At 42.5% G+C, this 288,358-nt stretch overlaps 1 protein-coding gene across 1 annotated transcript; it reads left to right on the top strand.

The window, feature by feature from the left end:
- The first annotated feature begins 68,856 nt into the window (after positions 1-68,856).
- LOC126260301 (carboxypeptidase B-like) lies at positions 68,857-226,733 on the top strand. The gene is made up of 8 exons (XM_049957625.1): positions 68,857-68,939; positions 95,620-95,725; positions 110,591-110,893; positions 139,576-139,663; positions 174,630-174,775; positions 182,708-182,764; positions 185,590-185,674; positions 226,525-226,733. The coding sequence occupies exons 1-8, from the start codon at positions 68,863-68,865 to the stop codon at positions 226,731-226,733; spliced, it is 1,071 nt and encodes a 356-aa protein (XP_049813582.1). The 5' UTR covers positions 68,857-68,862.
- The last annotated feature ends 61,625 nt before the right edge of the window (positions 226,734-288,358 follow it).

Below are 288,358 nucleotides of genomic sequence, written 5' to 3'. Positions count from 1 at the left end.
CACATTTTTGACGTCGGTCTGTTGTAGAACTTCATAATATGTTTCATGCTCGCACATTAAACAAGTTTCGGAGTTTCAAAATCTACTCTCTAAGAATCAACACGATGTCCGTAAACAAGGATCGTGTGCAACTCAGAACGCTCTGTTCGCCCAAGAGATACCAGAAAACAGCAGACACAGGTGACCAGGTAGATACTATGTTCCTTGACTTCTTACGATTTTGACTTCTTACAATCGTTTGACCAATACTTAATTACTGCTCATCGTTCTGAGATCCGTACCAGTAGGATAGCCAAACAGAGATAAGTCAAGTAACTCTGTTGTTACTGGATTATTTACTAAGCACGAAAGCGTAAGAGAGTTGCTCACTGAATTCCAGGTGATGACGCTGCAAAAGAGGCAGCTTCCACTGCGGTAAGGTCTACTGTTTAATACCTCGACCGTAGATAACTTGAATAGTCGGGCAATAAATTGCTTCTTCCTACTTTTATCTCAGAGAAAGACCGTGAAGATAAAATTAGAGAGATTAGAATGCACATGGATGCTTACCACGAATGGTCTTTGCCACGAAATAAAACAATGTGTTATTTGCTCTTTATGAAACGTCTTTGTTGAGGTTCGGGTTTTGTAATAAGGGTCATGTTGTGGTTTCCTCTGTTTTATTATGGGTCAGCAGTAGTGCCAAAGAAATCCTACGTAATAAAAATTATTTTCACGTATTTAATAGCAAAAGGAATATTATTTACTCATTCCGTTAACGGCGTTAGGTGATACTACAGAACCTAATCGCTGCTGGAGAATATTGTTTTTTGTTTGTAGTTCTTATAAGACATAATAACAATTACTGCTGCGACAGCTACTTAAAAGGTTGGCCCCTTAAATAATTCCCCCGATATTTATATCAGATATTAAAGTTGCAATCGGAAGCTAATTGGCCTTTACGTTTGTTAATTCAGGTCCCCGTCAAATCGGTAGCAACCGGCGCCAGCGCCAACGCCGGCCCTACCACGTCTGTGTTGCGCGAGCTTGTCCCATGGTTACAAGCTGAAGAGACTTTTGACGTTAGCAGGCGTCTTCTGCCTGTCAACAGTCTAATGGAGAACTGGAAACATTACCGCGTAAATTTGGCAGCAATGTGGCCTTCGAAATACTTCCTGGACTGGTGAAAATGTTTTCTTCTCAATTCACTTACTAATATCTTATCATTCCCCTGAATGATTCTCCCTTAGAGGATGACATAGGAGGTATCAAATGAATAATATTGATTCCAGGAAGCTCTTTTCAACAGAAACTGCAGCTTGTTCCGCTGTTTACATCGCTGTTTAGCTGACGAATCTACGGTTGAGGCGACAAGGACGCCAAGATTGTTGCAGATGGCTGCGAGCACAGGGGTTAAGGGTTTGGACAAGAAATTTCTAACTGTACCTGTTGTCGGTCCAAATACTAGTAGTGACAATACTTTTTCCTCCTCTGTAAAATAGAATCTCGAAGGCAGATCAACAATCAGTAAAGACATCGAATGAAAACCTCTCTGCCATTATATCGCTACCTTTACTTTCTAGTCCGTGACGTTTACAGAATTGCACAAATCTTAATCCCTTTTTTCAGCTTCTGTCAATAATATTGACTTAGGTGTGGCACTGAATGATTTTTTAACTTTCTCTTGTTAATTCGTAATGATTTGGGGTATTTTACCTTAAGTAGGCATACTTTTTAGTACCGTTATCATGATACGTTGTAATCAATTTTTATTACTATATTGCATACTGCATACGGTCTTTTCGGTAGTTTATTACACACGACGCTCAAATATAAGGGAGATATTAATCAGCAGAAATGTAACTCCCATATGACTCACAACAGTCTGACCAAGTCATCTGTAAACCACACACTTGACATTTAACGGCAGACATTAACATCCCTGCATTTTGAATAGTGTTTTACCTCCAGATTTCGCATTTTACAAGCATCGTTGCTAAGCGCAAATAAATAAAGAAAAGCAAAACGTTTTCTGCTCTCAAATAAAGGATTCAGAAGTTAATTTAATTTTAATGTGATTTACGAAGAACTGGAGGCTTCCGACATTATATCGAAATGTATTCCCTATACGTGGAAGGAACTATGTAATTACTATATTTGGGCAGATGGTTCTAAAAATGATCAAAGAGTACATACCTTTCCTTCAGACATATGTTTAGTGGCAGCATAATGAAGATAATAATAGCAATCATTAATGTAAACATCGATTTATCTGTTATCCTCACACGCTGCAATTGTATTTCTCGAATTAAAACATTACTTGTCACAGAAAAAATTACGTATTGGCATTGTATCGGAGCTATGAAGGCTAGAATGGTCTCTTTTATCACGCAGTCATGAGATTAGAATAATACCCGCTTTAGAAACTAGCACATAATTAACCAGTTAATCGGGAGAGCCGTACTTTTTCACAGCTTCTAGTCGCATCGTCAGGCTCAACAACACAATCAGGAAGTTGCCAGCTGTGAGTTGCAGTGAGTTGCTGGGTTGATCGTAGTTTGATAATTTTGGGGTATATTTTTGATTCTCACTTACGGTGTGCATTTTTAACATTCACGAAAAGATCTAATTCATCTATAGTTACGCCAAGTCCACAATCTTAGGTCGCACAGTGGTTCAGAATCCGCATCAAACACAATACCCCTTCATTACCAACAGCGTCAGAGCCTGTTAAAATGGCGCCATAACATAGGTGGCAGCCGCCGAAGGCACAAACTCTCTCACCAGTAAACTAGCATTAAAAAGGTTATTTCATTTAATTTAGGAATGGTTATTTCGTTCACAGTGTTCATATTTTATTTGAACTTGAGATGTTGCAATTTTTGGTCATCGACTGGAATTCGAATTCGGATCTCTAGGAATGGAACGTATCTGGGTTGCAATCTTAGTCCAGCACAAACACATTCATAATTTCATTTTTCGCTCTAGTATGCGCACACTGACCTACCACCGAAAAATAATTTGCATATTTAACGTCTGTTCATGATTAGTCAACAATAACGATAGGTACCCTTATTTATAGTGACACATCTGATCATCTCACTACTGATGAGCAAATATTTGATACTTAACGTCTATTTATGGAGGGGAAACAGCGACAGTACGCGCCGAGTTCGATTTACAGGCAAGCAAAACAAATTGTACCCTCATCTCATATTGATACAGCTCGCTGCTGGTAAATAAATTCGACTTCTGACATCTGATTTAACAATCCTATAACGTGCTGGGTAGAAAATCCCGTCATAACATATTTAATCATAGAATTCCAATTTTCAGGACATGCATACTTGGTTACTTGTGAAGGAGAACGTATTAAACGTCTTTCGTGGTTATGTACAGTCAAGTCACATTGATACTGTAGTATATTACAACTCATCCGCATTCTTGGCGGCTGCTGAAATGTTTAGTTATCGCGGAAATATACGTTATGGGAGAGTACGCTCTGATGAAAAAGTGTTAATAAATAACGTAGTTCAGTTCACTCCATAAATACGTAAAAGCTTTGCTAATACCCTTACAAAGAGCTATGGTGAGAGCAGTAGCTGCAGTACAAAACGGCCCTTACATGGATTAAAGGTGTTGTGTACACTTATTGTGTAGCATCTAGCTACAAAGACCCTAATACTCTACACGTTAACTGTTAGATTATACAACAAATTTCATTTTCCACACCAGTATATAAAATTATATAATAGCAAATGCAGTTCTGTGTTTGTTTCTTCTGTATTTAGTTATTAGTTGGTGTAGCGAACTCTCTATTTCATTTTCATTCCTTACGCTTTCCCATAAATTCACGTATGAATACCGAACGTGTTTTTTTATCTACTACACATTCAAGTTGTTGGATTATAAAACGACAGTTTTATATTAATTTAGAACGCGTCTCTGTAATAGAAAGTATTAATTTCTAATATACGACACCTTCGCTTCAATCTTTAGATCATAACACAACTTTTCATTTTCATTTTCAACGGTTTCGTGTAAAAGAACATATTACAAGTGAATGTATTGCGAAAATCCGTTGCCTCCTACATACTCCGTGAATTTTTTGGCTATACAAGAAAAGTTATTTTCCTTGTGTTCATTTCTGTTGTTTTTCGACTGAAGAATGAGTTAACAGAATGCAGTTTTAAGTTTGTCTTATCCGCTGCCGTACACCAAATACGGTTCAGGAACCGTATTACATTTTGATTGAGAGCAACTAGACCGCAGAAACGTCCTTCAAAATAACGAATAGGAGAGTATGGAAACGGTTCAGAGTGCAATTGTGAAGTGATCATGTAACAGTTATTATTTATAACTTTTTTGTGGTGGGGGGCACATATAATATGGCGTGCCAAGGGGCGCAAAATTTTTAAATCTGGCACTGAGGGTAATCAGAGTGGAACTTTTGTACTTCAGATCTTGAATGCTTTTTTGCGGGAACACAAGGGGAATACATGTGTGGAAATTGACACTTTTCGAATTTTTCTAACAGATCGTACAGATACTCCAGCGTAATAGGGAGTAGGTATAACACGCACACAGTCAACATGGGTGCGACAGGGCTGAAGAATCCACAAAATTTATAGTTTGATAAAAACAGCCGGCCACGATGGCCGAGCTTTTCTAGGCGCTTCAGTCCGGAACCGAGCGACTGCTACGGTCGCAGGTTCTAATCCTGCCTAGGGCATGGATGTGTGTGATGTCCTTAGGTTAGTTAGATTTAAGTAGTTCAAAGTTCTAGGGGACTGACGACCTCAGATGTTAAGTATCATAGTGCTCACAGGCATTTTTTTTTTTGACAATAACAAAGACAATAAATATTTCTCACTTTCCTTTATCAAAAAGTAATGAACTATTAAAATACTGATGTTGTTGTTGTTGTTATGGTCTTTACTCCTGAGACTGGTTTGATGCAGATCTCCATGCCACTCTATCCTGTGCAAGCTTCTTCATCTCCCAGTACTTACTGCAACCTACATCCTTCTGAATCTGCTTAGTGTATTCATCTCTTGGTCTCCCTCTACGACTTTTTACGCTCCACGCTGCCCTCCAATGCTAAATTTGTGATCCCTTTATGCCTCAGGACATGTCCTACCAACCGATCTCTCCTTCTAGTCAAGTTGTGCCACAAATATCTCTTCTCCCCAATCCTATTCAATACCTCCTCATTAGTTACGTGATCTACCCACCTAATCTTCAACATTCTTCTGTAGCACCACATTTCGAAAGCTATTCTCTTCTTGTCCAAACCAGTTATTGTCCATGTTTCACTTCCACACATGGCTACACTCCATACAAATACTTTCAGAAACGACTTCCTGTGACTCAATGTTAACAAATTTCTCTTCTTCATAAACGCTTTCCTTGCCATTGCCAGTCTACATTTTATATCCTCTCTACTTCGAACATCATCAGTTATTTTGCTCCCCAAATAGGAAACCTCCTTTACTACTTTAAGTGACTCATTTCCTAATCTAATTCCCTCAGCATCACCCGACTTAATTTGACTACATTCCATTAACCTCGTTTTGCTTTTGTTGATGTTCATGTTATATCCTCCACTCAAGACACTGTCCATTCCGTTCAACTTCTCTTCCAAGTCCTTTGTGGTCTCTGACAGAATTACAATGTCATCGGCGAACCTCAAAGTTTTTATTTCTTCTTCCTGGATTTTAATACCTACTCCAAATTTTTATTTTGTTTCCTTTACTGCTTGTTCAACATACAGATTGAATAACATCGGGGAGAGGCTGCAACCCTGTCTCACTCCCTTCCCAACCACTGCTTCCCTTTCATGCCCCTCGACTCTGTCAAAAGCTTTCCCTAAGTCTACAAATGCTACAAACGTAGGTTAGCCTTTCCTTAATCTTTCTTCTAAGATAAGTCTTAAGGTCAGTATTACTTCACCTGTTCCAACATTTCTACGGAATCTATACTGATCCTCCCAGAGGTCGGCCTCTACCAGCTTTTACATTCGTCTGTAAATAATCCGCGTTAGTTTTTTTTTCCTTGCAGCTGTGACTTATTAAACTGACAGTTCGGTAATTTTCACATCTGTCACCACCTGCTTTCTTTGGGATTGGAATTATTTTATTGTTCCTGAAGTCTGAGGGTATTTCGCCTGTCTCGTACATCTTGCTCAACAGATGGTAGAGTTTTGTCAGGACTGGCTCTCCCAAGGCCGTCAGTAGTTCTAATGGAATGTTGTCTACTCCCGGGGACTTGTTTCGACTCAGGTCTTTCAGTGCTCTGTCAAACTCTGCACCGTATCTCCCATTTCATCTTCATCTACATGCTCTTCCAATTCCATTATATTGTCCTCAAGGACATCGCCCTTGTATAGACCCTCCATATACTCCTTCCACCTTTCTGCTTTCCCCTCTTTGCGTAGAACTGGGTTTCCATCTGAGCTCTTGATATTCATACAAGTAGCTCTCTTTTCTCCAAAGGTCTCCTTAATTTCCCTGTAGGCTGTACCTATCTCACCCATAGTGAGATAAGCCTCTACATCCTTACATTTGTCTTCTAGCCATGCCTGCTTAGCCACTTTGCACTTCCTGTCGATCTCATTTTTGAGACGTTTGTATTCCTTTTTCCCTGCTTCATTTACTGCATTTTTATATTTTCTCCTTTCATCAATTAAATTCAGTATCTCTTCTGTTACCCAAGGGTTTCTACTAGCCCTCGTCTTTTTACCTACTTGATCCCCTGCTGCCTTCACTACTTCATCCCTCAGAGCTACCCATTCGTATTCTACTGTATTTATTTCCCCCATTCCTGTCAATTGTTCCCTTATGCTCTCACTGAAACTCTGTACAACCTCTGGTTTATTCAGTTTATCCAGGTCCCATCTCCTTAAATTCTCACCTTTTTGCAATTTCTTCAGTTCAAATGGTTCAAATGGTTCTGAGCACTATGGGACTTAACACCTGTGGTCATCAGTCCCCTAGAACTTAGAACTACTTAGACCTAACTAACCTGAGGACATCACACATATCCATGCCCGAGGCAGGATTCGAACCTGCGACCGTAGTAGTCGCGCGGTTCCGGACTGAGCGCCTAGAACCGCTAGACCACCGCGGTCGGCACCCTTTTCCTACTGTCGAATTCCAGTTACCCATGACTATTAAATTTTCGTCTCCCTTCACTAGCTGAATAATTTCTTTTATCTCATCATACATTTCTTCAATTTCTTCGTCATCTGCAGAGCTAATTGGCTTATAAACTTGTACTACTGTAGTAGGCATGGGCTTAGTCTCTATCTAGGCCACTATAATACGTTCACTATGCTGTTTGTAGTAGCTCACTCGCACTCCTATTTTTTTTATTCATTATTATACTCCTGCATTACATCTATTTGAGTTTGTATTTATAGCCCTGTATTCACCTGACAAGAAGTCTTGTTCCTCCTGCCACCGAACTTCACTAATTCCCACAATATCTAACTTTAACCTATCCATTTCAATCGTTAAATTTTCTAATCTATCTGCCCGATTAGGGATCTGACATTCCACGCTCCGATTCGTAGAATGCCAGTTTTCTTTCTCCTGATAACGACATCCTCATGAGTAGTCCCCGCCCGGAGTTCCGAATGGGGGACTATTTTACCTCCGGAATATTTTACCCAAGAGGACGCCATCATCATTTAACCGTAGAGTAAAGCTGCATGCCCTCGGGAAAAATTACGGCTGTAGTTTCCCCTTGCTTTCAGCCTTTCGCAGTACCAGTACAGTAAGTTCGTTTTGGTTAGTGTTGCAAGGCCAGATCAGTCAATCATCCAGACTGTTGCCCCTGCAACTACTGAAAAGGCTGATGCCCCTCTTCAGGAACCACACGTTTGTCTAGCCTCTCAACAGATACCCCTCCGTTGTGGTTGCACCTACGGTACGGCTATCTGTATCGTTGAGGCACGCAAGCCTCCCCACCAACGGCAAGGTCCATGGTTCATGAGGGGAGGAAAATACTGATATGGAAGTTAAAATATCTGACCTCTAAAACATCTGTTTGTCTCAGATTTCTTTGTGCACAGGCAACCATCCTACACACACCACTATTCCTTGCCTTTCTCTGGGCCTCCCCAGAATAAAAGTCGCCCTGTAGGGTGAATGAAATCGCATGTTTTCCGGTTGCCTTTACGTTTACTTCAAGTGACCCACTACAATAAACCCACTCCATTCGTGAACAACTGTTTTAAAATATCTGCTTGGCAATATTTAGCATTAATAAAGAATAATCCGAGATACGACGAAGTCGGTTATTACCGACTACCACAATAGTTACTTTTTTAAAACATAACAGCAGTGTGGTTTAAGATTCCAGTAAATCTGTTTTCGCGTAATCGGGATTGTTACTGTTTTGTTTTTTGACAATGGCTTTGTACGGAGCGAGAGCTTATATTTTAGACTGTAGGGGTATTTCCACATTATAGTACAAACAGGCGAAATACCCTCAGACTTCAAGAAGAATATAATAATTCCAATCCCAAAGAAAGCAGGTGTTGACAGATGTGAGAATTACCGAACAATCAGTTTAATAAGCCACAGCTGCAAAATACTAACACGAATTCTTTACAGACGAATGGAAAAACTAGTAGAAGCCGACCTCAGGGAAGATCAGTTTGGATTCCGAAGAAATACTGGAACACGTGAGGCTTATCTTAGAAGAAAGATTAGGGAAAGGCAAACCTACGTTTCTAGCATTTGTAGATTTAGAGAAAGCTTTTGACAATGTTGACTAGAATACCCTCTTTCAAATTCTAAAGGTGGCTGGGGTAAAATACAGGGAGCGAAAAACTATTTACAATTTGTACAGAAACCAGATGGCAGTTATAAGAGTCGAGGGACGTGAAAGGGAAGCAGTGGTTGGGAAGGGAGTAAGACAGGGTTGTAGCCTCTCCCCGATGTTATTCAATCTGTATATTGAGCAAGCAGTAAAGGAAACAAAAGAAAAATTCGGAATAGGTAAAAATCCATGGAGAAGAAATAAAAACCTTGAGGTTCGCCGATGACATTGTAATTCTGTCAGAGACAGCAAAGGACTTGGAAGAGGAGTTGAACGGAATGGATGGTGTCTTAAAGGGAGGATATAAGATGAACATCAACAAGGATAATGGAATGTAGTCGAATTAAGTCGGGTGATGTTGAGGGTATTAGATTAGGAAATGAGACACTTAAAGTAGTAAAGGAGTTTTGCTACTTGGGGAGCAAAATAACTGATGATGGTAGATATATATTGGATATAAAATGTAGACTGGCAATGGCAAGGAAAGCGTTTCTGAAGAAGAGAAATTTGTTAACATCGAATATACACTCCTGGAAATGGAAATAAGAACACATTGACACCGGTGTGTCAGACCCACCATACTTGCTGCGGACACTGCGAGAGGGCTGTACAAGCAATGATCACACGCACGGCACAGCGGACACACCAGGAACCGCGGTGCTGGCCGTCGAATGGCGCTAGCTGCGCAGCATTTGTGCACCGCCGCCGTCAGTGTCAGCCAGTTTGTCGTGGCATACGGAGCTCCATCGCAGTCTTTAACACTGGTAGCATGCCGCGACAGCGTGGACGTGAACCGTATGTGCAGTTGACGGACTTTGAGCGAGGGCGTATAGTGGGCATGCGGGAGGCCGGGTGGACGTACCGCCGAATTGCTTAACACGTGGGGCGTGAGGTCTCCACAGTACATCGATGTTGTCGCCAGTGGTCGGCGGAAGGTGCACGTGCCCGTCGACCTGGGACCGGACCGCAGCGACGCACGGATGCACGCCAAGACCGTAGGATCCTACGCAGTGCCGTAGGGGACCGCACCGCCACTTCCCAGCAAATTAGGGACACTGTTGCTCCTGGGGTATCGGCGAGGACCATTCGCAACCGTCTCCATGAAGCTGGGCTACGGTCCCGCACACCGTTAGGCCGTCTTCCGCTCACGCCCCAACATCGTGCAGCCCGCCTCCAGTGGTGTCGCGACAGGCGTGAATGGAGGGACGAATGGAGACGTGTCGTCTTCAGCGATGAGAGTCGCTTCTGCCTTGGTGCCAATGATGGTCGTATGCGTGTTTGGCGCCGTGCAGGTGAGCGCCACAATCAGGACTGCATACGACCGAGGCACACAGGGCCAACACCCGGCATCATGGTGTGGGGAGCGATCTCCTACACTGGCCGTACACCACTGGTGATCGTCGAGGGGACACTGAATAGTGCACGGTACATCCAAACCGTCATCGAACCCATCGTTCTACCATTCCTAGACCGGCAAGGGAACTTGCTGTTCCAACAGGACAATGCACGTCCGCATGTATCCCGTGCCACCCAACGTGCTCTAGAAGGTGTAAGTCAACTACCCTGGCCAGCAAGATCTCCGGATCTGTCCCCCATTGAGCAAGTTTGGGACTGGATGAAGCGTCGTCTCACGCGGTCTGCACGTCCAGCACGAACGCTGGTCCAACTGAGGCGCCAGGTGGAAATGGCATGGCAAGCCGTTCCACAGGACTACATCCAGCATCTCTACGATCGTCTCCATGGGAGAATAGCAGCCTGCATTGCTGCGAAAGGTGGATATACACTGTACTAGTGCCGACATTGTGCATGCTCTGTTGCCTGTGTCTATGTGCCTGTGGTTCTGTCAGTGTGATCATGTGATGTATCTGACCCCAGGAATGTGTCAATAAAGTTTCCCCTTCCTGGGACAATGAATTCACGGTGTTCTTATTTCAATTTCCAGGAGTGTAGATTTAAGTGTCAGGAAGTCATTTCTGAAAGTATTTGTATGGAGTGTAGCCATGTATTGAAGTGAAACATGGACGGTAAATAGTTTGGACAAGAAGAGAATAGAAGCTTTCGAAATGTGGTGCTACAGAAGAATGCTGAAGATTAGATGGGTAGATCAGATAACTAATGTGGAGGTACTGAATAGGATTGGGGAGAAGAGGAGTTTGTGGCACAACTTGACCAGATGAAGGGATCGGTTGGTAGGACATGTTCTGAGGCATAAAGGGATCACAAATTTAGTATTGGAGGGCAGCGTGGATGGTAAAGATCCTAGGGGGAGACCAAGAGATGAATACACTAAGCAGATTCAGAGGGATGTAGGTTGCAGTAGGTACTGGGAGATGAAGAAGCTTGCACAGGATAGAGTAGCATGGAGAGCTGCATCAAACCAGTCTCAGGACAGAAGACCACAACAACAACACAGTACAAAGAAGACCACCACTGACGTGGAGCATGGAGCCAAAGCTCTTCGCCGACGAAAAATTTACGCCGTTTTCAAATGTTGCGCGGTTACTGAATGCGTGTGGAACGCTGAAACACAGTCTGATAATTGCTTCCATACATATTTTCGAATTTCGAGTCGCTATGGATAATTTCATATATTCGTCATACGTTTGTCGTCATCGTCACAGGTGGATATTACTAACACAGACTGAAACTAGTGAAAAGCATGTTCAGCCAAAAAATAAGGAACCCGAGAGTGTGTCTTCAGCCAGTTCCTGTATTACATCAGCTAGAAGTGTCACGAAACCGTCTGTCAGGTCATACAATGAAAGATGGAAAAATATATTTCTTTAGACAAAAAATTGGACAAAGTTTTCTGTAGAGTTCCAGATTAATGCACAATATTTTACCTTTTTTTAACTATTCCTGTTTCTCTTTCTTTGGCAGAACTCTTACGCTTGAAGCTCATACTTGTAAAGAGCTGTGTACTTATATGTGCCAAGGCCTTCCATCACAGGAAGTACGCTACATGGTCCAGTTTCACTAGAGATCGCGGTTAAAGGCGCTGCAGTCTGGAACCGCAAGACCGCTACGGTCGCAGGTTCGAATCCTGCCTCGGGCATGGATGTTTGTGATGTCCTTAGGTTAGTTAGGTTTAACTAGTTCTAAGTTCTAGGGGACTAATGACCTCAGCAGTTGAGTCCCATAGTGCTCAGAGCCATTTGAGCCACTAGAGATCAAGGTTAGTACAGTGAGGTTTTATAAGTACAAAACATCAATCAACAGATAGAACTATAGGTATATGCTTATTGGTACTGACTGTAAATGTTAAGATATGTTTAATTTTTAATAACATTTACTGGTATTACTAATTTTTGATTAATCCTTGAGTATAGTAAACGAATGATCTCTTTGTTCATATTACATGGGATTTTACAACAAACCCCATTAAATTTCTACTCCTACCTGCTCTAATGAAAGTTACGTAGTTAATGATAGGTTATACATTTTATGTTAGCGGTCAGGATTTTTATTTTTGCGGGCGGGTCCGTACCGGTTACGTTACTCTTGTGGGCCTGTGGGCTTCTCCAGGTAGGGGAGAGTTGGGCTACGTGTTCCGATTTTCATTTCATTTCATTAGAATGTGGAAGCTGCTGGCTGAAATGTCACGGAAATAAAGTGGCGAAGGAGAAAGCGCTTGTTTTAATATTGTACCCCCAAGTAGCCCCCTGCCCCCTCCACCGTCTAGCCTCAAGGAGAAGAAAACATCCATGACACTTTCTCCTCTAATTCGCTATACTACAAAATCAGTTGCCTTCTTTCAACGCATTCGATGTTCTCCGTAAATGCTGTCAGGTAATGAGTGCGCAGTGCTCTGAAATATTCAAGAATCGGTCGAAAAGCCATGGTGCTGGCAATCTCCTTAATAGACTTCTTGGGTCTTCTATAGGTTGTACCAATAACCCAACACTTGTTTCACCGTCACCTGAACATATCATGTTTCACACTGACATTGTTTTCATTTGTATCTACTAGGACTTTTGTTAAATCTCTAACCCTCAAATTTGTTTAATTTATCGATTTCTCGAAGCCTGCGGAAACCTTCTTAGTAAGCATGTGGAGACCTTCACACTTTTTATTCTTTGGAGTCAATTGTCTACGTTTTGCACCGTGAAGACATATTCTCAATTTTGTAATTCGCTTTTGTTTATTGTGAGGCGTTCACTAGAGGGCACCATTAGGTGCCACAAATCTAAGAGGAAAGGTATGATCCTACGCATAAAGCGATTTGCTAATTCTGAGTAAAGCATCTTTAAACTGCAATCGTCAAAACAATACCAGCGAAAGAAAACAAAAATTTATTTCCTTGGAGGTTGAGCTACAAGAGGCGAGAAAGGTAAACGAACGCGGGTGCCAGATTAGACGTGGTAGGCTTGTTTACTAACCAAGCTCCTAGGCCCTGTCGTCGAGGTTGCATTTATAAATCTGCGATTTCAGAGGCATATCATTTGTTGGCTACAAATGTCAAATGTGAAGGGTTCATTCCTGTGAAGCAGTTCCGAACACGGAACACCCTCTTCGTGCTGCCAGATGTGTATCAATGACAATACATTATGAGGATGGATGCAGACTACCGTTTGAGATAATGTTTGTTATGGCTCACCCAGTATATCCTCCTTGGCTCTAAGCACTATGGGACTTCTGAAGTCATCGGTCCCCGAGACTTAGAACTACTTAAACCTAACCTAAGGACATCACACACATACATGCCTGAGTTAGGATTCGAAGCTGCGACCGTAGCAGCAGCGCGATTCCTGACTGAAGCGCCTAGAACCGTTCGAACACAGCGGCCGACGTTTCGTCCTTATGAGGTTATCATATTGTATTTTAATATGCAATATGACCGCACTGAGTTAGGTTTACAGTGACCTGGTTAAACCTGTTATGGTAAATGCCAGGACAGACGCTTTGAAAGGGCACAGACTGTTTCCTTCCACATCTTTCCCAGTTTGAGAAACTGCCTCACTTCTAACCTCATTTTCGGCGAGACACTGTACCATTGTTCTCCTTCCTTTCTTTTAACCTCAATATGACTACTGATGGCAAGTATCGCATGAAAATTAACTGCTGGACGCAGCAGCCAGTTATCGAATATACTGTTATTGACAGTAGCAGTAAATCGCACAAATGTCATCCATCAACGCCTGTTTATGTTCCTGAATGTAGTGATTAATTAATCTGAAAACGATTGCACTTGAAATGATACAACTTGGGTTTCGCGACAGCACACACTCCTTACGGATCACAGGTGTCTCGAATTCCGTCCACTGCTTTCATACTTTTCTTAAACACAAGGAGAACACGCTGTCACAAATGTTAGACCTTTCTCTGCTTTAGAGTCTGTTTTCCAATGTATGAAAGATGCTCCTCATAACGTTAAAAACGGAAAATATTCTAGTTATCATGGCACGGTCTGTACTACACACGCTAACAAGGTATGACCGTAGTTAAACATGCTTAAAACAACATGTCGTACAAAATCGCCATTGAGAATGCTAAAACATAGCACTATATCATATTCGACGATAATGTTATACTTGCTAATTCGAGTACAGAAAATTCCGGTGGACATCACAGGCTCTATGCCCAAAGTTTCGCGACAACTCGGGTGGACGCTGGTCTGTACCAAGCAGCCGCTGATTGATGGGGCTGAATTGGTCTTTCAATGGCGGACAACCTTTCACAAACGTGTTTCTGGAAGGTTTTTCTTAGAAAATGAATTAAACTGTCTCTGACCATCTGTCAGACTGATGCTCTAACCAGACACACGGTATATGGCTTAAAAAGAAAGGAAAAGGGTGGATCCTATAATACGGCTTTGTGTTCGCCCTGCAAGACATTGACTGCTAGATCACAAATAATATATTCACTACGAAAGCTCAATTGGAAGTCAACACTTCTCTTACTATGTGCCTCTTTTTCCATTACGAGAGAAACGGAATGTTAACACATGTAGAATTTGGTGGTTGGCTGAACTGAGACTGGCATGTAATGCCTATGGTGCGGATACGACTCCCGCTGGTGTACCAGTTTTTAACAGCCGCAAACATATCCTCTGCACCTCCAGTATCACCAAGCAAAGAACTTAGGACTCTGTCGTGGTTCAGAATCAACATTAAAGATGTCCATTCGCTGCTGACTGAAACGGAGTTGGGTTAGTTTCTGATTTCAGACGCAGAAGCCGCTGGCTGCCGGAAATCTGTCTCTAGTAAGCTTCCTTTCACTAGCGATGTTATTTTAGATCACGACCCAGTCGTCTGGTAAGGTAACAGGCATTTGATTTCTTATTTTAAGTGACCTTGAGATTTTTAAAATATTGACACTGACCTGGGATTCAAGTTCTCATTCCAATTTTTATCTGGATTTCTACCCTTCGAGAAAATTCTATTCCATCATTTCACTGTTTCATCACGATGCCAAGCTCCTCAAGGTCTCTGCGAATGGGGTGATCCTAGCTACTAGTGAAAGGGAATTTGATAGTAGACAACTCTTCCTGTGGGTTTAACAACCAGGAAACGCGTGATGTTTGAGACTCAGGCAGCACAGAACTATTCGTTGCAGTACCTCTGGCCAAACATGTGAACAACTCACTACTGATGAAGATACAATACAGACACTCAAGCTTTAGGTGGTTAACAATGGGTTTAAATTCAGATCATGAACAAAAACTCGTCATTTGAGTTAATGAGTGCGATAATACTTCTGAAGTGCCCTTATTATAATGATATTTAACTTACAGGCATCTCTAATAACGTGTTTTCTAATATTTGTTGTATACGGCTACTAGTTTACATCTGGACTGCCGTAATGAGCAGTATTCTCTAGTGGTGTCTTATGGTAACCAGGGTATATACTCAAACGACTGTACCCAACAGAAGTTTCGCGTTTAGAGGACCTGCGACGCAGCTATGATTTTGCGTGCAGATATGGCCTACTTTATTTGCTGTCAAGGGTACATTTAGTCCACTCAGCCTAGACAGACCAAATGAGGAACAGCTGGAAAATAAAACAAGCGAATTCGAAGCTCAAGTCGCCGAAGTGGAGTCACGTCTAAAGCCTGGCTCCAGGCTGGGTAACTCATGAAACTTATTTATTAGCAGCAAAAACAGCAGTCTCTATTCATTCTAATTCAGAAGCGACGTGCTTGATGATTAAGAGTTAGAGATCTTAATTTTTACTAGAGTCCAGACCAGTTTTATTTGATTTACGTTTTTGATCACTTTGGAAACATTTTCTTGGAAATTTTTGTCACCGAAATATACAAGATTACTGGAGCTCTTCGATTATCGCCTAAATAGAACTTCCTCTGCTTCGAAGTATTTTAGAAGTATATGCACACCTATTCGTTCGTTTACGATAGTTCAAAGTTTGCCTGTGAACCACTTTTCCTCTACATGAAGTAAAGGCATCTTTAACACTGATGGTTCTTTCTTTCGAAAAAATACATAGTAACGATATGTCCTTCATTGCAAGTGTAACCTGTGATTTGAAAATAACGACTCGTTTTTATCTGGTACCTTTCCACCTATATATCATTGACGGAACAGATTTTCTCAGAGAGTCCTTGCTTGCCTCTAAGTACAGATCAGCGTGACGAAAGCTATGCAAATTTGGTATCTCCTTCCGTTATTCATAGCTTTGTAGAAATTGCAGCCTAACAAAACACTATCCACATCTACGATGAAGTACTTATTGTGAATATCTCGCTGATTCCGCTTTCGGCAGACACTAGAATCATTCTCCGTCTTGCAGTATGTTCGTCGTTCGGTACTTCCTTAACATTTTTCTTACACGTTCCGCCAGCTTCTTCGTCAACATATCACACCTCCCTCTCGCTTATCGTCAGTTGAATAAATGATACCGATAGCAATCCATTTTGCCGGAACGCGGTATTTCTAGCGATCGGTTTTCGTGCTTGAATTCCGAAGCAACAAGATCGCAGCTGTAAACTGACCAAATTAATTCCGAATATGGACAGAGTTGCTGTCTCTTCGCCTACGCATATGAAAAAATTAGGATGTCGTGCAGTTAATTTGGATGCGAGATGACGAAGTAAATTAGTATGGCATATTTCGATAATTACTGTCCCCTACTTTACAAAGCGATAGTAAAACCAATAATATTATATACATCCCATACACGAGGACATACCGAATCTAAGCATATTGATAAAATTTGAAAAAAAGAAATTGCAAGTAATATTGAATGGTCGTTGGTTCATTAGTTCTTAGAAATTCAAAAATCCACAATTACTTAAAATTAAAACTATTTCTTATATCTATTTTAGAACAGATCTGTTCCATACCTGAAAAAGTTTGCAGCTAACTGACGTACTCAGCCAGTATACTAATTTATTAATTATGCACTTATGCATTTACAGCATCCATGAACAGGACAAAAATGAACAGTCTAAGTTGGCGTTTTTTTTTTTTTTTTTTTTTTTTTTTTTTTTTTTTTTTTTTTTTTTTGAGTCATCTGTCTTCCGACTGGTTTCATGCGGTCCGCTACGAATTACTCTCCCTGAGCCAGTCTGCTCATCTCAGAGTAGCACTTGCCACCTTCGTCCTCTATTATTTGCTGAATGTATTCGAATCTGTCTTCTTCTACAGATTTGCCACTACGGCTCCCTCTAGTACCATGGAAGTCCTTGTGGTCTTAACAGACGTTCTACCATCCTGTCCTTTCTCCTTAACAGTGTTTTTCATACATTCCTTTCCTCTCCGATTCTGCGTAGAACCTGCTCATTCCACCTTACTTTCTAAATTAATCTGTAGCATCACATCTAAAATGCTTCGATTCTCTTCTGTTCCGGTTTTCCAACAGTCCTTGTATCACTACCATAAAACTCTGTGCTCCAAACGTACATTTTCAGAGCGTTCTTCCTCAAATTAAAGCCTATGTTTGGACTTCTGTTGGCAAGTAATGCTATTTTTACCAGTGCTGGTCTGCTTTTGAAATCCTCCTTGCTCCGTACGTCATTGGTTATTTTGATGCCTAGGTAGCAGAATTCCTGAACTTCATCTGCTTCGTGAACACCAATCCTGATGTTACATTTCTCGCTGTTCTCATATCCGCTGCTTTTCATTTCTATCGTCTGTCTTCGATTTACTCTCAATCAGTATTCTCTACTTACCAGATTATTCATTCCATTCAGAAAAACACGCTTTTATTCTTCACTTTCACTCATTATTATTATAGCAAATGCCATCAGTGAACTATATCATTGAAATGCTCTCACACTGAATTTTAATTCCACTCTTGAACCATTCCTTTATTTCTGTCGCTTTTTCGATGCACAGACTGAAAAGTAGGGGCGATAGATTACATCCCTGTCTTACATCCGTTTTAATCCGAGAACTTCGTTCTTCATTGTACACTCTTATTATTCCCTTTTGGCTCCCGTACATATTGTATATGAAGCGTCTCTCCCTATAGCTTATCTCTATTTTTCTCAGAATTTTGAACATGTTGCTCTGTGTCACGTTGTCGGACGTTTCTTCAAGTTCGACGAACCTTATCAACGTCGACTGATTTTTCTTTAATCCCGCTTCCATTATCAACCGAAACGTCAGAATTGCCTCTCTGGTACCTTTAAGATTCCAGGGGACAAAATAATGGTCATTTAACACTTCCTCTAACTTCTTTTCTAATCTCCTATAAATCGTTTTTGTCAGCAATTTGGATGCATGAGCTGTCCAGCTGATTATGCTTTAATTCTCGTGTTTATAATCTCTTCCAGTCTTCGAAAGTGTGTGGAAAATATTTTTCTTTAAGTCAGATGGTATGTCACCAAACACACACATTCTACACACTAACGTGAGTAGTCGTTTTGTTGCCACTTCTGAGTGATTTCACAAATATTTGATCTTAAGTCCTCCAAAACTCTCTTGAATTTTGATCGTACTACTGGATCCCTCATCTCTTATAAATCGACTTCTGTTTCTCCTTCTATCACATCAGACAAATCTTTCCTCTCAGAGGGGCTTTCAATGTACTTTTTCTACCTATCCGCTCCCTCCTCAGCATTTAGCAGCGGCATTCTCGTTGCACAAATACCACCCTTACTTTTAATTTCAACGAAGGTTGTTTTGACTTTCATGTAAGCTGAGTCAGTCCTGTCGACAACCACCTCAATTTCTTCAGACATTTTATGCAGCTATTCCCTCTTAGACAAGCACTTCCTAATTATTTCATTCTTCAGCGACTTGTATTTCTGTGTTCCTGAAGTTCCCTGAAAATTTTTGTTCCTCCTTCTTTCATCAATGCTCTGAAATATATCTTACGTTACCCGTGGGACTTAAGTAGTTACCTTCTTTGAAAGTATATTTTCCTTTCCAACTTCTGTGATGGCCCTATTTAGATATGTCCATTCCTCTTCAACTGTACTGCTATTCCTTATTGCTGTATGTATAGCCTTAGAGAATTTTAAGCATGTCTCGTCATTCCTTACTACTTCCATAACGCACTTCTTAGCTTATTCATCCTTCCTGACTACTCTCTTAAACTTCACCCTTCGTTTCATCATTACCATATTATGTCCTGAGTCTACATCTGCTCCTGGATAAGCCTGACAATGCAATATCTGATTTCAGAATCTCTGTCTAACATTGCTGTAACTGAAATCTTACCGTATCTCCCGGTATTTTCCTAATATACCTCCTTCTGATTCTTGAACAGAGCATTAACTGTTGCTAGCTGAAATTTATTACAAATGCATTTACTCTTAGAGCCAACGGCCTTTCCGCAGTGGTAAGGCCGGTTCCCGTAAGATCACCGATGTTAAGAGCAGTCGGGCTGTGCTAGCTCTTGGATGGGTGACCATCCGATCTGCCTAGCGCTGTTGACAAGTGGGGTGCACGCAGCCCTTGTGAGACAAACTAAGGAGCTACTTGATTGAGAAGTAGCGGCTCCGGTCCCGGAAACTGACATATGGGCGGGAGAGCGGTGTGGTGAACACATGCCCCTCCATATCCGCATCCAGTGATGCCTGTGCGGGAGGAGTTTAGTTTTTGATTAGTATTTCTCCTCTCTCATTCCTTGTATTAAGCCCATATTCTCCAGTATCCTGTTCTCCTATTCCTTCCCCTATAACTGTATTCCAGTTCCTCATGACTATTTAATTTTCTTCTCACTTTACGTACTCTACTAATCTTTCAGTACCCTTATATACTTTCTCTACCTGTTCATCTTCAGCTTGCACCCTCAGCATATAGTACCCTTGAACTATCGTTTTCGGTGTCGGTTTGCTCTCGATTCTGATAAGAACAACCTTACGACTGAACTGTTCACAGTGACACACTCTGTGCCCTATCTTCTAATTCATGCCAAATTCCTACTTCCGTTATACTATTTTCTGCTGTTGTTGATATTATCTTATACTCACCTGATCAGAAACTTTTGTCTTCTTTCCATTCCGCTTCACCGAACCCTCCTACATCTAGATTGAGTCTTTGCATTTCCATTTTCCGGTTTTCAATCTTCACTACCACGTACAACCTTCTGACATTCCACGCCCCGACTCCTAGAGCGTTATCTTTTCGCTGATTATTCTGTATTTTTCTCGTGATCACCTCCCCCTTGGTAGCCCCTCCCAGAGATACGAATGGGGGACTATTCCGGAATCTTTTGCCTATGGAAAGATCATCAAGACACTTTTTCAATTACAGGTCACATATCCTATGAATACACGTTATTTTTCTCTAATGCAGTAATTTCTATTGCTTTTTCCATCCTCATGCCGTTAATCATTATTAATTCTTCCGCCTTTGACTTTCGTTCCGCATCATGAGCGTTATAATGAAATATTTACGTGTGTTACCCCCTGGAATCACTGAAAGTAGTAATTTGTTATTTTTTTGTGATTACGAAGCTCCTTGTTCATTACATAAGTCCAAGGATATGTCTGAATTTATCATTCCTTAAAACTTTTTTATAATTTAGAGAACTGTAGCAGAAAACGTTGCATCTACGTTTATACACTCACCTGTCTTTTGTTATTCGTGCTGCTTTTATTGTCTAAATGGTGACTTTTGCATCAATATTACGATACTACGTTAGTTTACAAAATGTTACATACTTGAGTGCAATGACCATAGCGTCAAAACTCTGCAAGAAAATGTGAACAGGAGGAAAGCTAGACATAATGGATGCCCTCCTTCTGTTCTTGTGCAAAAGGGACATTTTACGTAGTGATGTGTAGCGTGTGACAGAGCTTTAGTTCTAAGAATACTGGAGTCTACTGTATTTTTAACTTTCAATCCTGCTTTTTAGGCAGAAAAGTCGACGGTGCTGCCATCAGTTTCGGCTTCCTGGTAATAAGTACGAAACACTAACGAATTTCTGGCAGCAGAGTGTCACGACCATTGTTCCTGAGGGCTAGAAGGTGAGGAACAGGGTGTTTTAGGGGGTCACGATGGAAATGAAAGCAGCGACAAGGCTCAGCCGCACGGTGAGCACGCCCAGTAGGTTGGCCACAGGACCTCCAGAGGACACCTGCCGCGCCAGCAGCCGCAGCTCCCGGTGGGCGGCGCCGCCCACACGCCGCCCTTCCAGCAGCAGCGATGAGCAAAGCCTCTGCGTGTGCCTCGCTTCTGTCTCCACGCAGTGGGCGGGCACGACAAGTAGAGTTAACTGAACTTGGCTGAGGAACACACTCAATTTCCCTTGCCAAGTATTCATATCACTCGAACCGAGTAACGAATATTTCGTAGCAAGGAAGTAAATCTGAAGTGTTGCAAGCAGTGAAATCCCTATGAAGTACAACACTAGAAACGCCTCATGAGCAGATGTGAGCAACCGCGACAATTCACAGAGCTTCGCATGCATTCGTGTGAGAGATCGCACACTGACTAACGTACGCAATAGCAGTCTACGGTGTGATTGTAGACTCCCTCTGTGCAAACAGCGCTTCTCTGCGAGTACCTTGCCATAGCCACTAAAGACATCGTTCCTCGAGTCATGAAGACAAACATTTAGAAGTGATACTCTGTACCTTATTACAAATTGTAAGTTCGAAAATCTCAAAAAGGATAGAGAGAGTACAAGAAAGCTGCCCAGACTGAATGCTAGACTCAGCGTGTGGTCTCACACTGTACTAATCTTAAAAATCGATGCGTACAATGAAAACACATAACAAAATAGTAAAACCCATTGTGGGTGTACTACCTTCCCCTCACACGTATTCACAGAACCGATACGGGTCATTAGAACATTGTCACAAGAAAGTACCAGCTTAAGCATTTTCTCATACTTATTTGTATTGTAGAACACATCTGATGCTATTGAAACGAAGGCCAAACCTGATATACTTAAAATGAAAATTGAGATGGTGTTTATTACAGATGATCTTTGCAACACTTTGTAATATAATGCAGCCGAACTGCTTGAAGAAATAAGATGTGTGATGATGGCTAGGGTCACGATAACCAAATCCGAACGTAGCCTCGTCACTGCTCCAGTTTTTGTATCAATTGTAAATGGCATGAGGCCTACTAACTTGCATATGAAGTGAAACGACTTGATGGCAAAGAAAAGTTTTTTGGTATTTTCTGGTATGAAGGGTGTAGCTTCGTTGGCTGACATCACCTGCAAAATGGAAAACTAGTTTAATCTTTCAGTCATCGCTGGTATCAAAGTGCAAGCTGCACACTTCAGCAACTAATTTATAATTCACTATAATTCAGAATGGAACACATGTAGTAAATATCTTGCTAACACTTTTCCATGCTAACTTTCCCCACCATACGAGAGGATAAATTCATTTTGAGAAGCAATATATACTTCACAACATTATTAATTTAACAAAACAATTGTTAATATTTTTTTACTTTCACCCCAAAGTGTAAAGATAAATTCCAACGCAGGTGTGTATTCATTGTATCAAATCGAATGTGTACCTGGTTTTTACCAAGGCTTTGTATCAAAATGTTGACAAGTGATCCTGGGGCTATCCACATACCAACATCCGTTAGTATATTTCCTCAAATATTCAATCAATTGGTCTAGACTGTATTTAAATTCCATTAGGACTTCCCACCAACACCCTCAACCACAGACTGCCGCCGTATAATCCCCAGTGATGTCTGACACTCACAGAAGAGCAAGCTGAATTGTAAGGGAATTTATAGTAAAACTCAACACACAAGGAAGTGAGACAATGAAATACCTACGAATGATGACGTATGTGTATGATGTTGTTTGAAACTGTAGGTACTGTGATGCTGAATACCACAGTTGGTGATTCATTTGAAGACTAACTAATATTTGATTGGGATAATCGTACAAAGTGAGCAGACAAATAATTGTACAAGGAACATGAAAGCGATGAAAATATGGGTAAGAGAAGAAATACTATTGTTGATCAACGAAAGAAAATATAAAAAAATTATGCAGCGACATGAATAAATCATTGTTACTCACTTAGATTTGTAGTCAATAGGCAAAATGAAATGTCGAGGAAGCGTAATTAAATGTTGTCCAGTCAAAATGAAATATCATCGGAACTGATGAACTCTCATCACAATAGTTTGCTTTTACAACTGAAATTTCAGAATTGAAAACTGAATAGCAGGGCATTCCTGATGCAATAAGAACTAAGATGTAAAAAAACATACATAAAAAAATGTTCACAAGCTAATAACAAAAGTAGATCATTTAATTGCTCAACAAGAGCTTAAGATAATGGGATAGTTTCACATACAGAAGGAAAATTTCTCACAGGATTTTTCGAAGTTGATTTCCCACAAGGACATCCAGATTAATTAAAAACTAGATTTAGAAGTACCACTCGCAGTTCTAGGTGTTCATCTTGTCGTGTTCATAAATTTTTTCAAGAGATTGTTACCCAGTTCCTGTTCACATCAACAAAATATTAATTTCACAGCAATTTTAGCTAAGGGAAAGCTGCCCTTTCGGCAACTGTAACGACTGAAAGCTGTGAAACATATGAAAAATTCGAGAAAGAATTTTTTAAGAAGTACTGGTCTTATTGTATGTGGGAAAGACTTGGCAAAGATGTCTTTAACCCAGGGAAACTCCACAGTAAGGAAGGCAGTCTTCTAACATATTTCGAAAAGTATTTAAATAGATATTCGTATGAACCTATTTCGCCCAGAAATGTGCTACGATTCCTAATAGTGAAGTTGCATCACGACATAAGAGAAATGTTAGTCCATGTTCTGGAGACAAATTTAGAACAGTTCATGTTCTTACTAGACACTGTTTATTTAATACACAAAGATTCTAAGGTAAATGATAACAATAATATTAACAATTGTATGGGTCAGTGCACTCTACTGCACACACACAGTTCTATAACGACAGAACACCAAAAGACCGTTGCATTCACTTTGTGGCACAGCCAGCAGCGCCTTCACTGCATAATGGTCAGCCTATTGACTGGAGCGTTCCGAATTCTAAGAAAAAGACGAAGAACCGATGATAGGTACTATCCTCGATATTTCATTAGCGTAGTAGGTCAGTGGCAAAGCAACAACAGTAATAATCGATGGGATCACTATGTGGGAAACCTCAGTTAGATACATATAAATGTTACTCGCCAGCAAAGTGGTCCAGTATAAAACTATGTTGTTGACGTGAGCTTCCAAGAACAGAACTCAACAGTAAATATTTTTGAGGTGACAGAATAAACCCACTCAGCTACGACCAGTTTACCAAACTAGGTGTATGAGCATTATGCCCTCTATAAACGATCATTGGATGGAATGGTGCAAAGAACTTAATTCAGTGAACCTGTTGAGGTCTGACGAAGACAAGCGTCAGAGAAGAGTTATGTACTGACTATATATATATATATATATATATATATATATATATATATATATATATGCCATGACCAATTTATAGTTCGAGTTACTATTAATTCTATTGTGGGAAAAGTTCCCACTGCAGTTGTCTTTGACATTTGTGCTACATTGAATGTGATGTGTGAGATTATTTTAGTAAAATCATTGAGGTTTCGAGGGTACCAACTTAACAACTGTAAAACTAGACGGCATTTTGTGGTGAATGGTGTAAAGTCATGCAAAGTCATGAGGTGTGCAAGAGCCGACACAGATTGAGGTGATTTTAGGAAATAGAGCCATACTCTGCCCATTCCTATTTGTATATAGATTAATAGTCGAATGCACTTTTACATATAATTTCTGAGGGATAGAAATACAAATATAAACTTCACCTAAAGCAGGTACTATATCAGTGTCAATGGCGAAAATATTATTGTAGATGTGATAAAAACGAAAGCCAAACATGGTAAATACTGGCAAGGCATCAGAGTTAAGCTTATTGAGGCAAAATGTGCACAAATCAGTTACCAGCCCCCTCATCGTAATTTAGTGAAGAAAGACAAAACTCTCCAATGAGAAAGTGGTATTATCTTCAACTATTAACGACCAATAGCAGACCAGACTAGAAGATTTGTTACTGAAACACGTAGAAGTATTTAATAAGGAGCTTAGTATCACATTTATCAATACTGCATGGAAAAACTGGCACACAAAGTTTATTGCCATAATTCATACTCTATCCCATGGAGAAAAAGAAGTTCAGCACCAAAGATATACCATAGATGTTAGATTGGAGGATTATAGAACTATCACTGCCACCTTAAAGCTGTTCTTTGTTAGCAGTAGATAAAAGCCCAGTGGTAATGCCTGCCTTGTACTCTTAATAAAATCAATGTTCTGGTTCACACTATATGAACAACTACAAAAATTTTGTGGTGTTAAGTTCGTTACAGGCAGTAGTCAGTGTGCTCCCTGCCGTCGTTGGATAAGCAGCTGCAGCAGCAAGTCGTATACTCCTAGCTCACTCATTTGCTACGTAGTTTAATTCTTAATTTCTTTGCGTGTTTTTGGTACTTGCATTGTCTAATTCATAAATTTCTGGCGTATTATAGTATTTGAGAGTTGTAGCATCGCGTTTTTAGTACCTGAATAGTGTAAATTCGCGTAGTCGTCTGTCTTCTGTTTTTGTTTTGAACGGCCAGTGTCGGTTGGTCACAGTCAGTGTGCTCCCTGCCGTCGTTGGATAAGCAGCTGCAGCAGCAAGTCGTATACTCCTAGCTCACTAATTTGTTACATAGTTTAATTCTTAATTTCTTTGCGTGTTTTTGGTACTTGCATTGTTTAATTCATAAATTTCTGGCGTATTATAGTATTTGAGAGTTGTAGCATCGCGTTTTAGTACCTGAATAGTGTAAAATCGCGTAGTCTCCTTCCGCTGCCGAGCAGTGTGTCAGCACTGCGCAAGTAGCAGCATTACTGCATTTACTAGGCAATCTTGTACTTTAATAACCGTTTAAATTTTGTGTCGATTTGTTTGCGCTCTCTGTAGATTAGTTCAGACGTTCTTTGCACAACAGTTTTTAGCATGGATAGGGACTGCAACAGCTGTGTTCGGATGCAGGCTGAGTTGGCATCCCTTCGCTCCCAGCTTCAGGCAGTGTTGGCTTCGGTCACACAGCTTGAGGCTGTTGCCAATGGGCATCACTGTGGGGTTCCGGATGGGGGTTTGTCGGGGACAGCCAGCTCGTCCCACGCATCCCCAGATCGGACTACGAATGTGGCTGCCCGGGATACTGCCCGCATTGAGGCTGAACCCTCACCTGTGGTAGAATGGGAGACGTCTCAAGGTGTGGCAGGGGGTGAAAGACATTCCGGAGGGCTGAACGGAAGGCCTCTCCAGTTTGTCTGACGAACCGGTTTCAGGCTCTGTCTCAGGCTGATACTGATCCTCAGCCTGACATGGCTGCTTGTCCTGTTCCAGAGGTTGCCCCTCAGTCTGCAAGATCCGGGCGGTCGCAGAGGGTGGGCTGACTGGTAGTTGGGAGCTCCAACGTCAGGCGCGTAATGGGGCCCCTTAGGGATATGGCAGCAAGAGATGGGAAGAAAACCAATGTGCACTCCGTGTGCATACCGGGGGGAGTCATTCCGGATGTGGAAAGGGTCCTTCCAGATGCCACGGAGGGTACAGGGTGCACCCATCTGCAGGTGGTCGCTCATGTCGGCACCAATGATGTGTGTCGCTATGGATCCGAGGAAATCCTCTCTGGCTTCCGGCGGCTATCTGATTTGGTGAAGACTGCCAGTCTCGCTAGCGGGATGAAAGCAGAGCTCACCATCTGCAGCATCATCGACAGGACTGACTGCGGACCTTTGGTATAGAGCCGAGTGGAGGGTCTGAATCAGAGGCTGAGACGGTTCTGCGACCGTGTGGGCTGCAGATTCCTCGACTTGCTCCATAGGGTGGTGGGGTTTCGGGTTCCGCTGGATAGGTCAGGAGTCCACTACACGCAACAAGCGGCTACACGGTTAGCAGGGGTTGTGTGGCGTGGGCTGGGCGGTTTTTTAGGTTAGATGGCCTTGGGCAAGTACAGAAAGGGCAACAGCCTCAACGGGTGCAGGGCAAAGTCAGGACATGCGGGGAGCAAGCATCAATCGGTATTGTAATTGTAAACTGTCGAAGCTGCGTTGGTAAAGTACCGGAACTTCAAGCGCTGGTAGAAAGCACCGAAGCCGAAATCGTTATAGGTACAGAAAGCTGGTTGAAGCCAGAGATAAATTCTGTCGAAATTTTTATATAGGTACAGACGGTGTTTAGAAAGGATAGATTGCATGCAACCGGTGGTGGAGTGTTCGTCGCTATTAGTAGTAGTTTATCCTGTAGTGAAATAGAAGTGGATGGTTCCTGTGAATTATTATGGGTGGAGGTTACACTCAACAACCGAGCTAGGTTAATAATTGGTTCCTTTTACCGACCTCCCGACTCAGCAGCATTAGTGGCAGAACAACTGAGAGAAAATTTGGAATACATTTCACATAAATTTTCTCATCATGTTATAGTCTTAGGTGGAGATTTCAATTTACCAGATATAGACTGGGACACTCAGATGTTTAGGACGGGTGGTAGGGACAGAGCATCGAGTGACATTATACTGAGTGCACTATCCGAAAATTACCTCGAGCAATTAAACAGAGAACCGACTCGTGGAGATATCTTGGACCTACTGATAACAAACAGACCCGAACTTTTCGACTCTGTATGTACAGAACAGGGAATCAGTGATCATAAGGCCGTTGCAGCATCCCTGAATATGGAAGTTAGTAGGAATATAAAAAAAGGGAGGAAGTTTTATCTGTTTAGCAAGAGTAATAGAAGGCAGATTTCAGACTACCTAACAGATCAAAACGAAAATTTCTGTTCCGACACTGACAATGTTGAGTGTTTATGGAAAAAGTTCAAGGCAATCGTAAAATGCGTTTTAGACAGGTACGTGCCAAGTAAAACTGTGAGGGACGGGAAAAACCCACCGTGGTACAACAACAAAGTTAGGAAACTACTGCGAAAGCAAAGAGAGCTTCACTCTAAGTTTAAACGCAGCCAAAACCTCTCAGACAAACAGAAACTAAACGTTGTCAAAGTTAGCGTAAGGAGGGCTATGCGTGAAGCGTTCAGTGAATTCGAAAGTAAAATTCTATGTACCGACTTGACAGAAAATCCTAGGAAGTTCTCGTCTTACGTTAAATCACTAAGTGACTCGAAACAGCATATCCAGACACTCCGGGATGATGATGGCATTGAAACAAAGGATGACACGCGTAAAGCTGAAATACTAAACACCTTTTTCCAAAGCTGTTTCACAGACGAAGACCGCACTGCAGTTCCTTCTCTAAATCCTCGCACAAACGAAAAAATTGCTGACATCGAAATAAGTGTCCAAGGAATAGAAAAGCAACTGGAATCACTCAACAGAGGAAAGTCCACTGGACCTGACGGGATACCAATTCGATTCTACACAGAGTACGTGAAAGAACTTGCCCCCCTTCTAACAGCCCTGTACCGCAAGTCTCTAGAGGAACGGAAGGTTCCAAATGATTGGAAAAGAGCACAGGTAGTCCCAGTCTTCAAGAAGGGTCGTCGAGCAGATGCGCAAAACTATAGAGCTATATCTCTGACGTCGATCTGTTGTAGAATTTTAGAACATGTTTTTTGCTCGAGTATCGTGTCGTTTTAGGAAACCCAGAATCTACTATGTAGGAATCAACATGGATTCCGGAAACAGCGATCGTGTGAGACCCAACTCGCTTTATTTGTTCATGAGACACAGAAAATATTAGATACAGGCTATTTTTCTTGACTTCCGGAAGGCGTTCGATACAGTTCCGCACTGTCGCCTGATAAACAAAGTAAGAGCCTACGGAATATCAGACCAGCCGTGTGGCTGGATTGAAGAGTTTTTAGCAAACAGAACACAGCATGTTGTTGTCAATGGAGAGACGTCTACAGACGTTAAAGTAACCTCTGGCGTGCCACAGGGAAGTGTTATGGGACCATTGCTTTTCACAATATTTATAAATGACCTAGTAGATAGTGTCGGAAGTCCCATGCGGCTTTTCGCGGATGATGCTGTAGTATACAGAGAAGTTGCAGCATTAGAAAATTGTAGCGAAATGCAGGAAGATCTGCAGCGGATAGGCACTTGGTGCAGGGAGTGGCAACTGACCCTTAACATAGACAAATGTAATGTATTGCAAATACATAGAAAGAAGGATCCTTTATTGTATGATTGTATGATAGCGGAACAAACACTGGTAGCAGTTGCTTCTGTAAAATATCTGGGAGTATGCGTGCGGAACGATTTGAAGTGGAAAGATCATATAAAATTAATTGTTGGTAAGGCGGGTACCAGGTTGAGATTCATTGGGAGAGTCCTTAGAAAATGTAGTCCATCAACAAAGGAGGTGGCTTACAAAACACTCGTTCGACCTATACTTGAGTATTGCTCATGAGTGTGGGATCCGTACCAGATCGGGTTGACGGAGGAGATAGAGATGATCCAAAGAAGAGCGGCGCGTTTCGTCACAGGGTTATTTGGTAACCGTGATAGCGTTACGGAGATGTTTAACAAACTCAAGTGGCAGACTCTGCAAGAGAGGCGCTCTGCATCGCGGTGTAGCTTGCTCGTCAGGTTTCGAGAGGGTGCGTTTCTGGATGAGGTATCAAGTATATTGCTTCCCACTACTTATACCTCACGAGGAGATCACGAATGTAAAATTAGAGAGATTAGAGCGCGCACGGAGGCTTTCAGACAGTCGTTCTTCCCGCGAACCAGACGCGACTGGAACAGGAAAGGGAGGTAATGACAGTGGCACGTAAAGTGCCCTCAGCCACACACCGTTGGGTGGCTTGCGGAGTATAAATGTAGATGTAGATGTAGTACTTCATATTGGTAGGTGAGCCACTCAGAAGAATCTACAATATACTCAGCATTCATGTTTGCAAGAATAAAATATCACTTAAGTGTGTTCCATTTTGGACTGAATGTAGGTTCAGGTGTCTTTATTACTGCATCAGACACTGTATTAGGCACTGACATACTGGACAAGATAACCTTACATGTCGACAACTTACACATAACTATACCTACCTGGGAAAAGTATATTGATTTATTAGAGAGGACATCACAAAACTTTTTAAGTGCAGGAGTCACAGCAGATCTCCAGAAATCAATGTCTGGGAGAGACTAAATCAAACATAATGACCATGTTACTCCATCTACAGGATCCATATAAGATAAGTGCAATAACAATTTATAAAAATCCAAGAACTAGGAAGGAGCTAAAGACATTGCTAATACCTCTTTCTCAGGTTTGGTGGCATATGTAACTAAATTTAATTAAGAAAATGGTAAATATGGTGTCCATGTAATAGACTTTGCTATCTATACCCTTTCAAAATGTCAACATGACTATTCTGTAACAGAGCTGGGAACTCTGTCCACAGTCTGGGCCTTTAAAACGTTCAATTACTGTATTTTTGGTAAACCTTTTCACGTTTTCTGTGATCAATGACTTTGGTTTTCTTATGATGTATAAAACGCTTCATGCACACAAGGTTATTGGGCTTTACTCTTACAGGAATACGGTTTTGAAACAGTACATGCCTGTGGAACCGAGTATGTAGTGGCAGGTGATTTGTCTTGGTCACCTAAGTATTTACTAGAGTTTTCTGAACTTGCAGAAAAAATCTTAGGTTATAGAGTGTTACTGAAGGAAGACAGCAATAACAGACAGAACTTCTTGGACATGTGTAGGAACATGGCAGATTTACCGGCTGCTGACCAGAAGAAAAATGTTAAATTCATTACTTCATAGGACCCCCTCCCCTCCTGTACAGTTAACCCACCACTATAAAATACATAATGAAGTGGTTTTCTATAGGCGAAGTGTACAGTCTGACACATGTCGTGTATGTATGTGCATTATTTGTCAGGAGGCTTTGTTTTGGTTTGCACATCATGGATGGAGGCATTATGGCGTAGAAAAGCGTTTCAGAAATATAAATCTTTACTGTTACTTCCCCAACATGTGGAGGCATGTGGAACACCTTGTAAAACTTGTAGGGTTTGTCAGAAAACAGAACCATCAAACAAATATCATATGCAACTACACGCTGTACTACCAGCCAAATAATTGCAAACTATGTCTTCTGATATAGCCAGAGCTCTGTCTTCAGCTAGTGATGGTGTCATGTACCTAATAACATTTTATGACATATTTTTCAAAATATATCAGGTTATATTCCACAAAGTCTATCACAGCAAGTCTGTTTTCAAAAGAATTCTAATTGCCTACGTACCAAATATTCGCTAGCCTGTTGATGTACATTCCGACAATGCATCAGATTTCTCCATCAGAAAATGGAGAACATTTTTAAGGTATTCAAAACTAAGTAATTGTTATGTGAGTTTGACAGCTACATGTGCATTTCATAATACATATAACAAACAGGCATGTTGGATAGACTGTTGTGAAATATTCGAGCAAATAATAAACAGTCTGCCACTCTGTACTCGAAAGTAAGTGCAAGCTAAAGTTTTTAGAAGGTAAAGGAAAGGAACAAGTGGACAGATCCTCTTCCATTACTTCCAAAGGGAAGAATGCACTTCGAAAGATAACTTAATACAAGTTTTAGTGAGACTTAAAGAACAAGCACATCTGAGAAAAACTTATTATGCTAAAAGGTTAGTTCATGTACATACATGTTCGGTAGAATATTCTATAATTGTGAAAACACATCGGAAATCTTATCTACTCCACCGTAAGAACCACAAATAGCAATTACTTTACACAGGTCTTTTATAAAATGATTGGGATTACTTAGGAATCGAGCAACTTGTTAGCCGATCCTGGAAACAACAAAGAAAGGGTTTCCGTTCCCATTGTGAAATTAAGAACTATCCACACTCATGATTAATCCTCTTTGAATTTCACAAATGTTTCTGTTTACATGAATATTTAGTTGTATGTTAGTAATTAATTTAATTAGTGATTCCTGGAGAAAATGTTAGAGCTATGTTTACACAAGGAGTTCATATAAGATGGGAGAAGTCCTCGCCCGTGCTGTTTACAGTTGGACACTTATTTTTTTTGGATGACTTAGATGGATGGCTAGTGCACTATTCAGTCAATACTGAATACTGCACACTGCTGTGTCTCATAATGCCTAACTGAAATGTATGTATGTAAATGTTACCTAGCACAGATCCTAATGAAAGATGCATTCTTGGTGTTGGTGTGTAGCTTGTGTGGAATGTAAACTACGACATAGAGAACTGCCTTCTGTACCATCCCACAGTGTCTATGTACAGAGTCATGATGTGCACAAGGAATTTCCACTGTCTTTTCCAGTTTAGTAAAATTACTTTGATGTTATCTTATTTAAATATACTGTACTTGCATTCCTAAAAAGTTGATACATTTGCATAGAAAACTCTATCCTTTACTGTATAAACAATTTATTCTAACTCTTTTCATACCCTTAAGATTTCAGTTGCGTAAAGTATTTGGTTTATCTGTCTTTCCTTGCGCCTAAAATGAGATCAGAGCTTGGTCTATGAACGAAATGCTTTCCTATTAATCATTTGTTTTATGTAATACAACTGTTACCTTTATATTTAGCTGAACTTTTGAATCTGTATTAATAGCACTTAAAGATATGTGAATGATACCGTTAATAGATATACGTCGGTTTTGAACATTGATTTACAACTCTGAAAGTTCTAAGTAAATATTTTGGTCTGATTTGAACTTGTTTACTGTTCTTGTTGTGCTCTGTTATGATTTCACTCTTGGATTTGAGTTTAATGCAAATATGTAAATGCTAATTATATGCTTCACATAAATAAATAATGTTCTCCTGCCCTACCTGAACAGTTAGGTACAAACTGATATCAACATTTAATGTGTCAACACAGATTGGTAAAAATTTACGCCATGGTATGAAGTCTACTCTTCATTGTAGAACTTGGGTATGTTTTCCACTGAAATATATACATATTTATCCTGCAAATGTTTCACCTGAATACTGACATCCATGCTTGTCGATAAGATGCATTTACTGAAGTGCTACAAGACACTGCTAAATATGTATCGTCCTAGCGTATGTTGAAATGGACAACGAGATTGGAACAACAATAAAAATTAATATTAAGAATTTTGCAGTTACCTGAGCTGAGATCAGCAAAATTTTATCCCTCTAATGGTATTTAGATGAAGGTTAAATCCCTATTCAAGTGCGATGAGGCAGCTTTATGTGCACTAAGTCTTACTCAAAGAATCTGACGGATACATAATGAACACTGTGTTCCAGCGTGAAGCAACGGACAGTCTCATCTGCTGCCAGCAAAATCGACGTGGTGTACTATGTACACTGTCATTATTGACGTAACTGTACAGTAAGCATACACGAGAAGTCACTCGATAGGGACACTTTCTCAGTGCATGTTGTGGACATTAACTGTTCAGGACTGATCTTGACCTCAACTGCTAGTTCAAAGTAATAATCGTTTAAATCGCGGTATATGGAACCCTTAGCAATGTTTTGAATATGAATTGTGGGAGGTTTACCCACGCTAAACACGGATCCATTTGTGTATTTAAGTTAATCGGCGTTGTTCTTATCTGTGTGAAAGATTACTTGTATGTTAACGAACTTCATATTTTCAGCTAAAGTTAAGTAAGCTATTCATTATGGTATTCTGATTCCTCTGCATTCTTACATGTAATCTGATTACGAGGGGTTACCTGATACCTCTTTCAGATGTACCGAAACTACCCTAAGGCATCGTACCTCCAGTTCCAGTCATCTATTTCACTGTGCAGATCCTATTTATCACAGTGTGTCCATATGCAGCCAACAACCATCACCTACATCCAGTCCTTCAGTCCATTTTACTTTGTCTTCGTGAATCTGACCATTAACACTGTCGAACATCTCCAACTCCTGATTTTCATTGGCGTTAAATAGGAAGTGGAACTATTTTTAAATCGACCTTATACTGCATGTTATACACCTGACGACTTATGGACCTGTACTGATTTTATAAAATGAAGCATAGTTAAAACAAAATAAACTGCACACGCAGAGACTTTTAAAACCTATACTAAATGCTACTTTCCTAAGGAATATGTTTCGTTAGCTAATGAAAAATGTATCATATAGAAGACTCAGATGACACAACCCATTGCCTAACACCTTACTAACCAGTGTGTTGTATCTGCGGTGTCCATGAGAATGGACATTGGTTGCTTGTCATCGTCTTAAAATCTTCCTTCGTTCAATGAAAGCTCCACACTTACTTTCTGATTTCCCAAATGTGGAATACAGTTGCTACAAGAAATGATTACTGCTAACATGACAAGGTGATCAGCACAGTGAGTGACCTGAAGAGCAAAATTTTCCTATTATGCATTTGATAAACTAAACTGAATTTTCAGAACGAAGCTTCCTATGTACCTCAAACCATGAATTTGTATTCCAAGCTCTGGCTTACGACTGTGATACTGGACTTAACTTGCAGACTCCTTTAAAAACTAAAGGTTACTGTGTGAGAAGCGGATATGTATATGCTGATCTGTGAAAGATACATATACGCATGATGCGAATTACTACAAGAGAGAAAAACGAGCAAAAGTGTGGAGCACAGACGTAATTTCCTCAGCACTAAAAATTAAATTAAATGAGTGGGACATACAGCTAGGCGAGTGGATAGCTATTGCACTGCAGGTCTTTTCGGAGTTCGAAGTGGCTGCGACGACGACTTATGAAAAGTAAATAACTTCCATCAGGAAATACGCGCATACAATCTCTGAAGAAGATAATGTTCCGTGGGAGGTAAAGCAGTGGTCTTTACCAAACAGTGGATGATAACTGATTAATGGTTGTGGTGTTGATGATGATTTAGTAAACGCTACCCATTAGACAATAGCTTGGAGATTAATCCGTGCTTTGACATCGGAATGTGACAGATATACAGCCGAAGGATCCACCAAGGATTTCTGTATTCGCCTCAGAATTCAAGAGAGTCCTAAATTACAACCATGTAGGCCGGACCACAATGTTATCTAGTCATTAGCATGGTCTGAAGCGATAGTTTTCAACCTGACAGCATATTGTATTAGCTGTGTGACGTTGGCCTTCAATACGTAGGAACATCTGTAGTCCTTCTTTCACTTGAGATACATGTAAATACTTTTCTCAGTCCGAAACATTATGTAATTAGAAAATATTTTGAAAATGTTTTACCCAAAACTATTTTATTTCATGTGGTGTATGTACTAAATTTTATTATATGTAACAGGTTCACGCCTTTGGAATACAGGATTATACGAAATAGAACAGATGGAGGTCAGTCCCTCTGCTACTGAAAGGTTTAGGATGAAATGGGAAAGGTGGCACGAATTAACGCGAGAAATCTTTGTGCAGGATGGACGCGCTGGACATCGAAGAGTAAACATCCCGAGAGACTAGTGACGCAGGGGTTTCTAGGTGGATTTAATATCCTTCGGATGTGAATGATTATTACCCATTGTAGCACAGTATTCTGGACTACTCCGAAATACGCATTTCCGACGCCAAGAAGAAATATACAGTAATAGTGAACTTGATAATACTTCGCAGTTCCTAAATGTGGATTGAAATTGGGTATAAAACCTAATCTTGATCGTCCCCCCAACGTTGTCCATTACCTCCTCCTCCTCTCTTCGTCCACCTCACCACTTTTCATTTACCAAATCCTCCACCCTCTCTCAATCCTACTAGTCGTTCCCCCTCTTCATGTCCATTTCTCTTCATCTCTGTCCGTCCCTCTATGAACCTGAACCTTGTGAATTGTTACTGGAAAAGAAAATTCGACTGGAGATTGAAGTACTGATAGGGACGGCTAAATCGCTTGGGATCATTGGCGTTCAGGGTACGAGAGACCACTCCCCCGGCTGGATATGATTGTAGCTTCAAAGACAACATTTTGCAGAGTTTTACTGTGGGACCTGGCAGGATTTCGAAGTTAGCCATATACACAACCTTCCTCTTTCCTGTTACGACCGACGAGAATGAAACAAAACAGCACATTGTTACCTATACAACTTTTATGTAAAAATTATATAGAAATAGAAAGAATATACATCGGAGAAGCGATTTGTCTAATGGCTGAAATGCTCTTGTATCGCAGTTAAAACTGACAGCGATAAAGAAAATGAAATTGCAAATTTTCGCAGCACAGCATGAATTTATTTTCTCTAAGTCGGTATTAACAAAAAAATTTTACCTACTGTTGAAAAACAATAGCCTGTGTCCCTCGCAATATCTGTTAGAGTATCATGTAAAAATCGTGTATTAAATCAGTCAAGAACTTTTCGAGATTCTTGATGATAGCATTTCTCCATTATACAGGGTGTCCCAAAAAGAATGACCCGATATTAACTTGTAATAATATTGAGACACATGTCAATAGGTAAGTGAAACAGCGCTAGATGTAGGCCTAATCAGCATGGTATAGATTACAACTGGTACAAGTTCTTCGAGATACTGCCAAAGTGAAGCGAGTGGACTTTAGCAATGATATTCTAGAGGACATGGAAGATAACACTTTTATGTCACGGTTGATATTCAGCGATGAGGCAACTTTCCATTTTAGCGGTAAGCTTCAGCGTCATAATGTGCTGTATGAGGACTCGAAAATCCTCATGAAACAACTGAACACGAACGTGATTCACCAAAAGTGAGCGTTGCTTGTACTGTTTCGCAAAGCAAGGTTTATGGACCCTACTTTGACTAACAATCGTCCGCCCCCGGTAGCTGAATGGTCAGCGCGACGGAATGTCAATCCTCTGGGCCTGGTTTCGATTCCCGGCTGGGTCGCGGAATTTTCTCCGGCCAGGGACTGGGTGTTGTGCTGTCCTATTCATCATCCTATCATCCTCATCGACTTCAGGCAAGATGGAGCACCACCGCACTGGCACAACAACGTCCGCAGTCACCTCAATGCCAACGTGCCTCAACATTGGATGGGGCGTACAGGACCGCGAGATCAGACTTTACACTCTTGGCCGAATAGGTCCTCTGACTTAACACTGTGTGATTTCTTCCTGTGGGGATACGTTAAACAATGTGTTAACATTCCCCCCTTACGTCGTGACATTGATGAACTAAAAGCCAGAATATCAGCTGCTGTAGCTTCAGTGACAGAAGGCACCTTACGCTCAGTTTGGGATGAATTCGGCTATTGGCTAGATGTCGTCCGTGCAGCCAATGGAGGACATATTGAACATTTATGATGGATTTTTTAAACCTTGTGCCTTTTCTGCGTAATTTAGTATGCAATTGGTCGGTGTTAAGCACTTCTTCCTAATAAATAATTCTATTTAAAATCAAGTCATTCTTTTTGGGACTCCCTGTATATTACATGTATGATATACTAAAGAAAATATATTTATTGGAAGAAATGTATAACTTGTGTCCATCTAAATGTATATTGGAGCAGTGGGGAAAAATATGAAGTAAATCGGTCAAGAACTTTTTGAAATTATTGCTAGCAAATTTTCCCATTTCCATATTACGTATGTAAGACAACTGATCAGCCAGAACAGTATGACCACCTACCTAATAGCCAGTATGTTCACTTTTTGTATGGATAACAGTGACAGCGTTTTGTGTCACGAAAGCAATGAAGCCTTGGCAGATCGATAGAGGGAGTTGACACCCACACAAATTCCCGTAAATTCTCGGGAGGAGGGCTATGAGCCCTGACGCCACATTCAAACACATGCCAGATGCGTTAAATCGCGTTCAAATCTGGAGATATGAGGGCCCAGCACATCAACTGAAATTCGCCACTGCGTTCCTCGAGTCACTCCATCACACTCCTTGCCTTGTGACGTGGCGTGTATTGAAAAATTCTACTGAAGTCGGGAATCATGATCGTCATGAAGCGGTGTATGCAGTCTGCAATCAGTGTACGATACTCCTTGACCGTCATGGTGCGTTGCATGAGCTCCACTGCATCCACAGATGTCCGCGTGAATGGTCCCCAAAGCACGATGGATCCGTCGCTAGTTTGTCTCCGTAACGTAGTACTGGTGTCAAAGAGCTGCTCTCCTGGAAGACGACGGATTCGGCCATCCCACGGGCGTAGTGAAGAAGGTATCGGCATTCATCAGACCATACGACGCTCTGCCACTATGTAAACGTCTATCGCCAATGTTCACGTGACAATTCCAGTCGTAGCTGCCGATGTCGTGGTGTTAGCATCGTCATATGAGTGTGTCGTCGGCTGCTGAGGCCCATCTTTGGGAGTGTTCGGTGGACTTGTGCGCTCAGCCACACTTATACTATGCCCAACATGCAAGGCTGATGTTAGTTTCACCACAGTTCTCTGCCTCTTGTTTTACCAATCTGCCCACTCTACAACGTCCGATATCTGTAACGAGGGTTGGCTGCCCATCACCAACAATAATATGGTTGTGCAGTTAGAGCAACGATTAGTATGATCAATCAATTATTAAAAAACAGTCTTAATCGCATTTGTTATTATTATACCGCCAACCGGTTTCAACCCGACGCAGGGGTCATCTTCTGGAAGTTTACACCATTGGGCGACTGCTGGTGGTGTCACTCCTGTCTACATAACGGCAGCCGTTATGTAGACGGGTGTGACACCACCAGCAGTCGACCCATGGTGTAAACGCCCAGAAGATGACCCCTACGTTGGGTTGAAACCGGTTGGCGGTATAATGCGATCAAGACTGTTTTTGACTAATTGATCAACACCACGAACTCTGAAATTGGTTTCACCTTGAGTTTGCCACGTGTTGAAAGCACTCATCACAGCACACGTCGAACACTCGACGAGTCGTGCAGTTTCCAAAGTGCCCGTGCCGAGCCTCTGGGCCGTCACGACCTGCCCTCGGTCGGACTCAGATTGATCGCACCTCTTCCCCATTCTACACACGGATAGCGGGCTAATAGATACTACATGCACCGTGCGTGTGGTTGACTAACAGTAATTCCTCGCAAGGTGACGCTGCTATCGCCTGCACGGGTTATGTAGATAGTAGTACGCTGGTCATTATGTTCTCGCTGATGAGTTTGTGTATTCTTTATATACTAAAAAATATGTCCGAACATTTATTAGAGTAACGTCAAAGTTTGAAGTAAATCGGTCAAGAACTTTTCGAGATTTTTGCTAACAACATTTACCACTATAACGGGTGGTCCAGTGATCGTGACGGGGCCAAATATCTCACGAAATAAGCATCAAACGAAAAAACCACAAAGAACGAAACTTGTCAGCTTAAAGGGGGAAACCAGTTGGCGCTATGATTGGACCGCTAGATGGCGTTGCCACAGGTCAAACGGATATCAACTGCGTTTTTCTTAAATAGGAACCCCCCCATTTTCTATTACATATTCGTGTAAAACATAAAGAAATGCGATTGTTTTAGTTGGACCATTTTTTTCGCTTTGTGATAGATGGCGCTGTAATAGTCACAAACCTATAAGTACGTGGTATCACGCAACATTCCGCCAATGCGGACGGTATTTGCTTCATGATACATTACCCGTGTTAAAATGGACCGTTCACCAATTGCGGATAAGGTCGATATCGTGTTGATATATGGCTATTGTGATCAAAACGCCCAACGGTCGTGTGCTACGTATGCTGCTCGGTATCCTGGGCGACATCATCCAAGTGTCCGGACCGTTCGCCGGGTAGTTACGTTATTTAAGGAAACAGGAAGTGTTCAGCCACATGTGAAACGTCATCCACGACCTGCAACAAGTGATGATGCCCAAGTAGGTGTTATAGCTGCTGTCGCGGCTCATCCGCACATCAGTAGCAGACAAATTGCACGAGAATCGGTAATCTCAAAAACGTCGGTGTTGAGAATGCTACATCAACATCGATTGCACCCGTACTATATTTCTATGCACCAGGAATTGCACGGTGACTACTTTGAACGTCGTGTACAGTACTGCCACTGGGCACAAGAGAAATTACGGGACGATGACAGATTTTTTGCACGCGTTCTATTTAGCGACGAAGCGTCATTCACCAACAGCGGTAACGTAAACCGGCATAATATGCACTATTGGGCAACGGAAAATCTACGATGGCTGCGACAAGTGGAACATCAGCAACCTTGGCTGGTTAATGTATGGTGCGCCATTATGGGAGGAAGGATAATTGACACCCATTTTATCGATGGCAATCTAAATGGTAAAATGTATGCTGATTTCCTACTTATTGTTCTACCGATGTTACTACAAGATGTTTCACTGCATGACAGAATGGCTATGTATTTCCAACATGATGGATGTCCGGCACATAGCTCGCGTGCGGTTCAAGCGGTATTGAATAGCATATTTCACGACAGGTGGATCGATCGTCGAAGCACCATACGATGGCCCGCACGTTCACCGGAAATCACCTCCATGGATTTCTTTCTGTGGGGTAAGTTGAAGGATATTTGCTATCGTGATCCACCGACAACGCCTGACAACATGCGTCAGCGCATTGTCAATGCATGGGCAAACATTACGGAAGGCAGACTACTCGCTGTTGAGAGGAATGTCGTCACACGTATTTCCAAATGCATTTTGATTGACGGACATCATTTTGAGCATTTACTGCATTAATGTGGTATTTACAGAACATCGCCCTTGTATAGACGCTCTATATACTCCTTCCCCCTTTCTGCTTTCCCTTCTTTGCTTATAACTGGGTTTCCATCTGAGCTCTTGATATTCATGCAAGTGGTTCTCTTTTCTCCAAAGGTCTCTTTAATTTTCCTGTAGGCAGTACTTATGTTACCCCTCGTGAGATAAGCCTCTACATCCTTATATTTGCCCTCTAGCCGTCCCTGCTTAGCCATTTTGCACTTCCTGTCGATCTCATTTTTGAGACGTTTGTACTCCGTTTTGCCTGCTTCACTTGCTGCATTTTTGTATTTTCTCCTTTCATCAGTTAAATTCAGTATCTCTTCTGTTACCCAAGGATTTGTACTAGCCCTCGTCTTTTTACCTACTTGATCCTCTGCTGCCTTCACTATTTCATTCATCAAAGCTACCCATTCATCTTCTACTGTATTTCTTTCGCCCATTCCTGTCAATTGTTCCCTTATGCTCTCTCTCAAACTCTGTACAACTTCTGGTTCTTTCAGTTTACCAGTTCCCATCTCCTTAAATTCCCACCTTTTTGCAGTTTCTTCAGTTTTAACCTACAGTTCATAAACAATAGATTGTGGTCAGAGTCCACATCTGCCTCAGGAAATGTCTTATAAATTAAAATCTGGTTCCCAAATCTCTGTCTTACCATTGTATAACCTATCTGGAACCCTCTAGTATCTCCAGTGTTTTTCCACATATACAACCTTCTTTCATGATTCTTGAACCAACTGTTAGCTATGATTAAGTTATGCTCTGTGCAAAATTCTACTAGTCAGCTTCCTCTTGCATTGTCTACTGTCGAATTCCAGTCACCCATGACTATTAAATTTTCGTCTCCCTTCACTACCTGAATAATTTCTTTTATTTCATCATACATTTCATCAATTACTTCATCATCTGCAGAGCTAGTTGGCATATAAACTTATACTATTGCAGTAGGCGTGGGCTTCGTGTCTATCTTGGTCACAATAATGCGTTCACTATGCTGTTTGTAGTAGCTTACCCACACTCCTATTTTTTATTCATTATTAAAGCTACTCCGGTATTATCCCTATTTGATTTTGTATTTATAACCCTGTGTCCACCTGACCAAAAGTCTTGTTCCTCCTGCCACCGAACTTCACTAATTCCCACTATATGTAACTTTAACCTACCCATTTCCCTTTTTAAATTTTCTAACCTACCTGCCCGATAAAGGGATCTGACATTCCATGCTCCGATCCGTAGAATGCCAGTTTTCTTCCTCCTGACAACGACGTCCTCTTGAGTAGTCCCCGCCTGGAGATCCGAATGGGGGACTGTTTTACCTCCGGAATATTTTACCCAAGAGGACGCCATCATCATTTAACCATACAGTAAAGCTGCATGCCTTTGGGAAGAATTACGGCTGTAGTTTCCCCTTGTTTTCAGCCGTTCGCAGTACCAGCACAGCAAGTCCGTTTTGGCTATTATTACAAGGCCAGGTCAGTCAATCATCCAGACTGTTGCCCCTGCAACTACTGAAAAGGCTGCTGCCCCACTTCAGGAGCCACACGTTTGTTTTGCCTCTCGATGGATACACTTCTGTTGTGGTTGCACCTACTGTATAGCTATCTGTATTGTTGAGGCACACAAGTCTCCCCACCAACGGCAAGGTTCATGGTTCATGGGGGGGACTACATCCCATATTTTTATTTTTCTGTCTGATATGACTATCGTTTCCTTGTAATATATTTGCTTTGATGTCCGTATTACAGTCTTTAACATTTTGCAGTATTTCTTTTAATGTGCTACAGCATCAACATCAGAACTGTTTCGGATTGACAGATACAGTTTTCTTTTTGTTTTAGGAGCTCCCTCTATTCCTTGAGTAATCCATGGATTCTTTGTAGACTTTGCTCTACCCTTGGTTAGATCTGGGAGAAAACAGTGTTCAAATAAGGTAAGCAATTTATTAGCAAAAGTGTTATATTTTTCATTCATGCCATGAGGACTGTAAACATCAGTGCATTGAATGTCTCTGAAGAGTGTCCTAAAATAATCAATTTTGGTCTTGTTGATTACTATCTTGAACTCAGATTTAACAGATTTTATATCCTGTTCAGTATTGACATTTAACAGAAGGAACTGCATGCCATGGTCTGAGAGGCCATTGACTATTGGTTTTGTAATGTAATTTTGTTCATTGGACTTTTCTATGAAAATATTATCAGTGGCTGTTTTTGAGCAATTGGCTACCGTAGTGGGGATATTTATAGTGGGAATTAAGTTGAATGATAGTGTTACTAACTCAAATAAGTTCTTATTGGGAGACACAATAGGAAATCTATATTTAAATCAGCAGCAACCACTATTTCTTTGTTTTTATGGACCAGTACAGCTTCAAGGGTGTTTATGAATAGATTAGAGTTACCTGCAGATGCTCGATATACACTTAATATTATGAAGGATATTTTGTGAATTTCTTCTTCTTTTGCACATGCTTCCATACGCTGTTCTAGGCAAAATTTATGAATGTGTATGTTCTTAAATTTATGACAGTTCCTGATGAATGTGGCAACTCCTCCTTTTTCCATTTCTGCTCTACTAAAGTGGGATGCTAACCTAAACCCTGTAACACTTAAAAGTTCTATACCAGTGGTCACATGATGTTCAGAGAGTCAGCTTATGTCAGCTGGGTTTGAAGTCTCTGATTCATCTATGCAGATAATAAATTCATTAATTTTATGTCTCAGTCCACGAATATTTTGATTAAATAAAGATAGCTGACATTTCGCATTGACTGAGTTAAAATTGGGTACAGTTGAAGTATCTGCTGATCGTTGAAAATTCTTAACCAATAGCTCTTTATGCTGATGTAATAAGCTACAATTAGGTTTTTTGGTTTCTTTCTCAAACTGAAGGTTTGTATCAGTCCTAACCTCTCTTAAATTTTGATTTCTTTCTGTCCTCCGTACCCTTAAAAAAGCGTCTTTCCTAAACCTCATAACCACTGATATTTTATCATTCATGACAGTGTCTCCCCCCTTTAACTTTTCTGATATCTTACCAGACAGTTTACCCTTCCCTTTCCTGTTGAGGTGAAGGCCATGCCTAGTATAATCACACCCACTGAGAGAATCAACAGGAGCCACACCAATGTGTGACCCTGCACCCGACATAAGCAGCCGTTCCAACTCCAAATTAACTCTGTTGACAGAAGAGTTCTAATGAGGTCGGTCATGGCGCCCAAGAACAGATACAAACTCTACACTAGTATGCTTCGATGCTGATGCAATCTTTGCCAGGTCACCCTCTATACTGTACCCAGGACCTCTGTCAATACTATTACCTGCCCCATCCACTATAACCACAGTGTCTTCCTTAGTGAAATCTTTGCAAAGTGATCCTAAATCATCTGTCACCTGCCCCAGACCAGCACTAAGTTTAAAAAAATTGATGACCTTGTATTCTGATCCTAGTTCATCTTGCAAAAGTTGGACAACACCTCTTCCATGGGAACTGCCTAACAACAACACTTCCTTTCTCTTACTGATTTCTGTACATTCTTACTTTCCAATTTTCTGCTGAGAGTTTGTTGTGCCCTGTCTACACCTGCAACCGCTTGAGGCTCACCAGCTTCTAACTGAAGCAACAGGTCAAATCTATTTTCCACATTCACCACGAAGCTGTCAGACAAACTTCTAGGCCTGTTCCTCCTGTTGCCTGTTGCCACTTCCTATCTCTCTTTACCCTTCACCTTCCTTATCTAACTCAGCCTGAAGGGCGGCAATTTCTCCCCCCCCCCCCCCCCTGTTCTAGTATCTTCCTAACTTTACTAGATATATTACAAAACCACTGATGAGTCTCATTTACTTCCCCTATTCCCACGCCACTACAGTCACCGACATGGAAAAACTACAGCACCCCTCACACCAAAGCCCCGACCTAACAATTCTACGGCAAGTGAAGCACATTTCACTCATGATAAACGTAATAGTATATTAACAATAAGTCTGTTAAATTACAGATAAACACGAAAATATGGTTCCACAAATTTGGCCTACATGCAACTGTGTATAAACAAAAACAACAGTGTAAAGCTTCTGAAACAGCAACTTAAGCTTTAAGCTACTCTCCGGAAATGTGAGTTAAATAATGAACAGGTACGCTACAGTGAAATTGCTGGAGAGAGCAAAGAACAACTAAACGAAAGTCTATAGATGTGCTGCGGCAAAACGTAAACAGAAAATACGACTGTACGATCTTTCCGCGTTTCCTGCTATATTACGTAGAGAAAAATTAAACCTTTAATGGTGCGCTTAAAAGGCACACTAATACACCTATTTACCACGTAGTCAGTACTAAACTATGTGTTTTTATAATCTAAAATGACTTATTTTTACGTGAACAGCAAAACTCGCGTTAGTCACCTGGCTGCAGGGCGGCCAACTATCGTCCTGGTTTTGTCCATTTGCCAGAGCTTTTGGTCCGTGCAATACGCTTCTTGCGTCATACATAGGTCGCGCCGTTTTCATGACTTGTTTTTAATTACGATACTATATTAGCAGAAAGTATAGCATGCTCTCCGTCTGGTTCCCTAACATCAGTGTGATATTGCTGGATTATTACCGAATATTATTTCACTGTCTTTAAAAATTATTACATTTGAAGGTATATTGTTTATTTTCTCATCTCTTTCTACGTCTTAAATGTAACGCTTCACATTGAGCACTTTTCATACGCTGCGATCTGAGCGCAGACACATTTATTGCTCCAACATGACCGATTTCACCAGCCTTCTGCTGTCATCATCTGATCTAAGTGGCAATCAAAGATAATAATCGGGTTTGCGTGGGAGAGGGGGGGGGTGGGGGGCGGGACGGATGGTGAAGCGAGACTACATGCATATGACAGATGTATAAAATGTAAATATTCCACGTACCTTCTGGTACTTGCTGTAAAATTCCGGTGCTACGTTACACGAAATCAAAGCATAAAAATCATTCCACACGTAAATATGTCTCGATAAAAATCCAGTCGATGATTCTCACAAGCTTGCCGCACAACACGACGCTGCCAGCAGAGCGTTTACCGCCAGGCTGAATGGACGAACTGTGTAATTTTTACCATTTGTGCGCGGTTTGCAAACTTTCCGTATTTTTTCGCTTGGATTTTTATCGTGACATGTCTACGTGCCGAGTGATTTTTATGCTTTGACTTCATGTATCATAACATTGCAGTTTTATAGCAAGTTACAGAAGCTGCGTGCTATATTATGTATTTTTAATATCCGTCGTATGAACTGTAATCTCCGCCCCCCCCCTCCCCCTTGCTTTTCCATTAGATCAGATGATGACAGCATAAGAATGTTGAAACCGGTCATCTAGAGCAATAAATGTTTCTGCACCCCGACTGTGATCTCGGCTTATAAAGTGTGTTCATTGTCAACCATACCAACCGCCCCACAACAAAGCTTGTGTTCCTTACAAAATGTGACGCTTCACGTCACTGTAGGTTATTTGGTTTAACTGCCTGGCCAGTGCTGTTCATGTTAAACGAGTCGCTAAAGCTGTTGTCACGTATTATCGCTGATTCTATGTGAGGGTAACGCATAGCCAAAACCTATTGGTAGTATAGTATTTACAGATTGAAAATCTGTTTTAGTTGCGAGTAATTTTCATATTTGACGACCGGTTTTGAAGCGTAAAGCTTCTTCATCTCCAGATGACACCAACTACGAACAAGAGGAGGGGATACTAACCTACAAGCGCTACGGGGCTGACACAGTCAAATGAAAGCCATAGTTGTGGAAAGTGGTGCACTCACATAATCATGAAAACATAAATGTGTGACGGTCGGGCCAACCACAGAAAACGCATAGAGCATGGAACGAAAACGGTGACTTTTGGGAGTGTTCCGTACAAGAATAAATTCAATAATAAATAAATAAGCATCTCGACTCACGCCTAGGACCGCCAAGCTCAGCGTCTTCCTAGACACGACGAGCGGGGTCTACTGGTCCGGCTTACCAAGTGTGGTTCACAAGACCGACACTCACTGCAGCTACAGATGTACCAATAAAAACTAATACAAACTTTGGACAATCGGCAAAAACTTCTAAAAGACGACGTGACAGTATATGAGAATGAAGACATAAAAGACAATAACACAACTGAAACGTAGGTACGGATGACATATGAAAATGTATCTAAAAATCAAGCAACGAGGCAATTATAGGTGAGGTGTGGTAGGAGAATGTTGCTGCTAGGATCGGATCCCATGTATAGACTCTTCCATACAGAGCAAAACCTTTTAGTATAAAAACTTCAGTTAGACTTAAAAGACAAACGCAACAGGAATAAGAATGAACACATATTAAGACAGCTTTTTGTACTCACTCAGTATCAGAGGTAATAAAAATAAGCGTGGAATAAAAGGGCTGTACTCGGTCTAGGGAAAGCAAGTAAAGATATTAAATCTACGTGAAATGTATGGCATCTCATTGGTCGTGGTACAATAGGATTAGTGCAACGACAGAGCGTTTGAAACGAAATGACTAAACTAACTTAGATGCAAAGAAGTGTCACCTTTAAGGCCTAAAATGTGATAATATGTAACGATAGGTGTACTGTGAAATGCATAAAAGTCAACGTGATGGAAAGAATGACAATAAAAAGGTAAAATACAGAACATAAAACTGCTACAAAAACAGAGGTTACTCTTGGTATGCATAAAGCGTAACCAAAAATGAGCAATAAGTGGACGACATCTTAAGAGAGCTCAGAAAAAGACGGTAACCGCTTATATCGGTAATCATGTACACTCCTGGAAATGGAAAAAAGAACACATTGACACCGGTGTGTCAGACCCACCATACTTGCTCCGGACACTGCGAGAGGGCTGTACAAGCAATGATCACACGCACGGCACAGCGGACACACCAGGAACCGCGGTGTTGGCCGTCGAATGGCGCTAGCTGCGCAGCATTTGTGCACCGCCGCCGTCAGTGTCAGCCAGTTTGCCGTGGCATACGGAGCTCCATCGCAGTCTTTAACACTGGTAGCATGCCGCGACAGCGTGGACGTGAACCGTATGTGCAGTTGACGGACTTTGAGCGAGGGCGAATAGTGGGCATGCGGGAGGCCGGGTGCACGTACCGCCGAATTGCTCAACACGTGGGGCGTGAGGTCTCCACAGTACATCGATGTTGTCGCCAGTGGTCGGCGGAAGGTGCACGTGTCCGTCGATCTGGGACCGGACCGCAGCGACACACGGATGCACGCCAAGACCGTAGGAACCTACGCAGTGCCGTAGGGGCCGCACCGCCACTTCCCAGCAAATTAGGGACACTGTTGCTCCTGGGGTATCGGCGAGGACCATTCGCAACCGTCTCCATGAAGCTGGGCTACGGTCCCGCACACCGTTAGGCCGTCGTCCGCTCACGCCCCAACATCGTGCAGCCCGCCTCCAGTGGTGTCGCGACAGGCGTGAATGGAGGGACGAATGGAGACGTGTCGTCTTCAGCGATGAGAGTCGCTTCTGCCTTGGTGCCAATGATGGTCGTATGCGTGTTTGGCGCCGTGCAGGTGAGCGTCACAATCAGGACTGCATACGACCGAGGCACACAGGGCCAACACCCGGCATCATGGTGTGGGGAGCGATCTCCTACACTGGCCGTACACCACTGGTGATCGTCGAGGGGACACTGAATAGTGCACGGTACATCCAAACCGTCATCGAACCCATCGTTCTACCATTCCTAGACCGGCAAGGGAACTTGCTGTTCCAACAGGACAATGCACGTCCACATGTATCCCGTGCCACCCAACGTGCTCTAGAAGGTGTAAGTCAACTACCCTGGCCAGCAAGATCTCCGGATCTGTCCCCCATTGAGCATGTTTGGGACTGGATGAAGCGTCGTCTCACGCGGTCTGCACGTCCAGCACGAACGCTGGTCCAACAGAGGCGCCAGGTGGAAATGGCATGGCAAGCCGTTCCACAGGACTACATCCAGCATCTCTACGATCGTCTCCATGGGAGAATAGCAGCCTGCATTGCTGCGAAAGGTGGATATACACTGTACTAGTGCCGACATTGTGCATGCTCTGTTGCCTGTGTCTATGTGCCTGTGGTTCTGTCAGTGTGATCATGTGATGTATCTGACCCCAGGAATGTGTCAATAAAGTTTCCCCTTCCTGGGACAATGAATTCACGGTGTTCTTATTTCAATTTCCAGGAATATATATATATATATATATATATATATATATATATATATATATATATATATATATATATATATATTGTGAAGCTACAGTGAAGATCTCTAGCTCTTTAAATAAGTGTCTGCAGGATGATCTTGGATGAGATCCAGCAATTATTCTGATTGCACGCTTTTGTGCAAAGAACACTCTTTTACTCAATGATGAGTTCCCCAGAATGTGATGCCATACACAAGCAGAGAATGGAAATAGGCGTGGTGAGCTAATTTACGGAGATGTACATCGCCAAAATTTGCAATGACCCTAACAGCATAAGTAGGAGACCTCAAACTTTTCAGCAAATCCTCAGTTTTTTTTTTTTTCTAGTTCAACCCCTCATCAATGCATACACCTAGAAATTTTGAATATTTTACCTTAGCTACCGATTTCTGATCGAAGTCTATATTTATTAATGATGTCATTCCATTTACTGTATGGAACTCTATATACTGTGTTTTCTCCAAGTTAAATAAGAGCCCATTTGCAGAGAACTACTTAATGATTTTCAGAAAAACATCATTACAGTATCACCAGTTAATTCTTGTCTGTTGGGTGTGATAGCTATACTTGTATCATCGGCAAAAAGTACCAGCTTTGCATCTTCGTGAATATAGAATGGCAAGTCTTTAATATACATTAAGAACAACAGAGGACCCAAGACCAAACCTTGCAGCACCCCATTCATGATTGTTCCCCAGTTTGAGAAATCACCAGTCTTTTGCATATTATGTGAACTGCTTATTTCAACTTTCTCTCTCTTCCAGTTAGGTATGATTTAAACCATTTGAGCACTGTCCCATTCATACCACAGTACTTGAGCTTATCTAGAAGTATTTCATGAGTTACACAGTCAAAAGCCTTTGGGAGATCACAAAAAATCATAACTGGTGACTTCTGGTTACTCAGAGCATTTAATATTTCATTAGTGAATGTATATATAGCATTTTCCGTTGAAAAACCCTTCTGGAAACCCAACTGACATTTTGTTAAAACTTTATTTTTACAAAGGTGTGAAGCTACTCTACAATACATTACTTTTTCAAGATATTTTGGATAAGGCAGTCAGAAGAGAGATTGGGCGGTAGTTGATGACATGAGACGTATCCCCTTTTCTATGCAGTAGTTCAACAGTAGCATAGTTCAGTCTATCTGGAAAAATACCCTGCTTCAGAGATCTATTACATATGTGGCTAAGAATCCCATTTATTTCTTGGGAACAAGCTTTTATTATCCTGCTGGAATTGCCATCAATTCCATGTGAGCTTTTATTCTTGAAAGAGTTTATTATCTTCCTAATTTCAGAAGGAGAGTTGTGTGGAATTACAATTCTATCAAATGGTGTGCGTAAGGCCTCTTCCATTAACTGCCTTGCTTCTTCTAATGAACATATAGATCCTATTTTCTCTACAACATTTAAAAAGTGATCACTCAAGATGTTTTCGGCTTCTGGCCTGTTGTGTGTCAAGTTCCAATTCGCTCTGATGGTAATGTCATCATCATTCTGTACTCTTGGTTGCCCTGTCTCCCTTGTAATAGTATTCCAAATTGTTTTGATTTTGTTATCAGAGGTATTAATCTCAGACATGATGCACATGTTTCTGGAGTTTTTAATAACCTTTCTTAATGTAGCACAGTAGTTTTTATAATATTTGGTTGTTTCCGGGTCATTACATTTTCTTGTTGTTAGATTCGGTTTCCGTTTATGGTTACAAGTTAATTTTCTTCCTTTAGTAAGCCAAGGTTTTTTACATGGTTTCTTATAATTAGATTTAACTACTTTCTTGAGGAAACAGTTTTCAAATTCTCTTACAAGTGTATCATGAAATAAATTATATTTTAAATTAGCATCGGGTTACTTGTACACCTCATCCCAGTCTAACTGCTGAAGATTTTCTCTGAAATTTCTAATTTTTGAGTCATTAATTGAATGCACAACTTTGGAGGGTAGTTTTGAATTACTGAATGGAGCTATGTCATATACTGTAACTAGATGAGCACCATGATCAGAAAGGCCATTCTCAACAAGACAAGAATTTATGTTTTGAAACCTATCTTGGTCAGTAAAAGTGTTATCTATCAATGTGCTGCTATCCTTTACTACCCGAGTAGGAAAATTAATGACAGATGTCAGATTGAAAGAACCGAGCAAGACTTTCAGGTCATTCTTCCTATTACACTCTTTCAGTGAATCAACACTGAAGTCCCCACAATTAATAATTCACTTTCCCCTATCTTACAGATAGCACAACAAGGCATCCAAGTTTACCAGTAATAAATGAAAGTTCCCTGAAGGGGGCCTATATACTGTTACAATTATAAAAGAGCCGTCCTTCAGTTTAAGTTGACAGGCACATGCTTCTATATGTTGCTCTAGACAAAATATTTTTGTATCCAACCTTTTTACACAGTGATAACATTTGACGTATATGGCAACTCCTACTCTCACTTTGTTCTCTCTACTCATATGTGCAGCTAGTTTATAACAGCTGATTTACCTTTTCCATATGACACACAATGTGATGCTCAGACAGGCATGTATATCTACAGTATTACATTATCAGATTCAATGTCTTCTAAACATACCACAAGCTCATCTACATCCTGGAATATTTTGGTGAAAAATGGTAACTTAATTTTTACTTTCTTTTGTGAGAATCTACTTTTTTCTTTAATCCACCAATATCTTTTGTTAAATATGGTAACATTATTATTTACTTTCCTGTTGTGAGAATTTTGTGAGTTACGGACCTTTTTAACACCTGCCTGCCTGAACTTCTCATTGGACACTGATATGAGTCTAAAAACGAGTTACATCCATGAGTGTTAGTGTCCCTCCTTACGGATTTCGCTAACAACCCTGCCAGTTTACCCTTCCCTTTCCTATTGAGGAGTAGGCCATGCCTTGTGAAATTCCCTCAATCAATAGCCTCGACAGGAACCAATCCAATGTCCGACAGAGTGGCCTCCCTACGCAACTGATCCAACTCCATATTTACCCTCCTGACAGAGTGGTTCAACTGGGGCTGATCATGCCGCACGAAAGCTGGCACCAGCCCAACATTGGTATGGGACGTTGCCGAGGTTAATTTCACCAGGTGACACTCAGTACTGTAACCCTGATCCCTATCAATACTATTTCCCCCTCCACCCACTATAATCACATGATCCTGCTTTGTGAATATCTTGCACAAGGAACCTATATCCTCTATCACCTCGCTAAGTCATGGACTTCGCTTGAAAAAGTTTGTGACTTGGTACCTGTCACCTAATTTTTCCTGCAAAATCTGGCCCATACCTATTCCATGGCTGCTACGTAGCAACCAGAACATTTGTCTTACTTTCTACTTTTTTTTGAAACAGTTGGTTTCGTATTGAGATTCTGTTGCATGTTAACTACATCTACTTCTACCGGAGCCTCTTCCCGGCTTAACTGTAGTAGCAAGGCAAATCTATTGGTTGTGCCAATTAGGAAATTGTCAGATACTGTCCTCTTTCTGTGGCCCCTGTTCCCAGCTACCATCTCCCACCGCTGTTTACCCACCTCCCCCCTTAACCTCTTCACTTCCTCCCGCACTCTGTCCAGATCAGCCTGAAGGGCCCTAATTTTCTCCTCCTGTTCACCTATAATCTTATCTCTTGAGCAAATCCTGCAAAAGAATGGAAGAGTCTCATTTGCTACATCAATTCCCACGCCACTACAGTTTCCCCAATGAAACCACCTGTCACAACAGCAGCACAGAACTCCTGAACTAACTTTCCTACTGCAGCTCACACACTTAGTATCCATGGTAGTTTGGAAATTAGTTAAGAGATTTACTAAGTAATAACGATAATATATTAAATACAGATGCAAAAGGACAGTAAATAAGTTTTCGAAAGTAATATGTAAGTAAACTATTGCCAAATGCACTTAAATTAGTCGTATAACGCTAAATATGTAAGATCAAAATATAAGCCTAAACAGCCGAATGTGACCAAAACGAACTTATTGCGATTAGTGGAAGAATAAGTAAATAAAAGAAAAAACTTTAGTGGCAAGCTTGAAGAGCACACTAATGAACTTATTTAATTAGTTAATCTATACGAAATGCACTTAAGATTGAGGTATAACGCTAAGTATGCACACTCGGAAAGTAATGTAAAGCCGTGAAATATAAACAAAACGAACTTTTCACGATTACTGAAACTACACGCAAATAAAAGAAAAACCTTCAATGGTGAGCCTGAAAAGCACCCTAATTAACGTATTTAATCTGGTAAACTACAGCAAATGCACTTACAATTGCGGTATAACGCTAAATATGCACAATCGAAATATTACTCCTAAGCCGCAATAAGTAAACAAACGAACTTTTCGCGATTACTAAAACACTACGCTAATAAAAGAAAAACTTTTAATGGTGAGCTTGAGAGTACACTAAAGAACGTATTTAATTAGTTAAATGTGTTCAACTACAATTAATTACAACCTAAGTCACTTATCTACCACGAGAGCTCTGTCTCCATACGTGCGGCCTTCTGCAGGGCTACCAACTGCTTCGTCAGTCGACATGCCACGCCTACTCATACATTTCATCTACAGATGGCGTTGCACGATCTACAACACCGTTTTAGATTTTGAGACAGAGTATAACATAAACGTAGAAGCTGCTAAGCGTATTGACTTTTGTAAGGTCTAACAGTTTTTCGTGGAGGAAGTTCTGACTTTGTTTTGACCGGTGTTCAAGTTGTTCTAGGACAAGCTTTGTTAACTAATGGTCTTGATTGTGTTGATTGAGCACTACAATCTAGTGCTACACGACAGGTCAGCTTCCTTTCTAGTAATTGCATGATCATCTGTACTACAAGAATGAATCAGCATATGATCACCATTTCAGCACAGTCACACAAAGAGGTAGGAAGACTGTCATGTACATTCTGCCTTTAATGGTGTTTGTGTTCAGAAATCGAATTCGAATTTTAGCTGTTTGTGAGAAGGACGGGTTATGGATCACGTAATTAGGGGTAACAGTTACCGGCATTGTCAGGAACTCAGGATTATTTTTGTGTGATACTGCTGCTCACATTGTTTGAGCATCCCACGAATGCCATGTGAATATGGAATGTAAGGATTGAGCAGGATCGTACTTAATGGCATGTAGGGTATCAGCATCCTTGTACGACTGGCACCTAAGAGGAGACATTTGCAAAATAAATAATATAATTCCATGTTGTGGTAATGTAAATGGCAGAAACAACTCTGTGGTAGCACAAACAATGACATCGTTTGCAGAAAGACTTGATTAGATAAGGAAATGAGGACGCTTTATACAAAGAAATTCATGATTATCACAATGTAATATCGTGCTCATCTTGAGTTATATGCAATTGTTAAGTATCCAAGGGTGATGGTCAACATTATACAGAAAACAGAATACAGCAAGAACAATCCCATGTACATAGAACAAACAGAAACTAAAAATTAAAACCAGAAAGAAAAAGACAAAGTATAGTACACTTATCATCAGAAATTCGATCCAAAACTAATAAACCCCACAGATAAGAATGAACACAGACAGAAAGACATATATTATAAAAAGACTTCAAACACAACATTGGTACATAGACAGACAACCAATAAACAAAAATTCTCATTGTAGTAACACAAATAATGCTAACAGATAGAGCAAAACAAGAAAATAACACTGCAAATGCTGGACTAACATGAGAGCTAGTGAAGAAAGAAACAAACATTGTAATTGGCATATCAAGAATGAGCAAAGTGGGAAATTTCAAACTTAAAACAACAGCACTAAGAAATCAGAAAAACTGGACGCAAATAATATCTTATTCACAATTGCTGACAAAGTGATTGGTACAGTACTGATCGATAGCAATCTTTATACAAAAAAACCAAAGATTTGATCTCCTCTAGCAATATCATAAAACTGAAATCTGATTCAGCAGCACATTTCGAAAACCACATACTAAACAACCTGCAAGACACAAAACATAATCACAAATAGATAAAAACAACACATCACACTGAATATCCTACAAGCACCAGTAATCAAGAGCCAAGCCAAAGTTCACAAACCACTTATTCCAGTGAGGCCTGTAATTAATCTCAAGAATGCACCATTATACCATCTGGAAAAACAGATGAACAAAGTCATAATGCAACACTGTGAAATGAAAAACAGGGACAAAAGGAAAACACATATAAATATCAATTCACACATACACAGCACAAGCAAGAGACGAAAGATTAACTCACTGTTGCAGTTGCCACATTACCCACTCTGCACACACACACACGTTCAAAAGACAGTGAAAAATGCATGTGAAGTGATGTAATAAATGTGTAATAGGTCCCGTAGAGCGTGGTGAACCAGTAAACCCATCTCCGGAACCACACAAATGAACACTGAAATCGTAAATCACACCAAATAATAAGTTAACCTCACAAAACGTGTGCTGCAAAAGTAGTTTCTTAGCTAAAAGGAAGAGAATAATATAAGAAAAGGTAACATAGTAACATACTTGCAAGTACTAACGTCTTCCGCTCACGCCCCAACATCGTGCAGCCCGCCTCCAGTGGTGTCGCGACAGGCGTGAATGGAGGGACGAATGGAGACGCGTCGTCTTCAGCGATGAGAGTCGCTTCTGCCTTGGTGCCAATGATGGTCGTATGCGTGTTTGGTGCCGTGCAGGTGAGCGCCACAATCAGGACTGCATACGACCGAGGCACACAGGGCCAACACCCGGCATCATGGTGTGGGGAGCGATCTCCTACACTGGCCGTACACCACTGGTGATCGTCGAGGGGACACTGAATAGTGCACGGTACATCCAAACCGTCATCGAACCCATCGTTCTACCATTCCTAGACCGGCAAGGGAACTTGCTGTTCCAACAGGACAATGCACGTCCGCATGTATCCCGTGCCACCCAACGTGCTCTAGAAGGTGTAAGTCAACTACCCTGGCCAGCAAGATCTCCGGATCTGTCCCCCATTGAGCATGTTTGGGACTGGATGAAGCGTCGTCTCACGCGGTCTGCACGTCCAGCACGAACGCTGGTCCAACTGAGGCGTCAGGTGGAAATGGCATGGCAAGCCGTTCCACAGGACTACATCCAGCATCTCTACGATCGTCTCCATGGGAGAATAGCAGCCTGCATTGCTGCGAAAGGTGGATATACACTGTACTAGTGCCGACATTGTGCATGCTCTGTTGCCTGTGTCTATGTGCCTGTGGTTCTGTCAGTGTGATCATGTGATGTATCTGACCCCAGGAATGTGTCAATAAAGTTTCCCCTTCCTGGGACAATGAATTCACGGTGTTCTTATTTCAATTTCCAGGAGTGTATATGGGACATACCAAATCTGTGTGAGCGGGTCAATGCATAAGATACAGTGAAGCACCTAACAAACTGATGTAGGCGCGGATATTCAAATAAAGAGATATGTAAACAGGCAGAGTACGGCGCTGCGGTAGGTAACACCTAATAAGAAAAGTGTCTGGCGGATTTTTTATATTGGTTACTGCTGCTATAGTGGCAGGTTATCAAGATTTAAGTGAGTTTGAACGTGTTGTTATAATTGGCGCACGAGCGATGGGATACAGCATCTCCGAGGTAGTGATGAAGTGGGGATCTTCCCGTGGGATCATTTGAAAGTGTGCCGTGAACATCAGGCATCCGGTAAAACATCAAATCTCCGACATCGCTTCAGACGGAAGAAGATCCTGCAAGAACGGGACCAACGACGACTGAAGAGAATATGTTTAACTGCAGGGTATGGTTGAATACACAAAAAAAAAAAAAAAAAATGGGAGAGACGGAGACTTCCGCAGTTCTGAGAGTTAAGTGAATATCACTTGCTGGCGTACCGTGAGCGCACGTGTTTACCTTTCGTCGGATGCTGCAGTGGCGGCTGTCGGCGCGAGCTATGAACCTGAGAATCTATTCTAAATTTCTCTCGACTGTTAATACCCAGGCCTATGCAGTGGCTCTGACATCTCACTATGTCAGCTAGACGTCCCGCTCTGTGGGTTTCGGCCTAACATTGAGACTGGTGTTACCATCATAAAATTTTCCTTCCCTCACAACTGCGTCTGATAGCTGAGGTGTGGGAAATTACTTGTGTGGAATTACTAGTGTGACTGTTAGTGGTTTATATTCATGAAGTGCTGGCATGTTTATTCACTTTGTCTATGAATAATTTGTACATTTTTATGTAACTATGCCATGTGACATATCAATTTAATCAGAATTGTTACAGGAATTCAATGTAATGTGTATTATTTGTTTGAAACCTTACACCGTATACAAATCTTACTAAACTTTTCAGAGTTTGCCCTTCAGCATAACGGTGTGCTATTTTCTAACCTACATAACATATCAAAACTTCAATGTCTCACACTTACCCAAAGCCACTGACGAGATGGAGGCAGAGCCCATAAATTATAGACAGATACCAGGGAGTGCCATAAGTTTTCCATGCCACTGTCAACTAACACACTACGTCACTGTAAGGTAAAATCCGATTCTAGTGACGATTAAATATAATGTGACCAGCACAGTTAATTCAATGATATTTATGAACCAACCTGCAGTACCCACATTAAAGTTTACCATAATTTAGAACCTGGCATTTCCTAGGCTACAGTTAAGTTCGTCTGTACTAATTCAGAATAAGTACACACTAAAATAAAACTCCATCCGAATCAGCCTCGAATACCTCAACTGGATCGACTGACCGCCATATCGTCATTATTGAACTAGTGTCATGGAGTGGAAATTTGGAGAGGTGTCGGGTCTTCACACTGCAGTACTGTCCATTGTCAGTTTTATTTTTGTGTATGCATCCTCTATTTCGGATGGAGAGTGGAACAATGGCAAATGTGCAAATTAGAGGTGTCATCTTTAGCCATGTGTTTAAATGTTTTTAATCAAATCCCAAAAGCGGTCACATGGATAGAAGTGTTACCATTAATTACCAGGTGTCAGTTTGTGACCTGGAGCCATTGCTACTCGCTAATGTATCTCCTCAATTGGCATCACGAGGCTGAGTGCACTCTGGCAGACCAACAGCAAATGGAGGCCTGGATGGTCACCCATCCGAGTGCCTATCTTAACCAACGGTGCTTAATTCTATGATCTGACACATGTGTGTCTATGGATCAGTGAACCACGAAGCTCGTAGCGATCGGACAGCTGTACACACGCTCCGACACTGCGCAGGGACCGGCAGCGGACCCAGCCGACTGCACCACGCGGAGATAACTTCCCTGGTGCGCGGAAACCTACCAACCACCCCAGAATGCCGACAACACCTAAAATAGTCGTCAGTGGACATAACGCCAACTATACACACAACCTGACAAACACTGCACGAACATCTGAACGATACTCAACAGTAACTAAGCATGCACGGAGACAGATCGGGAGTCGATGCACACACACACACACACACACACACACACACACAACCGACTCATGAACGATCGGCGAGCCAAAACGGGTCGTCCGATAGGACGACCGACCAACGTGTCCCGGCTCAAAGTGATGTGTGGCAGCAATGGTCGGCGAGCCATGTCGACCCAGACCTCACTGCTGCTCCAACCCGACTGCACCAGTACCGCATTGCAACTCCCCTGCTAGCAGGTCCGGACTGCGCTCCAGACGCCCTTCCACTGACTGGCAGCCCAGAGTCGCGACATGAACTGGCTTACGACAGACCACGACCGGGAAGTAATAGCAGTCGAGCAAAGATACTACGAAAGGAGGTATATCGATACGCGCTGCTAACGCCCCTCACGGTCAGACAAAGCAGCAACTCAGTGAAAGTAGTAATTTAAATTAACGTATTGAGGTGGAAGTAAAAAACGGGGTGTAAATACATGATGGCGGGAACACGAGCCACGCACGGCTCAACTAATGTGAACAGCCCTGGACTATTGCCCAATGTTTGGACTCCCAAGCAGACATAGCAGCAGACCTTGAAAGAGTTCAGAGACACGCGGCAAGGCTCGTAACTAACTGTACAACTCACAGGAAAGTATGAACGGAATGCCTATGGAGCTTAGCAAGTCTAAGGTTTGCGTTGTCCTTGCGAAGTCCTTTTGGGTAAATTTAGAGATCCAGTGTTACTCGAAGTCTGTGCGAAGATTCTGCAGTGAGGAGCAACATAAATGGATCGTCACTCATGTAGAGATATTGAAGCCCTTCCTCTATGGGACATCATTGTATCCCTGTGAAACTGATCTTAAAACTACTGAAGCCACTGAACTACAGAATTGTGCTTGCGTTAATAGAATGACTGCGAGAAAAGGCGAAAGATAAAGGTACTATGGTCATGTTTGCCAAGAATGAAAGGAATTTCAAATCTCTCAGTTCATAGGCCATTTCTGAAGTAGAGTGTGGAACAGTCTCTGTTCATTTACCTGCCACGCACGAAGCGATGGACCACAGGGCCCATAACCCGCCATCTGATACGTCCCTATATTTTAAAGACTTTAATTCACACAACTTGCCACGTGTCTCTCTCATCACATGCTCCTGGGGTATAAAGAAGAGTAGAATAATAATAACTGCTCCTAAGACGGCTAGCGCAGTAACTTCTGCATTTCTATAGGTGAGTTCTCCTCTGTTAATCTCACGAGGTGATTCCCAGCGTCACTGATACCGGTCAGCGAACGTTCTACGACTTGGATACGTTTGGGTCGTTGAACAGTGCCTCAAACGAAGCAGATGAAACAGGTCCTTATAGAGGTTAAGTGTGCGCAGTAAAGCCAAGTGACTGCTCGTACATCAAAGAGGAGACCATGAGTAGCTTGATATCATTACAAACTTGATTCACTTTTCCACTATTTTCAAGCCTTCAGGACAAGTCAAAGACCGCTTCCTGGAGTGAGTAACGTCATTTTTCAATCAGGGGCAGTCATGTGGCACCTTTCTGGTTCTAATGCCGATCTGTTCCTGAGAACCTCAAAGACACAGGGTAGCGAGTACAAAGCGTTGACGAATTAGCGAGGAGATGATTAGCATTAAATTCCTAAACACGATTAACTGTTCCGCAAAGACACGTAAGTATGGAACGCTTCCACGAAACTTTCTGGGGGAGGTGGACAGTGCCCAAGTACTGTTTTAATGCGCAGCCAGGGAAGCATAGCGCAGCCACCGTTAGTGGGAACCATAATTAAGTGTTCTGTGACCCGAGAGACATTCCTGAGAGGAGCAAAGAGGTATTTTGTTTCAGATGATATGAAACATACAGCTGTTACATATTGATATGGTGTTAGATGAGGTGGGAGATGGGAGGGGGGCTGTGTGGAGTCTGCGGCTTGTGACAACACCTTATCACAACAAAATGAATAATGGGATCCTACACCTCTTCCCATGCGGAACTAAGTTAATCTAGGTAAACATTTTCAAATACAATGGACAGATAACTAATGCTAAGTTTACATTGTTGTGTTTCAAAGGACTGTCGAGAAAGTGCATGTTAGTATAATGATGAAAAGTAATATTAGAAATACCTAGTTCCTTAAAGTAGCGCTCGTACTGTTCTAATAATGTAATCTCTAAATTTGCAGATAATGTAGCAGCAGCCACACAAAGGAATATGACTGAGCTCAACAGTCGTTCACAACTGTGACACATCGTGTTATGAAATTTCATCTTAAAGATCATCCTGACGTCACACATCGTGATCCACGAGGCCAGCATCGCTGGACTGACATGAGAACAACTCGTAGTAGCCTGAGTTATTGTTATGCTAGAATTTGTAATAATTTTGGTCATACATTATGACCTTGTCGAGCTTATACTCATATGATACTGCTTTGTGGTAAACAGACGAAGTGTTTTACTCGAAGAAAGAAAGCGAGAGAGAGAGAAATCAGACATCAATTTTGAGTTATGGAACATATAATCAACATGTGGTTGTTGAAATGCTCTTACAATAAAAGATAACAGTGCAAGGCAGCTAGCCTTGACGTTAACTCGAATAACAGAAAAATAATTATGTCTGCATGTTCTGTTTTCCACAGCCTTGCACCGCCTCTTCTCCCTCGTCCCCTCTCCGTTCCACAGACGCCTTTATCCAGAGCCCGAGCGCTTAGAAAGCCGACTTCCTGCAGACATCTCAGACATTTCATTTATTTTATCAAGTTATGAATTCTGTTTGACTTCAGTAGTGGTATGAGAGCACCACAGGCTGCCGGAAACATTAGCGCCTTGTATGGGGGTAATGCCATTGGAGGAAAATGGTTTCTCATTTTAGGGAGGATCTTTTTGACATTAGTGACTCTCCACTTTTAGGAAGACTTCGGCATATGATGAAAATCGTTTAACTGCGTTAACCCACTGTCATCCACTTCAGTGTACTTGAGAAGCAGATGTGAAGCAACTGTGGTCATTGCAACATCTTGCAAAATTTGCATGCAACGGTGAAAGTTCAGATGTATTCAGCACTACGTGCTCTAAGCCAAAATCACAAAAATCAACGGGTGACCAAATGTACTATCATGCGCAAAAGTATCCGAACGACTTGAATTGTGATCCGCATGATTTGCATGCAACCAGTATAACGTAGCTGACTAGCGGGTCCTCTAATCGCTTTTCGGTACAGTTGTTCGACTTTACAAAATGGATACCACGAGGGACCACTAGACAACACTGCTATTTAAGGCAATCAGTGCGATGTAACATCACACCATGATACTGCAAAAACTAGAAAAACACGTAATTAGAGATGAGTTAGTCCCTGACGCTTGTACAGGTTACAATGATTTTCAAAAGCGTTACCATCTCATTAGAGTCTGAAACAACTAACAATGGCACATAAACTATGTAGCAATCTTTAAACAAAGTAAATGTTTGCATGAACAAGATATTCTGAGACAATGTCTGGACTAATATTCTATGAGATTTCAAAGTATTTTTCCTCTGTATAAGGTTTTCCCTCACCTGCTAAATGTCCCAGTGACGATTGGTTTTTCAATAAACTGGTCGTTAAAGGAACTAGTTAAAGAAAACGCGATAAACAACGGTAAACGCTCTATAGAAACCGCAATATTAATGGAGTATAATCAGCAATGTCACTGTAGTAATTATTTATGAAAAATTCGTTGCCCACACGTTTGAACCGTAAATGACATGACGAAATCTTTTGTTCTGGATCTGAACAGAAACCGATCAGACGTAGCCACTACTAACTAAAATACACTTTGGCACCTGCTCTGGACGTGATCAAGGCAACGATCATCAATGCTGACTAGCAGTAAAGAGTCATGAAATATAAAGGTTTTCAACAGTATTAGTTGACATATCTGATACTGTCCTCTTCACCCTCAGACCTTTCACTACTCGTTTGTAAAACTTGTCGTTTAACAGACTTTTCCTTTCCCTTTTCCATTTTCTTGTGTTGTTTTACCTTTCCCTTTTTCTTTATTTTTTCTGGCTTTTTCATTGTTGATGTTCACTTTCCTTTTATATCTTTGCTCTTCTGCTATGGTTTGTTTTACTGGAGTATAGGTTAAAATAGCGGTTTTTCTAAAACATCACTTAACTAACTACACGATAGGCTACACCAACGACGAATGTAGTCTGTATTATTCTGAAAGTATGAGTGTCCAGAAAAAGTGTAGTGATATATTTAATTTGTTAATATGTATTGCTGCCACGTTCACGCCAATGTTTTTCGACGTTACGAACTCTTCCACGCACAGAGCACACCTGGCTAGCTTCCACTTTCGTTTCACGTACATTGTTCTCAGCTGCTGGCTGTGGACTGACCATCGTGTTGTGCGGTGGATCAATGGCTTCTGTTTCTCAATGCCCACATACCTCCTTGTAGCGGCTTTTGGGACAGAATTGTGGAACAGCGTCTCATTAAACAAGCAACTGGCGACTAGAGAGGTCAATAGGTACTGGAAAACCTTGTTCTGTCCGTTTGCAGTAACACAAGAGGATAAATTTCATGTTTATTTTCTTACTAGGATATCCTCTTTTCAGTATCTGTCGATGAATCTTAAAAATTACTGTACTGAATTGAAACAAATAAAAACAGTAACTTCTGCTATATCGCTGTAGACAAGAAAGTTCCTTGTGTTAACGATTTCTCAAGATACTTTCTTCTTTGTATGCTATTATTCTCCAAAATCTCGCTTCGCTATCTCGACCGGTTTATGCAACCTGGAGTTTACGTGCTACGTACGATCCACTTTCTCAAGATCAAAGACAGATAAAGACCTCCTTCCAACTACAAAGAAAAATTCAGTATGTTAGCTAAATTTCGTATGCAGCAACAGATGCACCAAACGCAACATGATTGTGACCCGTAATTTCCATTGCAAACTTTTCCAGTTTTACACAGTGTCTTAAGTAACTGTATGTATCGCAATAAGTACGACCATTAGCGAGATGGCGGTCACGTCACCATGGAACTGACACACGAAGTTACAAGTAACGCAAAAATAAATAATTTTACTGAATTGTTCCTGTAAAATAGTTTGAGATAAGTTACAGGGTTTGTGCTTCGATTCTGTCAGCGCTGTGCGTCGCCAACAGGTGCTGACACAGATGGCTTCCCGCCTCAATATCAGCAGGTTCTGCCTGCATGTGAAGGTGAGAGGTGCCGGGGCTATCAGTGTATTCAACAATAAATTCGTCTAGAATCTTCATATGGAAATGATGCTCTAAGCCCCCCCTTTTCTAACTCCGACTTTTGCTGTTGCACATGGATTAAGAAGAAACGCGAACTGACTGTAATCGACCCTGCAAGTGGAGGAGAAAAGAGTTTGGCACCTGCAATAATTTAATTGAATAAAGGAAAGTTTCATTAACGTGGTGAGAAATGAAAGGAGTGCTGTACCAATCTACGGAATGAAAGTTCTGTCCAAAATAACAATTTGATTTATTGTGGCTAGACTAAAAATGTTAAACAAAACACATGAAACATTTACAATACGTCAAACTGGATACTCAAATAAATGCTCTGAAGGTGAAATTGACCGTAAACTAGCTTGTGACATTTATGACCAAGTGGTATGTGGAGCCAATTCCTTGCAACTCAAATCTTAAGAGAAACACCCACCCAACCCAACATTAATTGCTGTTACGGTAGTGAACTCAGACAATGAACACCCAAGACAGAACCACGTTAGGAAAGACGGGAAAAAGCGCGCTCTGCAGAGCTCTGATTATCACATAGCAAAATTCCCTAATCTGCCGGTGCTGCGGGCATACATTACCAAGTTGTATTCTTAACTGCAAGCACACGATCTGGTGTACCGGAGGCGCACACATTCTGGTGTGCCGGAGGCGATGGCTGGTTGCTTCGACGTCCCGTCGTGATGATGATAATGTCGCGAGTATAGCCCGAAACAAATTATCCTGGTGTGATTGTTCCAGACTAAAGACTTCCTAGCAATACAAATGTGCCTCTGAGGGAGACGTAGAAGGCTCGCCACACAATCACTGACGGTACAGTGGTTGATTTTAGCAAGCGAAATCACACAGTAACTCCGATATAGTAAACTTTAGCCAAAACTGCTCAAGACGGGCAACATAGGCCACTTGTACACTGAACACTGAAATGCCAACTGTACTCGAAAAGTTAGGTTGAAGTCGAAACTTCAGCATCTTCGTCAAACAGTTACAATTAAAATGAAATTATATTACACAGCCAACGAAAGGCAGGCTGTCCAGAGCCCTCAAGAGTGCCCGTACAATTCGAGGAGGAGGAGGAGGAGATTAGTGTTTAACGTCCCGTCGACAACGAGGTCATTAGAGACGGAGCGCAAGCTCGGGGGAGGGAAGGATGGGGAAGGAAATCGGCCGTGCCCTTTCAAAGGAACCATCCCGGCATTTGCCTGAAGCGATTTAGGGAAATCACGGAAAACCTAAATCAGGATGGCCGGAGACGAGATTGAACCGTCGTCCTCCCGAATGCGAGTCCAGTGTGCTAACCACTGCGCCACCTCGCTCGGTCCCCGTACAATTCGAACACAGAACATTACCGCCCCCACAACAGAGGCCGTGGTTGAACGCGCCAATCAGCAACTCGAAAACCGGCGTAAAATTCCACTCTATTGCCGAAGCACTGCTATTCCACCAATGGAGATACTTGGCGACAATTCCTGCGCCGATTTTGCTACGTCACGGAGATATCCCCTGCGCAAGCCAATCACAGTTATGATTTTGCAGAAAACGCGGGAATTTGTCCACCAAGACTGTCTGGGAACTAAAGTTATTCCCACGCCTCACTGGTAGTCCGTCAGAAAGTGTTGTTACTAAGTTTCTGTAACGGACTCACTAACACCAGAGACTTAGGAACCAAGTTTTAAATTGCAAGACATTTCCAGGGGCAGATGTGGACTCTGACCACAATCTAGTGGTTATTAACTGTAGACTAAAACTGAAGAAACTGCAAAAAGGTGGGAATTTAAGGAAATTGGACCTGGATAAACTGACTAAACCAGAGGTTGTACAGAGTTTCAGGGAGAGCATAAGGGAACAATTGACAGGAATGGGGGAAAGAAATACAGTAGAAGAAGAATGGGTAGCTTTGAGAGATGAAGTAGTGAAGGCAGCAGAGGATCAAGTAGCTAAAAAGACGAGGGCTAGTGGAAATCTTTGGTGTTGTGTTGGCAGAAGAGCCAATACCGTGTTACTAGTAGGAGCCGAAATGCACGCGTTCCAGCTCACGCAGGCTGGCGTGAGGAGGGAAGAACTATACTGACGTGAGGTCTGGAACATGACAAGGAATTAGAATTCAGAAAGTGGACGGAATTAGTTTGATACTTAACTTTAATCCATTAGTGATGAACGTCGCTCTTGACGGTACATGATTCTCAATATGATCGGTTCAGAATACATTCTTGAAGAATATGGCGCCTTGCTAGGTCGTAGCAAATGACGTAGCTGAAGGCTATGCTAAACTGTCGCCTCGGCAAATGAGAGCGTATGTAGACAGTGCACCATCGCTAGCAAAGTCGGCTGTCCAACTGGGGCGAGTGCTAGGGAGTCTCTCTAGATCTGCCATGTGGCGGCGCTCGGTCTGCAATCACTGATAGTGGCGATACGCGGGTCCGATGTATACTAAGGGACCGCGGCCGATTTAAAGGCTATCTTCTAGCAAGTGTGGTGTCTGGCGGTGACACAAGGGTAACAGAAGAAATATTGAATTTCATTGATGAGAAGAGATAATATGAAAATGCAGTAAATGAAGCAGGCAAAAAGGAATACAAACGTCTCATTAATGAGATCGACAGGGAGTGCAAAATGGCTAAGCAGGGATGGCTAGAGGACAAATGTAAGGATGTAGAGGCTTATCTCACTAGGGGTAAGGTAGATACTGCCTACAGGAAAATTAAAGAGACCTTTGGAGAAAAGAGAACCACTAGTATGAATACCAAGAGCTCAGTTGGAGACCCAGTTCTAAGCAAAGTAGGGAAAGCAGAAAGGTGGAAGGAGTATAAAGAGGGTCTATACAAGGGCGACGTACTTGAGGACAATATTATGGAATTGGAAGAGGATGTAGATGAATATGAAATGGGAGATACAATACTGCATGAAGAGTTTGACAGAGCACTGAAAGACCTGAGTTGAAAGAAAGCCCCGGGAGTAGACAACATTCCATTAGAACTACTGACGGCCTTGGGAGAGCCAGTCCTGACAAAACTCTACCATCAGGTGAACAAGATGTATGAAACAGGCGAAATACCCTCAGACTTCAGGAAGAATATAATAATTCCAATCCCAAAGAATGCAGGAGCTCACAGATGTGAAAATTACCGAACAGCCAGTTTAATAAGTCACAGCTGCAAAATAGTAACGCGAATTCTTTACAGACGAATGGAAAAACTGGTAGAAGCCGACCTTGGGAAAGATCAGTTTGGATTCTGTAGAAATATTGGAACAAGTGAGGCAATACTGACACTACGACTTATCTTAGAAGCTAGAGTAAGGAAAGACAAACCTACCTTTCTAGCATTGGTAGACTTAGAGAAAGCTTTTGACAATGTTGACTGGAATACTTTCTTTTAAATTCTGAAGGTGGCAGGAGTAAAATACCGGGAGCGAAATGCTATTTACAATTTTTACAGAAACCAGATGGCAGTTATAAGAGTCGAGGGACATGAATGGGAAGCAGTGATTGGGAAGGGAGTGAGACACGGTTGTAGTCCCTCCCTGATGCTACTTGTATATTGAGCAAGCAGTGAAGGAAACGAAACACAAATTCGGAGTAGGTATTAAAACCCATTGAGACGAAATAAAAACTTTGACGTTAGCCGATGACGTAATTCTGTCAGAGACAGCAAAGGACTTGGAAGAGCAGTTGAACGGAATGGACAGTGTCTTGAAAAGAGGATATAAGATGAACATCAACAAAAGGAAAACGAGGATAATGGAATGTAGTCGAATTAAGTCGGGTGATGCTGAGGGAATTAGATTAGGAAGTTTGCTATTTGGGGAGCAAAATAACTGATGATGGTCGAAGTAGAGAGGATATAAAATGTAGACTGGCAATGGCAAGGAAAGCTTTTCTGAAGAAGAGAAATTTGTTAACATCGAGTATAGATGTAAGTGTCAGGAAGTCGTTTCTGAAAGTATTTGTATGGAGCGTAGCCGTGTATGGAGGTGAAACATAGACGATAACTAGTTTGGACAACAAGAGAACAGAAGCTTTCGAAATGTGGTGCTATGGAAGAATGCTGAAGATTAGATGGGTAGATCATATAACTAATAAGGAGGTATTGAATAGGATTGGGGAGAAGTTTGTTTCACAACTTGACTAGAAGAAGGGATGGGTTGGTAGGACATGTTCTGAGGCATCAAGGGATCACCAATTTAGTATTGGGGGGAAGCGTAGAGGGTAAAAATCGTAGAGGGAGACCAAGAGATAAATATACTAAACAGATTCAGAAGAATGTAGGTTGCAGTAGGTACTGGGAGATGAAGAAGTTTGCACAGGATAGAGTAGCATGGAGAGCTGCATCTAACCAGTTTCTGGACTGAAGACCACAACAACAGCAACACCAGCCGCTCCTTCAGGCCCCTGTGGGCGTGTCGACCCCACTCTTATGCCAATGTCAGCGTCTGGACAGCGTCCACTCGACTCCCTCGCACCCGTCGGCATAACCCTTTCAAGATCGGCAAAACCCACCTGTCACCAGACCACCAGGGGGACGAGAGGCGCTGCGTTGGAAGTCCGCTTGTGAAGGAATAGCAACTTTAAGCCTCATGCAATTAGAGAGGAAAATATTCGCATCTTCTGTGTTCTCAATACTAGCCTTGTAATGATCATAGCTATACTTCCCCAAATCGAATTACTCAGAGTAAGATATGAATATGAGAGGGGGCAAGTCACTGTGTGCATCGTAAAGGCATGCCAGTTCTCAAAGGAAAGTGCGCATCGCGCTGCAGTCGTGTCATTTCGCACCTGCTATACACGTCTCAGTCTGCGCTTTGCCTATAGGTCGTTGGCTGAAGTCGAATACACGACTGGCGGAAGATTTAGGAGCGCGGCGCGTTGCTTCTGCGTTGCGAGGTCCGTGCTGATAGGGCCGATTATAAATACCATTAACTGTCGGCACATGTGGGAACGTGCGCGTCGCGCTGCAGAGTCGTGTCTTTTCACACGTGCTATACTCGTCTCAGTCTGCGCTTAGCCTAAGGGTCGTTGTCTGAAGTCGAATACACGACTGGCGGAAGATTTAGGAGCGTGGCGCCTTGCTTCTGCGTTGCGCACTCCCTCCTGATAGGGCCGACTATAAATACCGTCAACTGTCGCCAACAGCGCCAGATAAACATACAGCAGACTGCGATGCGCTGTTCCGGACTGCGCTTCCTGCCGCTGGCGGCGCTGCTGGCATCGGCAGCGGCCGCCTTCTCCTACCGGGGGTGAGTCTCGTGTTGTTACTAGACGCTTAAGTCGTCGGCACACGGACCGTGCATCCGAACGTTGAGCGTTGAGCTGCCAAGTTTCTGACGTCATAGGGTGGAATAGCACTTTCGGGAATCTTTCCGAAGGTGCAGAGCAATATCTGGCATGTCAGATATTCTGAGCGTGCGTCTGAGCGTTGACTAATGAGATGGCACAATGCCACCTACGTACAGGCGCGCTGTCTCTCTTCAGTACAGAGTTCTGAGGCGCCATATTGGCATTCATTTCAAGCCTATATGTTTGTATGCCGTTTCTGGGCACCAGCAAATTGTGAATAACTGTAAAACCCGTTGTTAGTTGTGTGATTCGTTCCAATAAAATAATGAGAAACATCGTATTCATGGCAAAAGAATTACTGTAACTTGCGTATTATGAGAGTAGGCTATTTGAAGGCAGCGACACACTGAAGATCCACCCAAAACGCATTGTTCTTGGTACAATTTGTTATAATTTCAATTAGTAACATAATTATCTATGATTAACGTTTTTATCAAGGGCTGAAAGAATATGATTAAGTATAAGAAGCGTGTTGTTGGTTTAGCGTAATGAGTATTTGTTGGGGCAGTGGTTCGCGTCTCAACACTTCCAAATTTTTTCCTTAACATTCGCGTTTTTTTTTTGGTTCTGATACTTTATTATTAGATTAATATAAGTATATGCTATAATACTTGATGTTATGTAAATATAAGTTCACCTTTCTTGAGGGGTGACTTTGTTCGATTGGCTTAATCTACAGGACAGCTTGCGCTACTTGTATAAAGGTATTTTGCTCCTTTTTCTTTTACGCTTCGTAATTCATATATTGCGAAGATTCTGCTATTGTGTAGGAACAGTGATCAAGTAGGACTGACCGTGGGGTTTTACTAAAATGTGGGAGGCGCGCGGGATTAGCCGAGCGGTCTCAGGCGCTGCAATCATGGACTGTGCGGCTGGTCCCCGCTGAGGTTAGAGTCCTCCCTCAGGCATTGGTGTGTGTGTTTGTCCTTAGGATAATTTAGGTTAAGTAGTGTGTAAGCTTAGGGACTGATGACCTTAGCAGTTAAGTCCCATAAGATTTCACACACATTTGAACATTTTTTTAAAAATGTGGAAATGATGAAATAATGTTTATCTTATGCAGAGAAGTATTCCAAATTTGTACCGCACTGTTTGTAATGGAACTTTTATGAGCCTATGTCCTTATTGATTGGACATGGTACTTTCCTTTTCGTGGACGATGGAGGAAATGTGCGTTTTAATAGAGCTAACGTGGGAATTTTTCGCGCGTCCGTTGAGTAAACAGTGTGATTTACGAACTGGAAACATACCTCAACTGCCGCTGGAGTGCGCTGCGATCGTGTACATCACGTTGGGGCCCACGTACCGTATACACAAGTTGCATCGTTCCTGAGCGTTCAGCAGCACGTTCAACTTGGCACGCTCAACGTTAACGTTCGACAACACGGTCCGTGTGCCGACGGCTTTACTGGGAGGTGGCGTCAGTGTCAGCGTACGTAGACTAGAAAGGTATGTCATTCTGGAGGTTACGCCCTAATTTGTCACAGACGCGTTACATCACTTGCCAGCCAGCGCTCGCGCAGTCGCGCAAGGCTGATGGGATTCTCACACAGTAAAACAATTTCTTACCGTCTCTTCATTCGATTTTGAGTATCTCATTGGTGGTGTTAAAGGTGAATCAAAAGAATTAGTACTTGGAATATTCGGAAGGATATTTTTAAGCTGCAAAAGCAGTCACGACAACATTTTTCAATACCCAAAGTTAATTGCAGATGAATGCCACTAATCCTTGCAGCTTAAGAACTGAATGTTTTACAGTTTTTTAAAAACTACTTTAGTTAAGACACATTTCGAGAATATAGAGATGACAAATATTACCATCTGATGTTGGTACAGAAAATTTGACTCGGTTGCTGAAGACGACGCAGTCCAGAGAGCATTTCTTTTCGTCAAAACCCTCTTCATTGCATTTCATTTGGCTCCATTACACAAAAAACTGATGCGGATGAAAGTTCGCGTCGTTCGCTCACATTCGTGTGAACTTACAATATGTGCCGGCCGGCGTGGCCGAGCGGTTCTAGGCGCTACTGTCTGGAACCGCGCGACCGCTACGGTCGCATCGCATGTTCGAATCCTGCCTCGGGCATGGATGTGTGTGATGTCCTTAGGTTAGTTAGGTTTAAGTAGTTCTACGTTCTAGGGGACTAATGACCTCAGAAGTTGAGTCCCATAGTGCTCAGCGCCATTTGAACCATTTTTGAACCTTACAATATGTGATAGATGATTGAAAGATAACTTGTTTGGTGCCGCAGAAGATCTATTGCAGTCTTTGGAAATACGGTACCATTAGGCAGGCCACCGGCTTTGCCGCAGTGGTAACACCAGTTCCCGTCAGGTCACCAAAGTTAAGCGCCATCGGACTGGACTAGCACTTGGATGGGTGACCGTCCGGTCTGCCGAGCGCTGTTGGCAAGCGAGGTGCAAGCAGCCCTTTAGAGGCAAACTGAGGCGCTACTTGACTGAGAAGTAGCGGCTGCGGTCTCGTAAACTGACATACGGCCGGGAGAGCGGTGTGCTGACCACATGCTTCTCCGTATCGGCATCCAGAGACGCCTGTGAGTTGAAGATCACACGCGGCCGGTCAGTACCGTTGGGCTTTCACGGCCTGTTCGGAGGGAGGGTATTTTTATGTTATGGGACTTAACTGCTAAGGTCATCAGTCCCTAAGCTTCCACACTACTCAACCCAAATTAACCTAAGGACAAACTCACACACCCATGCCTGAGGGAGGACTCGAACCTCTGTCGGGATCAGCCGCACAGTCCATGACTGCAGCGCCTTTAGACCGCTCGGCTAATCCCGCGCGGCGGACCGTCCTGTGAAAGGCAGTTACTCAGGCTTCAAACGGGTGTTCACATTATTGTAACTGGACAGTGTATATTCTCTGTTTCTCACTGACTAGTATGTGGTGGAGGTACACCTTACCAACATCAGAGCTTCTGCGTTATTCCATTCATGCATTGTTTCTCTGTTATTTATTTATTTATTTATTTACACGTCAAGTTCCTTAGGATTAAATTAAGGAGCCAACCTCCAAGGTCATGGAACTTGCCAGTACATGAAATTACAACATAAAGCTCATAACAGATAAAAATAAAATGTTTATGAACCCGAAAAATTCGAGTCATAAGTTTAAGTAATCGCAATCAACAAGACAACAAGAACCGGCTTAATTTTTCAAGGAACTCCTCGACGTGAGCCATGAGGAACTCTTCAGCTTCGTTTTGAAAGCGCGTTGATTACTGCTAAGATTTTTGAATTCGAGTGGTCACCATCATCATCATCATTTAAGACTGATTATGCCTTTCAGCCTTCAGTCTAGAGCATAGTCCCCCTTATAAAATTCCTCCGAGATCCTCTATTCAGTGCTAACATTGCTGCGTCTTCTGATGTTAAGCCTATTACTTTAAAATCATTATTAACCGAATCCAGGTACCTTCTCCTTGGTCTACCCCGACTCCTCCTACCCTCTAATGCTGAACCCATGAGTCTCTTGGGTAACCTTGCTTCTCCCAAGCATGGAACATGACCCCACCATCTAAGCCTGTTCGCCCTGACTGCTACATCTATAGAGTTCATTCCCAGTTTTTCTTTCATTTCCTCATTGAGGACACCCTCCTGCCATTGTTCCCATCTACTAGTACCTGCAATCATCCTAGCTACTTTCATATCCGTAACCTCAACCTTATTGATAAGGTAACCTGAATGCACCCAGCTTTCGCTCCCATACAACAAAGTTGATCGAAATATCGAATGGTGCAAACATAACTTAATCTTGGTACTGACTTCCTTCTTGCAGAACAGAGCAGATCGTAGCTGAGCGCTCACTGCATTAGCTTTGCTACACCTCGCTTCCAGTTCTTTCACTATGTTGCCATCCTTTGAGAATATGCATCCTAAGTACTTGAAACCATCCACCTGTTCTTTGTTCCTCGTATTTGGCACTCAATCCGTTTATATCTCTTTCCCACTGACATTACTTTCGTTTTGGAGATTCTAATCTTCATACCATAGTCCTTACATTTCTGATCTAGCTCTGAAATATTACTTTGCAAACTTTCAATCGAATCTGCCATCACAACTAAGTCATCCGCATATGCGAGACTGCTTATTTTGTGTTCACATATCTTAATCTCACCCAGACAGTCTATTGTTTTCAACATATGATCCATAAATAATATGAGCAACAGTGGAAACAGGCTGCAGCCTTGTCTTGCCCATGAAACTACTCTGAACCATGAACTCAATTTACCGTCAACTCAAACTGCTGCCTGAATATCTATGTAAAGACCTTTAATTGCTTGCAAAAGTTCGCCTCCTATTCCATAATCTCGTAGAACAGACAATAACTTCCTCCTAGGAACCCGGCCATATGCCTTTTCTAGATCTATAAAGCATAGATACAATTACCTGTTCCACTCGTAACACTTCTCCATTATTTGCCGTAAGCTAAAGATCTGGTCCTGACAACCTCTAAGAGGCCTAAACCCACACTGATTTTCATCCAATTTGTCCTCATCTAATACTCGCACTTTCCTTTCAACAATACCTGAGAAGATTTTACCCACAACACTGATTAAAGAGATACCTCTGTAGTTGTTACAATGTCTTCTCTTTCCATGTTTAAAGAGTGGTGTGATTACTGCTTTCGTCCAGTCTGACGGAACCTGTACCGACTCCCACGCCGTTTCAATTATCCTGTGTAGCCATTTAAGACCTGACATTCTACTGTATTTGATGAGTTCCGACTTAATTTCATCCACCCCAGCCGCTTTATTGCACTGCAATCTATTGACCATTTTCTTCACTTCCTCAAATGTGATCCTATTTCCATCATCATTCCTATCCCATTGTACATTGAAATCTGAAAAATTACTGATCGTATTTTCACCTACATTGAGCAACTCTTCAAAATATTCCCTCCATCTACCCAAGGCATCAACAGGGTTCACTAGCAGTTTTCCTGACCTGTCCAAAATACTTGTCATTTCCTTCTTACCCCCCTTTCGAAGACTGCTAATTACACTCCGTAATGGTTTTACAGCAGCTTGACCCAAAGTCTCCAACCTGTTTCCAAAGTCTTCCCAAGATTTCTTCTTGGATGCTGAAATTATCTGTTTGGCTTTGTTTCTTTCTTCAACATAACTTTCTCTGTCTACCTGAGTTCTAGTATATAGCCATTTTTAATACGCCTTCTTTTTCCTTTTACAGGCTGCCTTGACTGTGTCATTCCACCAAGCTGTTTGCTTCATCCTACCTTTACACACTACTGTTCCAAGACATTCTTTAGCCACTTCTAGTACTGTATCCCTGTACCTTGTCCATTTCTTTTCCAATGACTGTAATTAACTACATTTAACTAACTGGTACCTTTCTGAGATCGCTGTTATGTACTTGTGCCTGATTTCCTTATCCTGAAGTTTCTCCACTCTTATCCTCCTACATATGGACCTGACCTCCTGCACTTTCGGCCTCAAAATCCCAATTTCACTGCAGATTAAATAATGATCAGTGTCATCAAAGAATCCCCTGAATACACGTGTGTCCCTCACAGCCTTCCTGAATTCCTGATCTGTTATTATATAGTCAATGACAGATCGGGTTCCCCTGACTTCCCAAGTATACCGGTGAATGTTCTTATGTTTAAAAAAGGAGTTTGTGATTACTAAGCCCATACTGGCACAGAAATCCAAGAGTTGTTTCCCGTTCCTGTTGGCCTCCATATCTTCTCCAAATTTACCCATAACGTTTTCATACCCTTCTGTTCGATTTCCAATCCTGGCATTAAAATCACCCATGAGCAGAACACTGTCCTTGTTCTTTACTCTAACAACTACATCACTGAGTGCGTCATAAAATCTATCCATCTTATCTTGATCTGTCCCTTCACAATGCGAATATGACACAATCCTAATTTTCTTGCTGGACACTGTCAAATCTATCCACATCAGTCGTTCGTTTGCATTCCTTATTGCAACTACGCTGGGTTCCATTTCGTTCCTGATGTAAAGCCCTACACCCCATTGTGCTATTTCTGCTTTGACTCCTGACAGGTAAACCTTGTATTCTCCCACTTCCTCTTCTTTCTCACCCCTTACCCGAATGTCACTAACAGCTAAAACGTCCAACCCCATCTTACTTGCAGCCTCTGCCAGCTCTACCTTCTTCCCAGAGTAGCCCCCATTGATATTAATAGCTCCCCATCTCGTTACCATTCGTTTGCCGAGTCGTATCTTAGGAGTCCCTGGTTTGTCAATTAGAAGTGAGACTCCGTCACCTCCAAAGGTCCGAGGCATTTTGCTCTGATTGTTGCCAGCATCATATATAAAGTACGAGGGAAGCAGGTTGCTACCCTTATTTGCCCCGGGTCCCATTGAGTTTTACCCCTAACGGTTGAGGGACTAACCGGTGGATTTAGTGGTCTTTGCCGTCTGAGCACAAAGGTGGCCACGACTCAGAATATGTCCGAGATGTCAGCCTTATTCCAAAGTAACTGGTATCCCAACTGTCAGGACCACTTACTTGGCCACTCATACGTTGCCTGTGGTTCATGAACTAGGACATGACAATAGGAACCCACACCATGAACCACGAATTCGAGTAGTAGCTTATTGAAAATGGATGCAGCAGTGTACTGCACACCTTTCTGTAGAAGAGTTAAAGAAGTCCGATCCAAATGCAGGTTTGATCTCTGTCGAGTATTAACTGAGTGAAAACCGCTTATTCTTGGGAATAAGCTAATACTGTTAACAAGAAATGACAGTAAGGGATACATATAGAGGGGTCCAAAAAGTGTATCCACTGTTTAAAAGTCCTTAACTAGTAAAATAATCAGACGATCAATTCAAATTACAAAATGATGTAGAGAGAATTTCTGTATGGTGCGAAAAGTGGGAACTGCCACTAAACAAAGAAAATTGCGAGGTCATCCACATGGGTACTAAAAGAAATCCGATAAATTTTGGGTATGCGATAAATCGTACAAATCTAGGGGCTGTCAATTCGACTAAATATCTAGGAATTACAGTTACGGGCAACTTAAATTGGAAAGACCACATAGATAATATTGCGGGGAAGGCGCAGAACACTTAGAATATGCGACAAACCCACTAAAGATACAGGCTACATTACACTTGTCCGTCCTCTACTGAAATATTGCTCCGCGGTGTGGGATCGTTACCAGGTAGGATTGACGGAGGACATCGGGGAAGTGCAAGGAAGGGCAGCTCGTTTCGTGTTATCGCGCAATATGGGGAGAGTGTCTCTGATATGATACGCGAGTTGGGGTGGCAGTCACTGAAACAAAGGCGGTCTTCTTTGCGGCGAGACCTATTTAAGAAATTTCAATCGCCAACTTTCTCTTCCGAATGTGAAAATATTTTGTTGACACCCGCCTGTGTAGGGAAGAAATCAGAGCTCGAACGGAAAGATTTAGGTGTTCCTTTTTCCCACGCGCCATTCGAGAGTGGAATGGTAGAGAAATAGTATGAAAATAGCCCGATGAACCCTCTGCCAGGGACTTAATTGTGAATTGCAGAGTAACCATGTAGATATAGATGTAGATGTACGGTACTCTACCCATCTCAAACTTTTGTTCCCTGATTCGTCGCAAAGGGATGTGAAAAATCATAACTTGACTATATATCTACCCACGTTTTCATGTGTGGCTTGTGTACTTTCAAGCCTCTAGAAATAACAAATACAATCCAGGAAAATTAGTGGAACTTCTCAATTTAAAACAGATCTGTGTGAAACATTGTGTGTGTTAATTGACCTGTTGCGATAATGACAAAAAAGATGTATGTCGTTTTATTAATTTCCAACAGCGCGTGATGGATCTAAGAGAAACTAATATTCGCTAGTGTTATAGCAAGTCTAAATGTAAAAGAAAATTATCCTCTCATTCTTATATTCGGTAGATTCATAATTTTTAATCTGTTTGTTATATTCGCTTAGGTTCGTGATGAATCTGGTTTTTAGTATTGTACAGGGTCACAAGCGTGGAGTGCAGACGAGATGGAGACTTGGGCAAGGAGCGAGGAGAAAAGGGCCCATGTGTTTGCGTCTGTCATGAAAACAGCTGCTAGTGGGGCATTAGGTTGACAGATAGGAACCGATTACAGCGGCTCGTTTACTTTCACTGCCAACTGAAGAATGAAAGCAAGAACAGTAGGACGCTAGCTCATCTGATGGATAGTCGCAGTGGTCTGGAGAAGGAGAACTACAGAACGGAATGGAGGCTTCACCGTCAACTTGACTGCACAATGACAGTGACGTGTGAATGGCTTCACAGAGAGCTGAAAAGTTTTGAGTTGTGTAATAGCGTGAACAGGTGGCTCCTTGCTGTCCATGGGTTTAGACTGAAAGGAGTAGGCTGATCAGTACTGGCTACTATATATGATAGCTTCTGGATGTTCTCCCTAGGAGACCACCAAGTGGTACGAACTGGCTACGCCGGAAATCTCTCACATGGAGGAGCGGTTATCAGTTCATTTTAATGTAGTCCCTTTTGTGTAAGATAATCTGTAGGGAAAATGTTCATTTCCTACTGTCCAGAGAGCCAATACGACTGGCAATCTCGTCACTTAGCACATGAGGTTGCCAGTGTAAATATCAAGATCTGTGGTGTCCTGAGGTATGGCACAACCATGTTTTGACGGTGAAGCCTCCATTCCGTTCTGTAGTTCTCCTTCTCCAGACCACTGGAACTATCCACCAGATGAGCCAGCGTCCTACTGTTCTTCCTTTCATTCTTCAGTTGGCAGTGAAAGTAAACGAGCCGCTGTAACCGGTTCCTATCTGTCAACCTACTCCCCCACTACCAGCTGTGTTCATGACTGCCGCAAACACCTGGGCCCTTTTATTCTCGCTCCCTTGCCCAAGTATCCATCTCGTCTGCACTCCGCGCTTGTGACTGTACAATACGAGAAACCAGATCCATCAGGAAACTAAGCCAATATAAGGATTATCAAAACAAATTTTAAAATCTCCACAGTTACTTTCCGTACTTGTACATGTTGATGCAATCCAGTAAGTTTTATAAAGGAAAGAAACATCACCTTGCTCCCTTGCAGAAGTGCTTTAGACACATTCAAGAAAATTAAGTCACACAGCCTTGATAATGCTACCATTCTCTATAAATTTCTAGTTTCTTTTGTTATGTATATTGGCTGTCCATTACACACATATGTTAATACTTAGTATAATGGTTAGTGTGTTATTGTTGGATGATTAGTACTATTCTGTTCTCCTCTATTCATGCTACCTTGTAGAATCAAAGAAGCATAGTTAGTTGCTTGTTCGATATATCACGTTTAGTTATCCCCCCCCCCTTCCCAAAGAAATTAAAAGTAAAAATTGATAAAATAAGAAGACTGTCACGAGTGGTTCATGTCACCGATGTGTGGTTACTGCTCTTTGCACTTTTGGCAGGTTATTCTTTCCTTCCTACTGGGTCTGTGCTTACTTGACGACACGAAAGTTTTTTTTTTAAATTTAGTTTATGGCAGGTCTACTTGTCTCTTATTCTTTTGCCACAGTGATTTTCCTTCTCAAATGCTTTTCACATTGTATTCTCCAACTGTCAACAATATCTCACTCAAATGACGAACACAAATTATGCATTAAAATTCAAACTACCTATACGAATCGCAGTCGAGGTTCAGCAGTAGTACTGGCGATGTTTTCTTATAAATTAGTGTAGTATGTACCTTCTCGTTTAGTGTGGTCGTGTGTTTATTCATGTTCTCCATTTTATTCATGTTAGCCGTGTGTGCGCTATTTTCCTATCTGTGATCACTCTGTGCCAACATCATCTCCCTTCTCTCGTTCATTTCCTATCTGCTGAATTTTAAGGAAATAAATTCGCAAAACGCATTATATAATATTCTCCATATCAAGTTCAATATTCTCTTGCTGTCGGCAATATTGCTGTAGACCGATGTTCGTCTCCTTCAGTAAAGCGTAATTCGTATTCTTTTGATTTAATTACGTCCTTTTCGTTCCTCATAAGCCAATAAATCCTGGAAAAATGATGTCAACTTTGATCCAATAACAGTATATGTCAACTGGGGATAGTAGTTTCGACGTTGTCCACCAACAGATAGCCTAGTGGCATAGATACCAGAACGCCATCTGTATCTTCCCTTTAGTAGGGAATGCTCACAGCCAGAAAGCTCTGTGTGATGCAGACGTGTGAAGCAAGTAGGCATCATGGAATGGAGACATACTCGTTCTTCCTACAACCAACTGAGTGGGTTTGGAGGAGGTCGAATTGTGGCCTTCCAAGTGACCAGACGGTCCTTTCGGAGAACCGCCACACGATTTGGACGTGGGGTGCCAGTTGTGTAATGATGCTGATGTCAGCCGTCATTTGAACATTATCATAGCCATAGAGGAGGGTCTGGACGTCCATGCAGCACAGACACTTGCAAGGATCTTCGAATTGTAAGGTCTGCAGTGGCAGATTGTACAGTTACCACAGCACAGATAAGAGGGCCTGTGATCCCAGACATGTCACAACAACTGTTGAGAATCAGTTATTAGCAGTGGGACTACGGGCCCGCACACCTCTAGCCCACCTTCCACTCGCGCCACAGCATCGAGGTCCACTGCTCGACTTGTGCCGTCAGAGGATCTCCTGGAAGACAGAATGGCGCGCCGTGGTGTTCAGTGATGAAAGTAGATTCTCCCTGCACGTAAGTAATGCTCGTTTGTGCGTAAGACATAGAACTAGTGACAGCTGTCTCATAGAGTGCATTCTTCCAAGAGACACTGGGCACATCCCAGACCTTATGGTCTGGGGTGATATAAGCTACAAGTATTCTTCACCTTTGATGTTTCTGGAGTGGTCCCAAACCAACACTAAGTCTGTACAAAACGTTGTTAGACCCATTCTTTTGCCGTTCTTGAACAGGAAGCTGTTGTGTTGCTCTCCCACACACGGCCCGTGAAAATCAACACGCTCTGGAAGACGAGCAGAGACTTCGCTGGCCAGCACGATCTCCGTACTTGTCTTCAGTCGAGCACATGTGGGATGTTATGGGAAGAGAAGTGAGTCGTGCGAGCCGGCCGCGGTGGTCTCGCGGTTCTAGGCGCGCAGTCCGGAACTGTGCGACTGCTACGGTCGCAGGTTCGAATCCTGCCTCGGGCATGGATGTGTGTGATGTCCTTAGGTTAGTTAGGTTTAAGTAGTTCTAAGTTCTAGGGGACTGATGACCACAGCCGTTGAGTCCCATAGTGCTCAGAGCCATTTGAACCATTTTGAGTCGTGCGACTCATCAACCAACAACTGCTGCAGAACTACTTGAACAAGTCGAGCGGGTGGGTAGTAGTCACCATCTGTACGATCGTCTGAATCCCAGAGTCAGCTATTGCATTGCTACCTGTGGAGGCTATACCACGTACTGACATGGGTATCTCAGCGTGCGTCAATACCTGGTACCCGAGAACCTCTTTAGCTACTGATCTGTAAATGTTATCATTTGATGTACTCCATAGGCACTGTTGCAACAATAAATCTTGTGGGATTTGGAAACTTCTAGGAAGGTGTACTAATTTTTTTTCCTACAGTGAATATGCAGTGTCGTCCATTGATCGTGACCGGGCCAAATATCTCACGAAATAAGCGTCAAACGAAAAAACTACAAAGAACGAAACATGTCTAGCTTGAAGGGAGAAACCAGATGCCGCTATGGATGGCCCGCTAGATGGAGCTGCCCTAAGTCATAATAGGAACCCCATTTTTAATTACATATTCGTGTGATATGTAAAGCAATATGAATGTTTTAGTTGGACCACTTTTTTCGCTTTGTGATAGATGGCGCTGTAATAGTCACAAACATATGGCTCACAATTTTAGACGATCAGTTGGTAACAGGTAGGTTTTTTTAAATTAAAATACAGAACGTAGGTACGTTTGAACATTTTATTTCGGTTGTTCCAATGTGATACAAGTACCTTTGTGAACTTATCATTTCTGAGAAAGCATGCTGTTACAGGGTGATTACCTGTGAATACCACATTAATGCAACAAATTATCAAAATGATGTCCCTCAACCTCAATGCATTTGGAAATACGTGTAACGACATTCCTCTCAACAGCGAGTAGTTCGCCTTCCCTAATGTTCCCACATGCATTGACAATGCGCTGACGTATGTTGTCAGGTGTTGTCGGTGTATCACGTTAGCAAATATCCATCAACTTTCCACACAGAAAGGAATCCGGGGACGTCAAATCCGGTGAAGATGCGGGCCATGGTATGGTGCTTCGACGACCAATCCACCTGTAATGAAATATGCTATTCAATACCGCTTCAACCGCACGCGAGCTATGTGCCGGACATCCATCATGGACGTACATCGCCATTCTGTGATACAGTGAAACATCTTGTAATAACATCGGTAGAAAATTACGTAGGAAATCAGCGTACTATGCACCATTTAGATTGCCATCGGTAAAACGAGGGCCAATTATCCATCCCCCCATAATGCCACACCATACATTAACCCGCCAAGGTCGCTAATGTTCCACTTGTCGCAGCCATCGTGGATTTTCCGTTGCCCAATAGTGGATATTTCGCCGGTTTACGTTACCGCTGTTGGTGAACGACGCTTCGTCGCTAAATAGAACGCGTGCAAAAAATCTGTCATCGTCCCGTAGTTTCTTTTGTGGCCAGTGGCAGAACTGTACACGACGTTCAAAGTCGTTGCCATGCAATTCCTGGTGCATAGAAATATGGTACGGGTGCAATCGATGTTGATGTAGCATTCGCAACACTGACGTTTTTGAGATTCCCGATTCTCGCGCAATTTGTCTGCTACTGATGTGCGTATTAGCCGCGACAGCAGACAAAACACCTTCTTGGGCACCATCATTTGTTGCTGGTCGTGGTTGACGTTCCCCACGTGGCTGAACACTTTCTGTTTCCTTAAATAACGTAACTATCCGGCAAACGGTCCGGACACTTGGATGCCGTCGTCCAGGATACCGAGCAGCTTACATAGCACACGTCCGTTGGGCATTTTGATCCGAATAGCCATACATCAACACGATATCGACCTTCTCCGCAATTGGTAAACGGTCCATTTTAACACGGGTAATGTATCACGAAGCAAATACCGTCCGCTCTGGCGGAATGTTACGTGATACCACGTACTTATACGTTTGTGACTATTTCAGCGCCATCTATCACAAAGCGAAAAAAGTGGTCCAACTAAAAGATTCATATTTCTTTACGTACTACACGAATATGTAATAGAAATGTGGGTTCCTATTTAAAAAAAAAACGGAGTTGATATCAGTTTGACCTATGGCAGCGCGATCTAGCGGGCCAACCGTAGCGCCATCTAGTTTCCCCCTTCAAGCTAGACAAGTTTCATTCTTTGTAGTTTTTATCTTTTGACGCTTATTTCGTGAGATATTTAGCCTGGTCACGGTCAATGGACCACCTTGCATATAAGCACCTGCTCAGATAGTAATTGCCAACTAAGCGCAACTATAACAATACTTAAAAATATGGTGACCACATACCATGGTGGCCACATACCATGGACCAGTATAATATTTCTCAGTACAACTGCCAACGCGACACCAGGTACACTGAAAATCCCATAACTCATATCCAACATCACTATATCTGGATTTTCACGTCTCTGTGATACCCTTGTTTCTTCAGTGGACTTTGCAGACGCCAGTGGATCCCAGTAAACTTGTATATATCTTCCTCAACCAGAAATTACTCGTTATTTTAAAAACTCCAGCATCCTCAGAGATGGCATCCCATTTTTTACTCTGTAATCCTAAACACTATGTCGCTCCTTACACACCAGTAAACTACCATTATTTTACACCATGGATTGATACTGTGGACTGTAACTGTTCGATCTGGCTCATTACACAACTATATTTTCATCAGAATAAAACATTCGTTTGCCGTAGCTGCTTGTCCTATATCTGTATCTTGTATGTTACTCCAGTAAGTGATGTGGCTAACGTGGTGCACACATCCCGATTTTCTTGATTTAATCGTTTCCAGCTTGAATGCATTCTCATGTGCAATCCAACTTATACTCAATATTCCATTGTATTTGTGGCAGACCTCTTTTCCTTGTTCGACAGGACTTTCAGACCAACATGATATTGTAGCAATCTTGCCAGCACGTTTCCTTAGTTTGCAGCCTGGGTGGTACACTGAGATATATCTAAACAGCTTTCCTTCAATGTGCTGTCAATATGGCTTTCTATAGTTCAGCCTTGGACTCTGTTATTGGAGATAATTTGGTCCATACAGCCAACTTCCATGAGGAAATCCTTGCACTGTGTCTTAGATACTGTCAGCGCCATTCCGCAATGTTGTGAGCGTTGGTGGTAGTTGAACTCATATCCAAATTTGTTACAGACAGAAACTATGCTGTGTCCCATTAAATCAGTTGTGGCGAGTAGTCTTAGTTTCTTTGGCACAACTGGGGACAGCGGTGTTTGAGTCCCTCTAGTCGACCGTTTTGGATTTTGCATGCCTTGCTGATGAAGATCCCTTCTTATCCGTCTTTCCATACCGTTAAAATGACATAATATCTTTAATTTGAGAACCACTTCTTCAGTCGGAATTAGACATAGCTTAGCTGTAAATACCATGTGATTTTATTAACTTCCCAGGTGTAGACAGAACGCACAGTGAATCGATAACACATCTCCTATAGAATAAAATTCCTTTCCTTAATAAACAGCATTGCCCGAAGACTGCCTGATTTCTGTTTTTCTTTTTATTTTTTGGCTGCAAGGATGCCAGATCCTTATCCTGTTATTTTACAATCTCTCTCATCAATGTTGTGTAGTTCCTGAAAGTTACCTTTCTTAAGCGAAACAAGCTGAGGTACCGCGGCCTCAGGTGCTGCAGTCACGGACTGTGCGGCTGGTCCCGGCGGAGGTTCGAGTCCTCCCTCGGGCATGGGTGTGTGTGTTTGTCCTTAGGATAGTTTAGATTAAGTAGTGTGTAAGCTTAGGGACTGATGACCTTAGCAGTCAAGTCCCATAAGATTTCACACACAATTGAACATTTGAACAAGCTGAGGTGATTTTCCTCTTTGTTTTCGTTTATCTCACTCACTAATAGCTATAGAAATCTAGAGATTGCAAATGCAATGATATTTGTTTCCTCTGGTACACAGGTGACTCAGAAATACTACTCCTGTAAGTAAAATACCCATAATGTTAACTTTGTAATCGGTATACATTCTAGTCTTGAATCTGAACAGCACCAGAATTTCTCGAATGCCCGTAGTACTTCCAGTGCCTCCAGTTTAGTTACAGAGTAATTCTTCTCACCCTTAGTCAGGACACGGCTACCAAGGACTATGATTTTGTGCCAACACTTTCCATTTTCCTCGAATTCTTGAAAACTCATTACGCTGAGGCCTGACTTTGCGCTGTCAGTGGCCACGCAAAGACGTTTCGCTAAATTTGGGTGTGACACTATCAGTGCCGCCAACACACGCAAACCTCTCTCTGTTGTTGCGTCCCTCACCCGAGGTGTTTTCTTGCCCATAAGTTGCCACCGCCATGCTGTTGCCAGTGTGTCTGGCTCCATGAAACGCTTATAAAAATGAATGAGACCTAAGAGTCCTCTCAGTCGTTACCTGGTTCTTGGTGCCAAGAATTGCGTGATGGCCTCGATTTTATCCAGGCTGAACATTGTTCCGGCGTAAAGTGAAGCGCCGGCACGTCGCTCAGGAATGTTGGAGCAGAGAGGGCTGTGAAGGCGTCAGCCAATAGGACGCTTACAAGGAGACGGCACGAGCGTGTCCGAAATTTTGTGTGGTGAAAGAGGACCCCTAACACCTCACATGGTTAAAATATTAGGACGCACTACCCGGAAAATACCGGGAAAAATCGATCCAAAGTTTCTCAGGTGCCTTATGAGTATAAAATGTTAGCCTATTGCTGAGCCGACGTCTGGCCTACACGGTTAGCGGTCGGACCCTTATGCCAGAGGTCTCGGATTCTATTCCTCCTCTGACACATTTTTTTTTTCTTTTTCATTTTCTTTTGTTAGTCCACCAATTATTCAGAAAGTTTCCCAAGCCTACATTATCTTTAGCAAATTAGTTACATTATTGAATAAAAATTATTTTCTTTTTGTCCAACAACACAATTCATGGCGGTGGGTTTTCCATTTTTCATTGTAAAGCATATAAGGAGAATCATTTGGTTTTTAATCAGAATAACAAATTCTGTTGGGAAACATTCAATTTTTATACATATAATAATTATAAACAAGAACCGCAGTGGTAATTATCGTAAAAACAAACAAAGCAATAATTTTTTCGACATCTTGCGCAACATATAAAAGCGGATTTTTTACAATCACAGGACGTTTGCAATAAATCTGTACAAAAATATGGCCCATTAACATTTACGAAAATGTTTTGAGTTTCTGATAATCTTGAGCCAAATCAGGCATATTGAATCATGTCTCGGAATATTGGTGACGATAACTGATGGTGAATTATAGAATGAATTTTTATACAATCTTCCTGGGAATTAATTTCACGATTCTCCTGTAACAATGAGCTGCAATTTTGCAAGCAACAGAAGGTAAAACAGTGCCAGAGGAGGAATGGAACCCGAGACCTCTGGCGTAAGGGTCCGACTGCTAACTGTGTAGACCAGACGGTGGCTCGGCAATGGGCTAACATTTTGTACTCATAAGTCACCTAAGAAACTTAAGATCCTCGGGATATTCCTAGTAGTGCGTCCTAATATTTTAACCACGTGAGGTGTTAAGGGTTCTCTTTCACCACACAAAATTTCGGACAAATCCCGACCCCAGGGTCGTGCCGTCCCCTTGTTACACATTGTCTCTAGGACGACACCGAGACAGCAGCGGCCTCTAGGCGAAGAGAACATAAGCGCCACGCCGTCTGGCCGCGGCCCATTTGAGTTCTAGCCGTTCTACGAGCTATACAGCAGTGATTTAGGAACTGTATAATTTCAGGTGTATTAATGTTGTGTATAGTTCCGCGTAGTCAGCGCGTACACAACTTTCCCACTAGAGCGCGCCCCGCTAAGCACAACAGCGCAGGCGCAGCGCTCGTCCGTCTCCGCACTACGAAATGGCGCTCGTTGGAGACCAAAGACCTTGTAAAAAATAACTAGACTCACTGATGGCGCTGCAGTCGCGGGATAATTTGAATCTTCGGCTGGACGCCATTATAGTGGTTGCAGTCTGATGTGTTGTGTAGTATTGTTGTTTATGAAGACCCTGATTCCACGTTGTATATTTGTTGGGGCGTACATACAGTATTTGTTACTCGTAATTCTACTGTCTGTACGTTCCAATCAAAAGAAGTACAATGGTGAAGAGTTGTGCAGCGATTAATTGTACAAATAAATTCGAGAAAGGAACGAATATTACATTTCACAGGTATGGGAATATTTTTAAGTTGTTTTGTATGTCAGTGCACTTGCTTAATGAATGTTTTTGTAACACGGTGTTACCATAATGTCTGTGCATCTATTTGCAGGTTCCATTTCTCAAAACCACAGCTGTTACAAAAATAGTTACACGCTGTCAGGAGGCAAGATTTCCGACTGATAGAATACCATTTTATATGTTTTGATCATTTTGAATAAAGCTGGCAGATCGGTAGTGAAACTTGATAATTTGGTCGTGAGTTGCCAAAGCACTATGCCATATATAATGCACTTCTCGTCATAAAATCTAAAGCAATGTAGAGTTAGAAAATATCTATTAACATAGGGGGTAAATCTTCGAGTATTTTGATGCATTTTGCGTACATCTATCGTAAATGAACTACGAAAAATGCTAGAGGTCCAGTACATAACTTTTAGTTACGGTAGATTCCATGTAGTACGTAAGATAAATTCATAAACAGTGACTAGTTGCTGTTTATTCATAAATTAAAAAGTACATTGTAGTAACGTATTTAAATGAGGCATTATGTTGGCGACCTAACTCAAGGGAAGGCATTTTATAACCAAATGCGACGTATAAACATTCCAACTCCGCGCGTCAGTTTACCACTGTAATGGCCGCCACCCAGCCATTCAATTTGTCCGCTCTTCACAGTCGACCACTCGTGCGGTTGTGGGGGCCCGTTGGAGACAGACCAAATTCTGCTTCCGCCCATCCGCGTATTAATATGTAACGCAGCCAATGAGATTGCTGCTAACGTAGAACCTTTTCTCCTCGCGGATCACACTCGCGCAGTGATACCTGAACGCTCGAGGTATTATAACGAGTTTATAGACCTCCGATTAGTCAGTCTGCATCAGTCTGCATTAGTCTGCATCAGTCTGCATTACTCTATAGTCAAGTTTCAGTCTGCGCCTAATAAGATTATCATATTCCTGTACATAGCCATGAAGAGAAATGTGTAGACACTTTGTCAAGTATCAGAGACATGTGAGAATAAGATTAACGTACCAAGACCAAAGGAACTTCAGATTGTCAACTGTAAATAACATCCAGAACCAAGTTAAGTAATTTTATGCTGGTTATTAATTTAATAAATGTGTGTGAAAATCAATCAAGTTCTGTTTAAAGTTGGTCACCGTCAATCTGCTACTCTAAGCGTGCAAGTGGCCTTTCTATCGTCTGACCTAACGGCAGAAGATAAACACGCCACGATAAGACCACGAGGCATATTGCTGACACTCGCCTACTTCGTTAGAGCGACAAGTCAAATAATCTGATGGTGTGTGTACCGAAGGTCTTACAGTACGCACACCACAATTAGGCATTGTCTATACTGATGAGATTTGTTATTTTGTCTGTCGACCATTGCTTGCGATACATCAATGTAAATTCTCAGAGTATTCATTTATCTTACTGTAAAAAGAAATTCATTAATTTGATTTGCTTGAATTGTTATCTATCCATCCTCGAAAGTAGGTTTCCTAGGCACCCCATATTCGACGACGCAACACATTCTGCCATAATCCTGTGACGTACGAATGCTACCTAGTTTGTCCTAAAATAGAATATGTAAACGCCATTTTTTTTCAGTCTTTCAGTTATCTTCATGAAGATGTAGAACTGTTAAGTTTGCCGAATCTTATAAACACATGAAAGAACTGCAGTTTTAATTTTTGTGTGAGTGCTACAGATTCTGGGACATATTCATTTTGTCCTGGACTCTTAAATATCTGTTTGTGTGTGTGTGTGTGTGTGTGTGAGTGGGTGTGTGCGTGTCTGTGTTTGTGTGAGTGTCTGTGTGTGGATAAGGTTATTTTCAAGACAACTGGGGCAGAGGTAACAAGTTGCTGACAATCAAATATATCTCGTTGGAGTTGATTTTCTTTTATTACAGTTGAATCAATATCATCCTTTGTGTCATTGAGAATATATATTTGAGTTACTTCCCAACTCAGCAGTTATAGCGAACATCCTTTGCCCCCCCCCCCCCCCCATGAACCATGGACCTTGCCGTTGGTGGGTAGGCTTGTGTGCCTCAGCGACACAGATAGCCGTACCGTAGGTGCAACCACAACGGAGGGGTATCTGTTGAGAGGCCTGACAAACGTGTGGTTCCTGAAGAGGGGCAGCAGCCTTTTCAGTGGGGGGCAGTAGGCTGGTTGATTGACGGATCTGGCCTTCTAACACTAGCCAAAACGGCCTTGCTGTGCTGGTAATGCGAACGGCTGTAAGCAAGGGGAAACTACAGCCGTAATTTTTCCCGAGGACATGCAGCTTTACTGTATGATTAAATGATGATGGCGTCCTCTTGGGTAAAATATTCCGGAGGTAAAATAGTCCCCCATTCGGATCTGCGGGCGGGGACTACTCAAGAGGACGTCGTTGTCAGGAGAAAGAAAACTGGCATTCTACGGATCGGAGCGTGGAATGTCAGATCCCTTAATCGGGCAGGTAGGTTAGAAAATGTAAAAAGGGAAATGGATAGGTTAAAGTTAGATATAGTGGGAATTAGTGAAGTTCGGTGGCAGGAGGAACAAGACTTTTGGTCAGGTGATTACAGGGTTATAAATACAAAATCAAATAGGGGTAATGCAGAAGTAGGTTTAATAATGAATAAAAAAAATAGGAATGCGGGTTAGTTACTACAAGCAGCATAGTGAACGAATAATTGTGGCCAAGATAGACACAAAGCCCACGCCTACCACAGTACTACAAGTTTATATGCCAACTAGCTCTGCAGATGATGAAGAAATTGATGAAATGTCTGATGAGATAAAAGAAATTTTTCGGGTAGTGAAAGGAGATGAAAATTTAATAGTCATGGGGGACTGGAATTCGAGAGTAGGAAAAGGGAGAGAAGGAAACATAGTAGGTGAATATGGATTGGGAGTAAGAAATGAAAGAGGAAGCCGTCTGGTAGAATTTTACACAGAGCATAACTTTATCATAGCTAACACTCGGTTCAAGAAACATAAAAGAAGCTTGTATACATGGAAGAATCCTGGAAATACTAGAAGGTATCAGATAGATTATATAATGGTAAGACAGAGATTTAGAAACCAGGTTTTAAATTTTAAGACATTTCCAGGGGCAGATGTGGACTCTGACCGCAATCTATTGGTTATGAACTGTAGACTGAAGAAACTGCAAAAAGGTGGGAATTTAAGGAGATGGGACCTGGATAAACTGATTAAACCAGAGGTTGTACAGAGTTTCAGGGAGAGCATAATGGAACAATTGACAGGTATGGGGGAAAGGTATGCAGTAGAAGAAGAATGGGTAGCTCTGAGGGATGAAGTAGTGAAGGCATCAAAGTAGGTTAAAAGACGAGGGCTAGTAGAAATCCTTGGGTAACAGAAGAAATATTGAATTTAATTGATGAAAGGAGAAAATATATAAATGCAGTAAATGAAGAAGGCAAAATGTTATACAAACGTCTCAAAAATGTGATCGACAGGAAGTGCAAAATGGCTAAGCAGGGATGGCTAGAGGACAAATGTAAGGATGTAGAGGCTTATCTCACGAGGGTTAAGATAGATACTGCCTACAGGAAAATTAAAGAGACCTTTGGAGAAAAGAGAGTCACTTGCATGAATATCAAGAGCTCAGATGGAAACCCAGTTCTAAGCGAAGAAGGGAAAGCAGAAAGGTGAAAGGAGTATATAGAGGGTCTATACATGGGCGATGTACTTGAGGCCAATATTATGGAAATGGAAGAGGATGTAGATGAAGATGAAATGTGAGATACGATGCTGCGTGAAGAGTTTGACAGAGCACTGAAAGACCTGAGTCGAAACAAGGGACCGGGAGTAGACAATATTCCATTAGAACTACTGTCGGACTTGGGACAACCTGTTCTGACAAAACTCTATCATGTGGCGAGCAAGATGTATGAAACAGGCGATATACCCTCAGACTTCAAGAAGAATATAATAATTCCAATCCCAAAGAAAGCAGGTGTTCACAGATGTGAAAATTACCGAACTATAAGATTAATAAGTCATAGTTGCAAAATACTAACGCGAATTCTTTACAGACGAATGGAAAAACTGGTAGAAGCCGACCTCGGGGAAGATCAGTTTGGATTCAATAGAAATCTCGGAACACGTGAGGCAATACTGACCTTACGACTTATCTTAGAAAAGACATTAAGGAAAGGCAAACCTACGTTTCTAGCATTTGAAGACTTAGAGAAAGCTTTTGACAGTGTTGACTGGAATACTCTCTTTCAAATTCTAAAGGTGGCAGGGGTAAAATACAGGGAGCTAAAGGCTATTTACAATTTGTACAGAAACCAGGTGGCAGTTATAAGAGTCGAGGGCATGAAAGGGAAGCAGTAGTTGGGAAGGGAGTGAGACAGGGTTGTAGCCTCTCCCCGATGCTATTTGTATATTGAGCAAGCAGTGAAGGAAACGAAACACAAATTCGGAGTAGGTATTAAAATCCATGGAGAAGAAATAAAAACTTTGAGGTTCGCCGATGACATTGTAATTCTGTCAGAGACAGCAAAGGACTTGGAAGAGCAGTTGAACGGAATGCACAGTGTCTTGAAAGGAGGATATAAGATGAACATGAAAAAAAGCAAAATGAGGATAATGGAATGTAGTCGAATTAAGTCGGGTGGTGCTGAGGGAATTACATTAGGAAATGAGACACTTAATGTAGTAGAGGAATTTTGCTATTTGGGGAGCAAAATAATTGATGATGGTCGAAGTAGAGAGGATATAAAATGTAGACTGGCAATGGCAAGGAAAGCGTTTCTGAAGAAGAGAAATTAGTTAACATCGAGTATAGATTTAAGTGTTAGGAAGTTGTTTCTGAAAGTATTTGTATGGAGTATAGCCATGTATGGAAGTGAAACACGGACGACAAATAGTTTGGACAAGAAGAGAACAGAAGCTTTCGATATGTGGTGCTACAGAAGAATGCTGAAGATTAGATGGGTAGATCACATAACTAATGAGGAGGTATTGAATAGACTTTGGGAGAAGATGAGTTTGTGGCACAACTTGACAAGAAGAAGAAACTGGTTGGTAGGACATGTTCTGAGGCATTAGGGGATCTGAAATTTAGCATTGGATGGCAGCGTGGAGGGTAAAAATCGTAGAGGGAGACCAAGAGATGAATACACAAAGCAGATTCAGAAGGATGTAGGTTGCAGTAAGTACTGGGAGATGAAGAAGCTTGCATAGGATATAGTAGCATGGAGAGCTGCACCAAACCAGTCTCAGGACTGAAGACCACAACATCAACACATCCTTTGTGTCACTGAGGATATAAATTTGGGTTACTTCACAACTGAAGCAGTTAATAAAATTAGTGTAAGTTTTGTTTCAAGAGTAAATAATAACCCAGAAATAATTACTTCATTTGTACTCAATGTAGTGTAGCATGAAAGACGGACCACTAGTTGCCTGTGTCCAGCCTGATGTCAGCAAAGGGCTGTATCTCTAGCCGGCCATGTTTGAAACCAATATCTCCAGGTGGTGGCATTCATTTCCAGGTGACTGTGCAATACTGTTCAACTCGTCGTTAAACTGGTTGTAGTATTTACTGTACGAGATTCCCTTGCTATCTTGTGCAGCACTTAGTTGCACCGAAAGATGTGTGAAAGCAAGTAGTAGTCTGTTACAAACATAAGACTGTTTCAAGAATACAAAACAGTGCGAAGAAATGTTTTCTGATGAAGCCAGTGAATTTACAGTCTGATGGTAGGAATGATGTCGTTACCAAGCAGATGTGAATGTCATTCTGTTTGAGATAATCGATTCATGTCTAAATACTACGAAGTGAATGGTAAGGATAAAAGTAAAAAAGAAGTCTTGGATCACATGAAGTTGTTAAAATTTACAATTTATTAATCAGGTGACCAGTTTCGATCATGGCACGATCATCATCAGACCTTTAAAAGTCTGTGAAAAGAGTAATACAGAGATTCAGAGGACAATACTTAGGTATAAATGTAAACAATGTAATTAATGTAAAATCCGATTCGACATCTACCCGTGATCATGGTTTGAGAGTAAAGCGAGGAGTGACTGACAGTAAACATACCTTACCAACGGACTTCCACTGGAGGTTAAGTAGTGGAGGTTCCGCCCACTTGACGTAATTTACAGCGTTTCCTTACAGCGTATGACATAATTTCGTAAAAATATTGCAGTAAAGTGTAATTATTATACATATAATAGCAAAAATATATAGATAAGAGACGATATGTAACTTATGCAACGCAAAATAATTTGATTAACGGTGGAGAATCGAGTAATATCCCATACCATAACGTATTTCAGCGTGGCCTGCTCTCTGTGGTAGGTTGCAATAGCTACACATGGTCCAAAGATGTCTGACAGAACGGAAAGTGGTTATCTAGCAGATGAAAACTGAATCGATACAGACTGTAATTATCTAACCAGACCTGATAGATAGCAACAGATGACGTTTTTTCTTATAGAAATGTAATAAAACATTTGACATATGTTGAAGAGGAAAATCAAATACTTCCTGTCAAAACAGCCGTGCAAGCAATGAAAGCTAAGCGAATTTCAGTGCAAGAAATACAGAAATTAAGTGAAGAACTGTAATTCTGTTGCCTGCTAAAAGGAAAAAAAAGTGTCAATACAGTGTACTTTAAGAAGGTGCTCGCCACAGGTCGCAAAAAATGTCGTTATTCACTGAGTAAACAGCTATTGGTTACTGTTTCAGCTGGCCATATGTAAAAACGATGACTGTCACGTTAATATTGAAGAAATTAGGTTAACTGCAAAAGTAACTTACGTCGTTTTCAGAACTTGATTTCAGCTACAAATGATAGAAAGTATATATGCTTGCTCCACTTCGCGCATCAACTCTGCTGTCTGGCCCCTGTCGCTTGACTCAGTGCAAGTGCAGTCTAAATTACCTACGGTCAAACGAAAAGAGCACCTATCAATCGGATTTTTGTAATTGTTTTATTTATGACACGTAAAGTTGAGAACTCAAATATTAGTCTCTGCAAGCAGTTCTATCAACGTTCAAAAATTCTCGAAAAAATCGACTTTGGAGATTCCTCAGGAACTTTAATTAAAGAGATATAAGGCCATTTGCATGACGCACCGCACACTTGAAGTTAGCTGGCTTAAGGACCGACACCACAAATGTACACGTCATTGAAGTGAATTCATTGGCATTGAAGCCCCGGTAATGAAGGTGACATGAAGGTGATGGTGTTAAGAAGATCTGTCTACTGTGTTGATGGTTTAAGGAAAAACTAGGAAAACCATTTTGTTAGTTGATGACAGATTCCTTCAAATTATTTAATGGCAAAACGATAAATACTTCAGTGCTTGGTAGTAAATAGAGGTTTAGTTAACGATTATGTAAAAGGTTTTAATAGAGTTATTTCACTGGAGGTTGTCACATGTAATGTAGAAGAAACACAATTTGTAAAGCAACAAACATGATACTGAATAAGAAAAATAAAATTCACCTAAGTAAAAATAAACTCAGTAGTATTGGGAATAGTGACAAGGTAAGCAGTGGACTGCTGGTTTGAATCCCACTATGGTCTATCTTCTGTTCAGCTTTTTCGTTCAATTCGAATACAACAATTTAGATAAAAAGTCATCAAATATATGCCAATTAACACATATCTGTCTTTTGCTATAAAAATTGATATATTCTTGTCTGTAATTACATAATACACACATTGCAAATATTAATCCTTAATTACCAATATTTTACAAGAAATCGTTAATTAAGTTTGTCTGAATTAAAAATATGTTACAAATGAATTAACCATGTTTTATAAAATATCGATAATTAAGATTATTTATTTGCAATGAAAACTGGAATTTTGTGTGCAGTATGTAATTAGAAACAGGAAGACATGCAATTTTCATATAAAATCATGAATAATTAATTGGCATACATTTGATGATTTTCAAATGTAAATGCTGTAAATTGAAGGAAAAAAAGAATGAAGACCATAAGAAGACTCCAACCAGAACTATTTTCTGACCTTGCCGAGTGATCCACATGACGAATTGTAAAAATCGCCTTAACTTTACTACATTAAACATGTTTAGAAAATTTCAAAGTCGATTTTCTTGAAAACTTTTGATAGTTGCACAGAACTGGCATGGCAGACTGATATTTGAGTTCTGACTTTAACGTACCATAAATATAAAAAAATTACAATGCTCCGATTGCAGGGTCGTCTCCTGATAAGATGAGCACTGACTCGCTCCATCAGATGAACTCACTGGCTCTCTGCCCCACTGCACCTCTCAGTTGGCAGTGTGGGACACAGTGGCGGCGAGCAGGCGGGCGAGTCCGAAGGCTGACGTCACCGGCTCACCCCACAAGCAGAAGTGTTTGTCATCGTTCGGGGATGTCGAAAAATGGAAGGTCGCTGACTTGGCAGAACTGTACGCAGTAGCTGGTCCACCGTTACGGCAGGTGTCTAAACGTCACAGATAACTTTGTGAAGAGCTAGATTAACGATGTAAGCTTTTTATATGTCGCGTAAAAACGGCGTTAAATATGTCAGGGTTTTCTTGATAAAGAAATGGTAATAACTCCTGAAAATATCATCATATTATTCTAACAATGGAAAATACAGGATGGAATGTAACAATATTATGAGAAGGAAAGTTGCTACGCACCTGATAGTGGAGATTCTGAGTCGCAGACAGGCACAACAAAAGACTCTCACAATTATAGATTTCTGCCGTTAATGCCTAAGTCAACAATAGACAGACATACGCCCACACCAACACACACACACACACACACACACACACACACACACGCGCGCGCGCGCGTAGACGACAGCAGTCTCAGGCAACTGAAACCACCAGTTTCAGTTCAGTTGCCTGAGACTGTAGTCGTGTGTGTGATTTGCGTCTACGCGAGTGTGTGTGTTTGTGTGTGTGTGTGTGTGTGTGTGTGTGTGCGCGTATGTCTGTCTGTCTGTTGACGAAGCTATAATTGTGAGAGTCTTTTTGTTGTGCCTATCCGCGACTCAGAATCTCCCCAAAATGGTGAGTAGGAACTTCCTTTGTCATAATATTGTTTCATTTCATCATATTATTCTTTTGCACAAAGTTGTTTTAAGACAGTTTGCCTGTGTTGCAAATGCCAGCATTACTTTTCGTTCCAGTGTTCTGCAGAGAGAGAGAGAGCTGAACCACCAGCAGGTGAAGACTAGGACTGCTGTTGGTGGCGAATCACGGATATCGTTCACGGAATACCACCGCTACGACGAGGTACCCATTTCTATTAACTGTATTATGAGAAATGACAAAAGGTATTAAATAATGCTACTCTTCACGAGAAGGCAGGCTTTCTCAGATCACTTCATTGATGAATTCTTCTCTGCTTATCAGCTCAGTCCTGGCAATATGTTGTCACAATGCTTCGATGTCTTTTCCTACTCATCATCTTGGTGTGAAGTGCTGGGAGCATGTCCCATCGTTTCTTTACAGCTTATACCCGCTGGACTGCCAACTCTCCACCAACTGGGAGCTTACAAGTATCAATCACAGATCTTAATTTGAGAGAGAAACTTTTTGAGAATGTAAGTTTGGAGCAAGGTACAGGGTGTTTCAAAAATGACCGGTATATTTGAAACGGCAATAAAAACTAAACGAGCAGCGATAGAAATACACCGTTTGTTGCAATATGCTTGGGACAACAGTACATTTTCAGGCAGACAAACTTTCGAAATTACGGTAGTTACAATTTTCAACAACAGATGGCGCTGCGGTCTGGGAAACTCTATAGTACGATATTTTCCACATATCCACTACGCGTAGCAATAATATGGCGTACTCTCTGAATGAAATTACCCGAAACCTTTGACAACGTGTCTGGCGGAATGGCTTCACATGAAGATGAGATGTACTGCTTCACCTGTTCAATTGTTTCTGGATTCTGGCGGTACACCTGGTCTTTCAAGTGTCCCCACAGAGAGAAGTCACAGGGGTTCATGTCTGGCGAATAGGGAGGCCAATCCACGCCGCCTCCTGTATGTTTCGGATAGCCCAAAGCAATCACACGATCATCGAAATATTCATTCAGGAAATTAAAGACGTCGGCCGTGCGATGTGGCCGGGCACCATCTTGCATAAACCACGAGGTGTTCGCAGTGTCGTCTAAGGCAGTTTGTACCGCCACAAATTCACGAAGAATGTCCAGATAGCGTGATGCAGTAATCGTTTCGGATCTGAAAAATGGGCCAATGATTCCTTTGGAAGAAATGGCGGCCCAGACCAGTACTTTTTGAGGATGCAGGGACGATGGGACTGCAACATGGGGCTTTTCGGTTCCCCATATGCGCCAGTTCTGTTTATTGACGAAGCCGTCCAGGTAAAAATAAGCTTCGTCAGTAAACCAAATGCTGCCCACATGCATATCGCCGTCATCAATCCTGTGCACTATATCGTTAGCGAATGTCTCTCCTGCAGCAGTGGTAGCGGCGCTGAGGGGTTGCCGCGTTTGAATTTTGTATGGATAGAGGTGTAAACTCTGGCGCATGAGACGATACGTGGACGTTGGCGTCATTTGGACCGCAGCTGCAACACGGCGAACGGAAGCCCGAGGCCGCTGTTGGATCACCTGCTGCACTAGCTGCGCGTTGCCCTCTGTGGTTGCCGTACGCGGTCGCCCTACCTTTCCAGCACGTTCATCCGTCACGTTCCCAGTCCGTTGAAATTTTTCAAACAGATCCTTTATTGTATCGCTTTTCGGTCCTTTGGTTACATTAAACCTCCGTTGAAAACTTCGTCTTGTTGCAACAACACTGTGTTCTAGGCGGTGGAATTCCAACACCAGAAAAATCCTCTGTTCTAAGGAATAAACCATGTTGTCCACAGCACACTTGCACGTTGTGAACAGCACACGCTTACAGCAGAAAGACGACGTACAGAATGGCGCACCCACAGACTGCGTGGTCTTCTATATCTTTCACATCACTTGCAGCGCCATCTGTTGTTGAAAATTGTAACCACTGTAATTTCGAAAGTTTGTCCGCCTGAAAATGTACTGTTGTCCCAAGCATATTGCAACAAAAGGTGTATTTCTATCGCTGCTCGTTTAGTTTTTATTGCCGTTTCAAATATACCGGTTATTTTTGAAACACCCTGTATGAAACGAAAATGAATCATGGGCTGTGGAAAAATTTGGAAAGAAGACTACCTAATTGTTTGCTATGTTGCTTTACGGAAGGGTTCTAAAGGATCTCCTTGGAACGAAATATTCAGAAAACACTAACTAGAAGAAGTGATGGTATGTTATTTATTTGTTTTACTTATTGGATCTGATCAGATTAGGACCTTCAGCCAGTCTCACTCGGAACCAGAGTTACATTTAGTTACCTGACAAATCACAGTAATTTTAATGTGATAAAATCAATAAAATGCTTTTAACAGAATTACAAATGATTGAAATAACACTAATGAGATATAGCTACCAGTGTTAGTACTAGTAGTACAACTACTAATGTTGCTAGTTGGGTTGCTAATGTTGGGGTGTGGATCAGAGCAAATAAAATTTCTTCCACTGATATTTCGGCCGCATATCTTCTCATTCTGAGGATGGCTGGACGACACGTGGCCGAAATACCAGTGGAAGAAATTTATTATTGCGGCTGCATGCCCGAAATTTAAGGGAGTATTCATTACGCCGCAAAAAGTTGAAAATAAACATTACTAATGTTGCTGTTACTACTGCTAGTAATAATAACGATAATAATAATAAAAACAATATTAATAATAGTAACTGATACAAAATGTATTTATAGATGTATAAAAGTTACATTTTCTGAAACAGCGAATTGTAAGGGAGAGAAAATTAGGAAGACAGCATCTCCTAACAGCATTATAAAATGAGCAAAATCTTATTGGAAGAAAGGATACTTACAAGGAGACATTACCAGATGTAAGTAAGCGATTTTGATTAAATTTACCTTATCTGTAGAGGTGTGAAAGTAATGCAGTACAAATTTTTGTTTTTACCCAATTAAGGGGTAAAAAACGCCCCAAAATCTAATTTGGAATATCATGTTTCAGGCGAATATCTTGTAAATCATTATTTATAAAAATGTGTTTCACATAAAAGCTAGATGTGATTAACATTGTTGAAAACTGTGTAATCAACTTTTCTAATAATTTGTAATTTTTCAAAATGCCCAATCACTATGAATTCATTTTGAAAAATGAAAACTTTTATTGCAACATAAATTAAAGAAGAATGCACATAACATACACCCATGTGAAATAAGGTTGGTTTTGAAAATATCATTTTTGGGAAATTAGCTGTAGGCCCTACACAGCGTGCTGAACGAGAATTTTCCAAATGCATAATTAAATTATCTAAACATTCAGTATTATTCTGATGGTTTATCTTGGGTTTCATCTTTGAAATTGATGTTTTATGTTTTACATCTATGGATTTTGATTTTTCGCTTACCTTTTCACATATGTGTACTTTTTTAACTGAAAATAATAGTAAATCACTACTATGGTAGAAAATCATGGCAGTAGTAATAATCTGGAAAGAAAAGTTTGAAACATAACTTTTTAACACCATGCAAATAAAACAAACGCAATATCTTCACATGAAAGGCATGATGGACATCACAATATAAGCTAGATTCAGTAGGATTCTCAAATTTTAGTTGGTGTTCCCCTAAAAATCATGATTTGTACGAGACATTTTTCAGTGCAGTTTAAAACCTTGGTGAAGGGAATTACTTATGTACTAGTGACTTTAAAGTGGAGTTAACATCATAATCATTCAGTAAAACAGGATCGGAAAATCTTCTCACCAACATTGAATGTCCTATAGATACCACTGTTGTACCCATCTCATCCAGACTTCTGGGATTGGCAGATGAACAGTTTCCTTGACTACAAGTATGATCTTTGGTTATAGATAAAATAAAGGTGGTTGCACGCTACATACATCCATGAAGAATAAAGTTGATTTCTGAAACATAGTTTTAAAATAAATTGATGAGAATTTTTACTGAGAATCCAAAGGTCTCTTTTTGAAGCCCGAAACGGAAGAAAAATATGGTAAACTAACGTCTGTACTCGTGAAAAGATATTTCAGAGAGGTTTTCTTACCCAGTCTGTATTATCGTTAGATTCTTGAGATGAACTGTGTGAAAGAAAGCACAATGTGTACTGCTTATTTTCCAATAATTATCTTTCAGAAACCAACTTTATTGCGCATGGATGTATGTGGTGTGCAACAACTCTTATTTTATCTACAACTAAAGATAATTTTCATTTATCGTGATTTAATCGGTATTCCCTCTGAACATAACATTTGAAATTACATTTTGGAGTGCGTTTTATCCCTTAAAAGTGAAACTGGACAAAAATGAAACAATATGTATTGCATTAGTTCGACCCTTCTACACACCCACTAGATTTTATTAAGATTGTTGGTTTATATCTGGGATTGTTCCTTTGTCAGTTGTAATTTGGTAATGAGTGAGTACAGGAATAGACGTATATACGCTACTGTTGCTTTAGCATATATGTCGTGAACCATCTTTGGAATCTGCAGTTGTCTGATATAATGAGAGAAATCATTCAAGAGTCTGAATCCTGCTACTCAAAAAGTGTGGTAGGATTGGTAGGTTATTGGGGAATAACTCCCACAGACTGTACTACTACCATAGTAGTGATTTACTATTATTTTCAGTTAAAAAAGTACACATATGTGAAAAGGTAAGCGAAAACTCAAAATCCATAGATGTAAAACATAAAACATCAATTTCAAAGATGAAACCCAAGATAAACCATCAGAATAATACTGAATGTTTAGATAATCCACTGAGGTGATAACAGTCGTGGGATGAACGTATTACGGAATATCACGTACACAGGGTATAAAATGGCAGTGCATTGGCAGAGATGTCATTTGTACTCACGTGATTCATGTGAAAAGGCTTCCGACATGATTAAAGCTGCTCAACAGGAATTAACAGCCTTTGAATGCGGAAATGTTAGAGTATTCAATTTGACGATATCCACAGTATCAAGAATGTGTCGAGAATACCAAATTTCAGGTGTTACATTTCACCGTAGACAACACAGAGGCTGACGGCCTTCACTTAACAACCGAGAGAGTGGCGTTTTACGTCTATTCACCCATACACAACTCCACAGCCATCGTTCACCCCTGTCATCTATGCCCCTTGATGCCCCACACTTGCCTCGGCGTCGGTTCTAAGTAGTGTCATTTTGCCATGCATTGTGTACTTCAAACATGGTGGCAAGCGAACAGTTTCCAAACTTAGTCGTTTCGTAAGTGCTTCCATCCTTGGCTGGAAAGCCAATAATGGCTCTGGACTTCAGATATTCCCAAATTGCAACAACAACTGGTCTGTTATCTGTAGCCCCCAGCACGCATTATATACCCTCCACTGCTAGTGCTGCCACCTGCCATTTATAAGTAGATATGGAACATTGACATCGATCATAGGCAATGGTCACATTAATGCGACTTGACCATGTATAAGCGGTTATAGAGTTTTAGTTTAAAATAAACGTTATTTGCGAATTAATTGCCATACTCTTTACCATTTGCAAGTCCTATAAGACACACTATCCATGAAAGCTGTATGGGTGCAATGAAACAAGTAATGGTTACTTATTTTTTTGTTGTTGTTTGTTTGTTTATAGTTTAATTTTTCACTTTCAGCTCAGACAGAAACATATTCATGAAACACACGTTGCTTCAAATTACAAGGTGAATGATATTAGTGTTGCCACCATAAAATTAGTTGAAACTTATCGTGATTGACAACTGCACTTTGACGCCGATGGTGACGTCACCATGCCTGCACTGTTCATTGCTGCTGCGCTGGCAAGTTACACTGAGTGGGACTAGCCCATGTCATAATAAATTCATGCTTGTTGGCTTGTTATCTAAATCCAACGACGCAAGCCGCGCTCATCAATCTCCAGTGACTAATGAAATGGCCCACTGCACCTTCTCCGAAACTATAGTCCTAATCTGGCAGTGGCGCTACATTACCCCTTCCATGGAGAAAAAAAATGGTTCAAATGGCTCTGAGCAGTATGGGACTCAACTGCTGAGGTCATAAGTCCCCTAGAACTTAGAACTACTTAAACCTAACTAACCTAAGGACATCACACACATCCATGCCCGAGGCAGGATTCGAACCTGCAACCGTAGCGGTCGCGCGGTTCCGGACTGTAGCGCCTAGAACCGCTTGGCCACTCCGGCCGGCTCCATGGAGAAGGCCCAGCCTTTCCAATCTTCCTTAAGCTTGGTTACCAGTGGTGTGTCGTATATGCAACACAAGTTCACCTTGCAAAACACATGCTGGTACAATTTTCGCTGCTCAGAGTCCGCATTTGTCTTCAGCACTAACATGTTAATGCCTCCTTATGCCGTTTAGTTGTTTCTGCCCAAATTAACACACCATTTGTTGCTCTAGAAATTTCATCACTTTGTGTTTCTTTCTTACATTCTGTCAAACGATATGTGCTATATACTGTAGTTTGCAAACGTTTGCTACCTACTTGTCTAAAATCAGATACTATAATTTTACACCACATTCACGATCATGTTCTAGGAATCCACTTTTCCAGAGTCTGTATTACAGGTAGATCGGTCTGGTGGGTGGCCCCACATCTGAAATAGATGAAGGCTGTGCAAAGCACAGGTTGAGTAACTTCGGCGCTAGTTATTGCAACACTCAAGATCACTGTTTCTCGGCATCACCTTTCCTGATATCGTTTAACATGCTGCATCTATTGTTCAACAGATTCGCCCTTCTTTTTTCGGCTATTAATTGGTTCAAGGAATGTATAAGGTCTGTTTTCCATGTATGTTTCTGCTTAGGGAGTATCCCCAATGGCTTATCCGGCCAGTAAATCCGCAATAGTGTTATCTTCAGTTGAACATCCCAACTCATAGTGGCTGTTAGATGGAAATGGCCCTGTTACGTTGCATTCTGTCTCGTTTATCGACAATCCATTATCTTTCAGTTCCAGTTGTCTTGCCTCATGAGCCCTCCTTGCTCATAGCAACTTGCTACTGCTAACATCTGAGTCACATGAACTATACATATTGTAAATTTCTATCTTTGAAATTGTTGCAGTTCTTCCTCTGTTGTCACTGCATGACTCTCTTCCCTTTCAGATATCACCAATACACCACCTGTCCTCACCTGCGCAACTTTTCCTATGGTTTCCACTTTCATCAGATAGGAGTGTGTGATGTACCGCTTAAAATGCGCATGTCTACCTCACACTAGGACCATAACTAGCAGTCTGCATCTGTCAAAACACGAGACTGAATAACCCTTATTCCAATGAAAAATTAATACATTCACTATTAACATTCTACTTCCAGTACCACACACATAATATCCTAAGCAATCATCAAAAACAAAATAAAAATTCACCTTCTACTTCCTTAATCTCAAAGCGTTTGGTGCTCTTTACACAGGTTCATGTACACTTCCCCGTGTACTGCCTCACTTTTTCCTTTTTACTTTCTCCTTTGGTTCCACTCTTACTTTCATTGGGATCGACACTGGGGCACCTCTAAACCGTTGCAGATGTCTAACATGCACCGCCGCCGACGTTGTCGGTAAATGTAGGATAACACTGACTCGCAACATGGTTTCTATTACCTGGTACCTCACCACAGATTTATTTGTCTTGCTTTTTGGTGTATATGGACCAAACAACATCAACGCTGCCACCCTCTGTTGTGCAGTAACCTTCCCACAAATTTGACAGCTTCCTCCTGTATCTCAAATACCGTGATGTTCATCTTATATTCACTTCTACACCAATCACACAGTTCCCGTGAACTCATGGACTGACTCCCCATCCTTGCCTCTATGACCGGTTAAATTTCGCGTCTGTAGCACGTCATTTCGTGTTGTAGAAATTTTAATAGCCAGTAGTGTAGTTCATAATTTCTTCACATGTAACAAACAATACAAGTCATTTATCAAGTCTGACATGAAGTTTGTTTTCTTACCTATAGTCATCGTTTCTGGTACTACATACTTCAGTATTTACCTATCGACCATCACCTGTGTGACTTAATTGCATGCTGGCTTATCATAGATATGATCTCGTTATAGCAAGAGAAATGATCAGTCACTGTCAACAGAAAACAATTCTGTGTTAGAGTCCAGTTAAATGGTCCTAACACATACACTGAAATAATCGCAAACAGTCTTCAAGGTTCTAGCAGTCTCTGTAATGAAACATTCTTATGACTCGATTCCACACACTGCACTCACTGCCCACAATTCTTCACCTACTGATACACATCTTTTCTTCCTTTCCACTGTTATTCTTCTACTATCCTACACTTTGTTGCACTGCATCCTCCACGTCCAGACAACACACAATCATGGACATCCATTAGAACTTCTTCTTTTCTCTTTGCTCGTGCGAATACTTGAGCCATGCATGGCTCGTGTTCGTGCCATATGTCATTTGACGTCCTGATTGTGCTGTACTACCACCTCGTTATGTTAATTTCAATTACTGGTGTCACCGAGTTGCCGCTTTGCCTGCCCGTGAGCGGCAGCAGCGGCGCTTTTCGATATAAGCCCTCGCATATTATCTTAGCTGACTGCTATTTCTTCCCGGTTGTCATGTGTTTGGAGTATGTTTGGATCTGCCAGTGAGTTGGGTGGTGCTAGCAGTGCAGTTCGGACCTGGCAGTGTTTGACTTAGGACACGGCAGGGGTTCAGTTAGAGCACGGCTGCAGTGAGGTCTGGACAGCCAGGACTCACCCAACGGTTGCCGATACATATCACTTGAGTGCGGACCACCTTGGTCAGTCGTCGATTGGTCGTCTTGTCGGATGACGTGTATGTTGGCCGGCAATCGCTTATGGGTTGCATGCGTGTGCCGACTCGTAATTCATTCTTGTCATTGCACAGTCGCTGCCGTTAGTATTGTAAACTCCTTCGTGCAAGTGTTCGTGAAACTGTGTGTAGCTTGTGACGTCGACTACTCAGTTATTTTAGTGCCTCCTCTGTGCTGAAGTGCGGCAGTTGGTCAGATGGAGTGGATCAGTCAGGAAATCTCGCGGCCCAGTGGGCCTGGCCTGCTGGCTGTCTCAACGCAGTGTCGGAGTGTGTGGCAGCTGTTCCGATTGCTATGGGGTTCATGGCTCACCGACCCAGGACATGAAATTTGAGTCGTGATTTAATTACCGAAGCCAAACTGTTCACATTGAGCCGTTGGTTTTCATGGTTGGCTGGTGGGGATATTCCCGTGAGCAGCAGCGAGAGTTCAAGTTGGCGAATGTTTGGCCACCATTCAGTGGAGTTAAACTGTATTTTGGTTATTTGAAGTCCAAGTGCACCGGTGGAATTTTCTGCCTTGTGGCCGTTAGCGTTCCGATTACCTGCCCTGGCCGCTGACGTAAAATTCAGGCAGTGTCCTTTCCTCACCGTGTTGTTGCTGTCCAAATCGTGTGTGTAGTGTTGACAGCTTACGCATACTTGGTTGTGGGGGCTACACCTTTTACTTTTTGGCTTTATATTTCCTTGTGCACTGGTCAGGTGGAAAGTAGGTCGTCTTGTCGGTGGGTCCATTGACTGTCTCTTGGTTGGGTTGTGGTGGATCGCATAAAGTTGGGCCCACTAATTGTCTCCCCTAAGTGAACATTAATGTTTCAAGTGCAGACTAACCCCGGAAACTCCTGAGCGCCGCTGGCTATACTGCCCTTTGTTATTGGTGTTTGATTGTGTTTTTTAATGGTTTGTAGCGGATGGTTTGAATTTAGTATGCTTTCAGTTGGGTTTTAAATAACGGGCCTTCATCCAATTTAAAACTGAAAGTACCCTACTTGTCAAGTCTTGCATTGTTCTGGCCTTCAGCCTCTTTAAAAATATGTTTTGGATAAAGCTTTGGGCCTTCTCCCTTTCGAAAATTTATTGTAGTTGTGTTTTTCAATAATGGGCCTTCAGCCACTTTAAAATTTAAATTCCTTACTTGTTAAATCTTAGATTGTTTGTGCTTTCAGCCTGTGTAAAATATGGTTTAAAGATAAAGCTTTGGGCCTTCTGCATACTAAAAATTATTTTAGTTGTTTTAAGTCTTCGGCTTTCAGCCGTTTTTAAATTAAAGTCTGTCTTTCAAGTATCAGACTGTGTGGGGCCTTCAGCCTAATTGAAGGTAAGACCCTCTGCCTTGTGTTTTTAAGAATTAAGTTTACCTGCAGTCTTAATTCATGGGCCTTCGGCCGTCTTCATATTAAACTTGATTGCTTTGCAAGTGTTAGATTTGTTGGGCCTTCAGCCAAGTTATAGAACTTATTTACTTGAGGCAATCTGCCTTCTAAATATTCTGAGTCTGAATTTTAAGTTAATGGATTTCACCCGTTTTTAAGTTTAAGTTCAAATGGCTCTGAGCACTATGGGACTTAACATCTATGGTCATCAGTCCCCTAGAACTTAGAACTACTGAAACCTAACTAACCTAAGGACATCACACAACACCCAGCCATCACGAGGCAGAGAAAATCCCTGACCCTGCCGGGAATCGAACCCGGGAACCCGTTAAGTTTAAGTGCTTGGGCCCTTAAGGGATAAGGTAGTGTGGCCTATTCAGCCGATAACTAAGCTAAAAAAATTTTTGCTGTATTTTTTGGACAACTAAATAAAGTTACATGTGTTTGAGTGTAACTGACAGCCCCCTTTTGGCCCTGTTCGTCCTGCGGATTTTTACCTTGCACAACAGAGTGTCACACATGCTCAACTGTGGTTGCTTCCTGCGCTGTCAGCATTCTGCACCACTGGCCATCCAGCAAGGGTCCCACTCAGTACTTGCACTACTGTTATGTCTTGTTTAATGCAAATGAATTCCCATGTTTATTTCCTCGTTTGTGAACTACTTCATAGTGAAACCCGCTGAGCCTTAGCACCCATCTTGTTAGTCTGCTGGATGGGTCCTTCAGCCAAAAAAAAAAAAAAAACATTTTGGAGCAGCATGATCGGTCACCACCTTAAACTTCACTTCCTCCTGTAAAGGTAACACCAAAAATACATTACTACATATATAAAGTGAAGCATTCTCTCAGCATGTTCGAATAATTTCTCGGGTCATATGAATATTATCTTGTCTTGATGCAAAAGCAATTGCGTGTTCCTCACTAAAGATCTTATGACTCAAAACACACGCCAGAGCATGATTTATGCATCACAGGACCTTTCTCTGAAAATTTGGGGACACCAACACTGGACTCAATTTCGAAACTCTCTCCAGCTCCTAAAACCATTCCCTTTCATTGCACCATCTGCACAAATGTCACACCCTTTTTGAACAGCTGCAAGAGTGACCGCACTATATCAGTGAATCCATTTACAAATTTTCTATAGTAAAACTGACAATAGCTTTTTACTTGTCTTTGGCACTGGTAAATCTGGCACTGCCTGTATCAGTCTTGCATCCATTCTCACCCCATCTCTACTAATCACACGGGGTAAGTATCTTGCTTCCTCTAACATAATGACACGTGTCTATATGATGCAGGCTGCAACCTCTTAAATACTTCTCTCAGACGTTGTCTGTGTTCTTCCACGTCCCTTGAGAACACAGTTATATAGCCAAGATAATGCTGACGCTGATGGAGCTTCAACCCAAACAAATGGTCAATAAACTCAACCAGAGTGTGTTGCAAATGGCGAGGTATTTTGTATCGTTTGTAGTACGGTGGTGCTTCATTTTCTGTCTGAATTCTGTATAAGGTAACACGCTTTGCAGGCAATGGATTTTGAGGAAAATAGAAATCCTCAGATTCCAACTATAGCTCCTCCATCAGTGTAATGCAGTCTTAGAGGCATACTGTAGCTGTTTATGGCTTACACCTTCTGTGCGTCAGTCCCCCTCTCCAAAATTTCCACGTTTGCTATCAACATCCCCTTCTGTCAACTTTACTTATTTGGCACCATAACTGTGAATATTTATAGTATTCCGACTCTCCTTCTCCCGCATACATACAGTACTCCATTTAACCAAACAACTCACTGAATTCTCTCTTGCAGTTATCAGCTGCTTGCTTCCCTCCCGTCCACCCATACTATCATTACCATAATGTTGTTCATAAACTATATCACCCCTTTTCCACCATCATTGGTGGCACTGCTGAACATGCCCACAATTGTAAGACTTCAAATTTGCAGAGAATACACCACACTTACCAATAATACCTATCGACACATCAGTCTCCTCACACTCCATTGCTGATCTCACAGCCGAATTAAGATCCTTAGGCGCCCCTGTGTGCAGCCCCTCGACATATCTGGTAATAAATCCCATATGAAAGCATCAATGCGTCCTCTGCTCGGCCTCCTGCAGTAAAACTTTATTCATTTCATCACTCTGAGTCAGTTCATATGTTTGTACATTCACTTTATTTATTCTCTCAGCAAAACTTTCGACAAATTCCTCTTGCATATTAGTAATAGCGCTCATCTGTTCCCAAATGAATCGCTGTTCTGTTTCTTACACCTCTGCAGAAGCTCCTTTCTGAATTGCTCGACCGTATCTTCATTGTTCAACTCTTATGTGCATCTAACAAAGATCTTTGCATCTCCTGTTAAAAGAAGCTTTGGTACCTGCAATAAATGGTTGGCGGACCAACCACTAATACTCGCTGATGTTATCCGTTCCTCCATGAACATCAAGTCCTCAGACGGCCGTATTTTCACTCTCCGTTTCGCTACCTCATTAACCAATGTCTGAACTGCCTCCAGCCCAGGAACACCTTGCGTCTCTGACTCTGCATTGCAATAACTTTATCCTTCATTCATACACAATACAAATACAAATAACTACCAACTGAAAAAAAGAAACCAGTTCATCTTGTGCCTTATCATCAACCATACACGGCTTCACAACATGTCCAAGACGATGACACATGAAACAAGTTGCAGATAAAGACTGTGTGGAATGCCCAAGCAGACTACACTGTGAACACCTCACAGGTTTTAAATAATGCTCTTTGCCGTTGTCACGAAATTCAGGCACATCAGCCTGGTTGCCTGGTCTAAGCAAAGTAACCCCCATGTCTTGATGATACTCCTTCTTATATCCCATGCCTGCCACACATATAGGAAGTAACAGTTGCTCCACTCGCCCTGCCACGCCATGCTGATACTGCAGATCGGGGTCCAGGATGGGTGGAGGCCCAGTGAAGGCGACATCAGTAGATCTGACACCACTATTCCTGAGCCTGGGATTCGCATGTTGTGAGGAGGCTGACTGACTGAGGAGTGAGACTGGATGGCAGTCCAGTGAGACCCAGGAAAAAGCGGCTGTGTTCATTAACACTTTATTTCCAGCTTATACATTGGTTCTGCGGTGTGGTGGGGAGGCGTTCACGCTCCTGCCCCCCCCCCCCCACCCCACCCCCCTCCCGAGTAGGCTGGTGGTCAGTCAGCAAGTGGCTAGCGTCATCCAGCTGGCAGAAAGACATGTTGGCACCCTGGTTTACTGACGTCTGCGTTTGATAGCAGGCCCACGGCTATGCTGCATGTGCCACAGTACCGATATCACCGGTGCCTACGAGAATCTTGCAGGCGTTGTCCTTCTACGATGAATTATTGTACCCAAGTGGCCAAGAAGAGTGGCAAGAGATGTGCTCACCGCATTGTCAGAAGGTGGCTGCTGTATCCGGGATGTGACCCACTGGCTAGTCCGTCTGCTGCAGGAGTGGATCACCAGGATGGCTGCTCTGTTGGCCACAAATGCAGTGTACAGACTTAGTGCAGTAAGCTGCTATCCCGGTGGAAACTCGAACCTGCGACTGTGGTTGGTGGCTCTGTGTCGCCTCTTCGGCTGGCGTGGCTCCTGCGTCCTGGACTGTGACACAAAACCAAGATTTATCTATCTTATCAGATTACAGTGCACTTGTTGTCTCAGTGCGCCGATCCTGGTCATGTACTCAGCAAAACCACTGGAAACATAATGGAGGCATCACCTGGCTTGCAGTGTGCATTAGCGCTACACTATTAAGTTATACCATTAAAGGCTAGCCTGCCTCACAATACTTTCGCATGGTCATTGTCTTCACCCAAATTTTGACAGACCGCACTCACTGGCCCCTGGCTGCTAATGCAATGTTCCATCGCACTTTCCCATAAATTTTGATCTAACAAAACTAAATTTACTATAAAATGGTACCTGTTGTAGGGCGTATATGTATGCAATAGGATTTTGTCAAAGGAGTATACTTTGAAAGTTACCGACGTATTTGTGTTCACACTTTTATTAATTAATATTGAGTAAAGCATTGTAACAATATTACAAAAATGCTGAGTCGCAGACAAGTACAACAAAAAGGCTGTCACAAATAAAGCTCTGAGCCACTAAGGCCTTTGTCGACAATAGACGTAGACGCTCACACACACACACACACACACACACACACACACACACACACACACATACACACAAACGCGACTGCAGTATCAGGCAACTGAAACTACACTGCCATATTGTTACATTCCATCCTGGGTTTTCCATTGCTTGATTTGAGTAAAGCATTGCATTTTATGTGCTACTAGTTGACTGACTCGACGTAACTTGAGCTTCTCTTTCGACTGTGATAACTCAACTGCTAAAACTCTGTTTCTTCAAGTGTCTAAAACAGTGGAGCAGGCTTGGAGAAATTAGCTCATAGAGGATGATACCACCTCCTCTCTGCCCTCCTCTCCACCAAAGCAATAATCTCACCACGAGTGAAAGCCATTTCTGATTTCTACAAAATTTAGGAGGCCCCTGACACTAAACGTAACTTCTCAGAATGGAACAAACAGCAATAATTTGAGTCACTAGGTGACCAATACAAGCAAAAATATTGGTATGAGAATTGACGAACAGTTTCAAGTAATTTGATGTCGTAGACGTAACTGTCTGTAAAATTACGTCAGAATTAACTTTTAGTACGTGAAAATTTTGGGTATCGTGGTCAAATGGCTTTCAGTCTGAAACATTGGATTCCATGTCAATCGACTTTTTAAGTCGATGTTCGGGCGATGTAAAATGAATGGTGACTCAAAGGGAATTATATTGTCCCCTCTAAATGCCCCAGTGTACTCTTACAGATCCGGCAGTACCTCTCAGACCTGGCATCGAACTATCCCAGCTTGGTGACGGTGCAGTCCATAGGCCAGACGTACGAGGGCCGGCCCATCGATATGATACAGGTGTCGTCTGGAACTGGCTCCGCACCGGTGATCCTGGTGGACGCGGGCATCCATGCCCGCGAGTGGATCGCGCCTGCAGCAGCTCTCTACGTCATCCAGCAGCTGGTCGACAACGCGACGCAGAGCGCCCTCGCAGACAGCATCGACTGGCACATCATACCGGTGCTCAACCCTGATGGATACGAGTACACCTTCACAACGGTAATGTACCGGTAGGGCCGGTGTAGCTCTCTGATTAACAGTCATCATGAACATACACTACCTGGCAGAAAATTATAGTGAATTACGCAGAATGGGAAGACGAGGTGGAAAGGAACTTCTTTAAATTGATCTAAACTTGTAAATACTTTGACATGACCTATATCCTTGTAAAAAGAGATCTTGGGATGATTAAAGCTACTACTATTACATATTCAGATGGACTGTGGTATTATTTCAGTGATTACAAATTCGATTGAGATTTGCAAAGAAGTTGGGCAGTATGAGCCCACTTATCAGTGGGGAGAGAGGCCGTTGCTTACGGCATGGATGCGTGCCCCGATTCTGTTGCGAAGGGCGTCATGAAGCGGTCGTTTGCCCTTCTGGCGCACAACTGTTGTAAGTGGTTACTGGTATCCTGGACACAGGCACTGGGACTGAGCTGATGCCACACATGCTCTACTGAGGATCTCACTGACCACTAGTGTGCTCCAACATCACACAGCCATACCGTGGGGCCACGCGTAATGTATGAATGAACATTGTTCAGCTGCGAAATGGTATGATGATAATGTCATGTGAGAGAAAGCACGTGAATACGAGACGTGGTGTCACAATTATTTTTGTTTCTACTTTTTCTATTACTTCTTATTGTTGTTTGACTGTCGCTAAATCTGATTATGACACATCGAAACCCATCCCTTAGTTTATCTAAGGTGCACCACCTTAGATAGGTGATGTGGACAAGTGCGAGGTGGCCCCTATCATTTATACACTGGCGGTAAAATAGTTCAGCACCAAGATGGAACTATGTCACATTCACCATACTTGGCACGTGTGTTTCTATATGTGAAAGATGATGTCTATTCACATTTGGCAGCAGTCGCATAAGAGTGCCACTAAGAGGATGCAAAGCTGGTTGGCTAAGAAAGAAACTCAGTAACGGTCATGAACATTAATTACCTTTGAGAGTGGATGCTGTGAGTTAATATTAGTCGAGAATGCCTTTATGGCAACAAAGACGCAGTCATCGACACCTCACTGAGTTTGAACAAGGTCGTTTTTTTTGGTCATCAGTCTACTGACTGGTTCGATGCGGCTCGCCACGAATTCTTTTCCTGTGCTAACCTCTTCATCTCAGACTAGCACTTGCAACCTACGTCCTCAATTATTTGCTTGACGTATTCCAATCTTGTCTTCCCCTACAGTTTTTGCCCTCTACAGCTCCCTCTAGTAACATGGAAGTCATTCCCTCATGTCTTAGCAGATGTCCTATCATCCTGTCCCTTCTCCTTATCAGTGTTTTCCACATATTCCTTTCCTCTCCGATTCTGCGTAGAACCTCCTCATTCCTTACCTTATCAGTCCACCAAATTTTCAACATTCGTCTATAGCACCACATCTCAAATGCTTCGATTCTCTTCTGTTCCGGTTTTCCCACAGTCCATGTTTCACTACCATACAATGCTGTACTCCAGACGTACATCCTCAGAAATTTCTTCCTCAAATTAAGACCGGTATTTGATATTAGTAGACTTCTCTTGGCCAGAAATGCATTTTTTGCCGTATCGAGTCTGCTTTTGATGTCCTCCTTGCTCCGTCCGTCAATGGTTATTTTACTTCCTAGGTAGCAGAATTCCTTCATTGACTTCGTGACCATCAATCCTGATGTTAAGTTTCTCGCTGTTCTCGTTTCTACTACTTCTCGTTACCTTCGTCTTTCTCCGATTTACTCTCAAACCATACTGTGTACTTATTAGACTGTTCATTCCGTTCAGCAGATCATTTAATTCTTCTTCACTTTCACTCAGGATAGCAATGTCATCAGCGAATCGTATCATTGATATCCTTTCACCTTGTATTTTAATTCCACTCCTGAACCTTTGTTTTATTTCCATCATTGCTTCGTCGATGTACAGACTGAAGAGCAGGGCCGAAAGGCTACAGACTTGTCTTACACCCTTCTTAATACGAGCACTTCGTTCTTGATCGTCCACTCTTAATATTCCCTCTTGGTTGTTGTACATACTGGATATGACCCGTCTCTCCCTATAGCTTACTCCTACTCTTTTCAGAATCTCGAACAGCTTGCACCATTTTATATTGTCGAACGCTTTTTCCAGGTCGACAAATCCTATGAAAGTGTCTTGATTTTTCTTTAGCCTTGCTTCCATTATTAGCCGTAATGTCAGAATTGCCTCTCTCGTCCCTTTACTTTCCCTAAAGTCAAACTGATCGTCACCTAGCGCATTCTCAATTTTATTTTCCATTCTTCTGTATATTATTCTTGTAAGCAGCTTCGATGCATGAGCTGCTAAGCTGATTTTGCGATAATTCTCGCACTTGTCAGCTCTTGCCGTCTTCGGAATTGTGTGGATGATGCTTTTCCGAAAGTCAGAACGTAAGTCGCCAGACTCATATATTCTACACACCAACGTGAATAGTCGTTTTGTTGCCACTTCCCCCAATGATTTTAGAAATTCTGATGGAATTTTATCTATCCCTTCTGCCTTATTTGACCATAAGTCCTCCAAAGCTCTTTTAAATTCCACTATCTCTTCTAAATCGACTCCTGTTTCTTCTTCTATCACATCCGCCAAATCTTCACCCTCATAGAGGCTTTCAGTGTATTCTTTCCACCTATTTGTTCTCTCCTTGCATTTAAAAGTGGAATTCCCATTGCACTCTTAATGTTACCACCGTTGCTTCTAATGTCACCAAAGGTTGTTTTGACTTTCCTATATGCTGAGTCTGTCCTTCCGACAATCATATCTTTTTCGATGTCTTCACATTTTTCCTGCAGCCATTTCGTCTTAGCTTCCCTGCACGTACTATTTATTTCATTCCTCAGCGACTTGTATTTCTGTATTCCTGATTTTCCCGGAACATCTTTGTACTTCCTCCTTTCATCAATCAACTGAAGTATTTCTTCTGTTACCCATGGTTTCTTCGCAGCTACCTTCTTTGTACCTATGTTTTCCTTCCCAACTTCTGTGATGGCCCTTTTTAGAGATGTCCATTCCTCTTCAACTGTACTGCCTACTGCGCTATTCCTTATTGCTGTATCTATACCGTTAGAGAACTTCAAAAGTATCTCGTCATTCCTTAGTACTTCCGTATCCCACTTCTTTGCGTATTGCTTCTTCCTGACTAATGTTTTGAACTTCAGCCTACTCTTCATCACTACTATATTGTGATCTGAGTCTATATCTGCTCCTGGGTACGCCTTACAATCCAGTATCTGATTTCGGAATCTCTGTCTGACCATGATGTAATCTAATTGAAATCTTCCCGTATCTCCTGGACTTTTCCAAGTATACCTCCTGCTCTTGTGATTCTTGAACAGGGTATTCGCTATTACTAGCTGAACTTTTTACAGAACTCAATTAGTCTTTCTCCTCTTTCATTCCTTGTCCCAAGCCCGTATTCTTCTGTAACCTTTTCTTTTGCTCCTTCCCCTACAACTGCATTCCAGTCGCCCATGACTATTAGATTTTCGTCCCCCTTTACATACTGCATTACCCTTTCAATATCCTCATACACTTTCTCTATCTGTTCATCTTCATCTTGCGACGTCGGCATGTATACCTGAACTATGTTTGTCAGTGTTGGTCTGCTGTCGATTCTGATTGGAGCAACCCGGTCACTGAACTGTTCACAGTAACACACCCTCTGCCCTACCTTCCTATTCATAACGAATCCTACACCTGTTATACCATTTTCTGCTGCTGTTGATATTACCCGATACTCATCTGACCAGAGATCCTTGTCTTCCTTCCATTTCACTTCACTGACCCCTACTATACCTAGATTGAGCCTTTGAATTTCCCTTTTCAGATTTTATAGTTTCTCTACCACGTTCAAGCTTCTGATATTCCACGCCCCGACTCGTAGAACGTTATCCTTTCGTTGATTATTTAATATTTTTCTCATGGTAACCTCCCCCTTGGCAGTTCCCTTCCGGAGATCCGAATGGGGGACTATTCCGGAATCTTTTGCCAATGGAGAGATCATCATGACACTTCTTCAATTACAGGCCACATGTCCTGTGGATACACGTTACGTGTCTTTAATGCAGTGGTTTCCATTGCCATCTGCATCCTCATGTCGTTGATCATTGCTGATTCTTCCGCCTTTAGGGGCAATTTCCCACCCCTAGGACACGAGAGTGCCCTGAACCTCTATTGTCCTCCGCCCTCTTTGACAAGGCCGTTGGCAGAATGAGGCTGAATTCTTATGCCGGAAGTCTTTGGCCGCCAATGCTGATTATTTATCAAAATTTAGGCAGTGGCGGGGATCGAACCCGGGACCGAAGACGTTTTTGATTATGAACCAAAGACGCTACCCCTAGACCATGAGGTCGTAAAGGGGTACAAAAAGCTGGATGTTGCTTCCTCAAACTGCAGAAAGACTTGACAGGAATATCGTCACTTTACATGATTTCTTGCAGTGATGCTCATGAGAATGTACCGTCGAAAGAAGACCGGGCTCCGGACAGCCATGTGGCACTACTGAGAAGGAAGTCCATAGTGTTCAGCGTGTGACTCTGGCCCATCGTACTGCAACTGCAGCAATTATTTGTGCAGTAGCTGGTACCACAGTGAGATAACGAACTGTTACAAGTCGGTTACTGTAAGGACAGCTCTCAGCTGACACCCTTTAGCTTGCATTCCACTGACCACAAACCATCGCCATTTGCGACCTGAGTAGTGTCAAGAGAGCCCAGTGGAAGGGATAGTCGGGGACTGTTGTGCTTTCTGACGAAAACTGGTTTTGCATCGGTGTTGGTTACAAGGAGACCAGTTGAGGTCGTACAGTCTACCCGATTGCCTGATACACACCTGGACCTACACCCGAACTTATGGTCTGGGGTGCGATTTCGTACAACAGCAGGAGCACTCTCTTGGTTACACCACGCACTCTGGCTGCAAATGTGTATGTCAATCTCGTGATTCACCCTGTCGTGCTGCCTATCATGAACAGCTTCCCAGGGAGTGTTTTCCAACAGAATACCGGACGCCCACATACCGTTGGTGCAACCCAACATGCTCTTCAGAGAGTCGACTTATGGCCTTGGCCTACTCGATCACCGGCTCTTCTGCAGTCGAGCGCATATTGGACATCACTGGACGACAACCACATCCAGCATCATCCACAACCAGCATTAACCGTCCTTGTTTTGACCGACCAAGTGCAACAACCATGGAACTCCATCCCACAAACTGACACCGGGCACCTGTACAACACAATGCAACACGTTTGCATGCTTGCATTCAACATTCTGGTGGCCACACCTGCTATTAATAGACGAGCATTTCGTGTTTCAATGGCTTATCTCGCGTTTATGTTCACCTGCGATCTTGCAATATTAATCACTTAAATATGTTACCTAGACAAATCTATTCCGCAATTTCATTACTCTACATTAATTTTTTTTCGCGTAGCGTTTTTTTTTTTTTTTTTTTTTTTTTTTTTTTTTTTTTTTTTTTTGCCAGTATACATGAGGTCCACCCATTGTTGCATATCTTTCACGAAACAGAAATAAAAGTGTATCACAGTTAAATATCTGTCTTCAGTAATTATAAGACCAAATTTTATGGTGATCGTGGAACGGTTAATGCTAAGATAATCTTCAGTGAAGGATTAGCACGGTGAGGCACTAAATGAATGATTGTCCACATCCGTCTTATAGCAGGCACACAGCTCGTTCTACTTACGCCACATCGATGATGGCAGTCATACAGTGAAAATATGGCGAGAAAGAATACTTGGTATTGGTTGCGAAACAACATGGACGCCCCTATTAGTTATTTGAACACCATGAACTTCAGTCTTTCTAAGACCAGCACTTAGCGGGAAATAGTTATCTCTCTCATTAACCCCTAATAAACAAGCTTGTCTCTTACGAATATTAATTTCTCTCTCACAAATGCAACATTAGTTTCAGAAACAAAAATTCAAAGCGACTGCTTCCGCCTGAGAGGTCACGATCACGTTGTTCTGGGACTGTGATGGTGTGATTCTGATCGATGTGATGCCAAGAAGCGGTACCGTTAATTCAGAAGCATATGTCAACACACTAACAAAACTCAAGACGCGCTTCTGTCGACTTCAGCACCACAGCAACCCAGGAAATGTTTTTCTGCAATGCGTTAACGCTCGGTCCCACACAAGTCTGAGGACTGCTGAATACATCGCAAAACTGGGTTGGACAGTGTTACCCCATCCGTCCTACATCCCTGATCTAGCCCCCTCGGACTTCCACTTGTTTGGGCCATTGAAGGATGCCATTGGTGGAAGACATTTTGAGGGGAAAAAGGGGTTGCTGGTCAGTCTGCGCTCCCGAGCGGTACAGAGCAGAAGGCAGAAGGACAATTCACAGTGAAGGCATTTGATTGTTTTCTTCTATCTGAGCCAACACTGGTACAGGCATTTACTAGAAATGCAGGTGGTGAGACTCGGTAGGGAACTCGTTGTGGAGACTCTTGGACGAACAGGATTTTGAAATAGCACTAACTGATGCAATGGAGGCTACTTCTAGAGTTAGAAAAAGCATGAATAACACTGTTACAATAGAAGCCAGTGGAGGTCCCAGGAGTGAATGCTAACCACAGTAGCAAACACTAGCAGCAGCTTAAGGCAACAACTTAGTAGCAAAACAAAACATAATGAACTCCAAGAGAGAGAGAGACAGCAGACTTACGCGGAGCTGGACCGAGGCTGGAGTCGACGGACGCGGATTCGGCGCCCTGATCGTCTGACTGAGAACTCTGCCAAAATGCGGAATCTAGGGGTTTTAAAGAATCGCATGGGGGCACTGTTTTTCCCACTTAAAGCCACCCAGCCAATCCCGTAGGTCTCTTACAGGTGCCTGCCAATCATAGTTTAGTTAGGTCCCCTCTGCTGCTCCTAAGGCAGGGATGTTAATGCAGTTGCACTAACTAAGTCCGTATTTGGTATCAACATTGTTCAGCTGAAAGCTACGCGTAACTGCTCTGCTAACTCCCCAGAGTAGGGACTGCTAGGTCAACAGTTTTTGGCGTTTTCGCTCTCTTTCTAACCCTTGTGAGTCTACTGACGTTGCTGTTCTCAAGCTGGCTTTATACACTAGTACGTGCCTGTTGGTTACAAAGCTCTTCGGTGACAACCTACTAGAGCGTCTAGACGATATATGAAGTTACATGTTAATTCCCTGAAGAGTAACTAACGGCCTGGGACCGCGTCTGTGGGCGTCTGCATTTTCGCAAGGCTCTCCCCTTACGGTTTACTTCATGTAACAATATCTTTCCTAGTTTCGTCTGCTCTCAGCATCGTATCTGCTTCCGCGCCTTGGAACGCCTGTCCTTATTTCTCACAGCTTCAAGATAACACTACAGTAGCGAGGAATAATCAATATATTACATCTTGTTCCGCGTTTGTGGAAGGCTGTACAACGGGATAGTGTGTGTAGATTAAACACCATTCTTTCGTGTGTGTAATTCTCATTATGTTCAATAAAGATTGTTGAAGAAAACAAATGCGGTGCATTAGTTTCTGGGCAAACCTCGTAAAATATTTCCCCTCCAAAATAAGATCTACAAGAAATGGAGACAAGTCACGGGCTAGATATATTAACAAAATCCCTCACGCGTTAACCTGAACTGAAATCGGATCAAGCACGTTTTCTCCTTATTGTCTTTCTAGTCTGCGACCATGAGGATCGCTGGCGACAGTGGTTGATCAATGTATTTACACACGGTGCCTGCTTGTCCGTACAAAAGAATTCAAAAGCTTGTAATATCAGTTGTACACGTCACACACATGTATTCTCAACTTAACCTAGTACACGTGGGAATGTCTCAAGTTAAGGCACCACACGCACAAATCTAATGCAGAAGACAAAGGGCCATGGTGTAATCAAGTGGTCTACCAAATTTAATTAACTAAATCAACGGAAAATAGGACTCCTTCTAGTCTGAAACAACAGATATTACCTGAAAAGGAATGGGAAGTGCGTACTTCAAGCTAAGTATTTCGCGTACAGTACCCTTGTGGTGGTTGTAATTTAAGGAGAACCACAGAAGTGAACCATCAGCTTACGAGAGCTTAACATGGCGATACCAAAGAGCAAATCCCTCTTAGTGGAAGCTCCTCATGCCTACTTTGCTACCCAGGAACGAAAAATTATGTTGGCAGCAGCTTGAGATTGAACATGCAGTATCTACACTCATGCTCATAAATTAAGGATCATTGCAGAATGTGGTGCCACACAACGCGGCACTACACAAAACAGGTGGTAATAGCATAGGCACATAGGGAACACACACGAGACAGATCTGTAAGTCAACGGTATTGGTGATAAGTTGAGAAAACCGTCCTGACACACATGTGCTTCAAAACGCCACTGTTTCCTGTGCATGTGCCCCGACGTCAATATGGGATATGATAACCATGCACACGTACACAGGCCGCACAACGGGTTGGCATACTCTGGATCAGGTGGTCGAGCAGCTGCTGTGGTAAAGCCTCCCACTCTCGCATCAGAGCTCCTGCAGTGTTCTAGGTGTTTGAAGACGTGCAGCGGTGTGTGGACCGAGAGCATCCCAGACGTGCTGGAGAGGGTTTAGGTCTGGATAACAGGCAGGCAACTCCATTCGCCTGATATTTTCTGTTTCAAGGTACTCCTCCATGATGGCAGCTCGGTGGGGCCGTGCGTTATCCTCCGACAGGAGGAAGGTGGGCCCACTGCACCCCTGAAAAGGCAGACATACTGGTGCAAAATGACGTCCCAATACACCTGACCTGCAACTTCCTGTGTCAGAGACATGCAGAGGTGTACGTGCACTAATCATAATCGCAACCTACACCATCAAACCACGACCTCCATACAGGTCCCTTTCAAGGACATTAATGGGTTGGTATCTGGTTCCTGGTTCACGCCAGATGGAAACCCGGCGAGAATCACTGTTCAGACTATACCTCGACTCATCCATGAGCATAACCTGGGACCACAGTTCCAAAGACCATGGCGTTTACAAATGTGACACTATACATGTGATGTGTTACGACAGCAAAAGGAACCTGTGACCACTGGAGGCAGTGCCACAAGTTCCTCCAAAAATTCGTAACGCAACACACACACAAATGTCATACTAACTAATATAAATCCACCCGAAGATGGAGGTTTAAACCTTTGAAACGCGTCGAGGAAATAAATAAAACGGTGACTGGTAACAGTAAACTTGTTGTTTCATTTAATGTTGCTATATCGTGGGATGCTAACACGGGTTGGAAGCTGCTTAGGAACTGATGAGCCGGCCATTGTGGCTGAGAGGTTCTAGGCGCTTCAGTCCAGAACTGCACTGCTGCTATGGTCGCAGGTTCGAATCCTGCCTCAGGTATGGATGTCTATGATGTCCTTAGGTTTAAGTAGTTCTAAGTGTAGGAGACTGACGACTTCAGATGTTAAGTCCCATAGTGCTTACAGCCATTTGAGCCATTTGGAACTGATGACCAAGTACCCACAGATTACTTGGAATTACATTTATGTGATATATATTCCGAGAACATTATAGAAGTATATGGTCTGGATCTTCTCTTTTTTCACACAATTAGGTTGAGCCGATAGAGGTATTTTTTGAACTTCCAGTGATTAAATTTCACATATGCTATAATCGTCGTGAAGCTCCTTGATATTTGTGCCTTATTATGCCGTGGTGCTCTTGGGGGGATGGATGAGTGTGTAATACTGCTTTTCATTTTAAAAGTTCTCTACCATTCTTCTTGCCAGTCCGATGACAACCACCTTCTAAGCACGGGTGTGATATCTGTGGGATGGAGTTTATCATATTTAATAGCTACATGCAGAGCTGCTTGCTTTGCTAGGACATCTACTTGTTCATTTCCAGGTATCTGAATGTGGTCTTTCATACAAACAATCATGATGTTCCGACAGTTCCTCTGCACCTGACACACAACAACAATAATTGCTGCATCTATGAATTTGGTACAACTATTACAATGGTTTCTAAACAGTTGTAGAGCTGACATACAACAGAGATTTTGGCTATTGTGTATGCTGTGGTCGTCTGTGCGAACAGCAGGACTCCCAAATTGACAGTCAACCGAGCTGTCATAAGAGTGGAGTTTGGAGCCAACTTTTATAGGCTTCGTCGTTGGTTTCAGTGCACACAAGAGGCACTACCTGCACCGTCACTAGACTTGCACCCATATGTATACACGTCGCAAGCATTGTGATAATGAAACAGGAATTCCATTGCGAAATTTAAAATTTTCCCCGCGAATTAAATGTCGGGACTGCAGCCGGTAGTCGTAAGCTTCACTCTACGATTTTTCAAATGGATACCTGCCAGTCATCTTCAGGTGAGCCATCGAAGACTGACGAAAACGTTTTTTTTTTTTTGTTTCCTTTTTCCTTTACTGTACTTCAGTTCCCCATCTGGGGCGGGCTGGCTGCAGCATATGCGCTGCTCTTCGCCAAAAGACAATAATGACACAACAGAAGACATTTAAAGTTACAAAGGAAAAAATATGGCCGACAAAAATATATAAAAGGGGAAACATAATGCAAGAGTACAGACAAAAAGGGGGCGCCTGTAAAATGGAGATAAAAACCCTGAAAAAGTATAGTGGAGAAAAAACCTCACTCTGGGACGATTAAAAGAACAGAAGCAGAAGTATGGCTGCAGCACAAAAGCATCAATGGACGGCGTAGCACATAACGATCATTGACAGTACAGTACAAGTCCAGCACACAATTAAAATCACAGCTCTTCACGCACAGGAGAACAGTACCAAACACAACACTGACGTAGCATACTGATGACGATGAGCAAAACAGGATCTACCAGGGGCATGGAGATGAGGGAGAAGGGTAGAAGGGAGTGAGAGGGGGTAGATGGGGAGAGACGGGCGGGGGCGCCTCGAAGAGGCCTGGGGAGGGAAGGACGTGGGAGGGTCACGGTTGAGGAGGGGGTGCTGGGACTCAGGAGGGGAAAAGAGAAAAATCCGCTCTGCGAGGAGGAGGGGAGAGGAAAAGGGGGCTCTGGGGAGGGGAGGGAACAGGGCCAGCTTACAGTTGGAAGGAAGGGTAGATGTCACAGCGAAGTTCAACATCCGGGAGGGGGAGACGAAGACGTTCTCTGTGCTGCCTTACGTAGTGCGCTGAGAGTACTGCCGCGATTGCGTCAGCCACGGTGACACAAGGACCACACCGCGCGGCGGCAGCGCCCTCGCTGATGGCACTCCAGAGATCAGCCGTCTTCGGCGTTGCCGCTCGCCGCAGTCATAGGAGTATTCTGGCGTTTCCGCCTGGAGAAAATCTCGGAGATGACTAGATTCCGTCCATTATGCAGCTGGTAGCCTCTGTCACGGTTCATTAGATTTTCCGCGATGCGTATTACAACGGATTGTTTTATAAAGGAGTCCCAAGAAGATGTTGTCATACTCCATTGAATGTCCGTTGGAGATACAATATTCCGCAACTGCAGACTTTCTGGATTGCAGAAGGCGAGAGCAACGTTTATGTTCTCTGCGGCGTTCTTCACACTGTGCGTGCTCTTCGTCCAATATAGGTCATGAGACACTTGCTAGGTATTTTGTACATTCCCGCCTCCCGCAATATCAAGCTATCCCTCACTGATCCCAGCAGGTGCGAAATCTTAGATGGTGGAGGGAAAATCACCTTCACCTGAATGTTAATAAGGACTCTTGTTATTTTAATAGAAATATTTTCAACGAAGGGAAGAAAAGCAAGGTACTTTGTTGACGCATTGTCTTCTTTATCCACTACCCAGTTCTTGGATTTAGCTGAGAATGGCCTGTTAGCTTTCTGGTCCGAGTGACCATTGCCTCTGAACAGCGTCCTTAAATGAGCAAGCGTTTCAAATAAACTACCTACACTCGACACTGTATGGGCCCTGTGTATTACGGTTTTAAGAACACTCACAGTTTGGGATGGGTAATGGCAACTTAAAGAGTGCAAGTAAAAATCAGTGTCAGTAAACTTACGATAAACAGAATGTCCCAGAGAGCCACAACCCTCCCATCTACCCAAAACATCCAGGAATGATACAAATTGTAATTCTAATATAATGTATTGTCTCTTTGCTAACAAAACACAGCTCCACCTTCTAATGTAAGGTTGAAAAAATTATAAAGTTAAATGGGTTCAAATCTCTTTTGACTGTAGCTATATTTCCCCTTTTACAACATTGTATTTAAATTTTAAACGAAACTTATCTGAAACGAATTCCGTTAGTACATCAAAGCGTCCCATATCTCTCAATTCAATCACAAATTTTACTAAAGTACCCTTCATTTAAATTAAAATTCTTCAATTACACTACTGGCCATTAAAATTGCTACACCAGGAAGATGACGTGCTACAGACGCGAAATTTAACCGACAGGAAGAAGATGCTGTGATATGCAAATGATTAGCTTTTCAGAGCATTCACACAAGTCTGGCGCCGGTGGCGACACCTACAACGTGCTAACATGAGGAAAGTTTCCAACAGATTTCTCATACACAAACAGCAGTTGACAGGCGTTGCCTGATGAAACGTTGTTGTGATGCCTCGTATAAGGAGGAGAAATGCGTACCATCACGTTTCCGACTTTGATAAAGGTCGGATTGTAGCCTATTGCGATTGCGGTTTATCGTATAGCGACATTGCTACTCGCGTTGCTCGAGATCCAATGACTGTTAGCAGAATATGGAATCGGTGGGTTCAGGAGGGTAATACGGAACGCCGTGCTGGATCCCAACGGCCTCGTACCACTAGCTGTCGAGATGACAGGCATCTCATCCGCATGGCTGTAACGGATCGTGCAGCTACGTCTCGATCCCTGAGTCAACAGATGGGGACGTTTGCATGACAACAATCATCTGCATGAACAGTTCGACGACGTTTGCAGCAGCATGGACTATCAGCTCGGAGACCATGGCTGCGGTTACTCTCGACGCTGCATCACAGACAGGAACGCCTGCGATGGTGTACTCAACGAGGAACCTGGGCGCACGAATGGCAAAACGTCATTTTTTCGGATGAATCCAGGTTCTTTTTACAGCATCGTGATGGTCGCATCCGCGTTTGGTGACATCGCGGTGAACGCAAATTGGAAGCGTGTATTCGTCATCGCCATACTAACGTATCACGCGGCGTGATGGTATGGGGTGCCATCGGTTACAAGTCTCGGTCACCTCTTGTTCGCACTGACGGTACTTTGAACAATGGACGTTTCATTTCAGATGTGTCACGACCCGTGGCTCTACCCTTCATTCGATCCCTGCGAAACCCTACATTTCAGCAGGATAATGCACTACCGCATGTTGCAGGTCCTATACGGGCCTTTCTGAATACAGAAAATGTTTAACTGCTGCCCTGGCCAGCACATTCTCCACATCTCTCACCAATTGAAAACGTCTGGTCAATGGTGGCCGAGCAATTGGCTCGTCACAATACGCCAGTCACTACTCTTGATGAACTGTGGTATCATGTTGAAGCTGCATGGGCAGCTGTACCTGTACACGCCATCCAAGCTCTGTTTGACTCAATGTCCAGGCGTTTCAAGGCCGTTATTACGGCCAGAGGTGGTTGTTCTGGGTACTGATTTCTCAGGATCTATGCACCCAAATTGCGTGAAAATGTAATCACATGTCAGTTCTAGTATAATATATTTGTCCAATGAATACTCGTTTATCATCTGCATTTCTTCTTGGTGTAGCAATTTTAATGGCCAGTAGTGTACTTTAAGTGATGAAGAACATTCATAAAATTACACTGAAGAGCCAACGAAACTGGTACACCTGCCTAATATCAAGTAGGGCTCCCGCGAGCACTTAGAAGTGCCTCAAAACGACGTGGCATGGGCTGGACTAATGTCTGAAATAGTGCTGGAGGGAATTGACACAATGAATTCTGCGGGGATGTTCATAACTGCGTAAGAGTATGAGAGGGCGGAGACCTCTTCTGGAAAGCACGTTGCAAGGCATCCCAGATATGCTCAATAATATTCGTATCAGGGGAGACTGATGGCCAGATGGAGTGTTTAAATTCAGAAGAGTGTCCCTGGTGCCACTCAGTAGCAATTTTGGACGTGTGGGGTATCGCATTCTCTTGCTGGAATTGCCCAAGTTCGTCTTAATGCACAATGGTCATAAATTGATGCAGGTGATCAGACAGGATGCATACATACGTGTGACCTATCAGAGGCGTATCTAGACGTACCAGGAGTCTCATATCAGTCCAACCGTTCACGCCCCACACCACTGCAGAGCCTCCACCAGCTTGAACAGTTCCCTGGTGACATGCAGGGTCTCTGGATTCATGACGTTTTCTCCATACCCGTAAACGTCCATCCGCTCGATACAATATTAAACGAGACTCGTCCGACAGGGCAACATGCTTCCAGTTATCAACCGTCCTGTATCGGTGTTGACGGGTCCCAGGCGAGGCGTAAAGCTTTGTATAGTGCAGTCACCAAGTGTACACGAGTGGGCCATCGGTTCCGAAAGCCCATATCGCTGATTTGTCGTTGAATGTTTCCATGCTGACACTTTTTGATGGTCCAGCATTGAAATCTGCAGCAATCTGCGCAAGGATTGGGCTTCTGTCACAGTGGACGATTGTCTTCAGTCGTCGTTCGTACTATTCTTGCAGGATCTTTTACCGTCCACGGCGACGTCAGAGATTTGATGTTTTACCGCATTCCTGATATCACGGTGCACTCGTGAAATGGTCGTACGGGAAAATGCCAAGTTCATCGCTACCTCGGATATGTTCTGTCCCATTGCTCGTGCGCCGGCTATAACCCCACGTTCAAACTCTGTTAAATCTTGATAACCTGTCATTGTAGCAGCAGTAACCGATCTAATAACTGTGTCAGACACATGTTGTCTTCAGAATGAAATTTTCACCCTGCAGCGGAGTGTGCGCTGATATGAAACTTCCTGGCAGATTACAACTGTGTGCCGGACCGAGATTCGAACTCGGGACCTTTGCTTTTCGCGGGCAAGTGCTCTCCCGTCTCGGCTACCAAGCATACCTCACGACCCATCCTCACTGCCTTAATTCCGAAGCACTTACCCGCGAAAGGCAAAGGTGCCGAGTTCGAGCCTCGTCTGGCACACAGTTTTAACCTGTCAGGAAATTTCGTTTGTTGTCTTATATAGGCACTGCCGACCGCAGTGCCATATTCTGCCTGTTTACATAGCTCCGTATTTTGATACGTATGCCTATACCAGTTTCTTTGGCGTTTCAGTGTATTTGCTTACTCTATCCATGTCATACTAAACGAGAGTATTGATTAGAGATTAGACAGGTCTATCAACTAAACAACCATTCTTTTACATGAAAGACAAACTTCTTAGATGATTAGTTACTCACAGAAATGTTTGCCGTGATTGAAATTTGTCACTGATTTTCTTGAATAACATTAAATTTGTGTATATACACCTGTAAGTACCATAGAACTATATTTGATATCCATAGTACAAGTCTTCGTTTTTCTTCTCTTTCCATGACATTAAAGACAGAACTAAAGTAGGGATGGGCGACAGCCGATAATAGTATCGAAATATCAATAGTTTAAATTTATCTAAGGCCTTGTTGACTGGTGATGGTGCATTTCCCTTGATCGTTGAATGACTGAAAATGATTTTTTTTTCATTTTCTTTATACGGCAGTTAGGTTTTGTGTAACTTCATTTATGATGTGGGGGAGGGGGGCGGGTGTCCAAACCCCAATGATATCCCCCTTTAACTACTCGTATGTACGTGTCTCCTCGAATACTGTGTAGCATGGATCCCATAAAGTACAGTAATACTCTAGCAGAGGACAAACAAGAGTAGTGTAGGCAGGCTTTTTAGTAGATCTGTCGCATCTCCCAAGCGTTCTACTGATAAAAGGCATTCTTTGGTTTGCCTTCGTCACAACGTTATCAATGTGATTTTTCCAGTTTAAGTTGTTCGTAACACTAGGTATTTAGTCGAACTGACAATCTTACATTTGTGTGAAATATCCTGTAAGAGAAATTCATCGGATTTCCATTTTACTCAAGCAGATGACCTCACACTTTTATTAAGAGTCCACTACCATGTCCACTACCATGTCTTGTACTATACTAATGTCGTGTCTAAGTCATTTTGCAAATTTGTTTTGATCATCAGGTGACTCTACTAGACAGTAAATGAAGCGTAATCTGCAAACAAGTTCAGAGGGCTGCTCAGGTTGCCTCCTAAGCAGTCCATGTACATTAAGAACGGCAGAGGGCCTATAGCAATTCCTTGGGGATCGCCGGAAATCACTTCTGTTTCACTCGATATTTTTCCGTCTATTATTACGTACTGCGGCCTTTCTGACAGAAAATCACCAATCCAATTGAACAACTGGACGGTACTCCATAGAAGTGCAAAATGATTAGAAGTCTCTTGTGAGAAACGTTGTCAAAGCCTTCTGGAAATCTAAAAATATGGAATCAATTTTGGGCACTGTCGATAACATCTTTGAAGTAATTCATAATGTTCGAACACACTATATGTTTCAAAATCCTACTCCTAATCGAAGTTAGTGATAGGAGTCTGTAATTCAGCGGATTACTCCTATTTCCTTTCTTGAGTATTGGTGAGACTTGTACCACTTTCCAGTCTTTTGATACGGATCGTTCGTCGAGCGAGCGATTTCTAATGACTGCTAAGTATGGGGATATTCCATTACCATACTCCGAAAGGAATCTTTTTGGTATGTTATCTGGACCGGAAAACATTTTTATTTAGTGATTTAAGCCTTCTTCGATACGATGAGATTATCTGTTTTTAAACTACTCGTGTTAGCAGTTGTTCCCGGTTCGAAATCTGGAATATTTTCTTCGTCTTCTTTGGTGAAAGAATTTCGGAAAAATGTGTTTATTAACTCCACTTTAGTGATGCTGTCATCGATAATACTACCATTTCTCTACTTTACATACTCTCGAATCTCTCTCGCTTTTCTGTCAGATTATGAGGCAGAGTTACGTTGTGGAAGCTGTTGAAAGCATCTCGCATTTCAGTCCATGCTAAGTTTAGAGCTTCAGTAAAACATCGCCAGTCTTGAAGATTTTGTGTTGTTTTAAATTTGACATGGTGTTTTCGTTTCTTATGCAACAGTCTTCTGACCAGTTTTGGGCAACATTGGGGATAATCAGAGAACAACGAAAAATATTGTAACGATGGCAGAGTATTTTGAAGACGTGCTCAATATCAATTCAGACCACGTATCAAGAGATTTACAAGGACAGGAGGAGGTTATAGACGCAAGAGAAGAGAAAAGGGAAGAAGCAAGGAGACCAGCAATGCAAGAGGCGCAGTTGGTAGTATATAAATTCAAGTTATTGAATATTAGATCTGCCTGTAAATGCAAAATACTGTTTTTTCATACGACCCAAACATGTTTCAGCATCTATATACCATCATCAGTGGCTTTTCTTCATTCTATTTTGTGAAATGTGAAAATAATTTTATTTCTATTTCTCTTTACTATAATTTTACATTATATGGTGATGCGGAATTATTTGAACTTCACTATGTACTGACAGCTTGTAACCTGAAACCAAATTATGTTAGTGTCAATTCTGTTGGTGTCAAGATATTTCGATCACATATTTGCTGTTAACCATAACATATCGAAAGAAAAAGGATCTGCCAAAACAAAACGTAACTAACAAGAAATATTTTTTTGCGAAATAGCCTGGCATAAGAAAATTACTCTTAAACATAAGGTGATGTGTTAACTTGCTAACCGAATGCACATTATCGTCATTTGTTGGCTGGTGACAAGCTACCAGTACATACAAATGGTCCTGCGTAATTAATTAAGGTAATGACAAACGAAAACTGCTCGAACCTTAATTTTTGTACAATAGTTATCATTTTTTTTTAAATTTTCACATTTCACAGATCTGAATAAATAAACCCACTGAAACATGTTTGGATCACATGAAAAAACAGTTTTCGTAACAGTGGGACTCTGCATGCAATAATTTTAACAGAGGACACGGAAAATGCGAGGAAAGCAAATCCAAATGAATACAAACTGAAAAAGAAGCTTCATTTGGTGACGGTGGGATAGTGTCACAAGTTATAAAGTTTGGCGCTCAACCTCTAATTAGTGAAATACATGACATATGGATAAATGAAAGCATGCTAAGGGACTAGAAAACTGGAATAATATGCCCATTCTGGAAATAGCATTATATCTTCCTAAAGCGTAAGTATTCAGCACTGAGATACATGTAAATGATTTTGAAGACTGTGAGACTAGAGAGAAAATTTATCACCCCAACACGAAGATGGCGCTGATACAAATGGCAGTTTTGTTTTGGTTCATTGGTATAGGTACCGTAATAATATAACTAAAGTGTCCAGTCGCTCAGAGAAACATTTTTGTTTGTAAGTTTCGTTCTTATGAGTGGGTGCAAAACTGTGCCACGATAAAATTCTTTGCTAAAATTTCAACGATAATTCTCCCAAATCTGGGAATGGTTTATCAGGAGACTGAACATTCATTTTCAGCTGTTGAGAAGTGTGGTGCTGTGTTCAAGTGTAATTGTTCTTTCTGTGAACATGGTCAAGGTGTGAACAATGTAACTGTGCATGAAAATTCAGTATCTGCAGTAGACACAGATATATACATCCCCCCATTTTAGGTATCCAGAAAGCAAAGACAAACAATGAGTACTATACTGGGTGCTAGGGTATACACACAGATATTTTCCTTTGTGGTACCTTAATATGTACACTCATCAGTGTGCTTGTTGCTTTTTTTCTCTGCATCGAGTACTCTTCCCACAAACACGCCTCAAACTTTTTGACCTGATGCTTTTCTCACGGTTGCAGCTGCACCACAAAATGAATTACGGCCTTCAGTGTTGACTAGCCGTTTTGCGTCCATACGTCAACCCTTCAACACTTCACATGCTGCCCATGGGAGAATAAGTATTAATGGTTTGCTCTAGCCACATGTACTTGGAGATACTAACCAACCTAAAAACATACGATTTGCAGTTGCGACGATCACTAGTCTGCAAATGACATAAATTCAGATGTAATGTTGTTCAGTACACAGTCCTCAGTCACCAATAGAATTATCTGCACTTATGTCGGTTACATCCTGTGTGCACACAATCTAACGATCCCTGTTCGACATAAGTTGTGAAGTACATCCTAAATGTAGTCCAGAATGCAAGCACACAACAGTCGTAAACAGTCTCACACAACAGTCATAAACAGTCAGTCTGCCCAATATAGGGTCTACAGTCACTGTCTGTACTGTAAAAGCAGAATCAAGTTTTAAAAGAAATTCTTTCGAGAACCAACCTCCTCTAGCATCTATTGGGTGGAGAAAAATTGTGTCACGAAATTTTATGTCTGTAGCCAGTAGGAACCAAAATTACTAAAGTTGTGTAGGTCGACAACGCACAATTTATAAACTACGGAAACGTGGTGCCACGCGCTCCCATTGGCCGCAGAATTGCCCCATTGCCGGATGCTCTGGACAACGCATGATTGTGAATGCTTTGCCTGCCGGAGATCGCGATAAATCCAAGGCGGCCCGCACGCTCTGTGTTAGTGCGCCAGCCTTCCACTCTGGGGGCCTGGGGGCGAATCCGCCAGGGTCCCGACACATCTATTGTAGTTTCATGATAAGGTATACCTGGAACAAACCCGTCAACAGCTGTTAGTTCGCATACAGAAAGTCTTTTACAAATTGTGTCAGCCCTGAAACGGGCATTTTTTATAGTTAGGACGTTTACTTAAAGCAGGTGCTCGAAGCTGCGACCCACTGACGCGACACAAGCTTGGTAACGCCTAACGGTGTTTCGCCGAAATCTTTCAAATTCCTGGCGTTGCCCTGATGTGATTCGCAGCTGGTTGAGTGCGATCCGTTAATTCCTCTCCGTGTGAATGCCTCTGACGTGAGGTGGAGATAAATAGCAAGACCTGTTCGACACTATGCGTATCAAGTTGAGGCAGTGATGGGGCGAAAGTTGTTTTTATGTGTGAACCGACAACCTAGTGCTGCCCGTCAACCGACAAGTGGCAACAGGGCAATCCCATGTCCAATCGGAGCGCGTGGCGCCAAGTTTCCGTGGTTTAAAAATGATGTATTGTCGACCTTCGCAACATCAGTAATTTTTATTCCGACTGGCATCAGATCCCCAGGGTTAAAATTTCGTGACACAATTTTTCTCCACCCTGTATATCTACACCAACATCCCGAGTTGTTTCTTAGATATTTTCCATCCTATGTCTTCCCCCAACGTTTTCTACGTCCTCGGCTACCTATAGTGACATGGAAATTATTCCCTTATGTCTTAATAAACGTCATATGATGCTGTTCCCGCTTCTAGTCATTGTTTGCAAATATTTCTTTCCCCGACGATTCTGTGGAGGGACTTCTTATTTCTTATCAATTCACTTAACTTTCAGTGTCCTTCTGTAACACCACATGTCTGATAATTGGATTATTATGTTTACGGATTTTGTTACAGTCAATGATACACTTCCAGAACATTCTAAGAAATTTCTTCCTCAAAATAAGGCCTTTGTTTCATAGTAGCTGACTTCTTTTGGTGATGAATGCCCTCTCTACCTGTACTAGTCCACTTCTTATATTATCTTCTTTCCTTCGTCCATCTGGTGTTACTCGGCTTCCAAGGTAGGGGCAGTCCTTCACTTCCTCTTCACTTGATACTCAGTACTGAAGTAAAATTTATCACTTATATAATATTTGCTATCTCCCATTACTGTTTTCTAGCTTTCATTTACTCTTGTTCTACATTCTGTGCACAGTACATTATTCATTGTATTTAAAGGATCGCATAATACTTCTTCAGTTTCAATGAGAAAAAGGCAGCAACAGGAAATCGTATCACTGACATATTTCACCCTGAATTTTGACCTCACACTTGAACCTCTCTTTTATTTCCGTCATTGCCTCTTCGACATACAAACTGAGCAGGAGGGGTCTTTCCGCCATATGCACTTATTAATCCGAGGACTTCTCTCCTCATTTTCCATTTACGTTGTGCCCTCACGGTTAGAATTTCAAACATCTAGCAGCACTTTACACTTGTTCTACATCGACAAACTCTATGAAATTGTCTTTCTTTCTGAACTCTTGCCTCCATTGGTCAGCGAAACGTCAAAAATGTCTCACTGGTGCCTTAATCTTTCCCAGAGTGAAACAACTCCCTTCTGATAACCATTTCGTTTTTGATTGTTTCACATTTTTTCTGCTGGCATTTCTCTTTATATTCCCCACATTTGGTATTAATATCGTTCCTAAGTTACGTACGCTGCTGTAATCAGTCATTTTCCTAAATATGTTTGCATTGCGTTGATTCGTCGATCAATTGAAGTTTATCATCTATTAATCCTAGTTATATCATTATTTGTCTATCCCTCTCTGACTGCTCTTTTTATCTACAACCTCAGAGAATTTCAGACCCACATCATCGTCCCACAGTACCTCACTAACCATCTTCATCACACAATGAAGACTGTCTTAAACTTCAGCCTACTCTTCATGATCTACATTTATACTGCGCAAGGCACCCAACGGTGTGTGGCGGAGGGCACTTTACGTGCCACTGTCATTACCTCCCTTTCCTGTTCCAGTCGCGTATGGTTCGCGGGAAGAACGACTGCCGGAAAGCCTCCGTGCTTGCTCGAATCTCTCTAATTTTACATTCGTTATCTCCTCGGGAGGTATAAGTAGGGGGAAGCAATATATTCGATACCTCATTCAGAAACGCACCCTCTCAAAACCTGGATAGCAAGCTACACCGCGATGCACAGCGCCCCTCTTGCAGAGTCTTCCACTTGAGTTTGCTAAACATCTCCGTAGCGCTATCACGCTTATCAAGTAACCCTGTGACGAAACGCGCCGCTCTTCTTTGGATCTTCTCTATCTCCTCAGTCAACCCGATCTGGTACGGATCCCACACTGATGAGCAATACTCAAGTATAGGTCGAACGAGTGTTTTGTAAGCCACCTCCATTGTTGATGTACTACATTTTCTAAGGACTCTCCCAATGAATCTCAACCTGGTACCCGCCTTACCAACAATTAATTTTATATGATCGTTCCACTTCAAATCGTTCCGCACGCATACTCCCAGATATTTTACAGAAGTAACTGCTACCAGTGTTTGTTCCGCTATCATATAACCATACAATAAAGGATCCTTCTTTCTATGTATTCGCAATACATTACATTTGTCTATGTTAAGGGTCAGTTGCCACTCACTGCACCAAGTGCCTATCCGCTGCAGATCTTCCTGCATTTCGCTACAATTTTCTAATGCTGGAACTTGGCATCATCCGCGAAAAGCCGCATGGAACTTCCGACACTATCCACTAGGTCATTTACATATATTTTGAACAGCAATCGTCCCATAACACTCCCCTGTGGCACGCCAAAGGTTGCTTTAATGTCTGTAGACATCTCTCCATTGAAAACAACATTCTGTGTTTCTGTTTGCTAAAAACTCTTCAATCCAGCCACACAGCTGGTTTGATATTCCGTAGGCTCTTACTTTATTTATCAGGTGACAGTGCGGAACTGTATCGAACGCCTTCCGGAAGTCAAGGAAAATATCATCTACCTGGGAGCCTGTATCTAATATTTTCTGGGTCTCATGAACAAATAAAGCGAGTTGGGTCTCACACGATCGCTGTTTCCGGAATCCATGTTGATTCCTACAGAATAGATTCTTGGTTTCCAGAAACGACATGATACGCGAGCAAAAAACATGTTCTAAAATTCTACAACAGATCGACGACAGAGATATAGGTCTATAGTTTTGCGCATCTGCTCGACGACCCTTCCTGAAGACTGGGACTACCTGTGCTCTTTTCCAATCATTTGGAACCCTCCGTTCCTCTAGAGACTTGCGGTACACGGCTGTTAGAAAGGGGGCAAGCTCTTTCAGGTACCCTGTGTAGAATCGAACTGGTATCCCGTCTGGTCCAGTGGACTTTCCTCTGTTGAGTGATTCCAGTTGCTTTTCTATTCCTTCGACACTTATTTCGATGCCAGCCATTTTTTCGTTTGTGGAGGATTTAGAGATGGAACTGCAGTGCGGTCTTCCTCTATGAAACAGCTTTGGAAAAGGTGTTTAGTATTTCAGCAAAACGTGTCATCCTCTGTTACAGTGCCATCATCATTCCGGAGTGTCTGGAAATGCTGTTTCGATCCACTTACTGATTTAACGACAGACCAGAGCTTCCTAGGATTTTCTGTCAAGTCGGTACAAAAAAATGGTTCAAATGGCTCTGAGCACTATGCGACTTAACTTCTGAGGTCATCAGTCGCCTAGAACTTAGAACTAATAAAACCTAACTAACCTAAGGACATCACACACATCCATTCCCGAGGCAGGATTCGAACCTGCGACCGTAGCGGTCGCTCGGCTCCAGACTGTAGCGCCTAGAACGGCGCGGCCACTCCGGCCGGCTAAGTCGGTACATAGAATGTTACTTTCGAATTCACTGAACGCTTCACGCATAGCCCTCCTTACGCTAACTTTGACATCGTTTAGCTTCTGTTTGTCTGAGAGGTTTTGGCTGCGTTTAAACTTGCAGTGAAGCTCTCTTTGCTTTGGCAGTAGTTTCCTAACTTTGTTGTTGAACCACGGTGGGTTTTTTTCGTCCCTCACAGTTTTACTCGGCACGTACCTGTCTAAAACGCATTTTACGATTGCCTTGAACTTTTTCCATAAACACTCAACATTGTCAGTGTCGGAACAGAAATTTTCGTTTTGATCTGTTAGGTAGTCTGAAATCTGCCTTCTATTACTCTTGCTAAACAGACAAACCCTCCTCCCTTTTTTTATATTCCTATTTACTTCCATATTCAGGGATGCTGCAACGGCCTCATGATCACTGATTCCCTGTTCTGCGCTTAATGATTCGAAAAGTTCGGGTCTGTTTATTATCAGTAGGTCCAAGATGTTATCTCCACGAGTCGGTTTTCTATTTAAATGCTCGAGGTAATTTTCTGATAGTGCACTCAGTATAAATTGAAATCTCCACCTAAGACTATAACATGCTGAGAAAATTTATGTGAAATGTATTCCAGATTTTCTCTCAGTTGTTCTGCCACTAATGCTGCTGAGTCGGGATGTCGGTAAAAGGAGGCAATTATTAACCTAGCTCGGTTGTTGAGTGTGACGTCCACCCATAATAATTCACAGGAACTATCAACTTCTACTTCACTACAGGATAAACTACTACTAGCAGCGACAAACACGCCACCACCGGTTGCATGCAATCTATCCTTTCTAAACACCGTCTGCGCCTTTGTAAAAATTTCGGCAGAATTTATCTCTGGCTTCAGCCAGCTTTCTGTACCTATAACGATTTCAGCTTCGGTGCTTTCTATCAGTGCTTGAAGTTCCGATACTTTACCAATGCAGCTTCGACAGTTTACAATTACAATATCGATTGCTGCTTGGTCCCCGCATGTCCTGCCTTTGCCCCGCACCCTTTGAGGCTGTTGCCCTTTCTGTACTTGCCCGAAGGCCATCTAACCTAAAAAACTGCCCATTCCACGCCACAAAACCCCTGCTACCCGTGTAGCCGCCTGCTGCGTGTGTTGGACTCCTGACCTATCCAGCGGAACCCGAAACCTCACCACCCTACCCTATGGCGCAAGTCGAGGAATCTGCAGCCCACACGGTCGCAGAACCGTCTCAGCCTCTGATTCGGAACCTCCACTCGGCTCTATACCAAAGGTCCGCAGTCAGTCCTGTCGACGATTCTGCAGATGATGAGCTCTGATTTCACCCCTCTAGCGAGACTGGCAGCCTTCACCAAATCAGATAGCCACCGGAAGCCAGAGAGGATTTCCTTCGATCCATAACGACACACATCATTCGTGCCGACATGAGCGACCACATGCAGATGGGTGCACCCTGTACCCTTCATGGCATCCGGAAGGACCCTTTCCACATGTGTAATGACTCCCCCCGGTATGCACACTGAGTGCACATTGGTTTTCTTCCCCTCTCTTGCTGCCATATCGCTAAGGGGCCCCATTATGCGCCTGACGTTGGAGCTCCAAACTACCAGTAAGCCAACCCTCTGCAACCGCCCGGATCTTGCAGACTGAGGGGCAACCTCTGGAACAGGACAAGCAGCCATGTCCAGCCGAAGATCAGTATCAGCCGGAGACAGAGCCTGAAACCGGTTCATCAGACAAACTGGAGAGCCTTCCGTTCAGCCCTCCGGAATGTCTTTCGCCCCCTGCCACACCTCGAGACGACCTCCCACTCCACCACGGGTGAGGGGTCAGCCTCAAAGTGGGCAGTATCCCGGGCAGTCACAGCTGTAGTCCGATCGGAGGATGCGTGGAACGAGCTGGCCATCCCCGACAAACCCCCATCCGGACCCCCACAATGATGCCCATTGGCAACAGCCTCAAGCCGTGTGAGCGAAGCCAACACTGCCTGAAGGTGGGAGTGAAGGGATGCCAATTCAGCCCGCGTCCGAACACAGTAGTTGCAGTCCCACTAGGTAATGAATCTGTTGTCGACATTGCATCATAACTTTGGGTGACACACTAGTCACCTGTTCACTAAGACAGGCAATACCAAAATGCTTGTTGTCAGCATCTTAAAGACAGAACACAATACTGAAGCTGCTCATTGCTGATGTACCTACACAATTGACCAGAAGTATTGGGCCCCTTGGTAGCTTTGAGAGTTGTCAAAAATAAAAGTATTAAGTAGATAGAAACAATTTATTACAGTTTTTAATGTTTCTTAGTAACACTAAATCAATATTTCAGGGCCACCTGTAGCCCTTATTACAGCAGAAATTATTTTTGGTAGAGACAACTCTAGCCTTTTACAATCTTCGTCACTTATGGCGCTACACTCAAGGCGCAGGCAGTCTTTTAGTTCTTCTTAATTGTGTGCCGCCTGCCTTGGCAGTTCAATAAACTCTGTAAAATCTCTTTTTGGTTTAGGTAAGGTGATTGGGCAAACCAGTCCAGAAGCTCGATGATATTTTCCCGAAGCAGATTTACAGCAGATTTACACATGACCTTTTGTCCCACTTCTGCAGTGCTCATGCAGCCTCAGCTCACAACGTCCTTGCCCATCCGGCAATGGTCATAGGTCACACAAAAATCTGAAATGTGAATAAATATTGTAGACAATTCTTTCATGGGTTTTGAAATTAATACATTTTGTTTGTTCTGGGCCTATTAACATGTTATTCGGTCATGGTGAATTGCTCGGTAGTATAGAGGGTGTATTTCGTAAACCACATCAAATACTGACGAGTCGATTCCACAGACCGAACGTGAGGAGAGGGGCTAGTGTAATTGGTTAATACAAACCATAAAAAAAATGCACGGAAGTATGTTTTTTAACACAAACCTACGTTTGTTTAAATGGAACCCCGTTAGTTTTGTTAGCACATCTGAACACATAAACAAATACGTAATCAGTGCCGTTTGTTGCATTGTAAAATGTTAATTACATCCGGAGATATTTTAATCAAAAGTTGACGCTTGAGTACCACTCCTCCGCTGTTCCATCTTGCGTATCGGAGAGCACCGAATTACATAGGAATCCAAAGGGAACGGTGATGGACCTTAGGTACAGAAGAGACTGGAACAGCACATTACGTCCACATGTTAAAACCATTTTATTGGTCTTTTTCACTGACGAACATGTACATTACCATGAGGGGTGAGGTAAACGTACACACGTGGTTTCCGTTTTCAATTACGAAGTGGAATAGAGTGTGTCCCACTGGAAGCGTCGATGTATGTGGTATTAGCATGATCGTGCACCTGCATATTCCGCAATGAACACTAGGCTGACCCTTGACAGGATGTTCGACGGGCGTTTCATAGGACGTGGAGGACGCATAAATTGGCCAGCCCGTTCTCCTGATCTTACACCTCTGGACTTCTTTCTGTGGGTTACGTTAAAAGAGAATGTGTACCGTTATGTGCCTACAACCCCAGAGGATAAGAAACAACGTAAGGGCAGCCTGCGGCGACGTTACACCAGATGTACTGCGGCGTGTACGACATTCATTACGCCAGAGATTGCAATTGTGTGCAGCAAATGATGGCCACCACATTGAACATCTATTGGCCTGACATGTCGGGACACACTCTATTCCACTCCGTAATTGAAAACGGAAACCACGTGCGTACGTGTACCTCACCCCTCATGGTAATGTACATGTGCGTCAGTGAAAAAGACCAATAAAAAGGTGTTAGCATGTGGACGTAATGTGCTGTTCCAGTCTCTTCTGTACCTAAGGTCCATCACCGTTCCCTTTGGATCCCTACGTAATTCGGTGCTCTCCGATACACACGATGGAACAGCGGAGGAGTGGTACTCAAGCGTCAACTTTCGGTTACAATATCTCCGGATGTAATTCACATTTTACAATGCAATAAACGGCACTGATTACGTATTTGTTTATATGTTCAGATGTGCTAACAAAACTAACGGGGTTCCATTTAAAAAAACGTATGTTTGTGTTGAAAGGCGTACTTCCGTGCATTTTTTTTATGGTTTGTATTAACCATTTACACTAGCCCCTCTCCTCACGTTCGGTCTGTGGAATCGATTCGTCAGTATTTGATGTGGTTTACGAAATATATCCAGCGGTAATGCTAGGTGACTCACCCTGTATTGTACGAATCGGTAGGAACACTTCTTAGTTTTCGAAATCTCCACCTGCGATTTCCCTTGCTCTTGCAAAAGCTTTATCTACACTCGTTTCTCTAAACTAAATTCGTTTCCTTTCGGCACAGCGCTACAGTACCATTAATGTCACACACCTAATCAGGAAAAGAGCACTCGCTTAGTGATACGTGTCCACAAGAAGCGAATGTAACAAACTAAATAGTACAGAGAGAAACATCCAAATGACAAAGTTTATTATACCATATGTTTTATTGATGAGTCTGAGGTGGATCATTGTTTTCGGCCTTTTTTGACGCCGGCAAACAGCATTTTAACCAATGGTTTCGTTTACTGTAACTTATATTGCACACGTGCAAAATTTCTAGGTATGTCAACAGTGGCCGTGCGGTTCTAGGCGCTACAGTCTGGTACCGCGGGACCGCTACGGTCGCAGGTTCGAACCCTGCCTAGGGCATGTATGTGTGTGGTGTCCTTAGGTTAGTTAAGTTTAAGTAGTTCTAAGTTCTAGGGGACTGATGACCTCAGATGTTGAGTCCCATAGTGCTCAGAGCCATTTGAACCATTTTTGGGATCTCAATAATTTCGGCCAAGGGTATAGAAATCAAATGAAATAACAGAGCCTGTTGGGATCACAGACTGATACAAATACTGCAGTTTACAGCATATGGATCGCTGCATCCTCATTTTGACTATCTCATACGTGATCGCCCGCATCTCGTGGTCGTGCGGTAGCGTTCTCGCTTCCCACGCCCGGCTTCCCGGGTTCGATTCCCGGCGGGGTCAGGGATTTTCTCTGCCTCGTGATGGCTGGGTGTTGTGTGATGTCCTTAGGTTAGTTAGGTTTAAGTAGTTCTAAGTTCTAGGGGACTGATGACCATAGCTGTTAAGTCCCATAGTGCTCAGAGCCATTTTCATACGTGATCACCTCCGTATTCTCACTAATTATCGTCCTTCAAAATGTTACAGGAGCGACTGTGGAGAAAGACGCGATCTCCAACATCTGCTGAATGCGTAGGAGTGGATGCGAACAGGAACTTTGACTTCCATTGGATGGGTAAGTATTCATAAATATTCATTACATCTAGAGTTGATTTACTTCAACGTTTCTGCATCTGACTGACATTTCGTAATTAGCGCATGCGAAGGCGTTCCATAAATTAATTTCTTATTCTGCTGTTTCTAATAAATCTTTAATAATACTTTGAAAATGTTGTTTCTCAGATGTTATGAATGCTTTGTCACGTATATAACCCCAAACACAGAAGAAGCAGGCAGCTAGAAACATCAAAGTTATGTTAGTAATGTGCAATGAAAATGCAGTTGGGAATAACAGGCATGCAAGGTTTTCCTCAGGAAAAGTGCCGGTGTGTGGAACTGGTGATGAATACCTGCTTTCCATGTGTCTGCGGCGTTCTAATCTTATTTCTCCATCTTACGAGTAGCTATCTCGACTAAGTGCAGAGAGGCGCAGAGATTTCCATATACTCTGCCTCCTCTACCGACTAATGAAAGTACACTTTCCCTCATATCTCTCCTCGATCTTAAGGTTCCTAACTGAACAACACAGCAGAAATATTCGTTCTCATCAGAACAAAATCGTTTCTGTCCCGTTCCATCATTCATTCACTTTCTCCAACACCTTCTTGTAATATGATACCGACTCTGAAATCATCTCGTTTATTGTGTCAGGGAACTGAATAACAGCTTAAGCTTCAAAAGATAGTGAATGAAATATCTAGTAAAGAAGCAAAAATGTCTACCTTTATCGCTGTACGCACTCGTTACTCCAATGGGCTCTTCACTGTTTCAAAGAGCTCTTAATTTCTTAAGTGCTGTAGTACACTGGGGTGACAAAATTCATGGGATAGCGAGATGCACACATACACATGGAGGTAGTGTCGCGTACATAAGGTATAAAAAAGGGCAGTGCATTGTCGAAGCCGCCACTTGTACTCAGGTGATTGGTGTGAAAAGGTTTCCGACATGTTTATGGTCACACAACGGAAATTAACAGACTTTGAACGCCGAATGATAGTTAGACCTAGGCGCATGAGACATTCCATTTCCGAAATCGTTGGGGAATTCAGTATTCAGAGATCAACAGTATCAAGTTTGTACCTAGAATACCAAATTTCAGGCATTACTTATCGGTACCGATGACCACAGCAGTTTGGTCCCTTGGGAATTCACACACATACCGACGCCAACGAAGCCAATCAAATTCCTCAAATACTATTACATTATGTACACGGGGATCGTATCCCCCAAAATCAAACTCTGAACAAAATGGAAGATACACATGTTGCTTTCGTGATAATATCTTTTCCACAAGGGTGGATTTGCCTATATTTGTGTCTCCATATAGATACAATTGTTTTTTACGCACCATTTTGGACCGAAAGGCCTCATTGTACCACCGGACCACGCGCCCCGCCCAGCCATTATACTTCAGATGGCACTCGGTAAGTGAGCGAGCAACAAATTTCTTCGCCTGAAACGATTCGAAATATTTCTCGATAAATCGAATACGCGACCCATTATTAACCAAAAATGAGTCAGTATAATCAATATATTCAGTACGTTCAGCCCAACGGCGAAGCCGAACATTAAACGACAATGCTGAATCATTGCAATTACAAATTGGTTCCGGATCTGACTTGGTAATGTATATGAAGACATTCTTTCTACTCCTACACTTTTGTACATCAAACACGCCATTAATACTACCAAACATAAATTCGAGACCTGACCTAACGTCTGACAATAATTTACCTTCTCCTAGCTTTATATATGCATGTATATGTGTAGAATTACCTTTTGCAAATGGTTCTTCAGATACACAATATTCAATGACGTTCCAAATAGCCAATACTGTATTAATAAAATGCTGTTTCCCGCCAACAGAGTGCGAATCCAATGTGATCAGAAACGTTTCTCCTCGCCTTTTATATCCTACACACACACACACACACACACACACACACACACACACACTTTAATTATCACCAAGAACAACCCAGTAGCCGACGACCTTCACTTAATGACCAACAGCAGCGGCGTTCGCATAGAGTTTTCAGTGCTAGCAGACAAGCAACACCGCGTGAAATAATTGCAGAATTCAATGTGGAACGTACGACGAACGTATCTGTTACGACAGTGGTGCGACGTGTGGTGTTGATGGACTATGGCAGCAGATCATCAACACAAGTACCTTTGGTAATAACAGCAATCACCTGCTGCATCTCCCCTAGGCTCGTGATCATATCGATTGGATCCTAGACTATCGGGAAACCTTCGCCTGGTCAGATGAGTCCCGATTTCAGTTGGTAGGAGCCGAGGGTAGGATTCGTGTGCAGCGCAGACCCTACGAAACAATGGACCCAAGTTGTCAACATAGCACTGTGGAAGCCAGCGGTGTCTCTATAAAGGTATGGACTGTGTTTACATGGAATGGACTCGGTTCTCTCGACCAACTGAACTGATCATTGACTGGAAATGGTTATGTTCGGCTTTTATCTGCCGTCATTCATGAACTTAATTTTCCCAAACAACGATGGAATTTTTATGGACAACAGTTGCCATGTCACCGGGCCCCAATAGTTCTGTACAAATCGACCGAATGATCTGGCCACCCATATCGCCCGACATGAATCGCATCCAACGTTTATGAACAAAATATAGAGCTCAATTCGTGCGCAAAATCCTGCACCGGGAACGATTTCGCCGCTAAGAAGGGCTATAAGGGGACGTCTAGTGACTTGTTGAGTACGTGCCACGTGTAGCTGCTGCACTACACCGGGAAAAAGGAGATTACACACAATATTAGGAGGTATCCCATGACTTCTGCTACCTCAATGTGTATGTAAGCTTCTATGGCTCGGAAAACTATGCCAGAAAATACTACTTTTGTAAACCTATAAACACTTTTCGTATCTGCCACTATCAGTATTATTGCCTACCTGGTTAGTCGTGTGGTCTAATGCACGGCTTTCTGGATAGGGAAGGAGCGCCTGGTCCCCGACACGAATCTGCCCGGCGGGACTTGTGTTGAGCTCCGGTGAGCCAGCCAGTCTGTGGGTGGATTTTAGGCGGTTTTCCATCTGCCTCGGCGAATGCGGGCTGGCGCCCCTTATTCCACCTCAGCTACACTATGTCGGCGATTGCTGCGCAGACAAGTTCTCCTCGTACGCGTACACCACCATTACTCTACCACGCACTCGTCTGGTGTGAGATGTTCCCTGGTGGGAGGAGGGGGGGGGGGGGGGTAATCGGTAATCCACTGGGGGCCGAACGCACAATAACCCTGAAATAGAGGTTCGGTGTGGGGCGGCGGAGGGGTGAAGTGGACTGTGGTAGTCGTCGTTGGGTTGTGGACCACTGCGGCTGCGGTGGGGACGGAGCCTCTCCGTCGTTTCTAAGCCCCCGGTTAACACACAATACAATACAATACAATCCGTATTATTAGTAGTAGTAGTGGCACTGTAACTAGCAGCGTCGGCACTAGTAGTACCAATGTTATTCTGAACGTTATCAGCCATTAGTCAGCACTATTTATTCACACTGTCTTTACATCCATTCAAATCTTTTCTTCAGTTCTATCGATATTATTTTATTACTATTAATCACGTTAAAACTGTCTACTCTACAGAACATGAGTGATTTCCCAACTTTTGTTGCAGATTATAACTTTGATAGTGAGCTCCAGCAACCTAGTTTGGCTCGGTACATGTTGGCAGAAGTCTGTATACTTCATACCCATAAATTTAAGTAAAACAGGATCCTATTGTTGCTCAGTGATTCTTGGCCGTATGTGACGAAGGCAAGCAATTAAAATGTTTTTATCGTAATCCAATGCAAGTCAAAAGCGGGCATTGTGATTGAAACTACAGGAAGCGCTGTAGATTTACACCATTTTGATAAAACTCGTTTGATTATTCTATGAAACTCGAAAATAGTTCATTATTTGTACAGGTAATTAAATTGGACTGCGCAATTGCTGTTGGAAATTACGATTACAGATATGAAGAGAGCCGAAGCAAATAAATTTCTTAAAAAAATGGTTCAAATGGTTCTGAGCACTATGGGACTCAACTGCTGAGGTCATTAGTCCCCTAGAACTTAGAACTAGTTAAACCTAACTAACCTAAGGACATCACAAACAGCCATGCCCGAGGCAGGATTCGAACCTGCGACCGGAGCGGTCTCGCGGTTCCAGGCTGCAGCGCCTTTAACCGCACGGCCACTTCGGCCGGCAAATAAATTTCTTAATTCAAAGGAAAGCTGAGGAGCAACGCATTGTTGCAGAGCTGACTGAAATTTTACTTATCTTATGATGGTACGGTAATTCAGCTATCACTTTGAACTAAATGAATAAATTCTTTTTGCGACTTTTTAAACCAGTCATGCTGTCTGTCCTTCCTTCAGATACCTGCCTTGAATGGTTCAAATGGTTCTGAGCACTATGGGATCTGAGGTCATCAGTCCCCTAGAACTTAGAACTACTTAAGCATAAGGACATCACAAACGTCCATGCCCTAGGCAGGATTCGAACCTGCGGGCGTAGCGGTCGCGCGGTTCCAGACTGAAGCGCCTAGAACCGCTCGGTCACTCCGGACCGCCCTGCCTTGAATATCACACCTTTACCTAATTCCTTGTTCTGAGTGGCAAACTGAATATGGAAATTCATCCATTGCATATTTATTTACTACAGTCAGAAGAATACACAGAGGATTCTATAAATTTACAATTTCAGGTAATAAAATGAAATGAATTTATTAACTGAAAAGTTAAAGATATTGGTATACCTGCCTAATATCGTGTAGGGCCTCGCGAGCACGCAGAGGTGCAGCAACAGGACGTGATAGGGAATCGACTAATGTTTGAAGCAGTGCTGGAGGGAATAGAGATCATGAATTCGGCAGGGCTGTCCGTAAATCCGTAAGAATACGAGGGGATTGAAATCTCTTTTGAACAGCACGCTGCAAAGCATCCCAGATTTGCTCAATAATATTAATGCCTGGAGAATTTTGTGGCCAGTGAAGGTGTTTAAACTCAGAAGAGTGTCCCTTGAGCCACTCTGTAGCAATTCTGGTCGTGTGGTGTGTCATATAGTCCTGCTGAAATTGCCCAAGTTCACCTGAATGCAAAATGGACATGAATGGATACAGGTGACTAGCAGGATGCTTACGTACGTGTCACCTGTCAGAGTCGTGTCTAGACGTATCAGGGGTCCCATATCACTACAACTGCACACTCCCCACAACATTACAGAGTCGCCACCAGCTTCAACAGTCCCCTGCTGACAGGCAGGGTACATGGATTTATGAGGTTGTCTCAATACCCGTACACGTCTATCCGCTCGATACAGTTTGAAACGAGACTCGTCCAACCGCGCAACATTTTTACAGTCACCAACAGTCCGATGTCGGTGTTGAAGAGCCCAGGCGAGGCGAATGCTTTGTGTTGTGCTGTCATCGAAGGAACACGAGTGGGCCTTCGGCTCCGAAAGCCCATATCGATGATGTTTCGTTGAATGGTTCGCACGCTGACAATTGTTGATGGGCCAGCATTAAAATCTACAGCAATTTTCGGAAGGGTTGCAGTTTTGTCACATTGAACGATTCTCTTCGGTAGTCGTCGGTCCCGTTCTTGCAGGATCTTTTCCCAGCCACAGTGACGTCGGAGATTTGACGTTTTACCGGATTTCTGATACCACGGTGCACTCGTAAAGTGGTCGTACGGGAAAATCCCCACTTTATCGCTACCTTGTATGTGCTGTGTCTTCTCGCTCGTGCGCCGACTACAACACCACGTTCAATCTCAGTTAAATCTTGATGATCTGCCATTGTAGCAGCAGTAACCAATCTAACAACTGCGCCAGACACTTGTTGTCTTGGATAGGCGTTGCCGAGCAAAACGCCGTATTCTGCCTGTTTACTCATCTCCATATTTGAATACGAATGCTTATACCAGTTTCTTGGAGCTTCAGTGTTGATATTCACACATATAAAATTGAAATAACCTAATCTTTGCCCAGAAACGAGCGGCAGCTACAACATTTTTTTTCTGCCTTGAACAACCCCTCTTCGTTGCAAGAAGCAGGGCAACATAAACATTGCCAGAGATGTTCCATTGGGTGTTTCCTCCAGATTCACATAGCGTTGTAAGTATACTAGTTTCATTAGATTGTCCATAGTTTTTCCAACGCGCGTCCGTAGCTTTTTTAGTGATCACCATGCGGCCCAGTTCAAGTTGTGTGTGGCGGGTAAGCATTCTACTGGCTTAAACCCTGCCCATAGCTTTTCTCTGGCTTTCTTGGCTGATGCATTCAGTGCAGATGTTGACTGTAGAAAGCTCTTCTTAGACTTCAACCTAGGTCTCGTTGGAGTATGTCCATGCTGTGGGTGTAACTCATTTTCTTCCTTCCGGAATTTGCGAGGGGAGGATTAGTGCCTGCCGCACCGTACAGTTTATCAATAGGTGTTGGTTTCGGGCATCCAGTAATTGACCCTGCAGTTTCATTGGGGGCTGCGTCTACTTTTCTCGAGTGAGCGGAATGATACCGCACTGGGCAGACATGTTCACCAGCCGAGAGAGTGCCACAGCAGAGGTACGGACCACCTGGGGTTCGCCCCCCAAGTTACTACCAACAAGTTTCCGAATGAGGTTTGGTTTCCACGCTGTGCCGTTAGTAAGTGATTGATCTGCATAAGGTAACTCCAAGGCATTTGAACGTGAAACTGTGCTGCAGTTCGACGCCTTTCGAAATCATTTTTAGTTTTGTTCCTGCCTGTTTGTTTCGTAGGGCAAAGGCGCAGGTCTGAGCTTTGTGACGGTATGGATCCAGATAATTATTGTCATGGTAATCAACAAACGCTCCCAAAACTGTCGTCACCACCTGTTCTACTTCCTCTAAGTCATTTGCCAGTTCTGTGAAACCAGGTCGTCCACTGTTGATGAAGATGTTCGTGGGGTCTAGTGAGAAAATTTCAATAGCTGGAGCAGGTTGTTGATTTGGTACGTGCTTATCTCGGAGATTATCAGCCTGAATATTACCACAAAACTCGAGCACAGGTGAAACTGACTAAAAAGTTTACACAATTATATCAGACGATTGGTAATAGAGGAAAAATGTTTCTATCGGAGCACAAAAAAGCTCCTGCTTATTAAAGGAATCTGACTGAAATGTGTGGCACCAGCTACCTCATTCTACGTTCTTGAGCGCCATTAAAAAATTCCCCAAAGGTTTTTGTATACGAACATAGTGCACTTTCTTTTTAACATGCAACTCACCTCTCACCCCCACAAGCTTCCCTAACTGTAACTCGCTCACACCCACTTGTCCACCACTGTAAGTCGCTCACACCCATCCGTTCCCACATATGCTTTCTCACTCTCATTCGACCCAACTCATTGTCATTTGTGTCTCTGTCACTGTTTCACAGCGACAGTCCCCTACGTTCTATCCTACAAATGTTGTCTCCTTTCATTGTAACTATTTCCCTCTTTCTCTTGATGCTGCTGTCTGGTTCATTTCTTCCACTGCTGCTCTCTCTTCTCACTGTCAGTCTCTCTCTCCTCCTCGGTGTCATTCTCATAGACTCTGTCTCTCACTATCACCGGCTCTCACCCACTTGCACTTTCTTCTTCTCTTCATTCCTCTCCACAGGCCGCGGTGGCCGAGCGGTTCTAGGCCCACAATCAGGAACCGCGCGACTGCTACAGTCGCAGGTTCGAATCCTGCCTCGGACATGGATGTGTGTGATGTCCTTAGGTTAGTTAGGTTTATGTAGTTCTAAGTCTAGGGGACTGATGGCCTCAGAAGTTAAGTCCCATAGTGCTCAGAGCCATTTGATTTGAAATAACGCAAAACTATTTTTACGTCTCAGACCGGATTTTACGTGCACAAAAATATTTCAAGCCCTTCAGTACTACAACATGGCGTTCCCGGAAGCTTTCTGATGGTAACGGAGACACTTCACAGCTTATTCTCTGTGTCACGTCCCTCTATAAACTGCATTTTCGCCTCAGACCACATTTTAGTGAGCTTTTTATGTACACAAGTAAGATACCTCTGAATCTCTGTATCTCGGAAATGGATTAAGATAACAATAAAATGTTCAAGGTTGGGGCCCGTCGCTGTGGCCGAGCGGTTCTAGGCGCTTCAGTCCGGGACCGCGCTGCTGCTACGGTCGCAGGTTCGAATCCTTCCTCAGGCATGGATGTGTGTAATATCCTTAGGTTATTTAGGTTTAAGTAGTTCTGAGTCTGGGGGACTGATGACCTCAGATGTTAAGTCCCATAGTACTTAGGGCTATTTGAACCATTTGTTCAAGGTTGATATTAAAAATATATCGTCAAAATTCTAGCCATTTTCTGTGCATAGAAGGCTTGGAATCCGCGGCTCTGTATTGGTATCCAAAAACCATGTTTTACAAGTTTTATCAAGAATCGGCCTTGAACTAAATGTACCTCCGCAAGCCCGTCAAGGCACACCAGAGACTACATACAGTGCAAACAGAAGCAACCGATTTGCTCCATTTGCCCGAGACGGAGGTAATGTGTACTACTGAAACTTTGTACCTGTACAGTAGGACAGTTACAACAAGGTGATCCTTCTGTTCGGTATACAAGTGATCTCTATCCAAAACGCTATCGAAAACACTTGACCATACATTTCTGTTCCCAAAGAACCGTTGGGTGTGATCCCCAGAAAATGCACTTTAAATGCACGGCGTTTTGGAACATATTAGGTAGCGCATGATGCCGCATGCGTACTATGTTTTCCGCTTTTTGTGGAGTGCGCTACTTTACATTAGCAAACATTTAAAGCGAGCCGCCGATCTTTACATGACTTTGAAATCTTATCAGTATCTGATAGGATGTTTGTGCTAATGTTTTTGAAACAGCACTTCATTATAGTCTGTATCATCTGCGAAATGTCTGAGGTAACTAACAATATTGTTTGCTATATCACTAATAAAAACGTGAACAACAGTGCTGCCAACAGACCCCCTGTGGTACACCTGATGTTACGTCTACATCCACCCATTCAACAAGGAGGCCCCACAGCAATCGCTTTTTTGTAAATTTTTTATATTTACGTTGAAGTTCAGCATTCAAATATAAATCGACCTCAGCAGTTGAAGACAGCCATAAGAAATTCTCGAAAAAATCTAATTCGAGATTTTCTGAGTATATTTACCTCTGTAAAAGACAACTAAGTTTCCAGCGTGCTGCCTGTCTTTGTAGCAGAATTCTTGCTTGCCATGTGTGTGACCTGGATTCTGTTCCCGGTTGCTGCCGAGTTTTTCGCCAAACATGTATGTTCTATGAGCGTTTCTGTGAAGCGTACAATGCATAAACATGAAAAAAGTCTGTAGCGCTCGGGACAACCTATCATTGGGTACCTAGTTCAAGTCTCTTTTTGGGCGTTATTCTTACCATTTTTTCCCTGTTCAGTTAGCACACTTAAATCATTTAAATACAAAATTCATTAAGTATATGCTTAGTAACACGTATCCATCGTTTTTATTAAAACAATATGCAATTATAAATTAGAGAAGACAATCACTTTTATTAAAAGTGTTTGTCTTCAAATGGTTATTTCATATTCTATACAAAATTCCAGATTTCATTGCAAATACAAATGCTTAATTAAAGATATATTACAAGAACTGTTAATAAAGATTTATAAATTTGAAAAATATAATGAAAAGATAGTTGCTACTTACCATGTAGTGGATATGCTGAGTCGCAGAATGGCACAACAAAACGACTGTCAGAGAGTGTGCTTTTGGAAAACAAGACCTGTGTCAAAATAGACAATATACACACATGCACACACTCACACAAACACACACATGACTACCGTTGTGGCGTAACAAGCTAGCTACGCCACACTGAGAAGTAGCCGAAAGGGCACGCGTCAACTCACGCCGTCTTGCGTTAAGTCTGAAACAGGATACTTTATGAATGCTACAAAGAAAAGAACGGAGCTTCTCGTATACTTAACTTTAATTTCTTGTTGTACATTGCTCTTGATAATACAAGTGAGACTCTCTCCAGATATGGTTAATGCGCCTTGCTAGGTCGTAGCCATGGACTTAGCTGAAAGCTATTCTAACTGTCTCTCGGCAATTGAGAGAAAGGCTTCGTACGTGTAGTCGCTAGCAATGTCGTCCGTACAACTGGGGCGAGTGCTAGTAAGTCTCTCGAGACCTGCCTTGTGGTGGCGCTCGGTCTGCGATCCTGACAGTGGCGACACGCGGGTCCGACATGTACTAATGGACCGCGGCCGATTTTAAGCTACCACCTAGCAAGTGTGGTGTCTGGCGGTGACACCACAACTACAGTCTCTGACAACTGGAGCCAGAGTTTGGCTCATGACCATAGGTGGCTGTATAACTGTGGTTGGGCAGATGTGTCCCACTCGTAGTTGATGAGAGCTGAGGTTAGAGTGTGACACAGACCACACAAAGCCATTGACCAAAGCTGTCGACAAGACACTGTGCTAGCTGGTGGTGGCTCCTTAAAGGTGTGTGCTATGGTTACATGGAATGGACTGGGTCCTCTGGGTCCTCTGGTTCAACTGAACTGATCGTTGACTGGAAATGTTTACATTCGACTACTTGTTGAGCATTTGCAGCCACCAATGGACTTCATGTTGCCAAACAATGATTGAAATTTTATGGATGTAGTGTGTGTAGTAGGGTGATGTTCATTCTACACCAATTTGTTAGTGTGGATAGCATTCATTCAGGGGCTAACTTGACTGATTTATGTTCCCTTCCCCTCACCTTAGCCTGTGATTCTGCTAAGTGGTTTGTGACCCCTGAGGGTTCATTTATGACCTTCCGTGGATAATCTGTCCTTTTATGAAACGATCACCCCTATCGCTTCCTCCCCACCACACCCTCAGAAAAATACCCAACCCTCTCCACTCCCCATCGCCTATACAAGCACAGTTATGGTATCAAATTAATTGACAATTAATTAAATCGATCAATTAATGGATCCATCCTCCTCCTCGAAATCCCTTAGACCTCACCTCCCATCCCACTTCACCTCCCCCCTCTCATCTGGAAATTTGTGGGAAAAGGCCTCACTATGTGCTGGTGAGAATGAATATCATGATCCGAAATTGAAGTCAATGTCAATTACATAGCAGCGGGTATACTGTGTATTTGAAAAGTTAAATAATCAACGGCTGAATCTCTTTATTTGGCGGGAAAAGATCATATCCAACAACTACATGTCCTAATTACGTAATTACAGTACTGCAGATTCGAAGTCTTGACCTGTTGTAAAATTTTCATGGTGTGTGTTCACATTGACAGGCAGGGATAGACTGAGATAGTGCACAGTGCCACCACCAGAGGATGCTCCCGCTCCACCCCTCACCCTCTCCCTCACCACCCCTCTCAGAAAATGTTGGTTGATGAAGACTCACTCTGAGCTGGAGTGGTAGGATCTCAAATCAATGTCAATAATATATTGGTGCATATTATCTATTCAATCAGTTAGCAGAAGACAGGGTTCCCTCACTTACATACAGCTCAATCTGCATCCCCAGCCCACTTCCTATGACATTATAACTGTAAGCACCGAGGAATGGACTGAAGTGCAGTATAGCAGCCACTGTTTGGGATGTCCCACGCATGTATCTGCTGTCCAGGTGCAACCATGGAGGTCAAAATCCATGCAATGTCCTAATCACAGATCGCAATACTAAAAGCCACCGAAAACGGACCATATATCGGCCTCCTTTGATCTTGGAATCCCGAACATTGCATTGGGTGGTGGCACCTCTTTTATACTGATACCTGAGAAATTGCTATGAAAACAAGTGCTCTCTCTCTCTCTCTCTCTCTCTCTCTTTCTCTCTCAAGCTCTCAAATGACTGCTTCCCGCCCAGTGAGCATCTGTCATGTGCCACACTAACTCCTCTTGTCATAAACATAGAAGTGGACACCTGCTAAATCACCAGCGATGGATCTTTTGGAAGTATTCCTTCATTCTATCACATTGATTGATTAATTAATTAAATTGATACCCTCTGTGAGGGGCAGTTTTTCTTTGCATCCGATTGGTGGATAGTAGGAATGGTATTTTTGGCAGCATTCGAACCCACAAGCGCCTGGTTTTCAAAACCTACTAGATTTTTGTTCCCTTGCCTCCTACTGATATTACTAGCAGAGTTTGGTAGGAAGTCCAATAGTTGGAAGTACCAAAGAATTTCAAATTTCAGCTTAATCTCATGATATGTCCTTGGACTACCCACAGAGTGGTGGGACTGGTGTGTTTTCTGGCAGTACCACTATTGGAAACAATAAATTGACCTATCGTGAATTTTATATCTCGATGGAAGTGGTGCAGTATAAAATCATATTTGGAATTTCAAATTTCGGCGTAAGTTTATAATCGGCATGGTTATGGAATTACTGACCACTACAGGTCTGCTAAGTGTATTTCATAAAGCACTGTAGAATTCCTAAGTTTGTTCACTCAGTTATACCAGGGCTAAGAGGGAGGAAAGGCCCTACCACGTGATAGGATTAGTAACAAAAACAAATACCACTACGAGACAGAGTGCACTGTTATATACTGAGTAGCACTAAACCGTGATCCTATACAAATGGTTCAAATGGCTCTGAGTACTATGTGACTTAACATCTATGGTCATCAGTCCCCTAGAACTTAGAACTACTTAAACCTAACTAACCTAAGGACATCACACAACATCCAGTCATCACGAGGCAGAGAAAATCCCCGACCCTGCCGGGAATCGAACCCGGGAACACGGGCGCGGGAAGCGAGAACGCTACCGCACGACCACTCATACATACAGCCCACTCATCTTGCAGATGTCTGTACACAGTGCACCTGCCCCTTCTACGTCGCAGTTTTAGAATACGTGGCGAGAAGTGACACAAAAACGAAAAAATTACGAAAATTGATAGAAAATGCGTATAAATTGAGAGAAACTGCGCCAAAATTGGGGGAAATTGAGAGGAATGAGGGAGTACTTGCATGTCTCCTTCTGGGTGCAAGAAAATTCTTGTAAATGGGAACGAGTATGGGACAGCAAGAGGAATATGAGTTATACACTACTGATCATTAAAATTGCTACACCAAGAAGATGTGCAGATGATAAACGAGTATTCATTAGACAAATATACTATACTAGAACTGACATTTGATTACATTTCACGCAATTTGAGTGCATAGATCCTGAGAAATCAGTACCCAGAACAACCACCTCTGGCCGTAATAACGGCCTTGATACGCTTGGGCATTGAGTCAAACAGAGCTTGGATGGCGTGTACATGTACAGCTGCCCATGCAGCTTCAACACGATACCACAGTTCATCAAAAGTAGTGACTGGCGTATTGTGACGAGCCAGTTGCTCGGCCACCATTGACCAGACGTTTTCAATTGGTGAGAGGTCTGGGGAATGTGTTGGCCAGGGCAGCAGTCGAACATTTTCTGCATCCAGAAAGGCCCGTACAGGACCTGCAACATGCGGTCGTGCGTTATCCTGCTAAAATGTAGGGTTTCGCAGGGATCGAATGAAAGGGAGAGCCACGGGTCGTAACACATCTGAAATGTAACGTCCACTGTTCAAAGTTCCGTCAATGCGAACAAGAGGTGACTGAGACGTGTAACAAATGGCACCCCATACCATCACGTTAGGTGATACGCCGGTATGGCGATGATGAATACACGCTTCCAATGTGCGTTCACCGCGATGTCGCCACACACGGGTGCGACCGTCATGATGCTGTAAACAGAACCTGGATTCATCCGAAAAAATTATGTTTTGCCATTCGTGCACCCAGGTTTGTCGTTGAGAATACCATCGCAGGCGCTCCTGACTGCGATGCATTGTCAAGGGTAACCGCAGCCATGGTCTCCGAGCTGATAGTTCATGCTGCTGCAAGCGTAGTCGAACTGTTCGTGCAGATGGTTGTTGTCTTGCGAACGTCGCCATCTGTTGACTCAGGGATCGAGACGTGGTTGCACGATCCGTTACAGCCATGCGGATAAGATGCCTGTCATCTCGACTGCTAGTGATACGAGGCCGTTGGGATCCAGCATGGCGTTCCGTATTACGCTCCTGAACCCACCGATTCCATATTCTGCTAACAGTCATTGGATCTCGACCAAAGCGAGCAACAATGTCGCGATACGATAAACCGCAATCGCGATAGGCTACAATCCGACCTTTATCATAGTCGGAAACGTGATGGTATGCATTTCTCCTCGTTACACAAAGCATCACAACAACGTTTCACCAGGCAACGCCGGTCAACTGCTGTTTGTGTATGAGAAATCGGTTGGAAACTTTCCTCGTTTTGAGGAATCGGTTGGATATTTTCCTGATGTCAGCAAGTTGTAGGTGTCGCCACCGGTGCCAATCGTGTGCGTATGCTCTGAAAAGCTAATCATTTGCATATCACAGCATCTTCTTCCTGTCGGTTAAATTTCGCGTCTGTAGCATGTCGTCTTCGCGGTGCAGCAGTTTTAAAGACCAGTAGTGTAGTTGAGATGGGAGCACTGGCAACCAGGGAAAGAGACATAATCGCGGAAAGCGATAAGGTGGCTGGAATAGAATGTTTAATATGGATGACCGCCAAATGTAGATTAATAAATTTATATATGTCCGATCACATGTCCAGTTATGACCCCACAGTTATCAGTAATCACCTTATAGATTTTTATAAAGTGTCAATAGCTAAAGAGCGTTGTTTTTCCAGCTGGGGGCTACAATATACAACTGCTGAATCAATGCTGTGGTTTACACTGTGCAAGATTCTTTAGAGGTTTTAAATCCTAACAAACCGTTTTTACAATGTTCTTCTTCATTCTCTCTACCAGTCACTGCCATGTAGTGCCACCTAACAAATACCATAAAGAACAGTTGCTGCATGCTTTTTAGTAACATTCTGGTATATGGCTATTGAGGTATTAGGAATACAGCCTCGTCGACTGCTGACTTTGATTCATTCCTGGAAAAGAGAACCATCTGTCTCTAAATTAGTGTGGATCTGCGTCAAAGGATGATAGAAAGTAGATGGATTGATCACTTGAGAGGGGTTGAAACTAGGTGTGATTTAATGGTACACTGATGCATTCTAGACATAGGGGGATGCCGCTGCAGATCATTTACCACACATTTAACTATGTTTTCCGTTGTCCTTTCAGCGTGTACCAGTTGTGATTGAGTCGTGTACAATTTAGTGTAATTTGGTTGACTTAAAGCCGTCATTAACAACATTAACAGGAAACCTCCCCACGTGAGTGTCAGCAAAGGACTTCAAATGCACGTGTGATGAATCATGTACATTGATAGAAAATCTATTTCAACACCCTCCTCTAGATGAACGAAGATGTATGTGAAGTACTCCTTTTTTGTACCACATCTTGAACATAAACCACGTCATCAGTTTCATAAATGCAGTGATCCTAAGTCACTGACAGGTTTTCATGAGGTACTGCAATCCCTCCCTGCGTGTACATACGCCTTGGAGATGCTGCGTGTGTGGAAGAGAGTCTGTTCTCTTCACGAAATTAGTGCAGCAAGGCGTTCACATACCAAACACCACTGCTATGTGTTTGTCCTTATGTTCTATGATCATTTCTCTCTTCCCAGCACCATTTTGTATGGAATCCAGACACGGCAACAATTCTACAGAACTGAAAGCACAAGTGATTTACGTAGAATGTCTAAAACTCCTTCCATCTACAGCTCCATCACACATAACTCAAATGTTTCTTCTTCTTCTTCTTGATCGTCTGTTATATTACAACTCTCTCAAACGTATCAGGCTCGTATCTACTACACACCAATAAGAAGTTGTAAACTACTCGGCATGCAAGCTTCCAGAGAGATCGTGTGTAATTTTGACGGTTGATGTAAGGTTGGTATGAAACAGTCTTCACAGAAAGGCAGTAACAGTATTGGAATGAGAAACAGGTCTACATCGCTAGCGTCGGTCAGTACAAGTCAGGTGCTCTGCTCTTTGCAGAAGCAAAAATACGAAGTTTCTTGATTACATGGAACTAAACTCGTTCTGTTCCTCCAGGAGACCTCGGATGTAGTGGGTACAATAACCTTCTACTTCTGATCAGTTTCAAATTAAGCCGGAGGCAGTGTTACAGGAAGAATTTGTAACAGACAGAGGAAGAGTTATGAGGTGCATAGAGACAGGCCATATAGAGTTTTGCTCAGGGACTTTAGCCTACAGGTTCAACGAAGAGGTAGCTCGTTATGATAAACAGGACTGAGTGCTGTAGTTCAGAATTTCGTACTTTATCTTACGACTGCGAGAATACTTTGCGAGTCCATTCAAGTAGGGGGAGAATTTATAAAGTATTTCAGCTAAGGAACGTAGTTTTTGCACCTCCTTCCTGCTGATGGCTGTTTCCTACACTAAGAAAAGAGTATTTTTATCATGTGATATGGGCTGTGTAACAGAGTTTATGGTACATCCACATGTATATGACCCCCATGAAGTAATGGAGGCGTTGGTTTAGCAATGAAATAGAAATTGAGGGCCCTTCTGCAATGTCATCCTCTGTTAGCATGATGAGATCGACGCAGTGAGAGGTTTTTTTGACGTAATAACTCGTCGAGAGTGGTAGTTTGGACCTCAAGTAACTGAGTAAAATGCGCTCAAATCACGGAAAACCCGAAAAAAATTACAAAAATTGAGAGAAAATACGTAAAAATAATGAAAATTCGAAAAAAGTGGAGTGATGAAGGTAGTTACATTTCGCCTGAGTGTTTGAAAATCATTCCATCCCTCCACTAGTGGGACTGACAACTGATGGCACATACCATCTGTACTCTGTGGCTCCTGCAGAATACCCATTGTTCTACATGTAGTTATGCACTGTATGTTATTAAATTGAAAGACGCAGTGTCCAAAGGTTTGCAGGTCAGGATAAGTATCACCTAGGACACTGAAACAGCGCTCACATACCTGGGCGCAATATGCACCACCAATGTGAGGAATCAATGCCCAGGTTCTCTTTGAAAAACAAAACACCCAGAGATCTGCTACCCCATCACTGTGGAAGATGAGATTAAATGTGGCGATCACCACCTTTGGACAGCTGTTGCAAATGCTCCACAATGCCGCAAACTCTTGCAGTTTTCATATCTTGCGGTGTCCTCCAGTTTTTGTCAACTCTGTCTCTGTCTCTGTCTCTGCTTTTTATTTCAATCTTCCTGTGTGTTGTGGGAGCAGAACAGTTTACACCATGTGATTTCCAGCTTTCTGTAAGAGTGAATGGCTCAACAAGTGTTAATGTCAGCGTAACACAGACCTTGAAGTCATGGTGGAAAAACAAAATGTATGGCAGTGTACAAAGCTGTAGTCATACACTGCTTGGATGTGTTACATCAGAAGAATAATGTATTAAACTGCTTATGAAAGAACAACACAGTGACTCTCTCTTGTGATTGTAGGATGTGGCCCTCCTGCAGTGCAGGGGATGAAGCTTTACACTGGTCTTTGAAGTGACTTCGATCACCGGCCATCTGCTCCAATGGATTAATACCTATATATTTAATAGTAGCGCCATGTAGGGTCGATGTTAGGACGCAGATGGTATTTGTTTCTGATGTATCAGAAGAGATGGCCACAGTAATGTCATATTGAGTTCTCTGCTGGGTGATGTGAGGAAAGTTTTTATAATTCGTAGTTTTTTCTGTTAGATGGTACAAAAAATGAGGAGGGAGAGAATGTTTCGGTGATAGTCATGAATGCATCCTGAGAGATGCAAATCTCCTTTGGACTGTGGTACCTGTATGTAGTTTGGAAATGCACCACCATGCAGTAGCAAAATCCTCATCCTTCTTCCAGTTCCTGTATGATGTGGAGTCTTCCTAATTTTCCTGATAAGAAACACCACCATAACTGCTCCTATTGTCTTTTCTGCTACCTGATGTTGCAGACGAAAGCTTCATTTGGCGCTGGACTTACACACTGTACATGGTTGGCAGAGTTACGATAACATTTTCCTATTTGCACCGAGTGGTTAAGACATGGTCCTTTCGCATTAGCTCAACATGTTTCTCCACAGAATGCAGAAAGTGGTAGATATAACACTCTCAGACCTCAGATCAGTTCCGATTGAAATTGGAACAATATCATGGATAAAGCTGCAGGGAGAGTGAGGTAGAGACTGAGGAAGAGTTACAAGATGCAGAGAGACTCTCTACAACCATGCTAGAGTTTTGCTGTACGGTATCCTTAGCAGATAGGTTCAAAAAAGGCGACTCATTTCGGGATATGACAGTGCCATGAATGTGATCCACCAGTGGATGTAATCATTAAAAGTCATAGCCATAGGACCCAGCGGAAGTGTGTGGTTGAATAGAAAGACTTGATTCCAAATCTCAGACAGAATTTCTGTCAGAAAGCGTAACACTATAGATCTGAAAAGCCAGTTTATTGGTTATAGGATTGTATACATTTCTTATGACTTCAATCTAATGTTGCATTCTTAAGTGATTCCTCATGTAGCACACAATCTACTATATGTAGTCATTCCAAATCAGCCATCATCCTCCCTCATCTATAACCCTGTGGATGTATCATAGAATCTTTGTTATACTGTCTGCATGGCATCAAATAGAACGTTTTACAAATACTATTTGTTAGTGTGGGAAATATCTAGCAGCAGCACGACGGAGTTGCGAATTTTGACTTAAGGTTTTAAACATGGCTGAAACGGCAACTGTTGAAAATCTTCACGGTACATGATAACAGCCAAACAGTTGCAGGATAAAGATTTATTAAAATCCTTGACCACGGTTTCGGTATATCTAAATATACCTTCATCAGAAGCAAAATACACCTGAACAAGAAGACACCTTTAGTAACAAAAACTTAGCACCATAACTGAGAAATAAAAAACACGTGTAGCTTAAGTTACCGTAGAATTACCAAAGTATTACAAGCACAAAAGCTTTTAGTTACTTATTAAAATCACATCCTGCAGTGGAGATACATAAAACAATCGTGCCAAAGGCGTCGTCAGTAGTTAAAACATCATCTCCATTTATACAACATAATTATGAAGAGAAGTTAGATACGAACACGGCATAGCATCAGAACTTCGCCTGTGGACTAGCGTGAAGAGGGTGTGAAAGCCCTAGGGAAGACAGTTTCTCGGAGAGAGGGCACTTGTGGTATGCGTGAGACACTCGCGCACATTAATACCCATGGATACATACTTATGGACATCAAAATTATTGAACGTTTTGCTAATTGATACCTTCTGTCTTAATAAATAAAACATATGAGAACCATTCAAAAACACCTACGTACATTAGAAAGTGTGAAACCTATTTACCTGCGTCCTAGTGCCAAGCAGATGAAGCTTCCGCTAGGTAACACATCAAACGAGAGAGGGCAACAATCTTGCGTAACTTAAAGACAAGAATACATACTATCGAAAACAACAAAAATGTTACAGCAAAACAAAACCATCTGTCGTCATGAATAAAACATAACAGAATTATTTAACCACACATACACATTGAAAGCCATGAACAGCAACCATAAAAAATACGTAAAATCTCAACAAGACAGGAAAGGCGCATCTCACCAGCATCAACAAGCAAGAAAACTAACTTGTAGTCAGCCAGACTATATTACATTAGAGCAAAGAGGGGTTTGAAACTACCCAAAAAAAATTGTTTCTAAGCTGCACCTGTTCATTAAGAATAAAACCATCTTTTTGAAACAGATGCTTGAAAATCTCTAATTCCTCGAGCAGATCCAGTTTGTAACTCTTACTCACTTCGTGCAGCAATTCTACGTCATCCAGTTTACGTGGCGTATGCTGTAAGAGCCATAGATGTTCAGCAAACGTGGAATTATATACATTTTCCCCATTTTTACCTGGCAAGTGTTCTTTATATCTTACTTTAATGGATCTACCTGTCTGTCCAATGTAATAGTTTGGGCAGTCGTTACAAGAAATTTTGTAAACTCCGGATTTAGTGCCAAGTTCTTCCCGTGCCCCAGTAGTATGAATCACTCTTTGCTTCAAGCTATTATTTACGGAAAAGGCAACTCTGTAACCGTATTGCTTCTGTAGAAGTCTCCTTATCTTATATGATACGTTCCCCAAAAATGGAATAGAAATAAAGTTATTACCCTCACTATTATTCGCATTGTTTTCTCCAAAGGTTGAACATTTTACAGCTGTTTTCTTCCTAACAATTTGGTCACATAACTTAGGGTCGTATCCATTGTTAGTAGCTATTGATTTTACTAAAGATATTTCTTTTTCTAAATAATCTTGTTCTAAAGGTGTGCTCAGAGCACGATGAACTGCAGAATGAAAGAAGGCAACTTTGTGAGCTTGAGGATGACAAGAATCTGCTGGGGTAGTATTATCAGAAAAAGTATTTTTACGAAAATCGTCGAAGCTAATCGTGTTGTCAAATAACTTAAGTTTAAAATCAAGAAATTGAGTTCTCTCTCATCGTTTTGCATCTCTTTTGTGAAATTCATTTTCTAGTGAAAACTGTTAAAACCACGTAACATTAGTTGCAGATCTTGGTCACTTCCTTGAATTGAGTATGCCATCAACATAATGAGCATAGAAAGTAATCATATTACCCAACACAGGATTATTTTTGAATATATTTTCTTCTAAAGCATTCACAATGTCGGCTAAGATACTAGCTAATGGGCAACCCATGGATAAGCCGAATGGTTGCTCATACATTTTGCCATTAAACTGAAAGTAATTATAATCGAATACAGCCTGCAATAGTGACATAAGTTCTGACAATTGTAACTCACTTAAAGTTCTATGTAGTCGAATGTTATTTTCAATAATTTTAAGAGTGACATCCACCGGAACATTAGTGCATAAACTTACAACGTCGAAAGAAACCAAACGAGAGGAGGAAGTGAAATCTACCGCTTTCAGCTTGTTTATTACCTCAGCATTATTTTTAACAGAATAATTATTTTCAAAAACGATGATTTCTTTAATTTTTGTGTGTAAGACTCTCCTTAATTAATGATGTGGACTCTTTATTCCACTAACGATCGGACGAATTGGGTGTCGACCTTTTTGTACCTTAAATTGACTTCTAATGGTAGGTGCTCTGGGGTTCATATTAATCAAAGTTTTCTTTTTAAACTCTTTCACAAGATATGAACCCCAGAGCACCTAGGAAAAACACGAATACCCAAGTAATCCCTCGTCTACATGCCGGTGCTTATACTGCCGCATCCAAGTTGCGATACGTTGCATATACGCCGCAGCAACGTCCTCAAATAAAAATTTGTTGATCGCTCCTTATATAAAAGAGCAGCAATGAGTCTTTCTGCACAATGGTAAGCAATACTTTGCACTTATTAACGTTGAGACTCAACTCCAGTTGTAACAGGCATAAACCTTCTCTTGGTCTGCCTGACAATGCAACTCCCTTAGAAAGGGTGGGCCAGAAGTCTAGAAGGTGTTACAATTGAGAATAACTGGCAGACCCTATAATGGCAGACACCCAACTGAGATTACGTTCCACACATTAGCTGTAAGGTACACTATGTGATCAGAAGTATCCGGACACTCCGAAAACTTAGGTGCATTGTGCTGCCACCTACTGCCAGGTACTCCATATCACTGACCTCAGTTGTCATTAGACATCGTGAGAGAGCAGAATGTGACGCTCCGCAGAACTCACGGACTTCTAACGTGGTCAGGTGATCGGATGTCACTTGTGTCATACGTCTGTATGGGAGATTTTCACACTCCTAAGGACCCCAAAGTCAAAATGGCTCTGAGCACTATGGGACTCAACTGCTGAGGTCATTAGTCCCCTAGAACTCAGAACTAGTTAAACCTAACTAACCTAAGGACATCACAAACATCCATGCCCGAGGCAGGATTCGAACCTGCGACCGTAGCGGTCTTGCGGTTCCAGACTGCAGCGCCTTTAACCGCACGGCCACTTCGGCCGGCCCCCAAAGTCAACTGTGAAGCGAAGTGAAGTGGAAACGTGAAGGGACACGTACAACACAAAAGCGTACAGGCCGACCTCGTCTGTTGACTGACAGAGACCGCCGACAGTTGAAGAGCGTCCATCACACAGGAATTCCATACTTCTTCAGGGTTCACTGCAAGTACTATGACAGTTAGGTAGAAGGTGAGAAAACTTAGATTACATGATCGAGCGGCTGCTCATAAGCCACACACCACGCCAGTAAATGCTAAACTATGCCTCACTTGGTGTAAGGAGCGTAAATATTGGACGACTGAACAGTGGAAAAACGTTGTGTGGAGTGACGAATCACGGTACACAATGTGGTGATCCGATGGCAGGGCATGTATGGCGAATGCCCGGTGAACGTCGTCTGCCAGGGTGTGTAGTGCCACGAGAAAAATTCGGAGGCGATGGTGCTATGGTGTGTTTGTGTTTTTCATGCAGCTATTGTCCCTCTAAGAAAGACGCACTGAAGTCTGTCTGCTAGGAACTCTAGAATCTAGTCACAATGTTACTCCAGTATCCTACAGGCTTGTATTCTGGTTCTGATTTACAGGGTGGAACGGAGTCTAATGCCTTCCACAAGCCACAGAATGCGGCTTCGCCGTGGGCGCCATCATCTACAGTCGTCTGGATGTAATGGAGGACGAGTTGGAGCTGATTTTCACAAGATATCTGCTTCTAGAATCCACGTGCATTATAGCGGAGATATTCATGCACAAATAATAATAATAATAATAATAATACGTTAGCATAAAAGAGTTCCTCAGCGCTACAGCGGTCTGACATGAGCTATATAAGCCCATAATAAATGCAGTAGTCGACGACATTTCTTAACAAGTACTTTGATCAATGCGACTGTCCGCAGCGACTGTTTCACGCACATTATGCTGTCTGTTACTGCCATTTTGTAGTGTTACCCATATTTTCATGTTATCTCGCCACAACATCACCATTATCTAGTGTACAGGGTAATTACATATCCAGCCATATGTGGCTCTCGCCTATGTTCAATAACAAGTCATACACAACATGTGGGAGTACTAGCAGTGGAGGCTACATAAAGCGTGTCAGGGAGTGAAAAGTGGGGGGGGGGGGGGGGGAGGGTGACGTGGAAAACAGTGCAGTTGTTATCGTAATACTAAAAGGGTATGGTCATTGGCTTTACGATGGAAGCATTTTCGAAAAACTAAGTTTGTAAACAGTTCGGGTGGCATAGTGGTTAAAGTTTCCCGTGATTGGTAAAGCAGCACTGTCCAAAAACGGTGCCGAGGCAAGTCGATGCGCCATAGGTCATAGACTTCAAGGATGAACGACAGGTGTGGAGATGTGTGCGAGCGCATTGACGAACATCTATTGAACTGCTGACTTCCAAATAAATCAAAGAGCTACTAATAAAGTGTCTCCTCAATGACAGTTCAGTGAACGTTCCTGTGTATTGGTCTCTGCAGCGACCAAGGCTGGAATTCGCCCGTCAGTACTGTATCTGGACTACTACTGAGTGGCGCCAGATGGCTTTTCAGATAACTCACGTTTTATTCTCCACGTGACACATGGCCGTTGGCCTGTACGACGTGAAAAGCACGAAAGCAAAGGGTCAAGGGCTTAGAATGGTGTGTTATGGGCTGGAGAATGTTTTCGGGGAATTTCCTGGATGACCTTGTCGTTCTGGAAGGAACAATGGATCAACACAAGTATGCACCTGTCCTTGGCGTCCACGGCCATTCCTACATGCGGTTTGCTTTTCTCGGCACGATGGCATCTAGCAGCAGAACAATGGAATGTGTCACACAGCTTACAACGTACGTACGTCGTTTGAAGAGCACCGGGATCAGTTTATCGTACTGCCTAGCCACCAAAGCCCCAACCTCGAATCTGTGGAACCACATCCATCGGGCTGTTCGCGCGAAGGTCCTCAACCGAGAAATCTAGCGCAGCGGTCCGTACGGCAAAAGGCTACTGGTGTGTGGTCACACTGATGTGACAGGACATTGTATGAAGTCCATGAAGCACAACAAAAAAATCGGTACTGGTAATGGCAGAGAACAACTTAGTGAATGTTACAGTATGTTAAAGACAAACTCTCAAAGTTTTTGTACAATGTTTCAAATGGTTCAAATGGCTCTGAGCACTATGGGACTCAACTGCTGTGGTCATCAGTCCCCTAGAACTTAGAACTACTTAAACCTAACTAACCTAAGGACATCACACACATCCATGCCCGAGGCAGGATTCGAACCTGCGACCGTAGCAGTCGCACGGTTCCGGACTGCGCGCCTAGAACCGCGAGACCACCGCGGCCGGCTGTACAATGTTTATAAATGTTCTATGGGTCCAGTCTTTCTCACACAGTGCATACCTAATCGATGGTCCAATTCTGCCCATTCAGGACGTAGCAGATCAGGAGTGACGGTAAGGATACCTGCTGTAAAGCGGTGTCGCAACTCTTCGAGATTCTGTAGTGGAGGTGTAACACGAACGCTGTTCAGGAAATCGGGTGAGAATGTGGGCTGGTGTTATTAGGTGAGACTGGGCGTCCAATAAGCACAAGGTTAACTGAACACGAGAGATATATCCGCCTCAAACAATACAAGAAATCAGCAGTGGCAGAACATCAGGAACAGTGCAGAATGAAGATCGAATTTCGAGAGGCCCGCGTAGTGGCGAAACAGCCGTTTAGTTTGAGGAGGAAGGCACCAGCCTCGGTGGCCGTGCGGTTCTAGGCACTTCAGTCCGGAACCCCGCGACCGCTTCGGTCGGAGGTTCGAATCCTGCCTCGGGCATGGATGTGTGTGATGTCCTTAGGTTAGCTAGGGTTAAGTAGTTCTAAGTTCTAGGGGACTGATGACCTCAGATGTTAAGTCCCATAGTGCTCAGAGTCATTTGAACCATTTGAGGAGGAAGATTAGAGAGGCTATATAAATAGCTAAGCGACCCAACAATATGAATAGAGAAGACGGGTACCGACTTCCAGCGTCCTGTCTGCCAGCAGTGACAGCTTTGCGGAACCACAGCTCTCGCAAAGCAACAGGATCGCGGTGGGCCACAGCGACGGAGGGTACACAGAGCGCTGACGCGGCCTAGCCGATTCTAGGCAGTTAGTAAACAACGCTACGCTACAGTCGCCGCTCAGTTTCCTATTCCCCGATTTCCACCAATGTCAAGCAATAAAGGAAACTCCAATGGGAAACACCTATTTCCGCCAATAACAACACCTAACGCAAAGACAATAAAGTGAACTCCAAATACCCTTCCTCCTCACCGTCATATCCAATGACAGCACTCCTCCATAATATGTAAGTAACCAAACTAGAGCTTATTCAGCAGTTAGCAACACACCCTGAGGAAGGCGCCTTGCAACAGTCGCCGAAACGTCGGAATTTTATAGTTGAAAATGTGGCCTCAAGCCCAGAATAATTTTATTCGCTTGTTCTTTCTGTTTTCACTATAAGCTTTAAAAGATATCAGGAGTTGTATCTACAAGGGTTTTAATGCAACTTCTAAATGAATAGTTGACAAATTATTCTACTTTTCATCGGAGGAACTAGGAAATAAATACAGCATATGTCACGAAATTTCATATGAACGTGTTACACAAAACATGATTTAGCTGTGTAAGTTGTATGTTACATGTGAAGAAACCTTGAAAGGTGGCTACACTGAGCCACAGCGCCAGAGATCGCTAGAGAGCATTGTTCCGCCGCCTCCACGGGAAGTCATTATTGAGATGTGCTAGAAGTCAGTGCTTGGGGAGAGCTCGTAGTAGTCAGTTCGTGTTGAGATGTGCTTGCTGAGATGTGATACTGAAAAATTCTTGTTGAGATGTTGTAATAGCGAATCGGTGTGGAGATATATTGTAATTATGAGAGTGATTTTGGTCAATATATGAAGGTAACGAAACTTGATTTATTTTTCATTATTTCCATGTTTTAAATAATGCGTCATTACAGGTTCAGTCAACAAAGCATCTGGCTTGTGTTCTTGGATTAGAGTGTAATTGTGGTTCTCTTGAGTAATTATGGTATTTTTATTTCCTTTAATTAATTCAGTATAAATGTTATTTAAAAATTCTTGTGTTGTTGAAGAAGAACCGTGCCAGATGCGTACGTTGAGTCACACTCCCACACACAGAACAGTTATACTTGTGCTTTGGTTTCGTAGGTTTTATAGTTGCTGGGGACTTAATTAATTAATTAATTGTGTTAATGAAAAATTTCCATTTCATTCATTGTTATTGTTCAATGCAGTCAGATTGCGTAATAATACGAGTCAGGGCCAACCGTTTACGAGACTTCGTAATCGGACAGACAGCTACTAAACCGAAAAACTAAAAATATTTGCATTTCATATAATTAAGCCCCCATGCACGTGGCGACCACTGCTTCGGATCGTCCCTTGGAATTCTTCTGATTGTAGAAATAGTAGACAGTAGGATTGTTGTAGTAATTTGTAATTTAGTAATTGTAGTCTATATTGCATGTGTAGATTTGGTAATTGGCATTTTTCTAATGGTATTCTTTAAAATTTAATTTTTGTTGTCTTGTCTATGGGTTTGACAATTTAGTGCAATTATTTCAATTGTTCGATGATCGTGATTGAGGGAAGCATTTCGTGTGAATGATATTGTTGGAGATATAGTGTCATTGTGTGTAATTTTTTTTATAGTGGCGAGTTTTGTATATTTTGTAAATGATCACGCGATCAATGAAAAAGGCAAAAATGATGGATAGTCAGAATGACGAAATTGTTGACATGGCGAACTCGCCAACACAAGAGAACAGTATGTTGAATAATGAAGTGGAAAACAATGTAATAAGTCGGGAAAATAGTCCGGAACCATTTCAAAATTTTTCTCAATCAGAAAATTCACAGAATCCGAGATTAACGACAGAAGATTCTGGAATAGTATCGAATTCAGATAGCTTTACAGCTATGATGAAGGAAACTGGTTTCGCGGGAAATGTTAGGAGCGAAAGGAATTTCGAACAAGTTAATATGGAGCAGTTGATGAGAGTAATATTAAATTTTCGATCTGAATTTAAAACTGAGATGGGAACAATGGGAACACGGTTAGACTCACAGGGATCACAAATAGGAACAATTAAAACTGAGATAGGAACAATTAGAACTGAGATGGGAACAATGGAAACACGGTTAGATTCACGAATAGGGACTTGTTTCAAAAACATGAAAGATGAATTAAAGAAAGAAATCAGAGAAGAAGTACAACCGATTTTGAATGCTCACAATAATAGATTAATTGCAGTAGAGATTAGACAAAGGGAACAGGATAGAGAACAGGAAGAAAGAGATCGCGTGATAGTACAAAAATTTTCAGAATTAAATTTACAACGTGCACACGATAAGGAAGAAATATTTGAGAGAATCGAGGAATCCGTACCAAATGACAGAATAAATAATCTAACACAACAATATGAACAGTTAACTACCAAATGTGTCAACACTGAAACCCGAGTCGCGACACTTACGGAAGACGTAAATAAACAGAAAGAAAAAATAGGTGACTTATCGGAAAGAGTTGAGGAGATTTCAGATAAATTGACAAGTCTTAGTTTAAATGGGGATAGAGATTCAGATGATACAGCTCCATTACCATTTGCAGAAACCGAAGAGTACCAGAACATAAATAAGCATGTTGAAAATCAGGGAAAAGTTAATGAACGCGTCAAAAGGGAATCTGAGGCATTACAAAAGCAAGACAAATATATTGAAAGCGAAATCGCAGGAAAAGACAGCAGACGAAATTTAGTATCACAGATAGCAGAGGGCTTTGAAGAAAGTAATTTGTTTCATTTACGGGATGTAACAAGAGAGCGCCAGGCGCGGGAACTTGACAATAATCGACATTGGGACTGGGACAGACGCGGTAGGTCTTTGTCGCCGCGAGGCGGAAGCTTTGACTGTAAACACTTCTTGTCTGTTCGGAAATTTAAGATCTTTTGCAATTCTAGGAATGACATACGTCCATGTTCATGGTTGGATCGATTTACGTGCGCACTTCCGCCAGATTTGCCACTGAGTCACAAACTGGAATTTATGTGCAGCTATTAAGGTCCTCAGGGGATTCACTACACTAAGTGAATATGTGCCGTAGCGCTCACAGGGCCCCGAGCTGTAGTGGTGCTATTTCCCTTTTAGTTTTCTGCACCGCTGCCTACTCTTTCACTATTCTTTGCATCTATAAAAAACAATTCTTCTACTATCCATCTATCTAGACAGTAGGTAAAAAATAAACGGATTTGACTATTTTACCCAAAAGTGACTTTGGAAATTACCGTTTGGACTTACTGTAACTTCAGCAGCATTCATTCGCAGTTTAAATGAAATTTTACCTGTTTATCTTCGTGACAATATTACTTCATATGTTGACGATATTCTTATTGCTAAACGTTCCTGGAGTGAGCATAACAAAATTTTGGATTCATTATTACGTATCTTTGCAAGAGTTGGCATTACAGTGAACTTAAAAAAATCTGAATTTGGTCGTTCTCAGGTGAAATTTCTCGGTCACATTATTTCTACAGAAGGTATTCTTCCTGATCCAGAGAAACTAGACGCTATTCGTAATTATGCTGTTCCTACCACAAAACGTGATATTCGTAGTTTCCTTGGTGTCTGTAATTTTCTTAGACGCTTTGTTAGATTGGATGATTTGGCCACACCTCATTTACACATTTCAGTTATGCGCACTTTGGTCCCAGAAAATGCTTTTATAAATTACGAGAAAATTGCTACTTCATTAATATGGAAAAACGTATTCGATCTGTTCTTGCCAAATGCAAATTATGTCAACAGGCTAAGCCGCCAACTGTTTCTCACAGAGCACCGTTGTTTCCTATCATTCCAGCGAAATTAAAGGAGATGGCTGCAGTCGATTTGTTCGGTCCAGTGGTTCGTTCTTCTAATGGTTTTGCGTACATTTTCGTAGCAGTGGAATTGACATCAAAATATGTGTGTTTTACACCTTTACGCAAAGCAACAGCTCGTTCAGTATCTAATGCTTTCATCAAACATTTTCTTAAAGAAGTTGGTCATGTTGATAAGGTTATATCAGATAATGGATCACAGTTTCACTCTAAAATTTGGCTTCGTACTCTACGGCGTCGTAAAATTAAACCAATCTTCATTTCACTTTTTCACCCTCAATCTAATGCTTCAGAGAGATGGATGAAGGAAATCAATAAATTGTGCCGTCTTTATTGTCATCAGAATCACAGAACTTGGGATCAGTATCTTCATATTTTTCAAAACATTCTGAATGAACTTCCTAATGACTCAACTTCTTTACCGCCTCTATTGATATTAAAAAATAAAGTACCAACAAATCGCATTTCTGAAATCGTTCCTTTTCCGCCTTCACGGAAACTGCGGCGTTCTGAAGTTGTCAACCTGGCTCTACGAAATATTGCGTCTGCGGCTGCAAGAAGAGAGAAATCAGCTAAACGTCCTGGTCGTTTAAAAATCTTGTCAGTTGGTCAAAAGGTATTAATTAAGTCCCACCGTTTGTCTCATAAAGGAAAAGGCTTGTGTCGCAAATTTTTTCTGCTTTATAACGGTCCATATAGAGTTCGCAAAATTATACATGATAACACTGTTGAAGTAGAAACTCTTAAATCTCGACGCTCTAAAGGAATACATCATATATCAAACGTTAAAATTTTTGTGGAATGACATACTTGTGAGAAACTAATAGCTATACGTAAACATGGAGAGAGTACAAGGATACCGCGCTGTGTTTGGCGGCGGCGCGTACTCAAAGCAACAGTCAGTCTGCGCGCCGCACAAGGCAGTCGTTGACCGCAAACAATTACTTCCAACGTCACGCGCCAACAGCTGATCGAGTGCTCAGTGTGAATGCACTGACAGCCGTAAACAAATACACAGTCTAATTTCTCCGATTAAATTCAGTATAAAGCGATAGTGACTTGATGAATTATGTTATTAACGTTCAGTATTTTTCAGGATATGGTTGTAGAAAATATTTAAGACCTTCAGGTAAATTCTGTGCGTGTCCGACGTTAAGACGACTTGCTACGGAGAAAATTTCAGAAGGAATATAATTTCGAAGAAGAAACTAATACACTAAAAAGGGTAACTATTAATTGAGTTTATTTTTCAGGAAACATATTTCCGCGTAGGTACGTATTTTAGATGTAATTTGCTGCTCGCGATTACGTGATTCATACTTTGTGCTAAATTTCATGTTCTATGAATTTACTTGTGAAGCGACGTGCTTGTGTACATTTGCTGATTTTGACAATTATTGATTAATGAACAGGCTTGTTATTTGTATATATTATGCATCGCTTGGCTGCACTGCTCTTTTACTGATGTCATATTTTTTTTATTATGTGTCTGCTGTGCTTATTTATTTAAATTGTAATTGACAACTGATTAATTGTGCTGACTGTGGTTATGTATGTAAGATATACTTTGTGATTTATCTGCTTGCGCCTTCATATTTACTTATTAAGGTTACGTATGAACATTTATTTGCTTATGCTGATATGATGCTAATGACCTGCTTATTATGTTAGATAACATATTTGCTGCCTTGCGTATGGATTGCATATTTACACATTTCTGTTTTGTTGTCATAACTACTCTTTAATTTAGAATATAGAAATGCTGATATACGGTGTACGAACATGGAGTTTAGGTCACACTGTGGTATTAATTATAGATTGTTTGCTTGGCAGAGCCTCGTTGTAGGAATTGTGCTGCATCCACTTGTTGACATTCTGTTCTCTACTGGTATATTTACTCGCTATTGCTTGTTTTGCATACGCTCAGTGCCTTATATTTTTAAGATAAGAAAATGAACTGCAGTAATTCGACGAACGACATTAGTACAAGAAAGTCATAGAAGTCACATGAGCTGAGGTTTTATGGAAGCTGTATAAATTTATGCTAATAGGAAGGAAGCTAACGACATGACAGACCAAAACTAGGTTTAGACCATTGACAGTATTACACTGCATTTTCGTGAGCAATTGAAATAGGAAGTGACACTTGACACAAAAATACTCCACATGTTTGCTTCTGCTATGATTCTTGAAGTGGTGTACACACTGTGAAATATGATGATCATTCACACTCCGTAATCGTACTTAATTACTGAGAGTTATTCGAACTAAGTCTGTTAGAGGTCATGTATGCATTTCTTTTATTTAATGATGGACAAGGAACCAAAATGTATCTTATAATTTATAATGAGTAGAAAATTTGTGTCAGATGGATTACGCAGAGGTTGTGTGTGGACACTGTGTCTTCGGATTGAATGGGATGATGAGGTTTGTATTAGGTTTTTATCTGTACTTGTTCGAGGAGACTGACTAGAGGAAAGTGTTGCTATGGAAGCGAAATGATATTGGTGCTGAGGTTTATATGTATCGACGTATTATTGAGGTATTGAGATTAGGTGAAGTAGATGATTATTGGAGTTTTCGTGGACAAAAGGTAAGGTAAATGATATTGATGATCGACGTATTGAAAAGGTATTAGTGAAGTATTGAGATGTTGTGATGCTAATGATTATTGGAGTTTTGGTGGATAAGAGGTAAAGTAAATGAGGAGCATATTGTTTTTGTTGGTTTATATGGAACAAGGAGGATGAAGATGGCAGACTAGAACACTAAAGTAGAAAGAAGATTGCCTACACACACACTTTGTTAAATCAATAAGCAGTATACACTTTTTTTTAAGAGAGGAAGTATTTGCATATCTTGGCTCACTGACAGTTGTTCAGCAACAGTACAATTTGATCTGGCTTGGCAAACATTGGTCTAGACATGATGACTATGACGTTGACTAACTATTATTGACTGTTATACATTGCTGCCACTACTACTTGATACACATGATGAACATCAACTTTTGATAGAATTGCATTTACACAGTTAACACTATTCAACTACACAATAGCACTAATGTGGATGAAAGATGAGAGTGTGTTTTGTGTGTTTTCCTTTTTTAATCCCAGAGAAGTGATCCCAACCTATCTCCTAAATATTATTTTATTTGTTGGTAGTGGCTTGCACTGACACCTATAAATATTATAGGTTAACTGTTATTGTGTACTGTAATAGTTAATGTGACAATTACCTGATATCATTTGTGTGTTTATTATGATTTGTATGTTTAGTGTAAGAGCATTGATAATAATTTGTTAAAGAAATTGTATGTGCATTCAAACTATTGTTCATGACTGAACTGTCTCAGTAGTTATGGTGAATAGTATGGACTGTTACTTGCACTTTTTCTACATGATTGGTGCCACAAGGACATGTTTAATTTCTGCTGATGAACTGTGTGATCAGTGATTGTAAAAAAATTATGGACTGTTACTTGTACCTTTTCTACAATATTGGTGCCACTAGGACATGTTTAATTTCTGCTTATAAACTCTGATGAACAGTGTGATCAGTGACAGTGTATTTTATGGAACTGCTTCTGCTGAGAAATGTGACTGTTGCTGTGTGCACCTGATCAACATTGCTGGTGCCACTAATGGACTGCTTCTACTGAAATGGTGTTACTTGTTGGTGTCTGCACCTACTCAACATTGCTGGGTGCCACTGATGGATTGCTTCTACTGAAATGAAGTCACCTGTTGCTGTGTGCACCTGATCAACATTGCGGGTGCCACTGATGGACTGTTTCTACTGAAGAGATGTCACCTGTTGCTGTGTGTACCTGCTCAACATTGCTGGGTGCCACTGATGGACTGCTTCTACTGAAAAGATGTCACCTGTTGATGTCTGCACCTACTCAACATTGCTGGGTGCCACTGATGGATTGCTTCTACTGAAATGAAGTCACCTGTTGCTGTGTGCACCTGATCAACATTGCTGGTGCCACTAATGGACTGATTCTACTGAAATGGTGTTACTTGTTGGTGTCTGCACCTGCTCAACATTACTGGGTGCCACTGATGGACTGCTTCTACTAAGATGATGTCAACAGGTGCTGACACCAACAAGTGACCATTGCTGGGTGCTACTGCTGGAACTATCAACTGCTTATTCTTGAGCTATGGAAAGCGTTTATGTGAATATTTGTATAAACTGATTTTTTGTGTATTACTGTTTGTGGATAGTTATGAGACTGTTACCTGCACATATTCGTCATTGCTGACGCTATTGATTGAACTGTTTAACCATATAATACTTGTGTAAACTGTTATGTAAAGTCACATGTATGAAAGAATTTGTATTGCTTACAGTATTTTATATATTAGGTTATTGAAAGGTCAGTGCAAAGCCAAAATTTTATCTAGTTATATGATATTTACGTATTAATATTATCTTTTATTTTTGTCTGTATTTTTTTGACGAATTTGCTGGTATTTTCACCACCAATGCTGGCAAAAATACCATCAAATTCTAGCCGTGGAGGAAGGGCATATGAAAGGTGGCTACACTGAGCCACAGCGCCAGAGATCGCTAGAGAGCATTGTTCCGCCGCCTCCACGGGAAGTCATTATTGAGATGTGCTAGAAGTCAGTGCTTGGGGAGAGCTCGTAGTAGTCAGTTCGTGTTGAGATGTGCTTGCTGAGATGTGATACTGAAAAATTCTTGTTGAGATGTTGTAATAGCGAATCGGTGTGGAGGTATATTGTAATTATGAGAGTGATTTTGGTCAATATATGAAGGTAACGAAACTTGATTTATTTTTCATTATTTCCATGTTTTAAATAATGCGTCATTACAGGTTCAGTCAACAAAGCATCTGGCTTGTGTTCTTGGATTAGAGTGTAATTGTGGTTCTCTTGAGTAATTATGGTATTTTTATTTCCTTTAATTAATTCAGTATAAATGTTATTTAAAAATTCTTGTGTTGTTGAAGAAGAACCGTGCCAGATGCGTACGTTGAGTCACACTCCCACACACAGAACAGTTATACTTGTGCTTTGGTTTCGTAGGTTTTATAGTTGCTGGGGACTTAATTAATTAATTAATTGTGTTAATGAAAAATTTCCATTTCATTCATTGTTCAATGCAGTCAGATTGCGTAATAATACGAGTCAGGGCCAACCGTTTACGAGACTTCGTAATCGGACAGACAGCTACTAAACCGAAAAACTAAAAATATTTGCATTTCATATAATTAAGCCCCCATGCAACCTCCCCGGTACTTTGTAACGTGTAACGTGCTGAAGTAGTTTTTTGTTGTTGCGGTAGGCCTTCCGTGAAATTTGAGGCCCATCAGATGGGTACTTAAGCGAACTCTCAAACCTGGTGCCCCTAGCGACCGTCGTCTCTTCGGCCATAACTGGCCCTTCTCGTCTCCCACACGGTCCACTGTCTGATCAGACACTGCCTGTCGGCCCGAAAGTTTTGCATCGCAAAGACAGCAATCATTCCTAAATTTCTTGTACGACTTCTCTATGCTGTTGTAAACTATCTGTTGATAAAACTGGTAATCTCTTTGCACACTCGCTAGCGACTGGCAAGCACGTAAAATGCTTTGTCTGCCTGGTTCGCCGCCATCTTCAGCAACTACGGCCAGTGCGACCCTATCGGCGGTTATCCAAACTAACTTCCCGGTACCGTGTTTAAAGAAAAGCTTTGAGATATTATCTGTTACGGATCTATCATTTGATACGTTATAGCCGGCCGCTGTGGTCGAGCGGTTCTAGGCGCTTCCGTTCGGAACCACGCGGCTGCTACGGTCGCAAGTTCGAATCCTGCCTCGGGCATGGATGTGTGTGATGTCCTTAGTTAGGTTTAAGTAGTTCTAAGTCTAGAGGCCTGATGACCTCGGATGTTAAGTTCCATTGTGCTTAGTGCCATTTGAACCATTTTTGATACGTTATTTGTAGCCACTTACCTATTTTCATGGGTTTCAAAAATCCCGTAGCTTACGAACGTTAGTGAATGTGACCTTTGTAGACGAATGTGAACATAATATTATTGGGTGTTTTCAAGCAAGTATTTCGAAACTAAAGCTTTGTGTTTACGTCTGTGTCTGTTCCAGAGGTAGGTGCTAGTGACTCCCCGTGTGCGACTACTTACGCAGGCGCTGAAGTTTTTTCCGAGCCCGAAACGAGGGCTCTGAGGGACTACATTCTGGCGAACGCCGATCGCATCAAGCTTTATCTGACGTTCCACAGTTATGGACCTGTAAGTACTGACTCGGCACATTCTTGTGCCTCTCCTCGTACATTTCTTGCGCACTCTTTAACGCTTCAGTAAGGAAGAAGATCAACTTATACAAATAAGGTTGGTATGCCAATAATCTCTCGCTCATTCTGATTAAGTATACCTGTGCTTTCCTTAATTCACTTTATTCGAAATCCTTCCACAGAACGACCCTCGACTCGATCCAAAATAGTTTCTCAACTGAGCTCCCGTGAAGTCGCTAATAAGAGCGGTGACGTCGTCGACACGATGATACGTACAGAAACTCCTACTTTCCTTATTCCTGTGCATGTCGCGATGGTAGCAGGTGAGCATCCGGGGTGTTTTTCCTACACGTATAATGACAAATGCCAGGATTCAGCAAAAAAATGGGTTTTATTCCCAAGAACTACCACTAAGGGACACAATGTTCATGAAAACTGGCTACGGCCGCGGCCTGAACCGCACATGGTGCGGAAAGAGCCTTTTCCCTTCAATGGGAAGGACTGGTGGACACGTCCAGGGGTAAGGAAGCTGGCAGGCAAGAGAGCGATCCGCTGTTGCAGCCGCTACGTCGCCGACTCTCCTGCGTATCTCACGTGACGGCTCCCTGTCCTCCCATTGGCGGATTTGAGGCAGAAAGTTGGCGTCTCTCACTCAGCAACACCGTTTTGGAGTCCCTAGTTCAGCGTAACAGGATGGCAACCGACTACACATACTGCGGAGTGGTTTACGTAACTGCTCCTGCCACTGCCTGAAGCTAAGTCAAAACGATGGAAGTAGAATACAATAAAATGTTTTAGCATTACTACCCGTTACCATGTACATCCATTCTCTCTGAAAGAGTCGATAGAAAGGTCAAAAATATGAACATAATAGTAATGGAAGAGAAAACTCCTCCAATTTTGAAGAATCATTTACTGAAATTGTTCTGTGGCCTTCAACCCGAAGACCGCTTTGTTGCAGCTGTCTAGGCTGTTCTATCATGCGCCAACATTCTCAGCTCTTTATAACCACTGACACTACATCCATCTGAATCTCCTTACTGTATTCATTCCTTGTTCTCTCTCTGTAATTTGTATCCATCACACACTCCTCCTTTACCAATCTGACAATTCTTTCATCCCTCAGAATGTGCCCTATCAGTTGGTCTGTTTTTAGTCAAGTTGTGCCATAAATTCCTTTCTTGTCCAAACCATTTATCGTCCTTGTTTCGTTTCTGTGGTGTCACTGCTAGGTGGTAGCCTTTAAATCGGCCGCGGTCCGTTAGTATACGTCGGACCCGCGTGTCGCCACTATCAGTGATTGTAGACCGAGCGCCGCCACACAGCAGGTCTAGTCTAGAGAGACTCCCTAGCACTCGCCTCAGTTGTACAGCCGACTTTGTTAGCGATGGTTCACTGACTACATACGCTCTCAGTTGCAGAGACGACAGTTTAGCATAGCCTCCAGCTACGTCATTTGCTACGACCTAACAAGGCGCCATATTCAGTTACTACGAATGTATCCTGACAGATAATATTGAGAATCATGTACCGTCAAGAGCGACGTTCATCATTAATGGATTAAAGTTAAGTATCAAACTAGCTACGTCGGCTTTCTGAATTCTAATTCCTTGTCATGTTCCAGACCTCACGTCAGTATAGTTCTTCCCTCCTCACGCCAGCCTGCTTGAGCTAAAACGCGTGCATTTCGGCCTCCTCCCGTAACACGGCGTTGGCTCTTCTGCCAACCCAACAACTTCCATACATGGCTACGTTCCAGATAATCACCTTCAGCAAAGGCATCCTAACAAATCTATATTCGATGTCAGCAAATATCTCTTCTTGAGAAAGTCTTTTCTCGCCATTGCCAATTTACATTTTATATGCTTTCTACTTCGGTCATCATCAACTATCCTTTTGCCCAAATAGCACAACTCATCCACTACTTTTAGTGTCTCGTTTCGTAGTCTAATTCCGTCCCCATCACCTGATTTATTTCGACTACATTTCGTTATCCCTGCTTTGTTTTTGTTGGCGCTTCATCATATATCAACCCTTCAAGGCGCTGTTCATTCCGTTCAACTGCTACTCCAAGTCCTTTGCTGTCTCTGACAGAATTATAATGTCGTCGAGAAACCTTAAACTTTTTATTTTTTCTCCATGAAGTTCCTGCTCAAAATTTTCCTTTGATTTCCTTTACAGCTTGCTCAATGTACGATTTGAATAAAATCATCTCACTCCCTTCTCAACCACTGCTTCCCTTTCATGCCCTTCTACTCTTATAACTCTTGTATGGTACCTGTATAAGTTGTAAATACCCTTTTGCTCCTTGTATTTTACTCTGTCCACCTTCAGAATTTCAAAGAAGGTATTCCAGTTAACGTTGTCAAAAGCTTTCTGTAAGTCCACATACGCCATAAAGGTACGTTGGTGTTTCCTTAAGCTATCTTGCAAGTTGCAGGGTCAGTATTGCCTCGCATGTATCTACATTTCCCTAGAACCTAAACTGATCTTGCACCAGGTGAGGTGCTACCGGTTTTCCCATTCTTCTAAGAAAATTCGTATTATTATTTTGCAAGCATGCCTAATTTAATTGATAATTCTCTAATATTTAGATCTGCAGCACTTGCCTTCTTTGCAATTGGGATTATTACATCCTTCCTGCATTCAGAGGGTATTTCGCCTGCCTCATATATCTTACACACCTAGTAGGACAGTTTTGCCATGGCTGGGTTTCCAAAGGATCTCAAAAATTCTGAGCGAACGTTTTCTATTCCAGGGCCTTTGCTTCGTCTTACGTCTTTCAGTACTGTCAAATCCTCTCGCAGGTATCATACCTTCCAAATTTTCAACTACTTGTTCTTCTCCTTCTATAATACAGTCTTCAAGCTGTAAAGCCTTTGTAAATATTCCTTCCACCTTTCTGACTTCCCTGCTTTGGTTGGTACTGCTTTGCCATCTGGCCTCTTTATATTCATACAGCTGTTCCTATTCTCTCCGAAGTTCTTTTAATTTTCTTTTAGGAGGTCTCTATCTTTCCGTTAGTTGTGCATACTTTTACATACCCACGATTCTCATCTAGCAATCCCTGCAATGCCATTTTGCACTACCTGCCAATCTTAGTTTTTCGTGTCTGTAATTCCTTTCGCCTACTTCATTAGCTGCATGTTTATACTTTCTCCTTTCATAGCATAGCAAGATTAACGTCTTTTAATTGCTATTGATCTGATGTAATTACATTTTCCTGGAGACACATTGTCTCAGAAGCTTAAGTAATGGATTAACATTTTTACTAAGGTTTGGACTTGAACCTGGACCTCCTGCTAGCTAGGCAGATGTGCTACTCCATCCAGCAGTGTGTGTTGTACTGGTCAGCAGATGTGCGTAGTAAGCAGGAGACCTGGGTTGAACACCGGGCCTTGACACAAATTTGCTTCATTGTTTCAGCTTCTATCCTTATCGAAAATAAAGTTAAGACACAATATGTCACCACAAAAATGTAATTATATCAGATCAATAGACCACCTACACCTAGGGTAAAGGCAAAATTTCCCCATTACGTAAAAACCTGGGGTGCTATTTCAGTATCGGACAGCCCCGCCAATACTGAAGATTTATTTCGTCTACTCACACGAGACAACTGGACAGGAAATGCGGGGAGGTACAGTCTGTCTGTAAGCTGAAAAGCCAATGGCGCTCGTAGTGGGGAAGTCGCCTTTCCCAGACAAACGGCGCATCCGCCGTACAGGATAACTAAGAATCAATTTGCCCCTCTAGCAGTTTAGAACAGTTTACAGAAATATACACAGATTCTGACCATATGCGCTTCTTGTGTTCATGTTGCATACCATGTAGTGTTGACGCATTTTGTGTAAAATAAATATACCTTGGGCATGTCCCCGCACTGCATTGTCAGTGATTCGTAAGAGTACTGTGGAGGGTCGGCATAACATTGAGATACCCTGTAGTTGTTTTTTGTGACGTAGTGGGTTACGGAGAGTTAGAAATCACCTGCTTGACTTTCAATTTGTAGAGCTATGGAGCAAGGAAGTGCGTGAACATAATTCAGCGGTATTAATTCCCACGCGCTTCTTACGCCACACATCCCCCCCCCCCCCTCACCCATTCGTTCTGTTAAAACCCTGCAACGCAGTTTATCTCTTAATAAGGCTCTACTGCACTTAGACATCGTACACACATTTAATATTTGTTTTAACCCATTCAATTTAAACACAAACATTAATTTTGTACCGTTCAAACAATATTTAGAATAATCTGCTATTTTTCCATCCTCTGCCATGTGGAAACTGTCAGTCCTAGAAAAAAAATTAACCGTCTCTTTTTCGTAGGAAATTTAATGTAGTTTGATTTTGTACTGGAAAACATTTTCGCTAATAGTCGCGGTTTTCTAGTTATTCGGGAAAACATAAAAAAAGGTGACGTTTAAACGCTACCCTCTCGCAACGCTCACAGCCTAGAGGTCAGGATTTTCAGTATCTTGTTCATGATGCCCCCCCCCCCCCCCGCCCCCACCCCGCCGCCGCCTCTACCACTGTACAAAATATGTGACAACGCGATCTTTTCCCCCTAACCGACCCGATCTGGTTTTGGTTGACTGGGCTATTAATGAAAGTTAAATTACGTGCATTAGGTGTTCTGACAAGTACGACAGGGCCAATTGATATGAAGAACAACAGCGCTAAAATACTGAAAAAGATACATATATGCATATATACATATATGAGAGCAATAAATTTCACCAACACACCGAGCTTCAACTAGAAAACTTGGAAAAGTAATGAATTTGTTCTTTTGAGTCTAATAAATATTTAAACACTAGATGTAATTCTTCGTTACAAATAAGTACCAAACTTTTCTCTTTCATACAGGTAGTAACATCCATATTCTAGGGAGTGGAATTCTGAGCTTTTCTTTTTAATGGTTCCGACTGATTTGAAGAAGATTGTCACATTATGTTCTGAACTGGCAATGTCATCTCAGAGAGACACCTCAAGCAACTTCCATAGTTATTTGTTCAGTATGCCGTAATAATACACCTACGATGGTCTGTTAATGACTGAAACGTCTTATTTCTGTGGCTGTGAGCAACCATATTTCAGCGATGTATCTCTTCCTTTACTTATTTTTACCCATACATTCGTCTCCCCGCCTTATTATGCAGAGAAACTCCTCATTCCTTATGCCATCTTTCTACTTAACTGTCACTAGTATTTTGTGACACCACATACTGAACACTTAAATTCTCTTCTTTTGAGGTTGTAACATAGGCCCTGATTCACTTCCGTGTTATGATGTACTACATATTCCCAGATGTTTCGTCCTCAAATTAAGTGCTATGTTTGATACAAATAGGCTTCTTTCGGCCAGGAGTGCCCTCTTCGCCTGTGCCTATTATCCTACTTGCTTCATCCATCACGCGTTATTTGCTTCCAAGGTAGCAGAATTCCTTCACTACTGCCGGCGGGATTGGCCGACAGTTTTAGGCGCTACAGTCTGGAGCCACGCGAACGCTACGGTCGCAGGTTTGAATCCTGCCTCGGGCATGGATGTGTGTGATGTCCTTAGGTTAGTTAGGTTTAAGTAGCTCTAAGCTCTAGGGGACTGATGACCTCAGCAGTTAAGTCCCATAGTGCTCAGAGCCATTTGAACCATTTTTTTCCCTTCACTACTACATGTTTTTCACTTTTGATATTGATTTTGCTGCTAATTTGATTACTACTAATCCTCACTACTTTCTTCTTTGCTTGATTTACTCCCAGTCGATATTCTGTGATCATTAGACTGTTTATTCCATCCGGTTTCACTGTGGACAGCAATAATGAACCCTATCATTCAATTCTTTCACAATGAGTTTTCATTACACTTCTGAATATTTCTTTTAATTCGTTCATTCCTTCTTTGATAAAAAGATTTAACAGTAGTGGAGAACGACTGGATTCTTGCCTTAAGTTCTTCCTAATCCTATCATTCTTAGTCTACCGCATCATTCTTTGTGTACTCTTAGTTCTGGTCCGTTTTAACACTACCCGTCTTTCCCTACATGTTTTATCTAAATTTTAGGTCATCAAACATGATGCACCTGTTTGTTATCAAATGCGTTTTCGAGTTCGACATATTCAATGAGATTAATTTGACTCCTCTTACGATTTGCCTCCATTGTCAAGGGAGCATCACAACGGCCTCTGTGGCACCTTTACCTTCCCTGAAGACAGATTGAACGTCATCTAAGATATGTGAGGTCTTTTTCTATTCTCCTGTGTATTATTTGTATCAGAAACTTGGAATCATGAGCATCAAACTTACTGTGCAATAATTATTTCTTCCTTCACCCCTTAATATCAGCTGAATTGTTTGGATGATTTTGTTCCGAAAGTCGGAGGGCGTAGTTTGAATGTCACAGACTCTGCACACTAACTGGAGTAATCGTTTAACTTACACTTTCAGGAATGATTTTACAATGTCAGAAAGTATATTATTAATTCTGTCTGCGTCTTTTTATCTCTAGTTTTCCAAAGCAATGTAAATTTATGGTTATAATACTCGATTACCATATTTTTCCAAATCGGACTCATTTCTTCTTGTATTACCCGGTCAGAAAATTCATCAACTTCGTAGAGGCCTTCAATGTACTTGTTCCCTCTATTGACCATCTGCTCTGAATTTAAAAGTGGAATTAATTTTGCTCTTAAGGTTTACGCCTTTTCGTTTAAATTTTCCGAAAGCTATTTGCGCTTTTCAATATGCTGATCCTGTACTTCCGTCGACGATGGTTCTATTGCAGATCATATGACCTCCCGTTGCTCAGACCTTTAACAAGACTTAATCCTATTCAGTTGTAGTGGGACTTATAGTTTAAAACAGGCTCCGAAACCCGGTGCAACTTGGCTTTGTTCACACACATTAAGCATTGAAAGATGCAAGAACAAAAAAAGAAATTGTATGACCCATTGATGATGACGCCTCAGGTTTATTGAGTTGTAATCGTACAGTTACCCGCTCACCCATCGAGTCTTGTACATCTGCATCTACAGAAAAAACGTAAAGTGCAGGGCAGAGGGTTCCTTTGGTATTAGTCGTGGGTTATCTTATGGCTAATTAATGGAGGGAAGCATAGACGTTTAATACTGTAGAGAGGAATTAAGTCTTTGTACTAAAGAGTACAACTACTATTCACTGACGAATCATTTGAGTCTTCATAGTCTCCTGGTGAACGATGTGTATCTACTTGAAGGATACTGATTATTTTCACGATGACAGTCTATTTTTGGAGTTATTTAAGTAGGTTATTGAAATATATTAGATATATTTCCTCGATGCCTTTATCAGCATTACCGTTTGATTCTTTCACAAATGGTAACATGTTCACGCCATTCTCACTGATCTTAAGGCATCCTCTGAATATCACGAGCTAATCAGACCTGAAATTGCCCCTATATGATGAACATGGTTGCATTATAGACCGTACAAATGTTTTTGATGCTATCTCTTTCGTGGTGAGGCAGCAGTTTTCTAAAATTTCTCGTTACACTACAAACAAAACGAAGCTTTAATTTTAATTTGCCTGTAACAGAGATTATGTCGCAGTTCTACTTCAGATCCACGCACATTGCGGCTCGCAGGTATTTCTAAGATCTGACGAAGTCAGATTTTGAGCCATTCATCATGCTGCCCAAAGCTGCTTCATGTTTCACGGAATGCACAGCTCTACATCTGACTTCATTAGGAGCTGGTTGTCCGCTTGTAACTTAGATTGATATTTCCTGTACACCTGCCTGAAAATTACTACCATTCTTTGGAAGCACTCCATCCTCTTCTTTCCTTTCCTTTCGACAGTAATCATTTCAAAGGTTCTGAGCTTATTTTAACTTTTTGCACAATATGCCAGTTTGTTGTTTGTGGAAAAATAAAGAATGTGTAATTTCTATTGCAGCTGATACTTTACCCGTGGGGATACACCACAGAGCCGCCTGAAGACTGGGAAACACTGGTAAGCTGCTTTCTGGCCTCTCTTAATATGAAGCGGGTGATTATAAGTACTCGTAAAGTGCAGCTACTCATGGAAGTCCAGTGTGGGCTATATTTATTGTATGGCAGCGAAACTTGACACGTATGTAAATGCGTTAATTTGGAATCGATTTACGCTGGGAAAAAAATGGTTCCAACGTTGGCCACTTGATGCACATCTGGCGCTGTACAGAATCTCGTCGACGTCTTTGGTGCTCTTATTGAACAAACTTTGTAAATGGGGATAATACACTACTGGCCATTAAAATTGCTACACCACGAAGATGACGTGCTACAGACACGAAATTTAACCGACAGGAAGAAGATGCTGTGATATGAAAATGATTAGCTTTCAGAGCATTCACACAAGGTTGGCGCCGGTGGCAACACCTACAACGTGCTACCATGAAGAAAGTTTCCAACCGATTTCTCATACACAAACAGCAGTTGACCGGCGTTGCCTGGTGAAACGTTGGGTCATGCCTCGTGCAAGGAGGAGAAATGCGTACCATGACGTTTCCGACTTTGATAAAGGTCAGATTGTAGCCTATCGCGATTGCGGTTTATCGTATCGCGACATTGCTGCTCGCGTTGGTCGATATCCAGTGACTGTTAGCAGAATATGGAATCGGTGGGTTCAGGAGGGTAATACGGAACGCCGTGCTGGATCCCAACGGCCTCGTATCACTAGCAGTCGAGATGACAGGCATCTTATCCGCATGGTTGTAACGGATCGTGCAGCCATGTCTCTATCCCTGAGTCCACAGATGGGGATGTTTGCAAGACAACAACCATCTGCACGAACAGTTCGACGACGTTTGCAGCAGCATGGACTATCAGCTCAGTGACCATGGCTGCGGTTACCCTTGACGCTGCATCACAGACAGGACCGCCTGCGATGGTGTACTCAACGACGAACCTGGGTGCACGAACGACAAAACGTCATTTTTTCGGATGAATCCACGTTCTGTTTACAACATCATGGTGGTCGCATCCGTGTTTGGTGACATCGCGGTGAACGTACATTGGAAGTGTGTATTCGTAATCGCCATACTGGCGTATCACCCGGCGTGATGGTATGGGGTGCCATTGGTTACACGTCTCGGTCATCTCTTGTTCGCACTGACGGAACTTTGAACAGTGGACGTTACATTTCAGATGTCTTACGACCCGTGGCTCTACCCTTCATTCGATCCCTGCGAAACCCTACATTTCAGCAGGATAATGCACGACCGCATGTTGCAGGTCCTGTACGGGCCTTTCTGGATACAGAAGGCCAGCACGTTCTCCAGATCTCTCACCAATTGAAAACGTCTGGTCAATGGTGGCCGAGCAACTGGCACGTCACAATACGCCAGTCACTACTCTTGATGAACTGTGGTATCGTGTTGAAGCTGCATGGGCAGCTGTACCTGTACACGCCATCCATGCTCATATTGATTCAATGCCTAGGCGTATCAAGGGCGTTATTACGGCCAGAGGTGGTTGTTCTGGGCACTGATTTCTCAATATCTATGCACCAAAGTTGCGTGAAAATGTAATCACATGTCAGTTCAAGTGTAATATATTTGTCCAATGAATACCCGTTTATCACCTGCATTTCTTCTTGGTGTACCTATTTTAATGGCCAGTAGTGTAATAAAATCAACATTATGCTTTTCTGACTCTCTAAAATTCCCTGTCCACACCCCGTTCGTAATCCATTTCTAATGGAATAATTACTATATGTTTCTTGCATTCACAGCGCCAGACTTGTACCTGGTGGCCAAGACTGGAACTAATGTTTTCTCTGCGTAAAACGGTTCCGAATTAACATATTAGCGTATTTATCAAGTTTTGCTCTCTTACGATAATTACGACCGACACTGGACCTCTGAGACCACCTGCACATTAATTGTACGCACATAGTATCATATGCAGCAGATACTCAGTAGCTTACATTTCCCTTTAGACAACGCCTTATGCTGTCGTCATTATCATCACCATTATCAGTGCTCTGCTCAAGGGCAGGTCTTCACATGTAATTCTCTATGCAGTCCTGTCATTTGTTACCCTCTTCGTTTTCTCATAATTGTTTCCTGTCGTAATACTATCCACCATCTGGTATCTTCTGCGTCCTCTTCTTCTCCTTCCGTTACCGTTCCTTCCATAGCATCCATCAGTAAACAATCTGTTATCAGCCATCGTCCTAGCCAAGTGAATTGCCTCTTCCAGATTAAAATAATTTGTTCTCATCCAGTTCCCAAGGCAACTGTGCTTCCCTTCCGGATTACATTCCAAATTTATCTCTCTTCTCCCACTCTTCCCAACAGTTTCTCACCTTGTCCGCCCATTTCATGCCTTCCAACCTCCTCCAAATCCTGCCGGCCGTTGGTGGCCGAGCGGTTCTAGGCTCTTCAGTCTGGAACCGCACGACGCTACGGTCGCAGGTTCGAATCCTGCTTCGGGCATGGATGTGTGTGATGTCCTTAGGTTAGTTAGGTTTAAGTAGTTCTAAGTTCTAGGGGACTGATGACCTGAGATGTTAAGTCCCATAGTGCTCAGAGCCATTTGAACCATTCCTCCAAATCCACGTCTCCAATGTTTCTATTCTTCTTGCTTCCTCTTTCCTCGGCGTCCACATCTCAGCTCCGTGTTATACCACGCTCCATATGAAGCACTTCGCCAGTATCTTCCTCAGAAACTGTCCATGCTTCCACATAGAACCTCCTCTTCTTGTTAAATGCATCCGTGACAACTGTTATACGTGTTTTAACATCGTTATTACATCTCATGTCGTCCTTATGCCAGAGTGATTTTAATCCGCAGGAGGCGCTGGGGAGACTCGCCAACGCCGCGCAGGTAGCAGCCGGAGCTCCCAATTACACTGTGGGGACTTTCGCGGGCGCCATGTGTACGTACCGCTGTATAATATGTGCTTTTGTGTCAGGACAAGCTCCCGCAACTATAAGTTTCTTTATGTGTACAGTGACGTAAATGTGTGCTTACTATTACGGTGTACAAGCTCACGAGAAAAATAAGTAGCCATCGCGCTAACACGTTAAGCCTGCCGTCAGTCTCGTGGGGCTGATAGTGTACTTTTCGATCGGACGAAGGCAGTCGTGGAGAGTCACACAGCACTTTTCGTGCGGGCGACGTCAGTGCGTGGGAAAGGCAGTGTCAACGTTCGAAAACAAACGTGTGAGAGAAGTCAAATGGAAATCGAACACCAGACACAACGGGACCATGCAACGGTTCCATACACGCAGGTATCAAAAAGGTTCAAATGTGTGTGAAATCTTATGGGAATTAACTGCTAAGCTTATACACTACTTAACCTAAATTATCCTAAGGACAAACACACACACCCATGCCCGAGGGAGGACTCGAACCTCCGCCGGGACCAGCCGCACAGTCCATGACTGCAGCGCCTCAGACCGCTCGGCTAATCCCGCGCGGCACATAGTAATCGCCACATGCATTAAAGGGGGGTAGGACGTCAAACAGACCGACTTGGAGCAGGAGAGACGCCGAAGGACATTTTAATTTCCACTGTCTATACTTTTGCAAATAAATTCATAAAATTGTGTCAGCATGACCAGAAAGGATTCGGGATTCACATTCATAGCAGTGGAAGATCAAAAACTTAACAAAATAAAATTTCTTACATTTGAAATTTCATCAGTTTTTCACTAACTATTGGCTGCGTTTGTTGCTATAGTTACACTTTTCTTCCATGAATTTTGCACAGCATACTAACCATACAGGTGTATGAAACCATAATCTTCCAAATCTGTTAAAAATTGTGGTAAAAATTGAGACGATTAATTATAAAATTTCAGTTTTTTTCCAAACATGGCGTTTAAAATATAACAGCACATTCATTTTTTCATAAATTAAATAAATTCTAGAGTTTCGTACAACTGTAGGTATGGTTTGTATGCTATGCAAAATTCATCGAAGAATCTCTCTTACCTATAAAGAATAGTGTACCTATGGCAACAAATGCAGCCAACAGTAAGTGAAAAAATGGTAAAATTTCACATGCAAAAATATATTATTTGTTATGTTTTATAACTTCCATTGCTATGAGTGTGAATCCTGAATCCTTTCTGGTCATGCTGACAAAGTTTTATGAATGTATTTGTTAAAGTATAGACAGTGTCCTGTGGTGCCTCTCCTGCTCCAAGTCAGCCCGTTGGACGTCCTACCCCCTTAAGACATTTGTCCCACTTCGAGACGAGATAGTCAGTTCATACTCTGCAAAACACGGTCGTCTGCTGACAGATCTACAACCGCACCCGCTCTTCCACTTCCTCGTCCGACTGAACCCAACGTCCACGAATGTCTTTTGTCTCGCCAAAGACTCGAAAATTACACGGTGAAAGGTCCAGGTCGTATCGAGGATGTTGCAGTGTTTACCGAACCAAACCTCTGAAGCGTAACCTTCGTACGATTTGCAGTGCAGGGACGGGCGCTATGGTGTGCAAGCCCCACGAATGCAAAATCACAACCAATGCGCGGCGCTACGAAGACACTATGCAGAAACCGTGACGTGTCGTAAAGTCAAAATGTCCAGGAATGCTGTCGGACGAAGTCGCCATGTTGTGCGATAAGGGCCGCTCCCACACTGCTAACCGGACGGAGGCTACACTTGGGCGGTTTGGGTCGGGAACACCTCCTTACGGCCTTGATCTTTCACTTTGTGATTTTCACATCTTTGGTGGCCTGAAGAAAGGCACACAAGGATGTCGGTTTCAGTCGGACGGGCAGGTGGAGGAGTGTGTGCGGTTGTCCACGTTTTGCAAAATAGGAATTGCTCGTTTCATCACACAGTGGGATAAATGTCTTAACACGTGTGGCGATTGTCTTTGTGTGGAATCACTCTAAAGACCCGTTGTGGCAGGAGTTAGGTTTTCATTTGACTGTCCCTTACAATTGTAATGAAGTTCATTAAAATATTTAGTACGGAGGTGGAGTTTAGACTTCCACATAATACAATAGGTAACTAACTGCCCGTTTAGATAACTTTCTAGCTGCTGTGCGCCCGAATGGTTTTATGTCTGTCTTTTAACATTCACAACAATATCCACTTGTTTTGTGGGCCTTCCTTCCTTTGTTTCCAGCTAGTGTTTCCTGCTACTTGTTTCGATACTGACTTGAGTTCCGTCTCCTGAATCTCGTGTCAGCGCATCTATCAACTGTGTCCGAAATATTGTGAGTTACATTTTCCATCCCCTCGCATCTTGGAATACATATAACACATTCGCGACATCCTAAAACAGATAGAATGCTGATTTTCGATACCATTTCACTGTCTCCCTCGATGGAGCGCAATATGTACTCATGTGATCAGTAAGATCAACAGAAAGAAAGGAATATTGGATTGCTGTCCCGTAGGCATCGAGGTGATTAGAGACGGATCACAAGCTCGGATTGTGTCAAAAGTATATGGAAGGAAATCGACCGTGCTCTTTCAAAGGAATCCTACCGCCTTTCGCCTGGAGCGATTTAGGAAAATCACCGAAAATCCAAAACTGAATGGACGGACGCGGGTTTGAACCGTCATCAGTAAGGTCAACAGCTTTTCCCATATTATATTCAACAACAATTTTTGGATATCCATTAATCCGTCTTCTGGATGTCACTTTTTCCATTACCTCGAATACCTGGTGGAAAGAACCAAAACGCCTCTTTTCTCTTTCATTTCAGGACCAGTTCCTTGGACTGTTCTCTTTCGCAATCTCTTCCAGCCATTTCAATTTGTTCACTACAATTTCTTTGGGAATTCCATTGCGATTTAGGCGAAGAGTACCACCCACATGCGTACTCTTTCTCATGAGTTTGACAGACAAATCTCTACTGGTATACCGCTTATCAATTTAAAGGGTGCCTGGTGGCGAGGTGAAACTAATCCAGTGATTTAAGCGAAAGAATCCGTTTGTCCCTGTTTTTAATGGGATTGACCCCTTTACATTATCTACAATATACTGAATAATCTCTCACAAAACTACAGATTAAATTCAGGATATTCTAATGATTTTTCACAATTAGTGATATGATAGCGAGGTTTAAGGTCAGAATGAGATTTATTAATTTAAGGAACAAATAAATCCAATAGTCAAATATTTCGACAATACATGGCAAGTAGAACAATTTTCCATGAATAATTAGTTGGCAAAGTTAAAGTGGGAGCCTATCAAATCGTTTTACCTTCCTATTCTCTACTGAGAGTGAGATGATTATCCAAACAGATTGCTAACTCGCTAACTTGGGGACCAGTGGTCGGGTAACAGAACTCAACTGAGAATCCCATATGTACATCACATCCACCATGGGCACAGTGCATGGAGGTACGGTGCTTGCATCGTCAGAAAATTTTTGAGAAGATTATGTATTCTAGAATAGCATCTCACCTTGGCAACAATAATATCCTCAACAAACCACAGTTTGGGTTTCAGAATGGTTTCTCTGCTGAGAATGCCATTTACGTGTTCACACACCAGATATTACAAGTATTAAATAACAAAATTGCATCGGCAGGTATTTTCTGTGACCCATCCAAGGCATTTGTTTGTGTGAATCATAGTGTACTCCGAGATAAATTGAAGTTTTATGGGACTGATGGTACAGCCAACCAATGGATCATGTCATACCTAACCAAAAGAATGCTGAAAGTTATAGTAATTAAATCAACAGAGTCGAGGGAAATAATTCTGACTGGGGAGAAATAACGTATGGGATTGCAAAAGGCTCTATCTTAGGTACGCTACCGTTTCTCGTATGTAAATGATCTACCGTCTAACTTACAACAACCAGAAGTAGTTCTCCTTGCAGATGACACCAGTATTGTAATCACTCGCAGTCTACATACAGAAACGGAAGAAATGGTGAACAACGTTCTCAAAAGTGTCATTGACTGGTTTTCTGCGAATGGTCTCACCCTGAATTTCACAAAGACTCATCATATTCAGCTCTGCACCTCTAGGGGTACTGCACCAGTGATAAGTGTAGCACATGGTGATGAAATAATACGAACAGTGGAAACTTAAAAATTCTTAGGTGTCCATATTGATGAGAATTTAAACTGGAAAAAAACACATTTTGGAACGCACAAAACAAATGGGTTTAGACACATTTGCACCTAAAATCATAGCAAATTTTGGGGAGAGAGATGTCACTAAATTGACATGTTTTGCTAATTTTGATTCAGTAATGTCATATTGAATAATGTTCTGGGGTAACTCATATTTACGAAAGGTCTCCATTGCCCAAAAACGTGCTGTAAGAATAATATGTGGTGCTCACCCTCGATCATCTTGTAGAGTGAGTAACTCACAACCTCAGTGAGGGTGGACACAACGCTACAAACAAATGAGCTTGATCAGTGGCCTCCTTATAAGCATATTCTCACGAAATAGCGGCACAACGCCACACAGGCGTGGCCACACACGTGAGAAAATCTCTCGAAAATGGGCGCAAAGCAGCTGAGGCGTGCCCATACCCTCTCGAATGAGAAAGCTGCACCCAGAGGTCATGAATGACTCAGAATCGCCCAAGATTCGACACACACTAAAACAACTCTGAAATCGTCACACTTGGAAAAGATGGCCACGCTGCCACATAGCGGTGAGCCATTTTTTGTGAGTGGTAAGGATTCCACGGATGCCTCTACATACCCCGTTACTGACTACTTCAAAGCCATGAAGAACAACACTCTGGGTTGGCCGCTATAGTCGGTCGTCCAAACAGAAAAAAAAGTAATTCTTCAGGCTTTCCCGGCGAGGCGCTGTCATGTTGATTAATCGGGTTTCTGCCAGCTATTCGCGTCTTTCCTGCATATTAATTCGAATGCGTTACTTCCGGACAGCACCTGAAGAAGACTGCGAGCCACGCAGCTGAAATATCGTGCAGGAAAGACGCGAATAACCGGCAGAAACCAGATTAACCAACAAAAAATATGGCTAATGTAAAAATGTAGTGAAATTCAAAGGAGGGCAGCTCGTTTTGTATTACCGCGAAATAGGGGAATAGCGACACAGACATGATACGTGAAGTGGAACGGCAATCATTAAACCATAGGCAGTGGGATCTTGTCATTAAATTTCAATGACCAGTTTTCTCCTCCGATTGCGAAAACATTCTGTTGGCGCCCACCTACATAGGGAGAAATGATCATCACGATAAAATAAGAGGAATCAGGGATCGCACAGAATAATTTTAAGTGTTTGTTATCCCCGCGCGCCTTTCGACAGTGGAACGGTAGAGACAGCTTGAAGGTGGTTCATTGAAGCCTCTGCCAGGCACTTCATTGTGAGTAGCAGAGTAATCACGTAGATGTAGATGTAGACATCACTATTATGTAGACCTACTTGCAAATCTAATTAATCTAATCCTAATACGTCTGGGCTCGAGAAAAAGAAGTTGTTATTCTGTGACATCTTATATGCGATATCTGGTGGGAAACAACTGACTTCCAGGTCTTCGCAGACTCGAGACACGGATATGGATTGAGCTTACAACCGTTCCGTGCGCCTCTTCTTTACTAGTGACACACTACTATTGCCTGGAGAAATGATAAAAACATCGTCCCTTGTCCCATCCGTCGGACATACTGCAGTCTCGCCTCCTGTCCGGGTTCTGTCTGCTATAATCTCGTCCTCCAGCATGGAATGGGACTGTGTTTGTGCTCGCTGTCGGTTCCGCATCTTTGCCGTGAATCCGCTTGCGACGATCCTCCCAATCCTGACAATTCTGTGCGCAGCTCGGGTCACATTTGGTCGCAACTCTCCGTCGACCAGTCGCAAGGTCCTAGCAACTGAACTCTAAGCTACCGCTTGTGGTTTTGTTTCTTCCTGCAAAGCGTTTTGTCAGCCTGCCGCGCTTGTTTGTGGCTACTGTTGGCCTCTTGCCGTCTTTCGCTTCTATCCCGGCTGTGCTAGCCTCCTTCTTTGCCTCCAGTGCACTCCGTATTGCCTCGACGTTAAGCTTTCCCTCCACCAGTTCTCTTATCTTGCTTAGACACTCCGTCATTTGTCCTTCCGACTTCCTGAATGCTTTTGGCGCCCTGTATGCTAGTCTTTTCGCCTCTTGTTCCCTCTTCACGTGTTCTACTTGTTCTCGTTCCTTTCCAACTCTATTTTCCTGTTCTCTCTTCCGTTACTCCTCTTCTCTCCTCACGGCCTGCTCCCGTTTGCTTTCTAATACTTTCATTTCCTGTTCTTGTTTCCTTTCCGATTCTTTCATTTGCTTCAATATTTGAAGCAGTACATTCAGCGTCTACTCTCACTTCGTCAGTGCTTTCACCTAGTCGAATCTCTCACCAGTTTCAAACATGCCGCATCTGATTGGTTATCCTGTCCCTATAATCTTATTGACGTCCACCCAATTTCTTCTTGTTCCAGCCTCGACGTCTTTTACCTTTCTTCTTTTGTTATTGTCCCCGCTGTCGACACCCCTGCAGTCAGTAAACTATCTGTGTACCATATGACTCATCGTGGGTTCCAGTTGCGTTGTTACATACGACACTGGCTGCATCCATATGTCGTAAACATGTTCCGTCTTTTGTCTTGAGGGATTTTACATTCGCCATTTTTGAGATGCTATGCACACTGATACTGTCTTCCCCATTCCTGATGTAACTGTCATGTACAGCTTGCATCGCGTCTTCCTGGAAACGGTTTTGCACAATTCCTGGTCTGTCATTCTCGAGTTGGAGTTCCTGCTCTTTTTTTGATGTCTCTCGCTACATCTGTCTCGACTGACTCCGTGTCCATAACTGGGCTAATCCTCTTTACAAACGGTGATCACAAGTTAGTTCCCATATGAAATATTCCGACGTTAAAATGCGTAATTCTGCGCGCTAATGTATATGTCACCGTTTGACGCACTCTGTCACATGTCCATCCATATGGATTCATCCTCCCGATTATAATGGCGATAGACGAGCCCCCATGTTTACTCAGAAGAAAAATGTTGTCCCTTAGATGGAAAGTATGACTTCGAAGACTGGTTTTATTTCCACAGCAGGAAAGAGGAAGACGAAGGGGAAAAGAAAAGAAAACAAAAACTCTGATGTTCCTATCTACCCCACGCAGTTCAGTGAAAATTTACTTTGGTACTTTCTTCTCTTAGAAATCCACGTACAGCCGGTGCAGTTCCGTGCCGCGTGACCAAGGCTATTGCCGGTGTCTCAGACCGCATTCACTCCTTGATTGATACGGGCTCGGTGTCGCATTAGATTACATTGTGAGCATCGAATAACATGCAGACCTGCGTCAGATTCATACGAATTTCTTCTAGACTGAATTTATTCAACCTCCGTCCTTCTTGCCTCTAGAGTGACTTTAGGTTAACTCGAGGTGGTTCCTTTAAGCGCAAACCACTTGCTAGATAATCCCTTGCTCACTAAGTTTTATCGAGATTATTAACCGGTCAAAATACGGAAATTCAGTTAAGGGTGCATACATACATATATCATCCATCCAAAATCGACAATGCTGTTATGGACGACGGCAATCAGCAGAATATAGTATGAGGTGCAGCACCCACAAGTCACGCGGCCTATAAATAAAATCAGCTAAATCAGAATGAATGAAACGTTTAAGTTAATATACTAGTGCTTTCACAGCATTCTATCATGGAATTATCAATGGTAGGGTCGCCATATTATGTAACGGGTGCCTGGTGGTAATGTAAAGCTAGTCCCGTGACTTGAGTAACACCTACATCTCAATGTTGTCAAGATACACGCCACCGCCAGATACTCTCACTCTGCCCATTATGCGCAGGGGTATCGGGATGAAAAAGAATCTATTTCGCCCCTTTTTTAATGGCAGTCTATGGGCGGATCCCTTTAAGTAATTTTAAATATGTTGAAGCAAAAATGTGAGTGACTGCAGTATAATAAAATGAGGTTTTATAATTACTGAAATGATAGCGAGATTTATGATCAAAATCAGATTTATTAATTTAAAGAACAAATAAATATAATCTTGAAATATTACGACAGTACATGGCCATTCAAAGCCATTCAAATACATAACAAGTAGAACAATTTTCCATGAATAATTAGTTGGCAAAATTTAAGTGGGAACCTATCAAATCATTGTAGTTTTCTTTCCTCTACTTTTCACTGATGTATTCAAATATCTCTTCCGTAACAAAGACTATAGAATAATCTTAGACTTTTACCCCACAAACACTCTTGAAATGCACGTTGTTCGGTTGATTGTCTCGAGGATAGAACTACTTACTTTGATTACCTATTGAGCCATCAGACTCTGGCTTGTGTTGGTTGGGTGATTAGCTGTAGCTATGGTGGACGATAGTGTCGCTTCCCCTCTTAAGAGTCTAAATTAATACAGATTACCGAAAGAAGGAAGAAATGCCTTCAGAGATTTACAACTATCATTGTCTCCTCAAAAATCACTCATCTGCCGGTCTTCTGTCCCTGGCGTCGGACTTCGTTTCTGGCTGCAGGTGTTTTGTCGCCTAGTAAAGAAGTGACAGCAGGAAAGCTACAGACCACTGAAAGTCAGTATAGTGAGGCAATGCATCTATTCACAAATGGACGCATAAATGAGGGATAGCCCTGTCACAAGTTTCCTAACGTGTCACTCACAATAAAGCAGCCGTTAGGCGGCCAATGGACTTGCTGTAGAACGAGTCAAAAGAACAAAAGTCAACACAGACTAATGTGTTCAGCATTACAGTCACTAGAGAGAGCGCAAAACCACTTAATATAAATCGGCGGCCAATGGACTTGCTGTAGAACAAGTCAAAGAACAGAAGTCCACACAAACACTAATGTCTTCAGCATTACAGTTACTAGAGAGAGCGCAAAACGAGTTCTTATGAATCCCTATAACAAAGAAGCCAGCCATGGGTCAAGAATACGGTCACAGTCTCAGGGGTCGGGCGATGAAGCTTCACACGCTACACGCCAATTTGCAGCACCGGTGTCTCGCGGCGCATGTACGAGTATGACGATAGCGCAATCTCACCCATCGTAGTTGCAGCGTGCTTCGTAATTCTAGACATCTTCAGCAGCTCGCGGATGGCTAACACAAGTTTGCTCCTAGGGTAATGGAAAACAATACTTCCCACAGAATGGCGGTAACTGCTGCACGATGAACCCTGCGATGTCGACACCTCTAATAACTGCGACGGAATGAGGTGCAGAGCTGCTCTCCGGGCAGCTTAAGGAATCCGTCGACAACCTGCAATGCACCTCCGAGGTATACGAAAAGATCGCTGTACCCAACGTAAGAAAGGTTGCAGGAACAACCGTTCCTGCTGTTCTGGTCGACTGGAGCGGCAGAGTTCACGGCTTCAAGTTGGGTGGCCCGAACTGGCGCGGGTTCCCAGTACACGGGAGACTTTGCATGTCTCCGCCACTGTGTGGTTTCAACGACGATTCGAAATAACGGCTAGAAAATGAAGCTAGATTTCGGTATCTCGAACGTTTTCTGTATTAAATAAACGCGGAATGCCGAAATTATCCAGCCCTCTCTAGTAGATGATCCTCTTTGTAGACAAGTCCTCGGTCTCTGTTTCGTATCAGTTTACTAGGAATTTTATTGACGGTTCGATTCTGTGATCAGAACTAAAGGATTAATATAATTACTCTCTTCTATTGGGGTGAGGATTCCTCTACGCAGATACTGAAGCCTCGCCACGTGCGTTAATTACGATACAAAGCCACTGCGTTCCATGATTAATTCTCACTTTCGGATGATGGTAATGTTATTACACTATCAAATAACGCTGTCATTGAATCACTCCTGCTACTATCGACAACAAAGTTTTTTGAAAATAATCGCTGTGGAACCAGTCGCTGCTAACACAATTGTGACTCTCTGTAACTAGTCATCCCTTGAAGGACGTCTTCTCTCCATACCATGCCGTTTATACTCCAGCTCAACAACAACAACCAATGGTGCCCTTACGTTTTGTTTACTTGCCCAGCTCGGCGGCTTCTATCGAGCGAATTGTTGCCATGGTAACGCCCATGTGTTAAGTGGCAATTACCAGGCAAAGTCGGCCGGGTTTCTGGCCGGCCGGTGCACCACAACGCGCCGGCTAACACTGAGGTGGCTTAAGTAATGTGATACTTGCTAATACCATGTTGGACCTTCTTTTGTCCGGCGTAGTTCAACAACTCGACGTGGCGTAACTCAAGTCGTTGGAAGTCCCCTGCACAAATATTGAGTCATGCTGCCTCCGTAGTCGTTAAACACAGCAAAAATGTTGTCAATGCAGGATTTTGTGCAAGAACTGGCCTCTAGATTATGTCCCATAAATTTTAGGTGGGGTTCATGTCGGGCGAGCTGGGTGGCCAAATTATTCGCTCGAATTGTCCAGAATATTCTTCAAGCCAATCGTGAACAATTGTGGTCCGGTGACATGGCGCATTGTCATCCATAAAAATTCCATCGTTGTTTGGAAACACAATTTTCTTTAATGGCTGCAAATGGTCTCCAAGTAGAACATAACCAATTCCAGTCGACGATACGTTGAGTTGGACCCACAAGTCCCAGGCCATTTCATGTAATCCCAGCCCACACCATTTTGCAGCCACCACCAGTTTGAACAGTGTTTTCTCGACAACTTGGGTCCATGGCTCCGGGGGCTGTTCATCACACTCGAACCCTACCATCAACTCTTACAAACTGAAATCGGGACTCCTCTGACCTGGTCACGGATTTCCAGCCATCTATGGTTCAGCCGATATGGTCACGAGCCGCTGCAGACGATGTCGTGTTATTAGCAATGGCACTCGCGTCGGTCCTCTGCTGCCATAGCCAATTAACGCCAAATTCCGCGTCACTGTCGTAATGGATACGCTTGTCACACGTCCCAAATTGATTTCTGTTATTTCGTGCAGTGTTCTTTGTCTGTTGTCACTGAGAATTCTACTCAATCGTCGCTGCTGTCGGTCGTTAAGTGAAGACCGTCGGCCACTGTATTGTCTGTGGTGAGAGGTAATGCCTGGAATCTGGTATTACTGGCACACTCGGGACTCTGTGGATCTCGAAATATTGAATTTCCTAACGATTTCCGAAATGCAATGTCCCATGCGTCTAGCTTTTAACATTCCGCGTTCGCAGTGTGTTACTTCCTATCGTGCGGCCATAATCACGTCGGAAACCTTTTCTCATGAATCACCTGAGTAAAAATGGCAGCTCCAGCAGTGCACCGCCCGTTTAATACCTTGTGTACGCAATACTGCCTCACGTCTGTATGTATGCATATCGCTGTCCCACGAGTTTTCTCACCGCAGTGTAAACACCAACAGAAGAAGTGAAACACCGTTAATGTCCATGTTCAGTGACGCAAGGATATGTGTGCATACTGTGGGTTTATACGGCCAGCGATTAACGGTCATTGGCGATAAGATGACACTCTATGATCCTTGTGTGTGCGCCCCTGCTTTGACTCTGCAGCAATAACTCTGCTGAGATTAGATGTGAACAGGTCTTCACTGCCGACAAGTACATTTTCCTGTATAACGACTTCAGTCATTTGAACATTGTTACAACATGGGTCTGTGGGAGGCTGGACGGACAGGTTGCTGCACGTGTTCCGCGTAATGTATCTGTGCTTCCTGCAACGGTGGCCTGTGGAACATCCCCACTCTCGTAGACCAGATTATGGACGTCCACGTAGTACAGAAAAACATTAAAATCAACACATTGTGAGAGCAGCAGTGATTGACCTAATATAATTCGGGGAAGAATTCTCACCACAAGGTTGCACCTGATGTCACCATTGACCACTGGCAACCGTTTTCTTGCAGCGGGACTGAGATCATGTATGCGTTTGACCAGGCTACCGTGACACTGACATCGCGACTCTGCCAAGCGTGGCTACCCTGGCGTCGTGAAAGAATCGACTGGAGGGCGAAATGGCGCTCTGTCGTGTTCAGTGGGGAGAATAGGTTCTGTTCGCATGTGAGCTGTCGACGTACACGAGCACAGCGTGGACCTGGCGAGCGGCCAGTTCAGAGTGCATTCACCCACGGCACACAGTGTGTGAGTCCATCGGGTAATACTCGCGATCACATTTGGTGTTTCTGAAGGTAAAGCAACCAGTGTCCGCTACGCTGCACAGTTTCTGCTACTACTTCGATAGGTGGGTTACGGGTTTTTTCCGCAGGACAGTGCACTTGCACACTGCATTTCATAATTTCATGGCTTGTAGAAAATAAACTAAAGCTAAATCACAGTAAGACTCAGTTTTTACAGTTTCTAACACACAATTCAACAAACCCCGAAGTTTTAATTTCACAGAATGGGTATATGAATTCTGAAACTGAATCGTTCAAATTTCTAGGTATTCAGATGGACAGTAAACTGTCGTGGAAAGCCCACGTTCAGGATCTTTTTCAAAGACTTAATGCTGCCACTTTTACTACTCGAACGGTATCTAAAGTAAGAGATCTTTCGACACGAAAATTAGTCTACTTTGCATATTTCCATTCGCTTACGTCGTATGGTATTATATTTTGGGGTAACTCCTCCCATTTTAAAAGGATAGTTTTGTAAAATGAAATTTTCACTTTACAGTGGAGTGTGCGCTGATATGAAACTTCCTGGAGGATTAAAACTGTTTGCCGGATCGAGACTCGAAGTCGGGACCTTCGCCTTTCGCGGGAAAGTGCTCTAGCGCTTGCCCGCGAAAGGCGGAAGTACCGAGTTCGAGTCTCGGTCCGGCACACAGTTTTAATCTGCCAGGAAGTTTAAGGATAGTTTTGGCTCAGAATAAGTTCGGGCAATAAGTGGTGTAAGTTCGTGAACCTCTTGTCAACTCCTGTTCCCTAGACTGGGAATTTCGACATTGGCCTCTCAATGCATGTATCTTTATTGTCGTTTTTTGTTAACAGTATTAGCTTATTATCAAGAATAATCAGCTTTTACTCAGTTAAAACTCGGCAGAAATCCAACCTGCATATACTTCCTCAACTCTTAGGCAGAAAGGTATGCAGTACACTGGTTCAAATGGCTCTGAGCACTATGGGACTCAACTGCTGTGGTCATCAGTCCCCTAGAACTTAGAGCTACTTAAACCTAACTAACCTAAGGACATCACACACACCCATGCCCGAGGCAGGATTCGAACCTGCGACCGTAGCAGCAGCGCGGCTCCGGACTGGAGCGCCTAGAACCGCACGACCACCGCGGCCGGCTATGCAGTACACTGCTGCATCCACTTTCAGTAAGCTACCGTAAGAATTCAAAAATCTTAGCAGTAATCCACGCGCTTTCAAATCGAAACTGAAAAGTTTGCTAGTGGGTCACCCCTTCTATGCTGTTGAGAAGTTCCTTGAAAAATTAAGCAGTCGACCACGGTTGCCGAGCGTTTCTAGGCGCTTCAGTCTGGAACCTCGCGACAGCTGCGGTCGCAGGTTCGAATCCTGCCTCGGGACTGGATGTGTGTGATGTCCTTAGGTTAGTTAGGTTTAAGTAGTTCTAAGTTCTAGGGGGCTGATGACCTGAGATGTCCCATACTGCTCAGAGCCATTTGAACTATTTTTTTAATATTAAGCTGATTCTTACGTTATTTTGTTGACTGCGTCTATTGAAATTTATGACTTGACTTTTTTGGGTTGTTAAATATTTTTTTATCTGTTATTACTTTTATGTTGTAATTACATATACTGAAACTTTCTAAGATCTTGGAGGTATGCTCCTCAATTTGGTCCTACGGAGCTTGACGTATAAATAAACAGAAAAATACGGCCAATGAGATGCAATGTGGTCTTGGTGCTGTAAGACTGTCGTCGCCAGTGAGATCACCAGCTTTCGCTTATTGAACAGGTGTGGGACATGGTGAAAAATTGGTTCAAATGGCTCTGAGCACTATGGGACTTAACATTTGTGGTGATCAGTCCCCTAGAACTTAGAACTACTTAAACCTAACTAACCTAAGGACATCACACACATCCATGCGCGAAGCAGGATTCGAACGTGCGACCGTAGCGGCCGTGCGGTTCCAGACTGGAACGCCTAGAACCGCTCGGCCACCCCGGACGGCTAATCTTTCTGCAGAGCCTCAAAGAACCATTGCCGAATTGCAGCAAATGGTGAAAGATCCTTGACACGTTCTATCGCAGAATGCCACTAGGCACCCTTACATAGGTGCCAGAGTTGCCGCCAGAGGAGAGTGCACAGTGTATTGATGCGAAGCTTTTGGCGCTCTTTACCGTGACATGCGTCCTTCATTGATTTTGAATTTGTTATGATATACTCCTACAGTGATGAGCTACTAGTCACATCACTTGTCGATAAAATGGCTTTGAGGGTGCTGCACTTTTCCGGTAGTGTAAGTGGCGCGGAGGCCAAAGCGCAGTTATTCTAGCAATAATACAAGCCGAAAATGGTGGAATCCACTGACATAATGTCATGTCCCAGCGCCTGTAAGCGAGCCCCTAGCAAACGGCGAAGCTCGTTGGTTGTGTGATGTCAGTTATACGACCACACCGCCGCCTGAGAGATCGATCCACCGGTTGCGATTCTCTCGATAAACGGAACAGAAGAACGGCTGTGTCAGCCAGAGAGAACACAGCCAGTGGCAGTACTTATGCTCGCCGCGAGGCGCCGCTAGGCCACTTCATGTGCAGCGGGAGAGTGGTGCAGTTGTGCCAGTCTACAGTTTTTAGCCGCGCTCATTGGTAAGTAAGCGCCGATGTTAGTGATTGTCTGCAGCTCAGTCGTTGCTGCCATCAGGTCTTTGTAGCTCCGTTCCAAGTTAGTCTTCAAATTCACCGGATTCGACATTCAAGATTTGTGACTTGTAAATTATGTCATTCTACAGACGCTTAGTGTAGTCGAGTCTTCTATAATTGTCAACCAACTGATTATGGACTACAGCAAAGTTAAGTAATAAGTACTTTCTTACTTTGTACTCCTGCTAATTAATTGTTTTCCTGTTGTAGCTACCAAGTAGTCTTGTCATAGTACAACGTTTCTACCTCCTTGGCTACCTCATATTTGCCACCTCATCTTGATGGACTTGATTATGGTGGAAGATCGAGAGCCATCAGGTTGTTGGCGTGTAACTGTCGTGGTCGTCTGCGTGACGTTGCAGGCAACAACGTATTGAACTCGCCACACAACCGGCAAGACAGACGGTGATCTGTGGCAGATACGACTGCAGACAACAATTGCGGTGCACGCACAAGTGCTTCGGAGCGAACCGTTCAGCGGACATTGTTGAACGTGAGGCTCCACACAACAGACAACCCCTTACGTATTCCCAGGCTGACCCTGCGACATCGTCAGTTACGATTGTAGCGAGCGTGAGATAATCGAATTTACACCGTGAATAAACAGAAACGTGGCAAATGAATCCCATTTCTTGGTTCAGCAGGTCGACGGTCGTGTGTCGATATGCTGTCACCCAGGCAAACCACTGCCTCAGACTCGCACACCACAACAGACGCATGCTGGTAGGGGCAGAATTATTCTATGGGATCATTCGCCTGGGCTTGCAGAGGAACTATAGTAGTAAATGAAGGAACCATGGCAGCAGGGAACTACGTGAACCACATCATTCCCTTCATGCTTCATGCCTTGACCGACAGTGATTACATTTTCGAAGAGGATAACCATCTGTGCTACAATGCCTGAATCGTATAACAGTGAGGAGCATAGTAGTGAACTCACGCTCGTTTCTTGGTCACCAAATTCGCCCAGTCTGAAACCAGAGAGACACACTACGCATCGGCTGCACGCTGATAAATTACTGGCTCATAATTTACTGAAATGTCGTCATTTATGAGTAAACATCTGGTGTAACATCCCTCCAGAAACCAATCAATGACATGTTGCATCCAGACCACGCAGAATCGCTGAGGTATTGCCTTCCAAAGGCCGGCCAATACGATATTAACCCGTTGTTTGACAATGTTGCCCTCAGGCAGCATCAAAATCGCCAACTGTCTTCTGCAGCGAGTTAAAATTTCTGCTTTGGATTGGCAGTTGCGTTTGCAAGCAACGCTTAAACTCTCATGTTCAGCGATATTCTGTTGTCTCTGGTGAAATGTTTCTAAATCATGTGCAACTTAAGTAGACACCGTGCAAGGGTATGTGAGCGTTAGTTACCGGTGTAGCAGTTTCTTCCTATTTTGTAGCAGTGTTTCTTCCCATTAGCCGGCCGCTGTGACCGAGCGGTTCTAGACACTTCAGTCCGGAACCGCGCTGCTGCTACTGTCACAGGTTCGAATCCTGCCTCGGGCATGGATGTGTGTGATGTCTTCAGGTTAGATAGGTTTAAGTAGTTCTAAGTCTAGGGGACTGATGACCTCAGATGTTAAGTCCCATAGTGCTTAGAGCCATTTGAACCATTTCTTTTCGTTATGCACCACAGATCGCTTCTAAACAGAAAGAGGAAGTCTTGTAGGCGAGTTATTTTGCGAATGTCCTATCGCTTTCTTATACGAGACATTGCAAATGGACGTAACCTTTCTGGGAAGGGGAAGCAAGTCTGGCTTCGAGTATTGGATGGACAACAAGGCAAGAATGCAAAGTAGACAGTACATTCTGCGCCAATGAATGGTGTATGATACGACAGTTTTGGTTACGGGACAGAGTAAAGGCTAAAAGGCTAGTTATGGCTTTGCCCTCGAAGGTATTCGACTGTGAATTGCGGCAAATATGGAATCGTTCTGTGCTTTGTACCAAAAGAGAATTCCTTTATGATATTCACATGAAGTGCTGCGACATGCACCCATTCTTCGTCCACAGCAGCAATATTTTAGTTTTTATATTGTAGCACTCACGTGCCTTTTGAGACGATGATACCATTTTCAAAACACTATATTTTGAAAACAAGAAAAAGATGTAAAATGACTCACGTGACTGTATGCATCTAATTTAAGTAACTTAATATATTTTTTCACACCATTTCTGTGTATGCGGTCTCGGAAACTGACATACGGCCGGGAGAGCGGTGTGCTGATCATATGCCCCTCCCTATCCGCATCCAGTGACGCCCGTGGGCCGAGGATTACGCAGCGGCCGGTCGGTACCATTGGGCCTTCATGGCCTGTTCGGGAGAAGTTTAGGCTAGTTTTATTTCTGTGTATGCCAAATGAAGAGTTAAGTAGAGGATCATGGTATTTTCGCTCATTAGTGTGTCTTATGCTTAGGTTACGTTATGATATTATGATACTACATCTTGTCCAGCGAATGGACTAACAAGGAAATCCAGTGCCCACTGCCAGATATAGCATCTCTACCCAAACAACTTAGGGAAGTAGGTAAGTGGAGCATTCAATTACTAATGTAACTCAATTTTTGCTCGGTCAAATTCTGTTGAATAAAATGCGTATTTTAGTGTGGGAAATTGAGTAATATTTCCGCTTGAAAACTGATTCTGTAACGGAGGCGCGTTCAAAGCAAAGATCTGTGATTGAGTTTCTTTCTGCGGAAAACCAGAGAGCATCGCAGATATTCACAGGCGTTTGCAGAATGTCAAGGGAAACCTGGTTGTAAACAAAAGCAGTGTGAGTCGTTGTGCGAGGCGTCTGTCAACACTACAGCAAGCCAGAGCAACCTTGTGTGATCTGCCGGGTGCCGGCCGGCCACACACGGCTGTGACTTTGGAACGTGTGGACACACTCATTCCAGATGATCGGCGGGTCACTGTCAAACACCTCGCTGCCCAGGTGCATGTTTCCGTTGACAGGATGACACATTCGTCCACCAGCTGATGTCCCCAAAGTAGGTGCCTGCTGGCTTCCTCGCTGCCTAACAGAAGACCAGAAAGAGCAACGAGTGACCATCTGTGTGAAATTGCTTGCTCGTTGCGAGGCTGATCGTGACCATTTTTTGTCGAACGTGGCTACTGGCGATGAAACATGACTTCATCACTTCGAACCGGAAACAGAACGGCAATTCTTCTTCGAAGTAAGAGTTCAAAGCTGCACCGTCAGCAGGGAAAGCCATGGCGACGGTGTTCTAGGGCTCTAGAGGTGTTGTTCTGTTGGATACAAAGATCAACTCTGAAGTATATGATGCTATCCTCAGGAAACTGAAGACCCGGCTTCAGCATGTTCAGCAAACAAACTTCTCCTTCTAGATGACAACGCAAGGCCTCACACGAGTCTTGACACCCGAGATGAGCTCACAGAACTTCGTTGGACTGTTCTTCCCAATCCACCCTGCAGCTCGCACGTCGTGCCGTCAGACTTTCGTCTGTTTGGCCGAATGAAAGATGTACTCCGCACGGAACAGTAGCCGGCCGTGGTGACCGACCGGTTCTAGGTGCTTGAGTCCGGAACCGTGCTTCTGCTACGGTCGCAGGTACGAATCCTGCCTCGGGCATGGATATGTGTGATGTCCTTAGGTTAGTTAGGTTTAAGTAGTTCTGTTCTAGGGGACTGATGACCTCAGATGTTAAGTCCCATAGTGCTCAGAGCCATTTGAACCATTTTTAAACGGAACTATGTGGACGATGTGGAAGTTACTGATGCAGCGAGATGTTATCTCCGACGTCGATCAGTAGAGTAGTACCATGTGGCCATACAGGTCCTCCCAGCAAGGTGGCGTAAGGCCGTCGCATTGAACGGAGATTAATTGAAAATAGGGTTTTGTAGCTAAAACAGTGGGGAATGATATGGTGTCTTGGAATTCTCAATAAAACCAACCTGCATTCAGAAAAAAAAAAACGTTTTGCATTACTGATTTAACGCCGGTGGTATTTTGGTGTGAGTGTGGGCACATACACGTAATGAGACAAGTAACTGATGGATGAAACAGACAACGTGGCCAGCAGAATTGAGAGTGTAGCTGTTTATAAGCCGCTACCTCGCTATTCAGACAAAATATGCTACATGACTAAGAGGTAAGTCTGTCTTGCAACCAGGAGAGGTAACATGCACTTTGTGATACCAACTACCCACCTCTGGCGAAGCATTTCTCGATCTCTGACGCGAGGTCAGTTATTAAAATGATCGAAATTTATCCTCTAGCGAGACGGCATTGCAGCTTGTAGTGTTTGAGCTTAAAACATAAGAGCAGTCCATGATTTTTCTGCTGATTTGCACTATTCTCTACTCTGCCACCAAATATTAGGGACAAGAGGTTAATAAAAGTACGTAACAACAAGCAGAGGAAACAATCATCAAGGGAGAGAGTACTTTCGCGTGTCTGACTACTCACAAAATCAAATACAAGCCAATTTTTATCCAGGTAGCGAATTAGCAGGCTGTTTTTGTCTTATCTCTTTAGCTTCTTTAATACCATGAGTTTTTAAATCTAATGATGTAAATTAAGTAAACCGTACCAGAGTTTATGCTTCGCACTCATGAAGATTTCTTTCTCTTACAGGATTCGTGTTGAGAAATATTTCGTTGTTGCTGTTGTTGTTGTGGTGGTCTTCAGTCCAGAGACTGGTTTGATGTAGCTCTCCATGCTACAATATGCAGTGCAAGCTTCATCTCCCAGTACCTACTGTAACCTACATTCTTCTGAATCTGTTTAGTGTATTCATCTCTTGGTCTCCCTCAACGATTCTTATCCTCCACGTTGCCTTCCAATACTAAATTGGTGATCCCTTGATGCCTCGGGATATGTTCTACAAACCGATCCCTTCTTACAGTCGAGTTATGCCACAAGTTTCTCTTCTCCCCAATTCTATCCAATACCTCATTAGTTATGTGCTCTATGCATCCAATCTTCTGCATTCTTCTGTAGCACCATATTTCGAAAGCTTCTATTCTCTTCTTGTCCAAACTATTTATCGTCCATGGTTCACTTCCATACATGGCTACTCTCCACACAAATACTTTCAGAAACGACTTCCTGACACTTAAATCAATACTCGATGTTAACAAATTTCTCTTCTTGAGAAACGCTTTCCTTGTCATTGCCAGCCTACATTTTATATCCTCTCTACTTCGACCATCATCAGTTATCTTGCTCCCCAAATAGCAAAACTCCTTTACTACTTTGTCTCATTTCCTAATCTAAATCCCTCAGCATCACCCGATTTAATTCGACTACATTCCACTATCTTCGGTTTGTTTTTGTTGATGTTCATCTTCTATCCTCCTTTCAAGACACTGTCCATTCCGTTTAGCTGCTATTACATGACCTTTGCTGCCTCTGACAGAATTACAATATCATCAGCGAACCTTCATGAATTTTTATTCCTACTCCGAATTTTTCTTTTGTGTCCTTTACTGCTTGCTCAGCATACCGATTGAATAACATCGGTGACAGGCTACAAACCTGTCTCACTCCCTTCAAAACCACTGCTTCCCATGTCCCTCTACTCTAACTGCCATCTGGTTTCTCTTCAAATTGTAAATAGCCTTTCGCTCCCTGTATTTTACCCCTGCCGCCTTCAGAAATTGAAAGAGAGTATCCCAGTCAATATTGTCAACAGATTTCTCTAAGTCTACAAATGCTTGAAACGTAGGTTTGCCGTTCCTTAATATTTTTCTAAGATAAGTCGTAGGGTCAGTATTGCCTCACGTGTTCCAACATTTCTACGGAATCCAAACTGATCTTCCCTAACGTCGGCTTCTACAAGTATTTCATTCGTCTGTGAACAATTCGTGCTAGTATTTTATAGCCATGGCCTATTAAACTGATAGTTCGGTAATTTTCACATTTGTCAACACCTGCTTTCTTTGGGGTTGAAATTATTATATTCTTCTTGAAATCTGAGGGTATTTCGCCTGTCTCATAGATCTCGCTCGCCAGATGGTAAAGTTTTGTGAGGGCTGGCTCTCACAAGGCTGTCAGTAGTTCTAATGGAATTTTATCCACTTCTTGGGGCATTGTTTCGACTTAGGTCTTTCAGTGCTCTGTCAAACTCTTCAAGCAGTATCATATCTCCCATTTCATGTTCGTGTACATCCTCTTCCATTTCCATAATATTGTCCTCAAGTACATCGCCCTTGTATAGACCCTCTATATACTCCTTCCACCTTTCTGCTTTCCCTTCTTTGCTTAGAATTGGTTTTCCATCTGGGCTCTGGATATTCATGCAACTGGTTTTCTTTTCTCAAAGAGCCTCTTTAACTTTCCTGCAGGTAGTGTATATCTTTCCCTAGTGATTATACGCCTCTACATCATTAAATTCGTCCTCTAGCCATCCCTGCTTAGCCATTTTACACTTCCTATCGATCTCATTCTTGGGACGTTTGTATTTTTTGCCCACTTCATTTATTGCATTTTTGTATTTTCTCCTTTCACCAATTAAATTCAATATCTCTTCTGCTATCCAAGGATTTCTATTAGCCCTCGTCTTTTTACCTACTTGATCCTCTGCTGCCTTTACTATTTCATCTCTAAAAGCTACCCATTCTTCTTCTACTGTATTTCTTTCCCCGTTTCTGTCAATCATTCCCTAATGCTCTCCCTGAAACTCTCTACAATCTCTGTTTGTCAGATTATCCAGGTCCCATCTCCTTAAAGTCCCACCTTTTTGCAGTTTCTTCAGTTTTAATCTACAGTTCATGAGCAATAGATTGTGGTCAGTCCACATCTGTCCATGGATATGTCTTACAATTTAAAACCTGGTTCCTAAATCTCTGTCTTACCATTATATACCATTATAAAACCTTCCAGTATCTCCAGGCTTCTTCCATGTATACAATATTTTTTCATAATTCTTGAACCAAGTGTTTGCTATGATTAAGTTATGCTCTGTGCAAAATTCTACCAGGCCGCTCCCTCTTTCATTCCTTACCCCTATTCCAAATTCACCTATTACGTTTCCTTCTCTTCCTTTTCCTACTGCCGAATTCCAGTCACCCATGACTATTAAATTTTCGTCTCCCTTCACTATCTGAATAATTTCGTCTATCTCATCATACATTTCATCAATCTCTTCGTCATCTGCGGAGCTAGTTGGCATATAAACTTGTACTACTGTGGTAGGCGTGGGCTTCGTATCTATCTTGGCCACAAAAATGCATTCACTATGCTGTTTGTAGTAGCTTTCCCGTATTCCTATTTTTTATTCATTATTAAATCTATTCCTGCACTACCCCTATTTGATTTTGTGTTTATAACCCTGTATTCACCTGACCAGAAGTCTTTTTCCTCCTGCTACCGAACTTCACCAGTTCCCACTATATCTAACCCTAACTTATCCATTCCCCTTTTTAAATTTTCTAACCTACCTGCCATATTAAGGGATCTGACATTCCACTCTCCGACCCGTAGAACGCCAGTTTTCTCTCTCCTGATAATCACGTCCCCCTGAGTAAACCCCGACCGCAGATGCGAATGGGGGACTATTTTACCTCCGGGATATTTTACCCAAGAGGACGCCATCATCATTTAACCATACAGTAAAGCTACATGCCCTCGGGAAAAATTACGGCTGTAGTTTCCCCTTGCTCTCAACCGATCGCAGTACTAGCGCAGGAAGTCTGTTTAGGTTAGTGTTAAAAGGCCTGCAACTAGTGAAAAGGCCTTCTCTTCAGGAACCACACGTTTGTCTGGCCTCTCAGCAGGTACCCTCTGTTGGTTGCACCTATGGTACGGCTATCTGTATCGCTGAGGCACCCAAGCGTTCCCGTCAAATGAAAAGTACATATAAGTGTATCATTTTTCTTTTAGTGTGACTAATGAAAGTGTGTTTGGTGGCAGACATGGTGACTCAGATGAGCATCGAAATCGAATGCATAAAAGAAAAGAACCAAAAGTTATTAAACATTATGCTGCAAGGCGGAATGATTTTATTTCGAAGTCGGGGAGATACGCCATTATAATGTTGGGCCTCCTGTACTTGGGAAAGCACATAACTTGAAGAATATTACCAATCCTGCAGAACACATGTAGAATGTGGTCGGTTAAAGTTTGCCTACATCAGCCACTGCGAGAAATATATAGAAGGTACAGATATCTCTCGAAAGTAAAGGAAAATGTATAATATTCCCGTTGGTTTAGACATCTGTCATACTACTACCTCATGGGCTGAGAGTTTCACTGCCTCATTACAACGACAGTAGGTTGACGCGGGAAACGGCTCTGAAACAATTTTATCTGCCGCATTGGGGTCACAGCAGGTGGCGTCACTGAAATACCTTCCAGAATGGGAGCATCGTCTGCGAAAACTGACATTTACTGAGATGCTCATTAAGGGAAGGTTTACTATCTTTGGCCCGAAAAAAGCATGTTCGTTGAGAATTTTTTTCTCGAGATGTGTTACAGATGTCAATGTCACTCCTAACAGGAATTTTTTCGACTGGAAATGTCGAAGAGCAAAGGCGACAGTGCCGTCGGAATAAAACAAAATTTCGATGTTGACCTCCACGCGCGGTATGTCACAGGTCAGCCGGCTGGTCTGAAATCAAAATTGAGTTGACGTTAGGGAAGTGTATAAGCTCCTTTAGGAGTTTTCTGGATCATAGGAAACAAAATGGTGGCCATTTCAAAAAATAGGGTTTTTTCATCGATTTTTCGACTTCGTCAGCCAAGTAAAAATATTTATAGTGATTGATCGGAATAAAAGTGGTAAAACTCTTAGACAATTTAGTTAGCTTCCTCTGAAACAAAGAATCATGCCAATCGGTTCAGTAGATTTGAAGTTACCATACCGCGCGATTGAAAAAAGTCATTTCGAGAAAAACGGATTTTGAAGTTTTGACTACACATAAATGCAATATTATGCAACTTACGTTCAATCTGCTATTCCGGGTCCATGAACTAGTCCTTCCTCTTCCTCATAGAGGGCGTTCTGCTCGATCTGGGCCATCCTGCGCTGCTCCAGACCCGCTCGTACAGCCGGCGAAAAGCGGTTTTCGGCCGCTTGAATCCGGTGGTCGTCCGAATGCTTGGCGAACTGCGTCGAATACAGTGCCACGGTGACGTCCATCGTTGTCATGGTCTTCAGAATTGCTGAGTACCCTCCGTTGAAGCTGCTCACTGCCAGGAAAGTCGCATCTCCACAGTCTTCGCACCAGAATGCAAATGCTTGGGGGCTAACTTCCAAACACACGCGTTCGAACTTTCATTTGAATTTTGTGTGTTTCCTCCCAAGCACCGGTACAATAACTCGTCCTCCGAAAGAAAAAAAACTGGTTCGTGAAAAAGGCCGATTTCAGGTAGGTGCTTTTTTTATTCATCCGCGAATAACTGATGTTTCCGTTCCGTATTCGGAAAAATCGTTTCAGGGGTGGATTCTGAACACTTCTATGAATCCAAAAATGCAATTTAAAAAATCGATTTTTTGAACCTAAAGATAGTAAACCTCCCTGTAAGCAATCAGTTTTACATATAACATGTATAGAGTAGAAGTTCATTTTAGACCAAAAGTACAACATACAGAATTTCATTGATGTCATGTTTTTATATGGTCCATTCACATAAATGTCACCACCGCCTACATTCTACGTCAACCTGCAATAACCACTCACAGACTGCAGTTGCCAACACTAGCAGTGGAGGGTATATGAAGCATGTCGGGAAGGACGTGGTAAACGCTGCGGTTGTCGTCGTAATGTGGATCTATCTGAAGTCCAAAAGGGCACGAACATTGTCTTTCGGTCCAAGGGTGGAAGCATTTCCGAAAAGGGTAAATCTGTCAACTATTGGTGTGCCGCCGTGGTTAAAGTAAACTGAAGCGCCAAAGAAACTGGTATAGGCATGCGTTTTCAAATACAGAGTTACGTAAACAGGCAGAATACGGAAGTGTGGTCGGCAACGCCTATAAGACAAGAGTTTGGCGAAGTTGCTAGATCGGTTACTGCTGTTACAATGGCAGGTTATAAAGATTTAAGTGAGTTTGACCGTAGTGTTACAGTCGGGCACGAGCGAAAGGACACATCTACCAGGTAGCGATGAAGTGGGGGTTTTCCCGTACGATCATTTTACGGGTGTACCGTATCAGGAATCCGATAAACAACAAATCTTTGACATCGCTGCGACCGGGAAAAGATCCTGCAAGAACGGGAGGAACGACCACTGAATACATTCAACGTGACAGAAGTGCAACCCTTCCGCAAATTGCTGCAGATTTCGATGCTGAGCCTTCAAAAAGTGTCAGCGTGCGAACCATTCAAATGGTTCTAATGGATCTGAGCGCTATGGGACTTAACATCTGAGGTCATCAGCCCCCTAGAACTTAGAACTACTCAAATCTAACTAACCTAAGGACGTCACACACATCCATGCTCGAGGCAGGATTCCAACTTGCGACCGTAGCAGTCACGCGGTTCCAGACTGAAGCACATAGATACATCGGCCACACCGGTCGGCGCGAACCCGTCAACGAAACAACATCTATATGGGCTTTCAGAGCCGTGGGCTTACCCTTGTGCTCTTAATGAGTGCACGACACAGAGCTGCATTGTCGATTACTCGAAACATGGTCTGCTAAGACGAGTGTTGTTTCAAATGATATTGAGTGGATGGAGGTGTACGGGTATGGAGAAAACCTCATGAATCCATGAACCCTTCATGTCGGCAGGGCACTGTTCAAACCGGTGGAGGACCCCGAGCTGATGTGGCCTTCCTTCCTTTCCGGGCTGCATACCTTCCCTTTCCGAATCCTTCCCCATCCCCCATCTTCGCCCCCCCCCCCCTCACCTCTGGCTCTTTCCTTCCCTTTCTCCCCCTCTGGGGGTATGGTTTGTGCCTCCGTCCGGAGACGGACGCTTGTAAATGTACTACATTCTTCGCCTTCCTTGCTTGTAAGTCTTCCTCCTTCCTTTGTCCTTCTCTTTTCCTTACCTCTTCTCTCTACCCTTTTCTCCGCTGCGGCGTTTGAGACCTCTTCTTTCCTTTCCCTTTCTCTTTCTTCCTCCCTGTGCGTGTCTGAAGGCCGACCCACGCAGTTCCATGCGTAGCCGGTGACGGGGTAACGCGTAATTCCCCGCCCCGGGTAGACAGGTAGGACACGTACGTACCCCCTGGTAACGGCCAGGACCAGGGAGGGGTGATTACCCGAGCTGATACCTTCCGAAAGTGCCGATTGGTCCCTCCGTCCGTTTGTCGGGAGGTGTGACCTGAGGTGTGAACAATCACCTAGGGCGGGAGTGCCCTCAGAGAGGGCCCCCACAAGGGACGAGCGCGCCATCGGAGACGCCGGTAATCATGGGGGATTCTTCCGCAATGGTTTCCTCACCTTCCACTATGTCTGCTCACAAACGTAAGTTCACTGAGTCTCAACCACAGTCAGTTCTTCCATCGTTGCCACAGTTCCTTGTTGTTTCTCGGTCTGACGAAGGTCACGACTTCTCCACGGTCAACCCTTTCATTATTCAGAAAGGTGTCGACGCAATTGCAGGTCCTGTAAAGTCTTGTTCCAGATTACGGAATGGCACCCTGTTGTTAGAAACAGTCAGTGCCCTCCAGGCACAAAAATTGCTGCGTACCTCACTACTACACACCTTCCCTGTCCGGGTGGAACCGCACCGCACCTTAAATTCCTCGCGTGGAGTCGTTTATACACGCTCCCTCGATGGACTGTCTGACGAAGAAATTCAGCACTACCTGTCTGACCAGGGCGTAACGGCTGTTCATAGGGTCATGAAAAGGGTTGACACGAACATCATTCCAACCCGCACTGTCTTCTTGACATTTGACACAGTTCAACTCCCATCGAAAATCAAAGCCGGCTATGAGATAATTTCCGTTCGCCCTTACGTCCCAAACCCTACGCGTTGCTATCGGTGCCAGCGGTTCAATCACACCAGCCAGTCCTGTTCCAATCCGGCCAAATGTGCTACGTGTGGCAGGGATGCCCATGAGGGTGCTTGTCCACCTCCATCCCCTCGCTGCATCAACTCTATGGGTGACCACAACGCTTCCTCTCGAGATTGTCCCGTTTTTAAGGACGAAAAGCTCATCCAGGAAATTAGAGTAAAGGAAAAGCTGTCGACCTTTGCTGTTCGAAAATTATTCGCCAGTCGACAGCCCACCGTGCCTCAGAAAGGAAAATACAGCACTGTCCTTGCTTCTCCTCGGCCAACAAAGGAGGCGGCCACGCAGACTTGCGACCTCACCTTTAGTACCACGGTCGTCAGATTGGCCAGCGCAAAGATCGCCCGTTCAACCTCGCCACTTTCGCCTGCCCACTCTCTGGCTCACCCTTCGTCGAGTTCTGCTAAATCTCGAGCCCAAAAGTCAGACACCAAGACTTCGAAAAAAGAGCATACTCGTGAAGAGTTTTTACGTACGGCAACTTCCCAACCATCGGTTCCTCCTTCATCTAAACATCATTCTTCCAAGAAGGCTACCAAGAAACCCACTTCCTCTCCTTCTCCGCCAAGGCGTGTCCCATCTACAGCACCACCTGGCGGAAGTCGCCCTCGGCCGTCTTCTGTGTCGCCGAGGCGCACTGCTGGCGGCCGATCAACCGGCCGGTCACTGGTGGCAGGAGCTGCTCCTGACCAACCTATGGAACAGGATCTACTGCCTTCGGCTGAATGCCATTCCATGCTGTCGGTCGCAAGCTCAGAGCAGTCGTTGAGTTGACAGCGACCTTGGTCACATTCCTCCATTTTCTGTTCACCCTATGTCCATTATCCACTGGAATATCCGCGGTATTCGAGCCAATCGGGATGAATTGTCGATCCTCTTAAAATCCTACTCGCCGGTCATCTTCTGTCTTCAGGAAACAAAGCTGCGTCCCCATGACCGCTTTGTTCTCCCTCATTTTCAGTCCGTCCGATATGATCTCCCCTCTGTTGAAGGCACTCCAGCACATGGAGGACTCATGATTCTTCTCCATGAAACTCTCCATTGTCACCCAATCCATTTACCCACTTCCTTCCAAGCTGTCGCCGTCCGTCTTTCCCTTTCCGGATACGCGTTCTCTCTTTGTACTGTATACATTCCATCGTCCACACCAATGGCACGAGCTGATATCCTTCATCTTCTTGGTCAGCTTACACCCCCATATTTGCTGGTTGGGGACTTCAATGCCCACCACCCGCTTTGGGGATCTCCACATCCTTGTCCACGTGGCTCACTATTGCTAGACGTCTTCCACCAAGCAGATCTAGTTTGCCTCAACACTGGGGTCCCTACGTTTTTGTCTGCCTCCACGACAAATTTATCTCATTTGGACCTTGTGGTCGGTACTGTTCCGCTAGCTCGGCGCTTCGAATGGTTCGCCCTTGATGATACACACTCGAGTGACCACCTTCCATGTGTCCTTAGACTGCAGCCTCAACAGCCATATATGCGCCCGCGACGCTGGAAGTTTGCCCAAGCCGATTGGACACTTTTTTCGTCTCTAGCGACATTCGATGACCGTCACTTTCCCAGCGTCGACGATGAGGTCACACATATTACCGACGTTATTCTTACAGCTGCGGAACATTCAATACCACGCACCTCCGAATTGCCCCGGCGCCCCCCAGTTCCTTGGTAGAACGAGGCATGCCGTGATGCACTATGTGAGCGGCGACGTGCTCTCCGCGTTTTCCGCCACCATCCTACTTTGGCCAACTGTATCCGCTATAAGCAGCTCCGAGCGCGATGCCGTCGTGTCATCCGCGATAGCAAGAAGGCAAGCTGGAAATTCTTTATTAGCTCATTTAACACCTTCACTCCCTCCTCGGAAGTTTGGAGTCGGCTTCGACGGTTCTCAGGCGCGCCTAGTTTCTCCCCGGTCTCTGGGCTCACTGTCGCGCATGACACATTAGTGGACCCCGCCGCAATTTCTAATTCGTTGGGTCAGCACTTTGCCGAGATTTCGAGCTCTTCAAATTACCCGCCAGCGTTTCTCCCGAAGAAACGTGCAGCGGAAGTGCGACATCTTGCTTTCTCCTCTCAAAATCGCGAAAGCTACAATACTGTTTTCTCCTTGCGGGAACTCCAACATGCACTCTCTTCTTCACGCTCCTCCGCCCCAGGACCGGATGGTATCCACGTCCAAATGTTGCTGCATTTATCAACCCATAGTCTGCGTTACCTCCTTCGCCTTTATAATCGAATTTGGACCGACAGTACTTTTCCCAGACGATGGCGGGAAGCTATCGTCGTTCCTGTTCCGAAACCTGGAAAGGACAAACATCTCCCCTCTCGCTATCGCCCCATTTCTCTCACGAGTAGTGTCTGTAAGGTTTTGGAGCGTATGGTGAATTACCGTTTAGCGTGGTGGCTGGAATGCCGCAGTCAGTTAACACCTGCCCAATGCGGATTCCGAAAGCATCGTTCTGCAGTTGACCATCTTGTTGCTCTCTCCACTTTTATCATGAACAATTTTCTCCGGAAACGCCAAGCGGTAGCAATATTTTTTGATCTGGAGAGAGCATACGATACCTGTTGGAGGACAGGCATCCTCCGCACACTGTTCTCATGGGGCTTTCGAGGCCTTCTGCCCCTTTTTCTTCGCGAATTTATGGCAGAGCGCACATTTAGGGTGCGGGTGAACACTACTCTCTCCCGCACTTTCTCCCAAGAAGACGGGGTACCCCAGGGCTCCGTGCTGAGTGTTGTACTGTTTGCAATCGCTATAAATCCAATTATGGATTGTCTCCTTCCTGATGTCTCGGGCTCACTCTTTGTGGATGATTTTGCGATCTACTACAGCTCTCAACGGACCAGCCCTTTTGAACGACGTCTTCAAGGATGTCTCGATCGCCTCCACTCTTGGAGCATCGAAACAGGCTTCCGTTTCTCTCCCAGTAAGACCGTTTGTGTTAATTTTTGGCGACGTAAGGAGTTTCTTCCACCCTCCTTACATCTAGGACCTGTCAACCTTCCGTTTTCTGACGTCGCTAAATTCTTGGGTCTTATGTTTGACAGAAAACTGTGCTGGTCCTCCCACGTTTCCTATCTTTCGGCTCGCTGTCTGCGATCGCTTAATACCCTCAGTGTCCTGAATGGTACCTCCTGGGGAGCGGACCGAGTGGTCCTTCTCCGCCTCTATCGCGCTTTAGTGCGCTCGAAATTGGACTATGGAAGCATAGTCTACTCCTCTGCTCGGCCGTCTATTCTTCGGCGTCTCGACTCTATCCACCACCGTGGATTACGTTGTCTGGAGCTTTTTACACTAGCCCTGTGGAAAGCCTTTATGCTGAGACTGCTGAACCTCCGCTGTCCAATCGGCGAGCAGTCCTTCTAAGCCGTTATGCTAGCCATCTGTCTTCCATGCCTGCTAATCCAGCCCATGACCTTTTTTTCGACGCCTCCTTTGATGTAGGGTATGCAGGCCGCTCCTCCTCCCTACTACCCCCGGGAGTCCGCTTCCGTCAACTGCTCCATTCTCTTTCCTTCCGGTTTCCTAAAACCTTCCTGACAACTTGGGGTACAGCACCGCCTTGGCTCCGTCCCCGGATCTGCCTGCTCCGTGACCTTTGTCGATTTCCCAAGGATGGTACCCCTACACTTGTTTATCGTCGAGCATTTGCTGCTCTATGTGCACAAATGACGGACGCCACATTTATTTACACCGACGGCTCGAAAACATCGTTAGGTGTAGGGAGTGCCTATATTGTTGGCGACACCCCAAATCAATTTCGGCTTCCCGACCAGTGTTCGGTGTATACTGCGGAGCTTTACGCTGTTCTCCAGGCTGTCCACTACATCCGCCGCCATCGGCGGTTACAGTACGTTATCTGCTCAGATTCTCTCAGCTCTCTCCTCAGTCTCCAAGCTCTTTACCCTGTTCACCCTCTGGTTCACCGGATTCAGGACTGTCTGCGCTTGCTCCACCTGGGGGGCGTCTCGGTGGCGTTCCTCTGGCTCCCGGGACACGCTGGTATCTATGGGAATGAGGCGGCCGATATAGCGGCCAAGGCTGCAGTCTCTCTTCCTCGGCCAGCTATTCAGTCGCTTCCCTTCACCGATCTACGGAGCGGTTTATGTCGCAAAGTTGCTCATTTATGGCATGCGCATTGGTCAACACTTCCCCATAATAAATTGCGGGAAGTGAAAGCCCTTCCTTGCGCTTGGACCTCTTCCTCCCGAACGCGTCGTCGGGAGGAGGTGATTTTAGCTAGACTCCGGATAGGGCACTGTCTTTTTAGCCATCGACATCTTTTAAGCGGCGATCCTCCCCCACTCTGTCCGCACTGCTCTCAGCTGTGGACGGTAAGACACCTTTTAATTGAATGCCCCTATTTTAATCCGTTACGCTCCCGTCTACAGCTATCGCCTGATCTCTCGTCGATTTTAGCAGATGACGCGCGCTCAGCCGACCTCGTTCTCCAGTTTATTAGTGACAGTGAAATGACGTCAGTCATTTGAAGCTTTTTTTGGGGACAACCAACCTCTTTCTGTAGTGGATTTTTAAGCATTCCTTCTGCTTTTAGTTTCTCCGATTTTATGACTTTGTTCCCATTGCTGCTGGTTTTCAATTTCGGTTTTTTACTGTTTCCTAAGTCACGGGCTGGGCGCTAATGACCATAGAAGTTTTGCGCCCTAAAACCAAAAAACAAAAAAAAAAAACAACAAACCGGTGGAGGCTATGTAATGCTGTGGAGCGTGTGCAGTTGCAGTGATATGGGACCCGTGATACGTTTAGATACGATTCTGACAGGTGACACTTACGTAAGCGTTCTACCTGATCACCTGCATCAATTCATGTCCATTGCGCATTCAGACGAACTTGGGCAATTCCATTAGAACAATGCGAAACCCCACAACTCCAGAATTGCTATAGTGGGGCTCCAGGAACACTTTTCTGAGTTTAAACACTTTCGCTGGCCACCAGACTCCCCAGACATGAACATAATTCAGCTTATTGGGGATGCCTTACAATGTGCTGTTCTCCTTCGCCTCGTACTCCTACGGATTTATGGACAGCCCTCCAGCATTCATGGTGTTACTTACTTCCAACACAACTTCACACAATAGTCGAGTCCATGCCACGTTGTTTTGCGGCACCTCTGCTTGCTCGCGGCGCCCTACACGACATCAGGCAGTTGTACCAGTTTCTTTGCCTCTTCAGTGCATATCGTGCATGCCAAAATGGGGCTATCCGAACCGGGCGCTGAGGCAAATGTTGTGCACCACTGGTTGTTGATGATAGGGGTGGAACAGCCTTTAGCAACTGTCCTCCCAGAGGAAGCCAGGGGCTAGCAAACGTGTCTCTACAATGACCGTTCAGCGAACATTTCTGTGCATTGGTCTCAACGGCCGTGAAAAAATTATGGGCAAATTTTAAACACATTGTAAATCACGCATTGGAGACGTATGTGCCGAAAAAGTCCGCTACAGACGGAAATGACCCACCGTGGTTTAACAGCGCAATTCGGAGAATGCTCAGGAAGCAAGGATAGTTGCACTCGTGGTACAAGAAATATCGGGAGAATGAGGACAGGCAAAGTTAGTAGAGATTCGTGCTGCTGTAAAAACAGCGATGCGCGGAGCATACAACCACTACCACCGTCATACCTTCATACCTTAGCAAAAGATGTTGCTGAAAACCCAGGGAAATTCTGGTCTTACGTAAAATCGGTAAGCGGGTCGAAGGCTTCCGTCCAGTCACTCACTGATCAGGCTGGCCTGGCAACGGAAGACGGCAAAACGAAAGCTGAAATTTTAAATTTAGCATTTGAGAAATGTTTCACGCAGGAGGATCGTACAAAATACCGCCGTTTGAGTCTCGTACAGATTCCCGTATGGAGGACATAGTGATAGACATCCCTGGAGTTGGGAAGCAGCTGAATGGGTTGAAAATAAATAAATCACCAGGTCCTGATTGGATTCCAATTCGGTTACTACTGCATTGGCTCCTCACTTAGCTTGCATTTATCGCGAATCTCTTGCCCAGCGTAAAGTCCCGAGCGACTGAAAAAAAGCGCAGGTGACACCTGTATATAAGAAGGCTAGAAGGACGGATCCTCAAAATTACAGACCAATATCCTTAACATCGGTTTGTAGCAGGATTCTCGAACATATTCTCAGTTCGAATATAATGAATTTCCTTGAGACAGAAGTTGCTGTCCATGCATCAGCACGGCTTTAGAAAGCATCGCTCCTGCGAAACGCAACTCGCCCTTTTTTCACATGATATCTTGCGAACCATGGATGAAGGGTATCAGACGGATGCCATATTCCTTGACTTCCGGAAAGCGTTTGACTCGGTGCCCCACTGCAGACTCCTAACTAAGGTACGAGCATATGGGATTGGTTCCCAAGTATGTCAGTGGCTCGAAGACTTCTTAGGTAATAGAACCCAGTACGTATCATCTGGAGTGCCCCAGGGAAGTGTGGTAGGTCCGCTGTTGTTTCCTATCTACATAAATGATCTTTTGGATAGGGTAGATAGCAATGTGCGGCTGTTTGCTGATGATGCTGTGGTATACGGGAAGGTGTCGTCGTTGAGTGACTGTAGGAGGATACAAGATGACTTGCACAGGATTTGTGATTGGTGTAAAGAATGGCAGCCAACTCTAAATGTAGATAAATGTAAATTAATGCAGATGAATACGAAAAAGAATCCGGTAATGTTTGAATACTCCATTAGTAGTGTAGCCCTTGACACAGTCACGTCGATTAAACATTTTGGCGTAACATTGCAGAGCGATATGAAGTGGGACAAGCATGTAATTGCAGTTGTGGGGAAGGCGGATACTCGTCTTCGGTTCATTGGCAGAATTTTGGGAAGATGTGGTTCATATGTAAAGGAGACCGCTAATAAGTCTAATACGACCTCTTCTTGAGTACTGCTCAAGCGTTTGGGATCCCTATCAGGTCGGATTGAGGAACACACAGATGCAATCCGGAGGCGCCCTTCTAGATTTGTTACTGGTAGGTTTGATCATCACGCGAGTGTTACGTAAATGCTTCAGGAACTCGGGTGGGAGTCTCTAGAGGAAAGGAGGCGTTCTTTTCGTGAATCGCTACTGAGGAAATTTAGAGATCCAGCATTTGAGGCTGACTGCAGTAAAATTTTACTACCGCCAATATATTTCGCGGAAAGACCACAAAGATAAGGTAAGAGAGATTAGGGCTCGTACAGAGGTATATAGGCAGTCATTTTTCCCTCGTTCTGTTTGGGTGTGGAACAGGGAGAGAAGATGCTAGTTGTGGTACGAGGCACCCTCCGACACGCACCGTGTGGTGGACTGCGGAGTATGCATGTAGATGTAGATGTAGAACAGCAGGCCCCTGGTCGATGCACCCACGCTGACTGCTGTTCATCGGTGACCTCAACTGCACGTCCACTGAGTGGAGATGGGTGGCCTTTACAGCTGAATCACGCACTGTGCTCCACCGGCGTGAAACGTTGGAAAGCTAACACCCTGTAACAATGATCAGAGGGATCCAGGCCGTAAGAGGGAGGCTTGTGGGGGAACGTTTTCATGGCATCCCCTGGATGATTGTCAGTCTGGAAAGCTCAATGGATCAACACAAGTGTGCACCTATCCTCCCATGCATCCACCAGCAGGGTAGTACGATGTGTCGCGCATCTCACGGTGTACGTGCTTCAGCACCAGGATGAATTGACTGTACTCCCTTGGCAGCTAAACTTGCCGGATTTCATCCTAGTCTCCCCCTGCGGGTCCGGGGTAAGAATAGGCCTGAGATATTCCTGCCTGTCGTAAGAGGCGACTAAAAGGAGTTTCAACCGTTTCGGCATTCCCTGTACTGGTCCCCCTTGGGTTTGACCTTTCTTCAAAATTCTACAGAAGTACGAGCCTTTTGGGGAAGGACGCCTTACGTGGTGTATCACTGGTCCTCAGTGCACTAAGACGTTGGCACTCAGCATTGTAACGGCGTTGTAAGCACACCCACTATTCCTCCAATTGGGCCTAAACGCCTGATGGGTTGCACACGTTACGCCCATAGTGCGTCCCCATCTGCACCTACGATCATGATGGACTTTCCATGGACCCGAAATCCAGCATGGTAGCCAGCCCGTTGTGGTGGGGTCGTCATGTACCTTCTAGGTTGTAGCCCCCTGACAACACAGGGATCGTACTGCTGATACCTGAGCTGCACCGTCCCCACGTCGGCCAAGGAGTAGATGCCCGTCTCCTTGGGGCATCAGGACTCCTGGCAACGGTCATCCTGCCAGATGGCGCATGCTGAGGCTGGGTGGCGCCCGTGGGGAGAGCCCCTGGTCGGAGTGGGTGGTATCGGGGCGGACGTTTCGCAGGTGAAACATGAACATGTATCAGGACGCTCTGCGGCCGAGTCTTCTAAAAAGAAAGGTACTGTCTCTGGTTCTGGTTCTCCTGCCTTTACCCCTTGGCCACTCCCTGGGAGGGACAGGCCCACCGGCTTGGGGCGAAGTACTTCCCCCGCTATTTAGTCTGTTCTCGGACCGATGGGGGACGTTCGCCACCTCCAAGCCCATGTTCTTTGTCCAGCACATCGAGGACATCTTCGGGGAAATGGAGGCTCTCAGTAAAATGCGTTAGAGGTCCGTTCTTATAATGACCACCTACACCACACAGTCGGCGGCGCTCCAGGTGTGCGACCGACTAGGTGACATCCCAGTGTCCATTGTCCCGCATCTGGCACTAAATAGGACGCAGGGGGTTATTTTTCATCGGCACCTCCTGCTGCAATATGATGAGGAGCTCAGGGCCAACCTGGAGGGCCGAGGCGTGCATTTCGTCCGGCGAGTTCAGCGCGGCCCCAAAGACAGTCGCATCGACACCGGAGACTTTATCCTCGCCTTCGAGGGGGACGTTGTCCCAGAGAAGGTAAAGGTGATGTGCTACCGGTGCGAGGTGCGACCTTACGTCCCGCCTCCTATGCGCTGCTTTCGGTGTTTGCACTTTGAGCACATGTCGTCACGGTGTGAGCTGAGCCCCTTTGTAGCGATTGTTGACGTCCTCTTCGTGAGGAACATACATGCACCCCACCACCTCGGGGCGTCAATTGTCCTGGTATCCACTCGCCTAGATCTTCAGACTGCCCCGCGTATCAGGAGGAGAAGAAGATTCAAGAATTAAAAACTTTGGATAGTCTCTCTTATTCTGAGGCCAGGAAGAAGTATGACCGCCTCCATCCCGTGACATTGACAACTTCGTTTGCCTCAGTCGTGTCGACTCCTTCCACAGTATCCTCACCCCTATCCTGTCCCACTCCACCTCCTCACCCCATCCAGGGTCTATGCCTCCGCCTCCCAAATCCCTCCCTTCCAAATCCTCCTCCCTCGTGGCCCCTGCCCCCTCTGCCCCAGGGGCCACCCTTCCTCCTCCCCCTCCGCCGCCTGAGATGCGATCCTCTTCTCAGGCGTCCATTGGGGAAACGTTCTGGACCCCGGCTTCCGAGGTCCGGCGTTCCAAAATGGACCCCGCGCGTGAGGACCACCTTCGGGTCCAGCCCACCATCCCCGTGCCTCATCGGACTTCCAAGAAGGCCTCCAAGAAGAAGTCTTTATCCCCCTCTCCCACCCGGCGCGTTTCGTCTGACGCTCCATCCACGAGTCGCTGCTCCCGGCCGTCCTCAGTTTCGCCGGGACGCTCTGCTGCCAGGCACTCAGCTGGCCTCTCGTCGGCGGATGATGCTGCCCCTCCTACGCAACCCGGGAAAGCGGCCGCGGCTGGCGACGACTCGATGGAACAGGATCCGCCTACCTCCGGTTGTAGCGTTCTTCCCTCGAAACCTGTCCCTCCATGGGCGTTGAGGTGACCAGCTCTTCACCCGTTTCGTTCCTCCCTTTCTTCTGACTAGCGATGGCTTTGTTACATTGGAACATCAGAGGTATTCGATCTAATCGGGAGGAATTACAACTGCTCCTCCGCCTGCACTGTCCGCTCGTCCTTGGCCTCCAGGAAACCAAGTTGCGCCCAACTGACCGTATTGCTTTTACCCACTATACCTCGGAGCGGTCTGACCTCACCCCTGCGGACGGTATTCCAGCTCATGGTGGGGTCATGCTGCTCGTTCGGGACGAAGTCTATTACCATCCCATCCCATTGACCATCCCACTCCAAGCAATAGCTGTCCGTATTACTCTTTCTGCCTTTACTTTTTCTGTTTGTACCGTCTACACTCCATCGTCATCCGCAGTTAGTCGGGCTGACATGATGCACCTGATTGTTCAGCTTCCTCCGCCGTTTTTATTGTTTGGCGACTTCAATGCCCATCATCCCCTTTGGGGCTCTCCTGCATCCTGTCAGAGAGGCTCCCTCTTTGCAGATGTCTTCAACCATCTCAATCTTGTCTGCCTCAATACTGACGCCCCGACTTTCCTCTCTGACTCCACTCATACCTACTCCCACTTGGACCTCTCGGTATGTTCTACCACTCTTACTTGTCGGTTCGAGTGGTATGTTCTTTCTGACATCTATTCGAGCGACCACTTCCCCTGTGTCGTTTTTCTCCTACGCCACACCCCATCCCCACGTCCTTCGAGCTGGAACATACCGAAAGCTGACTGGGGACTTCACTCCTCCCTGGCGACCTTTCCGGACCACGATTTTCTCAGTTGTGACAGTCAGGTCGAATACCTCACGGCTGTTATTATCAATGCTGCCGAACGTTCCATTCCTGGTACTACCTCTTCTTCACGTCGCGTTTCCGTCCCCTGGTGGAATGAGGCTTGTAGAGACGCTATCCGTGCTCGACGACGTGCTTTACGTACCTTTCGCCGCCATCCTAAGTTGGCGAATTGTATTGGATACAAATGACTCAGAGCGCAATGCCGTAGAGTCATCAAAGACAGCAAAAAAGCTTGTTGGGCCTCTTTCACCAGCTCCTTTAACAGTTTTACTCCCTCTTCTGTCGTCTGGGGTGGCCTACGCCGGCTGTTGGGCATTAAGGCCCACTCCTCGGTCCCTGGCCTGACTTCAGGTAAAGTTCTTGTTGATCCTGTGGATGTCTCCAACGCCTTCGGCCGCTTTTTCGCTGAGGTTTCAAGCTCCGCCCATTACCACCCTGCCTTCCTTCCCAGGAAAGAGGCAGAAGAGGCTCGGCGACCTTCCTTCCACTCGCTGAATCTGGAAAATTATAATGTCCCCTTTATTATGCGGGAACTCGAACGTGCACTTGCACTGTCCCGGTCCTCGGCTCCGGGGCCAGATGCCATTCACGTTCAGATGCTGGCACACATTTCTCCGGCAGACAAAAGCTTCCTTCTTCGTACCTACAATCGCGTCTGGACCGAAGGTCAAGTCCCCATGCGTTGGCGTGACGCCGTCGTTGTTCCTATACCCGGGAAGGATAGACACCTTCCTTCTAGTTACCGCCCCATTTCTCTTACAAGCTGTGTCTGTAAGGTGATGGATCGCATGGTTAACACTCGGTTAGTTTGGATTCTTGAATCTCGACGGCTACTTACCAATGTTCAATGCGGCTTTCGTCGCCGCCGCTCCGCTGTTGACCACCTTGTGACCTTGTCGACAATATTATGAACAACTTTTTGCGAAAGCGCCAAACGGTAGCCGTGTTCTTCGATTTGGAGAAGGCTTATGACATCTGTTGGAGAGGAGGTATCCTCCACACTATGCACAGGTGGGGTCTACGCGGTCGGCTGCCCCTTTTTATTGATTCCTTTTTAACAGATCGAAAGTTCAGGGTACGTGTTGGTTCCGTCTTGTCCGAAGTCTTCCTCCAGGAGAACGGAGTGCCTCAGGGCTCCTCTTGAGTGTAGCCCTTTTTGCCATAGCGATCAATCCTATTATGGATTGCGTTCCACCTAATGTCACAGGCTCTCTTTTTGTCGATGACTTCGCGATCTACTGCAGTGCCCAGAGAACATGCCTCCTGGAGCGCTGCCTTCAGCGTTGTCTAGACAGCCTATACTCACGGAGTGTGGCAAATGGCTTCCGGTTCTCTGAAGAGAAGTTTCTAGGGCTCACACTGGACAGGAAACTTTGTTGGTCTCCGAACGTCTCTTATTAGGCTGCCCGTTGTACACGTTCCCTTAATGTCCTCAGAGTTCTTAGTGGTTCATCTTGGGGAGCGGATTGCACTGTCCTGCTTCGCTTGTATTATGGGAGCCTCGTCTACTCGTCTGCTCGGCCATCCCTCTTACGCCGTCTCAACTCCATCCACCATAGGGGGTTACGTCTTGCGACCGGAGCCTTCTACACTAGTCCCGTCAAGTCTTTATGCTGAAGCTGCCGAATTACTATTGACCTACCGGCGCGACGTACTGCTTTGTCGGTATGCCTGCCGGCTGTTGTCAATGCCCGACCACCCCTCTTATCAGTCCTTCTTCGCTGATTCTCTCGACCATCAGTATGGGTTGTATGTGTCTGCCCTGCTGCCCCCTGGAGTCCGCTTTCGTCGCCTGCTTCGACAATTGGATTTTGCCCTCCCTACCACCTTCAGAGAGGGTGAGAGCCCGACTCCACCTTGGCTCCAGGCTGTGGTTCATATTTATCTCGACCTCAGCTCGCTCCCGAAGGAGGGTACTCCGGCTGCAGTGTATTGCTCACGGTTTGTCGAACTTCGTGAGCGACTTGCCAGTCACACCTTTATTTACACTGATGGCTCCAAAACTGACGATGGTGTCGGCTGTGCCTTTGTCGTCGGGGCTGTCACCTTTAAATACCGGCTCCTCGACCAATGTTCCAGCTTTACGGCCGAGCTTTTTGCTCTCTATCAGGCCGTTCAGTATGCTCGCCGCCACCGCCATTCATCGTATGTACTCTGCTCTGATTCACTCAGTGCTCTTCAGAGCCTTGGAGCTCCATATCCGGTCCATCCCTTGGTGCAATGGATCCAGCAGTCCCTCCATTCTTTTGTTGATGGTGGCTCTCCTGTCAGCTTTCTGTGGGTTCCCGGCCATGTAGGAGTGCCTGCGAATGAGGCTGCTGATGCTGCAGCCAAGGCTGCAGTCCTCCTGCCTCGGCCAGCCTCCCATTGTGTCCAGTCATCTGATGTTAGTGGGGTTGTTTGTAAGAGGCTTGTGTCGTTGTGGTGGGATGCTTGGTCCTCACTTCAAGGAAACAAGCTCTGGGCAGTAAAACCGTTCCCAACTGCTTGGACTACCTCCTTCCGACCATCTCGGCAAGAAGAGGTCCTTCTGACCAGGTTGCGGATTGGGCGTTGCCGGTTTAGCCACTGCTACCTGCTCTCCAGTGACCCAGCCCCGCAGTGCCCTTGTGGTCATGTATTAAGTGCGCCACGTTTTATTGTCGTGTCCCCGTTTTAGTCAATCTTACAGGATATTTTAGCTGATGACGTTCGAACAGCTGCTCGTGTTCTTCGTTTTATTACTTTGACTGGCTTATCCAAAGACATATAACTCTTTTACTTATTTTATCTGCATCTTTGTAAGAACTTCCTGGTGCCCCCCCCCTTGAGTTTTACTAGATTCTATGTGCTCTAACAATTGTGACTGGGCGCTAATGACCTCAGTAGTTGAGCGCCCTTGAACTCCAAAAAAAAAAAAAAAAAAAAAAAAAAAAAAAAAAAAAAAAAAAAAAAAATTCATCCTAGTCGAGAATCTATGGGACCACCTGCATCAGGCTGTTCGCGCCACGGATCCTCGTCCGAGAAAGTCAGCGCAGTTGGCCACTGCACTGTCGTGGCTATACATCCCTATTGGTATCTTCCAGAACCTCACAGACTATCTTCCTGCATGTCTACACTGCAAAAGTTAATCAGACGTTTGAAACAGGTGGTCATAGTGATGTCTGGACTGTGTAATACAGCTAGTTATTTTACTGTTAGAGCATTCCTGTAACTGTTCTGTACCATTTGTGTACTGGCTGCGACGTAGGTCTCGCCGTGAAACAGTAATTTCGTGATTAGTGTGCACTGATTCCTTAAATCAGTAATTTGTATACACGAAAAGCTTATTTCTTAACGAATGCAATGCGTGCATTAACACTTCTTGTACACGAATGCGGTGCATTCTGTAGATCTTGCTAAGTTGACGATTTTTTTTTTTTTTTTTTTTTTTTTTTTTTTTTTTTTTTTTTTTTTGCAGACCCAGCCGCCGGCACCAGCGTTGACTGGGCGAAAGCGGTGGGGGGTGTGTCGCTGTCGTACACACTGGAGCTTCCAGGGGGCGGCGACGCCGGCTTCGACCCCCCCGCGTCCGACATCGTTGGCATCGTGACGCCCTTCTTCGAAGCGGTCCGAGCTTTTGGTCGGTACGTCGCCGACAACTTCGGGAGGAGCAGCCTGAGTGCTTGACTGAACAGCTACGTGTGGTGCAGGTGTTCTTCCTTACGAGTTGCACAAAAGTTTGCCAATGAATATAATAAATATATTTGATATTAAAAAACGAGCAACCTACACGCATTTTCATTGAACGCCCTTTGATTCTCCTACTAGTGTGTACCAAAAAGTAACTGTGACTATCATAGCTTTATAAAAGTATTAAGCTGCAAGCTGAACCCTTGCACTGTCGCAAACATCACACACACGTCGGTGACGAAACAAAAACATTATTTTCAGCGAACTCCTTCACGATGTTCATATACACATCTACATCTACGTGATTACTCTATTCACAGTAAAGCGCCTGGCAGACGGTTCAATGAACCACCTTCAAGTTGTCTCTCTACCATTCCACTCTCGAACGGCACGCGGGAAAAACGAGCACTTAAATTTTTCTGTGCGAGCCCTGATTTCTGTTTTTATCGTGATGATCGTTTCTCCCTATGTAGGTGGCTGCCAACAATGTTTTCGCAGTCGGAGGAGAAAACTGGTGGTTGAAACGTCTGATTAACTTTTGCAGTGTAGACATGCAGGAAGATAGTCTGTGAGGTTCTGGAAGATACCAATAGGGATGTATAGCCACGACAGTGCAGTGGCCAACTGCGCTGACTTTCTCGGACGAGGATCCGTGGCGCGAACAGCCTGATGCAGGTGGTCCCATAGATTCTCGACTAGGATGAATTTTTTTTTTTTTTTTTTTTTTTTTTTGGAGTTCAAGGGCGCTCAACTACTGAGGTCATTAGCGCCCAGTCACAATTGTTAGAGCACATAGAATCTAGTAAAACTCAAGGGGGGGGCACCAGGAAGTTCCCGTCGCAACGAAAAACGCCTTTTTTTAATGATTGCCACTAAAATTCACGTATCGTGTCTGTGACACTATGTCCCCTATTTCGCGATAGTAGAAAACGAGCTGCCCTTCTTTGTACTTTTTCGATGTCATCCGTCAGTCCCACCTTACGCGGATCCCACACCGCACAGCAGTACACCAGAATAGGGCGGACAAGGGTGGTGAAAGCAGTGTCTTTATTAGACCTGTTGCACCTTCCGAGTGTTCTGCCAATGAATGGCAGTCTTTGGTTTGCTCTACCCACAATATTATCTACACTCCTGGAAATGGAAAAAAGAACACATTGACACCGGTGTGTCAGACCCACCATACTTGCTCCGGACACTGCGAGAGGGCTGTACAAGCAATGATCACACGCACGGCACAGCGGACACACCAGGAACCGCGGTGTTGGCCGTCGAATGGCGCTAGCTGCGCAGCATTTGTGCACCGCCGCCGTCAGTGTCAGCCAGTTTGCCGTGGAATACGGAGCTCCATCGCAGTCTTTAACACTGGTAGCATGCCGCGACAGCGTGGACGTGAACCGTATGTGCAGTTGACGGACTTTGAGCGAGGGCGTATAGTGGGCATGCGGGAGGCCGGGTGGACGTACCGCCGAATTGCTCAACACGTGGGGCGTGAGGTCTCCACAGTACATCGATGTTGTCGCCAGTGGTCGGCGGAAGGTGCACGTGCCCGTCGGCCTAGGACCGGACCGCAGCGACGCTCGGATGCACGCCAAGACCGTAGGATCCTACGCAGTGCCGTAGGGGACCGCACCGCCACTTCCCAGCAAATTAGGGACACTGTTGCTCCTGGGGTATCGGCGAGGACCATTCGCAACCGTCTCCATGAAGCTGGGCTACGGTCCCGCACACCGTTAGGCCGTCTTCCGCTCACGCCCCAACATCGTGCAGCCCGCCTCCAGTGGTGTCGCGACAGGCGTGAATGGAGGGACGAATGGAGACGTGTCGTCTTCAGCGATGAGAGTCGCTTCTGCCTTGGTGCCAATGATGGTCGTATGCGTGTTTGGCGCCGTGCAGGTGAGCGCCACAATCAGGACTGCATACGACCGAGGCACACAGGGCCAACACCCGGCATCATGCTGTGGGGAGCGATCTCCTACACTGGCCGTACAACACTGGTGATCGTCGAGGGGACACTGAATAGTGCACGGTACATCCAAACCGTCATCGAACCCATCGTTCTACCATTCCTAGACCGGCAAGGGAACTTGCTGTTCCAACAGGACAATGCACGTCCGCATGTATCCCGTGCCACCCAACGTGCTCTAGAAGGTGTAAGTCAACTACCCTGGCCAGCAAGATCTCCGGATCTGTCCCCCATTGAGCATGTTTGGGACTGGATGAAGCGTCGTCTCACGCGGTCTGCACGTCCAGCACGAACGCTGGTCCAACTGAGGCGCCAGGTGGAAATGGCATGGCAAGCCGTTCCACAGGACTACATCCAGCATCTTTACGATCGTCTCCATGGGAGAATAGCAGCCTGCATTGCTGCTAAAGGTGGATATACACTGTACTAGTGCCGACATTGTGCATGCTCTGTTGCCTGTGGTTCTGTCAGTGTGATCATGTGATGTATCTGACCCCAGGAATTTGTCAATAAAGTTTCCCCTTCCTGGGACAATGAATTCACGGTGTTCTTATTTCAATTTCCAGGAGAGTATATGATCGTTCCAATTTAGGTTATTTGTAATTGTAATCCCTAAGTATTTAGTTCAATTTACAGCCTTAAGATATGTGCGACTTATCGCGTAATCGAAATTTAGCTGATTTCTTTTACTACTCATGTGAATAACTTCACACTTTTCTTTATTCAGGGTCAATTGCCACTTTTCGCACCCTACAGATATCTTATCTACATCATTTTGCAAGTCGTTTTGATCATCTGATGACTTTACAAGACAGTAAATGTCAGTATCATCTGCAAACAATCTAAGACTGCTACTCAGATTGTCTCCTATGTCGTTAATATACGTCAGGAACAATAGAGGGCCTAAAACACTTCCTTGGGGAACGCCGGATATTACTCCTGTTTCACTCGATGACTTTGCGTCTATTACTACAAACTGTGACCATTCTGACAGGAAATCACGTATCCAGTCGCACAACTGAGACGACACTCCGTAGGCACGCAGTTTGGTTAGAAGACGCTTGTGAGGAACGGTGACGAAGGCTTTCTGGAAATCTAAAATATTGAATCAATTTGACATCCCCTGTCGGTAGCACTTACTACTTCATGACTATAAAGAGCTAGTTGTGTTTCACAAGAACGATATTTTCTGAAACCGTGCTATGTGTCAATAAATGGTTTTCTTAGAGGTACTTCATAATGTTCGAATACATTATATGTTCCAAAACCCTACTGCAAATCGACGTTAGTGATATACGTCTGTAATTCAAAAGATTACTCCTACTTCCATGACTTGAACAATTTTCCAGTCTTTACGTAATGATCGTTCTGAGAGCGAGTGGTTGTATATAATTGCTAAATATGGAGCTATTTTATCAGTATACTCTGAGAGGAACCTGACTGCTATACAATCTGGACCGGAGGCTTTGCGTTTAATTAAGTGATTTAAGCTGCTGCTTTACTCCAAGGATGTCTACTATGTTTCTCATCTTGGCAGTTCTTGATTGGAATTCGGGAATATTTACTTCGTCTTTCGTGAAGCAGTTTCGGAAAACCGTGTTTAATAATTCTGATTTAGTGGCACTGTCATCAGTGACTTCACCGTTGTTATCGCGCAGTCAAGGTATTGATTGCGTCTTGCGACTGGTGTGCTTTTTGTATGACCAGAATCTGTTTGGGGTTTTCTGCGAGATTTCGAGGCAGAATTTCGTTTTGGAAATTATTAAAAGCATCTCGCATTGAAGTACGCGCCATATTTCGAATTTCTGTAAAGCTTTGCCAATCTTTGGGATTTTGCGTTCTTTTAAATTTGGCATGCTTTTTTTCGTTGCTTTTGCAACAACGATCTGACCCGTTTTGTCTACCATGGGGGGTCACTACCATCACTTATTAATTTATATGGTATATATCTCTCAATTTCCGTCGGTACTATCTCTTTGAAAACATTCCACAACTTTTCTACACTTACATGATCAGATCGAGAGGAGTGAAGACTGTCTCTGAAAAATGCGTTAAGAGCATTATCAGCTTTTTTAAATAGATATACTTTGCGTTTCTTTTTGATGGTTATAGGTGTTACGGTATTCAACCTAGCTGCAACTGCCTTGTGGTCGCTAATCCCTGTATTCGTCACAATACTCACTATTTGTCCAGGATTATTTGTTGCTAAAAGGTCAAGTATGCTTTCGCAACCATTTATGCTTCAAGTGGGCTCAAGAACTAATTATTCAAAATAATTTTCTGAGAACACATTCAGTACAATTACGGATGACGTTTTATGCCTGCCACCGCTTTAAACGAATAGAAGGTTGTATACCTGGAAGAATCCTGGAGATACTAAAAGGTATCAGATAGATTATATCATGGTAAGACAGAGATTTAGGAACCAGGTTTTAAATTGTAAGACATTTCCAGGGGCAGATATGGATTCTGACCACAATCTCTTGGTTATGAACTGCAGATTGAAACTGAAGAAACTGCAAAAAGGTGGGAATTTAAGGAGATGGGACCTGGAGAAACTGAAAGAACCAGAGGTTGTAGAGAGTTTCAGGGAGAGCATAAGGGAACAATTGACAGGAATGGGGGAAAGAAATACAGTAGAGGAAGAATGGGTAGCTCTGAGGGATGAAGTAGTGAAAGCAGCAGACGATCAAGTAGGTAAAAAGACGAGGGCTAATAGAAATCCTTGGGTAACAGAAGAAATATTGAATTTAATTGAAGAAAGAATAAAATATAATAATGCAAAAAGGAATACAAACGTCTCAAAAATGAGATCGACAGGAAGTGCAAAATGGCTAAGCAGGGATGGCTAGAGGACAAATGTAAGGATGTAGAGGCTTGTCTCACTAGGGGTAAGATAGATACTGCCTACAGGAAAATTAAAAAGACCTATGGAGAGAAGAGAACCACTTGTATGAATATCAAGAGCTCAGATGGCAACCCAGTTCTAAGCAAAGAAGGGAAGGCAGAAAGGTGGAAGGAGTATATAGAGGGTTTATACAAGGGTGATGTACTTGAGGACAATATTATGGAAATGGAGGAGGATGTAGATGAAGATGAAATGGGTGATGTGTCGGCAGCTGGGCCAACACCTTGTAGATAGAGGTGGCTTAATGCAAGCTAGACTAACGCAGACGGGCGTGAAGTACTGGAACAGGATACGTAATTAATGCTATGAAGAAAAGTACGTAGCTGGTATAATACTTATCTTTATTCACTCATTGTGGTACATCGCACAAAGGAGACTTTAATTACAATCACTGTAAGGCTAATGGCGCCTTGCTAGTTCGTAGCCATTAACTTAGCTGAAGGCTATTCTGTCTCTCGGCTAATGAGAGAGAAAGGCTTCGTACGTCTAGTCGCTAGCTCTGTCGTCCGTACAACTGGGCTGAGTTCGAGTAAGTCTCTCGAGACCTGCCTTGTGGTGGCGCTAGGTTTGCGATCACACAGTGGCGACACGCGGGTCCGACATGTACTACAGGACCGCGGCCGATTTAAGCTACCACCTAGGACGTGTGGTGTCTGGCTGTGACACCACAATGGGAGATACGATACTGCGTGAAGAGTTTGACAGAGCACTGAAAGACCTGAGTCGAAACAAGGCCCCAGGAGTAGACAACATTCCATTAGAACTACTGACGGCCTTGGGAGAGCCAGTCCTGACTAAACTCTACCATCTGGTGAGCAAGATGTATGACACAGATGAAATACCCTTAGACTTCAAGAAGAATATAATAATTCCAATCCCAAAGAAACCAGGTGTTGACAGATGTGAAAATTACCGAACTATCAGTTTAATAAGTCACAGCTCCAAAATACTAACGCGAATTCTTTACAGACGAATGGAAAAACTGGTAGAAGCGGACCTCGGGGAAGATCAGTTTGGATTCCGTAGAAATGTTGGAACACGTGAGGCAATACTAACCTTACGACTTATCTTAGAAGAAAGATTAAGAAAAGGCCAACCTACGTTTCTAGCATTTGTAGACTTACAGAAAGCTTTTGACAATGTTGACTGGAATACTCTTTCACATTATAAAGGTGGCAGGGGTAAATTACAGGGAGCGAAAGGCTATTTACAATTTGTACAGAAACCAGATGGCAGTTGTAAGAGTCGAGGGACATGAAAGGGAAGCGGTTGTTGGGAAGGGAGTGAGACAGGGTTGTAGCCTCTCCCCGATGTTATTCAATCTGTATATTGAGCAAGCAGTAAAGGAAACAAAAGAAAAATTCGGAGTAGGTATTAAAATTCATGGAGAAGAAGTAAAAACTTTGAGGTTGGCCGATGACATTGTAAATCTGTCAGAGACAGCAAAGGACTTGGAAGAGCAGTTGAACGGAATGGGCAGTGTCTTGACAGGAGGATATAAGATGAACATCAACAAAAGCAAAACGAGGATAATGGAATGTAGTCAAATTAAATCGGGTGATGCTGAGGGAATTAGATTAGGAAATGAGACACTTAAAGTAGTAAAGGAGTTTTGCTATTTAGGTAGTAAAATAACTGATGATGGTCGAAGTAGAGAAGGATATAAAATGTAGACTGGCAATGGCAAGGAAAGCGTTTCTGAAGAAGAGAAATTTGTTAACATCGAGTATAGATTTAAGTGTCAGGAAGTCGTTTCTGAAAGTATTTGTATGGAGTTTAGCCATGTATGGAAGTGAAACATGGACGATAACTAGTATGGACAAGAAGAGAATAGCTTTTGAAATGTGGTGCTACAGAAGAATGCTGAAGATAAGGTGGGTAGATCACGTAACTAATGAGGAGGTATTGAATAGGTTTGGGGAGAAGAGAAGTTTGTGGCACAACTTGACTAGAAGAAGGGATCGGTTGGTAGGACATGTTTTGAGGCATCAAGGGATCACAAATTTAGCATTGGAGGGCAGCGTGGAGGGTAAAAATCGTAGAGGGAGACCAAGAGATGAATACACTAAGGAGATTCAGAAGGATGTAGGTTGCAGTAGGTACTGGGAGATGAAGAAGCTTGCACAGAACAGAGTAGCATGGAGAGCTGCATCAAACCAGTCTCAGGACTGAAGACCACAACAACAACATCGAGGGTAGATTAAAGTCACAACCGACTATTACTGTATGAGCGGGGTACATATTTGAAATGAGACTCAAGTTTTCTTTGAACTGTTCCGCAACTATTTCTTCTGAGCCGGGGGGTGGGGGGGGGTGGTCGGTAAAACGATCCAATTAATAGTTTAGTCCGATTGTGAGGTATAACCTCTACCCATACTATTTCACACGAACTATCTACTTCAATTTCGCTACAAGACGAAATACCTCTGACAGCAATAAATACTCCACTACCAACTGTATTTAATCTATCCCTTCTGAACACTTAGGTCGTTTGAAAAAATTTCAGCTGAACTTATTTCCGCCTTTAGCCAGCTCTCTATTGAGCTATTTGAGCTTCAGTGCTTTCTATTAGGGCTTAGAGCCCTGGTTCTTTCCCAACACAGCTAAGACAATTTACAACTGCAATACCAGTCTTTTCAACTACCTTACTGTGTTTTACCTGCCCACTTTTAGACGGAAGCCCCTTCTGTGTTTCCCTGAGACCCTCTAAACTAAAAAAGTGCCCAGTCCCTTCCACACAGCCCCGCTACCCGTGTAGCCGCGTCCTGTGTGTAGTGGACTCCTGACCTATTAATCGGAACCCGGACACTCACCACCCAATGGCGCGTCAAGGAATCGGCAGCCTACACGATCACAGAACCGCCTGAGTCTGATTCAGACCCTCCATTCGGCTCTGCACCAAAGGACCGCAGTCGGTTCTATCTACGATGCTGCAGATAGAGATGGGCAAACTCGTTCATCCTTGGGAACTAGTTCACTGCTGAACGTTCTTTTTTGGGAACCGTTCATTTTTACTCGTTCACCGTTCATTTATGCTTCGTATGTGGTTCTTATGAAAAACTGAAAACTAGTAGTGTTGGTGAGTGAAGGATGGAGGGCACCAAGAGGGGCACTTGCCTCCCCCCTGGAGTATTACGGGCGATTTGTTGCCCGTTACGAGCAGATACAACAAACAGACAAACATGTAATAATTAGGCAGTGAAGAAATAAGAAGCTAATGCAAGCAACAATTGGGAAACAATCGATGACGATGTGTAGAGCTTGAGAAGAAAACATGAAAATCTCACGCAACACGCATGGCCTATAGCTCATGTAGTCTTGTAAACCTGTTGGTGGCGGTTTCCCAACTTAATAGACCACAAGTGTCTTGTATAAAATTCTTCGTTTCGACTTCCAATACATGGCTATGCTACATTGTAAACAATAATCGTTTACACCCTATATATACTTCACGTTGTCTCCGAGTTCGTAGGCGAAGTAGAGACTTTATGGAAGCATAAAATAAAATATGGTTTTCTCATACTTCGGTCACATGCTTAGTAAAAATTAGGTTTTTATGTTGCATTATTAAATTTAATGCAGCAATAATAATAATAATAGTAATTAAGTTCGCAGTAATAAAGTTTTTGGTTTGAAAGCTCCTTCTGAACAAATGTTTTTGAGATAAGTAAATACGATTTTTGGCAATCTGTCTTTTCAAATGGAGAGGCACCGCTTTTTCTACTGAGCCAAAATGAACCAAAACCCACTTTTTTTTTTCAAAGAAACCAAACTAGCAGGTAATGTACATTGGAAACAACCAAACTTAAAAATAATTAGAGCCTTCCTGAATGTGATGTTTTGTATATGAATGATACACGAAAATCGTTTTATGAATTTTCTTACACTAAAAATTAAGCAAATCGTTGAAAGTTAGCTGCTAAATCAGGTCGATGAAACCAAAAAATTTATAAATAACAAAAAAACTTGCCTTGTTATATGTATGTCTTCAGCTGTTCATCGACATAATGAAGTGAGATGATGTGCCCTTTTGTTACCTTAAAAGACGTACCTATTGGATACAACGTAATTTTTATGTTATTTACGTAACTATAAAATACTTTCTGGTTACCGGTCATAGACGCTGAATAGCCAGAACAAAGCGCAAGAACAATTTGGAACACATGTAAAATAGGCGAGCGCAGTGAACGAAACGAACAACTGGATACTGAACTAACTACGAGCAGTCGGCTGTGGAACTAACACAGGTGGTCCTGCGAAGAGTGACGAGTGCGGCCGTGGGAGACCGAGACTGAGACGAGCACGCGACCGAGGCTGGAACGAAAACCGCTGAAGTGACCGCCGTGACTGAAGTGAACTACGAACCGATCGTTCCTCGTTCCCGGGAACTATAAATAGACCACCGCGACCGAAGTGAACTATAAACCGATCGTTCCTTGGAATGCGTTCCTCGGTCCTTTCGTTCGTCTTGGTGAACCTTTCCTTTGTACCCGTTCGTTCGCGAACTACCCATCACTAGCTGCAGATGGTGAGCTCCGTCTTAATCTCAGAAGCAAGACTGGCAGTCTTTACCATTTCCGCTAGCCGCCCGAAACCAGTCAGAATCTGCTACGATCCAACACGTTCGCAAACAAGCAGTTATAAAAATATCGTTAGTAATAATATGCATACCACTTCATCTGTGTGGTACATGATCAAATGAAATAAACTAATACCTACAGTCAACGTATTATCAAACAAAACTGTTATAACAAAAAAGATTGTCTTTCATTTATTTGATTATCTTTTTCTTTATGAGTTGAAAATTACTAGAAGCCTTCTTTTGTAAACAAAAAACTGTCTCTGTGCAATTACGTACTGGACCACAGAACTCTCATTAATGTTTTTTTTAATAATGAAATAGAAGGCAATAAAAAGTGCAGGGTCAATTCACAAAAATTCTCATTCTTCTGCACATAGAATATTCATAATTTCACAGTACACCTTTACTGATATCCATTAAGCAGATCCTTACAAGCAAACACTTGTAACCTCCACACAAAATTGTTTCTGATTTAATCTAAGTTCAAAATTCATTCACATTTAGCGTGACCTCATAACAGAAAAATTCATAAACCTCAACAGTAAAAATTATAATTATGTCGTTCACATTCAGTGTAACGTCCCAATAAAAAAATAAATTCAGTAACCTGGTAATAAAACAATGTAAGTAACCTCTCAATTAAATTGTCGCTCACTTATGACTTTTCAATAATTCACTGTGAATAATTTTGGCCGATAGCAATGCTGCGTCATGGCCCTGAAAGATCACTCTGAATAAAAAAGGAAAAATTCTTACCTCAATGAAGTCGCCGGATATATCTGCTCTTACAATAAATTTTTCCGGCACAGCTCTGTGCAATGCTGGCCGACCTATCTGTCATTTATGAAAAGAAGCAACTGATTTTTATATTGCAATAATCGGGATGATCATGGATGGGAGAGATTAGTAAATTCTTTAAATTGAAATGAATGGTTGTTAAAAGTTACTTTTTATGAGGAAGATTGTTATTACGAAGGTTTTAAAACATTTACATGCAACTTGAGATAACATTACTACATATGCGCGAGGCTGCTTTTTACCTCATACAATAATACTCAGGTTCCGACATCGCTGCACCGCGACCGGGCCAGCCAACATGATACACCAGACCAGAGCAGACTCCAGACTAGCAACAACTTACTGCCGCAGATACACAGTTCCTACTGCTGTCAACACTGCTCTCTGGTCAGAGACCTTGCATATCGCAGACAGCGCATGAGCAATACATCGAAATTACATCTGCTCGGACTTCTTACATAACCCTCCACTGTGGGGGGGTGGCAAAAATTTGGCAGCGATGGTGAGTCAATTGGACTTGCCATGAGCAACTAATTTTTCGAAAATCTACTTAATTAACTAAGTTTACAGTCACAGAGTATATACATATATATAAGTGCAGAACCTGAAATGAAATAGAGTGCACATGCACTGAGTACAGAACATATCAAGCAATGACAAAATGTGTACACAATGAGTACAAAACATATTAACAAATGACATAAAGTGCACACGCACTGTATATATTATTTTTTTTGCCATTTTATAAGAACTAGGAAAGGAAAGGGAAGGATTGCATCATGGTTGTAGCACAGTAGGTTGCACGTAGCTGTACTTAAAGTCCATATCTTTCTACAGAAGCACAACACCAAGTGAGACAATCTGAAGTTCTCTTCCCTGAAGTATTAATCAGTGTAGCCAAGACACTGAAATGTCGTATTAATATTCAATGTTATCATTTTGGTAGTACATTAGGTACTCCAAACAGTGGGACCATAATAACATCTCCATCGTTCAAGGTGGTGGACAGCATGATGTGTCAACACCACATTCTTGTAAGGTACACCAACGTAGAATTATTGCAACATCCAAATGTAGTGCTCCATGATCTTGAGGATAGACAGGACAAACGGATATTGCAGTAATTTCTGGTAATTAGGTCATAAGGTGAAGGACATTAAGTCTTATGCTAATCATCATAGAGAATTACACTAGTCTATTAACCGATTTGAGTAATTGTTGGCACTATGTATGGAGTGTTACAGAACATCATTCATAAGTCATATCATTACACTAAATATTGGCTCTCATTGGCCAGTTACAAACCATTTTTATGCATTATTCAGAAGTGATCATTCAAAGCAAGAGTTAATTAATGTCATACCATTTACATAATTCATCTAGTTATAGTAATCATTGGCACTCATTGGCCAGTTACAAACCATTTTTATACATTGTTCAGAAGTCATCATTCAAAACAGGAGTTAATGAGTGTAGCATTAAGCTACTGGTATTCGTATATGACAAAATTAAAATATTAAAAACAGTGGCATTCATTGGCCAGTTACAAAGTATTCATATACTTTTATAAAACATTATTCAGTATTATGCAGAAGTCATCATTGAAAATGAGAGTTAATTATTGGCATAGCATTTATAGAGTATAACAAAAATATTGTTTACAGAAATTATTGGCATATGTAATGACACATTCCTATGCAGAGACATAAAATATCTTAAAAGCTGCGCCAAAGATAAATTGAGAGGCATGTTATATTATAATCTTTGTAAAATTCACATTGGATTCTCTTTTGTTTGATACTCCAAGGAGCTAAGGAACACTTTCGATTGTTGCCTTGTGGAGGATGGACGTGATTTTTGGACTGTGCGGAAAGGCAGCCATGTAGTTAGTAATTATGGTTTGTGCGACGAGCACAGTAAGTCTTATTGTGTTGTGAATAAAAAAAATAGTGAGAAGTATCGAAGTGTTACGAAAATTATTTAAAGCAACGTAGCATTGTATTCCTCGGTTTCCACCGTCTTCGTGAAGTGAACCGATGCCGACTTAGGAAGATACACACGGTCAACAAAGAGAAGAGCTTCGATGGCGACTGATGAATTAATATTGTGGCAGAAGGACTAATTCTACGTCTAAGGTGAGAACTCTGATTAAATCAACAATGACGTGGAATTTTAAATGTAAAATGTTTTTTTGTTTATTTCGCCACACTGGCGACTGTGACAGGGACAGTGCTGGTGGAACAAAGAGTAAGTACTTCATTGTTGTACTACAAATGTACTTGTACTACTGTTTCTCTGTTACATGACGCACATGGAAAATGACGAATAAGGTGAAACAATATTAACTGTATAAACGGATGGCACAATAACCAGAAGGAACAAGGACAAGGATTTACAAACCTAACGTAATCGTGAGTGACGCAGCTCAGCCGTAATTAAGGTAGGAAAGAGCAAACGCATGCAGTGACTGCAGCTGGCTTAGCTCCACTTAAAGCAGAACCTTTTCCTTTCCATATTAAAATTCTGGTAGTGTTTGTGGCAACACACAATTACACTTTCATAATTACTTTTTTATGTTCAACAATCGCAGAATTAGAAGAAGTAGTGCGCCATCTTGTAAATTTCTGACGCGCTATAAATAACAATCGCGAGATATTTTTATTAATTCAACTGCGAGAGAGTTTAAAGATTTAGATTCAGTAAAGTACAGATAAAAACAATATCTTCACAATGGAATAGGAGAATTTTAATTTGACAAATGTTCATGGACACGTCACCGATTCTGACAATAGTGACGTAAATGATGACGCAATTAGTTTTTCAGCACAACATAAAGTAGAAGTAAATACAATTCAATTGCACTCCACATGGATTAACAATAACGAACCACTTGCAAATGAAACCTTGTACACAGTCGATGAAGCATCGATTACCAGATCAGATGAAAATATTTCGCGTGAAATCAGTGAACCTAGCCCGGTTTCGATTCAATCAGACCGTGGCAGAGAAACAATGGCAACAAATAATGGCATAAATACAAACACACAAGCTTCGTCAGTTACGCTTGAGGCACTATATAGTCTGATGTCAAACGTGAGCGAGCAATTATCTGATTTAAAGATCAGACACAACACAATGAACACAAAACTGGCGAATCTAGAGATCAGTCACAACACAACGAACACAAAACTGGCGAATCTAGAGATCCGTCACAACACAACGAACATAAAACTGGCGAATCTAGAAATCAGCCACAACATGACATACACAAAATTGTCAAACATGCAAATTGGGTTCCAACAGCAGTTTTCAAGTGTAAACACGCAATTTGAAAACATGCACAGACATTTCGATCAACGCTTAAATAAACTCACCAATGAAATCGATCAAAAGATCGAAGACAAAGTCATTAAAACAGTCAATAGTGTATACAATGTATTGGCAAATGATTTAGAAAAGAAATTCTCAGATCTTACAAACAAACAGGAACAGGAACTGTCAGAAATTGTAGAAACACACAATCAAACACAAACCGTACAAAAAGAAATACATGAAAACGTACAGGCTATTCAATTAAATTTAACAAGAGTACAGTCCGCATGTGAAGAAATACCTGACCAGGTTAATAAAGTAAACGAAGAAGTCGGTTTTCTGAAACAGGAGACTCGACTTATCAACGCGGACATTATCAAATTAAATGAAACTTTAGAAAACGGTAATGTAAATGAATCAATAACTGACCGGGAAACAAAACTTTTTGAAAAATTAGGTAATGAAATCAAAGTAGCCGAGGACAGAATACGTAAGGAAATCGCGGGTAGACTGAATGTTTCAAATGACTTGCCTACGTCAAGCAATAGGCAGCGCGACACTTATTCGCCCGTGCCAGATTACGATGTCAATAACGCAAAACATCACGCGCCCAGTCCGGCGTATGTGCACGCACCGGCACAGGCAAACAATGGCTATTCGCCAAACGCGGTGCTGCAACAGGCAGTAGGCGTGTCGCCTTGCATCTCGACGATTCTAGTCGATGAGAGCCTGTTGAAACATAGACAGTTTCCAGTTTTCTCCACAGAATCCAGAAAAACTCATCCAGTCGTATTTGTAAGAGCATTTAAAAATGTCTTACCAAGAAACTCGACTGAGGCACAGAAGATTAGATATGTAGTAGGCTTCACACAAGGCGACGCACTTTTGTGGGCCACAGACATGGCTGAACAGTGCGTCACCTACGAACAATTTGAACGGGCTTTCTTGGAGAAATATTGGTCTGCTGGGGTCCAAGAAATACTGCGACGTGAGATATTCAACCCACAACCGTTCAACCTCAAAAACGGCGGGTTGAGAAAGTATTTCGAAAAGTACTTGAATAAGACGCGCTATTGGAACAATCCAATACCGCACGTAGATGTTCTCAAAATTCTGAAAAACAGACTACCCGCGAACTTACGCGAAAAATTGGTAACCATACCGGAGAACGACCTTGAATACTTTCTTTCCGTGCTTGACTCAATTGATCTATTTTACGAAGAAGAGCCGAGCACAAGTAATCGGAATGAATATTCCGTAACAAATCAAAACAACGGTAACGGATATCATTTTAATGGCAGTGGACAAAACCCACACAGTTGGCATCCGTATGCGACAAGGCCAAATAATGGAAACTGGAATTACGGAAATCGGAGGAATTCGGCGCCACAGAGACGTGAAGACCGAAGATATAATACAGATTACGGTCCACGCCGGTATGGAAATGATAGAAATCACGTGAATGATTGGTCAGGCCCGCGTGATGAAAGGCGGCACACAAATGAAAATTACAATAGTTACGGTAATAGAAATGACAGACCAAGGAGGAATAGCGACGACCGGTCGCAAGAAAATGTTGCACGCAGCGGTCCGGAAACTAATTGGCGACAGAATAACCACTCAGTACACTTCGTAGAGGAAACGGACAGTAATGAAGCAACGCCGTTGTCTCCCCAGGTAAACAACAATCGGTCGCAATGAGCCCCCACCGGCCGACCGATTTGACAACAGGAGGCATAAACAAGCACACATTACATCTTAAACAATTATTTTTAAGATATGATCAGGGTGCTACCGTAGAAGATGATCTATGTGAAGAAGAGATGAAAGCACCGGACAAGGTAAGCGACCTCGTGCAGGCTGTAATAACAACAAAAAGATAGGAAACGTTACAGAATTTAACATTGGACAGGAAGTACTATTACGTACCCACCCAAAATCCTCTAAAACTAAGGCATTAAACAAAAAGTGGCAGTTGTTGTATGATGGCCCTTTCATTATAATAGACAAACCTCACCCAGGATGTTATCTGTTAGGTAACACACGAACGGGCAAGGTGAAAGGGTTATACCCCCACAAGGATATCAAGGAATTTTTTCATTAAAGGTTATATGTTATTTTAGCAAAATTGAAATTACACAACCTTGGATCACACAGTAAAATTGCTGTCATTAACCTAAGAAACTTGCGAACAACTGGGGGCATATGCCAGCTTAAAAACGCATATTTAACCAAACCTAATGAAACATGTGTTACTGTGAGTCTTAACACTATAAAATAAACCATACGGTACTTTTGTAGTCTAACTCAGTTATTTAAGAGAGGGGAACAAAGACAAATTAGCGCGAAGGTCAGAGTTTGTTCGCTTGAGACGAGCAACAAACCACACGTCGAAGTTGCAATCCAACGCTCCGCTAATGAGCACGTGATAGCTGCATGTCAAGACGAGGTCATTGGCCGCGCTGTAGGCAGCGAGCCGGGGAGAAATCTTCCCCCCTTCCCTGTCCGATCAGCTGAGCGTATACAAAGCGCGAAGGCGCATGCGCAGTCGAGTCCAGACGACACGTGGCTCATATTACACGATGGCGGCTATCACGAATAATGTTCACCAACAATGCAGAGTTTTCCCCGCGCCTACAGTCCAGTCGTGGTACGTAAGCGCGCATGCGCGGAACGTTTAAAAGTTTTGAGACCATGCTTACTATGACACACAGAGACGAAATCCATTCAAAAACAAGAAAGAGAACGGTACACAAGTCTTGTAAATAGTAACTTAGAAAATTTAATTATAAGCTGGTATTACGTAATAAAAGTGAACATACAAGTACATACTGGTCATGGACGGTATTGTAATATTATATTATACTGAGTAAAAATCTTAGCTTGTACGGAAGGAGAAAGTAAATAGAACAAAAAAAATGCAGATATATAACCGGAAGAAAGGCTATGTACACGAGAACAACACACAATTACATATAGGGAAAAAGCAGCAAAGAGGAAATCAAAGAGATAACGCATACATTTACATTACACAGTAGCTAGCGATTTTCAGAATGAACAACAAGGTAAACGTGGGAATTTTTGTGACTAAGGAAAATAATGACAAGCTTTAAAATAGGAAAATAATAAACAGATCTATGCAGCGTGAGTAATGAACTGAATCGCTCTCAAAACAAATACCTAGGATTTATAGAGAGAGAAACACATTAACGTTAGGAAACACCTAAAGCACTCAGCAAACAACTTTGTAGAATATATAAGCTATACACGAGGTTACATGTACGAAAGCTAAAGTGTAAAGGAGGAAAATATGGAATGATTGCGCATTAATGGACCGTAAGGCAGTTATGTATGTAGGAAGAAATATTTAGTTGTAAGTATTATTAGTATAAGGGACGATGCTCAGCACACCCTGAATTATTTTGGAATATTGAGGGAATGGTGCAGGGTACCGAAAAAGGGCCCCACCAGCAAAGTGTATATTGTAGTGGTAGATGTTTTTTGTGTGTATAAACGTATGTATGAATGTGTGGAAGGCGAAAGAAGCTCTGTACATGTACGAAACCTAAACAACATAGAAGTGTTTAAGGAAAATTAAACTCTAAGACAACCTCGTATAAACATGTACACCTAACGTCAAGAAATAACTTAATTAAAACCGTAAGACTCTACGAGTTTACGAGAAAATGCGAAAAACCTGATACAATGTGCAACATTAGCGATGCTTCACTCATGTATGCAAAAGGAAGGTATGAATTACTTTACCCACTTGAAACATGAAAGGAAAAATCATGTCAAAATTATTTCACACATATAACGATTTACAGTCACAAAGAATGAAAATGATATCGCCGCTATACGAGAAACAGGTAAGTAGTGTGATCGACGACCTGTAAGCAAAGGGATCGTCTGTAAAATGAATTATGAACAAAAATGTCATACAGAATTTCATGCTGCACTGAAGCTATGAAAGTCTGATTATTCGTGTACATAGATTTTCATGACAACCGATGCATTAAAATGTCTATTTTTTCTCCCATGATAACACAAGACGCCTATAAGCGCACTTTAATTGAAGATGATACACGCACACAAGGGCGTGCCGCTATTATGAAACACTGTACATATTAATAGTAGCTACACCCTGAACTTCGAAATTTTATGTTTATATGTCTATGTTAATGTAGGAAATTTTATTAGAGGTAATGATTTACAAGCACACCAGAACGTGCTTAAGCACAAAACACTGTACATATTAGGTTATGCTGCATATAAATGATTATTTCGTGCATTTTCAGATTTTATAGGTAAAAACCGTAGCATACACGTAGTCGTTGCCATTACCCTAAGTAGAAGGTAGAAAATTCCCTTCCCGAGCTGTAGTGGGGCGGCTACAGGTGTATTCTCTGCATGCTGAGGTAAACCTTAACATATACTCGAGTTCAAGAAGGAAAACAAAGGACTTGTTCCTTCTAACTGATTAATGGAAAAAGGTGTGTGTGTGTCAGTAAAATCCAAGACGAAGAAGACACTTCGAGTGGTCAAAATTTTTTAAATTTTCGTCGATAGTTTTTTCCTGTAGTTAATGTAAACAATGTATTGTATGTATTATATGTTATTCCATTGTATGTGATGTATTTTGCATTTCATGCTAAGTCCCGTGACTTACAAATTTGTGAATACTTATGTACATTGACCAGAAGTATTGAGGGAAATGAATCTCGGTACAATAGGTAAAAGGGGTTAATGCGAAGAAAAAAGTGAAGTGAAAAGATAGTTTCGATCGCAATACTCGCGGTTAAAGTGGTGTGTGTAGAAATTAAAATTGTGCAAAGTAGTGCTACGTTGCAAGTGCAGCGAGCCTAAACAAGTGACATCGAAAATTGAAGCTTGTATCGTCAAACGACCCATGGCGTCACAATAGGAAAGGACAATGCCAAACAAGTTTGACATAGTACGCTTCTTACCAGGAGCTGCATCGACGGGATCGTCCTCCGCCTCGCACATAGTGTGGTGTGTACTTCGGGGCACATATTCCAATGTACCTCGTCGTATCCAGTCTAAGTACTGGAAGGAACTACAAAAAGCACACGCATACTGAGGTTCGGAAGTCTCGACGGTACCCGCACGTCGGTGTATATTCAGTACACTGGCGCGCGCCCGCGCATTCAACCAACGTCGCCCACTAACGGACGACCAAACAATCAGGCTCGCGTATCGCCAGCCCATATTCAACACTGCGGATAGCGAACAAAGCTCGTCGTCCCAGAATAAATACAGAAAGCAAGACAAGGACTTAATTTTCACCTCTGATGAGGAAGGAAACATTTGCATGTAACGTTGTATTCATTGTATATTTTATTGTACAAACTTTACTACATGTTGTCATTTTCTCAGTATGAACCAGAACTTTGTATATTAGGATTAAGGTTTGTAAATATTAGCATAAGTATACCAAAAAACTGACACACACTCAGAAATACCAAAGAATTCACAGTGCCATGAAAATGAGACAATAAAAATGAAGTTTGTAAATAAAAGACCCCCAAACCTATCAATTGCAAGGTCGACTACTGTATCCTGTCAATCAAATAAAATTTTCTAGTGACAGTATACAGTAGGGGGGCAGTTGTAATGACACATTCCTATGCAGAGACATACAATATCTTAAAAGCTGCGCCAAAGATAAATTGAGAGGCATGTTATATTATAATCCTTGTAAAGTTCACATTGGATTCTCTTTTGTTTGATACTCCAAGGAGCTAAGGAACACTTTCGATTGTTGCCTTGTGGAGGATGGACGTGATTTTTGGACTGTGCGGAAAGGCAGCCATGTAGTTAGTAATTATGGTTTGTGCGACGAGCACAGTAAGTCTTATTGTGTTGTGAATAAAAAAAATAGTGAGAAGTATCGAAGTGTTACGAAAATTATTTAAAGCAACGTAGCATTGTATTCCTTGGTTTCCACCGTCTTCGTGAAGTGAACCGATGCCGACTTAGGAAGATACACACGGTCAACAAAGAGAAGAGCTTCGATGGCGACTGATGAATTAATATTGTGGCAGAAGGACTAATTCTACGTCTAAGGTGAGAACTCTGATTAAATCAACACTGACGTGGAATTTAAAATGTAAAATGTTTTTTATTTATTTCGCCACACATAGCATTTATGCATTATTACAAAACATCATTCACTATTGCTCAGAACTCATCATTCAAGTGACATCGGACATATTAAAAATGTAACACACTATAACTATTACTCAAGGTCAGTGGTCCAATAATACATAGACATAATGGATCTGAGAAATTTGCATTATATTTAGTACTATAAATACCTCTTAAACTAGTAGCATTATTTAGGACTGGTAATACATTTTTTGTGCCAGCAATTCATTGCGTTGGGATCGACAATTAATTGGTGGGGCATGAAAATATTTGCTTTTGACTTATTGCTGCAAATAACGATTAATAACGTCATTCGTCATGAGTCAGCTATAGCATGGTTATGAACAAGTAGAGTATATGTGATCATATTCATGAATGACACACACAAATGGGTAAAAAAAAATTCAAGTACTAGAACAGGTTTAATATCTAACTGTTTATAGCACATTAATTTCATGAATAGCTTCTCCTGGAAAAAATTCAAAATGGATTATTCAGCTGAAAGAAGAAACGCATATTATGCTGAAAAGTAGTGAACTTCGAATTAACAGGTAATGAAACGTGTACTCAATATGTATGTACTCTAGCTATCCTTTCCAAAACATTCAGTCATTATACCATGCGATATAAGACATACTGTCAAAACGAACTGCAACAAATACTTAAATAACTACATAGCATTTCTTAACTAACAGTAAATATATAAACTTCATCATTATCCTCATCTGCAAAGAAAAACTTCATTATTCATATTACCATAATTTCATCACTATCATCAGCTGCAAAGAAAAACCTCATTATTCATATTAGCATGTTCTTCATATAACTATTCATCATCATTCATTATCATCTGCAAAAAAGACACTTCATTATTCATATTACCATTTACTTCATACAACTACTCATAGTATAGAGTTTCTTATTTCTAGCATATTTCATCACTAAAACAAAGATGTATAGTTCTGTCTGACAGCCTGCATCAATCGCCTCATATTTTGAAAGAAAAATAATTAGTTAAGACTGCTATCATACGATGTGTATAGTATGTTCTTGTTAATGCTTGTTAATTCTGATCCATTTACTCTTCATCACAAGGTATTCAACTTTCTTTCGGTCATTCCGAAAGTGAAATTCCCATTTCATAGTAATCGATTGTGGTTTGTTTAATTTATTTCTTTTACACGTTATTGTTTTCTGAAAATGATGAATAAGGATTAATATCTTGCATTTAAATCATATACCCATTAAATAAAAACTTGTTTCTAGTGATATAATTAAGCATACGGCATAGCATGACAGAAAACTTATTATGTCAAAAACATATACAGTGTTCCGGTGCAAAAATATGCACACAGTCTCATAATGCAGTAGCCAAGAGTGTAGAATAGTTAAGATATTGAGATATCATAAGGAAAAATGTCAAAGTCAGCTGGTGTTTGCTATATTCTAAAGATTTCGTAGTGCATACAAACAAAACAGGAAAACAATCATACATACACGAAAAATGGAAAATGTGCACGGTCTGATACATAACGACAAGAAATGACTTTCTTTGTGTTCAGCTTGTATGTTGTGTAGTTGATAGAGGCGAGAGTTGAAGACTTTAATGGAGAAAGAATTTGATAAAATTAATATGTCACTAGATAGCATTGCATAATTGGTCATAAAAAATGTAAGTTTATCTGGAAAAATGTGCGCGGTCTGATGTGTAATGACAAGAAAAGCGACCTGCTAACCTTACCTTGCCGGGCACTTGCCAAGAAAAAAATATGATAATCATCAGTAAGTAGTCATATAAATATAGTTGCATAACTGGTCATATAAAAATCAGGAAATGGCATTACAGTGTGATAAATCATAAAGTATGGTCATTCAATAAAGGGTTTAATATAGGAGACATGGTGATTGACTTTACTTTTTCTGGTTCTCAGAGCTTCGACGTGTACTACATTGGGGTGGGGAATGCTGCGAATTCTATATGGACCTGCGTATTGAAGCTCAAATTTACTGCATCTACTCTTTCCTCTGTAGGATAAATAATGTGCACGAACTAATATCTTCTGTCCAATGTGAAAATCACGACGTGTGCAAAACTGTTTTTGCTGTCTTCTCCGGCGCTCTGCGGCACGTTTGATGTTGTTCAGCGCAATGTCAATTATTTCATGGTGTCGTAGTCGACGAGATGTAGGAAAGGATACTAATTCTTTAATTTTGTTAGGTGGTTCAACATTTTTCAGTATAACAGTCGGAGATAACACAGTAGATTCATTTGGTATGGAGTTAATTACATCCTGGAATGACAGTATGTGTGTCTCCCAATCAATATGTTTTTTATAGCAGTATATTCTACATAGTTTACCAATTTCTTTCATTAGTCGTTTCACAAGGGTTCGAAGAAGCGTGATACTTGGATATATAGATCGGAGAAATGTTTATGGCTCGTAACATACGTGTCCATATAGCAGATCGAAACTGTGGTCCATTGTCGGAAATTACTTTCAATAATGCCCTACACGAAATATAAAATGTTTTACAAATGCTTTCGAAACAGATTTAGCAGTAGCTTTGCGTAATAGAGTGAAGGTAACAAATTTTGAAGTGAGTTCAACAGCGACAAAGATGTAGCAAAAACCTCTATTAGATCTGGGAATCGGACCAAAAATGTCTACAGCGGCCATGTGTCTCAATTTAACAGGTACAATGGGATGTAACCGAGGAATACGTTAAGTCGTGTCTGACTTAGCTTTCTGGCAGATTTTACATGACGATAAAACTCGCCGAATACGTTTCTCCATGTTGGCAAAATAACAGTTCTCTCTCAGTATAAGAAAACATTTTCTGGCTCCATAATGTGCGTAACTTAAATGAGTATACCAAATTAATTTGTTAACAAGCTCGTCAGGAATACATAGTAACCAATTGTTGCTGTCAGGTTGAGAGCGGCGACACTGAATATTATTGCGTACAGTGTAATGGTTTCTAATGGTAACATTATTCCTATCTTGCCAAAGGTGTTTAATTTCTTTCCATACGTTGTCTTTGCTCTGCTCCTGTGCTATATCTCATAATGACGACGAAATGAAATTTTCAAATGCAACTTGTTGAATATACATGACCCTAAAATTTGCTTGGCACAAGTTGGTTGCGATGTCTTGCTGATTGTTGCTGTGAGAGAACTGGATAGTGCGTCTGCTACAATATTTTGTGTACCGGGAATGTGAACAATTGTAAAATTAAATTCCTGTAAATAAAGTTCTCATCTGCTTAATCTGTCGTGTGTAAATCTTGCTGAAACTAACAACTGTATCGCTCTATGATCTGTGTAAACGGTCGTATGTCTTCCATAAAGAAAATGCCGAAATCTCGTAAATGCCCATACAACACATAGTGTTTCAAGTTCTGTGACAGAATAATTGCGTTCAGCAGGTGACAGAATGCGACTCGCAAAGGCTAAGTTTTTAATTACTGTAGTACCGTCTTCTTCAATTTCCTGAAAAATGTGTACGCCTAAAGCGGTGTTAGAACTGTCGGTGGCAATGGAAAAATTTCTAGTAAGATCTGGATGTGATAAAAGTAGTGCATTCAACAAAGCTTGTTTCATATTGACAAATTCAGAATGTGCTTGGCTATCCCAGGACCAAATAGTGTTTTTACCCGTCAATTGACATAAGCTAGGGGTGTCTAAAGCAGAGTAATGAATAAATTTACGAAAAAAGTTAATTAAACCCAAAAAGCTGCGTAGTTGTTTCTTCGTCGTAGGAACAGTAATGTCACGTAAAGCTTGAAGTTTTTCCGGTTCAGGCGCAATGCCTTCTGCTGAAATTACGTTTCCAAGAAATTTTATAGAACTTTTGCCAAAGTGCGATTTACTGAGATTAACTGTGAGTCCTTGTGCACGAAAAGATCGAAGTTTTGCCAAAGTGCGATTTACTGAGATTAACTGTGAGTCCTTGTGCACAAAAAGTTCGTAACAGTTGTTCAAGCATCAAATTGTGTTCAGACCAGTTAGCTTCTGCAATAAGAATGTCGTCTACATACGTTGTGATTCTGTCTTTTAATTCTGTCGGAAGTATAGTATTCAAACCGCGAATAAATGCTGCTGAAGAAATAGTTAAACCGTACGGTAATTTGCAAAACTGGTAACAGTCACCAAAACAGAGAAAAGCCGTGTACTTTCTGCAGTTCGGATGGAGCTGAATTTGCCAAAATCCAGATTTCAAATCTAATGTGGAATAAATAGCAGTACCATGAAATTTCTGCGCAAGTTCTTCTAGTGTCTGTGGGCGATCTGTTTCATTAATAATAATGTCATTGATGTGACGCGAATCAAGTACGAGGCGAATTGAACCACCCTTTTTCTTAACAATATGGAGCGGGTTTATGTACGGACTAACTGCCGGTTCAATAATTCCTTGGTCAAGCATAGCTTGCATTTCATTCTTAACTTGTTCTCTGTGAATATAAGGAATGGGATAATGTTTGGCTTTAAATGTGTGGTGCTGTTTAACTTGAAATTCATACATAAAACCGGACATAGTACCAGGGACGTTGTCAAAAACTGGAGCTTGCTGTAAAAGAATTTTGTGTAGTTGCGATCGTTCGTCGTCTATATTTGCATTGCTCTGTTTAACTTTATCAGAAATCATCTGTATAACGTCATAGCCGGCTTCGTCTGGAGTTTTATAGTTGTGTATGTACGTATCTGTGAACAATGTGGAATGACAGTCTATGTTACGTGATGCAGAGATGACCTCTGTACGATTAATTGTTTGTTCTTCTGCAGATAAAGAGTGCTGAAATTCTAATTCCAGTTGTACATTTTCATCCTTTAACATTAAATACGAATTTAGAAAGTCAATAATTGTGTCATGTTGTACCAGAAAATTCGTACCTAAAATAACGTCTGTTGTCAATAATGGAACAATCCAAAAATTTGAGTGAAACGTATGACCTGCAATACAAAATGATAAGTGTGTCTGTAATTTTACGTCTACTCCTTTACCAGACACTGCTCCTTTTACTTTAGTTTTGCCTAATGGTAATGTAGGATAGGTATTCTCTTTGTTACATTCGTTGAAAGTTTCCTCATTTATAACTGACATAGGTGATCCAGAATCTATTACTGCTGAAAATTTGGATGATCCCATCTTTACTTCAATGACAGGGTGTGAAATGGTTTTTTGAATAACTGGATTTTCCTGCAAAAGAGTGTCTCGAATGTCGTCAAAAGTAGGAACATTTTCGTGAACAAGATTGTGTGTGTCAAAAGTATTGCTTGCGTTGCTGGAAGATGCAACCTGTACTGTATCTAGTCAAATTCTATCTGACGTGCTATTATTTGCCGGAGGATGCTGTGGCATTTCGACTATTTGTACTGTTCTGTTATTTCGTCCTGACGCATTAGGTTCGGGATGATATCGACTGTCTGATTCATTCATGATAATCTGTTGTTGCGGATGATTTTGCTGCTGGTAAGACCGACTGCTATTAAACGTACGCTGAAAATTGTACTCATTACATTTACGTCGGTCATGATGGTCATTACTATACGGCGCGTTGCGATATGACTTGAAATGGTGTGTTTTCTGTATGTACTGATTTCCTTGTTTCTGTACGTTACTATTTGGCGGAGCCGACGCTATACGTGTAGGCGGCGAAACATTAGAGCTTGATTGACCTTGCACATTACATTGTTGGTTAGGTATGCTAACCGGTTGGTTTTGTTGCTGTTGTTGGGAAAAAAACCTCTATTGTTACCAAAATGTGGTTCCTGTTGCTGATAATTTTGACGATACTGATAATTAAAATTATGTCTGTTATTCAAATTACGCTGGTAGTTCTGGAATGTCTAATGAAAATTATCACTTTCGGTAAAACTTGTCATATCAGGTTTTCTTTACTCATTCTTAATTCTAGATAGATCGATAGTTGAAGAGCTGTTTTGATAGATATAAATGATAGTAAAAGAGAAGGCAGCAGTGCAGAAAACTGAAGATGAAATAGCACTACTACGGCTCGGGGCCCTGTGCACGCTACGGCACATATTCATCGAAGTGTAATGAATCCCCTGAGGTCTATTACGCGCTGCAAATAAATTTTAGTTTCCGCGTTACAGGCAATGGCGGTGAAAATTCAAAAACAAATTGTTGTATCCAGTCCAATGCTAGTTTCTGCATTACAGGCCACGCTGATGAAAATACAAAAGCAAATTGTCGTATCCAGTCCAAAGCGTGTACCTGTCCTCTGTTATTTTTAAATACCTTAAATTTTTTTACGGATAAAAATTGCTTATAATCAACGTTATCGTCTCTGAATGTGTCAACAGATTCAGGATTGAATGAGAATCTGTTTGTCTGTGTCTCTTTGGATTCTAAGTCGTGTGGTCTCTGTAACTTATCTAAATTATACTGGCTGTGTGAGTCTGAGAAATGTTCGGAAAGTGGCGTATGCTGTGATGTGTTAAAGGCTGACATATTTTTCATCTCCGTCACTTCTTGCTGTAAAGATGACAATTTTCTATGTAATGTATTATTGTACGAACCTATCTCACTGATCGTCTGCTGTAAATTTTGGAATTCGGGTGTTTGATTAAACGAAACAGGTGACGTATCGTCTGATTTGGTGTCAATATTATTTTCGACAACATCAATATGACTGGCCAATTCATCATATTTTTCAGTCAGTACTTTTACCTGATCATCGTTTTTAGTATCACAAGCATTAATTTGTTTTTGTAATTTACGTGTCTTTTTGTTCAATTTTTTAACGTCTGCTTTTATGGCATCCGGATCCTGTATTAGTTCCAGCTTTTCAAGTCTGTTGGTCATTGTCTGAAAGTCTAATGTGTGTGTGTCTGTTTTTGTTTTAAGATCGGTGCAATTCGGTGTCCAACTGTTTGATTTCGTCCGATACTGTAGCAATATTGTTGTCTACGTATGTTTTTGCTTTCGTAAATAATTTACGGTTATCTTCTTGTCTCTGTGCAGTAATTGTTTCCATGACTTGTTGCTTTACTTTATTCTGTTCCTGTATAAATTTACTGTAACGCGTTTCACCGTTTTGTAGGTGGTGATTAAAACGTTCGTCAATTTGTCTTTCTACTTTCGCATCCAACGTGCGTGAAAGTTCTGCTGACATTAATTTAAACTCGTCGCGTAACTGTGTTGCGTTTTCAGAGCATTGTTTAGCGACTGCACTAATTTCATCTCTAAGTAATTTGGTTGAGGCTGCATGTGTATTACTTAATTCTTGAGCGACAGATCTAATTTCTTCACTACTGCTCCTAGCACAAGCCTTAATTTCCTCACGTAATTGTTCTTTAGTATCATGACATTGCACGGCAACGGTTGTAATCTGTTCACTAAGCTGTTTGAAATTGTTATCTTGTTTTTCATTAAGTTGTTTGTAATTGTTGTCTAGTTTTTCATTAATTTGTTTGTTCGATTCATTAATTTGTTGTTTGAAATTTTCATTAAGTTGTAGCAATAATGCCATAACTTGATCCATGCCAATATTACCTACTCTGTTCTCTGTGCTGTTTGATGGCGTACCTGCAATTGTCACGTTTTGTGTAACCATTTGGTCATTCTGTGATTCTCGAAAAGGTTTGCCAATCGGATGTGCACTGTGGGTCACTACCTCGGAATCAAATCAATCTGACGTGTTTTGACTACATCGATCATCTTCGTGAGAAAAATTTATCTGTTCACTATGCAAATTTTGCAAATCAGGCGTGTCAAACTGGGCAGCATTCATTGTATCGGAACGTGCCGCGTCATCAATTGTTACATTTACTGTGGACATAATTGAATTTGTTTGTTCATTATTATGATCAAAATCATTACTAGTGGTCGGTACGCACTGATGTTCAGTAATTAGAGGGTTATCGCTATTACACTGAGTGTCGCAAGTATTATCGGTCAAATTATTCGAGTCGGCTATTTCACTCATTGCACATCGCGATGTACTGTTAACAGTTTTTCGCGGCATTTTTCACACATCAAAATTAAGCACAAAATGAAACAAAGACAAAGCAAAAATGGAACAAACACAATTACAACAAAGAGCAATAAATTGCCGATGATCTGTGAAAGAAAGCGTAACAAATTAGTAAATGCGTTGCGCCAGATGCAAACTACATTTAAGGAAATAAGAGCAGATATGTGACTACTTCTCAGAGATTCACAAAGAAATACGATCCTGGCCGGTTGTCGCCAAGTGTAACCTCCCCACAAAAATTTATTTACATTTATAACCTCCCTACAAAATTCTTTTCACATTAACCTCCACACAATATTGTTTCTGCTTTAATCTAAGCTCAAAATTCATTCACATTTTAGCGTGACCTCATAACAGAAAAATTCCTAAACCTCTCAACAGTAAAAATTATAATTATGTCGTTCACATTCAGTGTAACGTCCCAATAAAAAAATAAATTCAGTATCCTGGTAATAAAACAATGTAAGTAACCTCTCAATTAAATTGTCGCTCACTTATGACTTTTCAATAATTCACTGTGAATTTAACCTGGTAAATTTTGGACGACAGCAGTGCTGCGTCATGGCCCTGAAAGATCATTCTGAATAAAAAAAGAAAAATTCTTACCTCAATGAAGTCGCCGGACATATCTGCTCTTACAATAAATTTTTTCGGCACAGCTATGTGCAATGCTGGCCGACCTATCTGTCATTTATGAAAGGAAGCAACTGATTTTTATATTGCAATAATCGGGATGATCATGGATGGGAGAAATTAGTAAATTCTTTAAATTGAAATGAATGGTTGTTAAAAGTTACTTTTTATGAGGAAGATTATTATTACGAGAGTTTTAAAACATTTACATGCGACTTGAGATAACATTACTACATATGCGCGCGGCTGCTTTTTACCTTATACAATAATACTCAGGCTCCGACATCGCTGCACCGCGACCGGGCCAGCCAACACGATACACCACACCAGACCAGAGCAGACTCCAGACTAGCAACAACTTACTGCTACAGCTACACAGTTCCTACTGCAGTCAACACTGCTCTCTGGTCAGAGACCTTGCATATCGCAGGCAGCACATGAGCAATACATCGAAATTGCATCTGCTCGGACCTCTTACACACTCAATACATGTTCTTACAGACACTGCCATGTTTTTACCCCTATCCAGCCTTAGATCAATAAGTGTTGAGCCAGTTAGATTTCATTGCTGCAGTCCCAAAAAATGATGACCACTTAATACCATTTTAATGATATTTACAACACATACTCTTCAATTCATTTCATGTATTTTTCTACAGATTTTCCTTTCTGAATAAAACGAACATTAACTCGGAGACATTATTTACTCATATACTTTTGTTTCGGTGAGCTTGATCCCTTTAAATACTAGTATGGTCGAAACTACTGAAATCAGCTGTTGTCCACACACCAAATTGTGTAGGCCCGTGGCATAAGTCCACATCGTATCCCGTCTCCATTATCAGCTTTGGAAGTGCGCTTGTCTCCCATGTGTGGTCCCATATCACGAAACATGACAAAAATATGAATTTCAGTACAATGTGATCTTACATGCTAATCTGTACATAATGAAAAACACACCAAGGGAAACAAAAACGATTAGAATGTTTAGCTCTACTGTTGTATTTATCATATTATTTATCTGTCCGTAGCGCCTCTTTCATCAGTTATTCTGAAACCTTAAAGAAGGTGACACTTTTGCTCAAGTACTGAACTTGGTAATTACAGCATATAATACTTAATTAGAAAATGGTTCTTGCCGAAAAATGCTATACTTCTCAATGCGAAACAACATTTTTGAAATTCGAAATTCCCAGAAAACTTAGCCAAATAAATTTTAATTGTGAAGAAGTGTCGAATAGTGTAATAAGAGTAACATATTCACTGTGCAGAGTGAAATGAGAAATGCGAGTTCTGAGGGCGCTTTGCCACTTGTATGCAGTGGCGGGTACAGAAAAACTTCAAGGAGAGGGCGCTAAAGATATCTTGAGCTGCCTTTACTTTTACCGTAATAAAAAATAATCAAGTGGCATGTAAAGTTTGGCACAGTTTTATTTAAACTTATTATACCATATATACAAGACAGTTCCTTCTTATGATATTAAAAAAGTTACAATTGTGGTTCTTTTCCTTAAATGATGAATTCTATTTGCTTATTCTTCCTGGCAAATTGATTAATTACATCGTCAATAGGACAATCTATGTCAGGGTGAGTGTTCAACAGAGCTAAGCCATTAAATCGATCCTCCTTCCTTGTCTTTGTACGCCGCAATGTTCAAAAACTTCTTTCTACTGTAGCAATAGATGCAGGTAGACAAGCAAATATTTTTTACAGCATGTGCAAAGTAGAATACTCAGATCTAGGACAAAAAGACACCACTTGCATAACAATCACGATCATTAAGGGCACCTATGCTCGTTTGTTTGTATTGAAGAATCTCTCCCATTAGTCTCTTTTTAATCACAAAACAGTGGAATATTCGCGACTTTCCTCGAACGAATACCAGACAGAACAACGTATCGAAATCACTAGAATCGCCGATACTTTTCTCGTAGGTATGTGTTAGCTATCTATGTGCCATACAGAAACGTATAAAATACGATGACGTGGACACACGTGCTAGATAGGAAAGTACAACTACTCGATTCAGTCGAGTCGACTGTCGAAAGACTGACGCTATTGCGTGCGGGCTGACTAGTGGGGGCGGCGCGGGTGACAACGCGTATGGCCCGCTTATGAAAAGCCGGCATCTAAGTCAAAAAAGACAAAACAATAGCCAGTGTGTCTCATTAACGTCAAAAGGTAACCAATAACAGTATGCGACTGGGTTGTCGCGGGACAGAATGATCAGTATTCTTAAACTTAGTTTGTGGTGCTTGGATTTTGCTGCTGGCACAGGGCACAACTTTTACGAAAGTGATGTATGTTTGAGGACTGTGTTTAAGGCGATGCCATACTGGACCGTTGGGGTCGATGGCCGGCGTAGCGAAGACGAGGCACCTGGACGTTCCGGCTGCGTCGAAGTCTCTTCCGGGCGGCAGTCCGCGGCGGGTCGAAAAGACGCCTGCTTCCTTTTTTTCCCATTGTTGTTATTTTAATACCTGAACAATCAGGTAGGCTGTCAGCGGCATGCTACGCCGCTCTTCAGCCATAGTGTTGACAATAACAGTACACAGAATGGAGAATTAGAATTAACATAGTGACGGGCAAAAAATAGTGGTCACAGATACAAAAAAAAACACGGAGCCGTTCACACTCGACGATAACGACACTGAAAACACGTTGACACGGCGCACATAACACTGATGAATCCGACGGCACAAGTGAACGTAGAAGCGTGACGGCGGACACTAAAAAGACAAAACGACATCACACACACGAGACACTGATGGCGATGATCTCCGGCGCGCGAAAGTCCACGTAGCGTGTGCGAGTCTGAGGACCTGCCAACAGGGGAAGAAGGGTGAGGGGGGGCGGAGAGGGTGGAGAGGGGAGAACAAAGATGCCAATGGCTGAGGAGATGGGAGGAGGAGTAGAGCGACAAGGGAGGGGAGGCCCGGGGGAGGCCCGAGGAGAAAGGGAGGAGGGAGGGAGGGTGCCCAAAGGAACAGACACAGGAAGAGGGAGTGAGGATCAAAGTTGGTAGGAGGGGTAGATGGAGGGGAGGAGGAGATCATCAGGGAAGGGGAGCTGGCGGAAGCCACCTTGGGAGAGGGTAAGAAGGGTTGAGAGGTGGAGACCGGGTGGGACGTGGGAATAAAGGCGTGGCAGCAGGTAGGGGTCGGAGAGGATGGGTGAGTCAAGCGGATGAGGAGGACTCAGTTTGCGGGAGGTGTACAGGATCCGTATCCTTTCAAGGAAAAGGAGGAGCTGGGGGAAGGGGATGAGATCATACAGGATCCGCATTGTGGAGGGGAGACGGATGCGATAGGCGAGGCGGAGAGCATGGTGTTCAAGGATTTGTATGGATTTATAAAAGGTAGGGGGGCGGAGATCCAGGCCAGATGGGCGTAACAAAGGAAGGATAGGGCGGATGAGGGATTTATAGGTGTGGAGGGTGGTGGAGGAGTCCAGACCCTACGTACGGCCGGAAAGGAGCTTGAGGAGACGGAGTTGGGAGCATGCCTTGGCTTGGATTGTCCGGAGATGGGGAGTTCAGGAGAGGCGACGGTCGGGAGTGACGCCAAGGTACATAAGGGTGGGAGTGAGGGCAATAGGACGGCCATAGATGGTGAGATAGAAATCAAGGAGGCGGAAGGAAGGGGTGGTTTTGCCTACAATGATCGCCTGGGTTTTGGAGGGATTGACACTTGAGCAACCACTCATTGCATCAAGCAGTGAACCGGTCAAGATGGGATTGGAGAAGGCGTTGGTAGCGCTGCAGGGTGGGGGCAAGGGCAAGGAAGGCGGTGTCATCGGCAAACTGGAGAAGGTGGATGGGGGATGACGGCGGCGGCATGTCTGCCGTGTACAAAAGGTACAGAAGGGGGGAGAGGACGGAGCCTTGGGGCACACCGGCGGAGGGGAAAAAGGTGTAGGAATCTGTGTTATGGATGGTGACGTAGGAAGGACGGTGGGACAGAAAGGAGCCAATCATACGGATGTAGTTAATGGGAAGGGCGAAGGTTTGGAGCTTGAAGAGGAGACCGGAATGCCATACCCAGTCATAAACACGTTCGAGGTCCAGGGAGAGGAAGATTGTGGAGCGACAGGAATTAAGCTGGTAAGGAGATGAGTTTGGTGAAGGAGAAGGTCGTCGGAAGAGAAGGACGGTCAAAAGCCACACTGGGTAACGGGAAGGAGGCAGTGCTGGCGGAGATGCTGGTGGATACATCGGGTGAGGATAGATTCCAGGACCTTGCTGAAGGTAAGGCTGATGGGACGGTAGGAGGAGACAGCGGACGGCGGTTTGCCAGGTTTAAGGAACATCAGGATACAGGAGGTTTTCCACAGGTTGGGGTAGTAACCAGTAGACAGGGCTACATTGTAGGGCCTGGCCAGAGTGGAGAGGGAAGCGACAGGAGCTTCACGAAGGTGACGGTGGGTGACACGATCGTGAACAGGAGCGGTGTTGCGTTTTGTGCGGAGTGTAGCAATGAGATCCTGTGTAGTGATAGGGGCATTGAGTTCCGTGTGTGCAATGTTGTCCAAGTACTGGAAACCAAGTGCGAAGGGAGGGATAGAGGTGTCAATTCGATCGCAGACATCCGGGAAGAGGGAGTAATTGAACTGGGGATCATCGGGGATGGAAAACACATCGGAGAGGTAGGAGGCAAAGTGATTGGCCTTACTAAGGGTGTCAGGGAAGGGCTGATCATCATGGAGAAGAGGATAGTAGGGGGAGGGTTTAGTTCCGGTAAGGCGACGGAAGGCTGACCAGAACTTGGACGAGTTGATAGGTAGGGTAGCATTTAAACGGGTGCATGTCTGTCGCCAGTCCTGAAGTTTCTTAGCCGCGAGCAAATTATGAATGTGTCGCTGGAGTTGCCGGTGGCGTTGTAGTGTGTCCGGGTCACGCGTGCGGCGGAAGGCACGGTAGAGACGGCGGGATTCACGGAGGAGGACGGCCTGTGGGGGTAAGGTAGGACGGTGGGGGTGGATGACAACAGTACGGACGTGGGCCTCCACGGCCTCAGACAAGGTCTGCTGGAGAAAGGAGGCGGCATGGGTTACATCGTCAGGGTGGTGGTAGCTGAGGGGGTGGCTATCCACCTGGGTGGAAAGGGTAGCCCGGTAGGCATTCCAGTTGGCACGGGAATAGTCATGGACGTACTTAGGGGGAGGGTCATTGCGAGGGTCGTGGCGGGGGCGACGACCGTCTGAAACGGTGAGGAGGACATGGAGATGGTCGCTACCAATAGGCTCCAGGACATCCACCGTTATGCGGCCAAGGAGGTTTGGGGAGGAAAGGATAACATTGGGAGTGGAGTTGGATTCGGGATGGGTGTGCTGGGGGATGGGGATGAGGTTGCCTGGAAGGGAGGAGAGGAACCGATGCCACCGCCGTAACTGGGCGACGGAACGACTATGGATGTTGAGGTCGGCGGCGATCACATAGGAGGAGAAGGTACAGTCAATGTGGGAGAGGAAGTCGAAGGGAATAGGGGCGTTAGGGCGGACATAGATGGTGGCGCAGGTAATGGTAAGGCCGGGGAAGAATAAGGATCAGGTGTTCGGTGGGGTTGGGAAGGAGAGGTTGGAGCCGAACGGGGATCTGGCGGTGGTGACCAATGGAAACTCCGCCACGCGCAATCGGGAGGGGATTATCGGAGCGGTGGAGGAGGTAGGGCGAAGTGTGGACGGTGTGGTGGGGTTGGAGGAAGGCCTGCTTCCCTTTCTTCCGGCTATTTAACACGACGGCTCCAGCCTTCCTCCGCTGATTCCGGAGTGATGATTGGCGACCGTTGGCGATCCCTGACTGGTGGATGGCGATGTCATAGTGCGACCATCCGCACCCGAAAAAGGCTCGTGCGCGTGCGTAGTTAGTGGCTGATTGAATGTTTGGCGGGAACGCCTCTAGCGCCGGCTGGCGGAACGCGCCGGTACTAAGTTGCAGGCACAGCTTAATTCTGCCGCGGTAGTCGACCGTTGCGTGTGTATGGCTGTGGGCGCCACTGCAGGTACTGCACTGGAAGAACGCCATATAGTCCGCATCGCACGCTGTAATCAAACTCGCGACTACGCCCACAACGGTAGCTGCAGGATGCAAAAGCGCCATGGGCGTGCACCTGTTTGCGTCGGCAGTTACGCGTGACGACTGTGCGTTAGATTGGTGGAGCTTAGGATATTGTATTTGCCTCCAGTGTCATGATACCAAAGCCCCACACTTCGAGAAACGTGTAATATTATTCACTGACACACTGAAGGACAAAATACAATTTTTAATATGAAGCAGACCCGCTAGACAGAGTGCCACAGAGAGGATAGAATATGTACTAGGCCAGTGGTTCTCAACTTGAGACAACTGTACCCAGGGGATTAAGTGATGTTATTGGGATGAGAAGAGAGGGGGGGGGGGGGGAGGGAGGACAAAAAAGATTTCAATGGTATTTAGTCGTGAATCAAAAATATCTTAAGAGAATAACTTCCGTTATTACTATTCCGTATTGCTTTCACATTTGTGAGATCTTCATCATGGTCCGATATTTCACTTACACTGTTGGATAAAAGTCTCATCTCGAGTTTCCTATGCGGTACTGTCTTCAGCTTTACATGACCGTGTCACTGTTGATATTTTTTTTAACGTCATCCACCTTCCACTAATTAGGCGTCAATCTTCCGCTATCACTGGCACGTCAATAAAGAGTTTTATTGGTCAAACCACCACCATCCACTCATCTACCAATTCCACACTATATTCGTGGCAGTCATGTAATTCACTCCACTCTATCCCGGGCAGAATTTCTTCTCTCCCAATAATTCCTAACATTGTATCTCTCCATTGATGGCTGAACACCTCATTCGTGAGTCAAAAAAGGTAAGACTTTCCTTTTATTTCTGACTCATAGGAAACTTGGTTTCAAAATCCTATACGAACATTTTTATTCATCAAGTTTTTCATTTTCTAATAGCTGTGCACCCTATTTAGATAGTTAGCTCTCGTCATCTGTAATAAATTCTGTTTTCTGATTTGGAAGATCGATAAGCAAATGCCTGCAGTCTATGAGCACTCTCTTGGCCTCTATGAAGAGAACACGCTGGAAATAAGTTTTAGTTAAATAAAGACTTGGGAACATTTTTACAAAGGATCGGTATCCTTTATTATTGTTAAAACTATTGTGAATAACTTACATCCGTCACGACCTGCTGACGTGAAAGGAACAATGAAAGGGAGCGAGGATCTGTGAGTCTAGTGGGGGACTTCTGGCTGTACATTCGTCGACGTAAACGGAGTATAAAAAAGATACAAATCGGCACTGCCAACAGTCTCAAAGACAACTACTTCGATTAATAACTACGCTTAATTCCGGTTAGCGTTATTTGTTTGACTCTCGAGTAAATTTTATTTATCTTTCGTCTCCTTAAAATGAGAAGTTTACTTCTTTATTAACAAAAAAAGTGATGTTGAACTATGCTGTGGATATCTCAGTCAGAGTAAATTACCTCAGAAACCTTAGAAGACGCTATGTTCGACACTTCTGTACTGACTGCAAGGCCGCCAAACCGTATTGTCGAGAAGCCATTGGGAGGTAATACCTAGTCTGATAGTTCACTTTGCCGTTGGGTACAACACTGGAACCCGAGTGACAACTACTGAGAGTATAGAAACTGTGAACGGTACGTCAAGAAGATATTTAAGTAGGCAAGAAGAGGTGCTGCGACATCCTGGTGTCATTAGTTGTCGACTCCACGAAATTAGTCACCCCAGGAGACAGTATACTAATACCGGCCAATACCGTCCAGCCTTCTTCGTGGCCTCAGTTCGACGACGAAGAGAGTCCAAAAACTTCTTCAGGTATACTGCATGGCCTGACAAAGAAGTGAAACACCAAGAAGAAATGGTCGTTAAGTCAATATAACTTTGTACGCGTACACACTGCATACTGGCATGCAAACAATTATAGATGCAATTCTCTGTGATAAGTAGATGGACAACAGAGTGCATTAGTGTTTTTCGTGTATAGTTTCGTCCCCAGTCTTGTTAGGACATATAAGGGTTGTCAACAGTAACACATTTTGAGTGGTCACTGTGAAGGATACGTAGATGCCGTGTACTCGTCAGAGTCAACGTTGTCAGCGCATGTCAGAGGTTCGAAATGGGCTTTCACCAGCTGGTCTAATATCAAGATTTGAGGATCATTAGGATGTGACAGTGACCCAATGTCGGACTGCACGGGAATGTGAGTGCAAGCATACATGTTGTCGAGGATCTGGACGACCACACCTGACCACCACAAGGGAGGATCGCTGTAGTGTGCACCAAACAAACCGTTCTGAGTTCGCATCTGTACCTGCCGTCTGAGAACAAGTAATGGACTGCCTGCCATCTCACGCCATTTGTCATAGACGAGCAGCAGTCAGATCAAAATATATCGAACCTGTGCGTAGGCTGCCATTAACACCACAACACAAACGGCTTCATTTGTAGTGGTGCCGTGACAAGGAAGCGTGGACTAGTAACGAATGCGTCGCATGGTGTTCAGCCGTTAATCGCAGATCTGCACTACCCTGTATAAACGTCATTTCCGAATATGGTGTTCCAGTGTTTGCAGGAGGCGCACCAGCGTCTTCCTGGTGTAATGGTGTGAGGATCCATTGTAAATGACTTCACGTCATGTCTAGTGCTGACTGAGAGAACTATGATGGCACGATGCTATGTCATGCAAATCCTGCATACTTACGTTTTGCCTTTGATGGACTTTTTCAGCGTGATAATCATCATCATCATCATCATCATTATCATCTCAGGCTCTTCCCACGTCATATGGGGTCGGCGTTGCTTTGCTGGATCCTTCCATAAATACCTATCCAGTGCTTCTTCTCTGAGCCATCCTTTCTCCTGTAGGTCCCCTGCTGTCTTGTCTTTCGATCTCAGTTTGGTCTTCCTCTTCTCCTTGATCCTTCGATTTCTGGGTCTTCAGCTCTTCTCCCCATGTAGTACTCCCCTCTTCTCTGCACATGTCCATACCATATATGCCCACTTTCTTGGATCTTCTTCCCTATGGGCCCCACTTTCACTGTTCCCCTGATGTACTCATTCCTTAGTCTATCCTTTCGTGCCACCCAACTCAACCACCTTAACATTCTCATTTCTGCCACTTCCATCTTTTTCTCTTGGGCTTTTGTAATTGGCCAAGTTTCTGCACTATATAGCATTGCAGGCCTCACCTCAGATTTGTAAGGCTTTCCTTTCATTCTGCAGCTAACCTTCTTATAACACAGTACTCCTTTCAGTTTTCTCCAGTTCATGCACCCACTATTTATCCTGTGTTGTGTTTCGGCCTCCAGTCTTCCATCACTTTGCATGTAAGAGCCTAGGTATTTAATTTCTTGACCAGTGTCAGTTGTTCTCCTTGCAGGTTAATATATAGATCTCTGGCATCCTTTGTACACATAAACTCTGTTTTCACCCTGCTAATTCCCATTCCCCTTTCCTCTAGAGCATTTCTCCACTGTTAAAGGTTAACTGCTGCCTGGGTGGGTTCACAGATTACAGCATCATTGGCAAACATATTGCTCCAAGGTGCCTCTTTTTTTAACATCTTTGACTAGTACATCTGTCAAGGCCAAAGAGACATGGGCTGAGAGCAGATCCCTGATGTAGTCCTACTCTCACTGGAAATGCCTTTGTTGCACCTGCACTCCTCCTGACTTGTGTCATTGCACCTTCATACATGTCTTCCACTACCCGGATATATTTTTCTGGCAAGCATTTACTTCTCAGACATCTCCATACCTCTTGCGTCGGCACTCTGTCATATGCCTTCTCAAGATCGATATAAGCTATATGCAGTTCAGCTTGTACTTCTCTCTGCCTCTCCATCAGTTACCTTAGTGCAAATATTGTGTCGGTTGTTCCTCTTCCTGGCGTAAACCCAAACTGTTCTTTACTTACTTCAGTTTCTAGACACAACCTCTTCGCAATTATCATTTCCTAGATTTTCATTGTGTGGGACATCAGTTTTATCCCTCTATAATTGCCACAGTTTCTGATATCCCCTTTCCCCATACATTTGGGAACCAGTATACTGCTTCTCCACGCATGCAGCTTTCTTTCTCCTTTCCAGATCTTCTGCATTAGATCCCAGGGAATATCAATACCCTGTTCTCCCAGACTTTTCCGTGTTTCTATTGGGATCTGGTCTGCCGCTAGGGACTTCTTATTTTTCATTTTCTTCATCGTGTGTTCGAGTTCTTCCCTACTTTGGGCCATTCCTTCATTTATATCTCCATCCTCAGACTTCTCTCGTACATTTTCCTCATTCAATAGCCTTTCAAAGTACTCCCACCACCTATTCAGGATTTTCTCAAGGTCGTGTAATACTGCACCTGATTCATCTTTTATCCAGCTCATTGATGTTATGTCCTTGGTCATCTTATCTCTTGCTTTCGCAGTCCATAGGAGTTGCCTGCCGTTTTGTCTTCTTTCCAGCTCTTTATACACCTCTTGCATTGCCTCAGCCTTTGCCTTTGTCATTGCTCTTTTTGCCATCTTTTCCGCAGTCTTGTAGGCTTCCCTATCCTTCTGCCATCCTATTAAGTCCCACTGTTTTTTTGCATCTTTCTTCACTTTTATAGCTTTCAACATGATAATAGTCTTCTAAAAATGGCTCGCCTCTATATGAACTGTCTGCATGACGTATTCCTGACTGCAGAGAGATCTTTAGATCTGACCCCAATGGAACATGTGTGCTATGTCAGTTCGTTTCTAATAACTATATCCACGTTATTTAAAGAGCCAGGAAAAGGTGCTCGAAATCCCATTGTGGAAAGACACGTCATTAGATGTTAATTCAATAGAAATAGTTTGTATAGCTCCTCATCATAAAGTGTCTGGACACCTGCTAGTGGACACTGATATGGAGTGTGTCCACAACTGGCCTTTACGATGGCTTGAGCTCTGCTGGAGACGCTTCAACGAGACGTCCCAATGTTCATGGAGGAATGGTAGCCCATTCTACCCTAAGAGCCGAGACTAGAGGAGGTAGTGATGTTAAACGCTCGGATTTGGAGAGAAGTAATCATTACGGCTCATCCAAAGCTGTCCCATTTGCTTTACGCTGTGAATTTAGGCAGGCCAGTCCATTTCAGGAACGTTATTACCCACAAACCATTGCCACAGAAACGCTGCCTTGGTGAAAGAAACCATCACTACCATGGTGAAAGAAACAATCATCATTTTGAAACAGTTCCTCCACTGCATGCAGCACAGAAAGCATAGAATTTGTTCACATCCCTCCTCACCTAGCGTTTTCTAAAGCGGAATAAGGGGACCATACACTACCCACGAAATCCACATCTCTACCCAACACTACCTCCTCTGTACTTCAGTGTTGGCACTAGACATGATGGTGGGTAAGGTTCTCGAGGCTTTCGCCAAACCCAAACCCTCCCATCGCATTACCTCGGGGTATGGCGTGATTCATCACTCCAAAGCACTCGTTTCAAAAGTCATTCTCTATCGAGTGGCGTCGCTCTTTACCACACATAGGTGTCGCTTAGCACTTGTAGCACTTACTACAGAAACTTTGGCTTATGAGCAGCTGCTGAAACATTATGGATCATTCTACTCTCTACTCATTCAACTCTCATTTAACTCTCTACTCGCAGGCGGTAGATGGCCTGCTGGTACCAGTTTGAAACTCATGAGTGATTCGTTCTGCCGATTTAAGCGATTTATTTATTTTATTTTATTTTTTATTTTTTATTTATTTATTTATTTATTTCTTTTTTTTTTTTTTTTTTTTTGCAACCACTCTGTACAGTGTTCGATGGTTATCTGCCCATAAATAAATCACGTCTGCCAGGCCTTGTTTCAGTTATTAGTGTTCCTTCACATTTCCACTTCGCAATCACATCATGACAGTCGACTTGGACAGCTTTAGAACGGTTGTAATGTCCCTGATGAATTTATTACTCACGCGACAAAGAAATATTACTCCACGTTCAAAGTCACTGAGCCTTCCTGACAGGCCCTATCTGCTGTTTCTGCTTCTCTACTGACAACACAATTCCTCCTTCCACATTTTATACTGGCGGGTTCGCCTCTCATGACACCTAGAAGTCAATTCCACATTACGTAGGAGTGCCCATATCAGATAGTGTATGTAAGCACACAAAAGCAATCACCCTCAACACATGACGCAAATACTGGGCAGCGCCGCTTACAGACTTGTCAGTGTCATCAGTTCACTGAAGAAGAGAGTCCACAAGTTACTCCAGCTACACTACATCCAGCTGACGTCCAAACTGATGACTGGATCCTGAAGAGCTAATACTCAGTGCCATTTTGTGTGGGGCGAAGGCCGAGTGCTATAGCAGGCCATTCGAGGTGTGATAGTGTGCCCGACTGTTCATCATAGCAGGAACGTACGTGTGCCGCCTATAAACACGGCTGTTGTCATGTCAGAAGATGAGAGAGTCCACAACAAGGGGCCTACCAGATGCAGAAGATGTAATATCCTAGTTCCCCTTCATGCTCACTTGAATAAGTTGACTCCAATCATAACACAAAAAAAAGCCCAAAATATCGTAGCCACACCTCTTGCCCGAACTACTACTTCCAAATAGAGTTGGTTACATGCCAAATTGGGCTGTCGGTGAACTCGATGCCCTGGATCATTTCAAAAGACCCAGTTTTAGAACCCATGTGTCCAGACAAGCCTCCAGTAAACTACTGTCCGGTTTCTGTGTCATGTGGTCTATTGAAGACTTTCGTGCCACTGTGGGCAGTGCCCTTGCGTGAGGTACATGGCTCCAAATGTCCACTGCACACAGTTTCTTTAGCAACCTTTGCTCGAAAACTGGTTAATATGGACCTGTATTCACTAACAGTAGCAGTTTGTGCTGGATCTGAAAATCACTGTCATTATAGAACGTAATGCCGTGTGGCTAGGGCCTCCCGTCGGGTAGACCGTTCGCCTGGCACAAGTCTTTCGAGATGACGCCACTTCGGCGACTTGCGTGTAGATGGGGATGAAATGATGATGAATAGGACAACACAACACCCAGTTCCTGAGCGGAGAAAATCTCCGATCCAGCAGGGAATCGAACCCGGGCCGTTAGGTACGACATTCCGTCGCGCTGACCGCTCAGCTACCAGGGGCGGACATCACTGACATTGACAAGGTATTTAGGATCTTTTCACGACCACTTTTCTTACGCCATGTTACATGGCTGTGAATGCTACACAATTCCTTGTAGACACATGGGCAGTCCGTGTTGATAGATCAGCTATTTAGGCATCTTTATTCCCTGTATGGTCACGGGCATGTCCAGATACAACAACTGCTTTCTATTATTCTGTTACGTCTTCACGTCAACCGATTTTGCACCACTGATTCCACACAACCGGCAGGCACGTACACAGTACTTCTGCGTGCTGATTTACGATTTCCGTCTGTCATGATGGGTCGTGTGACAACCTGGTACGAGTTCTATATAGCTTACGGCCATTAAAGGCGACCACTGTGATTTTCTAATGGGGTGGCTAATACTTTGTTCAGAGAGATTATCACCGAGACAGGTGTCACAGGCTATTCAACTGAACTTGAGGCATACTGTCTGACATAGCCTGTTAGTCCAGAAGAGAAAGAGGATAAGCTCGGCAATAGCTAACTGTGTTACCCTTGTTATTACTGTAAATCGATTATACAGAAAGGAAAGGATTAAAGTAAACATATTTCATGTTGCCTAATTTTAAATTTATTGTTCCATTATTCTGTTGTGTGAACTTAGAAAGCAGAGTGCAATGAAGGGACATACATCCCCCAGCCTCTGCCACTTGCCAGAAGTATTCTACTCCGAGATCGCCTCAGAAAGACTGGCAGCATGTACAGTTCAAGAGAAGCACAGACAGACAAAAGGTGAACAACTCTAAGAGACCACAGAAGAGAGGGGGTGGGGACGGAAGAAGAGTACAACAAGTAAAACAGCAGGCAGAGCAAGGATCGTAATGGACCACCAAGCCCAGTCAGCTGCAGCCCAGTCTGGGCAGAGGAGGCAACAGAGTGTTCTGCCAACCCCTCAGTGGGCCAATTAGGTTAAGTGTCGTGTCCCCCCCCCCTCCCCCAGAGAGAATGGTAACAGCCTGCTTCACGAGTAAAATGTAAAACTAAGTCAGCCACTGGCGTTGTGGCTATAGTCAATGAAGTACGGCCAAAGTGGATCAGCAAAGAATGGTAGAGTCCTTGTGAGAGGCCAGCACGGAGGATTTCCACAGATTCATAGTCTACTTCATCACCTGTAGTTTGTTTGGTGAAGTCAGAATAAGCCATTCCATAGTCCATGCACTATTCCAGGCACCTAAATCTTCACAGTGTAATATTGACTGGATGTCTATTTCCAGAATATTGATCCCAGGAGTCAGTTTTCTAGAGCCTGTTTGGCCAGGCTATCAGTGAGCTCATTCCCCAGGATCCCAAAATGGCCAAGGGTCCAGATCAAGTCCTTGATCATCGACACTGTTCAACTGTTCAAGGATGTACAGGGAATCCTGGATAGCAGTCAGTGACTAAAGGATGGCGAGGGTAGCACTGGTTGATGGCTTGCAAACTGCTCAATACTCACTGCAGATGAGAAAGAAACCTTCCCCCCCCCCCCCCCCCCGTCCAGTGCAGATGGCCACCACCTCAGCAGTGGAGACACTGCAATCATCCAGCAAGTAGATCAGTTCAGTAGTATAAGACAAGCCTACACGACCAGCAACCGAAAGTATATACAACTTCTGAACCTTAGATGTGCCAAGGATGGAGAAAAATTGGTGGCACAGGGCCTCAGGATGAACTGAATCTTTTGGACTTTGTGCCAGATCAAGGTGAAGATGTGGCCGATGGATGCACCATGGAGGTGTGCAGGGGTAGATCCAGAGAAGATAGACCGGATGCAGATTTTGATCATAATCCCTGATTGGGGCCGCCATTGTGGGAAGTGGATTACTGTGTTATGAAAGAGGAGAGAGAACTTTCGGTGCTTAAGTGAGCTGCAAATGTGGGTAGCATAACTGACAAGCTATTGTTGGCACGTGATCCACAATAGAGGGATCCCAGCCTCCCTGAGTGAGCTGTTCACAGGGCTAGGTCGAAAGTCTCCTGTCACAGTTCAAACCCAGCAGTGATGTATCAGATCTAGTATCTGCAATGCTGAGTCTGATTAAGAAGTAATGACCAACTATGGTACATAAGGAATGACATCAAAGCAGAAACAACACAATGTAGGCAGATTGTACTCTAGAGTGAAATGATAAAGAGAGATGAGGTCACTACTACTCGAGATGTGGAAAACTTTCTATGTCAAAATTGACAATCTGATTTATTGTTTTTGTTTGTGAATATTGCTTCATCACTTTGAATTTCCATGCTGCAAGGTTTGTGTTTAACTTACCTATTCACCTTTTTACAATTATATTATGCTATTTATTTGTCTTCAACTATCACATTATAGTGGAATGACTTGAATGCAAGTTCCCCAATATCATAGTATTTTCAAAAGAGCATATGTGCATTTAAAACTAATAAATTTAAAAATAAAAAATTAACATTGTTATATTTTTTACATAAATTGGTCAGATTGAGAAAATATTACTATAGTCAACCAGTGTTAGCAATGCCTAAACATCTAGTGCTCTAGTGAATAAAAAATGTTTATGGATAATGAAAAAGTAAGAAATTTATAAATAATGTCAGCACCATTATTATTGTGTTATCTTTGTGACGGAAAAGCATAATGGAGAATGTTGTTTTTCACACCTATGTGAAGTTAATGATTAATAATTTTTTTAAATTTATAGCACATATTGTATTCCTATGAATAGAATACAAGAGTTATAATGCAGAGCAGTTTTTCTCTTCGAGGCATATTGATGGTGTTATGAGGTTTTGTGAAATATTTTGTGCTTTTGATAAGGTTTATTTTCAGATGAAGCATAATGAATGTGTGAAGTTATTGGGGTTTATAATGATGTTAGGGAACTGAAATATTAGTGGCTTATTGGTGCTCTATTTTGTAATGCATTGAACTTTCGTTTATGATGATATGCCATAGAAAATTCTGAGAAATGCCTATAAGCATGTTAAAAAATGATGTTGGGCATTAGCCTTTGATTGTATGATTGACGTTCATGGAAGCTTGACTTGGATCTGATGTATTGGAAATGTCTGCATTTTATTTAACAGCTACATGATTATATAGCATTGGCATGAGAAAGACTTTGTATTAGTAGGAAATAACTTACATGTACTAAATATCTTGTTGCTGACTATAAACTAGTAAGACCTTGTAAATTAATTTCCATGTTAAGTTTTGGGAATGTGTATGGAAGATAGTACACCATTTCTCACAAAATAACTGCAATTTCTTGAACTGTATGTAATTTGCATGTTTTTACTATGATAGATATTTTTTATGTTTAATATTATTTTGTGTATGTTTTGGACTTTCATATTGCCCCACTGAATCAGTGTACGTTATGTAGATGTGAAAGAAAAATTGTAAATATAGCAGTGGCAATTAGTGACTGCTTTAAAGCAGTTTTCAGTGTTTTTGATATGTTTGCCATAATTATGGCCAATATTTCCTACAAAAGTAACAAAATAATTCAGTTTTCAAGAAAACATGCAAGAATGAGCTACTTATCTCATCCTGCATCATAATTTGGAAGACTTCAAAATTAATTTATCATATGTTATTGTATACCATAATCTATTATGTTACATGAAGATTAATGAATGTGAAATGTTTGTAACAATCAGAGACCAAAGGACTAAGTGAGTGATAAAACAGACAATTTAGTAAAAAAATATAGGTAGGAGTTCACCACATGACAAATGGTGTCTTCCCTAGCTTGGTGTATCCATTCTTAATTTCTGATGCACTCTGTTGTAAATCTTTCCTATCAGGGTTCTGTTCCCACTGTGTTCCTCAATTTTGTTTTTACTCATTCCTGTCTGGGGTCCATCCTATTTATGTCACCACAATTTCCGTGATGATCCTATATAACAAAAATTATTTCTTGCTCTATTTTGCAGGATAATTTTTGTTATAGCATATTTCTATGTACCATACTGAGGGTTCAATGAAAGATAAATTTAGAAGCAAAACATCATAACATGTTGTCACAAAGACCATTCATTGGTGTTATGAGGAAAAACATCAAGTTCCTAAGTACATCAATTCTGGCCTGCAATCTAAAGTATTTTGCTACATTTTCTTTATAAACACTTCAAATAACTCTGTATGGACTAAGGTGTTTTCTTTTCATCATAGGGCATTAACAATCAATGTTATTTCACCTATTAAAGACAGATTTATAAATACTGATATGTAGACACTGTCATGAAATACAAGTTCTACTGTCATGCTAAAATCACTGTTATCTATACCTTGCTTTTGCTTATGTTATATGATATTTGGTAATAATTGGAGAGTGACAGAATAGGTGAAATCTCACATTTTGAAAACATTTTTTGAAAATTTGTGTGAAAAAAACTCAGTAAAATGAAACTCTGTCCTTGATCTAATTTGAATGAAGTGGTAATGCTTTTTTGGGCAAGTGCCCTACCAACTGAACTACCGTAGCACCACTCAGGACCCACCCTCACACCTTCTAATTCTGCCAGTAACTTGTCTCCTACCTGGGTTTGCAGGAGAGCTCCTGTGAAGTTTGGAAGGTAGGAGATGAGGTACAGGGAGAATTAAAGGTGTGGGGATGGGTCATGAGTTGTGCTTGGTATCTCAGTCAGTAGAGCACTTGCTCGTGGAAGGCAAAGATGGGGAGTTCAAGTCTCAGTGTGGCACACAGTTTTAATCTGCCACAAAGTTTAATTTAAATGTGCACTCCACTTCAGAGTGAAAATTTCATTCTGGAAACATTCCCGAGGCTGTGGCTAAGCCATGTGTCTGCAACATCATTTCTTCCAGGAGTAGTAGTACTGCAATGTTCGCAGGAGAGCTTCTATGAAGTTAGGAAGGTAGGAGATGAGGTACTGGCTGAATTAAAGGAGTGAGGATGAGTAATGAGTCATGTTTGGGTAGCTCAGTTCATAGAGAACTTGTCCACGAAAGGCAGAGTTCCTGAGTTTGAGTCTCAGTCTGGCACACAGTTTTAATCTGCCAGGAAGATCCTATGTAAAAATGTTTAATTGTCAATGTTTATAAATACTTAATGTAATTAAAATGATGATTATGGACTTCTCAAAAAAATAGACAATTAACTGTATTTTATTTATGAAATGTATGTCCCAAAGATTATTTGGCATAAATAGATCAATATACGATAGCAATTTTTTGATGCATGCTCTTAGAGGTAAATCTTTGTTCTTAGGAGTAGTTGGTGGTACAAGTCGGAAGTTCAAGGATGGAAAATGAGCTACATGTGTTTTATTGATTTGTATTGTAAAATGAAATTACTGAAAATATATGTATAATTCTGCAGAAAATCCACCACAATTTACATTGTTATTGAAGTAGTATCCTGATCATCCTCTAGACAATTGAGCCACAGAAAGGAACAGAACAATGAGCTAATAATGTACAGCAAAGAAGAGCAACAAAAAAGATGAGAGTTTTTATTATTAACAGAACTGGTTACTAAAATTCAGATGTCCCTGTCACTCACTACAGTGTCTCAGTATCTCAGTGTGGACAGTGCTGTGAAAATGTGACCAGTCACCCAAATTACTAACTTACTCCAAACATCACTAAGTTCACTATTGGGCAAAAGAGGGTGGGAATGTCATATGGTGTCCTTCTGCCACTGATTGAGGGGCTGTGGCATCAACATACGTAGGTGCCAGATTATGTTGTGTGGTGTGAACCAGGACCTCAGGGGCTGCTGGAATCTCCACCTGGGCCCAGGAATGGGGCAGGCAGGATCTGGTGGCTTGCCACCGGAATGTTCTTCACCTTATAAGACTTATTCTTTCCTCTTCTTAGAGGATTCTGATGATGGTGAGGGCTTCTCTAAATCAGTATCAGGTAAAGAGTTTGACCATAAAGCCCTGCAACCAGAAGCCTGGGGCTCCTTGAACCACTGGCTGGTGTCCATTTGTAAACTGGCAGTATCCTTGGTGAGAGTGTCCCTAGGGACCCCTTCCTGGCAAAAGAAGGTGTAGAATGGTGGTTTGTCTCTGGCTGGGAGATGGGGACCAATGTCCCTGGCGGGTGCGAAGCCACTTTCCCGAAGTAGGTGTGGGGGAAGCAGCAAGAGGGGAAGAGGTGACCCCCAACCATCATGGGGGCAGGCGTGGTTTAGCGGCCCTGACGACCCAAAGTAGGAGGTGTATGAGGCAGGAGTACTGTGAACAAGGGGGGTGATGTCATCACATCTGTGCCATATGACATTAGTTGACATGCTGGGTGCAGACACTTGTACTTCTTTTTGGCCTTTTGGTAAGCAAGGAGACTGATGCTTTCCACAGAAGATGCAGATGAGTGGAGATGCACAGGGAGTATTCCCATGCAGTACTTGTCCATAATCTCTACAGATGGAGCTAACATTGGAATGGAAAGACATGTGCTCGGATCTCAAGCACTTGAAGTGGCACAAAGGGGGAGGAAGATATGGTTTGAAATTGCTTTGGTGTACCATCACCTTTGCCTTTTTAGGCATTGGATCATAAGGCCAAGACAAAGGCACCAGTAGCAACTCTATTGTTCTTTTGCCCCATATGTGTACAATGGACAAAATGCTCACCTTGCCACCCCAACTTTGTGCATAGCTCATCATCAGATTGTAAGAGCAGGGCTCTGTGGAAAATGATGCGCTGAACTAAACTTAGACTGTTATGGGGAGCAACAGTCACCAATATGACACCCAGCTTGTTACAAGCAAGCAGCGCCTGTGGCTGAGCAGGAGATGCTATTTTCATCAGAATTGACCAGATGTTCATTTTATAGATGATTTCCACTTCTCCACAAACAAGGGCTTTGTGGCCAAGAAGGAATTATCATCAGTCCTTCTACAAATCAAGTACTGTAGGGAGTATTTCTCTGATTGCCACTGAGCCTTCTGTTCCTCCCATCACATGGCAAGGGAAGGGAAAATTTTAGTCTTACCTCTCTGCATTGAAAGAGGGAGAGTGTGTCCTTTCATAGAGACTGCTGGGGCCATATGGCCACCATGGAGCTACCTGACCAGTAATCCATTTCTTAGAATCCCCATGCCCAAATCACAATGAGCACATACTCCTTGGTGTGCATGGGGTGTTTTCAGCCCAGGCACCAACAGTCCAATCCCTGCATCATCAGGAGGCTACACTATGCATGTAGCTGATGACCCTCCTCCCCCTCTTGCACTATTGGTTGGCTACCTTGTTGGGTTGTTGGTGTATTACTGTGTTAAAGGGAAGGGTGCACAGATGGAAAGGCACAAGGGTGGAGCACACATTGCAGCATTGGATGACCTTCCCTGTATGATCCAAACTGCTGGGAAATTTAGAAAATTGGTGGCCGATAAAACCCAAAAATGGGGACCATGCGCTTATATAATGAAAAGTCGTAGATTAAGCTGGAAGTGGAACCTTGATGCCCAGCCATAAACCAGGTCTAAACAGAGTTGGCAGCAAGAAAACCATCTCATGAAGAGGCAGAGTGAGCAAGGAATACTCTAAGTATAAGCATGCAGCACAGAAAAGAAGTAATGCTGCAAAGGCTAGGGCCCTGTGGCAGCCAAGCACATACAAAGAGTTGTGAGCCCCCATGGGTAGGGGGAGGGGGAGAAGCTTGTGTTCATCTGAAACTTTAAGTGTAACAGTGTCATTATAAATATTATATCAATGGGAAGAAATAGGATCAAAACTGAACTTGAGCAGATAATTTGTTAATTGAATCTCCGGTTTTTTCCACTCAGCACCAAAGAAGAACTAGAAAAGTATGTTCACAGATATTTATGTCATAAAGCGGCTTACAATTTTTTTTTTTAAAGTCAGAATTTATATTATTAAGACTGAGAATACTTTTATTTTTTATTTTCTCTCAGTGTCAAAGAAAACATTTTTCTTAATTATTTCTAATCTGTTTACTATCTATGATTTGTGCAATTTGTTTTACAGTCTTAAATTATTTGTAATCCTTATAAATAAGTGTGAAAGTTATATCAGTTTATAATTATTTTTGTAATCTGAAAGTGGCAAAGACCAGTTAGATAAGTAAATAAATAATTAAATAATAAAGTATATTGACTTTACCTGTTTTAGCAATGAGTATTGTACTATAGATAAGACCATTATAAAATATTTAAAAAATAAATAAACACAACCTTTCCTTGTGGTGAAAGGTGAATGCTACATCAACAACTTATTTCTATTACGTATTCTTACATCTCTCAGTGGCACTGCTATTGATGTGCATTGCAATAGGACACATTGTACCCAGCATGTTCTCACATTACTACATAAATTTGTTGAATAATAATGCAATGGAGACTCTGGTTCAATGTGAAATCCAGATTCTCTTTAATTATCACCAGACTTTCACAAAGCATAGATTTATTATGTTACTTTTACATTAGAGGTAAGCTAGCCTAAAAAACTGAGTCAGCGTCCCTCAATAATGAGTGAGATGTTGATCTCAGAAAGAGGTTAGGGTATTGGTGTTATACACTACTTTGCCTTGAATACAAGGTTGTCCAGAAGAGGAAAAGAAGATGATGAAAAATAATACAGAGTGTGAAACTGTTGTGTGAAATGATAGATGTTTTATGAATATTATAACATTTTTTACCGAACTTTTACTCAGTGTTTCCTAAGTAATCCTTCGCTGTATACAATGTATTGCATAACAAGTACTTTTTAACTGCCTTTTTAATACTTACACAAGTGCATTTTTTCTAACAACTCAGTGAAGTTACTTTTTTGGTTTCATATTACAGCTGTGGTCAACTGTTATGTTTATTTTTGATAATTGAATTTTTGTGATTCATGACTAAACGCTGAAGTGCTCTGTATGTCTCCCATCACCTTTTCATGAGCTGTACATGAAAAAATAAAAACAGTATTTTGTGTTATTCTTTATTTAACTTCTTATCATGCAATAAAGGAATCAGCTGATACAGGTCACAATAATATTTATACTCTGGAAATAAAGCAATGTGTTCTGACTTTACAAGTGACGTCGGTAGAGATCTCATGACAAACAGAAACTGATAGTTGTGGCACACACAGCCAGCAATTCCTATGAAAGTTGTAAAATGACTAAGTTAGTGGTAATATAACAATGAAAACAGTCAATTGTTGTCAAAATTATTTAATTGGGTAGATAAAAAATCTACTCACCAAGCGGCAGCAGAACACACACATGAAAGGCTGTTGTAATTGGCAAGCTTTCAGAGCCAGTGGCTCCTTCTTCAGGCATAAGAATTGGAGGGAAGAAATAAGAGTGAAGGAAATGAACTGGAGAGGTCTAGAAAAAGGGGTAGATTTTGGGAAAGTCACCCAGAATTGCAGGTCTTGGGAGACTTACCATACAGGATGAGAAAGAAAGACCCTTTCCTTCTCATCCCTATGGTAGATTTGCTATGGGAAAAAAATTCATCTCAATAGTATGACACTATCCCACACTGACTACAGTGAGAAATTGATTTACCGGGAAATTCAGGGTTTGATTTGTTAGTCAATGTAAAAGTTATTGAGAACAGCATAAAATCAAAATTAAATACCATGCTTGCTTTTTAGGATATGTTTACAGTTCTTGAGAATATTTTCTCTTCCAGAAGACAAATTCCTTTTGTTCCTCATCTACAGTCAGTATTCCATGAAAACCTTGCATTAAATTAAAACAACTTTCATCACAGTCATCAAAAGCCTTTAATTCATTAACTTTCCTTTTAACATCTGAGTATGAAGTTCTGGTTGACTACGTTCAAGGGCATTGTTGATGAAAAAATAAAAAAAAAAAAACAAAAAAAAAACTAGTAGCCACAAACTTCAGATAAGAGAACAGATCATTGCTGTTGCTTGACATAAATTCAGCACAGTCTTCTTTCAAATGAAGATGACATTGATTTAGGAGATGTAAATTAATGAATTAAAATCAATAATATAAGGTAAGCACAATAAGTTTAATCTTTCCATATAAAGTTCCATCTGCTTCTCAATAGAAAGAAATAGTCTCTTTCAAATTTGTACGTTCTCTCTGTCCAAATATTCGACCATTTTGACTTTGGTTTGCCTGTTCACTTCACCATCAAAGAGTGATAAGAGAGCAAATTGTTTTGCTAAATACTACAAATGATGACTAAATTTCTTTACAAGTGCTTTTGAAATTATGAAATATATCTTTACTTATGATTTAAAATCCCTTAAGAAACAGAGATCCAGATAAGAAGCTTTTACAAATCCACTGAATTGAAGTCATGAGTTGACATGAACACTTATGATAAAAAATAGAGACATTTCTCAATGCATTTTTATTTTCAATGAGTAGTTTGTGATCTCAGTAGAAACATTTTATATAATCAGTTGCTCTTGCCATCCATATTGCTTGATGAATTGCTCCAGGAGAATATATTATTAATTGTTTTCAAAGTCTCCTCCCAAAAAAAATTATACAGAGTTGTTTGTGTTCACAGTATCACATCTCACTATAGCTTTATGTAATTTTTTTTTTTCATAAAAGCACAATGTCTCCTTAATTTCTGAGTCATTAAATAACAAAACCACATTCTTTTTGCTAGTATGAAAATTTCAGACTCATTAAAAGACAAACTACAGTCTTTTTGCCTGTGTGAAAATAACTGACACTGATACTTTTTTCAATTTTCTCTCAATTGTTGAAAAACTGGTAGGTCAAGAATATTTGTTACACCCTGTTACTTTACATTTAAGTACACTTTTTTAAGTAATGTTATGTATGTGATGGCAGCATGAGAAATACAACTCCCTGTACCATTTGTGTTCTTGTAAGATGGATGCCTCCTTAAGTCAACCAGTGTTTGAGGCAGTGCAGTGTTGTAGAGAATCTGTACATTGTGGTTGCTACACCAGCATTGTAATGCATCAAAACAGCATTCACTTGTTCTTCACAATAATGATTCTGTAATTTTGAAATTCTAATGACCTTTTCACTATGCCCAAATGTAACATTGACTGTATGTCTTTCTTATTTTGGGAGCCTGACATTCTGTGCTGAAAACAGCAAATGATCACTAAGAACCGCAGGGATATTGTTCTTCAAGGCTGATTCTTTTAGACTGTGCTACTCTATTCCTGAAGTGTCTGATTCTAGGAAGAGATGATCCATTAATACACACAGTATTATGACCAGGTGTCCCAGACAGTGTGAAGAACATACATACAGAATCTCCGACACTCAGCTGTTGTCTGTCCAAAGCAGCCACTAATTTTTTGGTAATAAAATCTTTGGTACCTTGTCTTGCAGCATTTTACAAAGAACTACTCTCAGATGTATGTACTAAAAACTCATGATCTCCAACATGAATTTCATCTCAACTTCAATACTTCTTATCTGACTCTTCAGGTGACGAAGAAGTGGGCAGGCCTAAAGATGTAGAAGTAGATGTGCACTTCAGTTTCTCCAGTCATTTCTCTCCTTCCAATCTTCTCTGTCTTGCTTTTTCTTCTTTATCTGCAAATATTTAGTCTACTCCTGCAAGGTATGCTTTTTGCCATGACTCTTTCCCTCAAAGTAAAAATATCCTGTCTTCTCCCAACTTGATTGTTTGTAGAGCACTGGCAATTATGATACCAAATAAAATTTCCAGATTGCATCCAAATGAATCTTCTTAAACACATCTTGACCCTTTTTTCAATAAGTTATTATGTACAGTACAGAATAGCTCTAGCTTTCTCCCAAAATATAATACGCTCCTGATCCACAAGATTAGCCCTTTCACTAATAGTTAATTTTATTTCTGATATAAAACTTCTGGCACTTCTCTATTTGATGTTAATTTGTGTCCAGTTATATGGTGTTTTATATCTTCTACTAGAAACACATGTTCATGGCATTGCATTCATTAAATTCTCAAATCTATTTGGACCTCACACCAGCAGCATTGCCCATGTTTCTCATCACATGGTGAATTGGAAAAGCAAAGACAAATACCCATATTGGGGCAGTTTTATAGTTCCATACGTTACAAAGTTGTTGTTTAGCCTTTGCCCTTTCTAATCAGGGATGATGCGAACAGTCTGAATTTATTTTGGTTAGCCACAATCAAAATTTTAGTGTTCTTTATTTCTGTCAAAGTGCGTCTGGTATTGGATCAAGCTCCATATCATCAACTGGAGGTACTCTGCTTGGAATATTCCTCACTGTTTTCAGAAAGTTTAGGTTGGGCTACTGATTTCATTGCTCACATGACAATGAAACTGGTGATGCATTCCTGATTTTTTTTTTTTTTTTTTTTTTTTTGTCTGCCTACTCTCTGTAGCTTTACAGGAGTAAATAAAATGAGACAGATCACCTTATATCTTTGAGTGCTATCATGCCTGTCTCCAACTGTTTCCGCTAGGGAATGGTCTACTCCACTGGTAATTGTCAGAAAGCCTGACGGCAAGCTTTCACTCTGTGGTGATTTCAAAATGTCTGTAAATTCATGTAAATTAATGGTCTATTATTGATTCCTATTCATTATCCTGATCATATGAACTCTTAGCATAGTATTACAGGGTCCAATATTTTTCCAAAGTATACTTGTCAGAAACTTACCTACAACTGACTCTGGATGGCTATTGCAAATGTGTCCTCATGGTGAATACCCCCATTGGGTTGATTAACTAGTGCCTCTGCCATTTTACAAAGGTTTCTGAAACAACTCCAGGCCTCTGTGCTGGGGTGCATTGTCTACATGGTTAACATTGTGGTCTCAGGTTCCTCAACAGATGAACATTTAGGAACCTTCATGGCTTCTTCACAGTGGCATGTGATGTCAGTTTCAAATGTAACTTGGACAATCATGATTTTTCAATTGTCTATCAGCTATCTCAGTTTTGAAGTTCTATATGCTGGCATCAAGCCTTTACACCAGCACATCAATGCCATTAAGCCTAACTTCATCCTATGAAGATAAAAGATTTTGCATGCCTTTCTGAGAAAGATTCCACACTGCCATAAATTTCTTGCAGTTGTAGACACATTGGCCCAGCCACTTCATGCTCTCTTAAGTAAACATGTTCCTTTTCACTGGTTGCCCACCTATGATTTTGAATTTACCCTACTAATGTCCAAATTGCACTTGGCACCTTACATGGCTAGCTTCCAACAAGGCCAACAGTTTGTTTTGGCTACATACACCTGCCAGTATGGCCTTGGGGACATACTCATGAACAAATAAGAGGATGGTTCCTAACCCCTATTGCATACACTTCCAAAACTCTAAATGAGGTGCAACAGTACTACTTGCAAATAGAAAAAGAAGCCCTTGCTATTTTCTACTCTCAAAAAAATTTCATGTTTTCCTGTATGGTTCTAAGTTTCATTTGATTACTGATCATACACATGTATTTCCTCTTTTCAACAGTTTGGCATCTATACCAGACAAAGCAAACCATTTCCTGCACTGCTAGACTATGTTTTTGACACACTATAAGTATGAGATTCATTTCTGAACCACAGAACAACACGCTAAGGCAGATGCTCTTTCTCAATTGCTGGTTGGCCCCAATCTAGCATTTGATCAGGATGAACTAGAATGTTTTCATTCAGATGTTAAAGCTCCAAATACTGAGGAATGATTTTTCCATTATCAGTTTTCAGATTTTGGTAGCTGTCACACCTGACCCTGTTTTACATCAGGTTGTTCACTTTGTCCAACATGGCTGGCCAGATAAACCACCAGGCCAAGTGTTAGATCCCACACATAATTATTAAGCTCTTCACCACTGCCTCTCTGTTCTTGATCATATTTCACTGTTGGCTACTAAAGCATTGGCAGCCAACATTGTGATCCAGTCTGCATTGGGGTGGTATGTCATGTGACTTCTTCACCTGGATGGTTGGGATGTTTCAATACTGACAATGAGATAACACCCATTATAACAGGCTGCCTATAGGTATGTAGATAGTGTGACATATGGAAGTTCAGGTTGGTAAAGTGAGTGTGCACATTTACCCATTGTGGTTAAATCTTCCACTTGTGATAAAGGGGAAGCATGGATTTGAATTCCAGTCTGGTAAAAATTTTCATATATCACTATTGGGCAGGAGATGTGTGCCATAGACAACTGAAGTTCAGAAATTTGCAGTTAGCAACTTTATTTCCAAATATTTATTACAGCTATGGATCACCAACAGTGCCTGTTCTTTGAGATGTGTGTACAAGTATAGCAAGTGTACACAGGCACAGCACAGTAACAACATTGACCTTGATTCCTCATTGTCTCACTTTCCCTATTGTGGTGATGATAGTGATTTGAGTTTTCACTGTTGAATGTAGTGGGCAATGATCAAAGGATGTAGACAGTGTTGCATTGGTTCAGGGAATGTGCACATATAGCCAAAGTGGTTGAAGCTTCAGCTTGTGATAAGGAGGATATCTGGATTTGAATCTCAGTCTTGCACAAAGTTTCATACATTACTACTGGGTAGCAGATCCATACCTAATAAAGCTGAACCAGTGGCAGACTAAGTTCTTCACCCGCCGGGGTAGCCGAGAGTGCTAATGCACTGCTTCCTGGACTCAGGTAGGCACACCGGCCCAAGATAGAATCCGCCCAGCGGATTAACAAGGGCCAGTATGCCAGCCAGCCTGGATGTGGTTTTTAGGTGGTTTTCCACATCCCGCTAGGTGAATACTGGACAGGTCCCCAAGTTCTGCCTCAGTTACACGCCTCACAGACATTTGAAAACGTTTGCACTATTTCATGACTTACACTAGACTTACACAGCTGTGGTACACTACTTCTGTCCCAGGGGGCTGGGGTGGCGTCAGGAAGGGCATCTGGCCACCCTCGGCAATTCACACTGCCAAATCCTTACTAACAAAGCCGACCCCACATTGGAGCGGGACAAAGGCCTCGAGAAAGAAAGAAAGAAAGTGGCAGACCAAGTTCTTCAGAGGACCGGGGTGATAAAACTGAATGAGGCACTTGACTGTTAAGAAAGTAATGTGTTTGTAATTTACACTTTCTAAAATATTCTAGATACTATAGGCAATATAAACGTAAAGACAGACATACAAAATCTTTATAATATTTGTACTCTAATATCTAGTAACTGTGAAACACATACCAAAAGATTTAAGCAAGAAAAATACAAATTGAATCAGTATTTAGCCGAGTAACCATTACATAGCATGCCAAGAACAATAAAGAATAGAATAAGAAAATTATAAGCAGTGATTAGAAAGTTTCCCTTCAAGGGCTGCACAGTCATGCATAGGTATGCCAATCATGCAAAATTGCCATGACCACTGAGTCAATCATATTGCCAGAACACCATTCCACAAAGATGGGCTGCACAGAGTGGCCACATGGTTTGAGGCATCAAGTCATGGACTGTGCTGCCCCTCTGACTGGAGGTTCGAGTCCTTCCTCGGGCATGGGTGTGTGTGTTGTTCTTAGCAAAAGTTAGTTTAAGTGGTGTGTAAGTCTAGGGACTGATAACCTAAGCAGTTTGGTGCCTTAGGAATTCACACACATTTGAACACACACACACACACACACACACACACACACACACACACACAGAGAGAGAGAGATAGTTTTCTTCTATGGTATTTATTCAGCCAAGAAAAGGATAACAGCATGCTGGTCCTGTTTGGCTGCATCTGTAATAACATTGTCATACTACACAATCCCTCATTTACCACATGCACATCAGAATGACATGAATGCCACACTAACTCCTAGCCTGTATATCAGCACTATATACACACAGTGGAGTCATACTATGCTGCATATATGATGCAGCAATGACCTATATGGAAACTTTTTGATTGCTCCTTATACCCTTCATTTTATATGCCTGGAAACAAAGCTTGCACAATTAAATGTAAGTTAATTTCATAACCTTCATATGAGATAGTGGTTACTATTGATACTATTATAGTATATATTTTCATCCTCCACTTGACTCATGGACATTCCCACTGGTAGGGTGGCTTGCATGCCTCAGCAATACAGATAGGTGACCTTTAGGTGCAACAAAATTAGATGGTCTTCTGTTAAAAGGCCAGAGAAATGTGTGGTTCCTGAAGCGGGAAAGCAGCCATTTCAGTAGCTGGAGAGGAAACAGTTTGGATGACTGACTAATCTGGCCTTGTAACACAATCAAAACACACTTGTTGTGCTAGTCCTGTGAACAGCTGAAAGCAAGGAGAAATTACAGCCATAATTTTTCCTGAGGGCATGCAAATCTACTGTATGGATAAACAATGATGGCATCCTCTCTAGTAAAATATTCCAGAGGTAAGATATGCCACCACTCAGATCTGTGCAAGGAGACTATTCAGGAGGATGTCATCATGAGGAAAAACAAAACTGGCGTTCTAAGGATCAGAGCATGTCAGAGCATGGAATGTTAAATCCCGTAATTTGGCAGGTAGGTTAGAAAATGTAAAAAGGGAAATGGATGGCTTTAGATATAGTTGGAATTGGTAGCAGCTGGACATCTGATCAGGTGATACAGGGCTATAACTACAAAATCACATAGGGGTAATCCATGAGTAGTTTTAATAATGAATAAGGAAATAGGTATGTGTGCAAGCTACTATGAATAGCATAGTGAACACATTACCATAGCCAAGATGGACATGAAGTCCACATCCACCACAGTAGTGCTAGTTTACATGCCAACAAGCCCTACAGATGATGAAAAGACAGAAAAAAATTTATAATGAGATGAAAGAAGTCATTCAGATAGTTATAGGAGATGAAAATTTAATTCTGTCGGAGGACTGGAATATGATAATAGGAAAAGTGAGGAGAGAAAAAATTACAGGTGATTGTAAATTGGGGCAAATGAATGAAAGAGGATACTGCCTGGTAGAATGTTACAGAGCATAGTTGTATCATTGGGAACACTTTGTTTAAGAATTGTGAAAGAAGGCTGTATATGTTGAAGAGACCTGGAGACACCATAAGATTGATAATATATAATGGCAAGACCAAGATTTAGGAACCAGATTTTAAAGTGTAAGATATTTCCAGGGACAAATGTAGACTCTGACCACAACTTACTGATTGTGAACTGTAGGTTAATACTAAATAAATTTCAAAAAGATAGGAAATTAAAGAAATGGAACCTGGATAATTTGAAAGAGTCAGAGGTTGTTGAAAGTTTCAGAGACAAGATTGGGCAATGACTGAGTAGAACTGGGCAAATTATTACAATAGAAGATGAGTATTACAATAAAAGATGAATATTACAGAAATTGAAAAGGACATAGATGAAGAGGATGTGGGAGGTATAATACTGCAAGAAGAATGTGACAGCCCACTGAAAGACCTAAGTCTGACCAAGGCCCTGGAAGTAGATTACATTCCAACAGGCCAACTGATAGCCTTGGGAGAGCCAGGCATGACTAAATTCTTCCATTGTTGTGCAAGAGGTATGAGATATGCAAAATACCCCACACTTCAAGAAGAACATAATAATTCCAATTACAAAGAAAACAGGTGCCGACAGGTGTGAATATTACTGAACTATCTGTTTAGTAAGTCATGGTTGTAAAATACCAAGACTACTTTTTTTGATAAGAATGGAAAAATTGTTAGGGCACATGCAAGGCAATACTGACTCTATGACCTATCTTAGACCTGTCTTAGAAGACAAAGGCAAACCTTTGTTTGCAGCATTTATAGACTTAGGGAAAGCTTTTGACAATGTTGACTGGACTACACATTTAGAAATTCTGGAGGTAGGAGGGTAAAATGCAGGGGCCAAAAAGATATTTACAGCTTGGACAGAAACCAAATGCCAGTTATAAGAGTTGAGGGGCATGAAAATTAAGCACTGACTGAGAAGGGGATAAGGCAGTGTTGTAACCTGTTTCCAATGTTATTCAATCTGTACATTGAGCAATCGGCAAAGTGAACCAAAGAAAAATTTGGAGAAGGAATTGAAGTTCAGGGAGAAGAAATAAAACCTTGAGGTTTGCCAATGACATTGTAATTCTGTTAGAGACAGCAAAGGTTTTGGAAGAGCAGCTTAGCAGAATGGACATTGTCTTGAATTGAGGATATAACACAAACATCGGCAAAAGCAAAACAAAGTTAATGGAGTCTGTTGAATTAAATGAGGTGATGTTGAGGGAGTTAGATTAGGAAATGAGTCATTTACAGTAGTAGATGTGCTTTGATATTTCAGCAGTAAAGTATTTGATAATGGATGAAGTAGAGGCAACATAAAATTTAGACTGGCAATGAAAAGAAATGTGTTTTTGAAGAAGATAAATATGTTAAGATCAAATATAGATTCATGTGTTAAGAAGTCTTTTCTGAGGGTATTTTATGGAATGTAACCATGAACAGAAGTGAATCATGGAAGATAAACAGTTTACACAAGAAGAGAATGAAAGCTTTTGAAATGTGGTGCTACAGAAGAATATTGGAGGACATATATAGATAGACCATCTAATTAATGAACAGGTACTAAATATAATTGGAGAGAAAAGAAATTTGTGCCACAATCTGAGTAGAAGAACTGATCAGTTGGTAGGACGCAGGCTGATATATAAAGAGCTCACCAGTTTAGTATTTATGGGAAATGTAGGCAGTTTCAGTCATTCATGGAGACCAAGAAATGAATACAGCAAGCAGATTAGGAAAGTTATAAGTTGTAGTAGTTATTTGGATATGAAGCAGCTTGCACAGGATAGAGTAGCAAGGAGAGCTGCATCAAACCTGTCTTCAAACAGAAGACCACAACAACAAGACATGTTTTCATGTCTTTATTTTACTGAAATTCTTAATAATGTCATTGAAATAAATTTCATACTTCTCTTGCGATTGATGAAATGGGCAGATTGCCTAGTCTTTCTTGATTCATCATAGGGCAAAGATAATGTTTTATGGGTTTCAATTTAAAAAAAACTTCTTTCACATTATATGACTGAGACACAAATGTGCAAGAAGTATTGGATTATACGTGACGTACAAGGTAATGAATCACTAAAGTTCGTTTTCATAATTAATTGAAGGATATTTTGGACTGTCCATCTAACAGCAACATCCACATTCATATTGCTTCCATGTATACCTATGATACCTTTTTGTTTCTTGTATCAATTGCTCCTTAGCAATCTCACTGTAATGTTCTACCACATTCTCCAGTGCTATAGCCAGAGTGTCATACAAAGATTCAAGCATAAATTTTGTTCAACAACTTGAAAATTTTTAGTAATTTCCTACACACAATGTATCATTCTGACAGTTGTCATATCAATCAGTCAATCAATTCAAACATTGATACATGAACTACTTCTTGAATTGATAATCGAGCATCACGAGCTAATTCACCCAGCACTGATTTATTTACACTCCTTCTTCCTTGTTAGTCTATGTTAATTTCTATATCAGTGTATTTTTTTAGTGCCAGAAGTGCTTTGTCTATAATTGTAGTTTGTTCAGTCACAAAAATCTCATTTATGGGTTTGCATTTGGTATGTCCTTTTCGCAAAATCATGTTTGAGACTGTAGATATTGTTTGACTTAATTTACTTCCTCCAGTATCATGCATTAAATGCTGAGTACAAATGGGGTTACTTTGCCCCTTAAGGGGTATCTTTGCACCAGTTCTGAGAAAAGATTCAAACCTCCCTAATGCTAAAGACACTAAATATTTTTGTAGAATTTTGTTTCTACAAAATCTTGCAACAAAAGCAGAATATCCATTAACTTTGAAATGGAAAGACTGTCTCATGATAAATTCACATGTCACAGATTTCACTTGAACTGACAGGGGAAGGAACAAGTATGCAATAAACTGTCTTTGTTAATTAAAATTAACAATTGTACAAACCAGATGCATTTATCTCTGAACTGACCAGTCTACCTGAAGACATCAGTGTTTCACCATACAACGGAAAACCAGTGCAATAGAAGTGCCTAAACTTAAACAAATGCTACTTGACAAGTGGATTACCATTAGAAGCACCATAGCACACAAAAGGCAGGGCCCAGAATCCAGGGAACCAGCTGGCTAGAAGACATCACCCACACCTCAAAACAAGGAGCATTTTTTACAGCTAACAATACTAGATGTAAAAAAGAGGTAAGTGGTCAGGCAAGACACAATATAGTCCCTGCTTCATACTTTAAATTGT

This window comes from Schistocerca nitens, chromosome 5, assembly GCF_023898315.1.
Source record: "Schistocerca nitens isolate TAMUIC-IGC-003100 chromosome 5, iqSchNite1.1, whole genome shotgun sequence".
Taxonomy (NCBI): Eukaryota; Metazoa; Arthropoda; class Insecta; order Orthoptera; family Acrididae; genus Schistocerca; species Schistocerca nitens.
Note: the sequence above shows the minus strand (reverse complement) of the source record. Positions and strands in the feature narration are given on the sequence as shown.

Coding starts and splice junctions, on each gene's coding strand:
- LOC126260301 (XM_049957625.1), top strand. CDS start 68,863: ATGCGCTGTTCCGGACTGCGCTTCCTGCCGCTGGCGGCGCTGCTGGCA. Junction 174,776..182,707: donor CGTTCCACAGTTATGGACCT/GTAAGTACTGAC, acceptor TTTCTATTGCAG/CTGATACTTTACCCGTGGGG. Junction 185,675..226,524: donor GACTTTCGCGGGCGCCATGT/GTACGTACCGCT, acceptor TTTTTTTTGCAG/ACCCAGCCGCCGGCACCAGC.